General features: G+C 40.3%; 2 protein-coding genes and 1 long non-coding RNA gene across 14 annotated transcripts; 2 read left to right on the top strand and 1 right to left on the bottom strand.

The window, feature by feature from the left end:
• Nucleotides 1-17,128: 17,128 nt before the first annotated feature.
• CDC42BPA (CDC42 binding protein kinase alpha) lies at nt 17,129-200,902 on the top strand. Of its 12 annotated transcripts, XM_064709512.1 has the most exons (41): nt 17,129-17,573; nt 18,300-18,524; nt 76,264-76,355; nt 82,462-82,545; nt 86,848-86,943; nt 91,401-91,549; nt 120,721-120,814; nt 121,560-121,760; nt 122,341-122,589; nt 126,273-126,352; nt 127,348-127,514; nt 127,970-128,092; nt 132,378-132,511; nt 134,113-134,355; nt 134,606-134,716; nt 138,446-138,693; nt 143,550-143,655; nt 145,418-145,542; nt 152,343-152,448; nt 153,044-153,192; nt 154,286-154,377; nt 156,916-156,992; nt 158,132-158,179; nt 161,886-161,924; nt 165,058-165,177; nt 165,884-165,964; nt 168,214-168,319; nt 169,049-169,185; nt 169,829-169,968; nt 170,847-170,928; nt 172,064-172,280; nt 173,050-173,112; nt 174,698-175,291; nt 177,793-177,890; nt 179,284-179,368; nt 180,858-180,981; nt 182,300-182,417; nt 188,868-189,053; nt 193,749-193,866; nt 194,792-194,949; nt 196,099-200,902. In XM_064709512.1, the coding sequence occupies exons 2-41, from the start codon at nt 18,329-18,331 to the stop codon at nt 196,228-196,230; spliced, it is 5,568 nt and encodes a 1,855-aa protein (XP_064565582.1). In that variant the 5' UTR covers nt 17,129-17,573; nt 18,300-18,328; the 3' UTR covers nt 196,231-200,902. The 12 variants fall into 12 exon arrangements, with proteins under 12 accessions (XP_064565582.1, XP_064565589.1, XP_064565591.1 ...); XM_064709513.1 differs by lacking the exon at nt 158,132-158,179 and having other exon boundaries at nt 17,130-17,573; XM_064709518.1 differs by lacking the exon at nt 188,868-189,053 and having other exon boundaries at nt 17,131-17,573.
• A 2,459-nt stretch (nt 200,903-203,361) lies between these two features.
• COQ8A (coenzyme Q8A) lies at nt 203,362-245,144 on the bottom strand. Its single transcript, XM_064709511.1, has 15 exons — nt 245,010-245,144; nt 234,447-234,641; nt 231,901-232,311; nt 230,896-230,962; nt 222,810-222,884; nt 216,471-216,593; nt 212,904-212,989; nt 211,716-211,856; nt 210,570-210,651; nt 209,272-209,365; nt 208,364-208,505; nt 206,885-206,992; nt 206,139-206,204; nt 205,365-205,451; nt 203,362-204,731 (listed from the first exon to the last, which is right to left on the bottom strand). The coding sequence occupies exons 2-15, from the start codon at nt 234,621-234,623 to the stop codon at nt 204,438-204,440; spliced, it is 1,953 nt and encodes a 650-aa protein (XP_064565581.1). The 5' UTR covers nt 234,624-234,641; nt 245,010-245,144; the 3' UTR covers nt 203,362-204,437.
• A 99-nt stretch (nt 245,145-245,243) lies between these two features.
• Nucleotides 245,244-254,676, top strand: LOC135445040 (uncharacterized). Its single transcript, XR_010439438.1, has 3 exons — nt 245,244-245,296; nt 245,790-245,853; nt 254,620-254,676. It is a non-coding gene; the product is annotated as an uncharacterized LOC135445040 (long non-coding RNA).
• Nucleotides 254,677-256,553: the final 1,877 nt, after the last annotated feature.

The following is a 256,553-nucleotide window of genomic DNA, read 5'->3' as shown; positions in this document are numbered from 1 at the left end:
AGATAGTAAGAATTAAGGACTATCAAGATTTGTGCTTTCCAAGAACTAGTATAGAAAAATGTCTCAAGCTCTTGCCCATGAAAGCTGATAAAGAATTAGGATAATATGCTCTAAATATGGTTTCCAAATCATTCCCATGTGAACATCCTGCTTTGGGAGACTTCAATAATGACTTGCTCAGGGATGCAGTGCACAAGGAGAGGTGGAAATGAACATATAAAGACCAAAGAGTTTGCAAAATAAAGGAAGATTGAGCTCTCAGAGTCATAACCTCAAGTGCAGCAGAGAAACTACTTTCTAGGGTTCTAATATTGAGAGATCTTGCAAATGTGGACTCCACATGTGATAAATAGCCCTGCTTCCAGATCTGAAAAAGTTTAAAGGCATAACTAATGACATTGTTAAAGATAATTTCTGTGTTGATATATGTTAGTGCTGACATTTTCCATTTATTATTTAAGATTGTTTTGGACTTGTAGAAACAGTAAGTGAGTGCATTTTGACACTCTGATGGGAATTGGACATTCACAAATTTCTTGTCACCTGGCAAAGACAGTTAAAATGTTACAAGCAATTATTTTAATCATGCTGAAGATTAATCATACTTAAACCATGGGTCCTGGAAATAAATTCTAAATGTTAATACTAATGAATTACTGTTGTGAATGGATCATTAGGTAGAGGAAACATTTAGTTTAATTGGAGTTGCTCCTGAGCTGCTCTACATACATTATATGGGGCATGAAGCTGAAACCAAGTTCTGTCCTTTTGAAGTAAAATACTACAGCCCCATTCTGGGTTTAGTGTCTACTGTAAAGGGACCAAGGGAAGTCAGACCAGGTGCCTTGTTTGGATGTCCATTTTTAATCCAGCAGACAATTTCAACCAGACTGGACTGTGCATTCACAGACAGCATGCTGTGGCAAAGCTGGTCAAAATAAAGCCTTCACTAGGGCACTCTCATCATGAAAAGAGACATTTCATGGGAATACCACAGAATCTACAGGAGACTGAGAATTGGTCTGTAAGGTACAAGGCCTCTTAATGTATGAGGCAGGAAATTCAGGAACATCTTTACGTAGCTGCTCCTTGAAAGACATCATCCAAGGCTGTTAAAATGCAGGTCATATTAACCTTTCCTTCCCTTGCACTGCTTTGGCTCTGGCTCCAGACAATGGTATGAACTCTTTCTCCAATAAAACTCTTTGGACAAACCTGTGCCATGTTGGCAGAGTAGATGGGTATGAAAAAGAAAAGCTGTGTAAAGCTGACATATAACTGGAACATTCTTAGACTAGAAAGATATATTATTGACAGATAGTTCTTGCTGGAACCACAAAATAAAGTGAATCTAATACTCTGAAAGCCAAGCTTGAGATGTGTTTCACATTGGTTTGAAGCCCATTTTGTGAGACCTTGAGCATCCTCAGCACTGGTACTGTTTGGGCCAAGGGGCTCCCAGACTATCTTGATGAGCCCAAAGCACTGTGGAGGACTGGGCTTGCCTCTCTGCTCTGTCCTGGGACTCCTCTGTGTTTAGACATCTGAATCTCTACATTTCTGCAGGAGATCCCAGCAATCCAGATGCAAAGACACTCCAGAGCAACCTTGTCCAAAGGGCACAGCATTAGTCACAGACAGACACAGCAGCTTGTTGGGTAACAACTCTAACACAGACTCTGGAAGTCAGCTTCTTTAGAGATGATGAGGGTCTTAAAAAAATTCCTCCTATTACTTTCCACAGAAAAAGCATTTAATGGGCACAGTTTTCAAGTGCCAGGATCTGCTGGAAGTGCTGTTCAGGTGTCCCAATCTCCTTACAAACTCCAGGGGTGCTGCACAAAGTATAATTCCTGTGCCTCTAAAAGATGGAACTGTCTTCTTAAAGTACACCAAGCCTCCACCATTCCCTGCCACCAGGATGGCCAATGTGATGGGGCAGCTACTTGTCCTGACTGTTTCTTTGATGGGGAAGCTTTTCTGATGGAAAATGGGCTGCAAGCACAGACTGTTTCTAGCCAGCCAACCACGTTACCCTGACACTAAGAGCAGAGCTGGATTACATTCAAGACCACGCATGGAGTCCAGGGTTCTGTGTCCCAAACCTGATAACATGGACTAAGAACTTGAACTATTTCAGGCTGCCACATGACCCTGACATGTTAACAACTTGGGCTGTGACTGAGCTAGGTTAGATTCAAACCCATGGGCGAAGGTAAAAGGTTTTGTGTTCCGTTACTGGCGCCAAACGTTCTGTTTTCTTACTTGGCTTCAAAGCATTTAGCAAGCACCCGTTAGCACTTCACTCTGTATAAGTAATGTAATAACTGGGAGAGTGATGTGGGAGGAGGGACATGGTGGGCAGGAATCATTATCCAAATTAGGTGTTAAGCTTTGGCTTCTGCCCCTACCTTTGGTGAGGGTTACAAGGATTAGTGGAGCGAGGGAAAGGAACTTCTGTTTCTAGAGCATGACTATGAAAATAGACACACTGGTAACTATGAACTAAATGGAAAAAGTAAATACAGTCCATGAAGTAACACCATCGGGAAAACAAATGTTCTCAAAGAAAAAATTTCAGAAAGTGCATAATTCTCTGCAGCATGAAGCACTGAGAGCCAAGGTCTGTTTTTTTGGAAAAGTTCCTTTGCATCTGGATCCCCATCAGACTTGGAAGAAGTCTAGGAGGGCTGTGGTTTGGAGTGCGCCGGCACTCTCATTGCAGATTGTTCCATTTTCTTTGTAATAACAGCAGAAGTTTCATGTCTGACATAGAGAAGCCCCTGTCCTACTCTGTCTCACCTGAGCTGTATTTTGCCACAGTCCAGACACTGAGGAATGGATAGAAAACAAAAGCAGGAGCAGGATATTGATTCCCACATGAGACTCAAATCACAAACGCTACTTCTTGCTGTAGCTCACTTCAAGGCCTGCTTTTGCACTTCTTGTGCAAAGAAAGAGCCTGACACAGAAAGCAGCAGAAACTGGGAAAAAAGATCAATGTATACTTGCTCAATTCAATCCCTGAGAAGAAAGTATTGTGGGGCATTGTGATGATCTCATGTTCCAAACAATGACACAACAGCTGTTGGCTATGTCAGACCATTGCACTGTGTAGCATCCACCTAAGAATGGCAATGTGGAGCATTTATATGTAAAACATTAAAGAGAATCTCCCATTCTATGATCCATCTCAACTCATGTGCTGGTAATGCTGCCTTACAGCTTGGAACACCTGCAGAATTCCACAGTCAAAAAGTCATTGACAAACTTCATCTATCTTATGTGAATAAAGAATTTAAGGAAGTTATTCTTGCCACTTTTCCTCCTCTGAGGAGAAGTCTGCATGAACTGAAGTCATAAGGCTCTTTTTGGCACTGTCAGGAATAATCCCTGAATATAGTGAAAAGATATTACAAAACAAAATAAAGGTTTTTTCAGTTATAAATTCCTTAGAACACCATTGCCAACAGACTGCAGAACAATTTTTGTGTTTAGGAAGTGATACGTAATTTAAAAGTCATACTCTTTGGCATGACAGGAGAAAAAAAACCTGCAGTTTATTGTCTTTCAGATTCTAAATATTTTTTCAGTCTGGTGGTACACCAAACACTTTTATGCATTTGTTGACATGTCCAGTGCATTTGGCAAAGCACAAAATCCTTGTTATTTGGGTCAGACAAGTGTCCTCAAAAACAAGGCAAGCCAGCAGGCCTTCCAAGGCAGGCTGTGCCAGGCTCTGTTTGTGGAAGTGACTGCTACCCTACAGCAGGCCCTGCTCTGCACCAGGGCTGTGGCCTCTGCAGGGAGCTGGGCTGCCTGGCTCAGCCTCCTCATTCTCTTCCTGAGTGCTCAAGGTCAGACCCAGGAATCCAGTGCCCTCCATGTGGGGCATGCCAAGAGGCAGCACTCTTCATGAGCTCCCTATCACTGCCTCTTGGCCCTGGCCCCAGAACTGGCTGATACTCATTTGGCAATGCCCCCTTATTTCATGCCTCCCTGCTAGAAGTCACAGTGGAGAGACAGAAAAACAAATGGGCCGTAAGAGCAAAACCTCTCTCTTCCCAAAATATAAGTCTGTGCATAAGAAGAGCCTCTGGGATATTTGTATGAGCCTACTGCATGAATTGATGGAATTAACTCCTCTTATTTATTGCACCTGAGAGATTCATCTTCCCCTCTCCCCTCCCAGTACAGACTATCATAAAGAAAAGGCAAAATTTAAATCCTTAGTCCACTCCCACCAGGCCCTACCCTCCTTCCCAGCTCCATTCTCCCTGGCTGCTTGCTTCTTTGTGTCACTGGCAGCCTGAAATTAGAAGGTGCTGTCTCATTTGGCTGGTAATTGTACCTCCTTTAGAGGGGAATCTCATTTTACAAAAGTTCAAGAACTGAAGAGTTTATCCTGGTTAGCAAGTTTGTTATCTTCAATGCTCTGACTAAAGGCAGCTGAAAATGAGGGTGGCACATATCTATGATGGAAACTCTCATATATGATGGAAACGCTCCATAGGCTTGAAAGAGGCTTGAAAGCTGGATTTACAAAGCATTTCCTAGGCACTATATGAATACACCCTTTCTTTAAAATGTAGCAGGTAGGATCCAAAGATCAGATATGTTTTACAGATACAGGCAGAATGATGAAGCTTTTAAGATCTCAGACATGGGGATACAATTCTCCAGAACTGGTGTTTGAATCAACTGTTTCATGTGTCCAATGAAACCTTATGTTGCACATTGTCCTCATTCATTTGGGTAGAAGTATTTCTTTGAGTGACAAACCTGTAAATCCACTTAATAGCTGTGAGATTCATATTGCCTTGTCTTTTTCTTGCTTTATCATGTATGTCACTGTACCAGCTCACTTGGATGAGCAACTGGCTCATTTTAGGGGTGTGTATGGTAAGATCCTAAATGTACATCTGAAGCTGCACTTAAGCAACAGCCCTTCTGAGATATGAGGTGCTACCTGGGCAACAGCAGCTGTCAAAAACATCCAAACCAAACAAGCTCAGCCCATTTTTCTCCATGACAAAGATGCAGATGTTGAAAGATTTTCATATTTACATTAAATACTTACCACATCCTTGAATGCCTCAGTTTGCAGCATACATAAGCAGCGTTCAGCACACAATTTCTCTCATTGCCACTTTTGGTACTGGCAGCCAGGCAAACCCTGACATACAAACACTGCTCCTTTTTCTCTCCAGCACTACTCAGCTGCTGCATTTGTTGAATTTGCTCGATGGTGTTTCTCATCCCAACGGAAAGTGCTTCTGATCTCTATCTCCAGAAGCAAGGCACAGCCTTAACACCCCACAGATGTGCACACCATGGGGGAAGCAAAGGTCTGTGGGAGCTGACAGGTGAGGATGGTGGGAGAACAGGAGCATGGAGCACCCTCAGCATTCTGCCTGCTGTGACACTTGGCACAAGTGAACAACACTCCCAACAAACCCACCTGGCTCCAACCCTGTGCTGCCCACTGAGCAGAGGAAGGACAATGTCCAGTGCCAGAGTGCCAGCATGCCCAAGAGGAAGCACCGTGGGATGGGCATTTCAATCCCTGCTCTATTCCTGAAAGGAATGCACTGGAGCTAAGGAAGTGGACGGGGTGAAATCCTGTCCTAATTATGTTAATAGGAGTATTGTAATTGTCTTCAGTGGAGCTAGGCTTTTTCTGCATGGAACTTGCTGGAAAATCCCAATACCCACTTGTATTTTCCTATTTCAGGATGAAAATTAGGTACAGCACATATTTCACACACTGGTGTACAGCTGTCACCGTGGAAACCCTGTTCAATAGAGTGTGAAAACTTTTACAGGACTGGCTGGGTTCATAAAGTGTTGAGCACCATTTTTCCCCCATTAATTTTATTACAGGTACTATCATTCAAAAATTAGGCAAGCTAAGTGTGTACAAATAACTGTAATTGTACACTCAGCTGCCATGTATGTCTCTAAAACAAATCCTGTACTGTACTTTTCAATTAAATTTCACTCTTCAAACATACCACGATGACATAACAAGAACCTCTGTATTTTTCCAAGTGTATACTAATTAGGTTTTCCACTGCAACATTCTAGGAGTAGATACTGCTCCGTTTTGCAAATGGGGAAACCAGGGTACACAGGAGTCACAGATCTTGTCAAAACCATGCAGCCAAGTCCTGGCAGATTCAGGAATGGAATCCATGAGTCCTGACTCTTTAGTTCCCCCGCTCTGATCACCAGACAACACTCCCTTCCTCTGAAATAGGCTATTTTGATTGAAAACAGATGGTGTACATTTTTGGCACAGTGCTTTTTAACTATATTAAAATGCTCTGAATGAATATGTGCTTATATCATACCTATGGATGTATACATGTATATACATGCATGCTGCATCTCTGCACACAGAAATAGGTATGAGTTAAGGACATATTAATTTACATATATCATATGCAAATGTAATGGATATGCTGAAAGATACTTAAGTGCAGCTGGACAGCTGACATACCTAAACACATAAACTGTAATCTTCAGTGATATTGTAATTAGACACTAAGTATTCTCTCTCTCTAAGCAATAGACCTTATGCTCTTGATGGAGTGTCTACTTTGATGTAATTCACACATTAATGTTTTTTGACAAAAAAATTTTAGTGTTGTTTCTGTAAGGGATGAATCATATCCTTTTTCATTAGCTCCAGGACCAACCTCCATCCTAGCTGAACAATGCCTTTAGTGGGCACTGCCTACATTTGGAGCGTTGTGGATTTTTCCTGCAACTGAGTAATGTCTTAAATATCATACTTATCTTTTGGATTTGCTCTTTCTGTCATAGTATTTGCCCTTGAATTAAGTATTCTCTAAACAGTTTGTTTTCAGCTAAGGAGTGGCAAACCCTGGATTTGTTGTCTGTCAGGATTAAGATTTTCCCACACATTCTACCCTGGAGGAGATGACAAGGAACAGCTTTTACTTAACCAATTCGTCACCTGCAGCCTTGGGTCAGGTAAAGATGGGCTGCTGAAACAACAGGCAAACAGCTCAGGAGACCTTTTCCATGGTTGTAAATCACCAGAATGGGCTTGTGTTGCTTGTTCTCCTGTGCATTCCCAGTAACGATGAGAAGGTGGGCCTTGAAAGCCACTCACATGGGATACATCCTACTTACAACCTCCTTTCCACAGTCCCTCTCCACTGACTCTATTTCTATTTCTTACATTGGTCAGCTGGATTTTCCCCTTCACTTACCACAAAAGGGGTAAAAAATTTAGCCTTCAAATCCACAGTCATAAAGGGGGAGTTGAAAACAGCCCATTCCCCATGGGTATTGTTTGTTTGCACGCTGGCCCCAGCCCCCTCACACCTTATATGCACAGAAAGTGAATCAAAATTGGGGGTAAGATTAGAATTTGGGAATTCTGTCCTTGCAGAAAGGGGACACAAGCAAAAATAGTTATCTTGGTCTGTGCTAACTCCTTCTGGACTGACCCATGAGTGTGTAACAGAAAAAGGAAATATTGCTGATACTCACTGTTCTTCTGTCTTTCTTGGTTCTAAATCAGCAGAAGTAGGGAATCAGAAAATGCCTGCAAAAAGGTTTTGAAGAGGTCACAGAAGCAGAAGTATGCTACAGTGCTGCATTAACCTATGGATAAACAAAATATGGCCACTTAATTTAAGAAAAAAGAGCTTAATCTCTTTCAGAACTGTAGGTCAAAATCCCCAAAAGTAGCATTGATGTTTTCTAGTTTCACACTCGAAGCTGTAATGTGGTACTAAATCCTCCACAATTGTGTTTGTAACATCAGGTAGCAGTTGTTAATGAAGAGTACACTACCTCAGCTCTTAGCCTGCACAGAATGGATTAGCGTGTTTATATTTTCCTGTCTGTTTGTTTTGCTACAAAACTAGTATTCTGACATAATCCATTCTTAGTAAAGAATTTTTTTAATGCTAATTTCCTCTGTATCAAAAGATAAAGTAAACATATGTACTCAGGATAGCTCTCTTGCAATTCAATACACCAAGCTATTTTGCTCTAACTTTGCAAAACTAAATATAAATTTCCAAGTAGAAAAAAGTGTTAAAAGGAAAGTCTGTTCTTGCAAACTATTATGTGGTAACCAGGCCTCTCCCATATCAATAAAAAGCTCTCCACAGTGACACTCTTGCCCTTTCTCTAGCCATTTTCTGCCAGGTAGGAATCAGAGAAATGCAAAAACAGCCTTAAAAGCTCCATATCTGATCAGAAGGAACTCTCTCAGTGCAGGTCAGGCACCGACTGACAAAGATGTTGTTCCATTTCCCTTTTAATAAGCCATTCCAAAGAAGGCTGTGTTCATTTTTCAGGCTGCTGTATGGCATGAACAGCCTGAACAAAGATTCCCATCCTACAGCAGGCCAGTGCTGCCAGGATGATGAGGCTGCTGGAAGGCAACACAGCTTGAGCTGCTCTGGAATGCTGGTTGCATGCAGTGCTGAATCTTCTTCCCCTAGTTCTGGTGGGATTCAGACTACTCTCTTGCCATTTCTAGTGGAAGTGGGCTCTCTGTTCATAAGCTGTCTGATGTTTTTTCATAAATACTGAACAGAGTTCAGAAACTAAAGAAAAGTCACAGGGACAGTGTAACATGCAATGTATGTCCAATATGTAGAAACTTGTTTTCTCTATAGCGCTTTCCCTCTTCCATGCTCTGAAGTTTTTTCATGTTCCCTCATTATCACCTTATCTTTACCAGTCAGAGTAGATACCCAGTGATAAACATGTGCAGGAAACTAAGCCCCAGAAAACTCCATGATTAGCCTGAGACTACTTGGTGAACTGGCTGGAGATGGGAAGACTGCCCAGCTCTCTCAGTAATCCACCCTTGGCCCCAGTTCAGCAGAGCACTTAGGTACTTGTTTAACTTAGGCAAGATACAGTGCTTCAACTGTGAATCATAGGCCTTTTCATTATTATCACTTTTACTGCAGGGCGAGGGAATTAAGTCTTAGGGAAGGCCTTGGAGCAAACTGCAGCAATAAATTGAATATCCTGCAGCTCTGCACCCTAGGTCTGCCAGTGTCCCTGACCAGAGGGAGGATGAAGTTCAGAGACCTCAGCCCAGCTCATTTTCTCCTCCTGCAGGAGAGAGCAGTGAGATTAGTGACTGTAGGATTGCTGCTGTGTAGAGCTGTGCTAGCCATAGCTGGAAGCTAATTATACATCCACTCGCCACTTCCCTCATTATTCATTCTTCACTTTGTTGGGAAAGCCAAAAAAACAGCTGGTAACTGCTGATGTCTTTTTTTTTTTTTAAGAACATATAACTATGGCTATCACTCTTAATTGTAAAAATACAAATATTTTTAACATCTTCAAAAATCTTTTTTCATTACCAATTTCCATTGGAAAATTGGAAACTCAGTGAAATGAAATCCAAAATGAAATCCTGCCCTTCAGAAGGAAGCCAAGAAAGTGATGGCAGCAAATGTTGGACTCCAGGTGATGAATGTAGCTGGACCTTGCTTCCTCCTGATGCACCACACATGGAAATTGTTGGTGCTCTGGGCTAAGTGGGGAAGAAAAGGTTTTGAGATATAGCTGTATTATGATGAATGTTTCTATTACATTACTTGACTGAAGTTTTAGAAACATTCCACTTCATTTAATGATTTTAATTCGCCTCCAGTGTGTTTTGGCATAGTTTGGGATGTTGAGGGGAGGCAGCGACATCTCCGTGGTTAAGGCTGAAGCTAGCTTCTGTTATAGCACCCTGTTTCCATCCCTTCATCATAACTTTGGCTTGGAAAGCTGCTGGAGTCTGAAGCTTGCCAGGTCTATTTTAGTCACTTTTGCAAAAACTGAGGAAAACCAGCCAAATTACTTTCAAGTTACGAGTTGCTAAAACTTACTCTGATTGGAAATATTTGCTTTTAATTAGTACTTTTAGTCCTTGTCTTCACTTTGATTGATTGATTGAGTGAGTTGAATTAATCCATAGCAATATTCCTGCCTTAAAAAAAATTCACTGTCACACAAACTTGTCCCCTGAATGACTGTGGCTGCAGAGCACTGTTCTTTTCCTGATCTGTGTGTGCCTCACTGGGAGAGGTTATTGTCCATGACACAGCCTCTGGAGCTTGTCTTTGCCCACATGCTGGAGGCTGCCCCTCCTTTTGATGTCTGAGGGAGGCCTGGGCAAGGCCCAGCTCCTTTCAGCCGAGGTGAGCTGGGTTGCTTGAAACAGTGACAAAGTGATGCATGGCTAACTCACCCTCCTGCATGGAGGCAGGTAGGGAGTACTGCTGCCAGCAGATCTGCTCTCACCTCTCTCAGGGAGGCTCCATTCACTGAGCGAGCACTACCAGCAACACAAAGCTGTACTACTGGCCAGCCCCTCCTCCCACAAGGACAATTATTCCCGGTGCTATCCGCACACAAGGATCCGAGCCAGTGTTATGTTCACACTTTTTGATTAAACCAGTACAAATATTTGCCTTTCTCTACCTCAAAAACCACTTGTAATCACACTTCTAACCTTTCCATGTAATTAAATATCTTAATTTGTGCAGTGACAGTTTTCAAAGAAAAATGGTTGACATGATGCAAAGATATAAACCACTCTTAGTTTTCATAAAACTAAGTCCAAACAGTTTTGTTTGTTTCAGGAGGAATTATGAGTTCACTTATGCTCTTGCTGAGATCAAGGAGGCTTTTTTTGGCATTGGTTTGAGTGGGATCATTACTGAACACAACACATTTCCAACTGGTTAGATTAGATGTTAGGAAGAAATTCTTCACTGTGAAAGTGGTGAGGCACTGGCACAGGTTGCACAGAGCTGTGGATCCCTGCAAGTGTTCAAGATCAGATTGGATGGGGCATTGAACAATGTGGTGGAAAATGTCCCTGCCCATGGCAGAGGGGCTGGAACTGGATGATCTTTCAGGTCCCTTCCACCCCAATCATTCCATGGTTCCATGATTTCAAGATTTTCTCCTCTTTGGGAGGTGAAGTTACCTGCTGAGTGGCAAGAGGCCTCTTTTTACAACAAATGTTTTCCACAAGCATCTCAAATTTTACAGAGCACTTCATTTTTTCTGTTAGTTTTCACTGCAGAATGAATCAATCTGCAAAATGTACTACTGACAAACAATAGAAGTGCTGGTTTCTAGTCATTGTTACCTGTGCTAGTGCCATCACTTACTTAAAACGTGATGACTGATTTCAAATTTAATCCATGAAGGCAGAGGTGGGGCTTGCTGCCTCTCCTTCCAAATAAAATTTAGCAAACAAATGCAAAATGTCAACTGTTGATAAGCCACAATATTGCTATTTCAATCTGCAGACCATGATGAAAGTGTCTCTTTACATTAAGTGTCCTGGCTCTGATTAAAAGAGACTTCTGTCTGAATTGCATCTGCTGCCATTGTCTGTATCTATTCTCCCAATAAAAGATGAATTTTAGACCTTTGATCCTATTTCTGCAATTCTTAAGGTAAAAATAAACAACATAAAGTAGAGGCACCACTGTTTTCAATATATCAGTATTCTTTCATTAAAGTTCAAATAAACCAAAACAGTATTTTAAAACAACAACTGAATTGGTCAGACCTCTAATCTGAAAATTCCACAACCTTGGGGAAATTGAGATTAATGTGTGATCTCTTGAACTCTCTGTGTAATAAGCTAGGCACTCTGAGACATAAAGTTAATCCAGCTTCATCCACCCTGTGTTCACATTCCAAATTAGGCTCTTTCTGGTCTTTTTTTCCTCTAAGTACAGAATTTTTTGGGTTTTACAAGTATTTTCCCTCATCCCTCTTCCCAAGCTTCCCGCCCTCTTTCTTGCCAAACTCCCGGCCCTTGACTTCCCCTTTCTAAATCACTCTTCCTTCCCATATGATTTCCAAATTAGTCATTGTGTTCTTCCCTCTTTCATCTATCCCATTCTTCCTCACTTCATCCTGTTTCTTCACCCAATCTCTTAAGTGATCTCTTTAAGATCTTAGTCACAAGTTTCCTCATTCTTCACCCCTTCCATCAATGTTACTTACATGACAGTAGCAGCTCTTTTTTATAAATCACTTTCACAGTGAGATCCTGGCTGAATTAATCTCTAAGTACACCCTTTTAATAAAACAAAGTCCATAACGCATCCCTGGGTGTTCACCAGCAGAAGAGGTACTCATTCTAGAGCAATAGACATTGAAAGCCTTGATTATGGACAATAAAAACTATGAACCACTGCAAAGAGAGGAGGTTTACAAGCAGCTCTGGTGCTGAGTAAATGCTGCTGTAAGTTGAGCAACACTAGCTTTGTATAACACTAGTTTTGTATAGGCATCAGCCAGACAATGTAAATGCATCCACTTTCCTTTTGAATCAATGGATTATCTGTACTTTGTGTGGCAGTGGCAGAAATTTGCATCCATCCAGTTTCACAAATAAATATGTGGTCTTCCTCAGCACTCTTCTGTTTAAGAAGCCACTTGAACTGACAAAGACCTGACAAAGACATTCAATGACCTTTCTATGTCATTAAATATCATCATTTAAGGGGTGAATTATCTTGAGGAGCGTTTAACTTTTGAAGAGGGCATAACACAGGTAACAGATTCTGGACACAGTAGAATAAACATCAGCAAAGATAGAGAAATCCACAGGAAAGAACCGGATTTTGGAGGGACTGAAGGCTTGAAAGGTTGCAGACAATTGCAGACTACAAAAACAAGAGAGAAAATAAAATAACAGTCTTAGATTTATGTTACTGAAGAAAGGAAAATAAGAGAAGAATCTCAGACTGCTACACTGACATTAATTAAGGTTTACAGCAGCCCTAAGAGCTTTGGCAGCCTTGGCCCTGCTTTCACAGGAAGAAAACAACATATTGAGAGATGAAACAGCATTGTTAGAGTGCAAACCAGGGTCCTATTTGGAGGTCAGAATGAGACATGACTTTGGTCAGTTTCTAGTCTGCATCATAAAAGCAGGATTCAAATTATATCAATTTCACACAGTTATAAATGTAATTCCATTCCTTCCTCTCCTCTTCTTTAATCACAGAGGTTATCCTGTTTCTGTTCAGAGCACAGCACCCCTGGGCACTTCAACAGGGTCAAACCTGCTTCACTCTTCACAGAAAATTGCATGCTAGTGGTGGTCACATTCTCATTAGTTTTAAATGAAGACTAAAACCAGGGGGATGAGGGCAGTACAGATCCAGTGCAGTGAGATCAGCATGATGCAACTTCTCTCTGAGGTAAAATTATTCTGTTCAGCCATTCACAGAAAATCGTTAAGACTATAAATAAGACTCCAAAGACCAATAAAAAAGCATGAGGGAAGAGAAAGATAATTCCATATTTACAATGCCTATATATACATACACATTCATGATCATTGTTTTGGGATTAGCTAAATATTAAGCATCAATTTTGCCAGGTACCATTTAGTGCTTGTAGTTGGACTTTTCTGTAGACCTCACAGGAGAAATGGGTTTTGGCAAGGGAGTTAGAGAGGGAAAGAATTAGGGAAAGTAGATTTACAAGTCTTTAAAAACACTAAAGTGTGTTACTAAATGTATTATTATAGGTACTGAGACTAATTAAAGTTCTGCAACAGCCATCAGTTTCAGTGAAGAGATCTCTCTGTTCACTAGGATTAAGTTTGCTCCAGCAGCAAGATTTATGTGAAACTACAGTGAAACAGCTTTTAGAACAAGTGTTGGTCGATTCACACATGCTGGTCTTCAGTGTCCTCCTAGAGTGCAACCACTGTGTGCTCCATCTGCAGCTACCTGCATCTCTTCCAATAATCTAAATTATTACTACAGCTCAGGCAACAGCTGTAGGACCCCTTTTCAAACACTACCATCCCATGTGTATAAACTGGGTGCCAGCACTGTTTTTGCAGAATGCTACAAAATTTTGCTCAGGAGATGAAATGTTGTATCAATACAAAAAACATGTGTCTACAAAGCGAAGTTTTAGAGAACAGAAAAGCCTGGATGCAAAATTTTGCCAACACATAAATGCCATTCTTGAGGCATGTAGTAGATCTACCTGTCACAAGGTAGATCACATTATTCACCTGCTGAATGAAGTTTGAGGGGGGGGGGGTCTCTTGACTTTAGAAATGGTTTGCACACCAAAACCAGATATCTACAATACTTCACCAAAAAACCCCAAACCTTTGTCCCTGAAGAGAAAAGGCTATTTTCTCTATTATAGCAACAATATATTATAATATTATATTTTTCTCTATTAAACCAACAAATTGAAACACTCAACATATATGTTGTTAATATATAAAACTACATTGCTTCAACCGTATCCTCCTCCTTCCCCACTATTCCCTCTGCTGCTATCAGCTTGCTTAACTTACTGTAAGATATAAATTCCTGATTATCATTAGTTATGGTTGAGGTACTGTAAACATTTGTAAAGCTAAGCAATAAAATGAAAATATGATAGCAGTATTATTAAAACAAGAACAGGGTGAAACAAACACATGATAATTATGAAAGATACTGGGGTATGTTTGCACAACTTGGGTATATTTTTAGGACAGCATGTATGAGGGAAGAGGAATTTCTTCCTGTTACACTGAATTATTTTGTTGGCTTTCTAAATATTCTGGACTAAAGTCTTATAAGGCAGAGAAATGTTTTTCCATCCCACAGGTGTAGTGTGAGAATTACTCATCTGGTACATAGATAGCTCCCAGCAAATAAATGTGTCAGCAGTCATTGTTGGTATTACCTGTTCCTCACAGCTTCTGTGGCATGACAGCTGACTACAGCCCAGTGGGTGTATCACCAGTTGTTACGTGGATGCCTTTTTTTATTTCTGGACAGGCTATTAAACAAGGAGAGAACAAAAAAATCCTGGGTTTTGTGTTCAACTGTAGCTTATACGTGGTTTTACTTGCAGCCTCAGGCTGAGAACACTGAAAAAAACTGTCTTGATGTGGATATTGACAAGGGTTCAGTTTCAAAACCAGAAATATAGGGAAATTGACAGCCTTTGCTGGGTATCCATCCTTGTTTGCAAACACTTGGTCTGCAATTAAAACAAGGAAAGACTTTATAATTGGCTAGGGAAAACACAGTAACCTAAGTAAATAAGTGAAATATCCACACCCATCATATCTCTGGCACTGGTTCTTCAGTTCACTTCCCTGCCAATCGGTGCCAAAGTCCAAGGAGCTAACATCCCTTTAACTCTTAGTCTTCTCCATTTTCCCTCTGCAACCCTATTAATGGTTAATCTACGCTCGGGATGAACTTGGATGACGTGTCTCCAACCCCTATAGGAAGTGCTATCTGATCTGGGCCACCTACCCCTGCAATAGCAATTTATTTTTATTGCTGTCATCAGGCATCCCCCACCCCCAGCTTCAATCCCGATTTCCACAAGTTCAGCAGAGAGCCAGCAGGAAATGCCTTACTCTCACTGTGAAGCCGCCTGTGTGCCACAGCTTTGGAGCAGGCTCCTGCCAGAGGCACAGCTGTGACTGCAGCACCCCAGACACTGGCACAGGGCTCTTGTCATCCCTGTGACAAGATGGGTGTACCTCAGCACAGGAAGGAAACCCTTTCCTTGTTAGTTTAATCCTATCTTCTACCCATCACTTACAGTTGTAGTGGTTTCTGACACTTCTTAGAGGGTTTTTGCACAAAAAGCTTTCAGAATTAAGTTCTCTGCATGTTGTTTCTTCATTCGCCAAGTCTGCTCTGCCATTCTGCATGCACAGGGTGGGAGTCACTGCTCTCTCTAACTTTGCACCAGTGACTTTACATACAGCTGAGCGATTCTGAACAAACATACAAGACTTTAATCATGTTGTGTAGTACATTTTACTGGGTACATAACACTGTTGATGTTTTAGATCAGCTGGTAAAAAGGCCAGTTTAAAAAAAATAAGTGTTATATAGATGCTTAGTATGGCAAAACCCAACTGAGGGTCACCTGTTGGTTACTGAACTGAGGGAACAGATGCCTGAGCTTTTTCCTTCCCCTGAGCTCCAGAAGATGCAGGGCTTGGTGGGCTTCAGAAGAATGCTGAAGTTCACCCACAGCCAATGACCTTTGGGGGCTGTGGGGCCTTCCTTCCCTTTCACCTGGCTTCTGAGGAAGGACGAACTGAAGTGACAATGAGTTGTCTTAGAGATGACCTTCAATCCCCCGAGCACCACAGCGCATCCCTGGCACCCCTGGCCAGGAGATCTGTCGCGGTGTGCCGGTGGGCAGCTGCCATTTTCCGCCCCTCAGGCGGCCCTGCAAAGAGATCAACGCAAAATCCTCTGATGTGCTTCTGCGGCTGAGTCTATATCGCCTAAAAATACCCACGTTGATCAACAAGAATATCCTCCAGCTCTCTTAAGCGACATGGGCTTGAAATGCCCGCAAAAGGAGCTTGTTTCCCCGGCGTGTACGGTGGCGGCACGGCGGCCTGCTCGATGAGGGGAGGCCAGCGGGGACAGAACCGTCAAGAGCCGACGCATTTTCTGTCACGTTTTAAAGGCCTCGAAGAGTGAGGGAGCCGGAGTCCTTGCTCGCACCTGGAGCTCGGCAGATCCCTTTGGAAGAGCAAGCAGGCGCTCCTCCCCCTGCCCACCCTCCATAACCAGGCCGGGATTTTTAATCAAAAGCCTCATTGCCGGGGAGGCAGGAGCGGAACCGGGCCGGGCAACGGCGGCGACCGCTCCCCTCGGCTCGGGGCAAAGCCCGCAGGGATCCCCGGCCGGACGGGCGGGTCCGCCCGGGATATCCCAGCCCGGGCGGCCGCAGCCTGCGGGGAGCTGCGCTGCGGCCTCCCCGCTCCCGCCCTCTCTCCCTCCCGTATCCCTGGGTCCGCCCGTATCCCTGCATTCCCTGCTGCAGCAACAGCAGCAGCATCCCCTCCTCCCCTCAATCCCATCAGTAGCGGCGGCCCCGGGCTCGGCTCCCCGCGCTGCGGCGGCGCTCGGCGGCGGCTCCCCCCCGCCGCGGCCGCCATGTTGGGCTGCAGAGCGTTCGGCGGCGGCGGTTGCCGCGTGTGACCGCGGGAGGGAAGGAGGGAGGGAAGGAAGGAAGGAGGGAGGGAAGGAAGGAGGGAGCGGCGGGGGAGAGGAGGGCGCGGAAGCGGAGAGAGAGGGAGGGAGCGAGCCGGGGAGGGAGGGCGCCGCCGCTACCCCTCCCCGCCGCCCCGCGCACGCACACACACACACCCCGCACACGCACTGCCCGAGGATGCCCTTTGCCCGGGAGGGCGAAGCCGGGACACCATCGAGCTGCCCGGAGTGAAGCCACCGCCGCCGCCGCCGCCGTCGTCGGGGCCTCCCGGCCCGCAGCGTGCGGCCGGAGCGGAGACGCCGGCGCTTTTCCTCCGCCTCAGGACGCGCACCGGGTGGAGGAGGAGGAGGAGGGCGCCGTCTCCGCAGCAGCAGCAGCCGCCGCCGCAGCCATGGGAAGGATTTGACAGGGCTCGGAGCGCTTGTGCCGGTGTGTCGGGGCGCGCGTCCCGCCCGCCGCCCCTTGGCGCAGCGGAGGAGAAGGGGGCGACAATGAAGACTTTAGTTTTTTTGAATCACTGAAAAGCCTTAAAAGGAGACTCGGTAAGGAGGAGGAGGAGGAAGGGAAAGGCTGCCCGGGGCAGGACGTGGCTGCGCCCTGAGGAGGGGGGGCTGCGCCCCACCCCGCGGTGGCCGCGGAGGCGCTGCCGGGGCCGGGGGAGGCGGCGGGGGCGGCGGGGCTGCGCGGCCCCTCATCCCTCCCTGCCTGCCCGCCGGTGTGCGCCCTCGTTTCTGCTGCCTTTTGCTTATATAAATACGTAAATACATCTGTTTTTCCCTTCCCATCCGTCCTGGGAAGCGGAACCGGAGGGGCTCTTAGCCCGTGGTGCTGCGGCGGGGCTCCTCGCAGGATCGCGCTGCATGATCTGCATTGGGAATGAAGGAGAAGACCTTCTTAAATATATAACTGCGTGTGCCTATGCACGCACGGTGAAATCGGTGTCAGGCAGTCTCGGTTGAATTTGAGTGCAATTATTATTGTTAAAGCATCAGGAATGCTGTTTTTGCCCCACTTCTTACTAAGCCTATTAATTTTTTTTTTAGGATAACTATTTTCTTCTCTTAAATGTCATGAATACACAGATATCCACACGGTGTGTGTGTGTCTGAAACTCCAAGGTGTTGGTTAGTTTCAGGCTGGGAACCCCGAGGTGGGCTGGCAATTAAGGACCGTCACAGTTTGACACTTGTTAAAAATACTGTTGACTTCTTTTTAAACAACAAAACCCTCAAAAGTTTTTTTTTTTTTTTGTTGTTTTTCTGACAAAGTAATAATAATCATTAAAAAAGAAACCCCAATGCAAACTGAAACAACCATGTCTGGAGAAGTGCGTTTGAAGCAGTTGGAGCAGTTTATTTTGGATGGGCCAACACAGACTAATGGGCAATGCTTCAGTGTGGAAACCTTGCTGGATATACTCATCTGCCTTTATGATGAATGTAATAACTCCCCTCTGAGAAGAGAGAAGAACATCCTTGAGTATCTGGAGTGGGGTAAGTTTCAATGTGTTTATTTTGTGTACATCCGTCCATGTTCCTGTCTGCTTTGTATAATGTCTCTGTTATTTATGTGTGAGAGGGGATTGTTTATAACTCAGTGTTTTACTGGGAAGTGTTGTCAGTTTCACTGTATTTAAATGTGGTGGTGGTGCTAAAAAGAAATCTGTACTGGTTTTTTGTCTTTGAGGTATGCATGTAAAACATGCTTCTTGTTTTTTATTTTTCTTTTTTGACATGGATCAGACTTTTGTGTTCCTAGCATATTTGCTTGCCTTCAGGCCCAGCTGTTGAGTTTTGTGTCCTGAAGTTGCTGGGAATATGGAATGGTGAAGGATAAATTCTCTGATGCCTGCAAAAATATCAATGCACAATCCACTGATTTGCTTCTGCAGTTGAATCTATGCTGCTTTAAAATAAAACATGTTGATCAACAAGAAAATCCTTCAGCTTTCTGAAATGATAAGGGTTTGAAACATCTGTGAAGATGGAGAAGATGACATTCTCTTCTTTAATATAAAATTGTTGCTGACTTAAGTAGATTGTTTTTTCATCAGGAAAATCAAAGCTGAAAAGCAGAATGAAAATCTGTGTGTCCCTGGCAGGCTTTTCATTTTGTGGGAGATAGGGTATTAGCAGATTTTTAAAGGAAAGCAGGTGAATGATATTGTGCCAGTTCTTCTTAAGTTGTCACAGAACTGGTTGACTCTATTTTTTTCTTTTCTTTTTAATTCTCTTTCTTCCTCCTCCTAAACTTAGATGTAAACCAGAAGATGCAGTCTGACATAAGAACCTTGATGAGAATGGTTACTGTATCTGACCTTCAAACTTCAAAGTCATGCTGCACTTCTGTATTTGCATATAGAACCATTTGCCACATTTGCTTTGTAATAAATACATCAGCAGACTTTCTTTATTAAAAAAAAGCATATTTTTGAAACATGTAACAGGCATTTGATTAATTAGGTGGTTGAGCTCTTCAAAATGAAGTTGCTGAGAAAAGACATTGTTTTGATAACTGATCTAACAACTCGAGGCTGATATGTGTGTGTTTTATTTTCCTGCTCCTTTCTGTAGTCATACTGACATCTAAAGGACATCTGACTCAGTAATTAAGTTTCTTGTAGTGTTCATATTGCACTGGTTTTTGTTTTCTTATTATCTGCAGGAACAGGCTATAATTAATGCATTCTAGCTAAGGAGGAAATAGTAATTCAAAGTACTTCTGAAGAATCTTCCCTCTAAAACTGTCACTGGCATACAGAAGCTGTGAAACAGTGGGAAAATATGATGGCTCCAAGGGTATTTTTTTATGCAGGAACTTAGTGTAGTCTGCAGTGGATCCAGCCAGCTGATACCCTGTAAATAATAACAATAACAACCAAGTTAACCATATCTAGATGATCAGAGCAACAGTGTGTTTAGGACCCATTGTGTTGGGTGCTGGTGCATTCAGTGGTGGTTGTTTAATGGGCAAATGCATCATTGCAAGGCTCTGACAGTACCTGAAGATTTCTGTAATAAGCTTTCCCATCTGCTGATGGAAATAATACACTGTTTTGGAAAGGCTGCACTGGAATAAGGTTTCTTGCTGGCCTATTTTTCCTGCTATTTTTCCACTCTCATGCTCCAGCTGTGCCTTAGCAGGACTCTTAGGCTTCAGAGAAAAACCAGTTGCTCCCATTTCCAGGGCTGAGTTGCTGTGGTTCTCTGTGTGCTCCCAGCTCTGCTGCCCAGCCCTGGGAGCTTTCCAGGAGGGTTTGTGAGGTGACATGGAAGAGCCAGCAGTGGCTGGTACCTGCTGGTGGAAGTGTCTGTGTGAGTGATGTCTTTATTCTGCAAACACCTCCAGGGGTGTCTCCTCTGAGGGCCAGCCCTCCTAGTGAAGCTGGCACTCTCTGGCATTCCTTTTGGGATCAGGGAGTGGGCAAAATCAAGCTCTTAGAGAGGTTGGGTACCCTCCAGTGCTCTGGAGTTACTGAGGGTACCTGTGCTTTGATATAACCCTGACCTCTCCTATCTCTCTCCCCAGAAGGAGGAACAAGGCAAGTGGTTGATTAGAGAGAGGTTGTATGTGGTTTTAAAGTCAGAGATGTGCTGAGTAGTGGCAGAAGTGGAAGGCTGGCAGCCAGAAATCATGGACTCTGCCCGCACCTCTCTAAAGGACTCAGTGTTGAAGTGCTTTCAGCTCATTTTTTTTTAGCTCCTCTATTTGAACAGCAGGAAAAGTAGCACAGGTTTTACACCAGGGAGTTCAGAGAGCTGCTGTGTGTGAAGGGCTCTTGGATTTGAATGTACCATATAAAATAGCGTGTATTAATTTATTTTTTCCATTAGTGGAATAAAACTTGAGGCCTGGTGTATCTATTGGTGGATGTCAGTTGGATGCTGGCATTTTGTAGGTTTCTGCCAAATATCCACAGATTGGATGGATTATAATGGAGAGTGCAATGTGAATGTATTGGAACTGGTGAGGGAACTGGTATGAACTGGGAGCTGTGTGTATGTGTACAAAGTGCAGAGTACAAATTTACTCCTGAGAACTAATTGTCATCTTAAACTGCTTTTTTTAAAAATAAATTATTCTTTGTAGAAATAAATAAGGTTTATTTATAGTCTGTTGATTTTAAGAAAAGGCTCATAAACAGCTGTTCAGTGATCACAGACTCCTGTTGAGCAGCAAATCATTTTTTCTTGCTTTTCAGCAATGTAGTTTTGAGGTGTTAGTCTTTGGTTTTGTGGGGGGTTTGAGTTGAGGTTGCATTTGTGGATGTGTGTTTTTATACAGACTGTTCTGGGTCTGAGATGTTATCTGCTGTGTTTCATGTAAAATTGAACCACAATCTGACTTTTTTGGGGGAAAGGTTTAGGAGGTATTCTACCACGGAAAAGCTAATGTCTTAATGACAGCCATGTGACTGCTGCTATATTTAGGGGAACTAAGAAGCTTCATGTTCTAGTACTTAGATCTTTTAGGGCTACTTTATGAACTTGTAATCTAGAGCTATAACTTATTTAAAAAGTGAATCCATGTAAAAGAATTGAGATCTGGACTAATTGTTCATATTTTGGTATGATACTGCAAGTTTAACTCAGTAAGTGGAGAAAGTAAGGTCTCAACAGTGTGAAGTTGAGTTTTAAATTTTTGTAGAATTTCAGCCTTTTTTGTTGCTTGAAATGACATTAGACTGCTTAGAAGTCTCAGGTTAATTATTTTGTGGTTCAGAAGCTGCTTTACTTCTAAAACCCTTTGGCTTTAAGTGAAAACATAATTGCATTCCCTATTTTTATACAGTATTAGTTTTGTGAGTTGTTAATAAGATTATTTTGTTGTTTATATTGCATAGGTATCCTTTATGCTAACAGAGCCATGGAAAAAGCCAATAAATTTGTGTTCTGAGGGTTAAATCAGGGCACATTTTGAGATAACAGGAAGAAACTGGAACATTTAGATTTGGCTTGTTCTATGTATTTGATGCTAGTTTTCATTTTTATCTCTATTGATAGTTGTATTTGTGATTTAGAAAAGGGCTTGTCTAATTATAGCAACTGGAGCTTACCAGAAAAAGCTGTTGAGAATTCCAAGCACTTTGCTTTTTCTTTTCTACTTGTGTGTGAGTTGCCACGCTGACGCAAGAGTGTGAGGGAGGTAACGAAGGCTGATAAGGTGAACTTGAAAGAGAACTGTAGTGATAAAAAGAACCTTTTGGAGATGTTTTGGTTCTGGGAAAACCTTCTTTCCTTCCAATGGCTCCAGTTTGAATTGCTTTTAAAAAGAAACTAGGACAATGTTCTTTAGGATGCATTGGAAGAATAATAGAATAAACCTCAAAATGTGTGGTGATGAAAGTGAGGGAAGATGGAGGGCACCACCAATACCATGGTGAGGTCAGTGGCTTGATTAAATCTGTGCTCTTGTTGGGAAAATGTAAACTGTCCTCTAGTAAAATTTTTGTTTGATTGGCTTTGTTCAGTTTGTTGTTGTTCTTGTTTGGTTTGGGTTTTTTGTTTGTTTTTGTTTTTTTCCCACTGAAGAAGGCTTTGGAAGATGGATTAAATTGTTCTCATTTGGTCTCCAGTAGAACTGAAATGCATGGTGTTTATGCAGTGCTGATATGGTCATACACTAGGCTGTCATCATTGGTCTCATACTTCTGTTACTCAGTTGTGCAGCATCTGTTCTGGGTATTGGAGATGGTTTTATCACCATGCAAGCAATTTTTCAAGACAGAGTTGTGGAGAGGTGTGATGGTGTTCACAGGGGTCTTAGGATGAGGGAAGAGACGAGGATCTGACTCCATGTTTCAGAAGGCTGATTTATTATTTTATGATATATATTACATTTAAACTATACTAAAAGAACAGAAGAAAGGATTTCATCAGAAGGCCAGCTAAGAATAGAATAGCAAAGAAAGATAACAAAGGTTTGTGGCTCAGATTCTCTGTCCAACCCAGCTGGGCTGTGATTGGCCATTAATTACAAACCACCAACATGAGCCAATCAAAGATCCACCTGTTGCATTCCACAGCAGCAGATAATCAATGTTTACATTTTGTTCCTGAGGCCTCTCAGCTTCTCAGGAGGAAAAATCCTGAGGAAAGGAGTTTTCATAAAACATGTCTGCGACAGAGAGGTTGTCTGTGTTATCCTTCTGATGATCTCTCTAATGGTTTTTGTTTAAAAAAGATGGTAATCCCCTTTTTGAGCTAGGTTTGTTTTTACATATTAGTTACAAAAGAAAATAAAATCTTGTCTCTAGGCTTCTGCACCTTTTCTTTGTTATTTATCTCTTTATAGGTCCTGAACAAAATCACAGCTATTTTCAGCTATGAGTTGCTTATACTATTTTCAGCTATGAGTTGCTTATATTTTGTTTTTAAAACAGCTGTTAAAAAACAATAATTCATTTAGGTCCTATTCTTAGCAGACAGTAAAGGACTTAGCAAGCAACTTGTTCAAGTTTTGTTTTTTTTGGTTTTTTTTAAAGTAGACTTTGGTGCTCAGTACTTTGCAACCTTAATACTATCTAACACATTAGAAATACTTTTTTTTCCGTAATTACATTCTAAAAGTTATCAACTTCTTTTTAGTCTAGTCATAAAAATTGGAAAACCTCCTGGTCTGACATAAGCAAAACCAGTTATTCAGTTCTTTCTGGGAAAGGAGGAGCTTGTCAAGGCCACTTAGTGTGCTTTGGCATATCCCTAATTTTAAATGTGAGTTGTTTCATTGCTTGCAGCTGAGCCATGTGAACTGATGGGGCTCCATCAATGCAGGAGACATTGTGGCATTCTTGACACATAAATTTCTGACATTGTTTTCAATAATGCTTTACTGCTTATTTTATGTAATCTGTTGTTTCTGTTACACAGCTGCAGCCAGCAGTTAAATGCTTTTTATTGATTAGGGTGAAATAAGAAGTTTCTTCAGTGCTCTCAAATAGAAAACAACCTTCAAATCTCTGTTTCAGAATATTGTGTAAATATCTTTTATACAGATGCAGTTCTACACCAAATTACTTGAAAAAGAAGGAAGCAGTATTTGTAGGAAAATATGTAGAAGACTGGTTGCCCATGTAGGTTTTAGTGTTAGATAGCTCTGTGTTTAAGGTCTAAACCTTTTCAATTGTGATTTTTTTCCTCACATTTATTTTAGTTTTGATTCTTTCCTTGAACACAGTAAACTAATTACTGGGAAGCTTATCAGCAGTTGGGATGTGATCAAATGAGCTGTGAGACCATCCAGTTAATTGTACTTGATTTTTATTAGTTTCCAGTAGAGTGAGGCATTAATCCATCCTTACGTGTTTGTTTCTTTGCACATTTCCATTTCACCAAGTGTTTTTTTAATCAAGACCCTTAATTTTAAGTAGAAATAAGTTTAAAGAGTGTTCTTTTTTGGCTGTTTTTGTTCTGCTGGGCAGGGGAAGTTTGGAAGTACTCCAGGGCTGCTATTTTGGGGCATATTTGGGGTGTGTGTCTTCAGGTTGACTGACTTCTGTCAGTAATGTCCTGTTTGTTGCAAAGGAGCATGGCTTGCTTAGATAGAAAGCTAACTAATACTTTAGTTTCCAGGAATTTTAGAAATGCCTTTATTCTGTACAGAAATTCCTGGCATGCTTTGGGCTAATGGGGACAAATGGAGAAATACAATTATATGAGTTAGTCTGCTCAGTGGGCATTATAAACCTCATGACAGCACAATAAATTCCCTGTTACTAGAACATCTCATGTTTAAGGGTTAATCCAGTAGGGTTTTTTTATGGTATGATCATAACTGTAAAATGTATTGCTGAGGGTGTGTGTGAATTTTTAACCTCTGTGCAGGATTTGAGGCTGTGCATGTACCTGACTAAACTCCTTCCTTGTCTTTTGGCCCTTCTCTCCTGGATTTACTGATGTATTTTTTTTTATAACCTGCACCATATTATTATATCACAGTTGACTAAATTGTGGATATTGTGCTCCAAAAGCAATGAGCTTAATTGGTCCAATATGGTTCAATTCTTAGAATTCTCAGAATATATATATTCTTTTTTTTTACAAAGATGGGTAGAAGCTGCCTTTCTTTTTGAAGCTCTACCTTACACCCATAGATCAGTGTTTGAATCCTGAATAGCAGCAGCAAATAACAGTAATTTCACTACTGAGTCATACCTGTGGCTGGAAGACCAGTGTTGTTTTGAAATTTTCTTATGAATAAATTGCAAATACAGGATTTCGAGATACAAAGCAGGTGTAGGCTGCTATCCTGGAAATCGTTCTCACCATATTATTTTCTGAAAGTGAACTGTAATAAATTATCCTGGATGTGTCTTTGAAAAATATTAACCTATTCTTAGCATCTCTAATTGCTTTTATTCTGTAAAAAATTTACAGTCTCAATTTCTGCAGAAAACTTCCAGAAGCAATTAGATCCTGCTGCCAAGCTCTAAAACCTGAGTAAAAAACCTACAGTGGATAACTGAGGCAGGATTGAAAGAAAAGGCCAGTTTCTAGACTCTTTAAGTTTTATCTTTTGGCAAAGCGGGCATTCCTTCCATAAGCATTTGTACTTGTTTAATTTGATTTTCTTTTTCTGGCTGAACAACTGGAATATTTTGTTCTACTCTGGTCTAATTTACCTCAACACGTTATTTTTCTAAAATCCTCATTAAGCTTGGGAATGCCTCTAATGTGGACCAAAATCTTTAAAAAATGCAAGTGATTTAGGTCAGTCATGTGCAATCTTTTGTTAACGACAAGATTTTTATTTCAAATAGTTTAAACATGACATTAGGCTTAATAAGAACTGCAAAAACCTTCTATTGAGACAGGTCAGTTTGCTTTATTTCTAGTAATACAGCCTAATTAGGTTTACTAGCGGTCACCATGGATAAAATCCACATGAGGTATATCCAGACTCCTTTGACTTTGTGTTCCATAATTCTTCCTTATCCATATCCAGACTTCCAGTTTGATTTAAATTAGTTTTGTTACACAATATTGCAGATTTCTTATATTCTTAGGGATCAGCTTCCTAGTGCACCTTCTCTTGGCAACTTTCTTGTCACAGGGGCCTTGTAGATGTTATGAACTGTGGTATTTTTCTGTGCCATTTTGAGGGGAAAAGATATATTTTGTTCAGCAATTTAGTGGAAATGTACAGTAATTTTTTGTAGAAATAAAAAGGGCGTTTAGTGTGCCATTCTAAGTGGGAGAGGAAAAAGCATTTGAGGATGTTAATAAAAATAATTACATTTACTTGAAATGTTGTGGGGTTAGAACAGCAATGCTTTGTTGGTCTTTGGTTTCATTTCCTTTCAGTCTCAGAGTTCGAGGGCTCACCGTTCTCCATTTCTGACTCCTTCCTCCTTTCCTTTCTCTGAGATTTCCATGGGCAGTGTTATTCCAAAGCAGTTTACCTTCTCAACTGAGGCCTCGTGCATTTCCTCCTTGTTTCCATTCTGTTGCTTTTCATCCCTTCTAAATCTGAGGTTTTGTTTCTAATGTGGTGTGGATATCCATGTGTCAGTCTGATCTTCCCATGGCCAGAATCTTGGTTTCTGGATTTGGGTTGGTATTTTTTCTTTGTTTTTTCCCTAGTCATACCCAAGATTTCATTTTTTTCTTGGCCAAATTCATAATATAGAGAATGGTAGCAAAAAGTGAACAAATACACACAGGGCTTACCCACAGGTGCATCTATGCAGTGTTTTCCCATAAACACCCTGTACATTTCTTAGTAGATCAATTGATTTACTATCATTAATCATTTTGCCTTGTTAGCTTTTGTAGAACTGGAGCCTTGGGCTGTTTGTTCTGGCTGTGAGTAAGAACTTGGGATCTGTTTTAATCCTGTAGTCTGAAAAGGATGAAACTTAAGTGGGAGTATAGCTTTATCATTTTAATACCTGAAACTAAAATAAAGAAGTGATAGGAAGCGTTGCAATTACTTTTGTCTGCCCTGTGATTTAAGAAAATGTCATTTGTGCTGTGGGGACACTACAGTCCCAAGGTATTTCCTGTTGGTGCTCATTAAAGTTCTTTCACCTTTACCACGCTGCCTTTTGTCAATAAAGCCCGGTGTTGTCTGACTGTTTTGCAGGACACATAGTAACAAGAGGAGGAGGAGGAGGAAATAGAAGTCACATTTTGATTGCAGCTCACTGGTTTTATCTTGGGTGGGGGCTGACTCAAAGGTGTCCTAAGGCTGGCTAAATCCACTGAACTTTGTTTTGCTGGGGCTTGTGTGGGCTGAGGGGCACAATCCAGTTAACAAGCAAGCTGCAAGAGCACGTTGAAATCTGTCAGTGTGGTTCTGTGAATTTCTGGAAGTGTTTTTATAAAAGAAAGAGGCTAGGATTGTGACAGCCCAGGCTTGTGTGGCTCCACCTATTACACCTCCTGGTTGCCTCTCAGATTCCCTCTAACATACAAGGGAGCTACAGTTTTGAAACAAATTTTGAGGCTACCAGCTTCTTCTGGTACCTATTTGGTGTAGAAATTCAGTGAGCCTCATTTTTTTTCTGTAACAGTTTCCAAAACTTTTCTTCTTGCAATGAGAAGGTCTTTAACCGTTATAGTAGGAGTCCTAGTAAAATCTATGTATTGTATAAGTGGCCTTGCCCCAGTCCTAGTTGTTCTAAATGGGCTGCAGCTGTGATGTCCTTAATTGGGCAGCAGCTGTGGCTAATGAAGATAACGGGGATAAAAGGGAGGAGCTCTGAGGAAGAAGCAGGAACAACACTGCTGGGAAGAGCTGCTTGTGAGAAAACCACCTTCTGGAACTCTAGAAATTGTGTAACAGTAATATGATAACAACAAACCACGAAGAGGGATCTTCAAAATAACTGTCTGATTTTGGTGATGGTAGTTCCTTGCAAAAAGCAAGTGTTGGTCTTGTGTGTTCTGTGATATTTGGCATGGTATCACTCAGTGTCTTGACACTGTTTTCGTTGTATACTTTGTAACTGAAAGACAAGGATTCTTATGTTAACACACTTGGAATAGTTTCCTTCCATTTCCCCCAACATCTAGAAAACACATGATGTACTATTTTGTGATTATTTTAAAAAGATCCTTTTTATAATTTTGATAGGGACTGACACAAAAGAGACTTGTTTTCTCACTGAACTGTTAGAGGAAATTATAGAAGCTGCTTCCTATGCAAACAGAGATTTGCAGAGCAGACCATTATCATTTTGCTGTAGTGTCACTCCACCTCCAGTATTGACTATTTTCACCTTCACAGCTAGCAGCCACTTCTGGGTAACAAAATATGTACTTCTAAATTTCTGTATCTTTATAGAAGTCATAATTTAATTTTTGAAGTTAAATTATTCAAGTGGGTTTTTCTGGATATAAGCAGGCTGGCTAAGAATATGTACTGTCTATGCCCTTATATGTTACTGGTTTTTCTGAAAATAAGGGATGACTTAATATCTCCATTGCTGATAACCCACAAACTGAAAATGCAAACACTATTTAGAGATAAGGTTACCAACAGAAAATGGGATACAATGTGTATTACCACAGCTAATGTGAATTTTTTCATTAACTTGTTATTTTTTGGTTAATTTTATCCTTGAGTAACAGTGACTTTGGAGAAGGTGATCTGGTAACCAGTTGCTTTTGGTGGTGCAGCTTCCTAGGTACTTCAGTGAGTATTTGTGCAGTTACCCTGCTGAGTATATGCTGCAGGAGCTCATGGTGATGCCTGAAGTCTCTTCCTGGCTGATTTGGCAGAGATGTCATCTGATCTTATCAGCAGTAGCCTACTGCTTAAACTTTCTGGGGGAGGAAAAAGTGTGCAGCCAGAGCAAGGAGCTGATGATTTCTTGTCTTGCTCTTCTAGTCTTGAATATTTTACATTCTTGTTCTCCAAAGCTAAGATCATTTAATGGAAATTGTATTGCTTACCGACAATATTACATTCACTTTGTGGTCCTTGGCACTACCAATAGGAGGGACCCTCATCCAGTAAAATCTTGATATTAATACTTCAAGATTTGCTTTAATTTCAACATTAAGTTTCCTTGATAAGGAAACAAACCTCTCTAAAGAGTTCTTCCTTTGTCTTGGTCATGTAGTTCATGTTGTCAGTAAATGTATTTAACCATGTGTATGATCATAGTTATAATTACAAAAGTTTCCACCTCATATGCTGCTGGCCATTGATTTGTTCTAAAGCCTCAGTGCATTCAGCTCTTAACCAGGCTGAATTTGTGACACTAAAATCTTTTGTTCACATCAAAGTGTCTTATGATTATTCACAACTTGAACAGTTTTATTCCATGTGACCTTGTGGTTTTCTTCCCTCCATCTACCTTAATGAGGAAATAGAATGTTTATTGATAATTCTTACTGATGACAGGTCATGATCAGCAAAATGAAATTTTATACCTTAAAACCTACGTATTAAGAATATATAATTCTGCCCGTAAAAGGAAGTTTCTTGTCTTGTTTCTTTCACTTTAGAAAGAGTTTCTATCTTTTAGAGATTTCCTTTTTTTTTTTCCCCTTTCCAGTTTAAGGAAACAATTTTCTCTCACACATCACGGTCAGATGAGGTTGGATCAAATTAGTTCACATGTTTGGGGGAAGTATTTTCATGAGCAGTTTTGATGTTATCCCACTGATTGTTATAGCAGTAAAGAAAACTTTGACTGCTAGATTTGCATGGCACTTCTGCCAACATTAGGCTATCATTGTTCCTGCTCTTAGTTTAGATTTTCAGTTTCTTTCTGACACACCTTCTCCAGCTCTGTGTTCCCTGCCATGTGAAGTCTTAGAGTGACAGGGTGCAAAGGTCACTGCTAGCATGGTTCCAGCACCAGGGGTACAAATCCATTTCCAATGGGAAGCGTCAGGAAATTTACAGGAGCTGGAAGATGGTAAATTAAGTAATTTTGGCAAAGCTGCAAGGATTGCTTCTTGGTATGCTGATAATTGTTTTTAATAACACAACCCTGCACCACCCACACCCTCCTAAAAGCTTGTGTCAGAATTTTCATTGCCTTCAGGAGAAGCAGGGTCAAAATGCACGTTTGAATTAAGCATTATAACTTAGCACAGGGGCTTGGGGTCTTGTTGTGTGTTTATAAAACACAGTGCAGAGGAGATGCACTGGTACTTCTGATGTCCCCTCTCAGAGTATTCCCATCAGACAGGAATATTTGAAGTCTATAAATGTGCTGCTTGGTGACATTTTCAGACTCTCAATTTAAGCATAAGCCTTGACAAATAAGCCCAGATTCTTTTCTCTCTCTCTTTGCCTTAGTGTCTATCTCATACCATATTTTTCTGTGCCAGGCACTTATAAGACCTAGAGGTGCTATTTTCCCTGCTACTTTTTTCTTTTTGAGAGAAAGGCAGCCTCTCCACTGAAAGGCCATTTCCCAGGTGATGTGTCAAGATCTGAGAAAGCTGAGACATCTGAATGGGAATGGATTCATCACATGGGAGGCATTGACTTTAATAGCTGTGAGCCAAAATTGTCATGTCTGTCTGATAGGAAGAAAAAGGCATTTCTAAGCCTAATTCTGCTCTCAGTTAATGGAGATAAGCATGATGTTAATTCACTGGTGCCCTCATGGTACTAAAGCAGTTCATATTTGCTGCTGAGCTTCTAAAGAAAGCCAAACTATTTGAGGCCATTAACTGGTTAAATATTTAAAATTATGCTTCAATTACTGTAGCTTTTTCTAGATGTCAAGAGAGAATATTTTCATTATTTTGCTTCACTTTTTTATAGTACGATTTTAAAATGTGTGTATATTTCCTGGTTGTGAGGCTTGTAAATATACTTTTTTTTCCTTTCAGTTACTTTCCTGGTGAGAAAATAATTCACAGTAATATTGGGTACTTGCATAAATTGCCTTGAAAACCTGTATGAGAAGAGTATGTGGTCATTAACATATGAAATATCTCTGCAAAGAAATGGAGGCACAGCTGTGATTTGTGGAGGCGATTTAAAAATTCAGTGGAAAAGCAGTTTCTAGGATCCAGGTTTATGTTTGTGTTCCTTCCAATTTAATTTGTGTTTCTTCAAAGTTTTTTGAAATGTTTGTTGTGGAAATTCCTGAAGGTGTGGGTGGCTTGTAACTTCTGTGTGTTTAAGGGCTTTATTTATTTGCTTAAACTTCCAGCACACTGTTTGGGTACCCTTTCTAATCTTATTTCTGTGATCTTGTTGCTGTGATGTCCTCTTTCCTCCCTCTCCTGTGCCTTCAGCATTGTACAGCTTGAAGCAGCAGCAATTGTTCTATTTCTCAGAAGGGAAGTGCTCTTTGCTGCAGTGGTCAGGTGGATGCTTGCCAGAATTGTTTTGAGCAACTGTTTATGTGTGCTGAACTTGGACCTCCATAAAAATTAATCTTCTTGTAACTCATATGGTAGTTTGTTTGTACCTCACCTTTTCAAAATCTTTCTTGCAGATGATGATATGCATGTGATGTGCTCATGGTAGGCGTGCCACTGGCATTTCAGAGCAGTTTTCCTGGAGTGTCTTAGTGCCTTACAGAAATTGAAATGCATACATTTAAATCTTGTCTCATATTTCCTGTTTATGGCATAGGTTTGCAGTGTCTCCTGTTGTGTGTTAGGGTTTAGCTTGAGTGGACTTTGAGGAATACTGATGGTTGTGGTGTGGGAGCAAGTAACTGTCAGGATGCAAAATTCAGGTCATTGCTGCTCTGGAAACTTAACCCATAAAATTTAGTATGCTTTCAGGAAGTCAAATATTATGTCAACAGAGATAGCCAGAAACTCTTTGATTATTATCTCCAACTAATGCTAGGAATTACCTCCTGGAAAGCTGTATCTGCATAGGTATTGCTCAGAAAAGTTCTAATTGAAGGTTGTGGGAAGTTCTCTTAAAACCTTGTACTTAATCACCAATTAAGGTGACAAATACAGTATTGGTAGGCAGTTTCATAATACTGTCACTTCTGTGGATCAGGAAATTCCCTCTTCCTACCCATCCTTTTTCTCTGCCTGGTGCTTCTGAGTATCTGCTTCCTGCCTGTTTCCAGTGGCACTCTGAACTGCCCTGTCAGGAACTGATTTTAGAGCAAGTGTGCTAAGTAAAAGTCACCTTTCCATTAAGAATGGATACTCTGCATTTTTCAGTAACTTTGTTTTGGTGTTTACTGCTTAAGAACTTGTGAGCACATTCTGTAGGGTGCCCAGAAGTTGGTTAGTAGTCAGTCTGTTTTTACAGCAACTTAGTCATGACATACCAGAGGAATGTGGAATTTTTCTTTTTTCTATAGTACTGCAAAAGAAAAATTCAAGAAAACTATTCATGAGCTATTACTTTGCAGATACACTGTGCCTTGGTAATAGTTGCTAATTTATAGTACCTAATGCTTTGCATCAGAAGTTATTTATGGGGCAGTTTGTTTAATAAGGATATTTCTGAGTGATTTTGCTGCCTCATTATAACTTGCATTTACTTTGTGTTTCGTTTGAGCAGAAACATTTTGTACAAATTGCTGTCATCTGTCTTTTCACCCTGCTAGGTTCAGATGGCAAAAGTTCTTGAAGTGTCCCAAGGTAGCTATTTATGATATACCAGGAATAGTGGAATTGGAGTTGGCATTGAGTCTGTCAGAGTTCTTCAGAGAAAGTATGGCAGGGGTTGGAGTTTGCCCTCCATGGCCTTCTGCCACAGCCAGCTCTTGTGCATACTTTTGGATGAGGGGAAGGAATAACTATTTCTCTGCCCTGCTGTTGCACATTTAATATTCCTGAAATGACAGTGGTTTAGGGTTCTTATTCTTGATATGGCACAGCAGGACTTTAGAAACCTGCCTGGTTTCTTTTACAGGTGTGGAAGGTCACCAATGAATTGGTGCTCTGACGTGGTAGGATTACTAAAATGAGTTTGTTTTCTTACTAGTCTGTGGGCAGTGGAACTTGGGGTTTTAGTCCAGTCTTGGCTTCATTAGCCCATGAATAGAAGAGAGTAACTTTTAATGAAATCATTGATTGTTTAAAGGGAACTGTCTTGAACAAAATTGTTAACAAGATATTTGACTTCAGCCTGACCACATGACATCTGAAATAATGGGCAGGCATTCACACCTGTATAAAATCATAGAACAGTAGTGGGTTTTCAGATTTGTTTTGTTTATTTGTGTGGAACAGTGGCATCTGAATGAAGTGCAAGCTAGTACAGAACCAGATCCTGCATCAGTATTTGTTCTGGAAAGCTGCAATAGCTCATTTGTGGTTTTCCTGCTTGTAAATAATGTAGTTAGCCCACCTCCTGCTGAATGTTTTTATTCATTATGTGATTCTGCTGATGAATGTCTCTGCTGCTCTGAACTATATTAAGGAAGAACACAGAGCAAGTTACTTGGTGATTTCTTGAGTTAAATCCCAAACTGCTAAGAAGAATTTAATGTTCTCCTGGAGGTTCTTGAGTATTTTCCCCCCTTTTTTCTCAATTCCATGTGACAGAGGGAGCTTTATTTTATGTAGGTTAGTGTAGTAAGTCACTTCCATTTTGTGAGCTCAGTACTGTAGTAGGTGAGCTGCAGATTAAATGGAGAGTAATTCCTTTACTCATCCCTTGGAATGTTTTTCCCTTCTTGCTTGTGCCTTTAACTGGTGACTGTGACTGAATGGCCACACACAAAAATCTCCAAGACTTGGTTAGCAGAGTCAACATCTTTGTTTTAAGGTACTTTTCTGCACCAAGCATGATGATGATTTTCCTGTGGGTTGGTTTAATTCCTCAAAAATGTTACTGCAGATGATTGCACTAGAGAAGAAGAGGCTTGCTCCTTTCTTGCAATTTCATTAACTGCATAGGGTATGTAATTTTGGAACTTATTAGCTGAGAGGAGTAGTTACGATTCAAAACTTGAAGTAATGCACTGTTATTTGTTCTAAATGTTGCTTACAGTGTTGGGAGAAAGATAAACACAAGAAAAGCCTACGTGATTACTTTTCTTTCCTTTTTCTTTCAAGCCTTGTAGCTTCAGGAGGGAAACTTTACCACGAAGAGAGCTGTTGCTGTGTTGTCATTGCAGTGGTTCCATGGAGCACTGACCTTCTGGTCGTGTTGAGGGCACTGGCCTCTGCTTAGCTCCTGCACAGTCACAGAACAAATAAATGGTGCTTCAGAGCTGCCTTCCCATGTTTGCTGAGAGTTCTGACTCATCCTTAAAACTTAGCATTTTGTCCTGAACTAACCATGAACCCTAAAGCCTCAGCTCCCTTGAGATATGTATCTTGCTTTTGAGTGGTTTCAACTTGATAATAGGACAGGTAGAACCAAATCCTGTTTATCTAATTCTCAGAATTATTCCAGGTCTGTTGTGCATTCAGTATGAGTTGAGCAGTGTACAGGGATTATCTGTGAGCTGTTTAGCCTGGGATACTGTTTCTCCTGAATTTGAAGAGTTTGTGCCATACATGCAAGTGTCTCCACTGCCCAGAGAATGTCTTGATTTCCAGCATCTCTGCTAAGATCAGAAGCCAGTCCTACTGGTCATTTGGTAATGCAAGACCTAAGTAATGACTGTGTTCTGCTTTCATATTTTGTATCTGCTGAGGTTTCCAATCCTTCCACACTCATTGGATGTTGAGTGTTTTTTGTGCTATTTCAGTGATAAAGATTTATGGCGCAGCTCCACAGTTTGACATCTGCACGCCTGCAGGGAGTGAACTGATTGTTGGGTGAAGTATGTCTGCAGCAAAAGTGACTTAAGAAGTGAAGAAGATGTATTGTGTAACTGTACCTTGTTGAGTGGACAGGAGATTTTTATTTATCTCTTTCCCAGAAGTACAACACCAGATTTTAATGGTGTAAGAACGTAGCAAGGAATGTCAGTGTTGGTGTTATGAAGAAATTTACATGATGCTCTTTGTGTGTCTATAAAGTAATTTGGCTGCGTAATACTTGAGCCAATTCTGGGTTTACTTGAAAACTCAGAGAATTCCTCCTAGTCTGAAACAAAGGATATGTGAGTGTCATTTATAGTTTTACCCAAAATAGCTGTAGCTGAATGATGGTGGTTTTCCCTGCCTGTTTTCCCCCTGTGACCTGTTTTGCATATCCCATAGGACAGTAGGGCTTTGGAAACTAATTCATATTTTGTTGGGGACTAAGCTGTCAAAGTAAGCAGTTACTTAGTGGATGAATTTGTGGTTTGCTGGAAAGGAAAATGTTTGGGTTTTTTTTACAAGGGAATTGAATGATGCTATGGAGAATTTTGTTCTCTTGCTGGCTGCTATAGAGGTTTTTTTTTTCATATAACGCTGGTTATTAACCACATATTTTGTATGTAACCAGTATTGTGCATTCATCACCATACGGATCAGTTAGTTGACTTCCTGTGGTTTGATATGAAGAGATACTGAGAACTCTCAGCTGTCACTGAAGTCTGATGGATCTCTGTTTTAAACTCTAAAGCTCTATATAGTGCTATGGCTCTATTAAGTTCATATATGGATTTCTAAAATTACCAGCTAAGATTGGATGTCTTACTTTTCCCTTAAGTTATCAGGTGCCAGTTCCTGTTCTTGCACAGCCATAAGATCACTGCTTTTCAAGGGTTGTTTTGAAAGGCAGTGTATTTAGGATCTTGCCACAGAATCCATTTAACAGGTTTTGTGAGAATTCATAAGTCTTGTTGCACAATGGAGTAGATGTACTATTTTCAGGAACCACCTGAATCTATCTTATCTGCATACTGGAAGAGTTGCAGACTCATCATTTGTCTGTGCCCTCCAGTTTGTCACCAGCCCAAACTGAAATCTCCTTCAGCATTCATGTCTTAGCCCATTCTTGTTGTTTTGGGTTTTTTTTCTTTGACACATCTTTGTCCAGTGCCGGTTTCATTCCAATGAATTGTCTTTTGGTTCCCTTTTTAACAGAATGTTCTGTTAACTCCACATTACACAGCATGTATATTTACTTCATTTATTGTTGCAGCTGCAATTCATCTGAACATAGCTGATGCTGTTTTGGAAGGCAACTTGTGTTTTGGAAGAGATGAGTAGAATTTTTCTGAATTAAAATGAGGTGTGATGGAGCTACTGGTAGATGTGGAAAGGGAAAAATCTTTATAAAAGAAGTGGTGACAAGTTGCATTTGGCTTCGTCTCAGTGTCACTATGGTTTGTAGAAAGCGAAGGAGGGAGCGTGCTGTGCTTAAAATAAGATGGGCTGTGTGTTAAAAAAGTAACAGTGCTTTGGAGCACATGTTCAGGATTCCTGTAGATTCAGTGAGAGTGTGTAAATGTATCTAAAGGCATCCAGAGAGGGATCCTGCCTGCCTGAATTAGAGGCTTTCTGGCATGTGCTTTCTCATGGAGCCTTTAAGGGAGCACAGTTCAGTTTTTGCACGGTGCACCTGTCAGTTTGCCTCATCTAAGGTTTGGGGTTGATCTGTTGTAGCTTGAGCACCCAAAGGTGACTCTGAAGCCATAGCTGAAAGTATTTATTTTTCTTGTGCATTTGGGTTATTGCAGGGAAGCTGCAGCTGCACCATGTACCAGTGTTTAGATGTACCTCAGCCAGTAGGGAAGGAAGGCAGTGTTTCAGTTCCAGTTCCAGTCACTTGTGGCTAGACCACAGCATCCAGGCTCTGAGATAAAGGACATTCTGTATTGCTTCTTCACCATTTTTGGGAAAAGAGCACTGTGTTTTCTTTCTCCCATGGTTGGCTTTGTAGTAGGAGCGTACTTTTCCAAATGTTAAATTAAGAAGCAGCATAACGCCAATTGTCTTCCCGAAATCCAAAGTTTTGCTTTTTGTTCTTTCCTCTTTTAAAATCTAACTGCTACAGAACAAAAACGAGGCAAGCTGCTTTTCAGTTAATCATATATTTAAAGGTGCACCACTGTCATTGTGCTTTCTATGTGGCATAGGAAAAATCTTTACTTTAGACAGAGATGTGGGAATTTTGAGCCCTTTTTCTCTGTCTTAGTGGATGCACTTCTAGCCCTGGTACACTTACTCAGATTCACAGTGTGCAGAATAGTAAAAGAAAGCCTTCAACAAAGTAACAGAGAGAATGCCTTCAATAATATCCAAATCCTTAATCCCTACCTTCATGCTCTTTGAAAAAAGGAAACAAACAGGATACAGGTTATGCTTTAAATAATGTTCCCATGTCACTCTTCATCAGCACTGTGTCTTACTAGAAGTTTTCTTCGCCCCTGATGAGTCATTACTGTTGTCTTTTTCAGACCCTAAGCTTGGAAGCTGGTACATCCCACACCTTGCACTAGATCTGAGATCTCTTTGGGTGAAAACTTTCTTTTAACGCATTAAAAAAAGACAGAGCCTTAATGCCGGTGTTGGGTACTCCATCCATGAAGTTCCTGGCAGTCTGTCTGTATTGAGTGGGGAGGTGGTGCTGTCTCCTTAGGGAGATGCAGGTGGCTGTGGTGTAGTTATAAAGGTGGCAAAAAGGTGATTGGACTTGGCTAATTTGTGCAGAGTTATGCAAATCATGTAGCAGATGTAGGAAGGGAAACTCAAGGTAGATTTTGTGGGCTAATGAATATTGTTTTTCTGATCATATTTTCTGACTGCTTGCTTAAAAGTAGCCTGTAGCCTGGAAAGGCAGAACTTCCATCCAGTCAGACAGTAGATTTGCATGGTAATAGGAAATTGTCTACAGGACAATGATGGTCTTTGAATTTTGAGGGGTGAGTTTTTTCCATATCAAGATTCTCATATGGAAAGGAATCAGCAAAGCCTTATATTTTATTTCTGCAGTGTTTTGTGGCAGTATCAGTACCCATGTTGATTGTAATCGTATTCCTGATAGTTACTATCTCTCTTCTTTAGCTGCAAAATGTGGGGGCAGTTGTAAGTGGTTCTCAGGAGTTCTGAGACTTTTTTAGTCTCAGAACTGTACTATATGATGGGCTTTGGAGAATTGATGTAAAATATAATGTGTAATATTGAAAGCAAAAAAAACCCTCAAGAATTTAACCTGGATCTCTGTCTTACCTTTCTCTGTGGATAGCCTTGGAGGCACAAAGGATCTTTAGAACCAGGGAATTGTGGAGGTACCAGTGAGTGAGGCTCAGAGAAAACAGTGGGAGGCCAGGTCATGGCCTCTGCACCCCATGTCCATGGGGGAATGAAACAGGATGGAAATGGCAGGAGTAGGCCTGTATTGTGCATCAGAGCTGATTAATTTATTTTAACTTTCACCAAAGTCACCTTTTAATCAGAGGTTTATAAAAATTTGTGCATTGTTGCTGCCTCCTTAGTTCTGTGAGAAGGATCTAAGCTACAACATCACCCATGCTTACCACCCTGAGTGAAGGTATTTAAGCTATCTATATTTTGGTTATGTGGTTTGGGTTTTTTCCTGCCTATGAGCCCATTTCTGGTGAATATATGGGTAGTGGAACAGGGAAAAGTTCCAAAAGGAATTTGAAACGGTTCAAATATCTTGGCACATCTTTTAGAGGATGGTCAGTGTCATGTTCTGATGTGTGCACTTGAAGTCAATGTTGGTAACTATTGTGAACTTCCAAACTGATTTCTATTTGTGGGGAAACAGTAAAGCTTGTACTGAAAATAATCCTTCAAGTTGAAAATTTCTGTTCTTAAAAACAACAGCAAAACCTTCCTGATCATGCTTTGCTGTTATCAAAGAGCTGTCTGGGGTATTCACCTAATTTTTGACTTCTCCTGAGGTAAGGGCAAGTTGCAGCCTTTCTTCTGTGCTGTCTTCACTGTTGATCTCGTGCAGTTTTAGCAATGTCCACGTTGATATTTTATAAACAAGATATTGTTTTAAGGAGCACCTATGAAATTTGATTATTTCAAATGCTAAAGATATGAAGTTTGTGAAAAATAATCGAAATGTCAGTTGCCATGTGGTAGAGAAGAGGTGATATGTGGTTTTTTGGATGGAATTTATCCTAGCTCTTGTCTGCATGCAGAAGGCAGTTAATTCACTAGACTTATATAGAACTTCAGGGTTTAATAAGTACTGAGTCATTGCCTAATTCATAATATTTACAAGTCACTCTGCGTATCTGTCAGATATGTCTGCAGTATCATGCAAAGTTTGTTAATTAAATTGAACGTTTTTTAATTGTTTCCAAGATAAATTGCTGTTTTCTAGCTGCTCGAACAGAAGACAGATAGCTTTTCTGTTGTGTGTAGTCACTTTCTAATTGAAACAGTTGAAGAAATTGATTTTTTAATAGTTTTTATTTAGAAATCTTTTGGGCATGTACAGATAGATGGATAGCTGTGTGAGAGCAAAGCATGGTCCAATATAAAAATGAAGTGCTTAAGTGTGAAAAATAGATGTTATTAAATAAGACTTTATATAGTAATGGCTGCTAATCTGCTGTTCATTCAGGTAAAATGGGATTTTTCACAATTTTAAAATACACTTCTACATTTAAGACAGACAAACACCTGGGTTTTCTTATATGTTTTCTTGTTTCATTATTTCTGAAGGATTGCAATCAGAATTCTTTAGAGTTCTTGTGAATTAAAATCTGTATAATTTATGAATATGTATTGGTATTGGAAATTGAATTGTGGATAAAAAACTGGAGGAGGATGTTGGAATGCTAAAAAAATATTTATTATTTTTAGTTCAGAAAAGGTGTTTCATAGTGGTGAAATTTAACTCCAAATGCTCCTTGTTTCTGATCAGTTTCTTTTTCAGGAAGGTATGGCCATGCTTAATTTGGTTTCTGGAGTCATTCTTGCATTGCAGATGGGATGCTGGAGGCACAGCTTTCCATAAACAGATTGAAGCCAAGTGGAATTTGATGGTGGGGGTCCAGATAGGAAGTAATTAAATGTTTTAGATTTCACTCACTTGGGTTCATTTTAGTGGATGTCTTTGGTTTTGGAAGCCTGGCCCACAGCAGCAATAGATAATATTGAATGAATGGCTATTTCTAAAGAGAAAAAATAGTGGGGTTTTTTGGTGGTGGTGTGATGTTTGATGAGCCTAATGTAAAGGAAACAGAAGTGCCTGCCCACTGACCTTATTTTCTAAATCAAAGCTAATGCTAAGGTCAATTAAGACACCAAATGGCTGGGCTTTCTTTCAGAAATCCTGTTTGCATATTGTGATGGCTGCATGTTTTTACACTGCAGTATGGCAAATAGAATGATTTCAATTCTCTACTGTTTACTGTATATGTTAGAAAGGACTCATGGTGATCTGCCCCTCATGGCTGCAGGGCAATTCCAGCACCTCCTCCCTTCTTCCTTCCCTTTCCCAGGTGATGGAAGGGCTGTTTCTCTCTTTCTTTTTTGCTCACTTCTCTCTAAATTTGTTTTGCCCCTCTGTTGCCCACTTCCCCTCGGGTGGCCCCACCATTGTGGCTGAGGGGCTGGGCAGTGCCCCACTCCTGAGCCCTCCACACAGGCACCCAATGCTCCCTTGTAGGTGAAAATGGGAAGGAGTGCTCAGGAGCCCGGGTTAAAGTTGGTTCTGTTACATTGGATTAACGATCCCTTCGTAAATTTATAATTAGGCAGGTAGAAAGGTGTAGGTCAAGACAACTAGCACTGAAATTACCTGGTGTTAAATTATCTGCATTCTCCACAGCCCTTGGAGTTGCTTGGCCCACAGTGCAGCAAAACTAGAATTGTTTTTAGATCTAGAATTGTGACAAAAATTTATCTTACTAATTCAAGCAACTGAAATTTTCTCTCTCTCTCTCTCTCTCTCTCTCTCTCCTTATCATGCCTTGCAGTTTTAGTTGAAAATTGTTTATCTGTTGTGGAATCAACTTTGAACCTTTAGGTCTTATGTCATTACATATTAAGATTAAAGTTTATCATGGTTCCTTTCAGCCTGAAAGAGGGAGAGTTTGAAAGTTAATTTTCAGGGCTGTGAACAGGCTTCTCTTTGCCACACTGAGCTGAAATCTGTCCAGTACAAAGGTTTGGTGTTGAGTCCCTGGTGCCCTTGTGTTCACTTTGCTGTCCTTTCCTCTGGGGGGGGGGATTCACCCAGTGCTGTCCCTTCTCCACCTGCACATTGACACAATCTGCCACTGTTCCCTCCGTGCCTGCAGGCACAGGGCAGTCCTGGAGGAGCCTGGAGAGGAGGCTTCCCCAGCTCCTGATGCTGGGATCAGTTTGTTATATCCAGTTACACTCTCAAGTGCACCTGTCTGGTCCCTGCTGCTGGCAGTCTGGAGGGCTGCTTTGCTCTGCACTGCGTTTGTGTCAAGCAATACCTCTGGCAGTCCTCAGGGGCTGACTTCTGCCTGGCCCAAGCAGCACCTGGTTATTGTGAATCTGAGCAGTCATTAAGCACAAAGCCATTTTCATCCTCTGTGTCCCTTTGTGGATGTCCTGCTGATAAACAGCAACAGCAGAGGAAATATTCAACCAACCATACTACCTCTAGGAACATTTGCATGTTTGTCAGACTTTTTTCCTGACTGTTCCCCAGACATAAATAGTTTTTTGAATCTGGTATTTATGGTACAGAAATAACTTAAAATTTAGGGTGGTATGTTTTTTTATTTTTCAGGCCTATGAGGGAGTGTGTCATGTGACCAGTTTGAGACCAAAGAATAGTTCTGATAGGTGTTAAGTAACTACCAGACCATTTCCTGTGTTTCTGTGAAGTATGTCAGCTCTATTTAAATCCCTTCAGGGACGATTTTTGGCATGTGAACTCTGTTACTGGGTTGCCCACAAATTAGTCAAAATTAGCTTGCAGTGGCTGTGGTAGAAGTTAGTCTTCTTTCATTGGGAGTGAAGTGCATAGACTATAAAACAACAACCACAAAATCCTCCTTCTGCTCAATAATTGACTTTTAAACTTTATCTATTTTAAATGAGGAAATGCTGAAAATGGATGTGAAAAGCTTCTAGCTTCACTAAGTACACTAGTTAGTTATCCTCACATTATGATGGATGCAAAATTTATATGCTCAGAAAGCCAAATTTACCTTTCCACCACTGGTCTTAAGAGATAAAGAAGTGTTCTGGATTTGTTAATTATAAAAAAGACTTTTCTGTAATTACTGGAATCATTGTTTTGAAATACAAATTAGCACTTGCTCTGACAACTGCTGTGTTCATGAAAACCCTGCTGAGGGATAGCCTGCAGAACAATTTCTTCTGGTACAGTTGTTTTTAAGTAATCCCTGTCAACACTAGACATCGAAAATGTGAGAGCTATGCCTTGGTCTGAAACAGCTGTCAAGTGTAGTTTCTGGCACAGGGCCATCTTCAGATATTCTTGTATCCTGTTAACATAGAAAATGAAGAGATTGTTTTCTTCTGCCTTGGTTGGGTTTGTGGTCAGAGGCAAGAGGAAGAAAAGGTCCCAAGTTATAAATTAAAAGAAATTGGTTCAAGGAAGGTGTAAATGAGCATCAGTCATTGGCTGCCTTTATTCCCATCATGAAGGGCTTTCCCGAGTGTAAGGATGTGCTGAACCACATGCTTTCCTGAATCTGGGTCAAGGCTCCTACTGCTCTTTGAATTTGGGCTAAGATAAGCTCTTCACTTGGGATCATGGCAAAGTTTACAGCTATTACCCAGAAATTACATTAAAAATAAAGAAATTTAGGTGCTTTCTCCTTTTAATGATCCAAAAGGACAAGGTAAACAGCAGTAAATTTGAGGTTTGATTGAAATAGGAAAACAGCTGTAGTAGAGAATTCAGGGAGAATTTCAAGGGGAGCAGGAAGGGAAGTTGTTTCAGGGCACTGGGATGTCTTTCTCTACATACATGCAGTCTTATCCAAACTGAAATCTGTGTTCCATTTAGCAGAATTTAATCTACAAAACTGATTTTTCATGGCAGCTAGATGACATCCTGCTGAGACTTGAGTTGATAAGAGAACACAGTAGTTTACATATGTACATGGGCTGCTCTGAAGACTTACTTGAGTTCAGCAGGGTAGTTACAGAATACTCCAGTAGAGAGATGAAGTCTTGCACAAGTTCCTTCCTTAAACAATACAAAAGAATCTTTACCAGTAGGTAAATTATATTTAATTCTGGTAGTTTTGGGGATTTTGCTCATCCTTTTCATTTTCCTTGAATTGTAGAAATTAAAAATGGCAAAGTGGATTAGGATTAGGTCATCCATTGCATTTCCTTGCCAATGAGGGATTTTCAGTGGGTTTTTTTTCTGCCTTTTGTTTTCTGAAGTTCCTTATTGTATCCTAACCTAATTAAGGTTCTTGCCAAAGGGAAGCGGGATAAGGGCTTCTTTTGGAGCCTGGTAAGGAATTTTAGTGAATCAGAGCACTGTAACATCGTACCAGATCAATGTCATCTCGTCTGGGTTTAGATAAAATACATTGTGTATTTTACACAAATACATTTGACATTTCATTTTCTTTCAGAAGAATGTTGTTGAAGGCAGTGCTACAGATTGGGTGTGAGTGTTGTTTTTACATAGTTAACATAAATAAATTTCTGAGCAGAAAGGATGTTATTTTATCATTGCATATGTTATCTTTGCTTAACCCTTTACCTGTAGTCTGTACCTGTCATTTGAAAACCACCTATATTTGGAGGGGGGGAGTGATAATGGGTTTTCTCTGGGTGATAACTAATACAACAAAATGTAAACAAATCTAAAGCTGGTTTCCATACTAAGAAAAAAAAGGAAGTGCATAGACACCACATATGTTGAAATTGAGTGGGGATTTTTAAGTACACTTGGAAGTGTTGTCTTGTATGGAATGCATCTGGTATGGGCTTTAACTGTCTATTCCAGGTAATGAGCTGTGAAATTGAGCGGGACTGTTTAGGCTGATTTACTGGGTGAGTTACAGAGGCAGAACTATTTTTAACCCTTCATAAGCAAAATTGCTTATTTGCTTTTATTTCAGGGGTCTTGTTTCTGAAAGGCAGTAAATAGCATGAGTTCAGTAGTAGGAATATTGTTGCAAAAATTACAGTGCTGATGTTTGAGTGACCAGTAGTGTATGTTTTATGGAAAGGTGGAAGGAGTCAATCCAAGGACATTTCTACTGGAGGCTTGTTTATTGATTTTTGTTAAAATTAGGTTTTGGTAACACAACGGTTTTTGTATCCCAGTGTGTACATGCTACTCTTATGCTGTGTTTTAGATACTTTTAGCTACTCAAAAGGTCTTCAGCTTGGTCTTTTCAGATATTTCCAGCCCTGTGTAGGTTTCATACTAATACATGGGTTTACTGGAAAATATTTTCATCTATTTTCTCCTCCCTCCTACCTCTTGTATTTTTGCATTATGCCTTATGTGGTAATTGAGAACAGGGCAAAGATGTCTACAGTATATTGCTCTTAATTTGTCTTTAGTTGGAAATCTCAGTTTTCATAATTACTGAGTGAACCTGTAAAGGGCATATTTTTATGGCTGATGTATGTATGCTGCTGATTTGATACCAGCTAGTATGACTTTAGTATTTGTGTAGATCAAATCAGATCTTCAGGTGGCAAGTGTACAGATTACGTAATTTCTGTTTATTCTAAGTGTATTCATCGCATCACACCAACTGAAAGGCACCTGATGTTGCACCTCATGGCCTGCAAAAGTCACTTCTGGCAGAAATCAAGCCCAGCTGCTGTGTTAACACAGAGTCATTGCTCATCTGCAATTGTTCTTCTAATCTCTGCGGTTTTCCGCTTTCACTAAACCTAAGCGTTCTTTGTAGAAACTCGTGGATTATTTGTGGCCTATGATATCACCAAGACTTGCTGAAGTTTTTTAGTGCTGGTTGACAGATGAGTGAGTTCCTCTTGGTTTCCTCATTCTTTGTCGTAGGAAGTCACATTAAATTGATTATGTGACTGAAGAGTAACAATACAACCACAGGAAATCCTGTGGCTGAAACCAGTTCTGTTCTGTGCTTGCTTTTGGTCATGACTTTGTATTTGCAGAATATTGACTTTGATTTAGGACTACGTTGGACTTGGATTTTAAAAAGGTGATGTTCTTTGCAATGTATAAAAAACTGGCTGGCTTTTTTTTTTGAGCTGAGGCATCTTTTGGAAAAAAAATTAAGAGTAAATAATATTGCTGATGAGAATTTGTGGTGAAAATTTGGCAGCACAGGTCACTTCCAACAAAATGAAAGTTGTGTCAAATGCAAAGATACCACATGCAAAGGAAAAAGAAATACAGGATGTATGTGCTACATTTGGAGGCTTTGAAAGGTAAGAAGTGTGTGAGGGCATGTAGGACTTCTTGCTTGCTGTTCTGTGAGCTGGGGCAGTTAGCTGGTTCAGCTGCACAAACCCTCATGCTTGTATGGAGTAAGGTTGTGTCAGAAAAGTGTAATCATCCTGAGAACACAGCACGTTTAAATTGATTTAAACAAGTCTGCACTGTCATTCTTGGTCAAGAGTAGTTTATACCTTGTGTTCAAGCACTTACTTCCAAGATGTAGCAATATGTAAGTTTCTCATTAATTTTTGGTTGGGACCTGCTCTTCTGTGACATTTAGGCACAATAATAGCATTGTTGGATGTCAGTTTTTTGAAAAACAAAAATAGATTGGAAGTAGTGGGAAGGTGGGTCTTCAGATACAATGCAGATTATTTCCCCCTTCATCCCCCTTTTCAGTTAAAAGTACTTCAAAGGACTTTATTAGCATGTTAAATAAAGCTAGGGAAAAGCAGATTTCATCAGAATGCATTTGCTTTCTTGCTTTTACATGCAGTTACTGTTAGGCCTTGGTTAATTTATAAATATGGGAAATAAATGTATCCCTGAGATAAAAGGTAAACGGAAGGATAAAATGTTTCAAAACCATCTCTCCTCTCCTAGTGGAGAGTGTGCATGGTGTTATCCTGACCTGACAGGCTCTATGGAAGGGAATTCCTGTGGCAAGCTGTTGGTGTTTCCAGCCTGACTGGCAGGAGGGAAGGATGGCTGGAAAAGCAGCCAGGATGAGGAAGAAGGGACAGGAAATGCTGAGGTGCGCACCCCCAAAGTATTGATGTCCTTCAAGTCCTTAACTCCTGAATTCTGGGCAACAACTATCCATCCAGTGCAGCTTGTGCTGGTGTGCTCACTGGGTGTGAGCAGCCTTGAGCTGGGCTTGCCCTGCCTGCCTGGGAGCCTTTTGTGCCACTGTCCTGGGTCTGGACCTGCTGCAGCTGCGTGTCCCTGGCTGTTGTGGGAGATGGGGATGGCTGCAGCCCTGCTCCTCCTGCTTCCACTGCTTGTTGGAATACACCTCCAAAGTCCCCTCAGGACCTGCCTCTCCTGGGAAGTTGTGTGGAGACTTAAACAAAGAGGGGAAGGAGGCAGCACCAGCAGGGACAGGTTGGAATAGCAGTACTAGGCATGGAAGTTTGTGGGAAGTTGATTTAATAGGAGTTTCAGTTTCCTTTTTATTTAAGTTCTGTTCCTGTGATTCTTTCTCTCTCTCTTAGAGGTCAGTACATACAGTGTCTCTTGGAATGAGTAGCAGTAAATTGAAAAAAGTAGTAGTTGAAAGATGATTGAAAATGACTTTGCAAGATCTGGACTGAATTCACTTCATTTCCTTCCCTGCTTGAAGCATCAAGAGCATTCTGTGATGTAATAATTTTTGTTGTCATTAGTAATAAATTTGGGGAAGAAGCCTGCTGTTTGCAAAGGGATTTATGATGACCAATTATCTGGTTCAGAAGTCTGGGCCAGAGGTGAGAATGTGGGTGGCTGTGCTAACCTGCTTGGGTCGTCAGAGAGTGTCCATGAGATTTATCTAAAAGAGTAGTCTAGATTTGGGGGCTTGGGGGAAATTTCTGCTTTGAACTTGCTTCACAGCCATGAGTAGGGCTATATTTTGACTTAGCACTTCGTCTATATTTTTATGCAGTCTTCTGTGGAAAATTAGAAGGTTGGAAGGGAGAGAATGTGAAAATTTGTTTGATTCTATGCCGTTCTAGGTGACAAAATAGCTAAATGAATTCCTGTCATCCAGCATAGCTTAAAGCTTTGGAGAATTCTCCATTCTTTTCTGTGTAGAGTACTTCAGAGAAGTTTCAAGACTATCTTAATTTAATTATAAAATATATTGTGTAGTCATACGAGGAGTTAAATGTAACCAAGAAAAAAAAAACAAAACCCAAACATAAACCACCTTGACCATGGTGACCTTTAAAGGAGATCACTGAGCATGACCCTTGTGAGACTTGGAAATGGATGAAACTGAGCTGGTTTATGTCAGCTGGAGGTTGGCTCAGTATTTATTCTGAAGCAGTTTAATGTTCTGTTTCTTCTAATGTGCATAGAAGCAATAACTCCGTACAAGTGTGGGAGGGTGGAAACACCCAAACTCAGAACAGTTCCTCTTCTCCCAGTCTCCTCCTTTCCCCTCTCCTTCAAGGTTATTTAAGGATTTACTAGTTAGTGAGAAAAAATGTTGAATAAGAACATTTTCTTCCAATCTATACCATCCTTTTGAAATGGACTCCAAGAACAGCAAGAATTATTATTATTATCTACACTGTATTTCTCATGCCTTTTAATTGCTGTGACCCACCCCAAAATTCTACAGCATTAAAAACCCATAGCAGCATGAGAAAATATGAAGTTGTGCAATTCTTTTCCTCACATGTATATCAGAAACAAAGATATTACTAAAACTGGATTAGGTCTGAACACTTAATTTGTATTCAAAGAGGAAACGCCTTTTTTCTCAGAGCAGTTGCAGGTTGGGTGGAAGTGGATGAAAGGAGTAGCAGTAAAGCTCTGGTGGAAGGAAGAGAAATCATTCCTTGGCAGGACAGAGTGTCTGTCTGTAGCAATTCTACAAAAGATGTTCATAAACTGTAGATGTGGGCGTGGAGAGCAGGCAGAGCAAACAGTGAGCAGTTCTTGCCTATACATGGGATGAGGCTTGAGCTAAATTCCTAAACCAGATTTACTATTCCTCCAATCTACTACATGAGTGAGTGTTTTGAAGATTGTATCCAAACAATCTGAAAATAAGTTTATTCTGATATGTGCTATGAATTGTGAGGAAAAGGGTGTAAAAATCATGAGAAACTTCATTCAGCACTCTCAAGGATAAAATATCTTGAGAGTATTTACTACAGCAGAATACTTTGGATCAAGAAACTGAGCTCATGTTGAATTCATAAATTAATAAAGTTGTGAAATGCACTTTTTTGTTTTTCACTCATAGTGTGGTCTTCATAAGTGGGCTGAAGACTTGCAATAATGCTGTATCTTTAAAGCAAGCTTTTCATCTTTGTTTTTAAGCTAAATTTTAGCCTAAACTCAAATGAAGTGAGTGCTGCATTTGTGCAGTAGTGAAAGATGAAAGAAAATTTCTTTTTCAAACGCAATTTGAAAAATTGCCTTTGGCTTTGATTGTTCATGCACGTACTGTGGAACCTTAACTCACCTGATCAAGTTGAAGTAGTAGAAGCACCTCAGTGTGAAAATAATGCTGGTTTAAAAGTATCTCTGCACAGTGCTTACCTATGGAAAAAGTGAAGCTATAGAAAATACCAAACTATGGCAGTGTGAACAGTTTTCTTCACAACAAATTTGCACAGTGGCAATTTCTAAAAGTAAGAATTTTAATAAAAATTTATTCCAAGCTGCTGGAAATACTGTGTGTCTCTTAGCATACTCTTCAAAGATGCTGATTTTTTTTTTTGTGTATGTTATTAGTCTGAAAATATGAAGGTGATAAAAAATGTTCAGTAATTTTGTGGAGATAGTTTGCTTTAAAACATTCAGCAAGAGCAGGTGTTTTCTTAAGGAAGCTGCTTATTTTCCTTCTAGGCTTAGCATTCAGTGTAAGCCTGTGGTGGTATGGGATGCAGCAATGCAAAGAATTAGTAAATCACTAGTATATAGGACACATAGTAAACTGTATGTTAGTAAGGAATTTATTATATTGTTAGCAACTTGCTTTCTTCAGAGAAGAAATGGAATCTGTTCTGTTGAAAGCATGGCTTCAGCTGATTTACCAGCATCAAATAAGGCTCCAGGCTTTTCATTTCCCGAAGGAAATATTTTCTGTTTATATTACCTTAAGGAGTAGAGTGTGAGAGATTACGTGGAATCAAGCATGTTTCCAATATTAAGCAATGTTTAGGGGTGTTAATGTTTTGGTATTTTTTTAAACCTCTTTTTTTTAAAGTTTTTCCAAATTAAGTGTCTTGGAAAGTAAATACTAAACATCAACTAGGTGAAGTTCATGTTGGAAACATTCTTTCTAACTGGTGTAAATCTGTAGGTAGTGCAGGAAAGTAGTACCTAATTATGCAGCACACAGCTCTTAATGAAATCACATGACTAAGCCCCTGCAGAATCTGTAGGTTGTGCTTATTTTAATTCATTGAATTCAAATATTCATCTAATTCTATGTAAATATAGGTATACTCTATTCATACATATATGTATGAGTGTGGGTGTGTATATAGACACATATATACACACAGATAAATATATATTTATATATTAAAATAGCCATCTACATGCTTTAGTACTTGATCTTGGTTAAAATTTCAAGACACAGTTTCACAGATTTCTGATATCATCTCAAAATGTTTGAAACTCTTAGTTCCCAGCAAGAATTAAGATTTTTCTCTGCTCACTACATGGAAAAATCCAGTAAATCTCTCTGTGATTTATTCCTGTTGTGCATATTACATTTTTGAAATTTTATTGTTATGTTTTTGATGTCTGATATAAAGGCCACTGGCAAAGCTTCAGAAAGCTCTTAAGATCAGGCTGTTACTAAACTCAGAGTAATATTTTTTGGAAAAATATGTTGTTATCAGATAAAGCTGTAAGTTCCAGGTGCTTATCTTATTTTGTTTACTACCTTTTTCCATGCATATAAAAATAATTGATCAAGCATTTTAACTGTGAAGTCAGTTCCTTTTTGGTATACAACATTGATATTGTAATATATACAGATTTTAATGCCTGAATTCTAGGAATGAAAACATTAACTAGATATCTAGTAGAAAACCAGATGAATATTAAAAAAGGTCTTATACAGATGCACATGCTTGGCAAAAATGGTATCAAATTAATTTAATACCAGTATAAAAAGTATTTTATTGTTCAACACTGTGCATCAAGTAACATGAACAAGCAGTCAGAGGGAAGTGGAAGGTGTTAGAGAGAAACATACAGGTAGTGTAGGCATAATTTTTTCTTACTGAGAACTGCTGAGAGAGTTTTCATTTAGAAGAAGTGTCACTGCCTGAAATAATATATTGATATAAATATCTACACTGCTCAGAATTTGTTATTTTAGAATATTTTAAACTGAATTTTTGGCCATTTAAAATTTTTAAGGTATAGGATTCTGCATGGCATTTTTCTCTACTAAGTTATCATAGATATGAACTACTTGGAAGGTTAAAAGAGCAGTATTCATGAACTGTTGGCAAATCTACCTAATGATCCCTTCTTTTGTCTCAAGTATTCAAGTCTGTTTGAAATAACACTGTTTTGAGGCTTTGCAACTGTTAAATATTTGAACGTTTTTCTTTCCATAAAAATAATTCACTTGCAAGTCATTGTATGGGGAGATACTCAGGAGACCAAACCTCTTTCCTCCATAAATATTTGGTTTTGTTTGCTTGTGTCAGTCTATTATGCAAATAAATGTGCTGTCACACAGACTTCATGCTTGGCTTTGCTCTGATGTAACTTGTCAGCTCTCCTTAGAGATATCTCAGTCTAGGATGAGATGAGTTTGATGTTTGCAGAGGAAGGGAAGGATTTCCTTTTGTTGTTTGCAGTCATCAGTTGAATCAGAGTTTGAGGTACAAGGTGAAGGTGGTTGGAGGTTGTACATTTTGTTTCCTGGAAGAAGCTGTAGGGTGTAGTATTGGAATATGAATCCCAATATTACCAGTTAGATTGTGCCTGGGCCAGTGTGACCCTCGCTGGTGAGCCAAAGGCGGCTTCTGTGGTGTATCACCCCAGAGACACCTTTAGCTTGCTGATGGTTTCAGCTGGGCACTAAACAAGTCCAGGCTTGTTAGGAACTCCATTTACCTTAGGAAAGAAGGCTCCAGGTGAAGGTGAGGACAAAGGAGGGATTCTGCTGGAGGGTTTAATATCCAGAGGTTTATTCCATGGTTTCAGATGTCTGAATCTTGGGAAGAACTCCAACAGAATCCAGAGCACATGGCCTGCTTCACCTTTTAAGCTCAGGGGGAGAGGTGGGGAGGGGACAGGTGAGCCACCAACCAGGTGGGGGGGCGGGGTCTCAAGGGATGAGGGACACCTAGACAGGCCAATGACCTCTGGGCCTGGGGGGCATCCTTTGAACTCGACCAACCACACGACGCCTTTGCTGGAATGTTAAGCCTGATTGACAGGACTCACTCAGCATGGGGGCAAGGGGGAAGGGAGAGGCGTATAGGCACACCTGGGAAGGGACCCGGGACCCGGAAGTCTAAAACAGGACATTACAACAGGGTAGCACTTAATGTGATGGCCACCCAGCACTTCTGAAAATATCATGTTGTACTTCTTCAGTCCTTGATTCTATCAGTGCAACTGTGTTTATGTGTGGGTTCCTGTTCCAGTACCTGATAGCTACCAGGTAGCTCATCCTGCTGGCTCAGCAGGGAGGCTGTTTGTCCCACTGGCATTGCTAAGGTACAATTTAAAGGTCAGGAGAACAGCCTGGTGAGAGTGGCAAGAGGAAGGCAACCATTTCTCTTGTGGGTCTTGCATAGCTCTGCCACTCTGACAGTGACTGAGCCAGGGAATGGTTCCTTTGTGTTTAATAGCCTTGTGCCATTTTTATTAGTATTTTCCCTCCCCTGCCTTGTTTTTCTGCTTTGTGGGAAAGGTGCTGCTATTACCTCGTCATTCTTGCACTTTGGCCTTTTATTTGACGTTAATATTGTTTTTTTAGTGTTATTTAATTTGTGCCTTATCTATGAGAAATTAAGTTGTTTGCAGATACTGGGGTTATTTAGTTATGTGATGCATAGTAATTGCAAGGGAGCACTGTTCAGGTAAAACATAACTTTCTGAGGCTTATCTCAAATTTTATTTAAAGTTGTGAGGCCTTCTTTGATACATGACTAAGAACATACAGGATTTTTCTAAAAGGTAAAGTCTCCAGACTTTTGCTATACCTATAAAATCTTCAGCACTATGTGAACTTTAGTAGCCCATTCAGTGATAAGTGGATTTCATAATCAGATACATGTTTGGAGCATGGATATGTACTTTACACTGGGTTAAAAATGAGTGCACTGAACATACAATACTGACAAGATGATCTGCTTCCTGACCTTAATTTCTTGCTTGTCAAGACCATGCAGTACTGATGTTAGTTAAGTTTCTAAAGTGAGCAGGTTTTGTGACCATTAGGTGCCCTTGTTGAAGAACTGAGGATCTATTTCCCTGTTGATCCACTGGCTGATGTTTGGAGCCTTTGAAGGGTAATGCCCATTGTTGTCTGCTGGAGCAGCATTCATCTCTAATTTTAACACCAGCTGACCATTTCCTAAAAGACTGCAGCTGTTATTTACTCAGAGCTGTGTAGCTAATTTGATTTTTTTTGTCTGCTGCAGAGCTAATGAATCATTTTTGCTTCTTACTGGGTGCTGTACATACATAAATTATAATTTCAAATGTTACATTACTTGAGGCCTTTTAAAGGGGTGTGTTGCTGAGGCACTAAGTATAATTGAAATGAGATACCAAATGTAATGTGCTTAATGTTGATTTCCTTAGTAATAATCATATTTTGTCTCAGTTTGTTAAAATCAGGTTTGTAAACCAAGCAAATGGTCTGGCCGCTGTGCACAACTCATATTGCTTGAAGGTCATTTAGGCATCCTAACAGCAACATTGAGAATTGTGTTACAGAGCAAATTGCAGTAGGAGAGGTTTCAGCTTGGGAATCAATTATATCCTGAATTATGAGATTCTGTATCAGTGATCTTCTAAGGTAGCTGCAACAGTTCTTAGGTAGTGTGTTACTAGTCCTGTAAAAGTGATAGTGACAGATCAGTGCAAAGCTGGATCTCCTGAGCAGGATTCCTGGTTTTGTGCAGCTTTTATTTGTTCACATATCCTCATTAGCATAGACACTAATGAAGCTAATCAGTATTCAAAGAGGAAATTGTAAAGGAAAGTGGATACTAGACACAAAGAAAGCATGGGACATTTTGGTTAACACAGTTGATGTTTAAACTGTGATTGAGCACTAATGGCAGCATGTATGTGGAAAGGATGTATTTCTGAACATACTTATTTGAAATGTTCTTGGTTTGTTTTAATTTTTAGGACTAAAATGTTGAATGTTGTAGTTTATTGCAATACAGTTATAGTATTTGTCTGGTATCAGTTTCTGTGGATAGGCTGTAGACAGTTTAAACAATGTTGTGGCTTCATTATTTTGGTTTCCTGACCTGTTTGGTTTTTGTTGGGGTTTTTTTGTTTTGATTCTGAGCAGTTCAGAAAGGTAATTGGGGAATATCTGTTATCAGCTCTGGAGACACTGCACCAAATACTTATTCTGTTATCAGGAATGGCATTGTTTTTCTGATATGCTGCAGTTGTTATCAATACACATTAACCAAGCATTGTGAGGTTAAAATATTGAATATGTGTAGGGGAAAGCTGTGCTGTTTTGCAAAGCCATGCATTTGAACAGGGCATTGCATTTAATGAATATTAAAGTCATGGCAGTAAATTGAATGTCTCATTAAGGTTTCTGACAAGACTTATTTATAGGTATAATAGAAACAGGATTTGGTATCCTTTAGTAGTAACTTTCTACCTTTTGGACTTACAAAGAACTTCTACTGAAGCTGTGGACTTTAGTACAGAACACTTCAGTTTGTGATATTCATGAGTTTCTTTTAGTTAGTCCTGAACTTTCCCAGTGCCCACAATCAGGGGCCAAAGAGTAGTGTCTTAGAGGACTTGTCTGACCAGCTGATGGAAGCAAGAAAGAGAATTTGTGTATCTTCTTTCTCCTTCAAGAATTTTTGTTTATGACTAAAAAATAAGAGTGTTTATAAGAGCAATCCCCAGCTCTGTTTGTGAGTACTCAGAGCTGTCTAAATAGGAGTAAAGTGCTAAGGATTGAATTTTCATCTTCTATTTTGACTCAAATAACTGGAATTACTCTGGAACTATTTTTCACATACTGTTGTTGCTTAGCTTGAGGTCTTGGCTAGTGTTCTCTTGTATTTTCATAGACAGGGATAACATTCTTATGACTACTCTGGAGTATGTGAGACTTGAAATTTTTTATTTGTGTAGTTTTAAATCCTTTGACAGAAGGCTAGCAAACATAGACGTTACAACATTTTTGAAGTTGGAAGAAATATTCCCCACCGAATCCCCAGATTTAACACAACTACTTTGTGTGTATATTCTCTGATAGCAGCTCATCTTCTGCATGCTTAGCACCAGCTTGGCACAGTCAAATGGAATATCTGTATCTTGATTATAGAGTCTGATTGCAGGACTTTGAGTGGCAGAAAGATCTTCTCATGTTCATTGGGTGGTCAGGACAACTACAGCATTGTGGTTTCTTTGCTGTTCATGGTTTTTTTATGTTAATTCATTTGCTAGTGCTTAATTAAAGTGGTAACTACTTAAGCACTTTTTTGGGAGGGTAGGAAGTGCATTTAACAAGCCCAGTGCCCAGCAGTGGGTGAATGTACCTGATCAGTCTGTAGGTTTTGTTCACATGAGTAAGTATCCCAGAGGAAAGTTGTGCCAGGAAATATTCCGCCTTCCAGCTGTAATTGAATGGGCTTGAACAACAAGCTGAGACAGCTGGGTCCTGTTTTGGTCTTGATTTGTAGGGACCCAAGGGATTGGGAGAGTGGGAAAGCAATCCTGTGCCAGTTGAGTGAGTTCAAATGAGGAAAAGAGAGCTTTGCTCCCTCGACTGCTCTGCATTTCAACTATTAATACAGCAATAAAGCCTATTCAAAAAGAGTTCTGTGTTCTTTGTGTTTTTTTGAAAGAAGGCTTGTGTGCTTAGCTATTGTGTCTTTTTTGAAATTTAATGTCTTATCACATGAGGCAGAATTTTCCAGGTCAACCACCCAACTTTAATCATGAGATCTTGTAGAGTACAGGAAGGAAGCTGAGAAGTCCTCACAATAACCAAGGAATAACATCCTATTGGAAGTGTTCTTTCATGGGGTCATTCATATTATAATTAAGAAACCCCAGGAAACAAGTAGTTAAAGCAACTTTTTGAGCTGTTTAAGTCCTTGATGTATCTGTATTTAAAATTAGTTTTCTGTGGTCTTGAGGTATAACAGGAGCTTTCCCATATTTCTTTTAAATATTGCTCAGTTTTGAACATGTACTTCTGATCACTGTAGGAAGGTCAGGTTGCTTTTTTCAGGGAGAACACCAAATCAAATTTTTGCGGTCTACATTTCAAGCATTAACTGTTAGTTAAACTTTTTATTTGCCTAAGGTTGACCTGTTGTTGACAACAGTAAATAGCTCTTTCTCCTGCCTGAATCAGGCTGTTTTAACAAATGGGTGTTGAAATTTGTTCAAATCTAGCTAATATGACTATCAAGTGAAAATAGTGTGAGGGTAGAAGTGGGACAAAATGAAGCTTTATTTGCATAGTGATTAATTGTGGATTTTAAGTGAGGAGTATGTTATTATAAACTGTTGATGATTTCTGCTGCTGCATTCTGAGTGTTACTGCATCATTGTGTGCAATGTATTCAGACCCTGAGTTTGCACACACAGACCTAGAAAGCCAAATTCTCTTGTATTTATATGCTGACTTCAATACTGTGTATACAGACAGCTGAATGTAGACTATCAGGTTTAATTTCTAGCAGCTCCTAGCTTTTCTTACATGGTTCTGTGCCTTCATGGCTAGGGCTGGTCTGATGCTGTAGCTCAGAAATCCAAATACAGAGGGCTCTGGTGTGTAGACTGGAGTGATTTCATGGTAGGTATCCCCCAAATTTACATGAGGCAAAACCAGATGTTCTGGCTCATCAATATAGCATTATCTTAGTAGCCAGCTGATTTTGATGCTTTTCATTAAATAGTAACTTTATTTACCAAACCTGATGGTGTCTCCATGTTTCATCAGTGATGTATTCTCTTTTGGTTATTTGAATGTGTAGAGTTCTAAACAACTCTCCTGTAAGTAGTTGTGTTCCTTGCAAGTATGGGTTGTAAGCTACCTCAGGCACAAAATAACTTCTTAGCTAAAGAGTGTTTTTCAATTGTTGTCTTGTGCAGTACTTCATAATCGCACAAATTATTATTTTATGTGAGTATTGCAACTGTTATGAAGTGTGGATTTGTTGTTGTTAACTTCCCTTAGGTGAAAAGAGGTTATTCTAGAGAAGTCTAGAGAATGCAACATTTCTCCCAAGTAAAATTTCATTTGATGGCAGCTAATTTTATAAAAGGAAGTAAAAAAAAAAAAAAGGTATGAACTTATTCTGAAGAGATATGAAATTCTGCCATCTTTATTTAAGAGTGACAATAAAATCTGATGGTCTTTTTGCTGCCTCCAGATCAAGTATATTATTTGTATTATATTTAAGTTTTTTCTAGGACAGAATAGCAGAATTTAATAGACAGAACAAGCTCTAGTTTCTCATATTCCCAAAGAAGAATGGTTAGTTTCTTAGTGGAAACTTTTTTTTTTTTCTGCACCCAAGTTTTGGAGTGTTGCTTGCAGGCAGTACTGGGTAAAGGTGGTATAGATTATATCTGAGTGTTCTTTTAGGTGCAATCTCACTGTTGTCAAGTTTGGTTTGAGACTTTCAAAGAGAAAGGGGAAGCTACTGCTGTGAAAGCAATATTTTTCAGAGTATTTTATATTGGAGGTGACACTTGCTTTATTTCATCCTTTGTAGCAGAGGAGCTCCATAGTGTCAAGGTCGTAGCTGGGGAGAGCACCCTGGGAGAAATTTTTTTGAGGTAAAAGTGTCTACAGCATGAGAATTTGGGTATTTTAGCTATATATTTGAGATTAGAGAGGGTTAATTAAAAAAAGGCAATTGAAAATACAGTGTTTCATCTTCACTTTTTGCTAACTTTTGTTTATAACCAGTACTAAAAGCATGTATATTCCTCTAGTGTACTAACAGGAGTGCTAGTACTTTATTTATATTTGTACATAACTTTGCGTTTTATCTCTTAATGACAACTTATAATAAAAATACATTAATATATAATTTTCTTTTATGTCTTTAATGGTTAAATTGATACTTGATTATTTCTTTTGATTCTGTCTTGAATCAAAATCAGTTATGGATTAAAACATTAAAAAAATTGATCAAGATCTAAGTAAATAAATTAAAATCCTAATTGATAGATTGACTATCCTGAATGCTTGGTAATGTGCTTAGGGAACCATAAAACATAGTATATGTTTCATTTGAGACTGATTTTAGACTAGTGGCTTGTTAAATGCTTATCATTGGAGTAAATGGTGATGTGACAAGAAGCTATTTTTAATTATTTGTGTTGTGAAGAAGGTACTGCTAATTTAGAAGTTGAGCTGGAAGCAAGAAATGGTTGTCACCTTTTTAAACATGGGAGAATTTGGAGGCTGTGTTCGCTGTGTGTGCACACAATGACATAAATGGCGGCAGCAGAGCAGGGCACTCACAGATTTGCCACCTTGGTTGCTATCCAGCCTAATTATGTTTGCTGTCAGGTCCTCTTGCACTTCTAAATAGAAAATAAGGTGACTTTGAAAATGAGAGAGTAGCAGAAGCCACTGCCTGAAAGGGAAGAAGGTGGCAAGCAAATGAAGAAATTGAATCTTCTTTCAGCTGGCTTTCCTATTTCCTCTGGAAGGAAGTGTGGCCAATCATGTCAATAACAGTCCCCTATTATTATTGATTAAATAATAGCTGGCTTGTTTCTATGGTGTCTTTAGCTATTTGGCTCCCAAAAATAGAGTGAAATGTTCTTGTCTCATGGATGAAAGGACATGTTTATAGGACAATTTAAGAAGAAATCCCATTTTTTACATAATTAACAAGTCCTCATGCATCTTATCAGACATGGATCATTTTTTGCAATGGGAATTTTTTTTCTTCCCATCTATTGTATTTTTTTGTTTTACCTTGTGATTTTGTGCCAATGAATAAATCAGTTGGGTGAACATACCCTTGATTTCAGGAAAATAATATAACTACATTGTTACTCAACACACATATATAGGTTAAAAACTCTCCCCCAAACAAGGCAGAAATATATAGGAATTTTCTTACAGCACAGGTTTGCTGTTTGATCTCATGAGGTCATTTTAAAATGCAAAACCTCCATATTTTTTCTATTAGAATTGCTCTGTTATCTATTTACTTAAATGTTGTTAACTATAGAACATTTGTATATTCCAAATGTATATTCCAAAAATAATGTCCAAAAACATTCCATAATGTATATTCCAAAAATAATGTATATTCCAATACATTATTTTCATAAGTCAAAATGTGATCTTGAAATGACAGTTCAAAATTTGTGTACAGGCTGTGCTTAACTGTTCTGTTGAGAATATCAGGTGAGAACTGAATGTTGGCTGCCACCCTGCTCCCAGCTTCTGAAAAATTCAGGCCTGTTATCTTGACAACAAATTTATGTGTATGTGTATATGTGGCATTTGAAGTATTTCTCTAATAAAATTGGCCAAGAAATAATTCTTTTCCCCATGTGCAAAAGTTGATAAATGGCTGTTTGCAGTTTTGAGTAAGCACAAAATGTTTCCTCCTTGGATCAGTGAGAGGAATTGCAGTTCATGGGGCAAAAAATTGTTTTCTCTGTCACATTTACTTCAGGACTTGTGGGTTGGGGAGCAAAGCAAGACCTCTTTCCCTGGAGGCACAGAAGCAGGATTCAGGGGAGATTTTTATCTACTGCCTATATTAGATAAGGAAAGAATTGGGGAAAAGTTCTTTTTCCCCAATAAACCTGTATTACTCCAGGAAGTCATGGTGATGCTTCTTTCTCTCTCCCCAGCTTTAGATAGTGGGAAAAATGCAGATCATGCAGATTATATGTGGGAATGCCCTCAAAGGCATCCTGGTGACTCCAGTCATGAGTGCTTCCTTAAATCTGTTTTGCTCTTTATCAAAGCTCCAATGACCACAGTGTTTCAAAGAGGGAAGTTGGAGTTTAGTTCCTTAAAATAAAATACAAAAAAAACCCACCCAAACCAGCAAAACAACAAAAGAACCAAAACAAAACAAACCCAGAAGACATTTTAGGGTCTCTGAGAAGAAACTGTGCATAAGGATATGTTCACAGTGTTCCTTCCATGATGTACTTTTTCTTTAAGTGCAGCTAGGGAATACAGTGAGACTGTATGTATGTATAATATGAGACATGAGGTATGAGGAAGGTGGTGCTTTTTCCTTTGGTGACTTTTATGTACACATTTCCTTTGATGGCTTCATAGATTATAGCCATTACATGGAGGGATATTTTCGTTTTGTACGCTAAGTTTCTTTACGTTAATTACTAGCTAGTATTCTCTAATGTACCGGTCAGTTTTGGAATGAAATAAAACTTACTGCTAGTAATTAGGAAATTCTTGTATGTGATATCTAGACAGTTAGATTTACATTTTCTTTAATCTGTAATCTTTGGTATTTAAATCAGTCATATTTTTATAAATGGTTCATAATTTTTCAAGAAAATATCTGAAATGCAGACTCATTTTAAATCTAAAAAAGATGACACTAAGGAGGTACTAAAATTATTTATTTCAGATACAGTAAGCTTGTTTGCAGTTGTACAGACATTCAAACTGGGCAATGTCCATTATTGTTTTGCAACCCAAAGGATGTAGTCTGAGTTATTTGACTTATATTCTTCTAAAAGTTGGGCATAGCATAAGGGCCTCAACTTTGGATTTCCTGATAAACCTTGTTATACATCTAATAAAATGTACAGTTTTGTTTGATGCTGGTCAGCATAATGGTGTTATAATGCTCCTTTGTGTCCCCTTTAACATACCTTCTGAGGTTCTCCACTGATGCTGTGTTTCCTGACCACCGCATGCTCTTGCATCAGTTCAGGTCCCCTAAGAACAGATACAAGTCATTAGTGGTGACATTGAACTGTAGTTGTGGTGTCCAGAAAAAGTACAGCATGTTTCATTACAAGAAAAGTTGCCTTGTTGTGCCTCCATTTCCTGCTTCCTTCAGAATTTGGTTGGAAACTTGGGATCTTGGTTGTTAGATGTAATCCTGTTGTCTTTGTTAACCTTCTGCTTACATTTCCACCTTCCAGCTAAACCTATAGCTGAAGAAACCCTGCCAAATTCTAAAATCTGATATATTTCCTTCAGTTCATCTCTGCTGTAACTCTGCAGCAGGTGAGGCAAATTTCCCCCCTGGTGTGGAAACACAGGGATGGGGTCTGCTGGAGAGAACAAGCAGTTGGAACACTGGGCACAGAAGAACTTGTTCTTGTTTTGTCAGCACATCAGGGCTGCTGTTGTCTGCTGGGTTTGGGGCCAGGTGTTGGAATACATTGGTTAGGTGTCGGTTTTCTTTGATTTCTTCTGATGGTGCTCTCATATCTGCAGAGGCTGGGCCACAGGAATTTGGATGTGTCTGGGATAAACTTAGACTTCCTTCACTCCGCAGACCACAGCACAGGCTGAGGGGTGAAGTCTGTTCAGTGCTTCAAAATTGTCTTCACTGTGCTTGGCTTCAGCTGGGGTCTTAAAAAGCAGAGGACTTCCTTGACTGCTGCCCTCATCCTTAGGTCTGCTGAGACATCTGTTGTTTTGTTGTGGATTTTTTAAAAATTTCCTTAGTACTTTTCTAGCAGAGGATTCTGTAACATGTATAAATATTTTCATCTGGCTATGTAATTGTAAAGCTTCATAGGAATTCAGGTACTACTTCTATGAGAGAAAGGAACTTTTTGGAAGAAGGCTTTAGAGTTTTTTCTTATTAAAAAAAAAAAAAAACCCTATGTACTGTTGAAAGGATCTCAAATGCCATTATTTCATGGTCCCTGCAGCCAAGGGTGCCCTTGAATTTCACATTCTCCACCAGCCCCTCCATCTTGGTGAGAGAAAGGTCTTGGTTGGTGGCTGGGGTTAAGCCACAACACCATTAATAGCATTTCTTGGCTCCTTTATCACTTGGAGAAGGAAGTTATTATCAGCTCATTCTGGCATCTTCCTGGATTGCTTATGCTCTGCTGTGTTGTCCCTCCAACAGATACCAGGGTGGTTTCAAGCTATTCCCTTCATCTCCCATAGAAAACAGATGGTGCCACTCAAGAAAGCATCTAAATGAGAATATTTTTTTACTCCCTTTGTGATCCTTTTTGTTGAGATTTGTATGGAAGTAAGGAATTGCCCTAAGGGACTTGGTGTTACTTACATGCATGTCCATCCTGTGGAAATTTCCATTTAGTGGAATATACATATGTGTGTGAAATGTATTTATTTATATATGAATGTATGGGTATGCACTTCTTTTTTGTTTTTTGGCACATGCATTATATATATATATTTGTATAAAAATAACTTTTTTGATAACTCATTTAACACAGACTGTTCCCTATTATCTGTGGACAGTCATGGAAAGGGGATAGATGGAGGAACTTGGTTGTAACTCCTTCACTTAGCTGTATCATAATTTCCTTGTCACTGTTCCTTCCTTTTGAGTGCAGGAGCCTGTTGGCTTACTGGAATTCAGCTCACTGTAAGCAAATTTCAGCCCACCCACTATTCTTCACTGTACATGGTTGGAAGTTAATAGGTTTAATTTCAGCTGGAGAGTGTACAATTTTCAGTCCCCTGGTGATTAGACTGTTAATTTCAGTAACCTGTTGACATCCTGCATTGGCAATCATCTGTCAGGCTTGAATTCTGCCACTGTGCTTTCAGGCATCAGGACAGGAGGAGGGTTTGGGTGTGGAATTTAGCTTTTACAATAATGAAAAGTCCTTTACTTTTGGTTCATTTTATGTCTTCTGGAGCTGTGTTTATTCTGTGTATGTTCCTGACTAGAGTATCTAATGAGGCAGAAATTACTTTCCTTACTTCCTCAAGCCCTTGAGAGTAAATTTCAGTAGGCCTTGCTGAGTGAAGTGTATCTAATGCATTTTCTTGTTTATTTAATCTTTTTATTAGCATCAGCAGAGATATGTGTGATTTGGTTGAGCCCAAAAAACTGAAATGCCTTTATCTGCAGGAAAGTCACTCAGATCAGGCACATTGGGAAGTGCACTGTGTTCCCACCTGCTCTGCCCTCATTTCACACAGCAAGTACTTGTCAGTCCAGTAACTTTCTCAAATATTGAATTCACATTTGTTCTAGAATGTACTTAAATAACTGTAACTGGGGAAAACACTGCTGCAGGAGCAGCTCTTATCTTAACAGATGGAGCCTGGGCAAGTTGTACTGCCAGCTGGAGAGAGAGGAGAAGCTGAAGCAAGTGTTGTCTGTTTCAATGACTAGCAGCCCAAGTCACTGACAGTCACAGCTCCTCCATCTCAAGCTGGATTCTTCTTGAGATCCAGAAGAATCTTAAGGAAAAGCTACCTATTTATCCTGAGGTTTGTAAAGAGCTTCTTGAACACAGTGTGGATGTGGTTATATACTTACTGTGGTTATGTTGGTGCTGCCATCTTTGAGTGTGAATTAAATCAAGTGCTAGTGTTGGAATAAAACAAATGAATTTTCTGTTCTTTCTCACACAGAAGTAGTTGATTTAAATTAGCTGTTGTGTTGAGCCAGAGATCCTGTTGACATTTGAAATAGTACTGAGAGGTTCATTATTTGAAATTTATAAAGGAGCAAGCAGTAAGATTTACCTCTGCAGTGAATATTGATCCTTTGTGGATTAACACATTCAGGGGAAGTGCTGTACCATGGCTGATGCAGAAAACACAGGGAGAGGACAAAAATCCCAGCTGGGGAAAACCCATAATGGCTAGAACCTGCAGTACTTGACTCCAGGAGGAACTTCTGCAAGGCTTTTAGAAGTCATCTGAGAAAGCTTGATTTTGGATGAGTTTTGATATTGAATATTCCAACAACTTCATTATAAGTTAGGTGGGTAAGTTGATGTTTGATGAAAAGGTATGAGAGATGTACTTGGAAATACTCAGAAACTATAGGAAAGCAATTTCATTTTACATTTAGCTCCAGGTAACTTTACAGAAACAAGACATGAGGAAGTAGTAATTGTTAACATAGACAACTAAACTCACTGTGATATGTAATTTTTTTATAAAGTTGAAATTAGGTTATCATTGGAAGGTGAGACCTTTGTAGTTAAATGTATATAAATACCTGTTTTACTAAATCAGGAAACAATCACAATTGAAAGCAAGAAAATTAATGTATTAAACATTTCTTGTGGTATATCTCGTTAAGATGCTCTTTGTTATCGTAGTTTTGTCTATCCCTCTGTGTAAGTTAAGTAACAATTGAAATTAAGTACTAACAAAAAGAAGTGAGGAGGTTGAGGGTGTTGTGTATTCATTACTCTCTTTATATGGACTTGGACATCTTTCTGGTATACAAGGGAATGCTTGATTCTCATTCTCTGAAGTGTCTTCTCTTTTCCTTTCTTTTGTAATGAGCCCTTGTGTACACAAGTGAATTTCACAACTCTGTAATTCCCTCGTGTCTGAAGTTGGCAGTTTGCATGGGAGTTCATAGTTATGCAGTCACAGGTGTCTGGTTGATTTCAATAGAAGTTAAATGTTTGCATTCTTCTGAGGCCTTGGGCCCAAGGCATGTTGAAAACCCACTGCAGTCATTTCTAAAATTAATGTGTATTAAATAATTTTCTATTTCCAGAAATACTCTGTTGATGTCGGGTTTCTGGAAAAAGATTTCTCAGCTTTATAGAGTGATATCTCACTTTCCTATGAATCATCTTTTCTATATATGCATGTCAGAGGAAACAGTAAATCAGAAAAGTTGTGATCCTTGGAGTTGCCCAAACTTGATGTAAAGTATTTGTGTATTTATTTGTTTGCTAAAAGATGTGGAGGGAATACTCAGTATTCATCCAGTTTTATCTGCTGGTTCCAATAAGAGTCTGGCCACAGACTCTTGCTTTAAAAAACCCAGAAAACAGGGAAAGAACAAACCCTCAGAAGTAATTCTATGAGCAGAAGTGGGTAATAAAACGTGATTTGTTTTATTAGTAGTGCCTTGTGCTTGAGTGGAGTCCCTGAGTTAAAGGTTCAGTCACAATTACAGCACCTGTGTGGGCAGGTGTCTGCTCCCACCCCTGTGGCTGTTCCAGGGTGTTCCCTTGGGATTAGGGACTAAGGGGGATTCTGTTTTAGGCTGTGTGTGTTTAGGAGTCCCTCCTGCTAACCAGCTACCTTTGCAGAACGTGCAAAAAAGTGAATTGTCTTTGAAACATCTTCCACTGAGTCAGATCTGATCCAAGTCAGGTGAAGGGTGAAGTTATGAGGGTACCTGGGTGCCGACACACGTGCTGTGACTGCAGGAGTGATGTTTCTTTCCAATCTGTGTCACCTTCCTGACAGCAAGTCGTGTATATTTATGTGTAACAGATTTTGGTGGTGGTGGTGATGATGCTTAGTCAGAATTATTAATTTAATTATAAACCCATATCTGTCTGAGAGCAGTTGCAAATCTAGAGGATGAAACCCAAATGTTTCTGAATGCCACCTCAGTTACAGGTCTTTGTAAGGACTGCATTCTGCCCTTCTGGTTTGTTTGCTTTTTATAGACTGTACACAATGGCTATTGTAAACACCAGCCTTCCATTTGCTGCTGGATATAAAACTTTTAATTTATATGCCATCATTATTTGAAAAACAGCAAGAAAATAATCCCAGAATACCTTATTGTATGAAAGAGTCCTTTCCATTTCAGCAGCTAGATAAGCAGCCCATTTCCTCTGAATGAATGTTGCTAAAGTAGTTTGCAGTAGTTACCATATCCGGACTGAATTCAGGTTTTCCAGGTGTGTGTTTTTTACTCTACAGATGGTTTTTGAATGCACTTTCAGATAAACTGAGAGTATTCAAACAATCAGTTGCATATTATGTTTTTATAATAAATAGAGAAAGATTTGGGTGGAAAGAAATATTAGTATAAAGTTAGCAATGTATGGATAGGAATGAAAAGGCATCAATTGTGGATGAGTTCAATCAGAGTTGTTGGGGCAAATGCATTTGGAACTCTTGCATATATTGCATATGAATGATCATTTTCCACTTGTGTGGCATTAGTTTCAGAAATCAGTTTTATTTACACAGATATAACTAGAGAATTTCAAAAAGAGCAACTTAACTTTTTTTTGGATGAGCAATGTTGTTAAGCCAAGCTAAAACTAATAGGAATGTTTTGTAATAAGTTCTGAGTAAATACAGACTAACAATCTAAAAATAGGTGTTAATGAGGGCAGGAGTTGGCACATTTCAGTAAGGATTTGAGATCAGAAAAAACCCCCAGTGTTTAGACTGTGGGAGGGGAAATGTTGCATTTCTTGTGTTCTTTGTAATGGGTAGGGAGTTCACTGGGTTATAATACAGATAATCTAGTTTTGACCTGAGACTAGACCCAATTGCCAGGAAGGGGTTAAAAGTACTGTTTTCATATGAAAAAATATTAAAAATTCACATATTTTGGAGAAAGTTTTGATCATCTTTCACACTGTTGTTAAGCTTTCACTACTTTAATGTGTTGCTCAAGTCTAGAGGAAGAAGAGGTTTCATGAGCAGGTGTTTGTACTGAGGACTCTTGCTGAAAAGGGAAGGATGCTGAAAAAATTAGTGAAATGGGTTTTGTCATATCATGTGGAACATAAATTATTCATACCAAAAAGAAACATTTGTTTGCTTACATTTTACTTTTTAACTTGCTCCTTTGTAGTCTGTGGAATAAGACATTTATAAAAATGTGAGCTATGAATTCACATCCCTGCAAGCACTTTTTTCATAGATCAAACCTTTTATCAACTAATTTCAGAGTGAAGAGTAATGAATTTCTAGCATTCATTTTGCTTATGACTTAATTATGGTTTATATTTGCAAAGTGTCTTATTCCCAGGAATCTATTTTTATTAGAATGCAGTTTCCATTGGAGTATTTTTATCAAGTATCCAGATTGCTAAGTTTTTAAAAATTAAGTGCCAACTAAAATTTTTGAATGCTACCTTCTTCTGAAGTGGGGTGGATTTATTGAGGTAACTGAGTGACTCTCTCCTTAAAACTGCTGCTGTTTTTAGAAATTAAAAAATTGTGTTCTGCACTCCTCTGAAAATGTATCCAACTTCCGTATTATCCCATTACTTATCTCAAACTTGTTTGTGTGTGCTGTGTCTTGCCATGATTTTTCCTTTTAAGTTTCTAATAAACAAGACTTTTGAGATAAAACTTGGGTAAAAGCATTCAGAGAATTTTCAGAACTCAGTGGTTATTTTATGTGTTTAGGATCACAACTTGCAAAACATTTCTTCTCCAGTAAATCAAATTCATATAAGAGCATCTTTCCTTTCTGTATTTGGGGGGAAAAGCTTACAAAATTTTGAAAATATGTCTAGAATTTGAAGATGAAGAATAGTTGGTCTTGAGGTTTATTGTTTTTTTTGGTTAGTTTGAAATGGAACCAATCAGTCATTTACAGAAAGATTGTGAATTTCACTTGTGGCCTCTTCTTTTGATCTTACGTTGATAAACAAAACCAAATAATTGTCTTCTTACAAAATTATTCAAAGATGACTTGTCATTCAGGTTCAACCTTTCAAATATGTGCGTGTAAGAGTTCATGGACTTGAGGTCTCTCTAATTTGTGATGTGTCTTTGACAGGGATACTGAAATAAGTGAGGTGCTCAGTAGCACAAAACTGAAACTACAAAAGTAGTTCAGGTGCACCATTAGTGAATCCCTTCACTTGATTCATTAGCAATCCTAAAGGGACGATTTGAAGCCACATGCCCTGAAAGGCTGGTTTAAAATCATTTTATGTGTAGGTAATATAAGCATTAAGGGTGCTTAAAACCAGAACCAAGATACTTATTAAAAAATAAGTGCAGGTTTCTGTTTGGTTTCATAAATAATTAAATCCATCCTCTGGGTTCCAGAATTATTCTTTCCTGCAGCCTTGGTGTTATAAAGAAGGTGTGGATCAAAGCAATCTCTTGACACCTGCATGTGTGCCCACAGACAAGTGTGGTTTATGTAGGAGTTTCCTGCTCACAGAAAATATTTATTATAGGTTGGTTAGAGGTGTTGGGAAATTTGTCTTCTTCAGAATGAAGATTCTCTTGAAAGTTTGATTTATATTAATGGGGATGGTTTGCAGTAGCAACAGGTTTTAGTGATTCAGCAGCACTGAGGATTAAATTATTAAAATTGCCATGAGGTGAAGTGCGGTCGAAATAAAAATATCTTAATCAGCATTATTTTCCAGTGATCACTTAATCAGGAAGAAAGTGGAGATGATTGTGGTTGGGAAATAGAGCCGGATCTGGGGCACAGTTAGGTACTTCAGCTTTATCATATGGTTTTTATTCTCAAGTGGGCCAAATCAAGTTTATTACAGGAAATTTACATCCTAATGTACCGAACTTTCAAATGATTAATTATTTTTTTATTTTATTTGCATTAGCTTTAGAGTAATTCTGGGAGAGAACTGAAGTTCTAGGATCTTTGGAGACTTTTCAGGAGTGTGGTTTCTTTAAGAAAGGGCTGCTGTTAATGTCTTAACTCCCTGAAATGTCACAAAACTAAGGCAGTAATTGAAACATTACTTAATTTTGAATTACAGTTCTTTTATCCTTGTGTCAATGCAAAAGAACCAGACTATAATGTACCTGTTCAATTGGATTGCCCAGCTTGAAATACAAGGAGCAAGCAAATGAATAAGTTTTCAATCCTTTCAGTACAAATAGTGTGGGGTGATGGCATTTTAAATGGTGTGAGGTATGGGTGGAAGAGGAGCTTAAGCTGTCCAGGTGGAACAGTTTCTGTGGACACAGGGAAGGTGTTTCTTCTTTTTTTTTGTGACTGGGAACTCAAAATTTCAATAAAAAGTAGTTGTGGAGATGAACTTTATCTTGATCTAGGTGAAAGTCCTTCTCATAACACCAAGTTCCTACTCAGTATAGTTTTTCAGATTTCCATTTGTCATACATTATATTGAAGTTGGTTTTGTTTTTCTGAATTTTAACATTGTTTTAATAGTTGAAATTCAGTTTCATGTCATGAATGCAGGGCTTCCTAGAGCATTTTCATTTCAAATATTGCCTATAAGGGCCAAAGTAGGAGTGTAATTGTGTGCATTTGTACAAGCTCTGTAGCACTGCTTGGGGGTTTAGAGCTGTGTTGCAATGCAGATACAAACCAGTGAAACCTGCAGTAAATTTAAGTGCTTTATGAGCAGGTTTGTGGCACGCTCTTAAAGAGGAAACAAGGTATATTGGTACATGTTCATCCTTGGGCACCTGCCAGAGGTGTCCTGAAGAGGAATTTGCTGCTATTTTAGGTTTGGCTGCTTTACTCTCCTCCTTCTGAGGCCTTGCAGCTTGGTGGGAAGTGTCTGCAGGGATGTGCAGGGAATTTGGGGGGGAAGGTACCATAGTGGAGGAGTGAGAGACAGGATCATTTGTATGCTGTGTGAGACTTGACAGGTGTGCATTTTGACAAGTTCTAAGTGTAAGTGTTGGCTAAGAATATCTGGCTACACAAATGGGTCATTTTAGAGAAGGAAAGTTTGTGGAGAGTCTGCTCACTCCCCTTCTCGCAAGGATTAGAGCATATCATTTAACTAATTAAAAAATATTAAAAGTGCTTTCAGTTTTACAGAGCTTTTACAGCTTTTTTGTTTTCTCCTCAAGAGCAAAAATTTAGTTGCTCATGTAAGGTGTAATGAGACTCTCAGTATTTGCAAAAGAATATTAAATGCCTGACCTCAGTATATTTGCTTTATACAGATATTTTCTTTTAATTAAAATTCTGAGGTGAAAGGGAGGCAAGAGAAGGGAGTGTAAGGCAGTATCCCTTAAAATCCTTCTTTCTGTAGCTTCAGAAATGGAGACTTCTGCAGTGCTGTGAAATACCTGGGAAGCTGAGCAGGGGACTCAGTGGACTAAAGTTGCTGGTTTCTTCTAGAAATAAAACATTTCCATGTTAGTACAGTATGCACCAGACTTTCTAGAGGGTGCTCATTTCTGTATTTTAATTGAGAGGATTATTTGAATTATGAATCAAATGCATATTGAACAATTCTTTATTGAGGGATACAAAAACAGAACAAAGGAAACAATGAAATTATTGATACCTCCACAACTGCTTTGAGAGGGTACATATTTCAGGCCTTAGTTGTGGTTATAACAGTAGCTGGTCTTCAGAGTAGAGTGCTGTTACTTAACACATTCTTCCTCCCCTTTTCTTTTTTTCCCCCCTCTCTCACTGAAGAGTGGTTGCATGCTCTGTTGATTGTGCAATGTTTGATTTCTTTTTTTTTTCTCTGATATTCATCAACACACAGTGTTCCACAAACAGCTCTTTTTCTAGAGTCTAGTCAGACTAGAAGGTGTTATGTCTGCTTTACATAAGAAAAAGTAATGCTTTGAAGAACTAAGAATTCTCCTTATTCATTTTTGATGCCTGATTTATTTTGAATTTCAGATTATTTAGTAATTCTAAACACAGGTCTGATTGATTGTACTTACAGCTGAAATGTCCAGCATTTTTGGCAGTCAAATACCAGCATATTGGGTTATTTTTCAGACATTGGGGAATGTGAGGTTTAGGCTTGACTGTTGGAAGTGTGATTTTAATTGACTTGTTTCCAGCTCTGGGACAGCATGAGGGATGGAGTCAAAGCAGTGTTCTGCTTTTTTAAGTGCAAGGCCACCGTCTTCCTTGTCCTTTGTTTTAGCCTTTCAGGGTTTTTAAATGTCACAAAACTTTCTTCCTGTCTGCTCTTGATTTGCTCTCAGAGCATTTCCATCCTCTTTAATAGGTGGAACAGGAGTCTTGTAGCACAACCAGTTAAGTTTTGCTCTAGAATTCCAATCCACAGCAGGATGAATTAAAATTCAATATTTCACTTTGCTGCTAGTATAATAATATTTAAACATAGGGTGGTTTACTGAAGTTCTTGAGATGAGAAAGAATGGTAATATAAAAAAAATAATGGCTGTATCTTGATGTGGTATGGAAGTGTTGTCCAGATCTGCAGTGGGTGTTTGAACACAGGGATTATTTTTCGTTTGAGTCTGGGGAAGGAAAAACCAGTATTTTATTTTTTCCCTAATTTTAAAGTTCCAGTTGAAGAATATTTTGTGGTAGCTGTAGCCAAAGTTGGCTGGATGGTCTCTACTTGACCTTGATGCAAACACAGTAGGATCCAGAATATTGTGTCTGTCTATACCATAGTACAGGAATTTGTGGACATGCTTCTCATTCCTGGAAAATGCCAGATTCTTAACTTGTGCTTAGAGATGCTGGCACTTAACTGTTCATCAGGGAAAACATGTCAAAAATGTTCTGAGGGAGTGAAAACTGAATCTTAACTGTTAAAACTGAGCAGAGTATTTGTGGCTTTTATTTTTTACATTGTCTTGACTGATGTTCTGTGTTTCAGCTGCTATCGCTGTTGACTGCAGTGTTTCACCCCGATTTCCTCCTGAGAGTTGGCAGAAACTGCAAAAGCCTTCTTGGCTATTCTGCCAACCTTAGGTGGGTGGAAAGGAAAGATTTCTTTTCCATCTCCTCTCAAATTATGCTTTAAGCGGCTCTGCCTTGCTGATTGTCAATTGGTTCCCCTTTGTTTGGAGAAAGACTGTTTTTTTTGAGGGTGGTTTTCTCTCACACCTCCTTTCTGGAGTTTTTTGAAAGCTCCAGCTATGGTCTGTCTTAACTCAAAAATGCTATTTACACCTTTCATAATCTCAGCTGATAGAAGCCAGTGGAAAATAAATATTTTAGGTTTGGATCAAGCCTGTAAAGTAGAAATACTTGTGAAGTTCCTTTCAGGATTTTAGCCAAAATTTCAAAACTGCAGAGCACTTTTAAAAAACAGAGCTGTCAATATATTATTTTGCTTTGGGTTTGTGGTGGGGTTTTTTGTTGGGGTGGTTGAGTTTATTTTTTTCCCCCCCCAAAGACAGCACTAAGAAGAATTAGAGAACCTTCTGGTATTGAGTTAAATGACAATCTCTTAGATTATGTGCTTTTTTTTTTTTTCTCATATGCATGGGGAAGCTCTGTATGTATTTTAATACTTTTAGCTAGTGAAGCAAAGGCATCTTGAAATGGCAAGTGACTTGTTTCCCATGGTTGTTTTCTTTCCCAATCTGTTTCCTTCAGAATGAACTTTCACTGTTGTTGTTGACAATTCTGGTGGACACAGTTTTTAATTTTTATAGCTTTGGCTTGACATGGCATTTTACATTGCACAGTGCAGTGGGCAGAAGGCTGGGTTTGCTGTGGGATGTCTGATTGCTAAGGGGAAGCATGTTTTGTAATTTGGGAAGAAAGATAAGGGTATCTTACTGCAGCCTGTCAGTCAAGGGTACAATCTTCAGTCTTAGCAGAGTTAGCCAGCTTATTTATCCAAAAGTAAATGCAGCACCAGTGAGACACTGAGAGGAATTCCTGAGCACTGTCTTGTTATGTTTTCTATTTAAATGGGTCCCAATTGCTGCTCCAGGTGTGCTGCACTTTCTTTAACAGTCAACATCATCTTCATCTCACTTGGGTTCAGTTTGAACCCATTCCTGCAGCACCCCTGGTTCCCTTCAGTGCTGGGGAGGGGAAGGGGCCCTGGCAGGTGAGGGAGAAGCAGGAGCCCCCAGCAGGTTAACCTGGGAAAATCTGAATTCCAGGGCCTGCCCTGCCCAGGCTCTGCCGGCAGGAACTTGGAGCTCGAGGGACACTGAGCAGGGCAGGAGCATGAGACTAACTTTGCTAATAAAGCATCCAAAACAGCTGTTTTACTGTTTTGATGTCATTTGGTCTAATACTAATACTAAACTGCATTGGGCTATCAACCATGTCACTGCCATCCTGTGTCAGCTCTGTGGAAGATGTGGACTTTTATCTCCAAGAGTTTAAAACATAACCCCCTTATTATTAAATAGGCTGTAAGTAATGCTAATAACTGCTTCCCCACTGTAAATATGATAAACAGAAGCTCGGTGTCACTGCTGCAGAGCTCATTGTTTTGCCTCTCTTCTGCTGGATGCTTGCTGTAATTATAATAAAATCCTGCCTTTCCAGGGCCAGGGGGTAGAACATATGTTCCTCTGCATGCCTAGCTTGGCAACTAGACTTCTCCTGAGTGTTTTTCTATGTGTTTAACATGTTACTTCTGATGGAGTTCTGGTTAAATTTCAACCAGAAAAAAAAATCTAAATTTCTAACACTTGTAGTATTCTCCTTTTACTGAATTTTATTTTTTTCCATGGATTGTAGGCATAAATGGAATGAGTGGCTAGAGCATGAAATGTGGGGATAGAGCCATAGAAACATAAATAAATTGAAAAAATAGTCATGGCAGGTTGACCTTGTTTGAAAATTCAGCTTAGCTTCCTGCATCAGTACATTGGTTGCCCTGAGGGTGAATTGGGAGATTGTTTTTCCTTGCCATGTGTAATTGATTGAATAAGTGCAAGGAGTATTGCCAAGAGGGCGGTGGCACAGTTTTCCCAGGCAGGGTGAGATGGGAAGCACTGGCCAGGTGGAGTGGCCAAGTGTTCTCACAGAACAGATTTTATAGGTCAGTTCTTATCTCTCCATCTCCTTCACAGAGATTGATAACATAGAGTATTTTTCACAGCAGCCTCCTCCATGAACATTGTGTATGACTTGTCAATGTGTGGCCATAGAGAACATGCTGGAAAGTTTTATATCATGAACTTCCAGCTCTTGTGAGCTGAAAACCAGCAGGAGGAGGCAGTGGCCAGGCTGCCCACACTTACCACCCCTTGTTGGGAGGAGGAAGAATTCTCTTTGGCACAGCAAACTGCTCCCTAATCTGTATCACACATGGCTAGCAACTTTGAAAAGGGATGTGTGTGTGGAAAATATCATCTATGCCCCTGTGTATTTCTGTAGGCTGAATGAAGCAGCAAAGGAAATGCCCATACTGCCTCTCAAAAATCTGCAGAGAAAGTGTGTCACTCTCATATCAACCGTGAAAGAAACCACAGCTCCTGTGCAAAAAGAGGGTGTTGTTGTGTGTTAACTTTGTGCTGCTCCTCTTTTGGGAGATGGGGGTGTAAATGAGGGCTGTGTTCCTGCAAATCTGCTTTTCAGGGACACCACTTTTCCCTGGCCTGACCATTTGCTCTCTCTAAGGCCTGTAGGACACTGCAGAGTGCTTGCCAGAGGTCTGCCTGTTCACCTCCTAGTCTGGAAATCTGTGTGGATGAAACGCTGTCTGCAGAGAGCCTTCCAAGACCCCAGGCCAGGCCAAGTTTTCTATACTTAACATTGCTGTTGCCACAAGAGCAGCAGATGTTTGCACAGTAGACAAACAACGTTGATGATAAAGCAAATTGACCTTTTTTGGAACAAGCTATTTGGAGCACATTCCTAGGGCAATTCTTTTTTTTTGTTTTTCCCTTTCCCCCCCTTTTTTGTTTCTTTTTTTTTTTTTTTTCCTGGGGCTCTAACTTTTCTTCCAAGAGCTGCTTGGCTCTACATTGACATCTCTGCTAGAGGTGATAAAAAAGTTACAGAGGAGGGAGGTTTTACAAACTTTTCCACTAATGCTGATACCACAAATCATTTAACCTACTCCAAACCTATTTTTGTCGTCGTTATTTGACTGAAGTAGTTATAGTGATGTTTATTTTTCCAGAATCCCTATGGGAACCCTGGAAGATTTCAGAACGTAATAATTAAAGAATGACAGGCCTTTCCTTGCAATATAAAGTGAGGAAGAGCTTTGTGGTTTAAACAGCTATGCTGTTGCTTGTTAGCAAGAAATTCTGCCTTGTACTCTAGCCAGGCCTATAATGGTCAAAAAATGCTGCAGTTGAGAACTACATGTTTGTTTTCAATCAGTTGTTTTTCAAGTTAAAAGGCTCTAATGGCTTGTTTTAATTTGTTCAGTAGTATTAGTCAGTAGTATTGATATTTGTGTTCAGTCACTTAGTGTAGCACAGCTCAGGGTGTCCAAGTAAGGCAGTACATTTTCTTATCACTTTTTCTACTGCAAGACCTTTCTTTTAAGGAATAAAAGATTCTTGAAAGTTTGGGGCATCTCTGTGAAGTTAAGTGATATACTTCTGTTTAAATTGCATTTTAGCAGTATTTAAAATGTAATATTAAACCTATATTTTAATTTTTTAATTCAATATTTTGAATAAAGTTATTTTAAACGTAAAGCTAAAGTAGCACTGCAATGAAAATCTCAGTATTATATGGCTGCATCTTTACTATTTGGACCTACTGGGGTTTTTTTTAATCATAAGCTGATGTTCCTCTAGTTGGAACAGATGTAATTGCTGGGGGAGAAATTTCAGGAAAGAGACCAGGTTCAGACTTTGGAACCACTGAGATTTTTAAAGGGTTTCATGTATTGTACCACAAAAATTACTAGAGCTGTGCTGTAAACATGTGCTGCCTTTTTGTGTCATTGTTGTACAGATGTGGTTTAGACAGCTGCTTTGACTAGGATGAAAATGTTTTGTGAGGGGTTTTAGGTATCAAAACTACAGGTAGCTTGTGTCTTGACTCAATTTATAAGGTTGCTTTGCTGAACAGAAGGTAGCATGGTTCTGGACAAGGATGCTGTAGTGCCTTGAGGGGCTGCATGATTAACATTAAAATTCTAATTTGAATTATAGCGTTTTAGCAGGATTATTTCATAACATTAGGAAGACAAAATTCTGAATTCTAGGAGAACCCAAATTTGGTTTCTTACATGTGTCTAGGACTATTTAACTTGGTTCTTACTTAGGGTCATTTGCTTTTGGAGCTTTTGAAAACAGTTCCCCACTTCTGTTTAGAAATGTTATTCTGAACAAATTGTTCTGCAGTATGATGTCTTGTCACAATTCTTCCCTGCAAATAAATCTGCACTGATTCCATCAGCTCCTGCAGAGAGAGAAATGGACAGAGATGGGCCTCTGTACCCTGAAAGCATAAGCTAATAAGGTTTTATGGGCCTTGTAAAATGGTGACTTTACAATGTGCCTTTTTGGGGTTTTGTGATTCAGCAGTGTGATTGTCAGTGCCTTGTCTGTTACAAAAATCATGTTCCCTTTTCATAGATGTGAAACTGGATGAAGTATCTCAAGTTGCTTTTTTGGAATCATTGAGCTAGACTGCCTTTGAGCCAGAAATTGACTTTATATTTTGGAGACCCATCCCAATCCTGATTATACAATGTTCTTGTATGAACCATATTTACTGGAGTATCTGGTTTAGTAATAGGATTTCATTTGTGTGAAGTATTGAACGTGCCTTTAGAACAATAATTTTATAAAGAAATCCTTTTCCTGCTAAATTACTTAAAGCTTTAATTTTTAAGGTTTTTTTTACCAAGGGTTGTGCTGTGCATGTTTTGATGTAGAGTTATCAGTAACTTGTTTTGCATGCCTGCAGAGATGTATTAATGAACCAGGGCTGGTTAATTGTAGTGCTAAATGGGGCTAAAAGAGAGGAATAGTACTCCTGAGACTTTTACTGCAAACAGTGCTGGGATTTTACCTGTCTGGAATACCGTACATTAGTTTGCTTACTGCTTTCAAATATATTTTAAAAGAGGGGGAAAAGGAGAAGGAAATGAAGCTTAACTTGAAAATGCGTTCAGTTTTTTCACTGTATGTGTTAATAATGTCTTGAGTGCAACTGTTCTTCCTTCCAAAACTAAGAATTGACTATTAAGTGTTCCCTTGAAGAAGTATTTTTCAAAAACTGTTGCATAATACATTGTGTAGGCCAATATTGCCCTTCCACTTACCATTTACCACCGTTTTAATTTCTCATTGAATACAGTATTGTCTGGCTGATTGGCAAAAAAATTAATATTGTCCAAAGCGAACTCATTATATTAGACTTTGCTTTTGCAACCAGAATTATATAGCACAGATTCAGTGGATGTCTGTGAACTCAAAAGTCTGTGGAAAAATACAGTCAGCTTGACTCCATTTTTTTAAATTAAAAGATGGCAAAAAGCAAGCTTACTTTGTAAACCTTTTTCTCACAGCAGTTTTGACTTAGTTCTTACTTGAGTATTTCTAGCTTTAAACTTTATTATATTCCTTTAGGATAAACAGGTGTATAAGCAAAACGATCCCTTGGTTTTAGGCCTCTGATTGCATCTATTTTGTGTTACTGTTGCGTGGGTTGTTTTCTCGTTTTTAATGATTCTCTTTTTTTCCCCTTTTTTCAGCCAAACCTTTTACATCTAAAGTGAAACAGATGCGACTACATAAAGAAGATTTTGAGATTCTGAAGGTGATTGGTCGAGGAGCCTTTGGGGAGGTAGGTGTGAGAAGGAGGTGGAAGGGTTTGGATCATTCTCTTGCAGACCTGCAGCACTGAGGAGAAGAGACTGTTGATAACAATACACTGATATTCAGGTTTTTACATTGGTTAGCCATAATGGATATTATAGGCCCACCTAATGTTTGGTGCATGTACATGTTGTTTTATACATTTTTGGCACCTCTTTTTATGCCATATGAGTTTTGAGAGCAGGCAGGCTCACATGGATTGAGATGACACCATGTTTCAACTGTCTGAGGATAAATCATTTGCTTGACTAATTCTTTCCAGTCAGGAGGTGGAGATCAGTGTGTAACTGGTGGTTTAGAAGTCAAATAATTGCTAATTTTCCTGATAACTATACAGTCTGAAAGTAGTTTTCAGCAGCTTAATTAGCCAGATATTGGCACTGACATTCCAACAACATAGAGAAATATCTCTTTTCCTGTAATTAAGTTTCCTATTTTAAGGAACTTCTGAATATTTTTCCTGTATTTCTTTTAAGGACTTCAGCAGATGTTATTTTCCTTTTCAGTTGTCACCTACTGCTGTCAAACCATACCATTTTTTGCTGCTGCTGATTAAGCTATCTCTTCCTTGAATTTGCCAGACAAGTCTGTTTATCACTAGGTCAAGGAAACTTTAAAATGTTAGCTTTCTGCCCCATTTTTCTTAATTCATGGGTGCATGAGCTTTGTTTTCATGCAGTACACTGTAGGAAGAGCAATCTAATGTACAGCAGTGCCTTGAGTTTTTCATGGCTAAATATACTGCAGATGTGGGTAGTGTGGAAAGCCTCTGCAGGAGGTACTGCATAGTGCCTGAAAAAGCACATGAACTTAAACCCAAAGAAAAAGATTTACTGATCAAAGTGTTGATTGCCTTTGGAAATGGAAGTTCTCTGTGACAGGAGGGGATTTCTGGAGGCTCTGGCACGTGACAGAGAAGAGTTGTTGTCAGGTTCACTTTCATGTTTGCATCTTGAGTGAAAATCAGTCTTTGCCAGTCTGTGGTTGTGGAAGAGCAGACTCCTGTAGGTAGTATGTCAGGAAGAGGAATTTTTACTGTAGTGTGTGCCACTACGTACTCTGATCCCTGTGTGCAGATATAATCATTGGGCAGCTGTAAAAATAACAAAAAAAGGTAGTATTTATTTAGCTACTTTATCACTCATGGTTTTGGTCCATCTGGAGTGAAGCTTCTTTATAAAGGAGACTGATGGCTGAAGTTACTCATGGATGATTTATCTTTAGTCTAAACTTCTGCCACAGAGAATGTTGCAATCTCCATTTTGATGTAAACACTTCTGCTTAAAAGATTAGCCTTGGTCAGTGCTACCATAGGAGTTGCAGCTGAGTTACAGATTGTGATAAATATAAGAAAAATCGCTGATGTTGATTCCTTCTTGTCGGGAGGATCATGCATAAAACCTGCTTTATATTGTGTTTTTAAGACAAGTCATTTTTGTCTGCTACATCAGCACCAAGCTCCACAGCAGCTGAACCGCAGAGAAACCGTGGTTCTTTCTCAGGAAGTTCTTTGTGGTGAATCATCCCCTGAACAGTGAGAATGTAACTTTCCCTGTCCCCTTCTGGGGACAGCCTGTGTGATTGGCGAGTTCTTCTCTTCTAGGAACAGTGTTTCTTTCTAATTCCTTATCTGAGGAAGATAACGTGACTCTATGATTGTCAAAATCTTCAGTAAGGGGAAAAATGAAGCTCTTTCAGTGAAGATGTTTGGGTTTTTATGTTCTTAATAAATATTTCGAAGGATATGTGTCTTGCTGGCTTAGCAAAGACAAGTTCTACTCAGACATTTGTCTAAGAAAAGAAATTGCTAATTTTTCTGTAAAATAACCAGTAAATATCTGAGGAAAATTGAAAAATGGACCACCAAATTTTACTGCTACTTAAACCACAAAAAACTATATTAATAATAAATTGCACAATACTTGTATTTACTGAGACAGATTAAGAAATCTGAAAGAATGTATTTTCTTTCCAGCAAACTATAAATGAGACCAAGGTTGCTCTAGGTTACTGGGAGGGGTAATTTTTGTCTCCTGAATCAACATAATTCTGAAATTCTGTAGACTACAAAGTTAGTGCAAGTTTTCTTTGGCACAGTCTCAGACTTGTTCTTATTTTGATTTTACGCTACTCAATTTCTTCAATTTGCATAGTCAAGAAATATTTCCCTTTTTGTTTTTACAAGTTTAATGCAGACAAAAAGTAGTTCAAACTCGTTATTGCTTATAACTGTCAGAGTTCATTGGTCCTAGATTTTGTTTTTCCCCTTACCCTGTTTTCTGCCTTCTGAAAAGGTTTCCTTTTTGTCAAATAATTCACATGCCCCTTCCCTCTGCATGCATGCATATACTTATTTACAATTACATGTAAGAGCGCTGTCTTTAGAAAACACAGATGTTTTGCTTGGGGGAGGAGCAGGATTATCATGGTAAAATTAATAATGTGGGCTTCAAGCAATTCACTGTGCTGGCTTTTAGCACAGGGTTTGAAAAACCGAACTCAAAACAAAAAGACTTTAAATTTGGGAGCTGAAAATGCTGCTAGCAAAGGTGAAGCAACTGGACAACAGCTCTTTGTGGTGTCCCTCAGCAGTGTAAAAGTGCACTTTAGTGAAAGTTCTATCTACTGCCAAAATTTTCAGTTGATTCTGTTATGGCTTTGAAAAAAACAACAGTGCATGCTGATGCTAGCAAATACCAGGTTGTTATGTTGTTGATATTTTGAAGATGATGAGTTTTATAGCTTGAGAATGAGCTAGTTACTCCTAATTTTTGTCATACAGTTATGAACAGTAACATTCTTTCTTGAGTGCTTGTTCTTGCTGGACAAGAAAACCAATGCTGAATCTTTTTTTCTACTTTTATTGTTTTTCTCTTTCTTTCAACTTTAATAGCTTCTATTCTAGTTTTTTTTTTTTTTCTGTAAAAGGCTATTGCTTTTTAAGCAAAGGGAAAGTGCAGACAAGTATCACAAATAGCCAAGCTTGGGGCAGAAGGTGTCTGACAGCATGCCAAACTAGACTGCTGTTTGTGGGAAATATCGAAAATGGTTGGAGGATGAAGAAAAGAGCTTCATATCTGGCTAAACCCAAGATGTTTACATCAGCACATACCAATCTTTTTTTTTTTTTTTTTTTGGCTGCTCACAGGGAAATAAAATTAAAAAAAAATACCAACCTTTAAAAAGTCTAATTTTAAGAAGTTCCAGTAGCAATACACTTCAGGATCACTAGGAGTGATTACTCTTTCTTCAGTCTTGACAGCTTCACTAGGGAAGGGAGAAGATCAAAACAAAACTCTGTCTATATTTGTGCCTTTGTGTAGGTAGTAAATACTGTGTGTATATGTAAACACTGCCTAGATTTGTAATCATGATTCAGATTCTTTTTTGTTACAATTAGAAACTGCATCAGTCTGCTCAATTCTGAAGTGTCAGGTTTTACTTTCACAGTCTTGGAATAAGCATTTTGGGATTGACTTTTCTAAAGCACTGAGACACCCCCAAAAACATGCTGTGATTGCAGAAAGATGCTTATGATGTCTGTGATCTTTTGTGTGTGGTGGTTATTGATATGGAATAACATTAATGGCTTTCACAGACTAAAAGCTTCAGACTGATTGTAAACACAGCTGGTAAACACGAGTCTATTTTTGTTCTTTAGTCACTCTTCAATGCTGTTACACATTTGCAGAAGGTACCAAGCCCTTGTTCATGCCACAGAAAGCCTGTGTTCCAAATCTTCACCAAAGGCAGTGCTGTGGCTCCTGCACTTGTGTCCAAGTGATTGCTGAATAGGAGGCTGGAAATTCAGGCAGCTGTGCACTCTTACTGTGTGCCTTTCAATAAGCAAGTCCTGTGCAGGATAACACAGCCTTGCACTGAGCATGCTGCAGGCAAGAAATGAATTCCTGAAATTGGCCTTGAAATACTTGTATTGTCTTATGCCTCTGGCTGCCTCTACTCCAATGGTTAATGGTGGGGAAAAATTTATTTCCCATGCTGGGCAGCAGGAGCTACTCAGCTTTAGTAGCAGCAGCCTGTTAATCTTTCCCAGCAAGAGTCCCAAAACACTTACAGGTCTTTGGGGCACAACTACATTGTAGCTTCATACCACAGGCTGCATCACCAAGGGTGCCCCTGTTATCCAAGTCACGTAGGATACAGTTGGAATACTGATAAGGTGCAATTTTGAGGCTTTCTCCTCCTGCCATTTTTCCTTAGAAATTGATACAACTGATGGCTTACCAGAGCCTCTAAGATTGACAGTATAGCAAAAGGACTATCAAGATCAAATCCACACTCTGGGCGATGTATCACTGCAAAAGATTCATCTTTCCCTCAAAAAGAAATTGTGATTCTCAGTCTTGGGTTTCCATGCACACCACAGCGAACATTCTTTATGAATTGAAGTTATTATATTATAGGCTAAAGTAATAATCCATTTTTGTTTTTCAAGTCTGAAAATTCCTTGATGGATTCTAAATCTGAGCTCAAACCTCATGTGAGGTAACCTTTAAAAATTTCAGCCCATAAACTAGTTTAAACAAATAAATGCAATACCTTTCTGTCTTATATCCTCTTTTTATCTCCTTGCCACTGCCTCCCCCTGCAACCCCAGACGGCCGCAGTGTCAAGAGCAGGGCTGATAATGTACATATGGGAAGTGACAGCTGCTTGGCCTGGGAGTCTGTAGCTAGGCAGGAGCCACACTGTGAGGTACACATTGGTTTAGACATCAGAGCATTGCACTCCTTCAGCCTGGGCTTTTGCCTCGTTTGTGAAGCTGTTGCAGCTGATGACACATCTGAAGATGGCTCAAAGAGGTTTGCATGACACTTCCTTCAAACTGTCTGATCCTGTATTTTCTTTTCTGTTATCACTGTCTTCACACATTGCTGGTTTGCTGATGGTGAGAGAGGTGAAAGGAATGTAGGAATCAACCTTGGTATTTTTTTTGTAACTGGCCTGCAGGATGAAGATGATGATAATCTGTGTGACAGCGTGTTGGTTTGTAACCAGGTGCACACAGAAATAAACTTTTATCTGCTTTTGGTTTTAAGGCTTCTTTAAAAGGCAAGAGGCAGAACAGAATAGTTGGAGAATGGTTGTTAAAATGTAAAGTGATTGTTGAACTTTGCTGTAGTTGGGATGATAATGCTGGTCTAGTTCTGATCAGCAGCTTTGAGTTTGTGGCACTTTCACACCCATTTTGGTTAAGATACTGAGCTTTCCATACCCAGGGAAGCTGGAACTGTGAAAACAAGTTTGTGTAAACTTCTTCCTTCCCTCTTTCCTAAAAATGTTCTATGTTAGCTTATATTATAGCTGAACAAAACTAATATTCTCAGAAAAGGATGGTGTCAGTGAACTTCATTAATTTATTATTACAGAGGCCTATGGCATCTAATGTTTCAGAAGCTATGAGGAGAGGAGAGGCAGCTGGGCTGGATTGTTTTGTTACGTTTCACTTCTCTAGAAAATGTGCATTTTTCTGTTTTCCTGTTGCTTACAACAGATATCATAAAGAGCTCATTGAACTTCAGGTGGAAAAATGTGAAGTCATACTATCTTTGAAGAAAATGTAGTGCATGATTTGAAACGAGAGTGGAAGTTGCTTTATGGCAAATCTACAGTTTTATTTGTTTTTAAAACCAAAACCACATTGTTTATCTTGATTTAGAAGCTGCTGTGCTGTTACCTTTTTGTTAGGGCTCTAAAGTTTAAATAAGTGTGTAGCACTGAAGTGCAGGAATATAAAGCATAGAGCTAGAGAGCTTCATGTCATTATGATACAGCAAGAAGTGTGATGCTAAGAAATGACAGTTTTCATTGACAGTCACTTAGAAAAAAATTATACCTAGGGAAAGTGTGATACATAAAGAAAGCTTGCAATAAATGTGTAATTTTCCTGGACTATTAAGGTGTTTCTGTTTTGAGGGTGTGGTATTTTGTGCATAGTAAAAATGTATCCAGAATAGTTGAAAAAAACCTCCAAAACTGCAAGGTTACATAAAAATGAAAACAATATATATTTTCTTCTTATAACTCATTTGTCTTTCATTTCTTTTTTCCAGGTTGCAGTAGTAAAACTGAAAAATGCAGATAAAGTTTTTGCCATGAAGATACTTAATAAGTGGGAGATGCTGAAGAGAGCTGAAGTAAGATTGCAGTAACGTTTTCCATGATTGTGTCCCCTCTTACTTTGCTGAATTGTTATTTCTCTGTCCACAAGTCTCCATGTTTATTAGAGGGATGGAGGAAGTGCTTCACTATTTACTGGCAGTATAAAAAAAATATTAAATAAGCTTAAAGCAATTAATCAGAAGGGTTTAAATGTCCTGGAATCTTGACTTCTGTGGGGCTGAATGTTTTTGACATTAGACCTTTTCTGTAATTGTCCAAAAATTGCCCACTGCACAAGTGATCTTTTAATACATTTGTTCCAGTTGGGAATGTCTTTAGCAAGTATTTTCCATGGTGGAAGGTAATTACTGAGCTATAAGAAGGTAATTGCTGAGCTATAGCTCATCAAGTCAATTAGTTGCTCAGTAGTTAGAACTTAGTAAAGGCCCAATGAGTGGATTGAAAAATCAGAAAGATTAAATTTTCAAATTAATTAGAGGGCATGTTTCATAAAAATGTTCATCTGCAAAAATATGTGATAAAAAGTTCCTCGTTAAAGCTGGAGTCCATTTTATGTCTGGAAAAGGTGGAACAGCTCCTTCACCAGCCTTACTTTTGCCTTAGCTGTCTACTTTCTTTATACAACTCTGCTCTTCACAAATCCTTGGTATATTTCCCCTGGATTCCTTTGAAAGGAAGCTTTTGAAATGCAGCCTGCACCTGAATACTTGTGTATTAATTTTAGATGGAACATGTATCTAACTCTAATTTGCTTTGAAATTCTTCATCTGTGCGTACTAAAAATACACTCAGTAATGTATAGTTTTTATTTGAGACCTCAACTTTGCTGCTCTCAAACTGCCTTGCTGTTCAACTGCTTCCAAGTTTATCTGATTTCCTCATTTATGTTTTAATTACATCTTGGTAGGAAGTGAGATCAATGGGAAACCATCACACTCTTAAAAAAAATGTATTCAGACAAATTAAAGCCAATTTCTGATGTGTGCACATCCTGTTTCTTTTAATGAAAATGTTATAACAGTAAGAAGTATAAATGGCTTGCAGATTGTGGTTAGATGTGCACAATGTGTTTCCTTTTTATCCAGAAATTATTCAGATACTGAGCAATCTGGCAGTAGTCTTGATACAAAGAGATATTTCTCTCCAAGACAAATGTCATTACTGTAAGTTTTATTATTTCACTGAAAAAGAAAGGACCAGGAATAAAGCTCCACTCTGTTTTTAAATGTACCCTTTTAGAGTGAGTTTGAAAACTGTTTCTTTTCATTAGCATACAGTTATAAATAGGTTTCAAAAATTTTTCTCTATGCAAGGTATTAAAAATACTCTTCCCATGGGTCCAGCTGAATTTTTGAAAGTCTGAACCGTTAGCCTAAGAAGAATTACAGCAATGTTTTTCCATGTATTTGTAACCCATGGGTATATAGTGGAAAGAGAACCATCTGGAGTGAAAATGCATTATGAAGCATGACCTTTAGCAACTGTAACCTGTCATTTTTAAACATTCATGAATGCTCTTCTTACTACTGATGGGGAAAATGACCCATTTTTGCTCTGTTAGCAGTGTGCTGCTGAGATACACAGGAAAATCATGCAGTCCAAAACCACAAGCAATATAGATAGGTCGATATGTTCATATGTGTATTCATAGTCTGTGTGTTAATGAACATATGTGTCAACAGTGTGGGAAGTGGGAGTCATTTGTAAAAGCAGAAAGATAGTATGTGCTCAAAAGAGGCTTGAGAATGTCAGAGTAAGGTTGAGAACTGCAAGTTCTGAGTGCAAAAACTTTGTTACTGTAAAATTACACAGGTTGCAAAGTCAGTGTTCTTTTTTTTATATAATAACAGAGGATAAATTTTCCAAATACTTGCCACTGTTGAGATGGGACGTAGAGCTGGGAATGTTACTGATACAAGGAGTACCTGGAAGTGTGTGACATCTTGCTGTGACACCCCCAGACCTGTTACCCTGAGCGCTGACAGTCACTTAGAGTTACACGCGTGCCATGCTGGTGCCAGATGGGGCTCAGGAGAGACCAGGACAAACAGCAGGCTCCATGGAAGCAGTCAGCATCCCCAGGAGGTGCTGACTCTGAGCTCTGAGGACATGAGCACCCAACAGCAGAGCGGGTCAAATTCTTGGCTGCTTGAAGGCCACGATAACAGCAGAGATACAACCACGGCACCGAGTTGGCTTTGCTGTGACAGAGTTGGATCAGATGGCCCCTGGGGGTCTCTGCCAACAGTTCAAGGAGACTGCCCAGGGAAGATGAAATGTAATGCTGGAATAATGTAAGGCACAAAGAAGGCTTAATTTTATAAAAGCCTGATTTAGCCATGCTACAGTAATTAAAAGAACCGCTGCTACTGTTTCTTTTTGTTGTTGCTGGATTTTTTTTTTTTTTTTTGCCACTTCAACTCTCAGCTGTGTTCTACTGTGGTAGTAGCTGTTGCTTCAGCTCTAGGCATGCTGCCCAGAGGTGGGTGTCTGGAGTGCTCCAGGAATGCACAGTCTTTTGTCAAATCATGGCAAAAACAAGTGGAATTATATAAACTCTCTAGTAACCAGTCCTATTAGTTGTGTCATAACAAATGGAGAAACTACCTGTTATTTATCCTTCTGAAAACAAGAGTTCAGAGTTATTTTTCTCTGAAATATGTGAAGAGTTTGCAAACAAAGAAGGAAAAAAATCAAGCTGAAGCATCAAACATCTTCCTTCTGAAGATGATCCATACTCATTCTCCTACCCCAAGTCCATTTTTCATTCAATAATCTTTGAAGGTATTTGTTTGAAGTATGTCTTGCTATTTTCTCAAATTTCACTGATTTAGCTGCTGCATTGTGCAATGATTCAAGTATGTCATCCTAATCTTTCCTGGTCTGCATAGTTCTTACCCACTGTATTCACCAAAAAAAGGACTTGTGATGGTTTATTTGCTTGGAGGAAGGAGTTACTTGCTGCTCTGTTTTTGCTGCATGTTTTCTTGTGCATATCTCAATCTCAAATGATGTTTCACTTTTCATTTTTCACTTTCCAAATCTCACAGCCACCAAAAGCCATGCCAGAAGTCTGCTATTTTCCTATTGGATTTGGAAATCAAAATGAAAAAATAAAAAGCAAAGGTTTGAATTTCCTTTAAACTTAGCTGTCTCAGAGATGGAGAGACAGAGCAGGGTTCAAAATGATGAAACATCTTTGTGAAGAGCAGAGTGTGCTGGAATAAAATATGGTCTGTGTTTTTCTCAAACTCTCCATCTGCCTTCTAAACAGGAGCCTGTACGATGTTATTCTTTCCTTTGCACTATTGTTTACATCTCTTTTTTTCTGAACAAAATTGTGTGTTGGCTTTGTTATTTGATACTTTTTGTTTTCTTGTGATATTCACTTCAGAACTTACTCCCTTCAAAATATTTATGACATTTCTTTGCTATAGTTTTTTTGGCTTTTTGTCTGTTTGGTCGTTTTTGTCTGTTATTCTGTAAAGTTGTTTCTGCTGAGGTATTTTTTTCACTACTCAGGGCAAGTTGCAGGACCTTCATTGGATTAAATGCCTTGCTGCTTTGCACTAAGTTATTTTCTTCACATTTTGCCTTCTTTTTTTTCGTACAAAACATTTGTTGGCAGTTCTTGTTCCTCTTCTGTTCCACTTGATATGAAGGCACCTCTTGCCTCCTGTTTGGCTTTCCAGTGTATTGAGGGGAAACCTTTTGGGATGTCTGATCAACAGCTTATACCTGGCAAGAGCAACATTTGCTCCTCCCTGCTTTTCCTGAGAGAGGGGTGTGGAGAAAGTGATTAATGATTATCAAGTGATGACTACATGGAGTTATTGGCAGCCACTTTCACATGGAAAGAACTGTGTGTGAGAACTCAAGTGTAAAACTGGGCTAACACCATGATGAGATAAAACAGCAGCACAAGACTCCAGATTCCAGCTCTCTGACTCCTAGAGCAGTTACAATTATCTAATGCCATTATTGATTGTTTTTCTTAATCATGCATTGCTATCCTGTCATTATTGATACATCAAGATATTGGCATTTTAGATGATGGGAAGCAGCAGCTTCTTTATCCCTTTGCATCACTTAACAGTACAGAGAAGTACAACTGCTTAAATTTGAAGAAGGTGGTCTCTTCTCATATCTATTTCTTTTTAGATTTTGTCGTATTTGGATAGTATAATAACTTTTTAACTGAGAGGCAGTTTTGATTTTTTTTCCTCCTAAATATAATGTCAAAGCACAGTCAACTTGCTGAATGTTTCTCTTTATCTATTTTACCTAAAGCCTGTAATTATTTTTCTCCCTTTCAGACAGCCTGTTTTCGAGAAGAGAGAGATGTGTTAGTGAATGGAGATAACCAGTGGATCACAACATTACATTATGCATTCCAGGATGAAAACTATTTAGTGAGTGTTGCTTTTATATATTTATATGTTTATATATGTATCTGTGTGAAATGCAGAGTCTTGGTTGTGGTTTGAAACAGAAAAGTAGTTTATTTGTTAATTTTGTGTTGTGGACCATGCAGACCATGTGAGGATCTGTGATTTTTCCATAAAATTCTGAAGGGTGACGATTGGTGAGAAACTATGAAAGTTTGGCTATAAACACCTCAGGAAGACAGGTTTGTTTTCTAAACCACTTTGCATTTGTTGATAAACTTTGGTCTGTCTGCATAGGCTTTCTTATAATTTGTCATTCCAGTTTAATTGGATTTGTAAAATTGAAAGTGCACTTGCTAACATAGAATTTCTATTTTAGCTTTTCATGATTAACCATGTTGATTACAGTTTTACAGAGAGCAATTGGGAGTAGACCTGTTTTGAAACAACTTACTATTTTGAGGACTTAAACTCAGTAAGCTGTCACAAAACAATAAAGCAGGAAGAATGCCTCTAAATTCTCATAAATAAGAGTTGGAAGGTGTAGTTTATTAAATTAAAATGTCTCTTTGATGTTATTTATGAGTATTGTGAATGACTCACAAAAAGAAACTAATGTGTGGAAAAGTGGCCAATTTTCTTTAAAATCCCACTTAAAAATGTTTTGATTGTGATACAGTTTCAGTAGAATTTATACCTAAAAAAGTAAACAACTTTGCATTGATGGCTTTTAATTATTTGGGTTTTATTGCCCTATGCTTTGGATTCTCTATCATTAGCAATTCGAATGTTTTGGTTAAAATCTACTGTACAGCCACAGTAGTTTTTTCCTCCCAGTCTGTTCAATACAAAAAGTGCTATACAGGGAACTCTTGCAGACCTGTAGTGGTTTTTGCCATTATATTGCATTTTCTTCTGTCAGTTCAAATGCCTGGGTTTTGGTAGATTTTTATGGAAATGGGGCTCTGTATTTGTAAGTCTTAACTGTTGGTGTAAATACCTCCCAGCCAGCTTCGTGCTTTGTAATGTGGACAGTAAAAATAATCTCATGTATTGTGTAATTCTGATCTTATCATTAAGAGCATTTCAAGGAAAATATTATATATTCTAGAACAGCCTGCTAGAATTGGTTTTATTCCTGCCAGTTTCCTTGTTTTCACTAAGCACAGAGCAGGTTCTGTTTATCTTTGATAGTCTGCTGGGGTAAATACCAGTGATACTGGGAGTTTGTATCATCACTAGCTCTCCATATGCTTTTTATTGAAATTGTGTGTAACACAAGTGGCCTTGAAAAAATCTGTGTGGATTGAGCAGTAGATGTGATTGTGCAGTGGCTGTTGCTTGCCTTGAGATGGACCTCAGCAAACTGGAGAGAGAGAAATCTCATGGATTTCAGCAAAGGGAAAGGCAATGCCCTGCATTTAGGGAGTAAATAAGAGAAACCAAGTACATGCTGGGGCCCAGGTGAGTGGAAAGCAGCTTTACTCGAGGTCCTGGTGGATAACAAGCTTAGCCATGAGGCAGCAATGCACTCTCACAGTAAAATAGACCAGAAGTGTTCTGGGCTCAAGGAAAAGTGTTGCCAGCAGGTCAGGGGAGGTCCTTCCTCTCCTCTCTGCCCTGCACCTGAAGTGCTGTGTCCGGGTCTGAGCTCCCCAGGGCCAAAGAGAGATGGAACCACTGGAGCAAGGCTGTTGTGAGGCCAGAAGGATGATGGAGACACTGGGGCATCTTTCCTGGGAGGAGAGCTGGGATTCTTCACCCCAAATAAATGTAGGATGGAGAGGGAGTTGTCATCAATGTGTGTAAACACCCCATGGAGGGAATTGAGACAAGGGAGCCGGATTCCTCCCAGTGGTGCCTAGTGGGAGGACAGGAGCCAGTGGATACAAGCTGAAATCCATGGAGTTTCATCAGAACACAAGAAATCCCTTCTTTATCGGGAGATGCTCAAACCCCAGCTGGAGACTGTCACCATCAGCGTTTTCTAGCTGACCCTACTGAGCAGATGAGGTCTGAAGAGGTCCCTTCCATTCCAAATGAATCTGTGGTTTGGGATTAAATGCCTGTGTTAAGCTTCCACCAGCTACTAGAATTTAGAGTTCTTAAATCTATGCTTTTTCTCTCTCTTGGAAAGAGGTGCTGTCATACAGTAGTATTTTGAGAAGTATTTGAGACTGGGATAGATCTGGATGATTGAGTACGTTTAGAAAGTAGTTTTATTATTATTGTTTAGGAAGTATTTTTAAGGCTTTAAAAAAACCCTATTTTTTATAAGAGCCTGGATATTTGACATTGGATATTTGATGGAATTTGTTAATGTAAAATTTCGTTTTTAGATTTATCTGTAATTCCTACACACATATTTAAATTCATTTGCACAACTTAACCCTGAATTACAGTTTAAGTGTTGGCTTATTCAAGGAGCTGAAGGTTTCTGTGTCGTTAGGTTACTATATTGCTCTTGCAAATTTAGGAGGAGGTGCAGAATCCTGTGTTTTAAGAGCCAAAATTCTCTTATTTTGTTATATCCAGTAGCTGAGTTGCAGAGGTTTTCAAAGTGCTGGTGAATGAGTGCAGAGATCCCACGTCAGTTAGGAGAATCTGAAGAGTTTTTTGTCAATATACATTCAAAGCAATAAATTCAGCTCTTGGAGATGTCTGTGCAATGCATCACTTAGTAATCAGTATCTGGAGTTCCAAAGGCTTAATGCATTTTCTGAAACTGTAAAACACAAGAAATTTGTACAATCAATCTTGTTCCTGAAGGAGTGCAGGAGCACCACTGAATAGAAGATACTTATCTTCTGTAAGGATTGTGAGCATAATTTAAGAAGTTCATTATTCCTGTCACAAAGCAACAGATGAAAATTTGACTATCAACACATTTAAAATCTTGTGGAAATGCCTTTTGTACTTTCTTGTGCACTTGGAATTAATGAGGATTCCCATATTATTGTGTATCAAGCTGTTAAAATCGTTGTTCATCGCCTTTATTGTTATGGAAAATATGAGGGGAAAGAAACAGGGGTAAGGTTTCTGCCTGCCCCTCAACTTCCCTAGAGCTGGAATAATTTTGCAGATTTTTTTATTCATATTTTAGTGTCTTTTTCTGAAAATGGGCAAGGCAAACACGTTTGAGCAACTAATATAAATAGTCCCTTTAGGCTGTGTTTTCAGAATTTTAAAGAAACAAATTGGGGTATTCATGATTACATTTTCAATATTTTTTATTATTTATGCTCTTAAGAAGACTCTCTGCTTCAAATGCAGATAGGCTGCCTTCCTGGAAACAGACTGGAGCTCTAAGCAAAGGCTTTCAGAGAGTCTAGTGGAAATTCATTCTCAGGGGTGTGATTTGAGTCTTGGAGCTGTCCTGTCAAGGGCCAAGAGCTGAACTTTGGTGATCCTTGTGGGTCCCTTCCAGCTCAGGATATTCTGTGATTCTGACTAACCTGTCCACAATGATGTTCGAAAGTAATGTTTAGCAGTGTGTGTTAAATTAAAATGTTAAAAATTAGTTTTTTAGCTATAATTAATTTGATTTTTTTCTTTCCCCTATTTAGCCTTTCAGGCACTGTTTCATAATTAAAAATAAACTAAATTAAGCTACAATATATTCATCCTGAATTTCACACCTAAGTTTCACTTTTTCCAGTAATTTTAATTATGTTGCTAAAAGAAGTGGCATTTTATTCTGTAAATACAGTAAAATGCAGAAAGACTCTGATTTCTTTTAAAGTCTATGCATCCACTTTTATGGCTGGCAAGTTTTATGTTTCATTAATAGACGAGAAATCAATATTTTTCTCCATCCTTTCAATTAGAGAAGGTGACATGTTGTATTTTATGTTGCCAGGTCCTGTATCATGTGCAATGTCAACAGTTTCTGGAATTATGATGTGGGTCACTGGAAGTCTCTCAGACTTTGCCTTAATCTAAAAGACCTTTAGATTAGAAATACCCCTCTAAATCTAAAAACTTTGCTCTCCAAAGTAATTTGTTTAATGGGGAAAGAAGGTGGTAGGAAGAAAGGGAAAGGAAAGCCTTGGAAATTAGGGCAACATAAATGAGATTACAAGTTTACACACTTGTTTCATTTTTATAGGTCTGTACTTAAAAACCTTTACTCCTTTAGCTTTCTAACAAAGGGCATTGTTTTCATAAGGGAGTCCAGAAGATCTAAATATTTCATGTTTGGTGATGGGACTGTGGATGAAGTTAATACTGTTTTGTCATGAGGCTTACTATATTTGGGGAGTATAAATATGAAAATTATTCAGGTAGGCTAAATGCTAAACTGCAGCTGAACTGGCTGCTGTTTTCAGAGCACTAAGCATCTCAGGTTTTTTTATATCCATAATAATTTTTGCAGTGAATTAGTTTTTATGCTTAAATGAATATTAAGTCTTTTATTCACTCAATAAATTGTGATTTTTTTTTTCCCCTCACTCTGTTCTCTTACTGTTCCCACTCCATAGTACCTGGTTATGGATTACTATGTTGGAGGAGACCTGCTTACATTGCTCAGCAAGTTTGAGGACAGACTCCCTGAAGATATGGCTCGTTTTTATTTGGCTGAAATGGTGATAGCCATTGATTCAGTTCACCAGTTGCATTATGTTCACAGGTAAGTAATTAAAGCTCGGAATTCCTGTTGGAGTTATGGAGAGTTACTTGATGGAGTGAAACCAGTTCCTGTTAGGTTTTAAGTGGGTAACAAGTGTTTGCTCTGTTAGAACCAATCTCTCTGTGTGTTGTGGTTATTGGAGCTGTTAATAAACTTGTACATCTGGTCAGAGACCTGAATGAGCCTCCACATGCATCTCATGAACCTTGCACACTGGAGTGCTTGAGAGTTAATGATCCATAATTTATAAAAGCAAAACTGGAAACCTCTTTGTGACGTGTGATCAACTTTGAATAGGTTTTTTGAAAGGTCAGATTCTGTTTCTGTATTAATCTATTTGATTTATACTGAAGCTGAAAACATACCACTGTCTGCTTTTTGAATTTTTTTTCAGCCTTTTCTTTAGGACTTAAGGGTGTTGTCTTTAAAATCAAGTGAGGACAGCTGAATTAATGGAAGTACTTAAATTGTGGTACTTACCTTTACCTTGGTGTATATATAGATATATATGAATGTGTGTGTGTGTGTATATATATGTATATATATCTTGCCTTTACCTTGGTGTATATTGTGCGTGTGTGTGTGTGTGTGTATATATATATACACACACTTGATTCACAGGAAAATACTAAGTCATTTGTGTCTAGCTTTTTTGGAGACTGTGATTGATTCTTCCACAAAACTATCCTTATCTTTGCTGTGATCATTCTCTGCTGAACTCAGTGGTAATTCTTGTGTGCAGAGGAAAAGGTTATCTTACAAGAGGCAGAATCTTCAAATGCACTCAACAGATGTACTTGACTCCTGACAGAAGTCAGGAGGAAAACTCCCAGGTCTTTAAGCTGAATCATTAAGTTGGCAGAATGAGCTCGTTTTGTACATCCATCTATGGCCCTTAATTAGAGCCTGTACTAACCATGCCTTCTTTTACTGTTCCCACTTGGCTGCTTCACTGCAAAAAGGGTGTGTGGGGGAAAGTGGGGCTGGTTTTAGGCTGTTCTTTTTGCCCAAAAGGTGTATTGTGGTTGGTTTTGGCGTGTTCCTGGGCTGTGTTTTATTTCCTTTGGAATTCTGGCTTTTCATGAGGGAGCTGTGGGTGGGGTGGAGCTAAACTGCAAATCACTCTTCTGGAATAGTTTGAAGTCTGCTTGTTTTGCTGAAGAACTGTGTCTACCTGCTAGAGACAGCTTTGTGTGATAATGTCTCATGGAAAAACCTGGAGTACTTTCCTTGAGTGCTGAAGATTTGAACTGTGTAATTTCTGCCTTTATTTTATTTTTTGCCTAGGACCTGATGCGAATGGTTTTTGCATTCTATTTAATTTCGCTCCAATTCTTAAAATGTGTTTGTGGGTAAAATGGTGATACACTGTACTCTTGCAAGGTCTTTTACCCAGTAAATCTGCATATGGAATAGTAACTCTTTGCAGAAGACCAGATTCCTCCTACCTTTTTGTCCAAACAGATCAAAATCTTTGTAATTGAGTACTGTTAGTTTGTAATGTGCAACAGATGTGATATTTCCATCTTCAAACAGCAGAGGAAATGTTGAAGTAGGTGCTGGTGTAAAATTTGGGATGAAAATAGCAGCATTGCAGTTGAAAACAGTGTGCTAATTATTATGCTTGCATATTTATTCATATGAATTTATAACCAAAAAAAGAGGGGACCTCTATGAATTCTTGGTCCTTTGTTTGATTTGTGGCGTTGCCAGTGAGCTTCACATTCATAAAGTTCTAAATGCCACTCTGGCATTTTATCATTAGTACTGCTGTAATACAATGCCTGTTTATAAAGGCATGTTTGGCAAGATTAAAAATGTAAAGAGCACTTGAGTATATGTTAAATGATCAGCCTTTGAAATGAGACCTGTTTCACTGTTAGTTTTATTAAGATGTTTTCAACTGGTAAAGCAAAAGCAAGGAAAAGAAAACACATCATCTGAATGCCACTAATGCTCTTTTCCTGAAGGCTTAACCATGGTGGCCACATCCTTTTTTGGGAGTGCCTTGCACACAGCAAAGGATGTAGGAGAAGAAGGAGGAAATAGTGCTAAAAGCTGGATTAATGTAGCAGCTGCAGTAGTGGTTTTTCAGATGAATAGCCAGTGTGCATCAGGGTTTGATCTGGGTTGTTGCTACTGAACTAGAAACTGTGCTTTAGGCATGTTTTGGTCAAGGTTCTGCTCACACAGTAAGATAGCAGATTGCTTTGTTTTGTTTCCTTTTAGTGCCCCAGTTCTTTCAGGATAGATTTTCACATTAACCATTCACAGAGGTATACTCCAATGATAATTTTCTGGTTTTCTGTGGATGTTTTTTGTACTTTGTAAAAATGAAATTTCTGTTTTTCTTTGAAGTATGTCACTCCTCTTGTGCCTTTCTAGCATCAATCTCTTTTTAGTTGTCAATTAGTTTTGTTTGGGAGTAATGCTGATTGCAGTGGCTGTTTGTGTGCCAACCACTCTGATGTCTAAAAGTGCAAGACACTTTCCTTTCCTAAAGTACATTGGCCAAGATTCTGAACTGTAAAGTACAAACAACCTCAGGATTACTTAGATTACTTTATTTCAGGTTTTCAGTTCCAAATTTGAATGCTCTTTCTGCACTAGCATTGTGGGATTGTAGGATGAATTTATAGTGAGGAGATCAAAATGTAGGTATTAATAAAATTGTGCAAATAAATTACGTGGTGTTTTTGAAGCTATCTCCTGATACCTAATGAAATTAAGTGAAAGAAAAGTTGCTAGCTAAAAATAACATCAATACTACCATTTTAGGGTATTCTTAATGTTTTCTCGGTTGTATCCTCTTTTTAGTTTCAACAAATATGTGATCCAATATTTTTGAGATAATATCAATCAGAACAGAAATCTTGGATAATTTTTCATTTCTGACTAACTAATTTCTGTGAACAAATCTTGTGGCATTTTACCTGGTAGCTAAATGATGGCTCTGAATGTAAACAAACTGTGCAGCTGTTCAAAATGAGAAAGAAAGTAGATATTTGTATCTCTCACAAATGCACAGCATTGTTGGGAGGCTTATACCTAACCCTGATATCTTCAACTACAATTTGTACCAATTAAGTGATGCTTGCTTTTAGGCCAAGGTTAAATATTGTCTTGTGTCAGTTTTCTGCAATTTGTCTTTTATTTTTATGTATTTTTAACACCTTTCTTTTGTTTTTCTTTCCCCTCCCCCCCTCTGGAAAAAGTCTCTACATGCATTAATGTTAATTTTAGTTTCAAGGTTGTGTTGTTACTTAATTCTTCATGGCATATGTTAAAAGCTTATATTTGCATGTATTATCAAATATCCAGGTGTGGACTGCAGTAAAACTCTTCTCAGCTTAAGCTAAGTAGCTACACTTTCTTTATGCATGTTGTGTTACCTCAAATGCACAAAAATTGTTTTTTCTACAATACCTTTATGATTTTATTGGTGAACCAGGTGTTCTCTCAGTTTTATGTAAAGTAGAAATTCTTAGGTTTTGTCTAAATTCTTTGGAGTAAAAAAAGGCCTGGCTGCCATGGGAGGAAATTTTTCCTGAGAATTGCAGAAGATGCCCTCTGGAGAGGAGCTCGTCCTGGGCACACTCAGTGTGCTGCTGGTGGCTTTGCACACCCTGCACTGTCTCTGCTGGCACCTTTTGTGCTCTCTTCAGAGGCAGCCTCTTAATAAGGGTGCATCTAAGTCTATCTCTGTCCTAAATTTAATTTGGGACATGACAGCTTCTTGAATATTACAGAATTATAAGTGTTTATGTGCTTAAATAATTTTTGTCTTGACTTTCTTTCCTCCACCTATTTATTCTGTGCAGGGCTGCACAGTGAGTCAGGCCAGAGACAATTTGAATCGAGGGAGTGTTCAACATTTTAGGCTCATGATCCTCCAGACCACTGCAAAAATATTCGTGTAAAATAGTTTTCATATATTGGCACACACCCACATTAAACAGTCGTCTTTTTCTATTGAATGTTAAAACAATCCTCAGTTACCTTCTTACTAAGAAAGTATATTTGGAAGATTATGAAACACCTGTGTTAATTGCTATTTTTGTTGGTTAAGTTTATGGGAGGATAGTTAAGACTACAGGGCTAACTCTTTGTTATATACATGTCAGGTGTTGTCTTCTGCATGTGAAAAGATAGGCATGCAAAATATAAACACACCCACTTCCAGAAAGTATGTGTAATTACAGTTAGCTCCATCAGGGTGCTTCTGCATTTCTGGTTGCTGCTGTCTTTTACTTGGAAGGATTTTAATATTCTGAACCACCAGATACCTTTTCTTCTTCTTCTCTTTCGATTTTCTCTATCAGCTTCTAAAATTTCAGCTGAGCTTCGCTGGAACATTTGAGTTCTTAAAATGTAGAGCAGCAGAATTCTCTGAGGATGTGACATCCTTTCTGAGAAATACTGAACGTAAGGGAATAAATCCATTAGAGGCATAAAAGAACTGTCTATTCCCTATCAAGCCAGACTCTTTGCTTTTAAGAAGAAGGTACCATTTGTCCTCAGTAGAAATCATCTTAGGGACATCCCTGAAATATTTACTGTCGGCAGGGAGCTGAAATCTGGTATCCTTTGTAGGATGCATTTCACTTCCAACTATAATTTTCAGGGCCAGCGTATCCATTTTTGACTTGCTGAATAAGTGGTTTTCTGTCTTCTGGGTGTATCCCATCTTCACTGATCATTAATTTGCTTAAATGGAAAATGTAGGGGTGGAAGGCCCATCTTGGGAGTCAGCTGCGTTGTGTGGTGTGTCTGAGTTGAGTTGGCACAAGGATGAGCCAAGAGCTCTGACCTTTGGTAAAGTGAGCCCTCATTGTGGGTTTGAAAGAAAGCAACGTCGTATTTTAAGTGTTTACCAAACTTTGCAACAGACATAATGTGGAATACACACATGAAGATGTCCTTACAAAGTGCTGAGAGTGAAGGAAACAGGGCTAGAAAAACGAGGAAAAAATAACATCGGATTATTTGGATAGTTACTGAAAATGTACTGCTTTGAAATGTGGCATGGTTTAGTTTTACATAGAAAACTGCAGGACAGAAAGTTATTTTAGTGACTGTTTGGTAAGCCAGTGCTTCCTTAGGAGGTATTGTGTGACAAAGGTAGGAGAGCTCTGTGAGCTGTTCCTGCTCCATTTTTCCATTGAGGAGGGGCTGGGATACAAATGTTCTCTGGGCCTTCATTCTGCCCTGTGACCTCAGATGGTCCAAACGCTGGCAGCTGCTCCAAAGTGTGGCCTCAGGGTGGCACCTGACCTGCACCGAGGGCTGGGTGAGTTAATTCTCTTTGACTACAGTGCATTGGTAGGATTTCCAAAGGAGCCTGCCATGACCTAGAAGCATTTTGGAATAAAAGACCCACAGATGCTTGGAGTGCCAGGAGCCAGTGGATCACACTGGTTGTACATCAATAAGGCGGCAAATGGAGTTTCTTGGAGTGTCTCATGGGAGTGCTGATTTGAGTGAAAGCTGTGCAGTGGGTATAGACCTATATGTATATTCTGTGTTATTCAGGCAGAAGGAGTTAAAAACCCCTAAATCCAGCCCCTTAAGTGACAGTAGCCTTGAGTAGTCCTTTCAGCAGAGGTGCCTTTACAAATCTGTCTTTTGACCTTTTTTCTCCCATTGTTCTCTCTCCCCAAGCTCCAGGCACTCCTCCTTCCCTGCTGAAACAAAGGCTTGTGCCACTGTGCAGGGTACTGAACAGGGACACCAGGCCAAGTCAGAAGTAATTTTACATTTTAACTAACCTGGGTCAATTTTTCAATCTTACAGAGAATAGTAGGAAGTTGCCTTAAGCTACCTTTCCAATAAAAACATTGTTCATTACATTGTGCCTGTTTCACACCCCTTGAGTGGTACTTGGGATAGCTGGAGATGGGATCTTAAAGAAAGGGGGGCATGAGAAACAGTTGTATTATAAAATAAATGTACATTAATGTATCATACATAAATATAGGATATCCTCAGCTTACAGTAAAACCTTCCCCTTTAATGATTGACCTCCTAACAGAGGAGGTTGTTGATTATTGTCAGCTGAGGAAGGCTGGCAGCACTAGAACTGCATCCCTCCTTTCCTTCTGAGTCCCTACCTGCACTTTACCTGGTAGTTCGGTACTAGAAAGGAAACTCAGGAAAAGGAGGAGTGTGTAGATGAAGAGTTCCTACTTATTCGTGTTGATTTGTGCACCTTGTAGGTGTGATTGCTTGAAAGGCAGGTGGATGTGAGCACTCTGCCAGATGGTGTGTAATCCCCCTTAGGTAGGAAATGGTTGTGGTTGTCATAAAGCAGAAGTGTTTAAACCCTCCTAAAAGTGAAAATTAAAGAGAAAATTAAAGAAATCGAGTTTGGAAAGGATACTTTTTAACTCTTAAGGAGAAAATTATTAATGCCTCCAGTTTTCTACAGGAAAACCTGTGGTCTTCCCTTCCAAGTACTAATGTTTAACACTCAGAGGATGCTGAACGTGATGGAACTTTCCAAGAGCTGCTGCTGCCTCTGGCATAGAGATTGATTTGACTTCTTTGGTGTTTGCAGAAGAAACATCCACATCAGAACAGTCATAGCTCTGATATGAGATCTGTCTCAATGTTTAATGAAGTCAGAGGTACTCACAGAATTTAATAACTTCTTTTGAGGACAAAGCATTCCCATTTGAAAGCTGTTTTTATGTAAGTTAAGCTATAATTTTGCCCTCATTCTCTTCTGATTATTTCAGACTTGGAAATACTTTTTCCTACAACTTTGTGACATGTCCAAAATCAATATCAGGAAAGTAGGACAAAAACATTTTCTTTATTTCTGGATTTTTTGTCTCAATGACTTGGTTTTGCTGGGAGAAATATTGGTGTAATTAGCTGTTTATTTGGTGAACAAGATAAAGGTGGTAATTAACTTTCAGTGATTTTGTTGTTCTTAAGTTCAGAATGATGCAGGCAGAAATGAAGTAGTTGTCTGATAGTCTTCATTATTCTCAAGTTTTTTGTTGTATGGAAAGGAAACTATCTGTCTCATGTTTTGTCTTCTGCAGACCTTCCATTTCATTATCTCGCTGTGAACACAGTATTTATTTCATAACTACCTCGTTTCATAGGTTCTTCAATTTTTTATTAATTAACACCTTGTGTGTTCCTCAAGTTCCTTCTTGAAATGTCTTTATTTTATGTGCCCTTTGCTTCCTTTTGAGTATTTGAAATACAATTGAGTTTATATTATTTGATTCCATAAGATTAGAAGCTGCACTGAACAAATTCATTATCATTAGCTGACTTTGAATGTCATGTAGATTTGTCATTGCATAAATAAGCAATAATGACTTGGCTTTAGAATCAGATATTCCTGCAGTGTTCATATAAAACTGTAACACTGAGATGCTTGAATGTATTATAAGAAGTGTTTTAAAACCTGGTTTCTTGCTAGAGCATTCTTCCCAGTGAATATTTGGTAAATTTGGAGTGAAAATATTTTAAGTAGGTGAACTTTTAGATCTGACAAGTAGAAATTTGATGTTTGAATTTCTGAGTTGAATGGCTGTTGCCTCAGTCACTAAATGTTGTACTTCCATTTTTTCACAGTAAATTAAGATAACCTTGCAAAATATCTTATAATAAGATGTCAGGGCAAGAATCTCATTCCCGGAAGGACCATTAAGGAAATATTAGTCCAAATAACCTTGTCTGCATTGAAGCTGTTCTTCAGTAAACATTTCCTTCTTGCATTTCCAGAAGAGCTGTTGTTGCATTGATAGAAGAGCCTAGCTTGTGTTCCTTTTTAACAACAGCAAAATGCTGCTGGCTTTTAACTTCTTAAATGAGAAAAAAAAAAAATAGGTCACTTAACATCCTGCAAATTAGAATACTGCTTACCAAGCAGATGCTTGCATGAGGTCAGGCTTGGTTCAGTTGTGGAAGGTTCCATGGCTGGGGTCAGGGCAGCAGGACCTTGTGGAACTTTATCTGAAAAGTTGCATTAAAATCTTTATTGACTCAGGTGCTGTGATGTTTGTGCTGTTCAGTTTTTCTTTATTAGCTATTGGGGGGCAGCCTTTAGCATTTTCTCCTGCAGCAGGAAGCTGTGATATTGCTGCCACTGTAACTCAGGAGTTCTTAATCAGATACAGTGTGTGAAGTGCTGGAAAAGGGCATTAGAAAGGTACCAAGAGAAAACAGTGGCTTAGAGAAGAAGGGAAGAAAAGGGAGGAGGGGCTAAAATCAGATCTGATACAATAGTAGCAAAGTTATGTCGTCTTCAGATAGGAAATTGAACTAGCACAATGAGGAATTTACTTTTATGTAAGCGCAGCTTCTTTAGACTTCTGCTTAAGTTTAAGAGCTGAAAATTCAGGCCTTAAGTTCCTTTCCAAGATACTTTTTAAAAGTTATATTTGCTTTTTCTATTAAGCAAGCATTGTGCCTTGTGCTTTATGTCAAAAGGAAATTATTTTTTACATATGCAGTTTGAATACCAAGGCTTTTCCAATAACACTTTATTCTTAATAAGTGTCATTTTAGTGTGTTTGAGCAAACAGTATACAGTCATTATTTTTCTAATTATTTTTAATTTTCTGAGATGTTTTCCTGCCAAGCTACAGCAAGTACTGGATATACTGGGATACATTTAGACCAAATGCATTTCTTCCTTTGTCGCCTCTGGCTACGGTTTCTTCCTTAGTCTGTTCCTGTCAGGAGTTTTATGCCAATGTCACAGAGCTTATTGTATTTGGATCATGCCTGTCAATATGGTTTGTTTGTTTTCTAGCAACAACAAAAGCAAAAAACACATACTGAACTACTTAGATGCCTGCTGCTGTATGACATGGTAGAGAAAATGTAGACATATGCTTCCAGCCTGGTCTGGCTTATTCCCTCATGTTTCCTTGCCTTTTGGTTGGAATAAACACTATATTACAGCTTGAACCTGCCCAAACACATTATGAATGCGTTATAGGAGGAGAGATTTTAGGATATGTTTCTATTCTTTTCCTTGATTTCTGTTTTGTAAGAATTAATGTATTGTTTTCATATTATTTCCCTCAAATTATAATATTTTCGTGGTGATTTAAGCTCATCTATAATTGAGCTATTGTTTTTTTGGCAAGATTTGCTTTAAATAAAATTAAAATATTCCTGTGTTAAAGGATGAAAGTACAGTTTTGATCTCTAGGGGAGTGATCTTCTGAAAAAGGCAAATGCTCACAATCCTCCTCAGATGCCAGAGATATCATAAGCTGATTTAAAGCTAATTCTGCGTATAAATATTTTGTTATGTTATATTTATACAAGCATATTCATCTTTAATATGTTTCCTTGTCTGTATGCTGCAGTATTTTTCATTAACCAAAGATAAATTGTTACCAGGATTACTTCCATACTGATTAATGTGGTGGACCAAAATCTTTGGGCAGCTGGCTCAGTGACTGAGAAGAGGTGACTTTACAGAGGGCCACACAGACACAGTGATAAAGACCAGCCATGAGAGCTTTACAAAGCTTTGCAAAACCAAACAAGCAAGAGCTGAAAGTTGTCTCACAGTAATTCTTGATAATGAGGTGGTGAACAGGGTCAGCTGGGCATCCCATTTAGGTGTGTTGGAGTTTTACACTCTCTGGGAATTAGAAGGTAACTTATCATGTCCTCATTCAATGTGTGAAGAAAGTGGAGCACAGGCAGAGTGAGAAATAAACACAGTGTGTAATTTTGTGTGGTGGCCATGTTTTCATGGCAGAGCAGTAGAGCTGTGGAGTTTGAGGTCAGGTGAATTTTGACTCTGACATTGTGGGGGTAGAAACAGCCAAGCTACAGCTGAGAGTAAGTGGAACTCCAAAATTATGAATACTTCCAAAAAGGCAAGAAGATTTGGGAACTACAATAAATATGGTAAAATAAGAAATCCACATGTGCTGTATTTAAAGACTGGTTTTGATTAGGAGACAGTGTTGCAAAATAGAAAGAATAACTGTAGAATATAACATTTCTTTGTATGTGCATCTTACTTTAAAGAGTTTGGTAGTAATGAGAAAGAGCTAAATTTCTGTACCACCATGACTACTTGGTTTTGGTTTGTTTCATTTCATAGTGTCAGAGCAAGTTACATTTTGGCATATTGGGTAGCCTGATTGGAGTCTCTTTATAAATAAGTCAAAAATTTTAGGGATTTCTTTTACAGATAAAAACTTTTGAAATAGTATTTCATGACAGTGTTGAGTATGGTCATTCATCAAGTTGTTGTTTAATCTTTGAGTTGTCAAATTGATAAAATTTTAATGTCAAGGATTGTAAGTATTATATGAGATGAAATTTTGGAAGGAACTTGTGTTCTAGCTGCAGTATTTCTGACTGCTAGAATATTTCTCCCAGCAAAACCAAGAACCATGGTTCCATCACACTGTAAAGGTACAGATGTGAAATAACGATCTGGTGTACACAGTTCCTTCTCTATCACTTACAGTTGATAAGCTCTGGGTGTATAAGAGAAGTTTCTGCTGTTACACTCACCAGGAATGTATTTACATTTTACCTTGTTAAGTGTAATGTGATTCCTGTTATTATAGTCTTCAGTTTAGTCATTTCTGTATGTGTGATATTCCAGTCTTCCCTGCTGTTACTGCTGCTTCTCAGCTTTGTGGTATCTACCCATGTTATGAGTGTGCATTTATTTTTATGCTTGGTTTTAAAGCTAAAATGTTAAATCAGTTTCAAAACTGATCTCAGAGGATCAGCAGTAACAATCTCCCTCTGATTTTATTGCTTCTTTCAGCACTATGCAGTCATCTCTCCTTTGGCCAGTTCATTATCAGTACCTTTCCTAGTACTGTCATTTGTTCTTTCAGTGACACTTTCTCTCAAGTGAGAAAAGTTAAATTTTTTTTAATATGGAATTGTCTCAATCCATAATGCTGTGACAACAATTGCCTAATTCTGGTGAATTGTAGACACAAAGGAATTCAGATTTTGCTCCCAGTGTTTGCATGGCATAATGTGAGGTTCCTTGTAGTCATTCTAAGTATTACACATTATGTTTCAGGAAGTGAAAGTTGTTTAGTGTCAGTATAGTCCACATGTTTTCTGCCTGATTAATTGCAACAGCTCCAAATAACATTCTCTTCCTACTCACCTGGGTCACAAAGATGGTGTTTCTTTTAAGAATGTAAAATCCAAAAAATGGTAGAAAATTTAAGTAAGGAAAGTGTGATTTACAATGACAGCACTTGTCAATGGACTCAAAAAGAAATTACTGTCAAATCACTACTCCTACTAAACATTGAGTCAGCCTTTGCTTACCTTGTTTCTTTAAAAGCATAGTTTCTGAAAATATTGTCTGAGAGCCTGTAGTACTGGTGTCGTGGTTGCTTTTGACAGTCAGATGCTTAGGAGAGTTGTAAATGTTGAAATGTAAAACATCATGATTGCCAATTGAATATTCTAGGAGGGATTAACTTGTCTCTTGCCAAAAAAATCATGATCCGAGTTCTGAGGATGTCATGGAAAGTAATGCAATATTTTTGTGTTGTGGTATCTCATTCCAAACCAGACCTTTGCATGCCTTCTCACAGATATAATTTGAATTAAAAAATTGGTTTGTAATAAATGATGATATTTGACCTTAAAAGTCTATGATAAATTAAAAGGAATCTGTAATTGAGAATTATGCCAGCTTCATTAGAAACACAAACACAGAAGCTGCTCAGTGCAGCTTCCCTGGCAAGATAATCTGTTATCCCATCCTGCTTGTTCCATCATTTTCCTGCTTTTTCTGGGAATATACCAAAATTAAAAATTTCTGTCCCATAATTTTTTTTATTGTTTACTAACTTCTGTACTCTGCCAGTAACTACACTACATGAATGCAAAACAGATTGCTGATTTCCCCCCTTACCTTATGAACGTGTTGCCAGAACCTTTCTGTGTTTGTGCCTGCCAAAACTTTGCCTGTCTCAATGTTTTTGTCTTCTTTCCACCAGTGTGCACTAACTTGAATGTGTGTATCTTTAAGTGTCTTGGCAAAACGAACACATAACCTTTAACACATTGGAGCTTTTTTGAGGATATCATGTAGGGGGAAAAAAAAAAATCTAGGTTTTTACTTTAGCATCAAGTGAGTCTTCACGTTGCAGTTGCTGATTTATGTGGGTTAGGAAATGTTGTGTAATGTTTTGGCTGTGCTTGTGTGATTCAGATCAATAAGCATTTCAGAAACTTGTTTTGTCTCTATTATTGCCTCTCAGTTCCCCAGCACCAGATCAGTGCAGAGTAACATGTGTGTGGAATATTATTGGCAGCATCAACAGCATCTTTTAATCCTGCTTCTCTAGAATGATGAAATAATAGAATTGTTCTGAGAATATCAGGAAATTCCTATTCCCACATGAAAACAGAGCATCTTGAACTGGATTGAAGCAATTTCTGGTATCCTGTTGAAATTTTGACACAGTCCTGATGCAGTTCTTGAGTTCTGTCATGATTGAAATTGTCTGTAACTGGTCTGCTTGAAGGCATTGCTGCATTACTGAAAAGCAAATGTACATTTAAGGTAAAAATGCAGCTCATGTGTGAAATGGTTTGAGATACACATACTAGTGTGGGATTCATACTACACATTTTGTCTTAATTTGTGTTTTATGGTAATAAGAATTCTTGCCTGAAAGTAGCTGATGATGAGATACTAGTTTGTACAGCATTGAAATAGTATCAGAAATAATCTTACTGAAATTGGTAATTACATTAGCATCATCTATTAAGTAGAAGAACTCTGAATGCCTTATCTTCTGTGTGTTACTTTTTTGGTATATTTCTAATATAATAGATCTTTTTGAACCACAGTTTTATTTCAGTGAACATTTATGACATTCAGATCTCAATTCTGGTCAGGCAGTACTTAACCACTGCTATATCATTTTATATGCTTGGTTCCAGAGCCATGAGAAGAAAGAAGACAATTTATATAAAGGTTTTAAGCAGTGTCATGTTTATTAAAAGAGCCAGCATTGAGTTGGCTATCAGTTTTGCAGGGTGTTGGGCTGTCTTATCTTCACTGTGGTTTTGCCAAGGAGGGTTGGAGCAGATGATCCTTGTGGTCCTTTCCAACCTGGTATTCTATGAGCTATTTAGAACAGGTCATCTCAAATTGAGCACTAAAAATTTGACTTTTAAGTAGGGGCCATTGCTTTCTGATGTTTCAACACGCAATAGGAACCTGTCTGTGAATATGTGAAAAAGAATAGTGTTAGGCATGTGGGTAAATTGCTTACTTAGGAAGCATTGTTTTCTCATAATGCTTTGGTAATGATGATAACGTTAAGAATTTTTGAAGAATGTTGGAAAACATGTCTCCATTTTCTTAAAATAAACCCTCTGCTGGAAAGCCATTTGGCTGGTGGTGAGTTTAGAAAAGGGTTGCCTGGTTGGACATGAGGCACAGGCACCAAGATCTTTGATTTTACGTTTCTGGATAAATTTCAAACAAGTAAAACTAGGTTTTTTTATTCAGTCTTTTACTGATGCAGATGAAGTGTAACTCATGTCCAAATGAAGTTTTTTATTAACTCTATGTATCATATTAATAAGTAATTTATAGATACAACAGGTCTACTTGCATCTATAAATTCAAGTCAGAAATTGCTGTTCCTTACTTGAAAAATTTTGCTTTCCATTTGGTTCCAGAAAGAAAAACAATGCTTGAATCTCAGCTAGACAGGAATGATTAATTCATCATTCATTAAGTCACATATACCTTAATTCTCTAAGAAGTAATGGCAAAACTAGCTAAAACTGCTCATTATGCAAGTTCTGAAGTGCACTTTCTGTAACATTACACACAGCCAAAGACTGTCAGACTCCTTGTTAACCATTAGGTGCACCAGGGCCAACTAATTTCACTTAAACAGGCAAGCAACAATGAGATTAACTGTAGGTTAAGTGACTCAAAAATAGCAGCTTTGATCCTCCAAGGGTCCAGCAATTTAAATGGTGAGGAGACCAGACAGAAAATGAGCATGGGGGAGAGGGAAACAAAGAAGAGGAAGATGGGAGTGACTTCTGAGAGCTTGAGGGATGGTGTGTGTGTGTTTTTGAATATTCCTAAATAATTGTTTGTTCTAGGATAGTGTTCTGTGACTTTCTTTTAAAATTGTGAATTCAGCCACAGTTTTCATTCAGTATCTGCAGTTCTCCATTTGAATCTCTCTTTAATACAACATGTAATCGAGGCACATCAGTCATATCCTTAAACTCTAATAAAAAAATCAGCAGTGCTGTGGTGTGTATAGTTTCCTGCTATATGTTCTCTCACTGTAACTTCTTGATATGAAATCTGTTGTTGCATTCAGTGATAAGACTAAAAAGGACAAAGCTGGAATCACTTTCCATAATTGTCTCTGAGATGAAGGCTTGTGGTTCACCTGGTGCTTCAGCAAACCTGACTCTTGCCTGAGCACCCGCTGACTCTTACCACCCTCCCCTTCTGCTGTCTGCACAAGCTGCTGCTTTTCAGCCTTTTCAAGGCTCTAGACTTCTCTGACAAACTCCTCCTTTCTGCAGTCAATGGCTTTTGTATGAACATCAAATATAAAAAGGCACAACAGAAAAAAAAAAAATTGGCTGTTATTAAATAATCAACAGGCAGGCTAGGAGTTTGAAGCACATCTTCTCATCCTGCTGTTCACTGTTTTCTGTCCTTCCCATTCCTGTTTATACTCTACAGCAAAGAAGGGTCAAGGAGCTGGTCTGTGTGAGGAGAAACAGTTCCCAGACTGTAATATCTTGCTTGGTATCCCATGGTCAGATGAAAGATCAGAACCTCAGTTCCTTACAGAATTCTCACTGAAATTCTCTCAGTCTGAAAACCAGACAGGGTAAAAGAACCTCTGACAAAATGAAAATCCAAACCCTCATTATATAGGCCAGAAATCTGTTATTTTGAATGTAATTTTAGTGTCAAAAAGGAAAACACCCTTTCCTGTCCCAAAACAGAGAAATAAATAAATGCACACTCTTGTAAGAAGTATTGGGCGCAGAGGAGTCTTCTGGAGAGTTTCCTAATTCACCTTGCAGTCCCCCTGGACACGGTCAGAAACAAACCTCTGCAATTTCCCATGAAATTAGCTTAACACAAACAAAAAGCCAATGCCAAATAATAGTGTACAATGTATCTTTCTTCAGCAGTCAGGGTAGGGTTTCTGGCAGCAGTGACTCTCTGCCCTCCCCTCTGTGCTGGGATTTTGGGAAGGTTGGTTGTGTTTGGATGTGCCCACCGTGGCCACTGCAGTGTGGTGCTTTGGGGCTGCCTTCCCACCACGACTCTGAACTGGGCAACAAGGCACAATGTTTACTTCTTACTCTTTAAAAAAGCATTTTTGGAGTCCTGAGTGATTCAGCAAATTAAAAAACAAAATCACATCATGACAGAGGTGAGGGGATTTCTGTGTTTCTTCATTTCTGCTTTCCTCATGGATTCAGAGCCATTTATGTCCCTCTTCAGTTCCTTGCACTGCTGGGTTCTTCCACTCTGTGGGCTGTCCTCCCTCTGGAGGACTTGGCTGAGGATTTCATGAGAGGGTCATGATGTGATTTCTCACCTGGTTGTGGAATAATAGCGCACAGGAAATGGTGCAGTCCTGTTGCTTTTTTATTGTCAGCATACAGCCCTGCCTAGGTACACTCCTGTAAAGAGCTCACTCTTTCTTGCTGCCTGCAGCAAGGCTTGGATTCAGCCTATACCAGCATTGGTCAGGTTGGTAGTTGACATGGAATGAATAATAACATGAAATAATTTCAATTACCAGTGAAATACAAATTTTCTTCCTTCCACTGCACATATATAGAGGTTTTTATTCTTCTTTTCTCTGTCCCTAAGAACAGTCACTTTGCATTTCTTGTGTTCAATAGCAGTATCTTCTGCTGTATTTAACAGCTTGTGAATAGAATTACTTCAACACAGTTTTGTTTTTTGGCTTGGTTTTTTGGGGGGTATTTTGGGGGTTTTTGTTGTTGAGTTTGGTTTTTTGGAATAACCAGGAGCTAATACGTATTATGCTGTATATTTGCAATACAATAAAAGACATATTCAAGCTGAGGGGAAGCAAGAGAGATTTTCCTAAATTTAGTTTTATTATTTCAGGGCTAGTGGGTTCTTTGCTCCTCACTGTTCTACTTTTTACGTACTCACGGGGAAGCAATCTTCTTTGCTATTAGCATTTAACCTCTATACTGTTAATTTAGGGCACAGTTAAGTAGAAAGCAGATTTGGAAAAGCTATACTTTTTTCTGTTTTGGTTCTTTGCCTCCACCTCCCCTTTTTTTCTTGGAGCGAGCTAGATATTCCGACTATACTGACTTCCATTAAAAAAAAGAGAAATCCCAACTATCTGTGTAACTGCTGAATAAACCTTTATTGGGCAAAGGACGAAGAAAGCAAAGGTTCCATGCAACACATGAAAATGGCAGTGTAGTAGTGTTGTTTTCAGAAACATTCTTCTTCTTCTGGGCAGTCTTTCAAAAAATAGATGCCCTACTATTTCAAAAAATAAAGCCCTACTAGCTTGGGAGAAGAACAGTAAAACATGTAAAACATGGAGGATATAGCAGTGCTTCCTCACATATTGCAAGAGCTGTGGCAAGTATTTGATGCTGATATTTGTTCCCTTGGAGTGGCATTGGTTTTCTTCTCCTTGCAAACTATCTTTTTTAGTCTCCAGGGTTTACTTGCATCTTATCTTTGTTCTGTTTCCCACATAACTCAGGAGCAACAAACAATTAATTTAAATTTTTGTAATGTGCTCCCTATTCCTGAATATTTTATGTGTCCTTAAAATATGTTCTACTTTTTTCTGTGTTTCTCCCCCTCCCTTTAATACATTTTTAATCATTTTTTATTGCTGATCAAATAAATATGTGGGGGAGGGACAAGATCAACCTCATATTAAGACTGTATATCTTTCTTTTGGAAAACCAAAAAGCATTAAGTGATCCCAGAACTCATTTCTGCACAGACCTCCTTTTCCCTCACCTCCCGTAATTCTCAGTGCATTTTTATCTGTGTATTTATTCCTGGAGGAAGATAGAAAAAGGCTAAGGAAGAGTTGCTGTAGGGTGCAGTATGGACCCAGGTTAGTTTGTTTCTTGGTCAGTCCCAGAAATTTTCTAGTGGTTTGCAACTAATAGCTTCCTTAAGCTCAGGGCACTTAAAATATCCCTGATAATTAAAATACATGTAGGTGTGCCGTATACAGATATACATACAAAGATATATATATAAGAATAGATACTAAAAAAATTTTAGATTGTCCAAACAGCTTCTGAGTGAACACACTTCTGTGAATTGCTTTCTTTACATCAGCAGTGGATTTAAAGAAATTGAATATGTAAAATGTTAATTCACTGTTTTTATGAAAACCGGTACTAGTCCTCAGTTTATGTTTGGTTTCCTCTCAGAATTTTTCAATGCCCTGAGCAGTTTCAGGGACTGTGTGTGATTGTACAGGAAAGCAAAGAGCAGAGACTGCATATCTGAAATGAGAATCAAAAGGAAAGAAAACATTTATCTGCCTAGAACTACGTGTTAAGGTTTTTTAGCATAGGTAGTAATTTACAGTGTAGCAGCTGGGCATATTCTGGATTCCTTGTTAGCCTCTTCTTGCAGGATTTCTTTGACAGATGGCACTCACAGATGGGCATAACATTCTTAAGGAGCTTACTCTTTCTACTCCCTTACCCACCAGTAACTCATGATACTATTAGAAATCTAAAAGCTTTGACATGAATTAGCCTTACTTAGCAGACTTTAATTTTTTAATCTTTAGAATATGCGGGAGGGTAGTAGTGCTTGTGGAGTTCTTAATCTGTTTACTTAAGTTCTTAGAAGCCAAAATGGAATTCCAATAAAGTTGACATGGCAAAACATGGCAAATATACTATCATTTTATTGCTTTTTAAATTGTCATGATAATATTTATTCTCATCTTCTGGAGGAAAAACACAGAATGACACAAAAGAGTGTAGTCTGACAACCCAGAAACAGCTCTGTCAACTGAAGTTTGCAGAGTTCAAGCAATTTTCTTGGTATTCCATTATAACTACGTTGAAATATGAAGAGAATAAACATAATATTTAAAATTGGCTGCTCAATGGAGCTTGTTTCTACCACCATCAGCTTTAAACTAGTTTGGTTTTTAATATTTCAAAGTATCAACTAATAGGATGCCTCAAAAAAAGAGTAAACTCTGCTCAAGATATTTAAATGCACTTCTGTGATAGTTACTTGTTTGTCATGTACTTGGTGTTGTTTCTCAATATTCATGCAACTTTGGGCTTCAAGGCCATTATTCTTTCCAATGTTGACTCAAATGGCAGTTTTCCCTGATGAGTGTTGTTGGTGTGGAGTTTCTGTTGAGGAATGTGAAACTATAAGCAGAGTGATCAGGTCCAAAAAAAGCATTGTGACAGCTGGGCAGGTTAGGCAAAAATAGTGAGTGCCCTCAGCCAGGTCCTCTGCTGTGTGTATTTGTAGATTATTAGAAAAGGAGGAGAACACCAGATGAAGATAGAAACATCAACTCTGTTTTTTGTTTTGTTTTCTAAGTGCTGTTAAATTAAAGGTACCGAGCTCTTCCTTCAGGAATTGTGCATAGCCTGGTGGCACAGCTTCTTGTTCATGGCCTATTTTTAATTGTGCTCTTTTACTTTAGGGCCCCTTGCTAGGTGAGAAATCCACTCCCTGCCATCCCATTTTTCCCAGGGGCTCCTTCATTTCAGGTTGCTTCAATATTCTTAGTGTAGGCACAGTTAGTTAGTAACATAAGGATATAATTTAAACACCTCTTTGGAATCTTTCTGCCTGCAAGTAGTTGGATTCTGAGGAACCCTCTGTAAGCAAACAACCCTAATATAAATAATTTGCTTCTGCATGTATTGAAGTGCTCTGTTCTAGGCAATGTCTATTCCTGAGAATAGTCTTTCATAATAATAAAAAAGCATGCATGTAGTTACTGCAAATTTACAAAACAATTTAGCTCATGAAGGCATGGTGAGAAAAGTAATCCATGCCCTGAAATAAGTAGTCCAGACAGGATAGTGCCTAGTTTGCATTTTCAGCAAATTTCTTATGTATTTTGCCACCCAAAAGTCTTTCTATAAACCTTGTTTTTCTCCTGGCTGTCTTAAATATGTATCTGCACACATACGTGTGTGTGCTGTAGGCATTCTTATGAGGAGATGAGCCTTCTCTGATAGCCAAGACTTTTTACACAGAGAAAATTGTGTGACAGAGCAGTGGTGTGGAGGGCTGCTCATGGAGTGGTGTCTGATGGCTTCAGGCCAATCTTGCCAGCACTGATTATCTTAACATTGTCAGAGCAACGTCAGAGAGTAACCTTGATTGCTGAGCATTTGGGGGTAAATAGGGGCTTTCTGTTAGTCACACTTTAGATCAGGGAAAGGAAGCTTTTAATTTAACAAATTTTGTAAGCCTGTTATTAAATGTCAAGATACAATCAAGATAATTTTGTGGTTTTACCTGTCATATCCCTGCAGAGACAGTGAAGGACTTGGCTAATCTTTGATGAACTGCAATTTCCAGTGGAAAAATAGACATATTCTTAATGCTAAAAGGCTGAAGATTGTTTCTGTCTTGAGCCACAAGAAGTTAGAAGTTTGTAGGCTGCTACGACTGAACCTGTAGCACTTTGCTGTTACTGCATTTCAGAATTAGGTTGGAGGAGTTTTGGTGCAACATAACCAGAATGTTATTAGTGAAATAAAACTAAAAAGGCAGCTTTAGTCATAATTTCAGAATCACAGGATGGGTGAGGTTGAAAGGGACCTCTTTAGGTCAGCTGCTCTAACCCTCCTGCTCAGAGCAAGGTCACGGACAGTGGATTCCCAAGACCCCCTTCCCACTGGATTTTTTGAGTGGTCCTTTCAAATTACCCATAATTCTGGATTGGCTTTGATCACTGAGTGGCACAGTGCCTCCAGAGTTTACAGTATTGTGCTGCGGTTATGTTACACCTTGCTTCATGTAAGAATATTTACCTCATTTCCCAAGCATTGTCTCCTTGATTTTTACAAATTACATTCAGTTATAGCAATTTTCACTCATTTCCTGTGTTGATTTTTGTGATTTTCAAAACAAGTATTTGTTTTCCAAATCAATTTTTGTTTCTGAAAAAGAAATAGTTAAAAACATTCCTGTTTTGTTTCTCTGATTTTATGTTTGCTTCTCTTTCAAAACTTCTGTGCTTGTACCTCAGTCTTTTGCAGCAGGAGAGACCATCATGAATAGCTATAAAAGCTACTAAAATTACCCAAAAAGAAATGAGGTACAAGGCTTTCATGTTTTCATGCAATAAATTTTACTCAGTAATACTATTCTGTTCAAGAATAATGAGTTATTAAACATTCAAATATTCAATATTTTGTGTGCTCAATTTGATATTTGAGTCCTTACAAGGTTTTTTTGTCTAATACCAGTAACTCTGCTACAAGTCAAGCCTGAGGAAAGTTATGAGCTTCTATATCCTTGATCCACTGTGAGAGGCCTGTTAACTTGGGTTTGGGTTTTTCAATTTGTTTTTAACTGTTCCTATGTAAATTAACATCTGCTTTTCAATATGAACTTTTTCAAGTTTCAGAATGCATTGGACTTTCTCTTGTGTGCTTGATTGTTTGTGGCATAAGGAATTGGCTTTCTGATAATGTCTACCACTCTCTTATTATTTCATTGGCATTTAAAATCAATCTGTAAATTAGCCTTGTAAGGAACCAAGTTTACAATGGTTATCAAATAGCACAGTGTGTTCCTAGTTTTAGTCGGTAAAGCTGACAAGACAATAGAAATAATCCCTAGGCAATCACAAGTGACTTCACCCTGACATCTCTTTAAAATGCTGCATGAGGGGCCTGACCTGCATGTGAGGGTTTTTTCCATGGATATCTGGTTCTGTCAGCTGATCAGCATTTTAGATGAAGACAGTAGCTATGGGGAGTATGTAGCTGCCAAGCATTTATTGAAAAGATTTTTTCAAATCACCCCTTTTACTTATTTTTTTAAAAGAAGGAAGAAAATGGACCTAAGCATCTTTTAAAAATAATTATTTTTCGTTTGCAACTGTTATGGTGCTAGAGATATCCATTACTTGGAAACAAATACATATGCACAAAGCCCAGAGGGAGACATTTTTCTGAGGTAAATTAATTCTGGGATATTATAATATGATGTGGTGGAGCATATATTTATAAGCCAGTAACTACACTCTGCTCAAGTGTTCAGGAATGAATATGAGTGCCTGAACAAACTCAAGATATATATGTGTTGGCTGATGTACTCGTTCCCTGTTGCTTGTTATTATTTCCTTTATTAGCATTTGAAATTCATAAAGAACATTGGATACCATAAGGTAAACACTGTGTTGTGTCCAGAATACTTGTCTGAGTGGCAGAAATTAAAGGCTGTGGAGCAAAGGACTGGGAGAGGACTTGGAGAGGTCAACTAGTGCTTTCCTTGGGCTTCAAGGCAGGATCAAACTGTGGCTAAACCAGTCTGACAGACATTTGTCTAACTGGTTTTGAAAGAAAAGTGATGGAGATGGTGGCATTTCCTGAACCAATCTGTTCTCATGTTTCATCTGAGTATCTTTCGTTGGTACTTAAATTCATTACTTTTTGTGTTACCACACAAAAAACTCAGTGTGGGTGAGTGTTCAGCTTAATGTGTTTTGCATTATATGCTTCAAGTCTGTGGTGCAGATTCTTCATAGTAAAAGAAAAATGTAATGTAATTACCTTATTTTTAGTGAAAACTGAAATTAGCTCTCTGTCTGGATTAGGGATTAAAAAAGTACACTTTGGCAGAAAGTGTGGTGTGAAACTAAGTTACTTTGGAAGTATCTGATTCTGTAGGTGCTGCACTAAATTTACTGCACAGAGTACTTGGAACCTTGAATTTTGTCATGTTTTTAATTTAGTTTTGTGGTATTACTAAGAATAAAATGTGGTTAGGATGTGTGACAATATGAATATAAAATTATCCACACTGATCAATAAATGATCATTATATCAGAGATCTAGAGCCTTTACAGTCATGGTTTGGTTGATGTTTCCAACTAATTGATGAGTGTCTGTCCATTGAATGTAATGAGATTTAGAGGAGTCTCCTGCTGCTCAGAATAGAGAGATGCTTTTAGCAGAGGTGAATTACTGGGTGTTTCTGGAACAGCACATACATAATAATTTATTATCAAGAGTTAAAGAGAAAACAAGGGAGTTTTACACTGTTAAGATACTGTTAAAAAAGAACTATAAGATAAGGTTGTTTATAGCATGTATTTTTTTCCCTGTAGTTGGTCTTCTTATTAAGGCTTAAATTCTGAAGTGTTCCGTCTTTGGCTATTCCTATTGACTTCAGGGCTGTATGCAAGGCTACTGCATCTTATTTGCTTGTAAGCTTTAGTTTGTCAGCTTTACATGAAGCAGGTTTTGTTTAGTACACAAACATGCTGCAATGGTCTGGGTGCTATACAAATAATAAGGCTAAGATCAAAGTTATTTAAATTATTTTGGTTTCAATCGAAATACGCGCTTTTTGGATTTCACCCAAAAATGAAGGAGTGTCTGTTTAGGAGAAGGCACATTAGAGTCTTGATAAGAGGCATGGTTAATGAGGTACAACATATTCCAGTTTTCTCATGCTGCTATCTTGTGCAGCCTATCTTGTTGGGATTGCTAAAGAATAACTGCTGACTGTCCAAATCTAATTTGGCTCAGTGCACAGTGGTCTTTCTGCCAGATGGAGCCTATTTCTACTTTTGCTCATCAGAATTCAGATAAACCAGAGTTGGCAGAATATGGCAATGCTGACTTTGATATAACCCAGTCCACTGTAATGGAAAATAGAAATAACCTGCTGGACATCAATGTCCATACCTGAAAAAAGGCATTATTTGACCAGCATTCTTGATGGGAGTTCACCATTTGTTTCACTCTGGGTATCTAAAGCAAGATGTCAGTAGAGCATCACTGAATGCCTTAATAAAATCTTCTCAGGCACCAAATTTTCTCATTTCAGTGGAGTGCTGCCAAAACCAAATGTCTTTGTTTTTAATCGTGGATGTAGCATTTCTTTGTGAGAGAGGTGTATGGAGGGAAAGTGCCTGAAACAACAGAAGGGAGTGAAATAAGCAGTTTGCCAAACTTCTGTCCTGACTAGGGATAATCTTGTGTTCTGAACAAATTTTGGATAAAAAGTCCAGGCATTCTGGCTGTGAAGTCTTGGTTGTGTTTTTTCTTCAAGTAGGTAACTTGGCAAAGGATGGCATTTCTTGTTGTAAGAGTGAATAATTATAATCATTGATGTCTGCTTTTCATCTTTTGATTTATACTTTTGGGGAATGCTCTTGCATGTACAATGAGCAAATAATGTACTGTGAAATCTTTAATTGGTAATAAGCTTTCTGCATCAGTTTCTCTGTGCCAGCAGTTACACCTGAAACTAATTTGTTTTTCTCAAATGCTGTGTTTTAATTTGCATTGGTAACATTAAAAATACTGTTCATGTGAATTTTTCACAGAAAAAAAAATTCACTTGAGCTACTCACTTTGTTCCTTGCTATTCAAAAATAGCGTGTCTTGAGGCATGTGACCTGTTAAGGAAAATTAATTGATTTCCATGCTTTTCTAATGTTAGCATTAGAAATAAAAACTTGTTTTCTAGAGTATCTCTTTCTTATCTACTGGGCTCAGATAAACTAGTAGCTCAGCTATCAAATTGCTCCTTTGATTTCAGACAGGTCAATTTCTTTATTCAGGCTCAGCTCACATCGTGCATTTAGAGCAGTGTGAGTCCCTTTATTCTCATTTCAGTTCTGCTGGTTTTTTTAAGAACTCAGCTCTGTATGCAAGGACAGTCCATCAGCATATGATAAATAAAAGTCCATCAGCATCTGAAATTTATTCCAAGGAGGATATGCTGGACATATTAAGAGGTTCCCACTTGCACCACCTGGCCACTTTGGTTGATCTTCAGGAGAAGGACTCGCTTCTTCCTCCATTTCTGGCTGATCATATATGTTTTGAAAGAAAAAAATGATAATACAGATGAATAACTAAACCAGTTAATTCTCCATCATAACTGTACAGCTACCAAGAAGAGGGATCCCTACTGGTCACAAAATCTTTAATGCCCCTAGGAATTGTATCACACAAACTTAGGAGATCCAAGCCTGTGGGTTGACTCACTGGCACAGCCTTTGGTAGTGTTTGACACCACTGCTGCTCAGTCGTTCCGATACAGTTGAAATAATTGTCCCTCTGTTTTTGATGCATCTTCCATTCTGTTTGTCTGGTCCCCTCCTCCATAAAGCTGCCCTCGAAACAAAATTTTAAGATTCTTCTAAATCTGCTGCTTCCTGATCTGTAGACCTGAGGAACTTCACATGATCTTGAAAAGAACAGAATTGCAGTGATCCAGTGATTCAAGGAATGATATAGGTGAACCTCAGGAACCCCTGTGCTTTGAAACCATAAGATGATCAGATAATTTAAGTTGTAAGGAACTTAAGAGTATTTTCTAGTGCAAATTTCAATATGCAAGACCTCACGATTCCTTAAGTTTCCTTTAGTATAAGAAATAAATCCAGGGGAAAAAAATACGTTCACATGTATTAAAAATTCTTTTTTAGTTTATTTTACAGCTGGAATGTGCTATGGATTTAGCATGTCTCAGAGGGAATACTTTTTCTTGAGTCTTACTGAACAAATGAAATTCTACTCTGGCTCATTAACAGAGAAATCAAAATAAATGGCAATAATCCAGGTATCTGCTGTAGTCCTATTTCAGAATGTTGTTTATATTAACATAGTTAGTATGTAAAATGTTTGGGTTTTAATTACAGCTTAAGAAAGTAAACGGTTTTAAAGAGGGGTGAGTGAAGTCATCTGGGTAAACATGCCAATCTGAAGAACAGCTCCCCACATTAAACTAAGAAGCATTATAAGGAAGAATTCATTAGAGATTTTTCTTTCTTTTTTTCATTAGCCTTTGCTCATTTCCAGTGCAATGAAGTGTTCAGTATTGCACACTGTTTATTCCTATTGTGTTCTTCAGAAAACAGCAGCAAAGCTGCTGTGCAGTGCTGATTTTCTCCTACAGTCAAGGCCAGCAAAGCTTAGAAAAGTAGAATTTACTCCTGGACATTCTGTTGAAGTCCAAGTTTAAATGGACATACTTGTTTCTAAAGAAGTTTATTTGGTCCAGATTTCTAGTTCCTTTAGTGCTGTTAAATCACTAATTTAAAAAAAAAAAAAAAAAAAAAAAGGTTTATTTGGGTATGTTGAGTTCCTGTGTGCCCTTAATTCAGTGTGGAGGATATTTGAAGAATTTGTGGTAGCTTGGCTCGTGCGGGTCCAGCTCTGGCATCCTGCACCCCTTGCACATGGAGCTTCTTCTCCTGAAGCTGCTTCAGAGTGGGGCTGAACTGTCGGGGACTTGCTCAGGGTCTCCAGAGAGCACAGTGGTGTCAGAGCAATTCAATACCTGTTCCCACTAGCAATCTGGCTCATAAAATACCTTTCAAATGCTTATATTTCTTGAAAGTGAATTAGTATTTCATATTTCAAGTGGGCTGACCTTTTGTTGCAGTGAACTAATTACAGAGTTAGTGGGGTATTTGGGCTCTACAGCCTTCTAGCCAGATGATATTAACTGCTTGACTGAACACCATGGTTCTTGTTGAGTGATGTTTAAATGGTCTGCCCACAATCACCTGGTAATTCTTATCTACAAAGGTTCGGCCCAGTGCTCTATTCACTGAGCCATATAACTTTTCATTATTTGCTCATTAATTTTGCCAGATTTTAGGTACTTAGTCTGGAATTTGCCTTCCTTAGTGTTTGCCTGAAGCTATAAGTGTTCCTCTTTCCAGAAACAAAAATCAAGAATCATGGATTGCTTTTCCTATGTCGATTTTCAATTAATAAAATAATTATTACAAAACCAGTGAGAAGATCTTCTGCTATGGGATGTGGAGACTTGAAATTCAGGAGAGAATCCTCCATGAGTCATGGATATATTTTCATTCCTCTTTCTCCCACCTAGATATTTTCAGGTTATAATTTTTCCCTCAATATTCCAGTTGGTATGAGTTCCAAGCCACTGTGTGCAGAGTTTGATCCCTAAATACTTTTCAGTTTTCTTCTGCTGTATTTGCACTATTTCAGAGCTGTGATATTGAAGGACTTTGGCGAGATGCTGATAAATAGACACTAGAGACTGTGTGCAGTGTCTCTATTACTGATAGTTCTCTTCCTTTTGGTGCCAAAGAAGATTGCCATGAAAATTGGACAGGAACTGGTCATGAGGAAGGAGGATACAGTTGTCCTGTATCATAGGAATAGGAAGCCAGTGGAACAGGACTGTGAGTAAACAGTGACTGCTGAGAACTGAAATGGGATAAAAAACAAGATTAGTTAAATTGGAGCAAGCAGGGAGATGAGGACTTGGGAGTGAAGAAGATGAGAGAGGAAGGAGGAAATAGAAAGGGAGGAAATTTGGGGTTGATAGGCTGTGAAGGATTGGACATCTCAGCTTTGGACATGAGTGTAGGAGAGATAGGAATAAAAATGCAGTTGAGATGGAAGTAGAAGGAACCAGTCCATACAGTGAAGAAACTGGGATAAGCTGGGGAAGGTGGAGTGCATGTGAAGAGAGAATACCATATTCTCTTTAGAACAGGAGATAGATCAGCTCTGATCACTAAAGAGAGTAAACAAATGTCATTCAAAGGAAAACCTGGAACAAAACTCATCATTCTAATGGAATCTAGCTGCTGCAGGCTCAGTAAAGATGCAGGGTTTAAGACATTATTTTTTCCTATAATCACCACCTTCACACTCTTCAGTTACACTGGCAATAATTACTCCTGTTCCATGTTCCCCTCTGGGGCTCATAATTTTCTTTCCCTTTGCTTATAGCCTGCTCTGCTCTGCAGGTACCAGCAATTCTTGTCTTTCAAACTGTCTTTTATTAATGTAGCTCAGAATTCAGAACAGTTGTTCATAGCCCATAGCTTCTGTTACAAGAGCTGAAAATAATTTGTTTTTATTAAGTTGGTCTTTTCTTTTTTCTTGAGCTGTAAAAATTATTCTTATGAAGTTATTACTGAGCATTACAAATGCCACTCTGCAAGAAATTGTTGTTCCTTCAAGTGCATTCAGTGTTGTTTGCAGGTTTGTGTTGACAACACAATGAGATTTTTCATTTTTTCTTGCTGTTTTGTGAGATTGAATGGGAGAGGTTGGGATGATGATGATGGTTATTAATGTTATTATTATTTCTCTTGGGAATATATTAAAAGATAGAACATGGATAAATGGAGCCTCAAGGGTGACTCATGTTTTTGTTTAGCTTGAACTAGGTCCAGCTTCTAGGAGGAACTGGATTTTAGGTGCATGTTTTTGCAAAGTGTTTTAAACTGAAGTTATAATTCCAGCAGTCTCAATGGCATGTGTTTGTTTTTATTTAGAAGCATGTTTAAGGAATGTTTTTGGTGGGCGAGTGCAAAACAAACACAACTATCTCAGTCTGGAGGCTGCAACTCTTTGGCATATTCAGTGTCAGCAAAAATCAAGTGGAGGAATGGTCTTATGAGAATGGACTCAGTTATTTAGTTATTCAGTTATTTTTCTAATGTACTTTGTAAAGAATTGTCTTTATGCTCACTTGCAAGTTGTGAAAGTGTGATTTCTTGCAGTGTTTGCTTTCTACTTTGTAAATATTTCTGAGCATTTGAAAGGTGCCTAAAGTTTGTTTTCAACATGTGCTGCTATCTGCTTGTCTTTAAGTAACACAAATTCAGGAAGTTATTTTCTTCCAAACAACAAATTGTTACCATATTTATTGTCACCAAGTGTGTGACAATGTGACGCCCTTACGCCATAGGTTGTATAGTGTTGTTCAAAGTGTGATTCTAATTTTTTTTTTTCTGTTGTAAATTTTCAGTAAGACTTGTCTATAACTCGACTTCTGGTTGGGGAAAAAACCCCAAAACACCTCCAACAAAAACAAAACATCAAAATCCAAACAACAAAATTTGCTCTCAGGTGTCATGTGAACGTTTTAGCTTGTGAATATTTTGATATTTGTCTGTAAAGCAGTTAGTTATAATTATCTTGTAAGTTGTTTGGGGAGTGAAGCAAAGTGAGGACTTAAAATTTCTTTTGGTTTTTTTAGCGGTTTGTTCTTACATCTTAAAAATGTTCCCTGAGAAAGTATTTGTAGACCTATATTCATACAGTCATAACTTATGCTTTGAATATAATAGATAAGGATGGTGTAAGAATCTAATAATGTCAGATATTTTTAAAATGTAGCTTGATGTGTGTTTTTAATATCTATACTTAATTGAAAAGAAATTTGAACCTAGTTTACAAGTTGAACAATAAATGTCTCTCTGGTAACTGAGGGCTTTTGTCCTACTCAGCTGTACACTGGGAACATACACTCTACCTGTATTTCAGTGCACTTAGGAAAAGCCTGAGACAAAAAAAGGCCAAGTTTACAATATGAGGAGTTTATTATATGAGGAGTTTATTACATGTTTATGATGCTGCCTGCTTAGAGGGGTAGTTCCATCTGCATCATGAGCTCCATCATCATCATGGACAGGCAGAGCTGCAGTGGTGTGTACCACGGTCATGTCAGCAGAAGCATGACAGATGTGCACAGTGAGCTGAGATGCATGTGAGAGAAGAATGTCAGTGAAAGACAGCAAATCTAAAAATGTGTAAACTGTTTCAGGATTTCATTGGCCTTTGTTCTGTTGTAAAGTCTAGGGGTTGTTTTCCTGCTCCAGTATAAGCATGCGTCTTCCACTAAAATTCTTCAGATGATTTTAAAATTTTAATGCAAAAGCTCAGAGCAAATAAGATTCTCCTGTCTACCCTTGAGACATGGGAGGAATTTAACTACACAATTCTTACTAAAATTAAGAAGCATTGTAGGATTTGACTGATCCACAACCTCATGAAATGTCTCTAGTGCAAACTTCACCATATCCTGAGTGACTGTTGGGTTGCTGGTTTTCAATGAAAAGACTTGCAGAATTAATGCTTGGAATACATCTAATGCAGCACATTTTGTACTAATCCTGGAATTTGTTTTATTGCAGGGATATAAAACCAGACAATATCTTGATGGATATGAATGGACATATTCGATTAGCAGACTTTGGTTCTTGTCTGAAACTGATGGAAGATGGAACGGTAAATTAGAAAGAATGATACATTCCTAAATATTTTTTCTTCAGTCCATTGATAGCCACAAAATATGTGCTAATAAAGGGAATAGGTGCCTCATGGCAAATGAAATGGAGCTGTAAGTGGTATTGGTATATAATTGACTTTCTTGAAAATTCAACTGCAGACTGCTTGGATTTGCAGTATATTAAGAACTTTTTAGCATACAGTCAGCTCATGAATAAATAAAGGGAAGCTGTGCTGTCAATGCCAAGTAGGTGTTTATGAACTATGAATCTCTCAGTTTTAAGCTCTGAGCTCTAATCTTTATTGAAAATGTAAGCTGTAGTATGAGCAGGATGAGATACTGAAATGGGATGATGTTCTTTTAGTCCATTTAAATTTGCACATTAAGTGTGACTAGAATGTAATTCCAGTATGTTTAATCATGTCCCAGAGGATTACAAAGTATTTGACCTAATATATGTGACTACCAAATCTATAATTGCTTGCTGGCTCTAGTCCTGACAACTGACAGTTCTGTCCTTTATCTGTTTTTAAATATTGGTAATAGTTTAGCAAAAGTAAATTATTAGGCTGCCTATTACTGCAGTTGGATGGTTAAGTATTTCTTAGTTAATTTAGAAGCTTTTGCTTGTGTTTAGTTGTTATGACAAGAATGCTGAACTAGAGTTATATATACATGAACATGGTATGACAGTGTCTGTAATGATGAAAGTTGATTTTAATCCTGAAAATGTCACTTCTCCAGGTCCAATCCTCAGTGGCAGTTGGAACACCAGACTACATCTCTCCAGAAATCTTGCAGGCCATGGAAGATGGAAAAGGGAAGTATGGGCCCGAGTGTGACTGGTGGTCCCTGGGCGTTTGCATGTATGAAATGCTTTATGGAGAAACGCCCTTTTATGCTGAGTCCTTGGTGGAGACCTATGGGAAAATAATGAACCACAAAGTTAGTGCACTTTCTGTCTGTCTCTAAGCTAATTTTTAATAATGGGGTAACTTGAACACATATTTAAAAATAAGTTTTTATGTACTAATTATGTTAAGTGTTCATAAATGTAGAACAAAATATGTTTCCATGTAGCAAGTTAATGCTTATGGATTGCAGATGACTTTGCTTTGGAATAAGGCTAAAACTTAAAATCTGGGTTTGGAAACATAGATGTTAATTCACTCTGTGGATTCTGTCTTGGCTACATTGCATCAACCTTGTTGTGTTTCTTTTTTCTGGTGAACCCATTCCTTGGCTTACGCAGAAGGTTCTAAAATGTTCTTCCACATGGAGCTAGCTGTAAAATTCAACAGCTGGAGTGTAAGAGAAATTTAAATAAAGGAGAAAAAGTAGAAGATAAGATATCTTAATAATTTCCATCCTTAGCAGAAGTCTTTTCCTTGAAGCTTTACTGCATGTATTTCAGAGCTGGAGTATTTGCCCATTTCTTTTTCTAGTTAATGATTTTCACTAAGAAAGTACCTTTTCCCAACTTTTTCTTGGTAATAAACTATTTTCTCTTATTTTAATCTTTAAGGAGAGGTTTCAGTTTCCTGCTCAAGTGACAGATGTCTCTGAAAGTGCAAAGGACCTCATCCGAAGGCTCATTTGTAGCAGAGAGCATCGACTTGGACAAAATGGAATAGAAGACTTTAAGAACCATCCATTTTTTGCTGGGATTGATTGGGACAACATTAGGAACTGTGAGGCACCTTACATCCCAGAAGTCAGCAGCCCTACTGATACATCAAACTTTGATGTGGATGATGATTGCTTAAAAAACTCTGTAAGTATACAAGTAACATTTTGATGAATCAGCCTTTGTGGTATACTTTGTAACAAAACATATGGAAAAGGCAGTTTATTTCACTGTGTTCTGCATAAATAACAGTTAGATGCTGCTTTGAAGAGCTGAGAGAGGAATACTCCCATAGTTTGTAGGCTGGTCCTAAAGTCATACATGTGTAAGGATAAGGTTTGTATTCACAAATTCATTGTAGCTTTACGTGTCTGTAGCTAACATACATCTATTGCAGTAACAAGTTTAGTGTCCATGTCTTATAATGAATAATACATTTACATACAGATAGTCTGCAAGACTACTTCTAGCTGAGCATTGCTAAGACTTAGTATAAGTTTGCACATTGCATTTTACTGTGTTTTATTACTCTAATCTAATTGCTCATGTTGGTGTTTGATTCCCCTCAGTTCATTTCCACAAGCTTTTTCCAGTATTTTCTCCAACTTGAGTTTTGAGAAATGTAGGAGAAATATTACAGCTGTTTTTTAAGGAACGAGAAAATAGTTTTACCTTTCCTTAAAATGCTCTGCAGCTATTGATTTTATCAGACTTTTGTTTCTATGCTTTTGAAAAGGAGCTTTGATAGATGATAGATGCCTTAGCATTGGAGGAATGCCTTGTGTTCTCTCTTTGGAAATACCTTTGGGTGTGTTTGTCTGTTGAAAGATGCAGAGACCTGCTGTTTACATGTCAGATAAAGCATTTTCACCACTTTTGTTTTCTGAACTGCATGTACATCTCAGTTTCACTCAGTTTTCTGGGCATGCAGATAAGTGGCAACGTGAATTGTTGTAGACAAGATGATCATTATTTGCATTCCCTTTTCTCCAGCTGCACATTAAAACATGGAAACCACTTTGACTAAAACACTTTGTGGGGGTCAGTCTCTTCTCCCAAGTAATAAGCCACAGGCCAAGAGGAAATGGCCTCAAGTTGATCCAGGGGAGGTTTAGTTTGGATATTGGGAAAGATTTCGTAACCAAAAGGGTTGCCCAGGAAAGTGGTGGAGTCAATTGACTCACTGGAGATTTTTAGATGTGGTCCTTAGGAAAGTCATTTAGTGATGGACCTGACCCTTAATGGCTGGATTCAGTGATCTTGAAGGACTTTTCCAATTTAAGTGATTCTGTCATTTCTGGTTAAATCTCAGACCCCTTTTCCTTATAGGCAAATTAAGCAAATCAGTGTAGCTGCATAGGATGACTTGCACTTTTTTCATTTTGTTTCCTCACTTCTATCTGATATGTCCTTCTCCCTTCACAACAGAAGTATTTTTATCTTAAAAGTTGTTTATACAGTCTTCAGATACCAGTTTGCACATTATTTTGTCCAGCAACAGCTGGGAGGATGGAGTAGCTGGAGTGGATGCTGTATTGTAGCAGGTCTTTGTCTAGCTGAGATAGTTTTTAGAGGTTGTTCACACATTTTAGTGTTGTCTATTCCACCACTCTTCCTTTTTAGAGCCCATTCTCCCACCTGAGGTTTTCAAACTATGCCTGAATAGTGTGAATGCTTTTCCATTGTGAAGGAACAGGGACCTGCAGGTGAAGAAAGAATGATCCTCTGCTGAGTTACTGGACTCTCAGCTGAGAAAAATGAGACAATTCTTACTTTGCTTTAGACATTTGGGAGTGAAAAGCAATGCCCCTGAACTGTTAGAGAGGAATGCCAGTTTCTAGAGCTTCTTTTTCAGCTTCCTAATTTGAAACATCTGAAGGTTTTGTTCTGTTTTAATATAAGGATGTTATTTTCTTGCCATTTCTTTTAACACCTAGTATCTCAGAACTGCTGAAAAAGCCTAGCCTAAAGGCATTGCACGACTGAGAATATTTTACATTTTTGCTTTGACCAGAGGACATTGTATTTCATATTGCTTTGCCTCAAATTCCTTATATATAACTTGGAGGTATTTTCTCCTCCATATTTCATACATATCTTTTGAGGAAGTTCCACGTACTCACACTGCTATTATAGGAGTCAGCAACACAGATAAGCCCATGAGACTTTTTTTTTTTTTCCCCAAAAATTCTTGGCAAGATTTGAATTGCATAGAGCAAATGAAGAAAACCCAATGCTGAAGATAAAAGACAGTGTTGAAAAGCCACGATTGTTATTCTTCCTGAACTTTGAATGAGACCATAGTCCCATGGAAAAATTATATACATAATAATGACATTTAAAAAGTATGTTGAATGTACACACAAGCATAAAGGGCAAAACTGTGCTATTCAGGCAGCCTAAGCTGGGCTGGGTTTTAGCTTTTCACTGTTTGGTTTGGTAGCCTTGTTGAGGGATTCAGTCATAATTTTCTCAGCATGGTTGTACTGCTAAAATTCACACAAGCAGCAGGAGATATGTTTCTTGACCTCTGCAAAACAAATTCTTTCACAGAATCTTACCTTATGATCAATAGAAACAATTTTTTAGGTATTTAGTAACCTCTCAGTGTGGTACCTGAGAATTGTCATGTGGGCTGTTAAAATCATGCAATTAGGTATTTGATATTTTTTAAAGTTATATGTGAATACAGTTTTGAAATTTGAATCTATGAAAAGTGAAAACAAAATGTAAAGGAGAAATAGAATTTTACTTTTTCTCACCATAGTAATCAGTAATAATTGTTATTTTTATTATGATTTAGTGGAAAGTTAAGGCTTTGTAATTTGATCTTGTCCTTAGTTTCCAAAATGCTCAACTTCATGAATTTGCACAATCTAGCAATATCATTAATGTTGTTTGGGAACTCTTTTATAACATGAAGGTTTTTGTCAGCTAAGAGGACAAGGTTGTGATGTAACATAGCTGACATCACCACTGGAAAGGTAATTTCAGATTTCTTTTGAATGCAGTCTTACTTCTTGTCCTTCCCTGCAGAGTTTTATATGAAAGAAATGTACAACTGGTTCCTTTCATTCATTTTTGTTTGGTTTAGAAAGAAATTAAGAAAGGTATATGTAACATATATTTTCTGACAATTTGGAATCTTTTATCACTTCCAGGGCAATAAACATCTTCTTGAGGATTTTCTTTTGGTGACTGTTATGGCCATCTCTAGTAGAGCAACATAAACCTTGCCTCTTGGGCTTAAATAGGAAGCTTTTAACAGAAAATTAGGAATATTAGAACTTCAAATAGTATAAATAGAATAACAACAGGGTTATTTTAGCCTGAATAGCAACTCAAAGAGTTGTCTTTGTTTGTAGTTCTTTGTCTGGCAAGAAAGAGGAGCAAAGAATGAAGAAATGGTCAAATTACTAATGGGATTAGAACACTCTCTGGTATTATTTCTTTCTAATAAATGCCTGTTGATTGTTCTTTCCAAATAGAGGTGGCCCACTCAGAAGTGGGCTGGTAGTTCTACAGGCAGGAAGCCCTGTTGACTCAATAGCAGAGAATAAAAGGTGTTGCACTTTGTGCTAAGAGCTTCTTGGAAAAATAGCCTATTTAATTGAAAGACATTTTTATGTCAGCATGCTCTGGTTTTGTATATGTTAAATGCTATTATAAATAGAATTAGTTGATGTTGTTTTGTATTTGGGCTGTAGATAAGGATGACAGTGAGTATAGTTCACATGATATTAACACTTCTCATATGGTTAAACTGAAAAATCTGTTTCTTTTAAGTCCAGTAGGATACTGCTTACTCAACTGTCCTGTTATTTTTCTAGGAAACAATGCCTCCACCATCCCACACTGCATTTTCTGGCCATCATTTACCATTTGTGGGTTTCACATATACAAGTAGCTGGTAAGTGAAGAGTTCAAAAATTGTCTGTAGGCTAGTTACACAGTATTCTGACTTTCTGTCTTTGAATCATATTGAGCAGATATCAAAGAATGTGGTTTATTGAGGAAAGTACCATAATCTAAAATGCTGTCAGTTCAAGAGAGTAAGCTGTCTGCAAGTGAAATTTACATATATGTACAGGTCAGCACCTTTGCTCTTGGGAGTTTTGAGAGAAAGGTTGTTATTAGAGAATATGTAAAATTAACTGCCCATTACGAAGTTAAGACTGGATGTGTCGACCCGAATAGAACTTAGTTTGTTAGACATTAAAACCGCTTTTATTTCTAGCCCTTTGACACTTCTGTAAGTCTGAATAGAAATTTTGTAAAAATTACTTTGATATCTGCTATTATTGTAGAATTTATTTCACTCATTTCCATTGCTAAACTAAACAGTGAAGTCCCTTGTATGCCTCTTGTTTATGGAAATAAAAAAAGTGTTTACAACCACTGAAAAGACAGGCCAGTTTCTGCTGGGAAAGTTACTATGTCCTAGAATGTCCTAGACTTCAAAAGCATTATTTGCATAAGTTGTAGCATGTGTACATGAGTAGCCACAGCATTTCTGACATGTCCATGCCCTAGTTTAGTTTCATACCATTTTTAGTGATTGTTGTCTTTAAAGCATTTATGATACTTGATTAACTATTCTCAAATGAGCTACTATTGTGATTTTACTGTCTAAGCTTTTTGCTATTTGCTATCTGACTAACATAGAGTGTCCATAATGATTTATAATCAGGAGTTCATCCAATTCTGTGTAACAAAAAATGCATTGAGGAGATCAGGCATGCTAGGTAAAAATTAATTCAATTTCCAATGAGCTCATACAAACAAAGTATTATAACAAGATGTTATAATAAATGGCATAGTAATTAACAACTTAAACAGACTGTTTATTGGTTGATGTTTTCATAGCAGTTGTAAAATCCAATACTATTTTTTTTTTTCCCCCAGTGTTCTTTCAGACCGCAGCTGTCTAAGACTGACAGCTGGACCACCCTCCATGGATCTTGATGCCAGCATTCAGAGAACTTTGGAGGACAGTTTAGCAACAGAAGCTTATGAGAGGAGAATAAGACGTCTAGAACAGGAAAAGCTTGAACTTAGCAGAAAACTGCAAGGTATAGACATTAAAAAAAAATCATTCCATACTTTTTAAACTTAGGTTAACCTGCAGGTTTGTAAGGCACTGTTTATACTGTGGGAAAAAAAATTAAATATACCTCCTGGAGTGCTTTCTAGCAGAAAATAATTCTTTCTATTATTTTGGTTGACAAATTAAATTTCTGTTACACTTTATGCCTCAAATACACCATGTATGCAACTTCTTGATCTAACTTTGTTCTCACTGTACCTTGGTCACTATGGCATAAACATTTTGTTCTTAAAACTTTTAAGAACTTAGTTGATCTAGCTGACAATTACTGAAAAATTGGCACATAATAATTGGAAACTGCAAATTGTAGAATGCCCAGTGCAAGATCTTTTGGCATGTCTTAATTTATCAGTAGTATCTCTTTGATCTCCTCAGATGTCAGGCATGTTATTCATCCCTCTCTCTTCTGTCCTTTTCTAGAGTCCACCCAGACAGTGCAGGCTCTGCAGTATTCAACAGTGGATGGCCCAATAACAGCAAGCAAAGATTTAGAAATTAAAAGTTTGAAAGAAGAAATTGAAAAGTTGAAGAAACAGGTAACAGGTATGTTATAAATAGTAATGTAAAAGCTGTAACAAGAAACTGTATTTTGTCAAGTTGTTTTTCCTCTCCAATCATAATGCTAGTTTTCCTTGGCTTTATAAAAGTTTTACAGTCTATTTTTACTTCTCATTTTACCCCTCACTCTTCCACTGTACCTCAGGATTTTCTCCAAATTCAGTTTGAGTTTTCCAAGTAGCAAGGAGTAGTGCATGAGAGAGGATACAATGAGCCATGAGGCTGCACTGCTAGCAGCAAAACTGCTCAAAGAAAACTGCCACCAAAATTAGTCCAGCCTACAGCTGCATGGCCCCTTCTCAATCTGTGCATTCCCTGCACTCTCTCATGACTTTAATTGACTTGATTAAACAAGGAAAATGCTTTTAGATAGAGAGAATTTAATCAACTTGTGATCAGATAAATCAGCACAAGGTGGGCAGTAGAAGCATGTGGGGAAAGGGAGATGAGAGGGAGAAGAGCCACCTTTCAGCTCTGCTGTCAATGAACTGTCATTCCTTTCAAAACTGAACATTTGTTTTCTTTGCTTCTGAGAGTTCTTGAAGATTTTACCAAAACTAAAGTTATGGCTGTCAAGTACCTCAAGTTGGAAAAGAGGTTTTGAAATCTGTGCAGCTAAAGAGATTATTTTTTAAATTAATGTTATGATGCCTTTCATCAGGACATTCATACTAGTCAAAAAGCAAAAATCTACTTAGCCCAGTATGTGTGTTCTACAGAGGCAACTGGAGATGTTTAGGGAAAGATCCATCTTTTTCCAGCCTTACTCTTTCAGATTCTGGGCAATTCATATTTTAAGAACTTTGAGGGGGAGGGCTTACAATGCACCACTATATTGAATCTAGCTGTGAGTGAACCAATTTGCTGTCTGTTTAGCTAATATATTTTTAGCCTGCTTTAAAGGCTAGTATTCAGTATTCTTGATTTGATACTCTGACTTAAGTTGAAGGGAGTTTTCCCTCATAGTGATTCATAGCATAGGATTCCTTCTATACATCTCCATAATGCTGTCTTTAAAATATCTTGAGATGTCTTTAAAATAGGATCTTGAGAACAGAGACATCTCAAAGAAAAGGAAGAAAGGAAGCACAGCAAGATTTTTTTTTATTGGGGAAAAATAACAAGAGACTGTTAGGTATCAGGTGTAGAACCAGAGAAACAGAAAAACCCAATTAATCTTGTTGGAAAATGTCTGTCGTTTGTGTGAAAAATCAGTCACAAGTAGTGGTAGATACATCTCTATTATATATCCATATCTTGCCTGAGACAAGAGAAAAACAAACAGCCAGAAATGTTGGAGGAGACTACAAAAAACACTTGTTCTGGTTTGTATTTCTGACAAGACTCCATTCAGTTCCTCCAAGTGTCGGGAATGCCAGCAGCGACACCCACAGAAAGAGTTACTTGAACTCAGCTTGCAGACATTTGTGTGGATGTGTTTGGACTCTGCAGCTGCCTTGTGGGGCAGGAGGAGCTGTGTGTGAGCTGCAGAGAGCAGCACACAGATTACAGCCTGTCAAAATTGTGTACTCTGGAAAAAGCCTGTTACAGATACAGAGCTGGACAGCTGCTCTGGCGTGATGCAGCACTTTTGTATTGTACCATGGGCATTATTTTTGGAGAGGAACATGGCTTAGCCAGCTCAGGGAGGATCACTCTGGTTTGAGTGATGCCATGTTGGCACTATATCAGGACAAAGGCTTTTGTGAAATTTTGCTCCAGCCCAGTGTCCCTCCTCGTGCTGCTGTAATGAGGATAAAGAGAATGTGATCAGAAATCCCTTCTCTGCAACAATCCTTAGATCAGGTTTTGAAAACTGACTTTTCAGTTTTCTTCTTCAGTTTTCTTCTTCTAAACAGGAAAGCAACGTTTACAAGAACAGTTTTTGAATGAGACCAGTCATTCACAGAAAAACATCAAAATCAGCTTTAAAGTGTATTTTATTCTTTACTATTGATCTGCAACTTAGTTCACTGCTGAAAGTATCACTCACTTCCTTTGGTATTGAAAAAAAAAATAGTAAAGGTGTGGAAACATTCCCCAACACATCTGCTGTCCCTTTTGAAATTGAAAAGAAGTCAAAGTCTGGTGAAGGTGGTCAATACGAGAAGTTTTTTCCTAAAGTAATTTTCTGCTTCACACCACATACATATTTGTGTATTTATTCCTAGACAGAATGTGTACTTTTGGCGTTTGGTTTGGAAGTGAATAATAGGATCAAATGAGGAAGATGTAGAGCTGCCTAACCCATCAACTTTGCTAGTATATACTTGAATGTTTTGTCTGATCCAGCCATTTGTTAGAAAAGATTCATTTGTGCCTTAAGCTGCAACTAATACAAGCAAATTTGATAAAATAGCATTTTCTATTTTACTTGATTTTTATGGAGGTTTTGAGATAGATTTTAGAACTATATTAATGACAGAATACAGAAACAGACCAATGATGGCCATGTCTGAATGCTTTCAAATATAAGGGAGCTAGTTCCAGGTTTTCTGGATAGCCTTTAAAAGATCTGATGAACTTTAAGAAGGTTCAGTTCAGGTGCAGAGATGACCCTTTTATGCTTTGGGCTCATCTCTTGAGTTACTAAATGTAATGTAATAATATATTACTGTGAGTGTTTGGATATATTATCTAAAATGTTAGTTACAGCTAGGGTGATTAAATGGAAAATTGCCATTTACAACCCATATGTCACACCTAGCTTTTTGTTACATTCTTTAACCTGTTTTACTGCCTTTTCTGAAGCTGTAAGAGTAAACACCTGCTTAAAAAGGTAATAAAGAACGAACTCAAAATTGTGTCAAATTCAGGAGTGTCACCAGGAGGGCTTAGAAAAATACATTTTTCTTGTCTATCTGGTTTTCCAGGAAATGACAAGCTAGCATATGCTTTCAATTTTTGAGGTCAAAGTTATAATTTTTGTTCGCTAAGTTACATAGGAGAAAACTTTGAGGAATCTTTAATATTGCCAAATATGTAAAGGGCAGCAATGCAAGAGGAAAACAGAGCTGTGGAACAAAGTAGTTCATGCACAGAAGAGAGATTTATCTTGGCTCAGCAGAGCCATATATAAACTTTCTTTTCACTGGTGACTTCAGAGTAGACTACATAAGGAAGGCAGTTAATAATTTCTGGCTTTGAGCTGCATCTCTTATTTAAGTGCATTCTTTTAAATTTTTAAACAAGAGTGAGTGAATTAAAACAATAGTGAATATTTTTCTGGGTATAAGCTAATGGTATTCATTTGCTTATAAAATTCTTGTGTTTCAGAAATTAACCCTCTTAAAAATGTATGTGTTTTTATATTTGATTTCTCCAAGAGCCAGTCTCTTAGGGTTACATTTATGAAAATGTAGTTAAAGCCTGTTATTAAGAATATAGATGGGTTCCTGTTCTTTGGGTAAATACAAGTGGTCTGAAGACCTGCCCACAACTGAAATAAAAGAAAACATGTCCAGTGATTTCATAGAACTTGGAATTAACTTACCTTCCTATATATCTTGCTTTAAAGTCTTGTTTTTTAAGTAAAGACTATGAGGCAAAAAAACCCCACTCACTAGTTAGAAAGTATCAGTTGCCATATTTTATGAGTTTTGGGTTTTCTTGTAGAATTTGAGGGTATTTATATGACATTATTTAATTGTGCCATAGAACTGCACTGTGGCTGTGTAACTGACTGTTGGTAAGAAACTGGCTGCAATAGTTCTCCCTTATTTATAGTAGTAATAAAGCAGATCACATAAAAACAAGTGGTTTTCACACTAGAAATAAGTAAAATCAGCTGAAGTTAATTTCAAGGGTACTGACAGGAAAACACTTGCCAGCTCTTGAGTGACCCATTATTTTTACTGTTTCTTTTTGGGGGAAACTGGGAGGAGGAGGGAGACTGTTTATAATTACTATGTAATAAAAGATGTATTATATATTACATCACAGCACATAAAAGTCAAATGTATAAGTTGTGTTAAAGCATACATTATGGAATTATGTATTAGAGCTGGTCATTATAATGTGAGAAAACAAGTTGTTATCATTTTTGTGTTACATTCCAGCAAGCTGGGACCTTTTCATTCTGTTCCCTTAAAAGCAGATAATGGCAGCTGAAACAACCTGCTCCCTTTTCTAAACCAGATAAAAATTGCCTTATTTTGTGATTAAAAGGAAACCAGAAAAAATACTGAAGGGGCTTCAAGCAGCTAGGCTATGCTATTGTAGAATTCTGGTTTTTCCCTTAGAATATTTAGAGTTCTGCTGCTTTTTCTAGAATCTGGTCAGCTGGAGCAGCAGCTCGAGGAGGCCAGCACTGCAAGGAGGGAATTGGATGATGCCTCCAGACAAATAAAGGCTTTTGAGAAGCAAGTCAGGACGCTGAAGCAAGAGAGAGAAGATCTTAATAAGGTAAAATCATTTTGTCAGCAACTGTTCTAAACCCTCAAGACTGTTTTATTTTTGTTCATTTTGCTTGTAATAACTTTCAAGTGTATAACTAATGAGCAGATAACAAGTGTGTAGCATGACCTACTTAGCTTTCTGCCTTTTTTTTGTTGAAGAAAAGGACATTATTTAACACGTTGTCTGTATGACTGCTGGGTGCTCCCTAAGTGATTGCTTCCAGATAGTGAACGACTCCATAATCCAAATTGCATGGTGGCTGCAAAAAAGGTTTTAGAGCTTCACATTTAGTGATAATAATAGGGGTTAGAAGACAGAGTAGAGAAGAACTATTCCAGACAATTTAATCTGAAATATGGGTGAGACTTTAACAGTGAAGAATATGGTGTTAAGACTGTGTCACAGAAGTATTTCCAGAGGGAGATGTGAGGAATTGCCCAAGTGTGAAAATTGAAAAGTAATTTGAAATAACTGCAGCTAAAGAATACTGGATTTTATTTCTTCTTCTCTATCTCCCTGATCCCTCATTTTCTTATTTATAACATACTGTCTTTCATGGCTCTTTTTTGTATTTGTTATTAGATCAGCCTGTAATCAGGTGTGAAATACATAAAACCTGTTTTTCATTGTAATTATATTGCCTCATTATTTTAGAGTCTACACTAAAGCTGATGTGCCAGCTGTGTTTAACACTGTTTCTTCTGACCCTTAAGGCTCTTAAAATTTAAAAAGCTGCCAATTTGTCCCAGAAAGACCATCTCTCTTCTAAATCAGCTCTTAGTGATTAGGACCTCTTTTTAAGAACCTTAGAAACATGTTTAGATTTACATGGATGTCAGCCGTGCCAAATACTAATTCTTCCAGTTGGTGGTTTTTTTATTCTGAAATTTGCTTTTCCTTGCTTCTTTTTTCTGCTCTGGTTTGACTGAACATTATGGAACTGTTTAAAGTGTTGTGGTCCCTCACTGGTAGTGTGGTGGCACAAATCTAGGGCACAGCAAGCTTTGTGAAGGTGTTGTGGTGTGGAGTTATCACTGCACTAACAGTGTATGCTGATGCTTTGAAAAGGATAGGTATCATATACTGCTTTTATTCACTGCAGTGTTTTATTGCCTGAAACTTTCTCTGATATTTGATACTAAGGTATGGAAATAATATTTGCCATTGCAGGCCAGTTTTCTGAAGATTCTTGAGTAAAGATTTTCATAGAGCAGAGTTTTCCGTTCGATTTTCACCGTTTAGCACTTGAGATTCTTTTAATTTATTTAAATAATTATTAAAAACCAATGCTAATGACATTTTTTTAAGAAAGCAAGGTGTTTTTGTATTGTAATGCAAGTGCTTGAACACCATTGTGTTTACCTGTAATAATGGAGTAGATTCTCACTTGGTTTACATTTATGGAGTTTTACTCGCTCTACTAGTGTAAAACATGCCTCTTTCCTTATTTATAGAAGCATGCAATCTGTATTGTAGATGCATTCATGAAATCAAAAAGAATATGTAGTTTCTATTCACTCTGGAAAAGGTGTTAGATACTCATCCAAAGACAAAATTGGCCTTGTAGCTTTCTAGGTTTATTACTTAATTCTTTTTTTAAACTGTAGGAACTGGCAGAGTCTAGTGACAGATTAAAATCCCAAGCCAAAGAGCTGAAAGATGCACACAGCCAGCGGAAATTGGCAATGCAGGAGTTCTCAGAGATGAACGAGCGGCTGACAGACTTGCACTCTCAAAAACAAAAGCTTGCCCGCCAGCTCCGAGATAAGGAGGAAGAAATGGAAGTGGTGATGCAAAAAGTAGAAAGTTTAAGGCAAGAGTTACGCAGAACAGAGAGACTTAAAAAAGAAGTAAGTGGTGAGAAGACTGTTTAGACTCTATGAAATAAGTTATATGTAAGGTTTTCTGAGTTTTTTTTTTTAAATTTGTAAATCTTTAACCTTTCGTCTGTTGTTTCAAACAGTACCAATTTTATTTTCTAAGACTTTGAAGTGTTCAGTTTGGTGCTGAAGATTTCTCTCTTATATTGAAAACCGTCAATAGATTTTGAAAAAAAACCCTGCAGAATCCTATCTATTAAAAACGTATGTACTTTTGTAGCTGGAAGTCCAAGCTGAAGCTGCAGCTGCTGAGGCATCCAAAGACAGGAAATTGCGAGAGAGGAGTGAACAGTACTCTAAACAGTTGGAAAGTGAAGTAGAAGGGCTAAAGGTTAGTCTGTTTTGATATTAACACCTGCACACTTACTAGTCAACTAGGACTTGGATCTGTTTGATTGCTTTCAGATGTAGGACAAAAGGGTTTTGTCAGTCTGTCACTTCACTTGGTGCTGAATGTTAACACAGGCATGCATTGCATTATTGCCCAGAAAAATTAACATTTGCCTGATGTGCTGTTTCTTAATAATCAACCTTGTCTTACCACATTGCTTCCATTAATGCTTTGCTTAACTTTACGTCTTAAAAGCTTTTTTATTTTAGCATAAGATAGTTGAATATTTGAAAATAAACCTGCAGTCTAGGCAGGTTTCTGTGGAGGTGTTCTGTCTGCTGTGTTGTTCCTCATGTTTCCTGCACAATGGATGTCAGCTGATGTAACCATACAGGAACGGTTTTAACACATTCTGCCTCTCTGCCAGAGGATGAGGCATTTTTATCCAAGAGCAGCATTGAAGACTTTGTTTATATTGATGAGACTGCTCACATGTGCATGTGATTTTAAAAGAGATTTAAAGCAGCCAGGAATATTAACTCTTATTTTATTCTGTGATTTAGCTTTTTATGCAGTGCTCTAGAGAAGTTAGGCTTTCTCAAAAATTGAATAGAAAGTTTTTAATTGACTTATGTGGATTGCTGTTCATTCACAGCAACATCCTGTTCCAAATGTTTCATGCAGTTGGGTAATTCTAAACTTTTTGGGCAAAATGTGAGATTAGTCCTAATCTGGTTTTAATTTAAATGAGCAACCACGTCTTTTTTCATTAGAAGTCTCTGGGACATTCATGAACATTAAGTTATGGCACAGAAAATTTGATGGTTTTAAGCAAACATTCTTCTATTTGGCTTTTCTCTGCTAAAAGAAAATAAGGAAATTCATTCAATAGAAGTTTGGATTAATGAAGTTTCTACTGCTGTGAATTCAGATTGTTATCTGAAAATTAACATGTGTTCCTTCTGCTTCCATGAATCTTCCCCATCAGCAAAGAGTTTGTGTGGTAGTTTAAGAGGCGAGAAGAATTTATGGGAGATCTGTTGAGAATAAATGATATGCTGATTTATAACAGCAGGGCAAGTTTGTCAGAAGAGGAAAAGGGAATTTTAGCTGTCTTGGTAATATTTTACAATTCAGTAAGCACAGTTTGGGTCACGAGTGGTTGTTGTGATACTGCCCTGTCCATTCAGTAAAAGCTCTGCATGGCTCCTTAGTTAAAGTCAGGAAGCTCTCCTACACAAAAGTATTTAAAGGAGAAAGGAAGGTTTCTCCAAATGAGGAGAATAGAAGAAACCATAAATGATGGAAGATTAAATGTAAGCAGGATGTTGAAAGCTGAATAAAGAGAATTTAGGAAGCATTTAGCAGAGGATGCTCAGCGTGATTGTGGATTTCTGCTTTAAATCCAAAGCAGAAAACCTCAGGAAACTCATGGAGCCGCTTGGGGATGGAAAAGGCAATCTCTGAGCTAATAGAGCTGTGGCATAAAATGCTCCACAAGTCCTCAGTGGTTCAGACTTCAGTGCTGAAGGAGGGGAGATTGCCACCCAGTGTGTTCTTTGCAGCAGGCTGGGCAGATGGGCTGGATTGTCAGGGATGGTTGCAGGGAGCAGGAGAGCTGGCAGGTGAGTCAGATGTGAAGTTAAATGAGAAGAGAGCTGCTGGCCAAGATGTGAACACTGTGACTCTCATTGAGATCATCTGGGGAGATGCAGAGGGCTGGGTGCAGCTTCCTCAGGAAAGGAGCAGAGGCTGAGGTAAAGGATCATGTCAGAGTTCATGGGAAGAAGGCAGCGTGCCTGCTGTCTGTCCTTCTGTGCAGCACTGACCTGCTGGGGTTCTGCAAACTTGTCAGTCGAGTGTGTGGGCACAGGGGATCCTGTGGATGTCATGGATTAGGTTTTCAGTAAAATCAGACTCAGTGCTAGTCAGCAGTGTGCCCTGTTAGCTGAGAGGAGTGCATTAAACAGCAGCTGTCAATGTGCCAGGAGGTGCATTCTGTCTCACTTGCGCCATTTGTCCATTTGAAATAGGCATGTATGAAAGCCTCTATTTGGAATATGTGCTTACATCAATTAAAAATGTATTCTCTGTTTACTGTATCTCTCTAGTTCTCCAAGCCATTGTCCAATACCATCAGGCTTTCTCTTGTGCTGCACCATCTCTCTTATGGCTGCAATAGTATCTTTTCATTGTGGTAAAAAAAAGTGAAATTCCACTAAAACATTTTATGTTCCTGCTAGAGGACGTTGCAAAGCCTCAACGTTTTCTGTGCTCCATTACCCTGTATGTGTGAACAATTTAGGATGTTGGGCAGTAACAAACAAATTTCACAGTGCCTGTGAATGAAAGAAAATTCTTATACTGCCTTTTTTTTTTTTTTTTTTTTTTAATCTTTCTTTCTCCAAAGCATCTCCTGTTAGGATGGACTCTTCCTTCTCCAGTTTAATGTTCTGCATCCTAAGGGCAGGATTTTACTCTTAGATCAAACCAGATGGTTGTTTTGATGAGTTAGAGAAAACAGTGCAGTAGCAGCACATCTCTGGCTCGTACATGCAGGGCGTTTTGCAGTTTTTTGCTGACACAAACAGCAAGGCCCAGCTTTCTCACAGAATTTATCATGGTACAAATTCAGCTCATCAGAATGTTCTACAATGGCATTTAGCTCTTAAAGCCTGCTCATACATCAGGAAAAGAAAATTACCCGAAGCCATGCCAAATTAGGAGTGACTGAGAGGTTTTTTTGCATCTCATGGTAAGAATGGAGATACAATTAACAAAATACCTTTAATGGAAGGTGTGACAAAGTCACCATAAGGAAGTAGATTTTTCAGTCACCTGAACTTTTTCAAAGTGCTTTTATGAATTTCCTTTCCTTAGAACACATTTCATTACACATTTTAAAAACCAGAAGAAATTCCAAACCAAACTGTGCATATGTTGACATTAAAAAGTCATTTCCAGACTTGGATTTCAATGCATGTTGTGCCACTGTCTCATTTTGAACCTGATCTTGCTCCTCCTCTATGTTATGGCAGGACATTGAGTTTAGTGAGTGCAGCATTTGGTGCAAATGTGTGTGTATCCTGAAATAGTGTTTAAAGACTATTGAAATGCCAGAAGACCTCACTAAGAGAGCTGTGAAACTGCAAAAAGTGAAGTAATTGCTCTTATTGTTTAAAGCTTGTTTATTCTATTAATCCACTATGATAGAGATGGTCAGTTTAAGTGAAATAGGTCAGGTTTCCCTCCTGACTGATACAATCCATGTAGTATTTCTGTAGCTAGACTTTAGCTTTCAGTTAAGCCTCTGCTTGTCTTAGTATAGCTTTTCCAGAAATTATTTGTCCTTCAGAATATATTATTGTCCTAGTTCTTATTCTGCTTTTCTGAAAGTCACTTCAACTTGTTGCTGTCAGCTGTGTGAGTGGAAGCATCAAAGTCTTTAATTCTGTGATCCTTTTCTGACTGCATTTAAGGGGAGTCAGAACATGACGAGAGGCATTTAATGATCAAATTTTCAGTAACTTGAAAACTATTACTGCACTTAAATAACAAAATAATAGGTGTCATTCCAATTTATGCTCTTAACAAATTTTGAAATTAATTGAGATCGATGTGTTTAACTCAAGGTTTTAATATTTCTAAACAAAGGCTTTAGAATATTGAGTTGTTATTGAGCATCATTTTCAGCATTCCTGACTGTTAATTTGGGGCTGTTTATTTTAGCAAAAACAGGTTGGTCGCTCACCTGGGGTAAGCAGTATAGAACACCAGCAAGAGATCACTAAATTAAAGGCAGAGCTGGAAAAGAAGAGTGTTTTCTATGAAGAGGAGCTATCTAAACGTGAAATGATGCATGCTAATGAAATAAAAAGTCTGAAGAAGGAACTGCGGGATGCAGAGAGCCAGCAGCTTGCCCTCAAGAAGGAGATTATGGTTTTGAAAGACAAGTTAGAGAAAACCAGAAGAGAAAAGTGAGTATTGTATGAAATTTACCTTTTCTTAAACCTTTGAAATCTCTTACTATTGTTCCAAACACACTGTCTGTCACTTCCTTAAGTGTAATGCAGATTGTTGCATTTTGGCTGAGCTGATACCAGGGTTAAAACCAGTCCCCTTTAAAAACCCAACAGAACAAAAAGCTCCACATCCTTGTACTGAAACAGTTGATTTTGCACCAGAACTGTTTTAGTGGCTGACCATTCCAAGGTATGTAACTTGAGTTACAGACTTGCAGCTCGGGGTAAGTTGACCCCTGAAGCCTATGTTGCACTTTAAAACGGTTTCTTTACATTTTTCTTTTATTTGGTATTTTCATCTTTTGATGCAAAACTAATGTGTTAGAGATCAAGTATTGTTTACATTTCTGCCAGCACAGGAACAGTCACTTAATGTGAGCTGAGGCTAATCCATGCTGGGTTCCATCCAGTGTTAACATCAGTCAGCAGACTACTGTGGGCGTAAGCTGCTTTATCTCTCCTGACATGGTAATTTGTCAGACCTGCTTTTTTCTCTCCCACATGGTGGAGCTTATAACTGGCCTTGAGATTGTTCCTTGAGGCATTCATCAATAAAAGCAAGTTTTTCTGTTGGATGGTGTAGTAGTGGGAATAAGTTATAAATTGAACATGCTCATGTTCATTCATAAAAAATTCAGAATGCTTCGTAGACACTAATATAGAGGAGTCTTTTTGCTGCTGTAGCAAGATGGCAGATGAGAGAAACCATGGAGAAGTCCCTGCTGAGAGGTTAGCCAAATTATAGCAAGACCTTTAAATATAAGTAGTAAATTAAATACAGTTTTTTTCCAAGAAGTTTATGCAAATAGAGGTGGAAACACTGTATCTCTCGTAAATTCTGTTCAGCAGGAATCATAAATCATACTGCCTAGAATGCAGTGCATGAGCTGTTTCTTCCTAGCATGCAGCTATTCAATAGGCTGGAACTACAAACAGCACAGGAGTTTGCTGCTTTGATCTGGGTGGAGAGGTGAAACCTGCCTCAGCAGCATGATTTCATTGTGACACCACTTAATGGTTGTGCTGACCAATGAGTTACAAATGCACAAACGGCTGTTCTGTCTTGTAACATAGAAAGGTGATGGCATGGCACTCTTTCAAGTCCAGCAGTGTCTCAGAAGGAGGAATATTAAATAAAGAATCATGAATACTGCTTTCTGCAGGTTGAACTGTTTGAAAGGATCATACCTGCAAGCAGTGACCAAATGAAAAACTCCTTCTGTGCCAATTTAAATGTTACACAGCTGCAGGCATTCTAACTAGATGTCCATTCTAGCTAGTTCATAAGCTCTCCTTCAGTCTGGTCTCTATAAATAAATAAAGATCTGGGTTCAAATCTACAGTGGGTGCTGTCATAACCATGTGTTTCTGTATGTGGTTCAAGTGTTTGTGTAAGAGAAGGATTTAAAGTGAGAGCAGAAATGTGTCACCTAACCAGTATCCAACACTCATGGCAAGGGCTGCAGCTCCATGTTCAGTCAGGTGTCCAAACACATGATCAGTGCTTGGGGAAGGCCTGATCTTAACTTTGTTAAACAAATCTGCAAAATCTCATGCAAGCATTGAGGCTCCAAAGAAAGGCAGAAGTCCCCTGTTCAAGTTATGCTATGTCCTGATTTCTGCAGTTTAGAAGGGAAGCTTAAGCATTAGGAATGCAAGAATTGCTGCTGCTACTCAATATTTGGTAGTTTTCCTTAAAAGAACATAGGTTTTCTGTTTCTGCTTATCCATGTTGGTGTTAGCTTTTGTAGTCTGGCATGAAAAGCTTTTTGTGAGTCTTCCAGTAGAGAGGTGTTGAATGTAAGCACTGAAAAGGAAGCACCTGGAGGCTTTGTGCTGAAATAAGTGGAATTATTTCAACAATAGGCTTGGGGTGGGTGTGGAGTTGAAGTGTGCTTATACAGTTTGGCAAAAATATTTTAGTAGTCTAAAAATAGTTGTCAGTGCATATTAAAAAAAGATCTTGGTAAGAGGATGTGGTTGTATTACTCAGTAAGATGAGTGAATTATGTAGGTTATTCTAAGCAAGGATCAGGAAGAGCTTTGACAAAATCTGTATGTCGATTTTTGTGTAACTTGCACGTTGGTGGTTTCTGTTTTGCATTTTTTAAATAGATATTTTCCTTTGTTTCCTTCAATTTTAAGCTTTCTAACTTTTGCTATTTCCAAAGCACAAGTCTTCAAGGGAGATTACCTTCCTGTCCAAAATGATTGCATTTTGCTGAACTCTCATAAACTGCATGCTATTAAAGTTAGAAGCAGAGGAGCACAGTATCAGGCCAGTGATCTGTGTAGCACTAAATTCCATTTCTTAGAATTGTCATTAGGAAGTATTTCAGAAGAAGATGCAAGAAACTCTGTAAAATAAATCGCATTTAGAAACTTCTTTTAGGCCTGTCATTTCATGATGGATTTATAAAGCAGAGAACTTTATAGAACAGCATTTGCTGGTTTTAAATTGTGTGATTTAAAGAAGCCTGGGGGCTGGTGTTTGTTTCAGGTCTATTTTTCTTGGTTTCAAAGCAGTAAGATAAAATATTTGGCCACTTTGTACAGATGCAATAAAGAGTGGAGTGACAAAGTGATACCATAAAGCAGTGTTTCACATTGCTTGCATGTGGTTTGCTGCAGTTCTGCTGATAAAAAGAAAGCTGAGTTGTGTATATTTTCTTAACTTGAAGAGGAGACACACAGCTAAATGTTAGATGAGAGAGGAAGTTTGATGGGAGAGGAGGATGCCAGGCTTCAAAGCAAAAGCATTATTTTGATCTTGCTGCCTGCCCAAGGTACATCCATGGAGTCTGTCACAGTTCTGTTGTTTTCTGAGTGGCTGTTTGGGTGTGATGGATTATACCCACATTCTCCTCTGTTTCAAATTTATCTTCATTTCTGTATTATACGGTAGCAATCTGACTTACTGGGGTAATCACAATCACCAGCAGAATTAAGAATGTAAAATATAAAAACTACAAACATGTTGGGCTCTTTCACTAATCCATGGTGTCCTTAATCCACTGCCATTTACGGCTGCTCTGACCCCTAAAGCCTTAAAGGAATAAATTTAAGACAAATACTGAAAAAAATTCCTAAACAAACCCATGAAAGCTGCATGAAAGAAATTCATTAAAAGTTAGTTTGGACTTCTGTCTGCAAAATTAGCTTTTGAATCTATGCCTAGAAAACAGAAGCAGGAGCTGGTATTAATTCCTATGACAGCCAATGCTTTAATCTCTTCCTGCCTTTTCCCTTTACTGCTCATCATATGCATGGAATCTGTTGATATAGAAAAGGAGTGGTGGTGAATTTCAAACTTGGCATTTAAACAGTGAGATAGTATGTAACTTGACTAGGATGAAGTGTTATGTTTCAAAGGATGACTGGCAATGTAGAATTTCACCATAAGTCTGACATGTTGTACTAGATTTCAAAGAGAAGCACTAAATGAATTTCAAATTAAGAGTAGGAAATTCAAAGCAGCATTGCTCTTAACTGGGTTCACTGTAACCACTGGTATTTCTCATCTTTGGAGAGTGTTCTCTCAATTAGGCAAAGCTGGAGTAGTTTTGCATCTCAGAAAAAGAAGTAAGAATGTAATTTATGTTTGCATTGTGTAAAATTCTGATCGGTATCTAGAAAAAAAATTGTGGTGCTCAAGACAGGGTCTCCCCTGGATTTTAATTTTACAGAGTTAACCTTTAATACTGGGCACTTTTTCAGGTCTTTTCAGACTGCACAGTGGTATTTGCTGAGTGGATATTTTCTGTATCTGTGGCATTTATAGTATAATTCTACTGATGAACTTTGTGCCAGTGACATGAATAGTTGGTAAAAAGGTGGTACAAGATGAAAGGCTAGTGAATCTGAAAACAGTAGATGCAAGGTGGGAGTTACACATCTAAAACATTGCTGTGCACCACTTGAAGGAAATTCCATGGGTTTTGTGGCAAACAGAGGGCCTGCAGCTTCGTTTGTTTTCAGGTTCTCACATTCATTGTGCAGGATCAAAGTTGATATTTAGCAGAATCAGCCAGGGGTTCTCCTCTGCTGGATGACATCCATGGGAGAAGGGAAGGTTTGGGGGAAACAGCTACTGTGAGACTTTCATACATAGAATGGTCCAAACTTGCTGTAAAATCTGGTGATATTAGGAATGTCGAAGTTATCCATTCAGTTTTTGCTCATAGTGAGTGGATGATGCCTGAATTAACAGTCCAGATATGACATCAGGGCTGTTCTAAACTGCCCAAAGACAAGCCCAGATATGCTTTTTTCATCAGAGATCCAGCCCTGAGTGCTCTAATTTAGCTTCTGAATGCTCTGGTTCCATGTGTGGTCATTTTTGCCAGTCATTCTGTGTGAAACTTGGAATTATAGAAATGTGTGTGTTACAATAATCTTCATGTGAGCTGAGAATGTGCCCTGAGCATTTGACAATGTTGACACATACTTTGCATCTGAATGGAATAAAATTTCATTCCATTCAGAATAAATAATAAAAAATAATAAGTAATAAAAAATCTTCAGGATGCATCTGAAGAATAAAATTTGTGTAAGTGGGTTGATAAACATTGTCTTGGTGGAGCTCTGTTAATTTTGTACTGATAGGTTTTCTACAAATTCTAAAATTCAACAGGCTGGCTTGCAATCCTAAGGTCATGGTTTATTAAACTGCTTGATTTTAATAGCCCTTGCTATTATCAATGTAGTATTTCCCTTCAACATGTGTGTGCATTGATCTCTTTGTGTTTAAATGAATAATGGGGTGAGTTAGAATAAAAAACTCTGTAATTCTGCTTCACTTTATTTCTTAGCCAAAGTGAAAGAGAGGAATTTGAAACAGAGTTCAAACAAAAGTATGAACGAGAAAAGATTCTGCTGACAGAGGAGAACAAAAAACTTACAAATGAACTCGATAAGGTAAGTGCTGATTAGTTGAGCCCTGAATTTACAACTATTTTATGTTCTGTACAAATTGGACAATATGGAGCTGCATTGGTTATTATTAAACTGAAAGCAGAAATTGATGTTACACAAAAATTTGGTGATTAATATTAGATTTGAATGGAGTATCCACATGCATCTGAACTTGAGAAGACATGCACATGTATATATGCATATACGAGTATTTATGTGTGGGAATGGAATTAGATGGGCTTACATTTTGGTAAGACTAATTCCAGACAGCACTGTAAGCCAACAATAAAGGATTATTTCATTGTATGACCCAAATTTAAAAATACATAGTTAATGATGTGATTACTTAGACTACATTTGCATGTCAATCGTTTGAAATACCAGGGCCCCTCCTACCCTTTGAGATGAAGTGTTACTTTTAGAGACTAAAAAAATACAAATGATAAGGCATATTATCACACAAATGAAGTGTCTTAAGCAAGAAGTAATTATGATTTGTGCATTTGGATTGTCTCTTTATTGTTCATTTTGACAGGTTATTCAAGCTCATTGTGCATTATCCAAATCTTGCTAAACTTGTCTATTCCTTTTGTAATGCAATAGGTTTTCTAAAAATATGATGAAAGTACAATGTTTTTCAAAGTAAGCATGTTTGCATGTCTGTGCTCAAATTACAGTGTATTTTCATACCAGTATAAGACAGACAATATATATGCCTATAGGTAGGCTTAGTCCAGAAAAACTGAGAAAAAGCTTGGTCACTTTGATAGTTTTTCTTCACTCTTCCCCCATTACCTTTGTATTTTTCTTGTCAAATGACACATAATAAGGGGGAATATTTAAATTATAAGCCCATTTAAATGATAAATAGGGTGTGGAGTTATTCATATTTGAAGTAAAAAGCAAAATAGATTTTAAATTGGCCATTCTTTTATCGTTTTGAATTGTTAATATATTTCAGTACTAAAAGAAGCTTTCACCTGAGATTTCATTCTGCTAAGCAGGCTTTCCTATAAAGTCTATCTGGTCTCTGATTCCAATTTGACTCTCTGAATAATTATTTAACATAATGAAGGTTTAGTTCCCAATACCAGCTTGGGTTAGCTGTGGCTTTTGTCTTGCAGAATGTGCCTGTATGAATGGCAGCAATTTGAATGAGAGGGGTTAATTGCTAGGTATAACATATTGTACATGGAGATGTGCATTTAATTTCAATTTCCCTGTCTGCAAGTAAGTCAAATGAAAAATAAGGGAATGTGAGACACCTGGAGAATCTCAGGACTGTCTCATGCCTGTATCTGTTCAGTCTCTCTCTCCATGGTTACTAAACAAGGGAGAGGTTCAACAGTCTTATCTGAGCCATAACAAATTTTTATGCCTTTTCTTTGCTCTTCTAGCGTAAATTTTTCTATACAGAACATTCCACACCTATATGGTGCAAAGCAGAAACCTTCTAAGAGTTTTACAGGTATTTGGAGACTTAATTCTCAGAAAACTCATTAAATTGATAGAGTAAAAATGTTGTTCAAGTCCTTAAAAGTGGCTTTTCAGTACAGCTAAGGTTATACAAGAAGAGATTCTTATAGAAGGTTATATAAGAAAATATTCTGGTTTTTAATGTTACATTATGTTTATTGTTATGACCAGTACCATTTTATAAAGCAGATGCAAGGTGTGGGAGAGGGGAGCACGTGGTTTTGAGTCTGCACAGAGATGGAGTCACAGCAGTTTACACTTTTAAGGAGTTGTTTAAATTCTCCCTCAGCTCACCACCATGTTTGAGAGGCTGAGTATGAATAATCGGCAGCTGGAGGAAGAGATGAGAGACCTGGCTGATAAGAAGGAGTCTGTGGCTCACTGGGAGGCCCAAATCACTGAGATCATCCAGTGGTGAGTGCTCTGCTCTCCTGGCATGACAGAAACCCCTCAGCATGTGGTGGGGCTGGTGCTGAGTTCTCGTCTTTGCACATGGCACTTGGAAGTGCTGAGGTGAAACCTCACGCCCGTCTGGGATTCTGCTGGGGTTTTGGCTGAGATTTTAATAACATGCAAATCCAGAAAACTGTGTTCCTCCTTAAAGAGTGAAAGTGTCTCACCAAATAGAGCTTTTCAAAGTGCAGAAGAATGATGGCCTTTGGGTGTGGCTTGTGGCTGTGGAAGAATGCTGAAAGGAATCATGTGCTGAGCTCACGCCTCCGAGAGGGAGCAAGCCTGGGAAAAGCAGTGGCTGAGTGTTTGTGTCTCAGCTTTAATTTCCTTCATCTGCTTGGCATGTGGCAGAATGAAACAAATACAGTGCAACTTTTATGTGATTTTTTTACAAGGAGAGTATTTGAGACTGTACCACAAATCCAGTCAAGTGATGTTTGTAATGGTACTTTTACTAAATAATGATGTTATCTTTATTTAGTCTTCTGTCCAATTCTATTAAATTAAAGAGAAGAAAAAAAAGGTTGAAACTACTAAGAGAAAAAGATTGTGTATTCTGAGTTTTTCATCTATCTTTATTTTTCCTCTTCATGCCTGTTTATATCTCCTCACCTTTAATGGTCTATTGCAGTGTTTCACATCTACAAAACCAATTTACATTCAGACATTTTGCTTTACAGATCATCCACTTCTAGGAAGACTTCATCATGATATACTAGTGTTTTTCTGTTACTGATTGATTATTCCCTCCCCCTGTTTTTCCTGTTTTAGTGGAAAAAAAAAATAATCTAATTTGTTGTGCCCAGGCAAGAATGGGAAACATTATTTTGGAGAAACCCAGTTTGGTATTGTTGTTCTGTTACTTCAGTTTTATTGTCCAGATATAGAGAAGTTTGGCTTTTCAATAGTGCCATGTGAATATATAACAAGGCATAAGGGCCATGCTCTGGGTTTCCAGTGTGTTTTAAACAATATTTGTTGCATAAAAGTATGTAATACTGATCTGTGTTATGAAATCCAGTTTGTCTCAAGGCATTGTATTTGTAGCAGAAGTTAAAAAAATGTAAAGGGTCCACTTTGTGTGTGTGTTCCTTTTAAATTTTTTCTCTCATAAGGGTGATAGTAGTGGACAATCTGAGTCACAAAAATTTTTTAAAAAATATATTTAACTGGTAGTTTAAACAGCTTTTAATTTCTGGCCAATTCAAAATGTTTATTCAGGAAAAAAAAATCAAGGTAACAAGTGAGACAAGTCTGTAATTTCACATTTCTTATTTCTTTAAGGTAGTGCTTATGTGTCATATTGCACCTAGGTAATCAAGCACAATTTTTCAGATTTACATGTGAAAACTCATATAACTTGGCAGTTATATGAAAAGACAAATCAGAATTAATTGTGGATTGTTCCACTTAAAGCAATATAAAAATGTACCAACAGCCATTAAGAATGTACCTTCTCCTTTACTTTATGAGAGTGTTTAATATTTTAAGATGTATTACTGATGTGGTTCAGGCAAATGATAAAGCATTTTTCATGTTAGGGATGTCACTGTAAAGGGTAAAAGGGTTTGGGCTTCAGTTTTTTATTATCTCTGAAGATACTTAGTGAAAAAAGATCAGGAACATGCAAGACAACTTTCTGAATGACAAGCATCATTTTACTGATCCCTTATGATAATATAGTGTCTTCTAAATAGTACAGAACTAAAAATTAAAAAATTACGTGAAAAGGAAAAATAGAAGTACCGAGGGCAAACATTAAGGGAATTTTAAGAGTCTGGTTTGGTTCCAGGTTTTCATCACTAAACACATCTCAGTTTTCCCTCCATACTTTTCTCTGCTTATGTTAAATTTTTTCAGCTATGTGAGGCCTTATCTTAGGTCACATTTTTTCCTTGTTATGTTTAGATTTTTCCATGTGTTACTCAGATAATCTAGTCATGTCCATCTGCTGTTCTTAGAATTCAGCACTGAAACTAGGCCCTTCTCTGGGGACCATGGCTGCTATAAGAAGTATTTAGGCATCCATTATAATAAATATTTTACATGAAAAAAACCTCCACCTAATTTTGGAGAAAACTGGTCTTATTTAATCACTCACAAGCCTGTGTTTTCCTCATAGGAACATGCAATTCAAGTCTGTACCTGTCCACAACTGCAGTGTGACAATGGAATGTCTTGGTGCTAGCAAAGTAGGGGAGAATTTGTGGGCTCCCTCTTCAAAACTTAATGGATTGTTCACACAATATTGCATTAAAATATGTGTTTTGGGTGCATTATTTCCAGAAAGGATAGGAGGTAGTAGAAGGAATCAGTTACTGGATTTGTGAGCAGTTTGCTCAGCAGCCTGTAGTAGTTCAAGGGACTTTTAGCCCTGTTTGGGGTAACACAAGCCCAAGAAGCCCCTAAATTCTTTTAAATGCTTTGCCATCCAAAGGATACCTCTCAAGAAATTCCTTTGAATTCACACTTTGGATGGTTAAGATTTGTCACTTTCTTCATGATTCCTGGGGCCCTTCTAAATTGCTATTTCTCTCAGATTTTTCAACTTGTGTGTAATTCCAATAGCTTATCATGTTCCCTTTAACTTTTCCTTGCTTTCTTACTCAGCAATATTGCATCTTTAGGAATAATGTATGAAAACCTTTTAATCTTGCTGTTGCTCTCTCAAGATACCATAAACAAGGCAGTATTTTAATATAAACACTTGAATCAGACTTTCACTGCAAATTCTATTGTGGGCTCAACAGACCCTCACGGATCGTTCAGCCTTAATGGAGCTATTATATTGACGAGTTTATATTAGCCAAATCACTCATCATTCCTTGACAAGAGTAAGAAATATTGAGGCTTTTATAGTGGGCTGTAAATTTTCCTGTGGGAGATGGGAAAGAGATTAATTGCACTGGAGGTTAATGCAGTCACTTGACAAAGGAATATTTTAAATATTCTGTGCCGTGCAGAAAGGAGGTCACTGGAAATCTTGGTAGTGATTCCCAGTGTACTTGGCAAGAATCCTGACTTGGGAGGGGTTAATCTAACCTAGTTGTACAAGTCCTAAGGTAGACAACTCAATAAATCCCATTTATTCCCATTCTACTCTAGAGGTTTGGTTTGCTCACCACAGGTTGAAAAGGAAACCTACACAACTCATATCAGATGGATAATTTTGTGTCCTTGAGTATATTTATGTGGATGAGCTAAATCCTGCCAGTTTTACCTATAGAGTGAATGCTAGGCTTAGATTCAGCTGTCACAGTTGTTTACCACAATATTTAGTTAATATTTTCCTTATCACCAAGATTTTTTTGTGCTGTTGTTGGTTTTATCTTAATTGACCTCATTGAAAAAAACCCCAACACAAAACCACTATCAAAAGGAGAAAGAAAAAAAGTACCAGCTGCTCCCTCACAACACTTCTAAACCAAATTAAACCTAAAAAAGCCCCAAGATTTGGGTTGGGGTTTTTTGGTTGTTTTAAAATCTGTTTGCTCTCAGGAAAAAAAAAAAAAAAAAAACAAAAAACCAACAACAATAACCCACACACAAATTGTGAACAAAATACAGCAAAAATTCTGTGCATCTTCAACTGTTGAGAAACTCAAATAATGTAAAATTCTGAGATGTGCTGTGTTTGAGTTACAAATAGTCAGAAGTTAATTATCTCTAAAATAGAAATTCTGGAGGGCAGGGTAAAATTTCAGGGCTTGGGAGCAGAGGGAAGTGTTAAAAATTTTTAGAGAGGTATTTTTAAAAAAACAGATTTTATTGGAGACACCAGGGGAAAAATTAAAAATTAATTTAGAGACCTCGAGCATACTGGTACAACAATAGACATTTAAAAGCATTGAGAGACTAGAGGAGTCATGACTGTCAGATTTCCTTGGCATTTTTAAATCAGGTTAAACAGAGCTTGGTGTAAAACACCAGGGCTTTAAGACCACTTCTGTTGAGCAAAATTCTTTAGTCCTCTGGGTCCATTTTGTATTGTAACTTCCTGAGCATCCTGACAAACTCCATACAGGTAGCAGCCAGTGGTTATGGGAAGGTTCTCAGGATGTTGGCTCCAGCCAAAAAGTTAAATTTAATTTTACAGGAATTTCTACCATATTGCTCTTCTGGGTTCTTCGCATTGAGGAACTAAATTTGCAAGGGCAATTACATTGAAAACAGAACAGTTAATCCAAATTTTCAGTAAAGAAAGAAGTGACTAGGTGAAACCTGAAGAACTTTTCTTCCTTTGGGCTCTTGCTGTGCTTGTCATTGCTCTCTGTCAAAATGAGCACAAGGAGAACAGCATTAGTCAGAGTTAATTTGCCATTCTTGCACTTTTTTACTTTAATTTTAACTTTTAAAGCCTACCAAGTGGAACAACCCAGCAAAACAGTAACAAATAAAAAAGCTCCAAGGGGTCTTGGGTCCACATAATCTTTAATAACACATGCCATTATTGAGAGAATTTTGCCATCTAGTGGACAACAAAACCACCTCAGTTCCCAATGGTACTGCTTTAATTTGCAGAGCTTGAGGAGTTCCCTTGAATTCAGTACAGATATTTGTAAATATTTACTTTATATTTTCATTTTCTAGATTTCTGCTTGTCTGTGGAACATCGTTTTTGAGTTTTTTTTCATGAGCAGCTTTCCAGCATTTGGAGCCTGAGGGCTCTGTGTACCCTAAATCAAATAACTGAAATGTTTCCTCACCTTCCATCAGGAAGGATCTGTGACATCATAAAATTGGATATAGAAATTGGGCCCTTTTTTTCTGCAAAGATTTTATGTGTCATTAAAAATAGAGAAAATTAGATGCTGATTCCTAAATCTCCTCATACATCAACTCTTGAGGGCCTCACATCCTTTTTATTTCTGCTTAAGCTTTTATCTTTTTACAGTGTATTTAATTATGCACCCACTCCCTTCAAAAAGCATCTTTAGCTACTTCTCACATCTTTTCCCCACTGTTACAGCTTAAGTGGTTTGTGTAGGCTCAGATTAGCTTTATCAGATTGTCAAAATGTGTTATCCAAAATGTTATGGGAAAAGAAGTTGGTATGTGACTTCCACTGAGTTCTGATGTACCTTGGGAAAAACAGTGACTCATTAATGTAAAAACTCTCACTGACTTTTTGTAGTCAGGACTTGTAGGGTTTCCCTAGATTCTTCCCCACCTCTTGAACTAAATTATAAGCAGGAGACAAAGAAATGAAGGCCCAATAAATGTTTCTGTTTTCAAGTCTGGTGTGAGATTTGTGGAAAATGGTTGCTAATTTTTGTTTTGGCTCCTCTGTGTTACAGTAGTCTCTCTTCCTTAAATAAGCTTTAAACTGCACACCCAAAAGTCACCACAACCTGCAGATATTTAGCCTGTGGCTTTCATGTTGTGATCTTGTCCTAAGGCCACTGTGGGAAAGCTCTTCAGTTCCTCCCTTGCCCATGACAGTTCAGAGTGTGTGCTCCATGTCTTCCTTGCCTCCTGGCACCTATCTGTAAATCTGTGTTGAAACTTATATAATTAATGGTAAACTTGCAAGCAGCACCATTTCCATGTTCTGTGTGTGTGGAACCCTGGAGTATCAACCAAAAAAACTTACATTGCCTTGTAGTCACAAAGGGGAATCCCTTCCTGCTGGAAGGTCACTGCTGCAAGACACCATCAGCCATCTGGAGATCTCTCATCTCCAGTCCAACAAACTTAGGGTTAGAGTTACTTTTAAAGATCAGGAAGCAAGGATAAGTTAATTCTCATGAAACAGAAAAAATATGTTGCCACTTCAATATATTTTATTTAAAGCTATTTGAGGTTCAGTGCTTTGAGCAGATCCTAAAGATTTCATTGTTTGGTGTTGATAAGACTGAACTGTGATCGAGCTGTGGTGTTGCCCTGCAGCTCAGGAACTTGCATAGGGCCTGGTGGTGCAGAACTGGGATTGCTCTTCTGTGGGCAAAATGAACATATTTAGAGCCAGGCATATAAGGAAATGAGGTGGGAGGGATGGTGTTGGTTTTCTTCTGTTTGTTTGTTTTAGGTTTTTCATAAGTTACTTAGTTTCAGTGAGTTAATTTTTTTAGCAACTTTCTATGTTAACACCTGAGGCAAAGTGAAGAAAGAACCTTCTGTTGTGATTAATCACAGAAAGTTGTTGTTCTTTCTTTGTAACTGATGATCAAAGAATCTGAAAAACAGGCATGTCTCCTCCTTGTTGTCTTTACACTCAGAAAACTTGTCTGGATAGAAAACAAGCTCGGTGGATGAGAGAGCCTCTTCTGGCTTATGCTGTTTAATAATGTTAAAAGTAGACTCTCCCTGTTTAATTAGCACTTCTTGAAGTAACATCACTGTTCCACTGCTAGTTCTCATAGTCAATTGATTCAGTAAAGTTAACCACTAATTCCAATATTTTCTGGACAATAATTGTTAATTATTGGTTGTGAATTTTGTCTTAATTTACTCCCTAAAAATAGGTTGAAAGATTTCTTTCTCAGAGTCTCAATTTCAGGTAGATGATAGGTAGTACTTCAATTTTCAGTCTGTCTTAGTGATGCATATTGTTTAATGGAACTCCACAAAGCAGCAAAGAATCGGTTCTGTGTGGTTTTCTGTTTGGGCTTTTGTTGTTGTTGTTTTTATCCTTATGTTTTATGATTCTTTTTGTATTGTGTATTTATCTGTTTCTGATTGTTGGTTTGTTGAAGAGACTTCTGTTTTTTCTTTAGATTCTTTGGTTGAAACACCTTATTTTTTCTTATGTAATCATTTAGGGTAAGTGATGAAAAAGATGCTCGAGGTTATCTTCAAGCCTTGGCCTCTAAAATGACAGAAGAGCTGGAAGCCCTGAGGAACTCCAGTTTGGGAGCAAGAGCTACAGTAAGACTTTACTTCCATATGTCAGGAGGTTTTTTGTTTGAAAAAAACAGTGATTTTCAATTTCAGCTGCAGCAATAATCTGTCTGTAGAGTCTATGGTAATTGAAAGTTAAACTTTCCTAGAGCTTCTGAATTACTGAATACCAAATTTATTGTTTATCAATTAATTAAACACCAAGATCTTTATAATGTGGTTTTATCTATGTTACAGTTGAAGTAGCTACTTTATAATCAGATATGAATTTCTTGAAGGAAATCATGCTTTTGTTCATGAAAACCTTCAAGTCTTTCACTTTTGAAACAAGTGAACACTTGGATGTCCTTTGTAGCTGTCATCTGAATTGAGGCACATCAAAACCAGATTTCAAAAAATCTCTTTGCTTTTGAGATCAGCATAAAACATAAATTTTGTTACTTGAGTTCAGAAATACTACTGCTAACACTACTCTTAATTTTAGATTATTTTGGAATTAATGTACTCTTGCATTAAGGACATAATAGACTGGGAAATGTAGTTGTTGAAGGTAGTTACATTCCTCATGTTCAATTTCCTTTCCTCTTAGTTTTTCTAATCTGATTTGTTGGTTCTTTCCTAGGACATGCCCTGGAAGATGAGGCGCTTTGCAAAGCTGGACATGTCTGCAAGGCTGGAGCTCCAGTCTGCTCTTGATGCTGAAATCCGAGCCAAACAGGCTATTCAGGATGAGCTGAACAAAGTCAAAGCTTCCTGCATCTCTACAGAGTGGTAAGACTCAATTGTTTCATGCAAATTTACTTCAGTACCTCCCAGGAAATGTCATCAAATCATTGTTTTATCTGCCTTGTCTGTGGAAATTTGATCATCCAGATGAGAAAAAAACCCAACGTCTCTCTTTGTTGTTTGAACAGCTGAGCACTTCCTGGGGAAAGTTGAGATCTTGAAGACTTTCAGAGGGAACACATTCTCTTTTAATATGATTTCTCCTAGTTGTGATAAATCCAAATCCAAATCCATAGTTTGGGTTTGTGTCTTAGAGTATATTGTTTTTCATTCTGCTGATAGCTGCACTGGGTTAGCTGACTAAAATTAATTATTGCATACTGATTTGCACAGGAAGAAATAATAATGGTTAATGGACTATTAGGAATTCTTTTATTCCTTCTTCAGACCTCTCTCTTTCTCACTTCTGCCTCACCACCCCACAACAGAATTTATTCTGAGTTGTGTAATGCCTGAAGTCATTCCATTTTTAGGTGTCCAGCTTCAGCACTGCTGGGTTTTTGCAGCTTTTAGGAAAGCAGTAGGACAGAGCTGAGATCCAGGGGTGTTACCTGTAAAATGGGAACATCTGGTTCACCTGCCTTGAATGTTTTTCAGGCCAGGTAATGTGATGACAGGCAGCATTGGAAGTCCTATAAGAACAGAAGAACCAGTGTTTGCTTTGACAGACAAGAATGAGAAAAGTGCTGAAATTGCAGAGTAGAATTACCTCTCAGCTCTGAGTCAGAAAGCACTGAAACAACTAACTGTAAAGGAACTGAGAAAAAAAGTAGTTCAGCTGAATCTATTACTATCACAGGTACTTAATTAGCAAATAAATTTTAGTGAAAACCAGGACTTTCTAAAACATAAAAATACATACAGGTTTTTTTCTCATTCACATGGATACAAGCTCATTCAATTACTTAGAAATTAGAAACATGAAAAACATGAAGCTATTGAACAGATAAATGGCTTTTTCCTGTAAACTGAAAAGGTCCCAGTAGATTTATTCAGGTGTTTGAAGACATCAGGAACAAGAGTGACTTGTATCTTGGGTTCTCAATACTTACATACATTTTTTTGTGTTCTTTTGAAGTAAATTGCAAGAATCTGAGAAGAAGAACATGGAGCTTTTGGCAGACATCGAAAGGCTGAAAAAGGAGACAGAAGAGCTTAGATCAGAAAAGGGTATGGCAACTGATATCCAAGTAAATAGTGTGTCACATTGGTGGGTGCATCTGATCAATCAAGTGTCGCCTTGAAACTAAACTATGACACCAACATGTGGGCACGACACTTGTGTGTCAAGATGTACCCACAGTAGCTGCATTTGCACTTTTAACACCTGTAATAGGCCTCAGTTTTGTTGGTACCTTTGAATCAGTAAGGTACAATTTGAGTTGAAGCTGCATTGTTTTTATTTGGCCTGTGTATAGTGATTTACTGCCAGAAAACTGTTAGAATATAGATATAATTCTAACCTTTTCTCTTTTATGATGGGTGAAGGTATTTAGACATCAATAATGATCATAGTGTTGTTCATCTCTGAGTGTTTTGGGCCTGTCTACAGAGAGTAAACAACTGCAGAGGAATTCATAGCATTTGTTTGTTTCTGGGATAACTCCATGGACAGGCTTTGCAGCCACAGAGTGAGCAGTGTGGTCATGAGTGCTTTGCTGTGGTATTAAGAGCATGTTCTGGGGTTACTGTTGCATCTGTCCAATACTATTTTGCATTGTTGCTGGGAGAAGAGACTGTTTTTGGTAATTCTACATTAAAAAAAAAAAAAAATCATTAGGAGTTGAATAATGATTTGGCTGATTCTTTGCAGTTTCTGTAGTAGCTCTAATATTTGTGTCTTATGAGGCACAGGGGAAGAAGTATTTTTCAGGCCAAATGGAATTACCTAATTTTCTGTAGTTCTGTGAAGTCCAGAATTTAAATATCCTGGCAACAATTGCTGCATTGGGATGTCAAATATTGCTCAGCTTTTCCAACTTAATGGCTACTTGATCAATAAAGTATTAGAGTTTACATTCATCTCCTATATATAGGCCTTCCAGTGCTGATTGACTAGTAAAAATAATTCAAACCTATACAGAGCATTAACAAATGGCTCCAGTTAGCAAATAAGACTTAGGGAATTGATACTCCCTCATCTTAATGCTTAGCACTGATACCAGGATTATTCTTCCTCCAAGTGCTTGGAGAGAAGCTCTTGATAGCACCTCCCTGGAGACAAAAATACTTTGTCATGTTTAGGTTTCATTTTTGTGTTTTAAATATTGTGCATGGTTACTTGACTTCTGAAATTTTCCTTTGTGTTAAATAATGTTGTGAATTTATAATTCATATTTTACCATATATTTTTCCAGTGTTTAAAACCTTATTGTTCTGGTGAAATAAACATTTACTCTTTGCTGAAAAGAAACAAGCAAAAAAAGTACTGTTCAAGGAAACATTAGTCATGTTTCTTAACAGAATTATGTTAGTAATATTCTGCTGCAATTATTCAGATAGTCTGATAGAAATGCACCTTAATCTACATCATTACTACCTTTGATTTGGTTTTCTCTCAAAAGAAGAAATATATTGCTGTTCGAATTATGAACTGTATAGAAGATTCAAATGTAGTCAGGGTACAGTGGTAGAGTAACTTGCCGTGTGTGGAAATTGATTTCTAGGAAGGGATTATTTGCATTAGCACCTAATCCTTTCCTGTTTATAAATATATTTCAGAAATTCAAACCGGTGAGGAAATGATTTCTGAGAGTATTCCATAAAGTTGGTGGTAGTTTGAAAATTTGCTTTAGTATTTTACTGTGATTTCAGTGTATTTATATTTTAAAGAGCAAAGTGTCCTTTGCAACTTTATTTGCAGCGGGTTATATTTAGAACATACAGATATGGCTAATTAGAGCAAGACACTGACATTTTTAAAAAGAAATAGGTAACTTCTGATAGCATCATTGTTTTGAGATGCACACAGTCCTGCAGGCTCTGGTCATAATAAATACATATATGTATGTGCATATATAGCATGTTTATAGCATTGAGAAGAATAGAGTTCATACACATCTGTGAAATATAAACACCCACACAGCACCTTGAATTAGAATAGAGGAAGAAATAATAAAATATCAGTTGGAGCAAGTTAAAGTAAGAGCTGAGGTGTGACAGCCCCTGCAGCTCCAGGGGATGCAGCGTTCCTGCTCCATCGCTTCAGTGTGTGACAGAAACCTCTGAAACCTCCCCCAGGATTGTGCAGCTGCTGGGCACTCAGCAGGGAGAGGTGGCAGGCACAGAACATGGCCCAAGGAACCCATCTGGTTTGGAAATGCCATGCTTTTTTTGGCTCCAGCTGTCCTACCACGGTGGGACATGCCACGTGTCACCAGGGCAGGGTGGCACCGGCTGGATTAGCGTGTGGTGCAGATGGACATGGGCACCTTACAAACCAGTGCCCTCTGTGTAACAGACATGGACACAGAGTGTGTTTCCACATGGAGCTCACACCACACACATCCTACCTTGGGAAAGGTTGATTAAACACATGCTTGTCCATTTAAAAAATCATTTACTCTGGAAAATAAACCAAATGTGCAGCTTATTTCAAAACACGTAGGTGCTTCAGGTGGACACTCAAAATTCTGATTCAGCAAGGCAAAGGTCCTCCATGAGAAGGTCTTATTTTCTGTAGCTTATAAACCTGCTGCTGTTTTCTAGGTGTAAAGCACCAAGACTCACAGAATTCTTTCTTGGCATTTTTGAATGCGCCTACCTCTGCTCTGGATCAATTTGAAGTAAGTGCACAGCTATTCTAACTCACTCACTGGAACTGCTGTTGTGTGCAGGTCCTGTGCATATTTGCTGAGGGTTTGCTCCTGTATTTTAATTGTATTGCAGCAATCATATTTGTGTATAATAATTATTTATCATTTACAGTGCTGGCTGTCTTCTCTTGAATGCTTGTAATCACAGTGAATTCTGTCTCAAACCTTGAATGCAGAAATTTGCCTGATTTTGCAGTGAACATGAAAAGCATAGTTGTTCAAATGGCTTTTCTTTGTATTTAGAAAATGCTAAGTAATGCAGGCAGTGGTTTGGTAAAAACAAGAAAATACCAAATCATTCTTGATTGTATCCCATTAAGTCATTAGTACTGTTTATTAGGTTGTTTTCATCATCTGTTCTTTTACACAGATCTGTTAAATCCAGATAATTGTTACTCATTTCCTCTCCACAGATCCTTTTATTTAAAAAATGAATGTGTTTCATACCTTTGTCACTTCTAGACAAAAGACCAGAATAGGTAGAAAGCCTGGCAGGAAAAAAATTAAACCATGTGATACATTTATTATCTTCTTTTCTAATCAACAGTAAGCAAAGCATCATCTTTCTTTTAAAAGAACAGCTGAGGTGAAATATTGGTCAAACTGAATTCAGAGGATACAAGGCACCACCTTTACAGTTAGACATTAATCTGAAGTTTGCCCAGTTTTTCCTGATGCAAATACAACATCATCACAGTTAGCTATGAAAGAGCATAAGTCCCTGCTGTTACTGCTGTCCCAAAATTCTCTTTTCATTATGTATTCACTAATTCATTGTTCTCTCTTGAAGTCCTCACAATTAACATAGTTTTTAAATTTCCTTTGTAATAATTTATCTTATAAATTACTTTCAGTATAAGAATCCTGTTGCGAGTAATAGCAATAATACTTTATTGAGTAAATGCTGTAAAAACACTGGTTTCTTTACAGATGGTACGTTAATTAATTGTCTGTGAAAGGCAATTAATGAAAACGTACTGAGGTAATTATTACTGCCACTGGTTATTTACAGTTCTTTATTTTTGCACTTTTATTTATATTGAACAGTTTTCTTCATCCTTTTCTTTCTCTCTCTCTCTTTTTTTTTACTGCTGTGTTCATTAAAATAGGATTCCTTTTCCTCCTCTTCATCCTCATTGATTGATTTTATGGATGACGTAAGTCTGACTTTCAACCCAGTAAATCCCTCAATAACAGATCACTTGATTGATTTGGAATATTCAAACATTAATGCAGTCAACCTTAAAAAATCTGCACATGCAGTGGAGAGCAAAGTATTTCTGTAATAGCACTCTTACACCTATTTCTATGGATAGGTGTTTTGTTTTGAAATAAATGCTTTTCTTTAGGTGCAGGTGAAGAATTCTTAATTGCAAACAGTTTTTTCTGATGGGGAAAATCTGCTTTTAGCCCTTGTCTATTGATATGGCCTGTAAAAAACAGTTCCAAAACCATCAGCACATTTATGTATTTAATTCTTTTGCTTCATATTATTCCTTTATCATGAGTTGTTTCCATAAGTTTTCCAGTCACTTCTCTTAAAAAGTTTCCCTTCCATACAGTTAATTTCTGTGTGCTAAAATAAATTTTTTTCTGGTTTTTAGCCTGCATTGTGCAAAGTCATTTTCATTATGACTGAAGTGAACTTACTACTTTTTATTGCCATTTGATATGCAGGTTTTCTGTCAGGACTTTAAAATATTTAAACTGTTTAAATATTCCCACTAGTTAATTGCATACTAAGGGAATTGAGTTAAAAGCTAAGAATTGACTGCATTATATTTCTTCAAAACTGAAGTAGTAGGCCCATAAAAGTAATTTTTAATAAAATTTTTGAAAGCCAGGTGTGTAGAGCCCCATCCATTAAAGCTCTGTAGGAATAATTGTGTGTGTGTGTCTGTCTGTGCTCGTAGATGTGTTTTTATATATTATACATATTTTACATCCATACATTCACACCTATTTATACAAATGTGTTTAACACAGTGTAATCCCATTGGCATTGAAATTAGATAAAGTTAATATTGTTTGAGAAATCTCTGCTGTGTGAAGGGTGTAGCAAAGAGGATGAGGTAAATGGGCCTTTTGTGCTGCTTTCATTTCCTTTTACATACTCTGAAAAAAAGCTTTTCTTCTGGATGCTTTTTCTCTGTAAATCAGGTTTATACCGCAGACAAAATGTCAAGGTTCATCTTTGGTGTCATAATAGAAGGCACTTCCCTGCTTTTTTGTATAGCATACAGAAAGCTTCTGGCTTGCTGATAGTTTCCTGTTGTGTAAATCCACAAAAACCAAATAATATTTATATTCTTTATCTGGATTAAAGAAAACATGTTCTGTGTTACCTAAGTATTAGGAGCACTTTGTTTGTAGCGGCAGGTTCTTGAACAGAAATTTATCTTTAAAAATATGTAAAACACTCCCTTAAACCCTATTAAAAGAGAAATAAAGGACGAATGTGGCAGTTACTGATAATGTTCTATTTTGCAAGGAGAAGCTTAGGACATGGATATTTTCCTGGTTACTCTCTAGTTAATTCTGAAGGACTTCAGTACTTTATTTCTTATTTATTGTTACTTGTTTTTCGGGTTTGTTTCATTTTTTTTTTTTTTTTTGAGAAGGCAGCGTTTTTTTCTTTATGGAAGTGAGTAATTTTCAACTCGTTTCATAGCAATTCTTCTTGATTGGCCCGCCCAGATCAGATCTTTGCAGACCTTATAGTCCTGGGTAAAGGCTCAGATATTAATATTTATATTATTTGCCTGTATAAGCTTCCTGCACATGGAGTCAAACTTCCTCTGTTCCATCTTCAATTTGAGTCCAACAGGAGTGATTTTTTCCTCAGTTGCAGTGGGCAAAAGAAATCTCTGGGCTGGGCTGGCCAGGGGCTCATGTCTCTAACACCAAGGCAGAATTCTCTCTCATCTGACCAAACTGCAGAAAAAGTAGAGTTGGCTGCTCAAAGATGGGAAAAATACAAGACATTCTGACTTTGTTAGAAAGAGAGATAAAGCTGTTATCCGTGTTAGTAGATGAAAAGTAATGTCATTCAGTTGTGCTCTGAAAGTCAGTTCTGCATCTTTGATTTATTCGACAATCACTTGATTCATTCGTAGCATGATTTATAGGCTAAATTATCTAAATGAATGGTTATTTATGATTTAGATCATTGAGTTGGTTTCGCATCAATATATTAGATGGACTTAAATTAAAATAAGGCTATTAAAACTCCCTGCCCACTGGCTGTGACCTCCATTCTGTTCCCAATGACTTTTATTGGCAGTGGTTACCTTGAAGGGCAGCATTTATTGCAGCATCTCCAGAAGAATTAATTTCTCAGTCAAACCTGGGAAGTCTGAGGGTTCATTGGGGTCTTTGTAAGGCCAAGGAAGAATTAGAAGTCCTTAGATCATTGCTGCAATATTGCATGGGGTTCAGGAAAGCCTCTCTTGTAATCAAGAACCCCAAGTAAGTATTTCTGTTGGCCTGGGTTGTTTCTTCAAACTCTGTGCCTCATTAAGGAAGGACAGTGTGTGTGTAAAATAAGGTGCAGGTGCAGTTGCAAGGCATTCCTTGCAGGATCTCTGAAGTCTGTTCAGCACACAGATGTGCACACTGCACTGGGTTTCCCAGGGTGGGTATGTCTTGTGTGTCTGCCATCCAAATAACATAACTATTTATAGCACACTCTGAATGACTGGAGTTAATTCTAATTTTTCCAATGAGGAAAACAGTAGTTTTGCAATTTCTGCTGGCGAGAAATAAAAATAGATGTCCTGCTGCCTCTGTAGCCTGCAGATGCTGAGGAGAAAGTGGTAGCTCACTACTCACACGAGCAGCACTCACTGTTGATTCCTGCCTGGAAAAGATGCGGGGTCAGGTTGGCAGAGCTGGTGCCTAAATCCTCCTGGCTGTGACAGCCCATGGGTTCAGAAACAATCCTGGTGTGTCCTCTGCACACAGGGGAGGAGGGGTGTGTTTGCAGTCCCTGGATTCCAGTCTGGGTGGGGAGGGAAGTCACCCCCAGTGACTGTAAGAGACTAAACCCTGCTGCTGTCTCCCCTGTCTCAGTGACACTGTCTGGGTGTTAGAAGTGTCTGACAGTGGAAGTGTTGGGGTTTGTTGCTTTGCCAGGTGGATCTTTGTGAATCCCATTAGCTGTGGGAAGCAGTCAACTTGTTTTGTTTAAGGATGAATTTGTGGTTATTTCATAGCAATAAAATGGAATCCCATTTTTCCTTGTCAAAATTATTTTTCCCTCATGCTCAAAAATTCTATTTTTTGCCCTGTTACTAACACATTAGAAATTAGAAATAGATTTCTTAAGTCCTCCTGCAATCTGTCCTCGCATGCAGTCCCCATGGGCTTTGCTAGACTAAACAAATCTGAGCTCTGCAAGTAGCCACAGAATAACAAATGGTGTTCTGAATTCTTATTATTGAACAGAATAAGTCATAGTGGTGTGTGGTGAGAGCCTTGACTTCACCTGCACGTTCATAATTGAGTAAATCTGGTTCATAATGATACTTTAAATCGGACATATTGTGCCTCCAATAGATGACTTTATTCATCTTGGTCAAAGCACAGAGATGCCAACTGCAAAGTAATGGTGCAGTGTAGTCTGCAGCTCTGCTGCTATTGTCCAGTGTAAGACTGTTGACTTGGAATAGCTGTTCCTTTTTTTTTTTTTAATGTTTCTTCCTTTTTGTTAGCCCAGAATAGCTTGTTATTAAAATCCTTGTAACAGTGAACGCGCCTGTGTGTGTCTAAACACTACCTGTGGAGATAGAGTGAGGAATTCTGAGGTGATGTATGTGTCACTGTTTGGTTTTGTAACATATTCTCCTCCTCTCTTTGTTAAAGCGCTCTCCTTCCTGTATTCCAGCTAACAAAGGCAGACGTGTAAGAGGCTGTCTTACTCTATGTGGCCCTTTATTTTTTGCCTGTTTTGTCCATGTTTAATGTATGGATCGTGTATTTACCTCACTGCATGTCTTGTGCTGCTGCTGTTTGCTGCTGCTGCTGCTGTGCTTTCTGTTGTTTTACAGCCGTGGGCTCAAAGCTTTTGGATTATTTCATTTGGCAATCCTGTGAGCAGAATATCTCTGAAACTGGAGAAGATGCTTTGGGTGCTTTCTCATTTCCATGAACCCCATGGGCAGAATATCTCTGAAACTGGAGAAGATGCTTTGGATACTTCCTGATTTTAATGTGAAAGTTCTGTGTGGAAGCTGATCAGGCAGATGCAGGTTGGGAAGATGAGCAAGCATCAAATGAGATCCTGTTTGTTTCCTTGCCCTTAACAGAAGGCACGTGTTAAGTCATGGGAATTGCCCATAGAAGGTCAAAATTTGGCATTTGGGGAGAACATCACAGCAAATGATAGAAAATATCACAGTATAAAGATAAAAATGAAGTGGGGAGTTGAGTAAATGGAGCATCAAGGAGGATAGGAAAAATTGGTGCAAAGAAAACAGAGATGAGTTTTGTTGTAAAAATTGGTACAAAGAAAACAGAGATGGTTGTGTTGTAGCTGGTTAAGCTGGAAAGGTCTGTGGTGTTTCAAAAGTCAAGCTGGGTTTTTAAGGGCTTACATCTGTTATCAAAGCAGACTCAGTGAGGATGAATTCCTACCAGTTAAGCTATGTCCATTTTAATCTCATACTGCCACTTCTGTTGTTTTATAAAGATGTGGTGGAAGGGATAAGTAAGCATAGACAGAATTTCTGTTGAATGTTCAATAAACAAACAGAATGCCCATCAGCTCCAATGATGTCCTGAGCCATGCAGTTCAAAGCACACTGCTGACTCTCTCAGGCAAGGTTGTTTTTGTTGGTGGTGCCTACAGTTGAGAAGTTCTCTCTCCTCCAGATGTGTTTAAACACTGGCCAGCTTTGGCTCAGACCTGCACAGTCCTGTGGAAGACAGCAAAACTTTGCAGTTTGGTAGGAAATAGTGAAGTCTGCTTTGGGTAATCCAGTGGATTAGTTTAAAACCAGTTTGAAAGATGCTGGCATGGTCTTCATAAACTGTTGACCATAGTTGAGACAGGTTTCTTTTGTGCTTGGTTCTTCTCATGAAAGCCAGGACCTCAAGATCACTGCAGCAGTACAGCTTAAAGCCCTTCTTTCTGCCCTGAAGGTGGTGATTAAATTCCCTTCTGCAATGGTGGATCAGGTTCTGTGTGTTTTGTGGGCTTTTTATGTTTGTAAGTAAAGTGAAAATGCATTTGTTACTGTTTCAGCAGTTGTCTTCAACCACAAAGGTTTTGTAGCACATTCCAGAAAGGTTCCATCACTGATACCAGGCTTGTACTACATTTTTTCAGACACCATGAAAATTTTTTGGTATGCAGATGCTGCTTTGAAAGGGAAAGCCCTTGGAGTGTCTGGAAACATTTATGAAATGATAGATTAGATCTCCAGGTTTAACTTGTAGGAAAAAAGGAGTGTCTGTTTCTTGCTTCGAAAAAATTTGCCTGTAGTTACTCACTGGGCTTATTTTTTAGTAACTTTTTTAGGGAGGAGGCAGAATTGTTGAAGGTTAAACAGTCTTTGTGTGGACTCCAAGTTTTCACGTGTTTAGACTGGATTAAAAAGAAATTTAAAATAATTGAAACATGTTGCATTTGAGGATTTACTACTTAAGGCATCAGTGTTTCTAATACTGGATAAAGCTTTCAATTATTATTTGCTTCTGATAAATCTGAGCACAAAATGTTCACTTTATTGCTACTTTTTGCCTGAATGCTTGAAACACATGATCTAAGTGTAGTAAACAGGTGTATCCCAGTGTGAGAATTTCCCATTTTCATTTCAGAAATTCTTGCAGGCATATTAACATGCCTAAGTTGATTAAATTGATGAGCATTCTCTGGTAAAACTAGAAGCCATCACACTTAACTCACTATTAAAAAAGATAAATTAAAATAAAACTAGCAACTGCACCTGTTGGCTACCATGACTGAGCTCCTGAAGAACAGGACTGTATGTGCATGTATAAAATTGGCTTGGCAATATAATTGATTCCCAAAAAGCAGTAAAGTTTGTGGAATTCTTAGTATTGTCAGTGGCAATTGAGATGAGAAACACTGGAATGTTCAAATGCTTTCTGTAAACATGGCTGCATATTTTAGTTTGCCTGCAAGCTAGGCAAATCCTTGGCAGTGCAGAACTGATGATAGCATTGCTCTAGAAAATCAAGGCATGCCATGAAGCCTTCTGCAGGCCTGCAGCTTTTATTATTAGCGGGAAAAAAGCATTTTCACAGGTTTTTTTTGGTTTTTTTTTTTCTAATATAATTTTACATAGGAAACTTTGCAGAGATGTCTTGTTTTCAAGGAAGAATCCTGCCTTCTCTGATTTTTTCAGCTTTACTAACAAAAGATGACTTGTTACCCAGGATGCCTCTTTGTACCTGTGTGCCTTGTTCAGTGTAGCTCTGTGTTGGGTTTAGTTTCATTCTGTATATCAAGGACTAGGAAAACATTCCCCAGAAGAATCTGTGTTCCTGGTAAGGATGTTTCTGTAGTTCAAATGGGGTGCAAAACCCCCTCAGTTCTCTGTGAATGTAGTTATCAGGATATACACTGCTCTGCCTTTTCTCCTGGTTTTCTTCTGAATATGTTTGCAGGAATTTACATGGGCTGTGTGGAAATTCACTTCTAACAAATCCCTGCTACCAGTGGACAAAACCCCATAGTGTTCAGAAAACATTCACCCTTGAAAAATGCTGAATTGCAAGTGTCTTCAAGTGGTTATCAGGGCCCTGAACTAGCAGCTCTTATGCATGTGCTCACCTCTCAGCAGAAGCCTTGGCGTGTTTACATGCAGCAATTTTCATTCCATTTTGTTGCTTTTAATTAGGAAGCTGCTTAAAACTGAATTTTTATCCTCTCAGTTCTCTCTTAGGAATCCTACTGCTCCCATATCTTATTTTGGTAAGAGCTGAGAATTCTTTTTTTAATGATGTCTTTGATTTATTTCTTTGGTTGTTGTTTTTTTTTTTTTTTTCCTCTTTTGAATTGTTCTCCTAGATTGATTCAGTTGAGAATTTTACATTGTCTAATACTCCATCACGGGATGAAGATAGCAAGTCTCACCTCCATTCAAGATCCAGATCTCCTTCCACAGCCAGTGAGATTGAGCCAATTGAGGTACTTCAGTGTTGAAAGATATTTGTCCTTTTTTTTTTTTCCTCTTTTTAGGAGTAACAGTTTCACTTGTATAAAAATGAGTACTGCAAGTCTTTTGTTTAAGGTGCAGCTCATTCTTCTGCAGCAAGACTGTTTAAGACTTTTTCATGGCCTTCTTCACTAGCGGTGAACTGGGTTTTGGGGAATGTTGTATTTCCTTTCACATATGGGTAATTGAATAGGAATGGGAACTATGAATCAATTATTAGTTGTGATCTCTCTTCATAACATATCTTCTATCATGAATATCTAAGAAATGTTGGCGCAAAGATTGTTATAATATAGTTTGTAAAAATGCACTTTAAAGCCCTGCTGGAAGTCTTGTTATTATGAAATGTTAGCCAGATTCTGCAACTATAATAATACATTGATGTAATAATTTATCCCCTTTCCCTGATTTAAAAAAAAAGTGTGTTTTCTAATATTTTGTATTAGAAAATATCTAATCAGATATTTCAGACAATGTGAAGTTGGTTTTAACATTTAGGAGATGAATCTTGCTGAGAAATAAGATTTGTTTTTCTGAGTCCTGCATGAATCAGTTTGGTTTCATGGCTTGGATGCTGGGGAATGGGGTGGGTGGGACAACATGCTCTTCTTCCTTTATCCAGGCTCTCTTTGGTAGTGTGTTCTTGGTGTCTGATTGATCTCTGGGGGCTCTGTGCAGGTTACAGATCATCCTCCCCGTTCCATTCACACGCCCACCATGAGGACAGCGTACATTGGCTCGGGACTCTCTGCACCAAAGGTACCCTTTTGTCAGGAATTCCCACTTTCTGTGTAGCAAGGGCAACGTGGCACTCCTGGGCTGCAGCTCCAGGAGAGCTGCTTATCACACTGATCTTACCAGAGCTGCCTGGAAGGGCGTTTAGGAGATGAATATGTGGGGTGTTGATGTGCAAGCTGGTTGCTCTCTGAAATTTAAAACCCTTGGTTCTTACATTATGGGATGTGACAAGCTGCACGTGGAATTCCACAGGCATTGGATTGTAGGAAAACCAGTAGTTTGGACACCAGAAAGAGGTAAATGAGCTAGAATGTGAAGAAAGCAAAGTGCCATCCTAGGAAGAGAGTGTTTTCTGACATGTGGCTGACCAACATGCCTCTCTACTCTTTGCATACAAGAAAGTCTCAGATTAGCATGTCTGTGTGCTAGTTAGATGTTTATTCTTGAGAAAAGGCAAAGAGTATCCCTAAAAACAAAACCACAGATTTGCCTGTTTTAAAGCAGTGTAGAGTGAGCACTACAGAAAAAGATTTCCAATTTTCCCATCTTTTGGCTTTTACCTGCATAAGTACTGATTTTCCATCAGTTGATGAAATCATTTTGCTGTTGCTGAACATGCCAGTATATGCTAATTCCCAAGAGATTGTCTATTCAAACAAATGAAGAATAAATACAGGCTTTAAAGGAAAAAAACTCTTATGAAAGTTTTGAAAATGACTCAATGGTTTAGCAATCTTCTGTATATTTAAAAATAACAGGTTTTTTGTGCAACTAATAATGAAGTAAGCAAGCCTTTCTAGTAGATCTGTTTCTCTGCTTTGATAAATTGCAAAGTGGCAGAAGATTCACTTGTGTAAAAGAAAGCTGGAAATTTTGAGCAGACAGTGCTCTGTTGGCAGCGTCTTAGTAGATCAATTAAAAAAATACTTGAAGTGCCCTTGGAATCATGTGAAACAGACTTTACTGTCTACATAATTTAATTTTTGCAAACATTTTGCTTAGTAAGTAATGACTTGCTTTATAATTTATTATGTCCCCTAAACAACCTTCTTATTTTTTGATTGCATCTGTGTTTAAAGCTGGGTGTTGTTTCCCTGCAAGTCTCAAAACAGAACATGCTGTAGACAGAATGCTGCCATTGTAACAGTAAGGCTGTCATTAAATCCATATAAGTTTGAGCCCTTAGCTGTGATATCCCATGCTCAGAAAACAGGAAAGTGAATAAAATTTTAACATACCCACTCTCCAAAGTAGTTCTGCAAAATTGTCTTGTTTGAGATCATGTACACAATCAGGTTTTTTTGTTTTTTTTTCTTTGCTGTCATTAAATATGGATAAGTTTGAGCCTTTAGCTGTGATATCTTAAGCTCTGAAAAACAGGGAAGTGAGTAAAATTTTAACATACCTACTCTCCAAAGTAATCTGCAAAATTGTCTTGTTTGAGATCACATACATGATTGGGGTTTTTTGGGACAGTCTTTGCATTGACCCTATGTTCTGGCCTTTCTTTATTATTAACTCCTAGTTATTTTCTGGGAGTTTTTATAGAAAAGCAAAGCAGCTTCCTGGATTTTATGTAAGGCCATCTGTGAGTCGTCCTGCCACATTATGTAGGCCCTTAGCCTTTATATAGCAGCATCAGCATGGCCATCCTTGAGGAGAGGGACAGAATGAAACCACTTACTCATGTGCTCTGTGTTCCCAAGGAAATATAAAAAAAGAGAAACTCTTTCAAAATCAACTTCATCTATCAACTGCAGCTCTTGCCTTTAGATTGGCTGTTCTGAATTGGCCCTGCTAAACACCATAAAAGGGGGCTCTGCCAGGGATTTCTGGCATAAAATTCTGAACAAGTTTGCTATTTTTCTTTTAACTAAGGCAATACTCCTGACAGAGGAGCAGTAAATTTGCAGCTTAGAAGATACTCTTACAGGCTGACCTGGTGACAGTCAGGTGCTCTCCAAGCACATGATGATACACCTTCAACTTCTAAAGTGTAACAGAATCACTGGGGCAGCTTTCCTATCTGCAATGGAAGCAAACTCATGTTCTGACACAGAGTCCAGTTTCCATGGCCTTGTTTATAGAAGATGCTTTAAATTATCAACAGTGGGCGCAGTAATAAGGAAATTATTTTGGCTCAGATCTCATTTCAGCAAGCACCAACAAACTGTCTGATGAAATTCACCTATGCTCTCTTGTCTGTGAAAGAAATAACTGTACTTGAGAAGTGTTACAGATGCCAACATCCTTGTCTGCTCGTTTCACAGCCTAAAGCTCACCAGTTTGTAGTGAAATCCTTCAACACACCAACAAAATGCAACCAGTGCACATCCCTGATGGTTGGTCTGATACGACAGGGCTGTACTTGTGAAGGTAAGCACTTGGGAGAGCACAACAAGTGTGAACTGAAGTTCTTGCAGATGCAAATGGCACAGGAAATGTAGTGTGCTGATGCAGGAGTCTTCTGCTTATATTTTGAATAGCAATATATTCTCATGCTTCAGTCTTTAAGAGTAGAAGCCAAACACTTTGAACATACATAAGAGATTGCCCAATTATCTGGGGACACTCTTATTCCAGTTGGAGGCAGAAGAGCTTAGTTCTGTGTACTCAAAATAGCAATAAGGGGCCGCAGGTAGCCCCACAGGTGGCCCCCAGAGTGGTCACACCAGGGCAAAATTTAATAGACATCCATTCTGACTTATTCCAGAAAGAAGCAGAATTGATACTGAATGGCAGTTATTCTTGTTTGTATGCACACAGAATGATGCTTATTATTTAAAGGATGTTCCAGTGTTTTGTTTATGAGTAGAGGTGGGCCTAGAGGACATAATAGAGATTATATTAGGCTCTTTCTTATCTGGATGAAAGCAGGTGTACCCATAAAGTGTCTGGAAAAGAAAAATTTGGGGTTAGAGCAGATAAAAACATGAACTTTGCTGTTCTTGCATTTCTGTCTGTAGCAAAGTTAAGTGAGATTATTCAGATGCTGGTCAAAAAAGGAAAGGGAATTTCTTTGTCAATCTCATCATCATTATCCCAACTTTTGCATTGCACAAGAAATAACCATCGAATCTTTTTGTTTCTTCTCCTTCTCACAAGTGTGTGGATTCTCTTGCCACGTGACCTGTGCAGACAAGGCTCCTGCAGTTTGTCCAATCCCTCCTGAGCAGACTAAGGGACCTTTGGGAATAGATCCACAGAAAGGCATAGGAACAGCTTACGAAGGACATGTCAGAGTAAGTAGGAGACAACTGCATTTGGAGCACTTAGATTAAATTCATTGTTTTCCAGGGCTGGCATTACTTTGAATATTGGGAGGATAGATTCAATTACATCTTAGGGTAGCAGTTTGGAAACTAAGATTTAAATTTTCACAAAGCAGCTCTTAACATTGTCAACAGTGTCCCTCTCTCCATCTCTGTTGGTCAGTGTGCTTTGGGTTGGTCTTGAGCAGTTTCATCTCTGCAGATCAGATCATCTTCCAGGCTCTGTGGGTTTTTTGAGTCTTTCTGCTAGTACTGTCTGTGGTTACTGGTGTGGATATTTGCACAGAAATATTAAAAGATTTACTCAGCATAGTTTTGGCCATAATTCTGTGGCCAACTAGAGACGAGTTCTTGTCTCCACGTTTCTTAATACAGCTCTGAATGAATTTGTGAAATGAGAAGAAAGAATCTGTGATGCTATTAATTTATTAACTAATATATTGTCTGTCTGTGTTTGTTGGTCTTACTGCTCCTGGGCTCTTGCATATGTTGCTTAACATCATCACTGAATTAAAACTTTCCAGCCCAGATGAGCAAACTGATTTTTGTGCTGTTTGATTTTTTGATTGCATCTAAACTTACAGGGAGTTGATCAGAATTTATCTTTCTAAAGGTCCCCAAGCCAGCTGGAGTAAAGAAAGGTTGGCAGAGAGCACTGGCAGTGATCTGTGATTTTAAACTCTTCCTGTATGATGTAGCAGAAGGAAAAGCATCTCAGCCCAGCGTGGTAGTGAGTCAGGTCATAGACATGAGGTAAGCTGTTTGCTGCTGGTGGGAGCTTGCCAGAGGCACTGGGAGGTTTTGTTCTGCTTTTCCTTTCTGTCAAATCAGTAAGCAAGCTCCAGAGCTTTTATCAAACCCTTTAATCCATGTTGAAAGGCACTAATTTTCTGGGATGAAAAAAATAAAAGAGCAGTTAGCAGTTACTTGGAGTTAGCCTGAACGATGCTTGTTTGTTCCTCTATGGATGTCTAAACTTCCATTACAACATCATGTGCAAAGAGCATCTGTTCAGCTGTGCAGAAGATCTGAAATGAATAAAGAATTAAAAATAACACCATTTTGGAGTTGAATAGAGTTTTCAAAGACATAAAACTTTGTTGTAGGGTAAATGTATTACAATTTTTCCTTGAAAAGGGCTGAGTAGTTTGTTCCCACTATCTTCAGTACTACTGAAATACTACTAGCCTCACTGAAGGCTGAGAATATCTAACATAGCAACTAAGTAAAGCTCATCTCTGATCTAAGTTAGTTCATCCAGGAAGCTCCAATCTGCTGAAGGTTATAGCTTCTAGGTGAGTTTGGATTTTTATGAGAGTTGGAGAAGTTGTTCTTTGTTCCACTTATTTTTTAAGTTGGACTTTTTCTTTAAAGGTTTTAATTTATACAAATTAAAAACAGTTACAGAATATTTGAATAGATTTATTTCCATCAGCATTTACCAGGAATTAATTATGCAACATTGCATTTGCGAGTTTTATCTTCAGATACAGATGAAAGGATAATTTTAAAAATCAGGTTTCAGTGCTGACTTGTTTCCTTCGCTAAACAAGGCTATTGAAAAAGTAAAATCCAAACATACAGATTTTGCTCATTAACTCTTTTCCAATTATGTTTATGATCTCCATAAGGGATGAAGAATTCTCAGTGAGTTCTGTCTTGGCCTCGGATGTCATCCACGCCAATCGGAAAGATATCCCCTGTATCTTTAGGGTGAGTATGACACCCTGGGTTTCACAGGATGATGTGTGCTGTGACAGCTCACCAGTATTTTATTTCCTTGGCAAGTTCTGCCCCTGTGGAGTCCATAACAGCAGCAGCAATGCCTAGGGATCTGTACATATATAATTTCTGTGGTAAAAAATAGCACTGGTACATCTAGACAAGCATTCATCTCCATGTGGGTTGTATTTTTTCATCTTCACAATAAGAGATATTTTCCTCCATTTCTTCTTAGTCATTTGAAATTCTTCTGTTCATCATGACCTTGTACATTTTCATTTCCTCAAGTTGCCCTCTGCTTCTCAATTTAATTCACTGGGTTATTGCTGAAGTCTTTAATTTTTATACTTTTTTTACGTATGCATTGGATATCTGAAAACTCCCATTCATCAGATAGTCACTATAGAAATTTAGTGCAAAATGCTCATCAAAATTTACATCTAGTATGTAGATATCTAGGATTTTTGCCATTACTGGCTTATTCTAATATTCTTATTTTTGTTAGATATTCTGTTAAAGCTTTGACCTCAGTGAAATTTCCTTGATGTCTTATAAGTTCCACCATCATTTCTTTACTGTGCCTTTGTATTTCAGTCCTTGTTTTTCCAGTTTTTAGACTGTTCATCACTCAGTGTGCTGTGAGGAGATACAACCTACAAAAGGGGCTTTCCATTTTATCATTAATAGCTGTATCAAATGCATGAAAAGGATCACAGAGAATTCTTTCAATGAAAGCCATTCTTATTGTATTAAAAATTATTAAGGAAATCTATAGCTCTTGAAAATACAGAAAACTTTATAAAAATGCTTTTTGTTAATTATAAAATTGCTGTGAGAAACAATTGACTGCCCTATTTAGAGCAGACATGCATGAATTATAAAATAAATACAAATGCATTTAAAATAAAGCCAACATTTTCTCTGTTCTTTAAAATATTCATGTCTGGTTTTCTGCTGTGGGTTCTTGATTAAGTTAAGAGTGTTTTCTATTAACTGAAGAGAAATTTTTACTTCCTTAATTCAGACAGCTAATTAAAAGGGTATTTACAGGCATCTGATTCCCTTGTAAAAACGATCATGAGGAAATTATTTATCACTTATATGTTTTGATTTTTTTTTTTTGCAGGTTACAGCCTCCCAGCTCTCTGCATCCAGTAACAAGTGTTCAATCCTGATTCTAGCAGATGGTGAGAATGAAAAAAGCAAGTGGGTGGGCGTGCTGAACGAGTTGCATAGGATCTTGAAGAAGAACAAACTCAAAGACCGCTCAGTCTATGTCCCCAAAGAAGCTTATGACAGCACCTTGCCCCTCATCAAAACAACACAGTCAGCAGCAATCATAGGTATGAAGTTATTTAGAAGTAAGCTCTAAGAAAAATGGGTATGGTAAAAGCATGATTTTTTAGGAAAAAAAAGTGTTAGATGGTTATCAACTGAATAGAGAGTAATAGGTGGTGGTTTTATCCCATGTGGGCCTAAGAGAAAAGTGCAAGTTAGTACCCAGCACTTTTGTCAGATCTTTTAAGAGTATTCCCTCTATTCACCCATATTCGTAATTATTCACCAATATTCATAATTATGAATAATTTTGACTGAGAATTGAACATTCCTCTTTTGTTACTCTGTAAACATAATTCCCTAAATGGGCAAAATTAGCACTATAGAGTAGGTGTAAATCACTCACTTCAAAAATCTACTGGTGGGACCAGAGAGAAGATGTAAGATCAGAGGTTGAATTTAGTAATTTCAAATAGTACTGCATAAAATATGTTAAACTCTCATTATATAAATTATTTCAATATAATAATATAGTTACTTCAAAGCTGGTGCTAGACTTAAGTTCTCGGAACAATTTATTAAAAATTATGTTCCTAGGTGTTATTTTAACTAACAGGAGAAATGGGAAAATACTTATTTTTTGAGAAATTTGAAGGATTAGGAGGTTGCCAGTTTTTTTAAATACATTAATATATTAGCTTTGGATTTATAAACAATTATTTCAATATATTATAAAAACTGTCTTTGTTAATGAGAATTATAACTATTGTTTATGTGATTCATAAAGTACTTCCAAAGAAAAATAACCTTTTTTTTTTTCCCTTGATGTGATAGACCATGAAAGAATAGCTCTGGGGAATGAAGAAGGGTTGTTTGTTGTGCATGTCACCAAAGATGGTAAGAAACTAGGAACTGGTAATAATTTCCCTAATACTAAATCATTTTTTTCTTATTCACTATCTTCTGGTTTCATTTTTCATTATTTACTACATTATCAGCTGGACAGCTCCATGAGAGACCAAAAGGTGTTCTGTGTGCTCTCTGGTTTGGGTGTCCTTTCCAATATCAAGGTTTTGGAATACAGTTGAAGTTTTTTCCCCCATTTTTCCCCCAGCTGTCTCAATACTGATTTCAGACCAGGTTGCTCAGGGCTTTATCCAGTTGTGTGTTGAAAATCCCGAAGGACACAGGTTCCCTGATCTCTCTGGACTGCCTGTTGCAAATTACTCTCACAGTGCAACACTTCCTTTGTATACTCAGCAGAAACATCCCTCATTTGAATTTCCTGCTGTGCACCTCAGCAAGGATCATGGCTTAATCCTTTGTGTAAACCCCTTCTTGGTACTGGAAGTGAAAACTTCTGTGCAGTACTGCAACATGTGCTAACAGATTGCCCAAGTTAATTCAACAAATGTCATGTTTAATTGTATGCTTCAGCTCTGAGGCTTTTTCTTGATTCAGTGTTTTTTTGCTATAAACTGGTTTTGAAATGAATGCTGAAATAATACACTTGTTGTTAATGCATCAGATCTGCTCCTCCCATTTCTGATGAGGAAGAACCAAAGGTTCATCCAGAATTTGCACATCTGGTGTTATTAAAACACTAGGTTTGGTTCTGTACTTTTTAATACTGCAGGGAAGCAATAAAGGGGATTTCTTGGGTGTCACTCTTGCACCACGGATGACACAGGAACAGTCAGGAGGCAGGATTGTAGAAAGAGCAAAGAAGGCTTTATTCAAGAGAACCACGTGGTTTTATAGAGTGATACTATAGATTCTATTTGATTGGCTAACTAACAAAAACACCTTCCTCATACGCTGTTCTTGAGAAGAACAGAAAGATGGAGTAGAAACACACTACCTGCAGATTGCTTATACTTAACAAGTTACCACATCCTTACGACTCCCTAAAAATTCTCACAAGCTGCTGTGACAAACGCTTCCCGTTTCTCTCTCCCTGTCCCATGGCGTCCACATTTGGGTTTCTTTCCTAGTTCATCTTTACAAATACATGTTATAATCAATTCACACGTCACCATTACTTACTTGATTTTGTGGGAGGCTGTGGTGGTGTTCACAAGGGTCCCAGGACAAGTGAAGAGATGAGAATCTTGGCTCTATGCATCACTAGGCTGTTTTATTGTTTTATGATATATATATATTATATTAAAAGAAAATTATATATTAAGACTATACTAAAAGAAAAGAGAAAGGAGACATCAGAAGGCTAGAAAAGAAAGAAAAGGAATGATGATAAAATCTTGTGACTGACCAGAGACAGCTGGACTGTGATTGGCCATTAATTAAAAACAACCACATGAGACCAATCACAAATGCACCTATTGCATTCCACAGCAGCAGATAATCATTGTTTACATTTTGTTCCTGAGGCCTCTCAGCTTCTCAGGAGAAAAGACACTTACAAAAGGATTTTTCATAAAACATGTCTGTGACAGGGGGCTTGTTTTGATTTTTCTTTCAGAGATTATCCGTGTTGGTGACAATAAGAAGGTCCATCAGATCGAGCTCATCCCGAGCGAGCAGCTCATCGCCGTAATCTCAGGACGGAACCGCCACGTGCGGCTCTTCCCCATGGCCGCCCTGGATGGAAGGGAGACTGACTTCTATAAGCTGGCAGAGACCAAAGGCTGCCAGGCCATCGTGTCTGGGCACGTGCGCCACGGGGCCCTCACCTGCCTGTGTGTGGCCATGAAGAGGCAGGTGCTCTGTTACGAACTCAATCAGAGCAAGACACGCCACAAAAAGATCAAGGAGATCCAGGTGCAGGGGAACGTCCAGTGGATGTCCATCTTCAGCGACCGTCTCTGTGTAGGCTACCAGTCAGGTTTCCTCAAGTACCCCCTCCATGGGGAGGGCGGCGCGTACAGCCTGCTCCACCCGGACGACCACACGCTCTCATTTATCTCACAGCAGCCAACTGATGCCATCTGTGCAGTCGAGATCTCAACTAAAGAATACCTGCTGTGTTTTAGCAGCGTCGGGGTTTACGTCGACTGCCAGGGCCGAAGATCCAGGCAGCAAGAGTTGATGTGGCCCGCAACTCCATCTTCTTGCTGTGAGTTGTGCTCTGTGTGTGTGTCTGTGTGTCTGAAGTGATCTCTGCTTGTGTTGATATCCACGGGAGGTGGAGTTCTGGGCTAATTACCTGACAGATTAATGAATGTTCTCAGCCCCCATCACCATTTTCAATCTAGCTTGAGGTATCAGACCCCAGGAATTCCTCTGGCTGCCCTGAAGGACTCGAGACCCTGAGAGAGGGCTCAGAGACCTTGGCACAGAGTCAAAAACACCCGTGCCTTTGATTTAACCCTTGGAAAAAACAATTACCAAGCTTATATGAGGATTCACAAGCCATGAAAGTTTAACTAGAATGATAGTTAGTTTGTTACAATATAGAAAAGTAGAATTTTGAGGTTTTAGAGTGGGGGTTCAGAAGCCAAGATAGAGGGATTTGGGCGTGCCTTGTCCTTCTTTCTTTTTCTTCTTAGCCTCCATTTTCTGGGTGATATTGGCACGTTTGGATTGGTTTAGAGTAGGGAACACACTGTCTAACATAGGTGATGGGTGTTGGGAAATTATTGTAAATCATGTACACATGGTTTTTAGTATAAAAGATAGCACCACCTCTGAGGCAGTCAGTGTGCCTCAACCCAACCTGCCAGACAGACCTCGGCGGGTTGGAGAAAGAATGTTATAGATAACAGCTAATAAATACAAATAAACAACCTTGAAAACCAGAACAGAAGAATTTTGACTCCTCCTTTGGCTGCTGGGCTGGGAAAAGAGACTGACACATCTCGGGGTCATCATGACCACAGAGACTCTGAGAAGAGGGTTTAATCCTCATTTATGCTAGTTTCAACAACTCTGGCGCTGACATCTACCTGCTGGAACACAAAGAGGATTCATGAGTCAGGATTTCTAACTCTAAAACAGCCATAATTTCAGGTTCAACAGAGGCTAATTGGAACTTTATGTATTTGCTACCACCAATGCTGGCCTGTTGTTATTTAAAGTCTTGGAATGTGATTGTACTTTGATTCCAGCTTTCTTCATGCTGAGAGTCACTAGGATCTGGTAGTTTGACTTGCTTTTCTCTAATGGCATTTGTTCCTACTTACTAGTCTGTTTTGTCTTTTCTTTCTTTATTTGTTCATTCTTTCTTCCTCAGCAGGTTTTGTCAACAACCTTCTTTTTCATCTCCTCTCTCCCTTTTCAAAAAGTCACTAAGTTTCCCTCCTGTCTCTCTCTCGCCTTCCAAAATACAATGCATAGGAGGCGGTATAAAAAATATATTTCATAACCTTAAGGAAAAGTACTGTGATTTTTCAAGATTTTCATTTCCACCAAGGTCTGTTAAACATTTATTGCACGTTATTTCAAGGCTGGGTCTTTATCTCTGTGACAGTTTTAAGGGAAAAAAACCAAACCTGAATGTTTATCTTTTTAAAGTCTTTCTGAATGCAGATAAAGATTAGCCAGATCTGCACTCAGAGTAGTGAAAAAGCCCAATTCTGTGTTGATTTTTAGAACAGTCTGCCTTCTCACCTCACTGTGGCAGCAGTCCAGTCATACTGTAAAGAGGAGAAATATTTCACCTTGCTTGAGTGAAGGCCCTTCTGAGTATGGAGGGAGCAACATTTTCAGGGTGTTTGCCAATTTCAAGCCATTTTACTCAATTGATTATTACAGTGGACTCAGACAAGGAATTAATCAAAACAGAAGGTTATGTGATAGATTGAAAAATGTGTATTTTTCACACATAGTTCATCTACACTTGCCATTGTTGTTTGTGACAGTTTCTGGCTTGTCCTAAATGAAGTCATTTGATGATGATCATTTCCAGCTCACAATGGAGGTGTATTTTATAGCAAAAGCTGTTACATTTAAGCACAGCTTGGATGCTGTTGTTAGTCTTGGCAGACTGGGGCAGTCTTGTTGCCGACATGGAAATACTGAATTCTCCTTTAGAAGTGGTCCCAGTGAAACAAATTTCATCCTGGGGAAATGTGCCAGATAAGTAGCAGAAGATTTCTCTTTACAATCCAGAAAATGAGGAAAGAGAATTAGAGTTAAGGAAACATGACTTTTATGACTGTGTCATGGTGCTTAGTTCCAAGTGATGCTCATTTAGTGCATAGTCCAAAGACTCAGAGCTCAGATCATTCAACTGGCAGTTATTAAATAGAGCATTTTCCTACCACATCATTAACAATATGTGAGCTCTTGTTAAAAATGGAGCTTTTAGGAGGAAAAAGCCTTTGAAATACGTCAGGATTTGGCAGAGTAAACCATAGTGTTTTACAGTTCAGAAAGTAGGTTTTCAGCAAAGTTAAAAGTCATGGAGGTTGTGCGTTTTTGGGTGGTGCTGGTTTGCCTTCAGAATAAATTTCTTGGTCATTTTTGAGTTAAAGCACATTTTTCAAAGCTTCTTGTTGGATTGTGGAGCACTGGTTTTATTTTTTTAAATAAATACGGTTAAACTGTAAGAAATTGTCTATTTTGGGCTGTGTCCAAAAGCAGTTGACACAATGCCTCATCATTCCCCCCTCCCAGGTTACAATGCACCATACCTCTCTGTGTACAGTGAAAATGCAATTGATGTCTTCGACGTGAACTCCATGGAGTGGATTCAAACTATTCCTCTCAAAAAGGTAACTTCCCATTTCAGTGTGGGCCAAGCACTATGTCCAGAACCAATACTGCTCATTAAAACTGCTTGTGGGAACATAATTGAATTAAAAGAAGAGCTACTGCAAATAAACTCATGCTTTTTTTTTTTTGAAATAGAAGATAGAAAATGTATTTTTCATGTGGTTGCACTGTTTTACCACATGAGTGGTCAATCTGGAGCATATGTCTTGTTGGATTTACTGATACTGTTGTAATAATGAGAGGAATTAATTGGCATTAATTACATATGGCTTCATTGGGCCTGATTGTGATTATTACCAGAGGATGGTGGATGTTAAGATAATTACACAGGCCTTCAAAAATCTGTCTCTTGCTGCTCCTGAACATATGGTAGACAGACAGGGTTAGAACATTTTGTTTCAAGCAGTAGAAACATCAACAACAGGATGATGTCAGTTTGGATCTCTTATCAAAAGGAAGATGTTTCTGAAAACTTGACACTTCCTTGGTATTTAGAAGGTGTTTGCTCAGCTGTATTTTGGAAAGAAAAGAGAAAAGTCAATTTTTTTCCTTGTGGTTTAGACTGACTTCAGCTTTGTGTCAGGGTCAACACAATTCCTTTACTGGCATTCCAATGAGACAGAGCTGCAGGTCATTGCCCCTGTGGTCTTGTGTTGGTCATTCAGTCTCTGAATATCAATTTCCCATGTGCCAGATGCAAACCAGGGTATTCTGGCGGTGCTGTGAGGATACAAATGCAAAGATCAAAGTGCTCAGCTATTAACCATTTTGAAGAGAGACCAATCTGGACTTTTATGGGGAAGTTCTTTCTGGTGTCCAAACTTTGAGTTATTAAGCAGTTGGAGCATTTTTTTCCCCTACACAGTAGAATGTGATTTAATACTTTGATTAATATTTGGCTCAAGACTTCCCTTTTAATGGAAACTACTTTCAGCAAACAAAATTGCTACACTTAGGAGTCTCAAAAATAGCCATTTATTATGAAGAGTCTGTTTCTATCACAATTTACAGAGTGTGGAATGCCTCTTTCACTTTTATGCTGGAAATCACAAATACCAGTAGGTTTTAGCAGTCTGTGTGTGCTCTTATCAAGCTGCAGAGCATTATTGTGACATGGTGCTAACACAAAGTAAAAGCTCAGCTTGTTGCTTTGTACATCTAATGGGAAAATTGAGTTCATATATGAAGTAGACTTGTAACACAACTATTCATTTAAATGCTGGGAGGAATGATGTTAAGCCTGTATCTTGAAGTGGAATTTAAAGCAGCCCTCTCTGTACTCATTTTCAAAAAAAAAAAGTTTAAAATTATTTTGAACTCTTCTTTGTGGCTTTAATGACTTGGAATTGTTACTCTTGAGAGTGTTACAAGGACTGTTTTTCCTTGTTTCAGGTACGACCCTTGAATACAGAAGGATCACTAAACCTTTTAGGCCTGGAGACAGTCAGATTAATATATTTCAAAAACAAAATGGCAGGTAAGTGAAGAGAAGCCAATTTTCATCATCCACATTTTTGTTTAGAGAGAACATTTGTCTGCATCTGTGCATTGCATAAAGGAATCTCTTAAATGTCTGTGGGCTTGTTAACTTGGGAAAAAGCTAAAGCTTATGGATTTCACAGTGTTTGCAATGCTGTCTCTTCTCTGAACTTCTTTTGCCTTTTGAATATTCAATAAAGACTTGAATGAAGACTGGAACTAGAAACTAGAATGACTGGATGCTCCCTCCAAATGTGGGATCACCTGCCAGAGCACTGCCTGAAAAAGCCTGCACAATTAAAAACTTCAGTAGTCATTTTGGCAGCACCAGATTAAAATCAATACTATATTTAACCTTCAATACTATATTTAACCCTTAATACTTTATTTAACAAATGTTTCCCAAGCATTTTAAAGTAATACAATGTATTTGTAACTTATTTTTAGGGCCAGCTATGATTGTGTGCCACAATTTTAGCTTCAAAAATCTGTTTTTATTACAAGTCTTTCTGACTTTTTTTTTTTACTTTTTAGAGCCCTTTCATAAGCATGGTCCTGAGTAATTTCCTAAAACTTTTGCTTAACCTCTTAGGTGGAGAGGGGACATGCTCTGTTTCAACAACCAAAAGCTATAAATTTTTGTTAACAACTTTCTGAAAGCAGTGGAAAGAAACACTCTAGGAAAATGTACTGCTGCTGGCACTGTCTCAGTGCTTATTTCAATTGCCAGCAAATTAGTACAAAAGGAATGGCAGTGGTGGAGAGGAGAAATATGCTGGAAGTATGTCTAGAGAATTTTCAAGTCTAATAAAGACTGCGCATTAGAGCTGATCTTAAGGAAAGAAGAGATTTGAGTTCCATACAAAACTGTTTTGTCAGTGAGCTTATTAAGTGTCACTTTAGTCTCCATAAATAGAAAACAAGACAGAACGGTTGCAATGTTCATTCAAAGTCACACAGCTGTTGTGTGATAATCACTGTTTTCCTTTTCATGTCTTTAATAAAGATCCGTTGGCCACGTGTACACACATGGAAAAAATCTTCCCTTTTCCTACAGTTGCATCAAAATACATTGATGTCCAAACATTTCAAAAGCAGTGTTCTCTTTGGAGCAGGGAATGAAAGAGAATCTTGCATTCAGTTTTCAGACAGTCGGCAGAACAAGACTGTTCTAGTGATTTTCAGTGGGAATTTTAAGACAAGACTCAGATTCTCTTCCTGCCCACCAAAATGTTTATTTCAAAGAACACATCAGTGGTGTTTTGAGAACACAGGTGTGGCAGCTTGTGTGTGAAGAAGGGTTAAGTCTGTTGCTGCATAACAGAGTAGTGGATGGTGGCCAAGGAAGCCCATAAACCAGAGAAGGTTTGTTCAGGTTTGGTGGGAAAGGGGTGGTGTCCAGCGCTAGCAGAGCAGAGGTAAAGTGTTGAAACTCAAATTCCATTAGTAGCTGAGGAGCTGCATCTCCATTTTTGTGCTGGTTTCAGAGGGGGACGAGCTGGTGGTGCCTGAGACGTCAGACAACAGCCGGAAGCAGATGGTGCGGAACATCAACAACAAGCGGCGCTACTCCTTCCGCGTGCCCGAGGAGGAGAGGATGCAGCAGAGGAGGTCTGTATTCCACCTGTGCTTGTCCTCTGTCCGTGCCTGTAGGCCCTGATGGACACTGACTGGTGCCAGGGTCGTGCTGCACTCATTCTGTGGCTTTCTGGAGTGGCCATTCAGGTGTTCTGTCTCTTCTCTGCCCTGTTAATCTCAGTGTTTAACTTGTGTCAATACTGGCTCGGATATGGATTTGCTCTGGATGCACAGTTAGTTCAGATGAATTGCGTGAAGCAGTTGTAATTTGGAATGCATGCCTCCAGTTACTGTATACAGGTGCATAGGTGTGCACATACCCTGTGTGTATATAAAGCTCTCCAATAAACACTTTGCAAAAGGAGATTACTTTGTTAACTATGCATATGGATCAATTACTCTCAGACTCTGGTTCTGCTTTTCTTTCTGAAGGAGACTTTCCTCTCAGCAGTATTCCAGGACATCTTTGTCTTTGATTTGTAGATTTAACTGCATAGAGTTTCTATAAAGCTCACAAAAACTCACCTCTTCCGGGGACACAGGACTGCAGGGTGTATTTCTAATGGGAGTGTTTAGCAGGTTACAAATACTTTCCTAAATGGCAACAAAACCAGGCCTGCACTACGGGCAGTGTTTGCAGAGGATGTTATTGACCATTTCCTGTGACCTGCTGCTATGCTAAGCCACACTCCAAGAGTTGAGTATTTCACCTTTCTAATTTCCAGCATCTTGCACCATTGGTTGGCTCCCAGTTTGTCTTTCGTTTTGGTTCTAAGGAAAGTAACAACTGTATGCAGTGGAGATAAAATTCCATTTCTTGTTCTTGCCTTTTCTGAGTTGATTGACATTTGGTCTCTTTAAAATTTTATTTGTTCTGAGTTCTGAAATGCATCCTTGCCATTTTGAAGAGCTTTTAATTCTGACCACAGGCTGAGAAAGGTACTGCAGTATTACTTTAATTATATTTTCATATTTTAGACTTCATTTTCATCTCCACTTTGTAATATATCCCAAGCAAGTTTGGCTTTTACTCATCTTACAGAGCTTTTTATCAGCTCATTCTGTGAATGTTAGTAACTACTGGGCTTGGGCTGTTAAGCTGCAAACAGCATTCTTTTATCCTGGCCCCTTGCCCTCGCTTCAAGCTGGAACCTTCTCCACACCAGTACTGACAGCAGGGATTTATCACTGTTAACATGGTTAGGTAGTCATAGACTCCTGGAGTTTTTTAGGTTGGAAAAGACTGGGTAATTTCCATTTGAAAATAGCTGATTATCAAAGCTGTTTGTGTTTTATAAATGCCCATTCTGACCTCAAAGGAAATACCTAAACAAAGTATCTTCTCTTCCAGGGAGATGCTACGTGATCCAGAAATGAGAAATAAGTTAATTTCTAACCCAACTAATTTTAACCACATAGCACATATGGGTCCAGGAGATGGCATACAGATTCTCAAAGACCTCCCAATGGTAAGTACAAAAGGACATGTGAGAGTGACTGACTGCTGCAGAGGCTGCAAATAAGTGAGAGAAAAACAAGTGCAATTTTAATGTGTAATCAGTGACCTATGTCCTATCAGGATCAGTGTAACAATGGGAACGGAGTAAAAATGCTCTGCTGTTTTTAATGAAATTCAAGCAGCATAGCAAGCATTGAGTAGAGGAGGAGGAGGTGCAGTGCCTAATGCCAGGTTGGCCTCACAGTGATGATGATAATTTTTATGACCCATATGAAGGTGCAAATTTTACATGATTTGTGCTGTTTGTGGGTATGGAAAGAGAAATTCCCTTCTCAGTGAACTGGAGTTCAATTCCTTTTTTCTCCTCCCATCTTTGCCTATTTCTTCACAGCCTGTTTTCCTGTAGCAATTCAATAATGTGTACTGCTCAAATTTCTTCCCATGCCAAGTGCTCTTTCCTGTTCTCTCCAAATTAAGTAGTCTCACTGAAACAGAACTTCTTGCATAAAAACGAAGCTTTTAAGTTGAAAAATGGAAAAAGAAAATGTGTTCATTTCCATGAAACCTCATGTAGGAAGTAATCACTTGGAAGTTACTGAAATCTGTGATGAGCTGGAGATTAATTAATACTTTGCTCATAAGGAGGTTCTGTACTGCTTGCTTCAAGTTACCTTGAGCATCTTTTGTGTCTTTATGTGTTCTGTATTGTTTTCTAAGCACATCCACAATGACACAGATGTGATTCAGAAGATGCTAATTAGCACTGTAAGAAAGATGAGATGTTATGATAAAAACAGATAAATTTGTTCCAGCATAAAACTCAGGCATTAGCACAGAACTGCTGTCTAAAATGATTATTGTTACTACTTGGAGTTTGTGCAGAAAACAGGAAGTAGATGCTGAAATTGGGATATTCTGATGCTGAAAAGTGCAAAGAAAACAAAAATAAGACTGGAAAATAGAGCTCAACATGCAGTTGCACGAGTTTAGGAACCTAATCTCTGGTCTTTGGATACTCATTTTGCCTCACTTTGGAAGGAAATGGTATTTTTATGTTGCGCTTGACTGTAAAGTCTGCACTTTGATTTATTGTAAAGCTCATATTAGACACAATCTGAGAAGCCTCTCAGTAAGAAATATATTTGGTGTAATGAGAAAAAACCAGTACTGTATTGTGTGTATTTTTATAAAATATAACCATTTTTATAAATGAACACATAATGAAGGAGCTGTTTCTAGAAAACACATGACAAATCCAAGAGATGTTGGCAGGTATGTTTCTCTTACCTGGATACAGGATTATATGTGTCTAATGTTAGACAGAGAACGATCATTTGCTTCAGGGCAGGATGTAGATCAGAGCCTTTCTTCATTTCTCCATCTCTGGTAAGTTCTTTAAAATATTTGTGGCTCTTCTCAAGCAGAGAGAATAATCTGCTGCCTCTGTAGGTAGAGCAGAAGTCATCCTGTGTCACACCATCAGTAATTGAAAGTTCATGGCACTCAAGAGCTGCAAGGACTCTTAATCAAGCCCCACATCTGACAAGTGTAAAACAAAGAATGATTCTGTCTATAGAGGGGGATTTTTTACATCATTTCTTCAGCAATGTCGTCTCTCCATGGCTTTCAGCTTTGAACCCTTTCTAATTGCACTTGCCTTGTGTTAGCTCACAGGTCCTAACTGTCTCAAGTTAGGACTGGTACTGTGCTATTGCCAGTCAATATGATGCTTTGAAAATAATTCATGAGTCACTTCCCACACTTAAAAGTGATGAGAAGAATTAGAAAATGTGTACAATGTACAGTTGATTCCTGCACTTGTTCCACTGCTGCAGCTTCTTTTTTAAAAGTTGTTATTAAAACCTCCTTTTTGCAAGTAAGTATCAGTCTTAATGCTGGGAGATGTTGCTGCAAGACAAAGCAAATTTGTTGTGTTTTTCCATCAGTTCCTTGCAATGTCATGCTGTATTTGTATTCTTAACTTAATTGGTACAGAATTGCATCAAGCATGGGACTTGAAAGTCTGTGAATTTGAAAATGTAACTTGAAATTAGGAAATAAATGTTCTGTCAAGAGCAACTTCAGTCCAGGCAGCTTTTTCTTTTCCAACAGCTTCCTGTAAGGTATTTGCCTGGACTGAGTTTCCATTTAATCCATTCCAGACTAAGAACTTTGTTTCTCAGGCTCAGAAATAGAAGAAAAGGACTTGTGTGGGCATTTGAGGTTATGTATAGAGCCTAATGTTTTACTGGAAGGGAATTTAGAACGAGAAGAGGGCATGGAAACAAAGGATGTTTCCTGGAAAATCAGTACACAAGGTAAAAAATAATCATCCAAGGCTGTGTACAGTTCATCTGTATGGTGGTTCCTTTTCCAGGACATGGAATTATTTCACCAGTTTCATGCCTTATTCCCAAAAGGTGAACAAGTGGGACGGTTTGTGTGCTGCTAAGTGTGTGTCCTGATTTTGCAGCTGGAACATCTCCTTTGTATTTTTTAATAGATTAGTATGGTTCAGAAGAGAAAGTATTTATTTTTAACAAACTTTGGCAAAGTTTGCAGCACTTTACTTTGGGAATGCCTGTTCTTTGTGGAAGTGAATGGTAAAATACATTTTTGGGGCTGAGGCTGGGGGTAGCAAACAGTGCAAGGCTAATACTCAGTCTTCTCAAATTCTCTTCCTCCAGCTATTTTAGGTGGTACAACTTCTTTATTTTTATGGGGTACTGTAATGCAGAAAGTGCATGAAAGAGTGGAGTGGGAATTTTCATTTGCAGTTTCTTCTGCTTTATTTGAGCACCTTCACATTTGGCTGGACCTCCCAATAGAAATGTTTCACCCAGCGTTGAGCTTTCACAGAAGTCAATATAGTGCTGTATGGGCAAAAGGGTCCTTAGGTAGAAATAGGTTTTAATAGAGAATAGATATTTTAATCTCTGTGTTGAATGAGATTGTCACAAGCTAAATAGCCAGCTCAGCCCAGCTTTTATCTAGCACACATGGGTGAACTTCTTATAAAGCAAATGACAGTTTTAGGTATATGTATGTATTTATATTTATTCATTAATATACACATATTCACTTCATAGATGCAATGTGAATCAGGAAAAAAAAACCCAACTAACCACTTCAGCGCCACTGCCTTTTTTAGGGGAAGTGCCAAGAACTGAGAGAAGCAGAGTTAGGATTGGTAGTGGTGGCTCTGGCTGGGTGGCTGGGCTGTCTGTGGGCAGCAGGGCCCCTGCACTTGTGCTGCTCTGAGCCTGGCCTGGTGGGTGCAGAGCCTGCTTGCTCTCTGCCCACCACTGGTTTAATGGTGTCTTTTAAAAGACCAGCTGTAGAGAGTTTAATTTGTGTTGTAACTGGAATAAAGGGAGTGTTCAAACCCTTTTGTACTATTTGTTGTGTTGAATCAGGTGCCTGTTTGTGTACAACATATTTACCTGTTTGTTTGCCCTTGCTGCTGCAGCCACGTGGGGGAGAAAGATGCTTTCTCTGAGTGTTGTTTTCCAGTGTTTTCCAGTTTTCTTGGTGTGCACCAGACACTCTGGTGTGTTTGTGGAAGTTGCAGTCTCTTGGTCTAGTCCCACATTGTTCTTTCCATGAACAAACACCCTTGACTTCAGTAGAGCCCTGGTGTTTGGGCAGAACCATGGCCAAGGCTCAGAGGGAGATCAGATTTAGGGGGTTTCAGGCAACTATAAATCTGCATCCTTCTTTTCTTCATGGTGAGCCCTTATGGTCTGACTTTGGCACGCAAATCTGTGGGCTGCAACACACCAGAAACCAGAAGCTGTTGTTTCCTGTTAGCAGAGCAGTAATCAGTACATATTTGTGTTTTATTGCTGTGGATCTGGGTCATTGTCTTGTTTTGTACAATTTGGAATGGTTCCTGTTAGTGTATCCCCAAACTTATTTGTTTACATGTTTTTCTTCCCTAGCAGCCTGTCACCAATTAACCTGGCCGTACAGTCTGGCCTCCCTTCTGCCCTCTTGTCCCCTGAAGCCACTTTATCGTGGATGCTCCTTTGTAGTGAAGATCTGAAATCTGGAACTGCACTTACTGCAGCACAGACCACCTCTCTGTGTACATCAGATGTACAGGATTGATTTTGCTTTCATATTCTGCATGCCTAAGTATTTTTATATACAAAAGCTGGTCTTGACTGCCATTATATTTGAACATTATGCTTCAGTTTGACCTCATTATACATGAGCCATTCTACTTCCATTCTAGATGATGTGTGAAGCTTTGCTTGTTTCAATTGAGAAACTTTTAAAGTAAATGAATACTTATCTATATTTGGTATTCTTTAAAGAAAATGGGAACCCCATGCATGCATCTAATGGTGGAGTCTATGGAGAAAGTTCCATGGAGTATCATTTTTAAAATGTTGCCATATCGTGGCTTTCTCACATTCATGAATGCTGGCTAAATATTTTCATGATCTACAGCTGGCCTACCCTCTGCTTTTTAGCTTGTGGTTTTAGACACTGCTATATCTCCCTTATTGGCTTTTAGGAATGTAGCTGGCTTTGCTACAAGTTCTCTGCAAAGAACTCAGCAAAGTCTGCTGTCCTGGACCATTTTGGAATGGTGGCTTCTTGTACTGATATTTAGATGCTGCTAAAGTTACTAAGAACAATTTAATGTATATTATGTCTTATATGCCATAATGTGGTAATTGATGTTTTGGTTAACAGGCAAAGCCTCATAATAACCATGTGTTTTAAAAAAACAAAGTTGGATTTTACCAGCTGAAATGAAGAGAACAGTAACAATAATGTTTGATATAATATGTATTGGGATGTGACTTAATGTTCTTCCAGACTTTAATACGTTCCACATACAAAAAGTAGTGCCTTAGGTTTAGTGGAGGGGTAAGCTATATTTTTACCATATTTTATATTTTAAGTCCTAACATTTCTAATACTACTCAGAAATACCTGTTTTAAGGAGATGAAATCAGTTGGACGAGGGGAAGAGGAGAAGTTAGAAAGGAGAAAAGGAGTTCTGATTTACTGATATCCATAGGAAACCAGCCCACTGCAGGCTGACTGAGCATGTACAGATGGCACAGGGAGGAAACCGAGCCTTGAAAATCTCTTCCATTAAATCTGGATTTAGATGACTTTCAATTATACGAGCACTCGTGTCAGCACATTCCATAGAGATTAATTAGAAACTGTTCCCGTTCAATTTGCAGAGTTATTTCTCCCCTCTCCTTCTTTACACCATGCTGTGGGAGCACACTGCTCAGCTGACCTGTTACAAACATTTGAATTTCCCAATGTTTTCACACTACATGTGCTGAGGGAGGGCCTGATCCTCTGCAGGGATGGCAGGGCTGGCTCCCCTTGGCACTGTCAGGATTGAGCCAGTGTGGAGCAGTGCAGTAAAAACAGGGTGACCCCAACTCTGGGAATGATTGGCCTCTGACTCCATTGATTCAGAAAGCTGAACAATTGCTTTATTAAAACTATATTGTATCACATTATACTATACTATATTAAAGAGATTCTATACCACTATACATGCTAAAGAAAACTTGTGACTGTCTCCAGACAGCCAGGATGTAGTTTAGAGCCAATTGGCCAAGGAATCAAAACAATCCTCAGCAGAATCCAACTGACAAATCACTTCAGGTAAACAACCTTCCTAACATATTCTATATGTGCAAAAACCACAGGAGCAGCAAGTAGAGATAAGAATAGTTTTCTTCTCTCCGTGCTTCTCCAGGAAAATTCCTGTGAGAGAGAATTATGTCTCTCTGTTCAGAGAATGTGAGTGCCACAGAGCAGGACATGGCCTTGGTCACCTGTGAGCAGAGAGACTTGTCCCAGTGGTCTGACACTAACCCCTTCACCTTGCCACACAGCCTGTGTCCCCACCCTGTCAAAACACTGTTCCTCCCACTGTTGGAAATACTCTGTGTTTGTTGTACGGGTGATGATTTTAATGGAATCACTAAATTGCATGAATAACAGAAGGAAATCTCTTAACAGTCTCTAACTGCTGTGTATGCTCATCTTTTCTTCTCCCCACACCACCTCACCTGTGTTCACCTTCCTTTGTTTGTGTTATGTCTATTTTAGATTGTAAGCTCCTCAAGGCAGGGAACTGATGCTTCTCAACTGTCTGTAAAGCACCTTTTACAACTGTGGTGCTCTTTGAAATATCAAAAAATAATAAATATTAGAATCGATTCCCAATGAGTTAAAAGTTTTATTTGTTTCTAATGTTTTAGCCAACAGCAAGGGCAGCAGCCCATCAGGCTGTGTGTCAGGAAGGTGCTCAGAGGACTGGGGGTGGCAGTGTCAGCCCCTGTGTGCTGACAGCCAGCAGGGTTTGCTGTCTGCTGTCCCTGCTCCGTGTCTCGCTGCTCTTGTGGAACTGCTGGTGCCGGTGTAACCTGTACAACCATCCTTCATTGCTTTCTCTCTCTGTTGTCTTTGATAGCAGCGTTCCCCTTATCAATTCCCTCATCATCACTCCCGTCTGATCTCCTCTCCGAGCAACTTTGAGCACATCTACCACATGACTGTTAATTCAGCTGAAAAATTCCTCTCTTACGATTCCATACACCCTGCATTTTCCCCGCCTCCACGCTCTGTCCTCGGTACTCCAGACTTTGTCACTCTGAGGGTATGGATGGCTGAGTCAGGTGTTCACTCTACTAACACTGTGTGGTTTTCCTTTTGCCTGGCTATTAACGTGGGAGAAAACCCCTTGTAAGCTGTTTCTTCACCCCTCCATTTCCTTTTGTCCCAGGCAATTTACTTTCTGCAATCAGCTGTGGTCTTCCCACAGCTCTGACAAGAAACAGATACTTCATGGCCCTAGGAAAAAAAAAAAGAAAAGTTTGGGGTGAACTTTTTGCTATGCAAATCAAATTTTTAATCAGCAGGAAGGATGTGGGAATTTTTAATGAGAAGTTCTCTGTTCCCCAGTGTTCATCCTCCAGCAGTCACAGTGCTGCATACCAGGGTGAATTAGGAAGAGGTTCTGGATCTGTCTGTGTTGGACCAAGTTTTCAGGCTGTTTGTTTATGATGAATTCATGTGGAATGTGAGAATTTGTGCACTGTACTGGACACAGATGGAAAGGGACAGACACAACTAGTGCCTCAAGCAGTTTCTAGGTTAAAGTAAATAAGTTAAATTAGAACATGTAGAAACAGGATAAAAATTAAAGGTGGTGACAACTTGCTGATGTAGATCCTCTTAATCCTGGTAGTTTTAAGAAGAAACTGAGGTAGGATGCTCTTCTTTAGGCATCCTTCCAGTTCCAGTGTAGACTGGGGGGATGGAAGTGGTCTTTCCTGTTTTTCTTGCATTATGCATCCAGGTCTGCCTGCCTGGGATTTGCTGTGTCCTGTAGAAATGCAAACCAGAGTGAAGCAGGCACACAGGTACCTGCAGTGCATCACAGCTCTGCACCATGCTGGGGCCTGCATCTCTGCCTGGGACAGATAAATCAGCAATAAGCTGTAGGTAGATGTGTGTGATGCTGTTGTTTGCTCAGGATTTGGTGGGTCCAGGCCATGCCCATTGCTGTCATGGGAACATTGCTCTTGGTTTCTGGCAAGCTTTCACTGCCAGGCTGCTTCCAGTGCCTCTGGGCTGCCCTGCTGGAGCCCTGTCACTGGGAAGGTTTTGGAAACATACCTGCATCCAACACTAGACTGAATTTAAAAATGCAGGAGGAAAATAAATCTTCTCCTTATGGCTCCAAAACCAATTTGCACAGCTGAGCTTTGACTGGTTACATGCATGGTCATGTGTCACTGCTGTGAGTCCCAGTTGTCACAGCCATTAATACACAAGAGGAATGCTCTGTTGAAATGCAAAAAAAATACTGTTGAATTGAAAGCTGTTTCTCTCCTAGAGGGTCATTATAGGGTCACTGAAAACTGAGGCTGTATTTCAGTTCTGGTTGTGACAGGGTTGTTTTAATCCAACTGTGCTATAAAGTTGTCTGTGTTTAACATGCAGTGATGTGTCACCGGACTGTGACCCTCCCTCTACCTTCCCTTTCTCATGTGAGTAGTCTCTCTGGCATCAGCAAGGAATGACCCCTGGTGCTTCAGACAATAACTCTCAATTTTTTCTTTAGGAGCATCCTTCATCCTAATGTTGCAGCCTCCTAGCATAAACTGGAGGGGAAAGAAAAGTGAAGTGGGCAGCCTGGAGTGTCAAGATCCTGCCTTGTTAGATCCTTAGAGCACTAGAGGTTTAGTCTTGTGTGAGGAAAGGTGTTTGTCTGCTTTGGGGCATGAAGGTAGAGGTGCTGGAAGCTGAATGGAAAGCCAGGCTGTGAGTTTGGTTTCATGTCTGCCCATCCTCCCTTTGTGTTTGGAGATGTTAGTGTAAGAAGGGTGCCATGGTCCCAGGTAGGACTGGATATTGGAACCAGGATAGTGTGGAATCCATAGGGGAGTTGAAAAATGACTTGTTAAAGTAGAGTCTGTCATGTTATTTCATGGAAGAGCTGAAAGCTGAATTTTATAGTGTGATGAACAGAGAGCACTACTTTAGAACAAAACAAACCCCAGAACAAGACCAAGCAGCACAATGGACAGAGGAACAGGAGCAGTCACTGTGGGTGCTGAACCTGTCCAGTCAGAGCCTGCCCCTCATCCCAGTGCTGGAGAAGGTGCCCTGGGAGCTGGAGCAGGAGCAGAGGCTCTGTAACCCTGGCAGTGATTGCACCCACAGCTCCACTCTCCAGCTGGAATGGAATGCACCCAAATAATCTCTCACCCTGTTTCACAGCGATTCACTGTGCTCAGCAGCAGCTTCTCCGCTGCTGCTTTTCCCCAACTTCTTTCATCTTTCTCCATTTGGTCCAGCAGTGGGGATGAATTTTCCTGCTAGGATTTGAATTGTTGCTCGAAATGAGGGGTTTTTGTCTCTCTAAAGCAAGCTCAGGTTTCCTTTTGTTTTCTGTGTTTTTAACCTGCTGCGTTGTGCTGCTTTATAACTACCGCTAATAACCGCCGTTCATTTTCCTTTGAACCCCCTTCCTGCATCATGTGCACACCACTTCCAGGAGGTTTGGTCCAAAATGCCAGCAGCCCTGGCATGTGCTTATTTTATTTTTAGAACAAAGAACTATGAAAGATTTGCTTTGTGGAGAGACTTCCTACAAGGAATTACATGGACGTTGCGAACTGAGGGCACGAAAAATAATCATCTTTAGAGCACAATGTTAAAACAAATGAGTCTATTTTTGTGCACCCACCCATTCCCTCCTTCCCCTGGTGCCTGTATGTTGCCAGCTGAGTCACTGTGAAGGAGGTTAATCACCTTATCATTAAACAGAATGGTTCTCTTTGCAAAACGAACCTCTGTAGGTTTATTCCAGCCTCACAGCCCCAGTGTACTAACCCCAGTGCACACGTGCTAAAAGCCAGCGCTGCACTTGGCTTTCCTTTCTTTGTCAAAACACAGCAGTAACTCATCCCTCAGCCCCTCAGTTCTTTGTGTATGGCCATGGGAGCGACCCTCCATGGTTTAGGTACAGCCAGGATGTTCAAACTCTGCATCTCAGTTTGTCATGTGGGGAAAATGCAGCAGCTCAGTAGTTTGTACTACAAAGCAGGTTGGTTATTGATGTTAAAAAACAAAACGAGAAAGGGGGAAGCTAAGCAAGAGACAGCAATAGTATCTCACAAATAATTTAAGAGACTGTTTCAAGCCTTTAGGTATAAATCCTCATGGTGCAGCAGTGGAAGAAGGGAGAAGTAAAAGGGCTTTTTCATTGGTAAGGTCACTGATTCTCTTTTGCTGGTGTTTGTGAGAGATCTGGGAGCAGATGAGAGATTTTAATTCTTATTTGCTGCACTTTAAAAATCAGCCATTTCTGGCACCCTGGGAGAATGAAATGCCAGGGGTTGCCTGTAAGATCAAAGGGGCCTGTCAGAGAAATGATTGTAAGACTGGATTTGGCAGCTGGTTGGTAAAATTTATCTGATGAGGTCTGATCTGTATAAAATCTGTTTCTTACAAAGCCTCAATTTAATTACCCATTTTAAAATACAGATAGAGACATGGGTAGTGCCAGGGTTCTCTGAGAATATCCTTGTGGGGTAGAATCTTTGTTCTGATCTGAAATTTTCATTAACATCCTAGTTTAAAGAAGCACTGCACTTGCAACTATTGTTTTCTACATTCTTCTCAGTGTGAGTATGGGGAAATAATAAAATATAAATAGGAAGAAACAAACAGTTATTGCAGAGGGGGACTGTAGAGGGTAAAGGAAGTAATTCTTAGAGCTACCTGCATTTCTTTCACATTGTGCATCTATGAAGGTTCCCTGAACCTGTTCCCAGTTAATGGTGTTGGCTTAATAGTTAATATTAGCTTAACTTAATGGTACTGGCTTAACAATCACTCTATTGATGAGGTCTCATATTTAGCAAGGGCTGAAATGACACACATGGGCAGGAAAGCCAGCTCATACACAGAGAGAGGGGCTAAATAATCTGAGAGGTCTTCTCCCCTAAGGTCACCTGTAGGTTAACAGAAGCAGAAATAAAATCTCCCAGAACTCACTTGAAAGTACTCTTTCACCTTCTTTTAAAAACAATTTATGTTTGGGGAACTGCCATATCCAAGTAGGGAAGTTGTGGTTTATCTCCTCAGTAAAGGACCACTTCAGTCCAGTAACTGATTAGTTTAGAAAATCACACTGAAACGCTTAGGATTCAAAACAGGAGCAATAATTGAAATATGTAGAAAAACAGTGGCATGTGCTCTGGTCCTCCTCTTTGTGCAGGCTGGAAACAGGAGGCTGCTTCTCACTTTGGCTCAACTAGTGTATGTTTGGAGGGATGCTGTTGACACCTTTGGAATTTCATAAGTAATTGCTATACAGATTGATCCACTATCTAGTAATAACTCTGCAAGCATTAGGGATTAACCTGGATATTGTATCAATTTATACAATCATGGCACAGACGATGGCATCAAAGAGAAATTGTAATGAGATCCTTGGAAGCTTGTATTCAGAAAGAAGGCCTTATGCAGTGTGACTTGAATATATCCACAGCAGCTTAATTAGGCTTGCAAGCCATCCTTTCTCAGGGAAATTCTGGAATTATTCCATGTATTCTTTCAGTTGCCTGCATATGTCCATGTAATTCAGCACTTGACTGCCGCGTTGCGTGTGCTGCCAGTCTCTGCACTAAACTGCAGAATATTATTTTGCAATTTTTGCTGACTTGCTGCCCAGATACTCAGCTCTGGTAAGGTCGGGGCTTTCCCGTGTTTTGGGGCAGAGCAGCAAGGCTGAGGCAGCAGTGGGTAAGTGACCATGGTGTGTGTGTGTGCGTTTCAGAACCTGCGGCCCCAGGAGAGCCGGACGGTGTTCAGCGGCTCCGTCAGCATCCCGTCGATCACCAAATCCCGCACGGAGCCGGGACGCTCCATGAGCGCCAGCAGCGGCTTGGCAGCACGTAAGCAAACGGAGCTCTCTGCTTCTGGGGGCTGGGCACAAGTGTGGCAGGGAAAGGGCTGTCTGCAGTTCCTTCTGTCCACACTGGATGAGGGTTTTCCCGAGTGATGGCTGACTGTGTTGCTGCCAAGGCCAGCAGAGCATTTTAGTCTTGCTTTCAAAGGAGCACATGAATAAGCAGGTAGTGCTTTTGAGAGTCGCACATTTGTAATTTGTCAGGTGTTTTTAATTGATGTTAGAATTCAAATTACATTCTTAGCCCTGGGACTGTTTTGCTCCTGCTCAAGTGTTTTAAATCAGTGACAAGTTGTTCACAAGCTCCATTGTGGTGTTGTTCACAGGGAGGAGGGAAGAGATGAGAATCTTGACTCCATGTTACAGAACGCTGATTTATTATTTGCTGATACATAGTATATTAAAAGAAAATTATATATTAAAACTATACTAAAAAAATAGAAGAAAAGATTTCATCAGAAGGCTAGCGAGGAATAGAAAGGAATGACAATAAAATCTTGTGACTGGCCAGAGAGTCTGAGACAGCTGGACTGTGATTGGCCATTAATTAGAAACAACCACATGAGACCAATCACAGATGCACCTGTTGCATTCCACAGCAGCAGATAATCATTGTTTACATTTCATTCCTGAGATCTCTCAGTTTCTCAGGAGAAAAAATCCTAGCAAAAGTATTTTTCATAAAATATGTCTGTGACACTCCATGGTTATTAATTTTGTTGCTGAGCTGTGTGTAGTTCTTGATGCCTCTCTTGCCTCTATAGCAAAGATAAAAAAGACTGGACGTGGCACTTGGTGCTGTGGTCTAGTTGAGGTGTTAGGGCATAGGTTGGACTTGATCTCAGAGGTCTCTTCCAACCTCATGACTCTGTGACTCTGTGTCTGTAGCTCAGTTTGATTCTCTGTTGCAGGATCGTCGGCGCAGAACGGCAGCGCTTTGCGCAGGGAATTCTCGGGCGGGAGCTACGGAACAAAGCGCCAGCCCATGGCATCGCCCTCGGACGGCTCCCTGTCCTCAGGGGGGCTGGACCAGGGCAGCGATGCTCCCACAAGGGACTACGAGCGAGAGGTGAGTGGCTGCAGCAGGAGCAGAAACCTTGCAGGTGTGGGTAAAGGTGAGGCACTTCAGTCCTCTCATGGGTTGGCTACAAGCTTGGGAGTCCTTGACAGCAGAGAGATGGATTTCCTGTATTTCAAGCTACAAAAGGCTGTGGTCAAAGTGTCTGCTCTGGTGCTGGTATTTAGGATGCAGAAAAAGCTCTCTGCTTTTCTGCACATTCCTTAGCTGGAGATGTGTGGGTAGCAAGGCTCCCCCAAACACTGGCCCAGTAGAGTAACAGCCTGATCATGGCCTATCACAGCTGGAAGTGCTGATATTCCTTTTGGCCTTTATGTGCAAAGATTCATAAGCTATCTTAGCAACCACTTCACAGGAGACACTTTGTACTCAGAAGTTAACAAGGCAATTTAAGAATTATGATTTCATTTAGAGCAGGAAATTGATTTAATAATTTCTATTCTGTGCAGTCAAGACTATCATTATGATAGGACTGAAACCCTGCCCAGTGCTAAACTCAATCCCTCCAGCCAAAATTGTTTTACATAGGAAGGTTCTATCTGAAACTGGCCTACAAAACTTCCCCAACCCATTTTCTTACCAAGGAGTGTGAAAATAAGAGATCACACAGGCTTTTCATGATACTGGATATACCCTGCCAGTGGAAGCTGAAAGGCAGCTGTGAGTCCAACTTCAGGCTCAGAGCTGCATTCTCCTGCGCTCTGGAAGATCCAAGTAACTCGATAGGATGTTTGAACTGATACCCTGGGGCTGACATAGAACAGGGAGCTGTGATGAAGCCACAAAGATTTCTCATTTTAGTGCAAGAGCATCTTGATCGTCATCTGTGAAAATGCAGGAGCTGTTGTAGCTGCACACTCTGCTGGCCAAGCAGCCCTTGGCAACACACAGAATGCCAGAATCCCCTGGTGCTGTGACCTTATGTCAGTATCACTTATGCCTGCTGAAAGCAGAGTGACCTGACCATTTAATCTCGGGTCTCCTTGGAAATTGTGAGCAAAAAAGATCCCTCAGGATTTTTGGACACAAGCAAAATCCGCAGAGGCCTTTGAATCTGGCCACTGTTGCTGGGACACTCTGTGACCCCCAAAGTTGCTGTCCTGTTGCTTACTGGTGTTCCTGTGTGTCTCTGGGCTGCAGGACTCTGACTCTCCAAGACACTCGACGGCATCGAACAGCTCCAACCTCAGCAGCCCTCCCAGCCCGGTTTCTCCTCACAAGACCAAGAGCCTCTCCCTGGAGAGCTCTGACCACGTGAGTTGGGACTCATGAACTGCTTCAGCATTCAGATTTGGCATCACATCAGCTTGCTGTCCCCATGGCTGCCCCCTTCACTTGATCCAGTTCTCACCTTCATCCTCCTAACCCTCCCCATTCCCTGTCGGAAAAGGATCTGGGAGTGGGGTACAGAGGAAGGTAAAAGCTGGTCGCCTTCAGCACCGTTCAGCATTGCCTCACCTCCCCAGATCTGACAGCAGCAAATGAGCAAAGCTAGGGTGTTGGTAAATATCAGATGCTGTAGATTTGTATTAGTATTGGTTTCATTTTTGTGGTTACAGCTGCTTCATTTTTAAAGACGTATTTATCCCACTCCCCTTCCACTTCCCAAAAGGTAGTGTAAGTAGACCAGACCAGTGTCAACAAGAGAAAATTCAGAGGGATTTTGTTTTCATACAATAGCTCATTGTACTGTACAAAAGTAGCACAGAGACCCCTTCCCCACCATGGGGAATGATCAGTATGTCAGAGGCACATAAAAGCTTTCAGCCACCACGTTTGAATGTCAATCTGATTGTCGCCAGCAAATCCTTATTGATTAAAATGATGCATATTTTACTACAGTACAGAGTTTAAATAAATACGCAGATGTTAGAGTAAAATACGTATGTATATATTCAAAGAAAAAAAAGCATTGTGTATGCAGCAGAAGATGGATGCTTATTTAAGAGAGCCTTTAATTTAAGATTTGTGTTGTCCCTGTTTTCATGCTCGGTGATTTACAGACTCGGAGGCCTGGCTAAACCCTCCGGCAGGACAGAGATTCCGCGCGCTCGCGGCGCTGCCCCCGCAGTGCTCTCACTACACTTCTCTCCTTCTGGCCTTCAGTAGCAGAACTGAAGCTGTAATTCCTGTTTTCCTCACAGTCCCCATCCTTTTCAGAAACTACAGCAGTTGGCAGCAAGGCCCTGTCCCAGTAGCCAGCCACAGGCTGCCCTGGCTCCGTGCGTGCCACCTGTGAGCTGGAGCCTTGCAGCAGCTACAGGAGAGGTCCTTCAGGCAGCAAGGGAGTTCAGTGCAGCTGGATTCAGCAGGAAAGCTGTTCCCCTGGGTCAGCCTTTCAGCAGGTTTAACTCAGAAGGGAGCAGTCTTCCACACCTCCTTGACCATCCCTGAGCAGCAAACTCTTACAGTCATTACCAAATACTGGTTGCTAATACACATCAGCCAAACGAGTGCCCTTAGCCCAAAGCCGGCCCTGGCTGGCTTTGCTGTCACTGTAGCAACAAAGAACCTTGAAGACTGACCTCACACTGTTCACACTGTGGTAGTCAGAGACGCCTGGTGACCCTCAACTGCTGCACTGGCAAGGTTGGTTTTCCTCTGCCCCCTACCTGTGCTGTGGGTTTGTGCAATTTGCAGTTGTTTCTATGTGCTCACCTGCTGTTTGGTTCCAAAAGCAGGGCAGGTTGGAGGGCAGGAAGTATTGCAGAGGAAGGCAGAGCCTGCTGAAGCTGGAAAAATAAATAGAAAGCTGAAGTGGTCACCCAGTTGGCAGAATAAATGAGAAACTGATAGCAGATGTGTGGTAAGAGGAAGATGTCTCTTCTCTTTAGTTAGCAAGGCAGATTGTGCTTTTCATTGGGGATGAGCCTCTCTTCCCAGTAGTGTTGTTGCTGGCTTCATACTATGACCATACTCAAACCCATAAGGGCTTTTTGTATTTAGACTATTGGGGTTTGTGGGTTTTGGAAACTTGTTATGGCTCTCATTAAACCATTCTGTGTTCTTGCAGTCAGCAGTTATGTAGAGTTTCACCCACACAGAGGTGTTTGGAGTTTTGCAGTTTCTGTCTTCCCTAATAGAGGTTGTAGGTAAGTTCAAACCATGTACAGTAATTTCCAGGTATGATCTACATGTGACATAGGGAACAAGACACAGATCATCTAATCCATTTAATCGTGCTGGGTCTCATAGGTAAGATTTCTCTTTCACTCTGAATCAAGAGGCTTATCCAAGTTTAAGTTCATTCAGTGTTATTTTGGGACAGGGATTCAAGAAATTATTGTAGGAACCATCATATCAAAAGCCTGTCTCTCTCCTATTTGGCTATTTCAGAGTAGCAAGCTGGTTGTGTTGTTTGTTTTCACTTCAAACCTACTACTTTTGCAAGCCTGGCATTTGAAATTAAAAGCTTTAGCAAAGAGCAAAGCATCTGAAAGTAATTCCTCCCAGAAAAGTTTATGTATTTCTGAGGGACAGATAGGCAGGGCATTATTGGCATTATTGAAATTCCACATCAGCTTCTTTTTAAAGGCTGCATATTGCTTCAAGTATAGGCACTGCTTTTTCCCCACAATTCCCTTGTTTTGGTGAAGCATGTCCACACACTTTTCAAAGCCTTTGCAGACTAGTTTTGTATTTACTGTATGTTGTATTTAAATAATAATCTTATTTTGATGTTGAGAGAAGGCATTTAAACAGTAGTCATTAAAGACAAAGCAGCCTGCATGGCAGCCCCCTGAGAGAGGGTCACAGGATCATTTTCCATGGACTTTATTTTTCTGCAGCTGTACTAAAGCTCTGTCTGAAAATGGAACCTGAAGAGCCACCACTTAGCAAACATTAAATTGAGCAAACCCCTGTGTTTGCTCTGTTCCAGTGCCTGCAATCTATGGATACCAACCCTGGCATTTTCAGGCAGAGCATAGGTCAGCTGTGTTCCAACACTAAGCTCAGAGGATGAGAGCTCCACAGGCCCACACTGTTTGTACACTACAATGTCCAAGCCTCAGCAGTCTTCTCTAGGGTTTATTTAATCATTACTTTGGTCCTGTGCATTTTTATATGTGTCTGTTCAGAAGAGAAACAACAACTGTTCTCTCAGTTGAAAGGCAAATGACCACATCACTTATTGGAAAAGAGAAAAATTGTCCTAGGGCTTAAATAGTTTTATATATTTGGGGACCATTTGGTTACAGACTCAATTTGAAACCACACTCATCTCTCTTTGTTGGTATGCATACTGCAGCTGAGCTTTCTAAAGGAAAAGTAACTTGGTCATTTGAACTGTAAGACTCTTGACTGGTATCTCCAGGACAGCTGTCTCCTGTATTTGATGTTTGCTCCTTTGCACTGTAGCACTGCTTCAGCTCCACAGGTCGAGGGCTGCATTTTCTTCTGGGAGCTGAAACCTCCCCCTGAATTCCTGAGTGTGGCACATGTTCTCTGTACACAGGATGTGTTTCTAGCTGGGTTTTTCCTTCTGGCTGAGACTGAAGGTGTTTGTTTGCATTTTTGACAGTGCTTGAACAGATGGGTTGTTGGGGTTTTGCCTTTTTTTTTCTCTCTATTTTGATGGCAACAAGGATCTGAACAGATTCAGGCAGCTACTAAGGATTCCGGGTTATAGGATGGAATAGGTTTGGTAAATAGTTTTCCCCTGCACGTGTGCACACACAGGTATGTGGCTTCCTCCCACATTTCATGAACCCAAAAGCAGGGCTACAGTCCTCTTTTCTCTCTTGCCTTTGGCCTGTAGAAGACAGCTGGTGGTTTCAAAAAAACATTCCTGAGACTGTGGTGAAATAGTTGCTTCTTTTTCCCTCCAATAATTGCTGTGGCTTGTTATGAATGTGCATTTTGCCCATTTAAATGAGTTCAAAACTGAGTCAGGAATGTTCTCTCTTTGAATTGATTCTGATAAGTTACAACCCAGGTGTGTTATTCCCAGGTACATGGCAGAGGGAAGTTAAGGGTCTTGCCATACCAAAAAAGTCCAAAAAGCATAGTTTATTTATAGAAATGTAGTTTAACGGCACCTAACTGGTTCACAGTGTGTCAGCCCTTCCAAACAGAACAGTTGGATTATTACCACAGAAACAGAATCTGGCCCTGTGCTGTATTGCATGGCCAGACCCTGAGGAACAGGACAAACATGCTTTTGGGTGGAAAAAAGTTTTCTTTCCTATTTTATGAATGCATTAAGGCTAAAACTTCATGCAGTGCAAGTACCCCCAGCTCCTGAGCCTTAGTCTGAGAATCAAAGTGGCACATAGCAATTCCTGCTGTGGGTTCTTCTGTGAACACGAGCCCGTTCCATGGAGGAAATGGGACAACTTTTCTGCACTAACACAAAGTGTGAGCACCCTTCTGTGCCCTTTGTGTTCACAGTTTGTTTGATAAACACCCCCAGAGGCCGCTCTGCTGCAGGCTTTCCAGTCTGAATTCCAGCTCCTCTCATTCCAGCTGCAGCTCAGTACAACCCATTTTCATTCTCCATTTGAGACAGTCATCTACAGGGAAGAAATCCACAAACAAACCAGTGTTGCTATACCTGCCTTTTTATGTATGACGGTTTCATATCATTTATTTTTAAAATATGTTTTTTAGGTTTTTCATTGTAATATTATTGTACAGTTTTGCATGGCATAGATGTAATCACTTTTTTTTGTTTTAGAGTATAAAAGCTGACAAGTGTGCGTGTGGGGGAAAAATTCTGCTTTTTGCCTCTTCTCACTCTTTTGTTTAATGCCCTCAATGTTGTAGGGGACATTGTAAGAGATTCTCTGCTACAGAACAATGATGTAGATTCTTTTGCACAGAAATATTTAAGGTGGAACAGTCAACAATGTAAAAATGACTTACCACCAATATTTTATGTTGGTAACACACTTAATATTAACCTACTTTGATGTACTGCAATAAAACAGGGAACTGTTAGAAATGTAGATGTTCTGTCTTTTTTCCCACCTACCCCCATTAAGCTTTGAGGAGGAAATGGAAATGGTGAAGATACAACATGTTGGTTCTAACACATTTGGGAAGGAGTATGTGAGAAAATTGATTTCCCTTTAACAGCTTTCAGAAAAAATAACCAGATCCTTTTGAAAATACCAAATCAAAGTGACTGGATACTTTTCTATATTGAATACAGTTTTCCTGACCTTTTTCTTGGGTCAGCTGTGCTGTGATGACCTAAGAAAGAGATAGTTACGGAGTTGTAGTCAGTGGTTTTGGTGTTCTGCCTTCATTTGTAGTTACACATCAAATATTTCAGCTGTCTTAGTGTTAGAGCCTGGATTGTTAGTTAGTTCTGAGCTACCAGCATCACGTTGGCCTTGATGCACTTTTAAGTACATCTCAGAATATTTTTTGAAGTTTTGCATGTGCCCTGACCCTTTCTTGTCATCCCATCCCTCCCAAGTCAATCTGGAATTTTTCCTGTACCACAGTGTGTTGGTGCAGCGTCCTCTTCATTCATTCCCCTCTTGGTGTAATGTTGGAAATGGCCTCATTGGGCCTGGGAAAGTTTAGATTAGGTATTAGGAAAAATTTGTTCACAGGAAGGCATGTGAAATATGGGAACAGTCTGTGCAGGGAAGTGGTGCAGTCGCCATCCCTGCAAGTGTTCAAAGGAGGTGTGGATGTGGCACTTAAGGACATGGTTCCATGGTGAACAAGGCAGTGCTGGGCTCAGGGCTGGGTTTGATGATCTCGGGGGTCTTTTCCCACCTCAGTGATTCTGGGCTAAGTCCTGGCTTTGGTATCTGCTTCAGTGACCCCCCTGCAGCAGGAATACAGCACTGGGCTGTTACTCATCCCACACTGCCAGCAGTGCCAGCCTGGGCATTCTTCCATTTCCAAACCCTCTCAGGACCAGGCACCGTGATTCCCACTTCTTCCAAGGCTGAATCTTGTTCCTTTAGAATGGAAAATCACTGTCATTCCAGAGGCAGCTTTAATCTGCAGCTTGCCCTGTGCAAAGAAGAAATGGTTTCACAAGAGATTTTTCTGGACCATAGAAGCTTCCTGCAGCACAGAACAGTCACAGCCTCCAGCCTGCAAGCACAGTTCAAGCAAATGCAGTGCCTGGCATGGACCAAGTGCTCCTGCTCACTGCACAATGTCATAACTGCTCTGACTTGAAGCCAGAGTTTCTAGCTCACGTTTTCTACAGGGCTGTTGCTCTGACATGCAGTTCCTCCTGTCACAAATCTCTCTGGACAAAGCTACAGCCACTATTAATGCTTTCAGAGCATACACAAAAGGTCAGGAGAATTAGTGACTCAGGGCTCTAATTAGCTCTCCTAATAAAGCAACATCTCAGCTTCTGCAAGTTCCTACCCTCTGGCAAATGCAAAACAAACTCCACCGTTCAGCTGGATGTCATTCCTAAACCCTCTTGGGAAGGGGAATGTTTGCCAGGAGCTGAGCACTCTTGCCCCAGCATGGTATACACAAGATCTGGGCTGACATGAGCAAGGGGAAAAGTGAACTGCAGTGCTCCAGCTTACTCTGCTCTCTGAACATGCTGGCCTGGAATCTTCACTTTCAGAAAATCTGCTCTGAAGCTCACCTAATCTAATTCCCTTGTCAGCTTTTTATACTTTACTTTTTAAACTTTAACATAAGCATTTAACAGCTCAAACAACTCCGCTGTTTTTACAGCTGCAAGGTCTAGAGCCAGAGGAGAAAAACTAAACAATGTCTATCAGAACTCAAAACAAGGGAAGTTACTGCAACTTTGTACACTGATAAACTGCTTCATGCAAAACTATTATTACTTCATTGAACAGCAGAGTTAACTCTTCTCAAAAGGTTAAGAATAATCTGACTGGCATTTTGAACTGAACTGCAGTGTATCTTGTTCAATATAGTCTTAAATGAAGTGGTATATTATATGTTTATGGCTTTGGAATAAAGATAATACCATTACCTCTTTTCCTATTTCTCAGAGATCACTCCTGAGAGAGAGACCATTTGTTCTCTTACCTGTTCTCTCCCTCTGAAGTGTCAGCTGTCAGGATTTGACACATGCTGGAGTGTAAGATCAGGCAACCTGGGCATTCCTGGGCTCTGTTAGCTGAGCAGGACCAGCTGAGCCTGCTGGTAAATCAATACCTGGCACTTGCCAGACAAGGACACCTGGTAAGGCACCAGGGAAGCCTCAGCTCCAGCAGCCTCTCCTGCACAAGTGGAGGAAAGGCAGAGAGACTTGTGTTCAGGAGGCTGCTACCAGAGTGATAGAAACAAAGGATAATTAAAAACAAGTAAATTACCAGGGATTTTCATGGCATGACCAGGCCTCATGTTCTGCTGAGCTGCAGTTTATCCCCAGAACAGGACACTGCTCACCTGAGTGTCCATTCCCACACAGACGATGACACAGCCACAAGCAGCAGACCCACAGCACAAGCACTTGTTTATTGACATCAGGAAGTCGTACAGGTTCAGGCTTTGTACAAAAACCTACAAAAGTCAATTTTCTAGCTCGACTCCAGGAGTTTAAAACTGTGCGTCTGGTTTGAACCGTGTGACATTTCAGCTGATCTGCAGCTGCTCTCCAGAGGCAGGACGTTTGTTTGCCTTGCTGCAAGTTCTGCCTCAGGGAAACACACAGAGCAGGTTTTAGCAAGCAGTGGGGGTCAGAGTTGGAGCTTATCTAACTCACCCTCAGGAAAGCTGATACCTACCAGACAGTGCAGAATCCCACTAGGTGTGCTCAGATCTAGCTCTGCTGATTACATGTTTGACTCCCAGAACAGAGATGGGTTGTGAGAGTGTGCATGTGTGTGTGTGTTTAAAAGAGACTGGCATTCAATTCTCGGACTTTTAAAATATTTCCTATGTTTAGCTTGCAAGCCAGAAAGAGGCAGAAAGCATCAAACTTCAACATACACACACGCTCCTTGCATTAAATCAATGTCAGAAGAATCCAGGAGGGTTCTCAGACTGCCACCACTTGACTTACAAAAATGTGGGGGAGGTGCTGGATGTGTCTGTGGTAGGGAACACCTTGGTATCTCATTCTCTAAATTCACAGTATGAAAACTACTTGAATTCCACCTCAGCTTGAAAGAGGGAAGGTTTTTAAAAAACAATTTGTGGACAATTACAAATAGGTTTCAATATTAAATTCTGCTCTCATCCTCCTTCCCCTACTCGTTACAAAACCCTGTCAATATGCAGCCACCATCACAATGTTACAAATGCATTCAAGGTAGTCAGCTGGTGCCTTGAAGCAGCACAGAAGCACTCAAGAGTTTCCTGCAAGCTGTGGGCTGTGCTGGCAGTCCAGGCAGGACAGACAGAGCAGGAAAGAGCAGCTTTGTCCTCGTGGAATGCACCCTTGGCTTCCAGGGCATGGGGCTGCTGCATCTCAAGAGGATGGAGGGCTGGGGAGCAACGCAGGGGAGGCTGGACCGCTCTCTGCAAGGCTCAGCTGAACCAGGCCCTCACAACAAGACAAGTTCCTCTTACTACTCCTCTGGCTTCTTGCCCCTACTGCTCCAGTACTTGCTGTATGCCTCTTGGAACATGTTTTTGCAGGGAATTTTGGCCTTCAGTTTGGTGCAGATGAGGAAAGAGCCGCCCATCTTCCGGTGAAGGGAGTAGGTCTCCTCTGGTGGGGGAATGAGCCGGTGCTTCAGCATGATTGGGATTAAACCATGGATCTTCTCAGTGGTGCTTTGGTTGCCAAAATCAAAAGGCTCCTTAGATGCAAAAGCCTCTCCCAGGATGAGGACAGCATTTAAATGGGCATCTTCCATTTCCTGCCCAAAAGGAAAGAGGGATAAGTAACACTTAACTAGAGAGATAACACCACTAGCCATGACAACCACCAAAGAGGAAAAGAAAGTGCTAACAGCAGCAGCTCAGGAGAAACAGCCCTGTCCACAACAAAGGGAACCTCCAGCCCCCAGCAAGACTGAGGAGCATTTAGTTCATACATTTTTGAGCAGCTAAACCTTCCAGAAAAGCATCCTCCGAGTCATACAACATGCTGGTTCTAACACATTTGCACAAGTGCACAGTGGGAAGGAGTATGTGAGAAAATGGATTTTCCTTTAATAGCTTTCAGAAAAAATACCCAGATCCTTTTGAAAATACAAAATCAAAGTGACTGGACATTTGCTATATTTCTTCAGGAATTGTCATCAGCTGCAGGGTCTTGCATGGGGAGAGAAGGAAGGACAGTGGTTTTGGGGCTAGCTGTGTCATTATTTTCCTGCTCCCAAAAGGAAGTGAGAACAACAGCCAAAACCTTTTTTACTCTCCTCTCTCATGCTTATCAAAAGGGCTTTTGGACTGACACTTTTACCACACCAAGAAGTCTGGGGAAGTTCACAGACCTGCAATCACCTTATCTGTGGCCAACACCAAAATCAGACCCTTCTGCTCCATACCTTGATTTCATAGCCAGTGAGGAATTTCATTTCAATGGACTTCTTCAGTACTCTCTCTCTGTCCATGTCAGCAGCTGCCTTGATTATCTGAGAAAGAGAAATACTTTCAGGAGAGCCAAGAGAAGACAGAACAGCAGGACTGCTGCCCAGGCCACAGGAGCACACACCAACACCAGCCACTGCTCACTCCCTTGCCTCTGCCCTCTCCTCAGGCCCTGCATGCTGGACAGGTTAAGAGCTACTGCTAAAAGATCCACCTCTTCCCAACAGGGCTGCACGTGGCCCACAGAATGTAAGGGACAGCAAAAAAAATTCACAAATAGTCAGCCCCTCCCCAAAGAAACAGCAGAGCTGACTGTGAGCAGCTTTAGGTGGCCCTGGCAGCTCAGTTACCATGTGCAGAACATGGTGAGCACAAAGGAAGCATGTTTGACTTCATTCATCTGTCTGTGGAAAATCTGAGAATCTCAGGAGGAGGTGGGGAACAAGCAATTCCTGCATATCCTCATATAAAAATCACAGAATTGTGAGTGCCCTGATACACCCAAGGCCCCCAGCAAGCATCACTGCAGTGCACTTTTGTGAACATCCCACCTCAGAGCTTGCAGCACATCTGCAGACAGCCATGGCAAGGGATGAAACAGGAACAGAGACCACTCTTGCCTCCAGCCCTGCTTCCCCCACACCCAAAGTGTATCCCAGTACAAAGTGATAAGAGATAAGAGTATTTGCAAAATCAAGTGCAGCTCTCTCGGGCACAGTGCGTGTCCTCACCTCTATGTAGACATCTGTGAACTTCTCATCAAACCCTCGTGTTGCTCCAAAGTCCAGCAGGGCCACCTGGAATGGACAAAGCTGTCTCTATTAGAGTCAACCACAGCTGATCTTAAGAATGCTCCTGATTTCTTCAGGAACAGCTCTCCTCTGCATCCCAGCTGCCCCTGACTCCTTTATTCCCAGTCTGCAGCCCAGCAGGGCTGAGGCCACTGCCCAGTGCCCACACTGCCACTCCTGCTCTGCTGGCAGCTCCACTCAGGCTCCATGTGCAGGGACAGAGCAGCACTGAACCTTTTCCCAGCACTTTGCAGCACTGACCTCAGGAATAAAAGGCAATTCCATCTGCCCTACAGAGCACAGACAAGCAGCCAAACCAGTGAGCAGGAATTAATAGTCTTATCTCCACAGCACAAGAGCATTTAGCTGAAGAGTCCTGGGCTCAGGTGTGTGCTGGTAGAGCACTGCCTGCTGCAGCTTCCCACCACCTGAACAGATCCTGAGGTTAAGGAAGTAGCTGTGACTGCTCAAGGGCCAGGGTTACAGCAGCCCTGCTTTCCTACCAAGCCCTAGTGAGGGCAAGTGGCAAAGGGAGGTTTCCCTGTGCTATCTGCCCATGCCTCGAGGACAGGAAACTGAGAGAATCCCAGTCAGGACTCATTAAGTGGGGAGTGAGAGTGAGGAATAACCAAAAGCTGAAGAAAACTGATGTTTGTGAAGGCAGGAGAGTGGCTGCTCAGGCTTACCTTGTGCAGCTGTGGGTCATAGAAGAAGTTGGACCAGTTGGGGTCGGTCTGCATGTAGCGGAACTCAAACAGCTCCCGCAGGCACAGCACCAGGATGTTGTGGCAGATCTTTTACAACAAGGAGAAACAAGAAACAAGCTCTATTCACACCTTAACTTAGAGCAGGCATCAGCAAACAGGGCACACATGGCCACACCAGCAGGAACCATCTGCTCTATGCAGAGCTGAAGGAACACCTCTCACCACAGCCCCAGCAACTCCCAGCCCAGCCCTGCCATGGGATGTCCTTAGCAGACGGCACAGATGCTCCAGTGCTCATCCAGCTGCATTCTGCTCCTGCCTTTTCACTTTCCAGCATTGACTACACACTGGGTGCTGCAAGAATGGGAATCTTGTATGATAGCTGAGCCAGCATGCACTCCTGTGGGCTCAGCACTGACCCAGCTTGAGGGAGGAGCAGAGAGCCACACCTTGGGACCAACAGGCACAGAAAAGCAAGAGCAGCAGTCCCTGAAACCCCCCCTGCTGGATTACACACTCCAGCAGAGCTTTTCTGTGAGAATTGCTAAGCTGGAGCCTGTTGAGCAGAACTGCCAGCCTCACTCTGCCCCTCTCCAGCTGCTGCAAAGCTGAGTGAAACACAAGTGCAAGGAAGAGAGCACCAAATGCAAGCCCAGCCCTGCTGCAGGACCCTGCCATTGGGGTCAGAAGGCAGAGGGTCAGCCAGGCCAGTGGCTCACAGGAGAGAAGGGCTGTTCCTGCAGCTCAGAGACTTTTAACATGAGGCCTGGTGATGGAGCAGCTCATTGCTGGGGACAGTCCCTAAGAATAGCCAGCCAGCTCTGGCACAGCTTCAAATCTAATGTGACACTGAGATCTGTTTAACCAGGGGAACAGACTCTGCCCTCTTCCCCAGCGACCTAACAGCTACAGCTCACACACACAGACACACACACATCCAAATACCAGGACAGTTATTTCTGCTGCTAGAACAGCTGCTTGTCCCACCACAGCACTCCAATCCCTGGCTATATTCAGCACCAACACCCACCTATCCCCACATCCCTGCTTTTGTTTACTGACAGGTACTTTTCCAGCCAGTCCTGCAGGAATGACACCCAGCTGCTTGCACTGGGATGATTCTGCAATCCTGCCCACAAGAGCAGCTGCCTAAAGCACCTTTGCCCTTACTGACAGTCCCCCCAAAATTAAGGTCACCAGAAATGGCATCACACAGTGAGGCTGCCTCCCCTTCAGCTGCCCTTGCCATTCACCCTCTCCAGCCCCTCCCTGCTGAGTGCTGGTGCCTGCAAGGCCCAGAGAAGCCTGGAGAGACTCCAGTGTCACTGCCACCTTCCCTAAACAAGTCTTCCTGGAGGCTCCAGACAGCCCTGCTCAGGGTTTGCTGTGCCACAAGGCACCCCCCAAGCCTGGCACAGGGCTCTGAGCAAGGGCACAAACCCAACATCCCCAATTCACCTCATTTCGAATCTCCTGGCTCAGTCCTTCAGCTTGATCCAAGGGAAAGCCAGACACCAGCTCTGTGGTCAGCACGTGCTTGCTGCACAGCTCATCTATTACTCTGGGTACATAAAAGAAGGGGTGGTCTTTCAGCAGCTCCCTAGGGGTGGAGAAAGGAGAGGAAGAGGTTTAGGAGCCCTGAGAGCAGACAGACCCATCAGCAACACCTCACAGAGCCCTGGACCAGCCTCTCCCCACACCCTGCCTGGGGCTGCCAGGAAATGTTTCCCTCAGCAATTACAGTAGGGATTAAGTCAGCAGAAACCCTGCCAGTGACTTGGAGCCACTGCCAGCTCCTGAGGTCCCATCTCCTGCCAGGGCAGTGATATTAAGAAGGCTCCAGGCTGGTGCATCAAGGGGCACTGGGCTCTTCTGCTAACCCCACTTGGCTTCAGGGCCAGACTGCACACAGGGAAGAACTGCTTTGCCAAGGGAAGCAGTGCCACAGTTGTGCAGCAGGACAGGAAGAGCATCCAGCACCATGGGAAAATAATCTGGGTGCTTTGGCAAGCCAAGGGAGCAGGCAGCACTGGTGGTGGTAACTGCTTGAAGAGAGCTGAACTGAGAACCTTCTGGGCTGAGGGATGGGAGAAGTTAACAACAGGCTGAGGTAAGAGCACATGGAAGACACTGCAACCCAGCCTCAGGAGTTACTGCAGCACCACAGACTCAGCTGACTGAAGCCATGCCCCCTGAGACAAGGAGGTGATTCTGGGGCACAGCTCAGGCCACAGCCATGCACCCTTCCCCTGTGCCATGGCAGGGCACAGCAGTCAGCTCACACCAGCCCTCAAGTTAAGCAACCTCTCCTGCCTCTTCCACACACACAGAAAGAGAAGGGGCTCAAGGCAATGGTGGGAACATACTGGAATTTCCTTGCACAGGCAGCTTCTCTCAGGTAGTCACACTCCAGGGCCAGCTCTCTGCTCACCACTTCAATCAGGTGCTCTGGGAACAGACCTGAAAGTCAAACAGCACAGGAGAGAGCAGGCTTAGAAAAAAGGATCTGCTCAGGCTAAGCTTCCCAGAGCTGCAGCTGAGGAGCACAGGAGGCCCCAGAGGGCCAAGGTGCATTTCCAACCAGATGCAGGTTGTGCAGTAATCACAGCCCAGGCACATGCACAGCACTGCTCTGTCCTCTCCCAGCTCCCACCCCACAGCCCAAACTGTCCATTCCTGCTGCTGGCATGGCTGTGCAGGGACACACACCAAAGACAAGCACCCAAGCACTGGGCAAAAGCAGCAGGAACAGCTCCATAGCTGCCTGCAAGTGGCAGCAGGCACTGCCAGGCAGGAACAGTCACCATGACTAATGCAGTGTACTGCAGCAGCAGCACGTAGCCAGAGCCTGAGGTGCCAAGCCCAGTCTTAGTCTTGAATTTGGAAAACCAATCTGCTTCTTGGGCCAGACACAACTGGGGCTGCAGCAATCTGTGCAGGGCCCTGCCCAGCCACCAGAGAGAACAGTGCCAGATTTTGTCAGCACCCAGCCTGATTTTAGAGCAGCATTTCTACAGTCCCACTGATATTTACAGCTGCTGCAGGCACATATTTGGAAAAAGGAGTGGTAAGTCCTGCATTCCCTGTGGGAAAAGGGATTTATCCATGTGCTGGGACACCAAGCAAGTTACAAGTCAGACAGTTCTCCACAGCTCTGAAAAAATAGAGAACATCTGGGAAGAGTACAGAATGGCAGGCATGGAAAGCTGCAAGGGAACATGGAGAAGAATGAGTTCTGCCAAATGTACCAGAAAGTAACAGGACAAAGCAAGACTACCTCACCTGGACACTGCCCACACTCCAAGCCTAGAAAGCCACCAAAAGTGAGTATTCCCAGGCACTTTATATTTTGCCAAGAATCCCTATGGGTCTATCTCTATAGAGAACACACAGAGACAAGTGCAGTTACTCTGCAGCTGTGTGCACACATGGCCACAAACACACAGCTGCACTTCCCACCTGTGCAGCACAACAGGAGAACAGAGCAAGGCTCCCCAAGCTGGCCCTGCACCCTCTGCCTCTCCTGCTTCCTGCAGGAATCTGCTCCTGGGCACACTTAGCATCCTTATGTTCCTTTCCCCAGTCCTTGGAGGGACACATGCAATGTGCTGCTTGAAAGGGGTTGGCAGAACTCCACCTGGGAACACAGGGTTCTGTCTTTTACCTTCAGGGAGAATATTGCTCATGCTCAGGACAGCCATCAGGTTGTTGACATCACTGTTGATGCTCTGGGCCACTCCAGGGTACTGTGGGACACAATGGGAGAGGGCAGTGTTGGGGTTAGATGAGGCCTGGTTGTACAGGGCAGGATAAAAACACCTGGCTCAGCCCCCACACCACAATGGGCCAGGGCATCCTGAGCCACACATCCCTCCTCTAAAAGCTTTCTCAAAGCCCAGCATCTAAACCAGGGGACACACAGAAAGGCTAAGATGCAGCTCCCTGCAATCAGAATGGCCTGTTCAGATCCTCTGATGGGAATTCTTCCACCACATGATGAGTTCTCAGACACACAAATCTCACAGCAGCCATGGCAGTCAGTCCTTTCCCTCCCACAGCTGGAAGCACACAGCCCTGGAAGCCCCAGAGTGTCATTCCCAGCAGCAGGGCAGGTGGTGAGGCCCCAGCCCAGTCCTGGCAAGGCACCTCACCCTGTTCTCAGCCTGTCTGTCAAGGGGAAGGAGCCTGCACTGCTGAGGAAACTGTGTGCTCATGCCAGAGGGCTCAGTTTCTGCTGCTGTTACCTTGGCCTGACTTCAGAGAGTCCTTGGGACACAAATGGCTTCAGAAGACACCCACACCCATTGATAATATTTCTAAAGTTTCCCCATACTACAAAAAGCCACCAATGAGCTGACCAGCTTTGCCTGGGATACTGCTGAGTCAGCAGGAACCTCACTCCTTGGGATTACAAACCATGCTGTAGAAGGATGGTTTATAAGCTTTAGCTCTAGAATGTCATTTTGTTGGAAACAGCCACCTGAGGCTGCTGACACCCAGAAAGGGGCCTAGGGCATGTGCACATCCCAGAAAGGGGACTGACCTGGGGAGCAGGTGGGACCCTCCAATACAGCCCTAAAAGTACAAGCAGTCCCTCAGCACCATTATCCCATATTACAGTGAAAATCCATGCGATGTCTCCTGCTCATCTGGACTCAGACTGGCTCAAGCTGCAAAACCTTTGCTGTGTTTTCCACTAAGCTTGCACTTCTTCACTTCCATTAAAATGTTTATTTCTCTAGCAGCACACACATAGCTCCCCTGCCCTTCTCTGAGCACAAACAAGACATGGCTGTTCTGGAAAGCCCACCTGGATTTTCATGGCAACTTCTTTCCCGTTTTTCAAGCGTGCCAGATGAACCTGACCGATGGAAGCAGCAGCAAAGGGGCGTTCTTCAAAGAACTCCAGTTTATCCCTCCAGTTGGGGCCCAGATCGTTGTTCAGAGTTTTCTACAAATAAATAGAAAGGATCAGGGTATGGGAAGCAAAGATTTAAGACTTTCAGTCTTAGAAATCATGTTCCTCTAAGGTGACTGAGTTCTGAGTGCCTATAACCTGATTTCTAGATGATCCTCTGTGCCTTGTTATTGCACAGCAAGGCAGGGAGTGGTGCAGCCAGCAATGCTGCCCCAGCACTCTACAGGTGCTCATCAGATCTCTGTGGGGCTCTGCCCTAAGGGACAGAAATCTTGAACACAAAAACTGCTGCCTTGGCATATAAACATCCCTTTTAGGTGCCACCTGCTATTTTCCAGAAAATGAGCAAAGAAAATGAGTTAGCTATTTCTCCTCTTTCATCATCCTGCCAAACTGAAGAGAAGCAATCCAGGCATGACTCTCTTTAAGGCAATATTGACAATTAAACATCACAGCCTGCTTTAACATCTTTTTTGCTACCCTGCCAGACTGCCATATTTAAGTTCTAGCTCTGCTTAGTGTCTTGCAGAAGATAAGTAGTGCTGGCAGTTCCTTTGGCATCACCCTTTACACAGTAATTTACAGAGAACATAAACACTGGGAAAAGCAAACTTAGCTTAATTCTGAGTTTTCCTGATGGCAAGTTAACCAAAATGGTAAGGGCAAAGCTGCTGGTTATTTTCCATCAGACTGAGGCTTGTATGTCTGTTTCTAAAATGGGATGTAGACATATCTAGACACCACCTTAAGACCCACAAAAAAGAGAAGAGGAAACACAAGAGGAGGCTACACTCAACAACACCCTATAACCATATTTGTGGCAGCATCCTGCTCCATATCAACGTTAATCCCACTTTTTTTTTTGTCCCCTCTGTCTAGACCCAAACTTCCAATTTTTTGAGAGAAAAGACAACACACAATTGAGAGAAGGAATCACACTTTACCCCCAACTGAAAATATGTAACATTATGAAAAATTCTATAAAATCCCCATCCACCTCCCTTACTAGGGCATGTCACAGGTGACAGTTTTTCTGTCCACTGTCCCTTTCCCTGACAGGCACTCAGGAATATTCCTCACCATCATCTGCTTTATGGGCATGAAGTCGGCGCTCTGACGCACGCGCTCAAAGATCCTCTGCAGGTGGGGGTTGATGAAGGCATCATCTGCCAAGGAAAAGCACACGGCACTCAGAGCAGGCATTGCATCCTTCCACACACACAGAAATGTGCTCCTGCACCCAGGCAAGTCAGCTGTCCTGCCCAGGCACACCCCAGTGAAGGTTTTAGGAGTAATTCTTTAATTCCTTTGGTGACAGAGCCAAGAGCAGAATGCTCTGTCCCTGTCACACAGCAACTCATCTCCTGGCTGGCAGCATCCAGGTCTAGGAGAGGCCACTGCCTCATGGAAACACAGGTCACAGAAGGGACCCTGGAGAGCCATCCCAATGCTCCAAGGTTCCCACTGTGGTTTAATCCAGTGCATTTTAAGGGGCAGCAGCTCCTCCAGAATGCTGTGCAATAAAACACCACTTAGACAAGTGCTGAACTCTTGGAGAAACCAGGATTCAGCATCTGCTGCTGTACACAACTGCCCAAACACAGAGCAACTACAAATGAGCAGCAGAGAACACAGCTGGGCCCAAACTTTTAAGTCAGAAGTATTTAGCAAGCAAATATTTACACTCAGAAGAGGAGGGGCTGGGGCATCTTGAAAGATTAATCCTCTGCTTCAGCAAAGGCTTCTACAACAACTCAGAGAAAAACCACCACTGCTGGCAAACTTTTAATTTCATAAGTGATTCTAGAGGAATCAGATTTATCTGCTGCTCTCCCAATACTGGAAAAATCCAGGCTACAAGCCTTGATCCTGAGAACTGAACCTGCACATGCAATTGTGACATTCAAACAAAAATTGATTGTTCCTCTCTAAATACACATGCATGAACCACCTTATATCTATCCCAGGAAACAAGAAACAAACAGTGACCTTTAAGAGGACTGTCCTGGGAAGAAGGATGGAAAGGAATGGACAAAAAAGATAAATAATGCAGAGATGTGACATTAACACTCAGCATTATTTACAAATTCCCACTGAAGCCATAGCAGCATTTAAAAGCACTAAAAAACCCCACTGTGGAGCCAAGAGAAGTTTTTGAGAGGATCAGGCTTTGCAGGAGCAGTGAGTGGAGCTCCTGTGTGATGTTACAAACCCACAGGAAGGTGAGACATTGCATTTGGGTGTGCACTGACACAAACACCTGCTCTGTCACTGATGCTGTATCACTGCCCAGCCTCTGAACACACTCAAAAATATTCTCAGGGCTCTGTGGAGGTATTAACCACCATGCTGCAAAGTGTCACCTGCACTGCCAAGGGTGACTGGGCAAAAGGAGAAGGGATCTCACTAAGAGTGACTCCCAGAAGCTGTTTGTGTCAAAGCATCAGCATCTGCCACAGGCATTCAGGATCAACCTCCCTTATTCTGCTCACTGCTGACATCCATAAAGCTCTCAAAGGGTTTCCACCCATAGTCTGGGAGGGCATCCATCCTTAGCTGGGGTGTTTGATCACCCCCAGCCTTTGTTCATGAGCACAAGGTCAAATAGCCAAGGAACCTGCAAGTCCAGGCTGACTGTACAGAAACTCAGCAGCAATGTCAAAAATCAGCCCTGCTGTGGGAGCAGCTCTGCCAGGCTTACACCATGCTGATGAATAAGGTTTTACGTCTTTGTGGTTAGTGCTGAGGCCTCACTGGAACAAAACACGAAGCAGGAGCCAAGGTAGGGCACTCTCAGCTGCCTTTGCACCATCTCCCACAGCACAGGATGACTGGGGGCCCTTGGCATCTTTTCTGTGCAGGACCTTTAGGAATGTGGGTCCCCACAAAGCCACTGACTCCCCAAACAGACGTCAGGGGTTTTAATGAAATTGCTTTGTGACTTGTGCTCAGCTACAAGAAGCCTCTGCTCCCAGTTAACACCCAGACCTGCTGACAGAAGCAATGAATTCAAACTCACCAGGCCCCAGAGAAGCCCATGAAGTGGCAGGACCTGTGTGAAACCCTCCTGTCCAAACAGCCATCCCAAGAAACAGAGACTCTGCATTGTCTGATTTATCTCAGCACAGCTGTCCCCCAGCAAGGTCACCATGGGCCTGTGTTCCTGCCAGGCACAGCAGAATCCACACACTTATAGCAAGAGTCCAAATGAGGGCTGGGAACAACCACTGAGGTTGCTGAAGGCTGTTCTGACACCAGAGTGAAGTCAATCACCAAGTATTTGACACTCCTGCCAGAGCAGTGTAATGTTAGGAGACAGCAGGCACGTTATAAAAATCCAGAGCATTTCTGCTCCTCAGAGACAGCCTTTCAAAGCTGCCTCCTCTGCACTCACATCCAGGCCTAGGAAAGCTGTGACCAACCTTGGGCACACAGCAGGCACAGCTCAGAAGAATCTGAAATTAATCCCACCTATGGCAGATGAGTTTCAGTGCAGAGCTGATTTCCAAGCATGGCTTGCTCAGCCCACATACCAGGGCAGGGGAAGGCAAGGAGCACAGGAGCTCCTCCTGGAACTGCACTGTGAGCCAGCAGTGGCACCTGGCAGCTTCTGGAGGGTGAGAAAGCAGCATGTGGGTGGCAGCCTTTGGCACAGCAGCTGGTGCCTCCCACTGGGCTCTGCCAGGGGGCCATCAGCCTGGCAAACCCCTAAACCAACTGATTAGCAAATGAAATGCCAGTCAGGGCTCTCTGGGACAGTGAATTGATCTTGTTTGGTTGGTAAGGCCAAAGTATTTAATACTCTACTAGATCCAGTCTTATCAGCTAATACTTACAAAAATTCAAGTAGAAGCACAAAGGAAGCAAAGTGAGTACTTCAAACACTCAGACACTTACTCAATTTCAGAAACACATTGAAAGCTATTTCCAGACAAGTCTTACTGCTATTTTTGGCTGGTTCTTTCCTTCCCTATCAGGCTGGGCAGCAAGGCAAATTGGAAAGAAGCAGATAAGGTTTGAACAGAGCACACCTGCCAACTCCCCAACACTTTAGTGCAGACACTGATGTCACTCATGCCTCCACCTGTGGTCACTGGCCTCAGAGCTCAATGGGTTAAGCAGCAGTTTGAAGTCTTGTCAGGATGGAAACAAGTGTTTTATAGCTGATAAATTATCAGCTGTACTGGCCTTTCCAGTAAAGCTTCAGTGCCCACAGAGCATGTAAGCCACAATCAGGTTGCTATACTGGGAGAGTATTGTGGATATAACCTTGACCACTTTTGGTGAACAAAGAACAGGATCACATTCTTGTTGTCACCCTCCTCCTTTCTAGCAGGACACCTGCAATTAGTGTAATACAGCTCTGCTTGTAACACAGACACTAAAATTCACGGTGTCACCCTATTGTCAACCAATTTCAGTTACAATAAGGACACTGAGAAAGTGGTGGTGTCTAAGTGCATGCACCTATTTATTTCATACTGGGATTAGATGGAACTCAAACATTTCCATCACTGCTCTCACAGGACAAAGCCATTTGTTCAGAGTCTCCACATTCACTGGGCACTGCCTGATTGCAGCCAGCTGACCCTGTGTCACAGCTGGCAGCACTAAGGACAGCTGGGGACCTGTGCTAAGGACACTCACCTTGAATGCTGAGCATCTGTCCCAGCTTCAGTGCTGCTCCCCGCACCTTGCACAAGGTCCTCACGATCCTTTCTGCGTTGGCCTCTGACAGGAAGGGGCTGGAATCCATCACTGCTTTCTTCCCTGAGGGAAAGGAGAGAGGGTATGAGTGAAGAACACCCTTGGCAAGCCCACAATCAACAGGAGATTTGCCCTTCCCTAGGGAAATCAAACCAGGACTGCACTGAGTGCCTTCACTGCAAGCCAGGACTGAATTGTACATGTGCCTTGGGACAACTTTGACATTGTTGGCTTGATGGCCAGGAGCAGCAAGTCACAGCCTCCCAGAATGTGCTGCTCTGCAAACTGTCTGGGATCCTGGGTAATGCTGGTGCTTGAACTGACTGTGCCAGGCAGCACAGCCTAAAACACTGTGCAAAGGTGGCTTGAGTCCCACACCACGGGCTGCAGCACAGCCACAGCCTCAGAAGGGCAGTGAGAGTGAGCCACAGCAAGGGGGAATCCTCAAAAGCCTTGGAAGAACTCTTCCAGCCTCTTAATGTGGAAGCTGACCCAGAACAAGGCCAAAACATACACACTCAAACACACTTTCCTGTCCCCAACATGTGTAAAGCCTCAGAGAGCTCACACAGCCATGCACACACCAGTGCCACAGTTCCAAGTAGGCAACAGGGCCATTGTGTGGCATAAGAAGCACTTTAATTTATTTTATTTTTGTTAAGGGAGAGGGGAAGGAGCCCCTGATTCTAATTTGTGGTTCCTTTGGGAGAAGCAGCCCAGAGCTCCCATCCAGGGCAATGCCCAGTGGAGCAGGGACAGAGGGGACAGACAGACAGACACCACCCACCTCTCCTGCTGACAGCCAGCCAAGCAGGAGCAAGGGCAGCCTTGCAGCCAGGCTGCAGAGCTCACATGCTGATCTTGCAGCTACACTGTTTTTAGAATATTTTAGAGGAACAGAAGACAGAACAGCTGAAGCCCCCCTAAACAATAAGCAGCACCCAAAAAGGCACAGCAGATGAAAACAGCCCTGGAGATCTCAGGCAGCAGATGGAAATGAGTGGTGTGTCCTGTGCTGACCAGAGCAGCCAGAGATCCTCTCCTGGATCTCTCAGGAAGGTACACAGAGGGACTTAGACTGGCCAGGGGACAGGAGAAATAACAGAGACAGACTGAAGTAGCTGCTGTCTGAACTCTGGTAGCTCCCACAACTTGGTACCATTTTTTTGAGGTGCCAAGCATGTTACTGATCTGACAGACACCCCTCAGTCCCTGCAAGCAGCTGGATTGCTTACAGACCTTCCCTGCAGAAGTGGTTCCACAGAACTCTGCACTGGCAGAGCACAGATGTGCAGGTACAGGCTGCTCTCCTGCCCTTCATCCCTCTCTTTCTTTCATCTGTTTTTGGGACAGCAGCAGGATGAGAGTGCATGTGGGACATTCTCTCTACAAATCCCTGTCCAAAGTCAAGGATGTACAGGAAAAAGAGGAATAAAAACACCAGGAGTACACATGACAGCAAGATATGGAAAAGCAGGACAGGTCCAGAATTCACCATTTCCAGCACATTGCAATCTTCAGAACACATTTTGCTCTGGATAATGGATGTGAGCTACCCAGGGCAGAAGGATCTGGCTTTACACACTTGAAAAGCTGTCTCTCAAGTGTCCTGTCAGGAAAACTGTATCCTTAGCAATGCAGAGGCAGATCCCTGTATGCGATGACACACAGGACCTAGGGAAAGTACTGAACCAAAGCTGTATCTCCCTTCACAGCACTGCACACAAAAACATCCTCCTTTGAGTCAGCAGCAGAATAAAGGGGTTAGTTAATGATTAAAGCCACATCCAGAAGCCAGTGAACCCTGACAATTTAAACTCTTATCAGAGAAAGGGCCAAACACAGGCAGTCCCAAATCCTCACTGCAGTCAAGGCTCCAGGGGCAATACCTGAGCACCAGGCAGCCCAAAGCACAGGAGCAGCTCTTGCTTGTGTGCTTTGGGACAAGTGTTCCAAAGAACAACAATGTGACCTGGAAGCAAGAGTGAAAAGCAGTGCTGTGGCAATGGCAAGAGAGAAAACAGACACAGGCTTCCAAGGCTAGGTGGAAAGGGAGTGGGAATAAAACCCACCACAAGTTCATGGAAAAATATACCAATTTTCAGTGAGTTAACATTTTACCCAAAAGATGGCTGGCACCTTTTGGTGCCTCACATTATTTCCTCCCCATCTTCAGATCACAAAGCTGGTTTCACCTGTTTCACTAGGGAAAGGAAAAAATGCAAATAGGAGTCACATACAAGCTGTGGCAACATGCCACAGAAATTAAGGCTCCTGCAGCCACAGTGCCTGGGCCTGTGAATTCTTCCACAGAACAGGCAGCAGGCAGACACCCTCCCTAGTGCTTGACCCACTTTTATTTTTTCTTCCTTTCCAAATTCAGAATCAGCACGAGCCTTTCTAAACCTGTGTGCAACTCACTGCTGCATCACTCCTTTGCCACCATCAAATGGAGAACTAGTGAACCAAACTTTGTATTTGTTTTAGGACCATCTGCCACAGAAACTTTGGGGCAAAGGAATATTTAGGAACATGACCTGAGCACTTGACTGACAACCCAAGAATATTGCATGACTGCCTTTGATAAGAAATCCAGGCCAAGTGGCCAGATCCAGGCCAAGTGCCAGCCTGTCAGGGCTCTGTCAAGCCTGGCATTTGTTCAGTGCTTGAAGAACTGCCCAGGACAGATCATTAATAAGTGACAAAGTTGTCCTTGAACCCAGTCTCTATACTTGTAACAGCAGCTGTTTATTTGGGCACTCTCATTCTAATTCCTGGGAATTTATTCTTCTTTTCCATTCCCACCCTGTGTGGGCCTTCTACTGTATTTACATACGAGTGTGTATTTACATACAAACTTTAAATACTGAGGCTGCCATCAAGGTCACCAGTGACAGAGGAGGTTTTCAGCCTACCAGGAGAATTCAAACTGCAAATCAAGTCAGTCATCCTCTTTTTAATAAGATAGGATGAGCCAAACCACTTAAAGATGGCAGAATTAGGGCCTTAAGCATTACTAAAAACAAAACAAAACAAAAAAAAAAAAATCAAAAAAACCTGCATCTCCTTACAAGACTTTGGCAGCAGAATGAATTTATGTCCAGGACATCAGGCTTGGACAGAAAAGGAAGAAATTCACCAATTCTTGCACCAGACATATTTGTTCTAGGCTAAGTCCCTAAGAAATGAATTGTTTATGGAAAAAGAGACAATCCAATACTAAACAAAGATGGGGAAGCTGAGCAGGAAAAAACAGATCAGCAATAGCACAATTGTTAGAATGTGCAGGAGAGTAGGAATTTGCAGTCCCTCTGATAACAGCAATGGAAAGAAGAAGTACAAGCTGTGCTGTCAGGATCATGTGTAGCTCAGGAGTGTCTGGCAGAGGGGTTGGGACTAAAGGACCAGTGTTTCTAACTCCATTTTAAAGGTGTAAAGACACTTTAATTTGTACTGTCTAGGCAAGAGGAGAGCAACCAAGTGAAAACTCTTCCTCATTACTCCAGGATGCCAGTGAGAGTGTGAAATTCTTAGGCATGCCTTTGGGGATACACACAGCCCACTTGTTTAAGTCTGGAGTGCCAAGAAGTTCCTATTAATATTGCAGCAGTAGGGAGAGAAATCACATCCTCCAGCAGCTTCCCAGGAACAGGACAATATGTCATTCTCCAAAGAGGTCCCAGCACAAACTCATGGTGCTAGCAGCCACAAAATTTGGGAACAAATGCCTTGAGCTGAAATCAGGAAAGGGGTGCAGGGGTATTTTTAAAGGAATGTGGAGGTACTTAGGAGATTTTCCCCAAGAACAGCTCAGGCTGCTACTGTCAAAAAAACAGTAAGAAAATGGAATCTTGGACTCCCACTGTGTACCCACCTCTCCTCTGCTGTGCACTTCTGCAGGAGCAGAGCCCATGGAGAGAGCTCTCATTCATGGAGCCCTACCCACCACTAAAATACTGTGGAAAACACATCCAAGGACACCAGCTAGAGGTGCAGCTGAGTCACCTGGAAACCTTCCTGGGGCTTTTGCCTGAGAAGCTCCAGAAGAGTGCAATGATGGAAGTGTTTCACTTTTGCCTCACCTCCACACTTGCTGCTCTTGGCCCATTCTCAGTTCCATTATTGATATTACCCTACAGCACAACCACTGCTCCAAGATCTTATCTAAGCAGACTTGACAGCAAGATGGGAAGCAACAAGGAAAGGCAAACAAACACCTAAAAATAAAAGCCAGGTCATTTTCTTATTCCCTGCCTAGCACTGAAGTTGGCAGTTCTCATGGCTGCCTTTTTTAATCAAGGTTTATTCAAGAAAATCACTCTTCCCAAAGCAAGATTCACGACTGTAGAGCAGGCTTATGACAGAGAAAAATAGCAATTTAGCAATTTCCCCATCAAGAAGATAAAAGATAAAAAGTTTAAACTTGTTGCTTTATTGCAAGGAGAAAGTGTCTTTTGCCCTCTAAATAATAAAAAAAAATAAAACTAATCCTTTTCATGCTGGAAGAGAGAAGAACAAAGCTCATGTTATTCCCTCAAACTTCAGAGCTCTGCAAGCTCATGTTTTCATTTAGGGTGTGCCTAATTAGAAAACACTCTGGCAAGCAGAGAAATACCAACAGTTGTGCAATTCCACCTCTGTTAAAAGCAACACAAATCATCAGCTTCCAACGGGTATCAACAACCTGTCAAACATGCCAGGTGCTGAAAGCAAAAGGCCTTCAAGGATTCTCTCCAGGATGAGCTGTGTTTGCCTGAGTGCATGTTTTTAAATCAAAGCAAAGAAACCCTCCCATCCTTAAACACCTCAGAGAGAAACAAGAACTCTGTGCCAAGGATCCTTTTTCTCTGCTGGGCTGCTCTGTATTGCCTTGCTGTTAATATTTGCATTTTGGTATTCCAAATACAAGCAGAGTCATAGGTTGTCCACAACCCCTGCCTCCCACTAATGGGAATGTGTTTCATATCCTGAAGTGTTGTTTTATGGTTTGGGAATTTATTTTGGTTGGGATTTTTTTTGTTCAGTTGCTTTGTTTTTTCAGTGCTTTCCCTCCAAATTTCTTCATTTTTCAGCCACTCCAGCACCTCCTGAAACAGAGGTTCAGTTTCCATCCTTCTTCCACCCCTAAAGATGACCAGGGTGAAGACAGAAACTGAATTAGAGTAGACAGAAACTGAATTAGAGTAGAATTACAAGGACAGAACTGAATTAGAGTAGAATTACAAAGACCCAGCAGTTGTCATTATCTGAAAGTAATGCTTCTGAACCAGGAACAATTTTACTTCATTTTTACTTCTAGCCTAGCTACAAGTATTTCAACCTTTCACCAGCTCCCTCCAGTCACTGGAAGTAACCCAAACACACAATCACAGCAGGCAAAGCAGAGACCAGCTGGAGACCAAACAGCCTGCAGCAACCCTAACAGACCTTGACATTCTGCAGTGTCCCACCAAAGCTTTTTCTGGATAACAAACAAGTGAATGGAACCACAAACTTTAGGGTAATCTCATGTTTTCTGGAGAACCACACCTGAATTTTCTATGCCCTAAAGCATTCACCTACAGACCCCCCACAATATTTAACCAACACATATGCTTAGAAGAAAGCCACCACAACATGATCAGGTACAACTTAGGAACATTTTGCCTCCAATTTCACATAAGCTGGAAAGGAAGGAGGATCAGGTCAATTTGCATAGCACAGCCTTTTGCATGTTATGAGAATCCTTTAGAAGGCAGCACAAGACAGATGTTGGAAATAGAGAATTCCCATTTAACAGGAGCATAAAGTGCTTTGTCTCTCTTACAAGAGAACAGCCATCCTCCAAGTTCCTCCTAGGCAGAACATCCTTTCATTTCAAACAGACTGCAACACTAACAAAACTTTCAGACACAAAGGCTCATGTAAAGTTTCTGTACTGATAGAAATGCACTGTTTCACTGAACAGTTTAAAAAGAATTGTTAAAAGAATGGGCCCAGGGATAGTATTGAACCTCAGGGAAAGTAAAGCTGTACAAACTGTGCTGGCACAAACACATTCTCTGGACTATTCCTCTGACCTCTGTCCATGTAGTGAGGCTGTGGTGCACTGAGATGGGAGAAGAGCCAAGAGATGAAGAATAATATTGAAAATAAAAGAACTACCCATATCCCCTGTTATTCTGTCTCACTACCCAGCCTTCAAAAGAATACAAATTTTGCAAATGCAGGTAAACTGTGTCTAAAAATAAAATAAAGAGGAAGATAGAAAGAAAATGGAAGGACATGGAAATGGCTTACCACTGCGTTCCTCAGGTCTAAGGCTCTTCTTTGCCACTTCTGCCAGGGCCCCAATGCCAAGACCAACAGCCAGTCCTTTAAAATAACAAGAAAAAGACTCAAGTCAGAATGAAAAAACCTTCCAAGCCACATACAGAAGCATTTTTGGTAATGAACTTTAAGGCACACATTCAAATGCACAACAGCTCTATCAGAACATCCTGGCCTTTGCAATGGAGCCATCTTCACTGGACACTGAAGAGTTTTCTCCTGAACTTCTTCAGCCCAGCATGCCAGCCAGGAATCATAGGCTAGGCCAGTCTGGGAACATCTGGCTTTTATAAAGCATGTCACAAGTGTTACTCAGAGCTTGGTGCTCTGGCTGATGTCCTGCTGTAGACTCAAATCATGGAGTTCAAAAAAAGGGAAGAAAAAGAAGCCAAAACTCTCACAAACATGGTTCTCAAAGTACAATTCTCAAGAAGGAACAGAATCCCTCTCACTGCCCATTGTGCCACAACAGCAGGAGGAAAAGCATCATTTAGGATGAAGCCACTGCCAACAGAGTGTAAAGTTGTGCAACCTTGCTGTCCAGCTTTAGGTTTAATTGTGCTCATTAGCTGCCTCCTCCTTCCATGAGCTCATTTACTGTGATGAACAGAAACGTGTTTTACCCCAAGGCTCACCTTACACCAGCAGTGCTGCAACCTGCAGTGCAGGGAGCTGGGCTGGGGAGCAATCCCACACAGCAGTAAAACCAGGAGACAAAACACAGCACTGCCCATGCACTATCACCCTGTCAGGCAGTGAATTGCAGGGAGGTTCCACAGCCACAGGTTACAGGAGTACAAAAGCAGCATTATCTGCCTCTGCTAACCACAGCAAAGGCACCAAAGAGTAAATGAGGCACAGATCTAATCATACAACCAAAGGTCTCACTGCCCTCCCAATATCAAAATATTTATTTTTCTGGATAATAAATGGCGTGGGCAATCAGAACAGATGGTGCTGCTCCAATCTCCTCAGCAGTAGTGCATCCTGCTGTGCTCTGCTCCCACACTGCTGACAGAACTGGGTGCACCTGCTTTCCAAGCACCCCAAGCCCTCCTTAAGGCACTGCTGGAAAACCTCCCAGGTAAAAGAACCAGGGAGCAAAGTCAGCACAATGAAGGAAGCAGAGCTGTCCAGCACATGGCATTTTGCACGTGTGCAGGAAGAACCACATGCACAAGTTTTGTAGACTCAAGTGAGCAAGCCTGGCCACAAACAAGGTGACCCTGATCCTGCACTGGAGCTTTTCCTCTCTCCCACCAGACAATTACAACTCCTCCTCTCCCAGTACAATTCCAGGCTTGTATAGTTTGTCTGCTCCACAAACAGCTCCATTTTAATCTTACAGACTGCATGCACTGGGGCCAGAGAATCCTGCATAAGGTGAAGCACAGGAGGCATCAATGACATTACAAGGTGGCTGGGGTTTGGGGTTTTTGGTTGGTTTGGTGGGGGTTTTTGTGGGATGGTTTTGGTTTGGGGTTTTAAAAAGAAATTTCTATATTTTCTGCATGTTTTTCTATAGAGTCACAGCACTGAAGGAAGTCTGATGTTAGTAACTATCTTGTGTAGACTCTTCAATTGTGGCAAACCATGCATCACCAATTAACAAGTGTTTTGCACCAGAAATCCAGAGATTTTATTAGCTAAACAAAGTGAGAAAAATACCCCTAGGCTTCAGAGAAAACAAGCAAAAAGGCTTTTCAAACACAGCATAAACACCTACTAAAATGCTGATACATGATCATTTCCAACCAGGTTCCACATACAATACAATAACTTGGAGCAGGCAGTACCAAGAGTCAGACAGGAAGCCAATAAATGCATATCTCATCAATAAGATGTGATTTTCTAGACTAAATACCACTCACAGAACATTTCTGTTGGCCTTGATCCACTTTTACCACCTCCACAACAATGCTCCCCACCATAAATCAGCTTGATCTGTATCAGAGCTAGACTGAACTGACTGGCAGTAATTGGTTTCAGAGTAAAAACATCACATCTTCTTCTATAGGCTCTATGTTCAATGTCTAAAATTAAAAATTACCAGATTTACTTCCTGGACATAAAATAAAACATATCAGAAGTTTCTAATCTCTTTATCATTAAGACACAAACCACTTCAAAGGTAAATTAAAATCTAGGAACCAGATTCTACTCTGTCATGCAGAATAAAGCAGAAGAAGTTACAGCTTGTTTAAAAGCAGCTTGGGTTTACATCAGTGTGGGCAAGATCAGACTACAGATGAAAGTGTTTTGCACCTTCCTTCTCATAAATGTGCACAGGTAAGCATCTGTACATCTATTGCAGACTGCACTAGAAAAAGAGCTGCTTTTTCAATAGGTGCTCTTACAACTTCCTCACTGCTCACTCTGTCCAATTTCCAAAAAAAATGAACCCAAATCACCAATCAACAACAGTTTTAGATAAACTAAATAAAGTCAGGCAAAAACAAGTGCATGGTTAAACAGCTGTGAGCTTTAAAGATCTGAAGTTTAAACAAAGGCTTCAAGCATCTTCAGACTACAATCACAGTGTTTGCTGCTGCTTAGCAGTCAAGCTTGAAAAGAAGGAGGCTGTAAGGGTGGATGTTTGGGGCTGAGGTGCTTGCCTTCCCAAGTAGCTGCTACAGATGCTGAGGTGCTGCTTCCCAGGAGCACAGGACATCTGCCTGCCAGCAGGGAGCCCTGAATGAACTCCTCTTGTTGCTGTGCTTGAACATGGAGCTTGCTTTGCTTCCCCTCTGAAACTGTCTTTATCAAATCACCCTCCAAAGAACCTGCAGTGCTGCAGAAGCTCCCCTGGGCCACTAATCTACTTGCACAGGACACTCCTGATGTCCTTCACTTCCCTTGTCTGCAAGAGGTGTATTTCCTCCAAGATTATTCATTTTGGGACACTTCTCAGCAGTGCTCAACGGGGATTGAAAAAATAATATCCTTAAGTACCTCTATAAAGTCATTCTCCTGCATTTTGCACTTCATGCAGATTATTTCAGGCCTGGAAAATGCCCCTTGGTTCTATACCAGCAGAGTGGCTCTCAGAATATTTTCCAGGCATCTGCAGCATGTGGTGCACTTCAAACCAAGCCTATCAAGGGATGATCTGGAACCAGTTTTGTTCAGGGCAAAGCCTCCTGCTCAGCAACTGAGACAACAAAAAACCAGGAACTGAATGGGCTGTTATCACTGCTCAGCCTGCCAAGCACAGGGTGGGAGCAAGAGCCTCCCCTGGAGCAGCTGTGCCCTGGTTTTGGTCAGGTAAAACACCACATTCACCACACAGCACACACTGAGAGCTCCTCAGCTGGACAGGGCAGTGAAGAATATAATGAAAGGCTCATGGGTCAGGATAAGGACAGGGAGATCACTCAGCAATCACCATCATGGAGAAAACAGACTCAACCTGGGGAAATGAGCTCAATTTATTACCAATCAAATCAGAGTGGGATAATGAGAAATTAATACTAAATCATAAAAGACATTCCTTCTGCTCCTCTGTCAGCTTTGCAAGGTGCCCTTGAGCAGGAAGAATGATGTGCAGAACTCCAGCTTCTGGGAATGACTGGCATCTGACTCCATGATATCAGAAAGCTAATTAATTACTTTATTATACTATATTATAATATAACTATATTACACTATATCCCACTAACAAGAACTATCACTAACTAATTCAAAAAACTTGTGATTCTCTGTCTGAGAGTCCTGACACCCACACATGGATCCAATTGGTCAGTGAATCCCAACACCCTCACCAGAATCCAATCCAGCAATCACCTTGGGTAAACAATCTCCAGAGCACATTCTACATGGGCACAAACACAGGAGCAGCAGATGAGATAAGAATTGTTTTGGTCATTCTTTTCTTTGCTTCTCTCAGGACAATCCTGAGAAAGCGAAATCTCTCCCTGTTCACAGGGCATGTGAATACCACACTCCTCCCTTCTTCCCGAGTTTAACTTCTCTCCCTGAGGAGGGAGGAGCAGAATTCAGGAGAGAACTCCTCACTCTGCCCTGCTCCAGTGTGGGGTGGCTCCCACAGGAGACAGTTCTCCACAAACTCCTCCAAAAGGGAGTCCTCTCCTCTCCATGGGCTGCAGTTCTTCACAGCCTGCACAGACCCAGCACAGGGTGCAATCCTGCAGGGCCACGAGTTGTGCCAGCAATCCTGCTCCTGTGGGGGCTTCACAGCTTTCTTCAAGCATCCATCTGTTCCCTGGGGCTCCTCCATGGGCTGCAGGGACACAGCTGCCTCACCACAGGCTGCCAGGGAATCTCAGCTCCAGCATGTGCAGCACCTTCTGCACCTCCTCCTTCCCTGACCTTGGTGCCTGCAGGGCTGTTTCTCTCACTCCTCTCTCCAGCTGCAATTTTTTCTGGATTTTTTTCCTCCCTTCTTAACTCTTATCCCAGAGGCTCTGCCACCACTGCTGATGGCCTTGGCTTGGAGCCACCTTGGAGTTGGACACAGGGGAAGTTTCTGGAAGCTTCTCCCTGCAGCCAAACGCTTGACAAGCAAACCCAATCCACTTACCACTCACAGCTGTCAGGTCTGTATATACTTTACTAACACACCTCAACAGAGTAGGTTTTTGCTTTTTTTGTTTTCAAAATTGTTATAAATCACATTAAATCTAGGCTTCACCACCAGCTTCCTGAATTTTCTTTATTGCAAAAGAATCTTATTATATCATTAAAATAATAAACTTAGAAACCAGGAATATGATGAAGGGAGACAGGAACAGCTTAGAAAAGTCAAATAAGGCAAGGAAGGGAGAATGGAAATATAAAAAAATCAAGAACTGAGTAGTGGAACTGATGACCCATCAGGCTAAAAAACAAGCATGGAACAAAAAAACTGCAGAGAAATCTGTTTTGTCAATTACAATCCTGGGAAGAATAAATAAATAAAAATCAAGGATGCTATTTAGTACTATAAATACACCTACCAGCAGTCACTCTGGCTGCTGCAAGAAGCAAACAAAAATACATATAAAGGACTAGGAGGTTCAGTAGAGGATCTTGTGCTGATCACAGAGCAATATTAGCTCAGTATTACAGGCAAGTGTTGGAAAACATCATCTTCAATCCTTCCAGTAAAATGTTCTTTGCCCACAGAAGAGGTGAGAAGCCAGGCAAACTCAGCTGTCCAAGTATTTCTGCCTCCTGTTGCTAATTTGTCCATCACTCACCAGAGTGTCCTGACATCATGGCTGAGACACAGCTGAACACTCCCTGTAACACTGGAGAGGATGAAAGAAAACATGCAGAGACAGGAGGAGGAATGGGATCATGCCAACAGCATGGGAATTCAGCTATCTGAACCCCAGAAAAGTTATATGAACTCTGGTTTTGACCTACTCAACATCCTATCCAACATTAAAATAATACTGTTCTAAAATAGAAATAAAGGGGAAAAGTTGACTTTATTAAAAAAACAATCAAATGCTAGTTTGACTGGTGTGGAGATTGTAGGTGAAGAATCCACCTCAACCACTTTATTTCCCAGAATGATTGAATGATTTCTTTTGGTCTTCAATTGAAGATGGCATCCCAAAGCACACAAGAAAATTCCCACACAAAAAGTTTCCTTGCTCTGAGCCACATTCCCTCACAGATATGGAGCAGCCTCCTGCCCTTAGTTATTTTTAAGGTAATGTGAGGAGCCAGGCAGCAGAGCAGGAAATAATCACCCCCCACCTCTGCCATTCCTTGGCTGAATCTCATCATTTGAATGCCCTAGGAAGTGAGGACACAGCTGGCTCACTAATATCCCACAGGTTAACAGTGATGTTTCCTGCAATATTTCTTTATCCTCCCCCATCCAACCTGGCCTTCAACACCTCAAGAGATGGGATATTCCCAATTTCTCTGGGCAGGCTGTGCCAGTGCCTCACCACCCTCTGAATAATGGATTTATTCCTTTATAACTAATAACCTTTATAACTAATCTAAGCCTGCCCTCTGTCAGTTTAAAGCCATTATCCCTCATCTTGTTACCAGAGGTCCTTGTAAAAAGTCCCACAATAATACCAAGCGATATCTTAAACTGAAATAAATTACCTTTAGACCATATCTGTTGTTTGCTAAGCCACTGTACTGACAGTACTGTTTCTCTTTGCTGTTGCAAATTAAAAATCAGAGGGAAAGATAAGCAATGAATGCTAACAAGAGATTGCAGAAACCAGAGAATCTGAGCAATTTCTGCAAAAGAATTTTGCAGCAGCCCTCTAAAAGCAAGCACTCTCTCTTGCCAGCCATTTTACTCATATAAAGCAGACAACTGGAAGAGAGTAGCAAGACCAAAAAAAAAAAAATGACACAGAGATGTCAGGAGATACTGCTTATGAGCAATCTCTTTCTTTCCTACTCTCCCTTAGTGGTTTTGGTCTGATGGGGCTGTTTGTTTTGGTTTTTACCTTGAGGTTAGGAGAACACAGGTTATACTTCCCCTGGAAGGATGAGTTAGCCTTCCCTCCCACAACAGACTTGGGTGCCTAAAGCTGGAACATAAACAATTTAACAACTATTAAATTGTTAACAACTGCTAACAATTTAACAATTCCAACAGCACTGGAACCCAAAGTTCACAGAAAATTTGGTCATGTGCCACTTCATATCCACCAGCTGTCAGCAGGCAGCAACAGAGGAGCTCAGAAGATGACAGCTAAAGGTGTTGTGATACCTCTCCTAACATTCAGGGCTAGATTAGAATGGACACCTGTGTGCTACCAGAGCTTGAGAACAGTAAGTGAGTTTTAAAGTAATGCTTTGTTACTGCAAAAAGCAGATCATGAACCTGCTTCCCTTAAGGAATAATAAGCATGCTGTGAAGTCAGAGCCTGCAACAGACTGCAGGGTTAAAGAGATCTGACAAGCATGAAAAACTTAGCACAAAATTCACTTGCTGTTTATTTCTGCACTGCATAGGATCAGCCCCTGCCCCAGCTCCTCCTAGTGTGTGTGCCTGTTACTCTGACAAAAGGACACACAGAGACATAGTAATTGTTTTTTTATATAATAATAGATTTGAATTAGATTTGACAGATTATTTTTTTTTTCTTCTGGGATCTGTAACACAAGGATGTCTACCTTGTACATGTGCTTCTCTATCAAATTTTGTGGAAGAGAATCACAAGAGCCACAAGAGACTGTTCACAACCTAGATAGGCCACTATCATCTCCAAACAGTAGAGTCACAAAAAAACCCAACCACAGCAACACACAGACTCCTCATCCAAGGAGGAGCATTACTAAGTAGCACTAGCTGTGTTCATCTCTCCACCTGCAATATGTGATACCTAATTCCTTAGGAACATGTTAAGTCCTTTGATGATTCTGGATACAAGACATTAAATAAGCATCATCTGTCAATATTACTTAAGATATTTAGCTGCTTTTTGATACAGCAAGACCCATTCTGCAAGTAAAATTCATTTAAGTTTCAGCTAGCTTGATCTTACAAGCTCAGAATTTACATCCTTCCTGGGAGAAAATGGTCTACAAGCAATGTTTAGTAAATCAAACCTTGACTATTATCATCTCCCCATGCTCAAGAAGGAATACCAGGAGGAAATGTTTTGTATTTAAACACTGTTCAGAGGAGTAGCAAGGATAAGATTGGGGAAGGATTACTTAGAATAACAGCTGCTCCAGCTGTTTCTGATTGACAGTAACAGCAAACTGTAAGGACTGGGAGAGGCTCCTCAAAGTGCAATCACATGTGCAGGAGCAGGGTATTTGTACAGGCTGGGGAACAGCCTGCACCTCAGTCTCCCATTAAAACAGGGAGACTGTTTTAATGACATGGATGTGTCACCATGACAGCTCTACCATGCAGCCCCAAATCGTCTGCCCCACACTCTAAAGAGCGATGGCAAAGCCCAAATCGAGCTGTTTGTGGGAAAGCACTTTGCTGTCAGCAAGCTGAACTGCTGCTAGGGTGGCAGTGGAACCCCCAGGGGTGCAGAGCAGGAGCCCTGTCACAGGCAGCCGTGCCAGCCGTGCCAGCAGTGCCAGTGCCATGGCAAGGGGGGCAGTGCACACTGACCTCCGAAGTTGGCGAGGCGGCCGATCCTGGTGACGGGAACCTTCCTCTCCCGGGCCCGCTCACTGAGCTGCAGGGGAGAGACAGGGGGGAAAATCAAAACAAGAAATCCACAAATGAACTGGGCACATGCTCAGACACCTGCAAAGTCAGAGCACAAGCCAGAGCACTTGAACAGCTCATGCTGCAGAAAGCTTTCCTTGAACCCTTGAGATTTTCAGAACGGACACATCATGAACTGAAATACACACTGAGCAGAGCACAGGAGGGTGGGAAAGACAGAAGAGCTGATAACCATGTTGGGAAACCCCATTTTCACTTTTAACTTTCAGCAGCCCTTGTATTTGGAACTCGGAGAAGCCACACAATGCTATCCCAAACTCCTTTCCATGCATGGCATTAGAACTCATGGAGGGTGATCAGATTCACAGAACTGTAATTCACAGGACTGCAGACAATTCCCCCCCACACAGCAGGAGCAGCTAAGTGTACAGTTACATCAATATCCTGAGGGAGTGAGCCCAGTGGCATCTGATACTGGATGTGGGGAAGGGACACAAGGTCAGAGCAGGTGACACGTGTCTGCACTGTGGGTTCTGCACTCACACCAGGGCATGAAGCACTAAAGTGAAAATTGTGAGCTGTGCTACTCTCCAATCTCCTTATGCTCAGGGCAGCATTGCCTCCACCTCCACAACTGCAGGATGCCACACAGGAAGCCACAGCCTCCACTGTGAGGAGCTTAGGTCCAATTCTAAGCCTATGTACACTTTTTAAACATCCTCTCACATCAGATTATCTGACAGAGGGAGCAAGTGTGGAAAGAGAGACTGAAAAGCTATTGACAGAACAAATATCACAGGGTTAATGAGCACTGACACTTCCCTCTTTTCCCTCCAAAAAAGGGAATAGTGGAAGAGGAAGAAATGAGAGAAACAGGAGAAGGTGAGTAAGGGCAATCTGGTACAGACACCACAGCAGTGAGAATCCTTAACTAAAACAACATACCATCTGTTTGTAGGGTTTCTGTCCTGAACCTGTTTTGGCCTGTCTAGCTTTATCAATATCTTCAGCTGTTAATCCACCAACAGAGGAATGGTCTTGGTGAAAAGCTCTATTTTGTCCAAAGGCAGTAGCAAAAGGATTTCCAGGGTCCCTAATGCCTCCAAATAACCTTGCATCCACTTTGGGAGGGAAAGGCTTCTGACCCATGCCAGAATCTCCAGTCTCATCAATATTTCTAAAAGGTCCATTTGTTGTGTAGGAATAAGCAGGGCCTTCAGTGCTGTGTTCCTGAGGCTTGCCAGGGGCAGTGGAGAAGTCCATTGGAGCATCTGATGGCTCTCTGGCTGAGAAGTCATAGTCTTTCCCAAAATCCTCACCAAGGTCAGTGAAGTTCTCCTGCTGTTTGCCAAGCTCCTGCAAACAAGAATTGAAACACTTGAAGAAAAGATCTTAAACTTTGCTCCCTACCCAGCCATGGTCCTCAGAGATGAGCATGCAGCTGGGTGTCATGTCTCCACAGTGAAGAATTGTACAGACAGAGACTGGCACTGCAGACATTCACAGTAAGAGACAAGAAAGAAAGGAAGAGACACTGATGTTGCCTGGAATCCCTGACAACCTTTTAACTCCACTGATAGACAAATTCTTTAACAGTTTCTCAGATATCCATAACTGGAGACACCCTGTTTTACCATACATGCCAGAAAGGGTCACTAAATATGGAGTTCACTAGAAGCAGTGCACTGCTCAGAAACAACAGGTGATTGGAGCTGCAATATCACATCAGAATAATGTTGTTTTCTCTCCTCCCACCCTGTTTGCAGCCACCCAACATGAGCACTTCCAAGTCCAAAGCCACCTGAAGCAATACCAGATACCTACTTACAGGCAGAGTAAGCTCTGCCCTTCACAGTCATAACACCACCAACTGCAAAACACATTCCATTATTCAACCACCAAACTATGTGTTGTCATCCCAAAATAAATAAAATTCTGTGCCTGGAGCAAGGATAACAGCACCAGGCACAGCAACACTCCAAGCAAGCTTCTCCTGACACTCTTTTCTGTCCTAACCTTGCAAAAGCTGCCCCACAAAGTCCACATATTTTTTAACACTTTTCAGTCAAAAATAAATACATAAATAAAAATCAACAGCAGAGCATTATCTCTAGTTACCTATCTCAGCAGTGGCAGTGCCATAAAATAACTGATGACTATTACAGGCTATCAACAGGATTTTAAATCCTGCTGTGGTCAGGTAAGCAGGCAACATATTTTGGGCTCTTTCCTAAATACTAATTACATTTCTCTTCCTTAGAGAAAAAGCAGAACATGGTCTTTCCTGTTATTCAGCAGGTCTCATACTATTCTGAACCTCAACATCACAGTGGGGGAGGAGAGGAGAAATGTTTACAGATGGGGACTGTGGCTCACAGTACTGACCAGTGATTACAAGCAAGAAAGCTTTCTTACCTCCATAATTGAATTTTTAGAAACATGCCAGACAGCTAAACCACTGCCAATTAATGTAAAAGATCTTCCTCTCTTCAAAACAGAAAATGCTGTATGTTTATATTTCTTACTGAGCTCTGCTTTGACAGGAGCTTCTCTTGGAATCCATTTACATAAAGCAGGACAAGTGTTCTGCAGTTGTGCCCATTGGGCTTCTCTTGTGCAGAGGAACATGCACAGAAACAGAACATCTCTCCTCTTGGGTGCAAGACAAAGCACTATCCCACAAATAAACATGCAAGTTAGTTCTACTGCAAGCTTAAATAGAACCAAGAAAACACTGGCCCAGATTCTAGGACTAAAGCTATAGATTGCTCATTGCATAAAAACCATCAAAATCTCATTCCTTAGTTTCTGCTTCAAAAATGAACATCTGAGCTACACACCCCTTCCAGAGGATGATAAGAGAGAAGTACCACAGATAAACCCCTTGCTTTCACAAGATGGCAGCACAGCAGATGTGAAGCTCTTATAAATCTATCCCACCTCTGATGAGAGAAGCTGCTGTCTGCCTTTCCTTATGTCCCTCATTTGAAAGCCAGTTCCAAAAATCCAGCCTGGGCTCTAAGTGGTGAATGTGCAAACACCTGACCCTGAGCCACTCTGAAAAATAGCACGTGCACCAATTCTGCCAAGAAAGGAAGCAGCACTGAGATAAATCCAATGCACTCTAAAAGAGAGGTAAATCAATGCCCAAAGTTTAAAGGAGACTCTAAATAACATAGTGGCTGACCAATCTTAGCAAGAGTTTGATCTTTAACAAGATGGGACAAATAGAGCACTTCTCTTATTCAGCATGTCTTAAACACTCAGGAAAGGAAAGGAAACACTAACATTCCCCTCCCATTCCTGTCCAAGCACCTTCCACACACCACAGATTCCAAAGAATTCCCAGAGCACTGCAACATTACTATTACCAATCCCACAGTTTAGAACTAGGCTCTCATTCAAGATGTGACACTCACACAACAAAACCAAAAAAAGTACCTGGAGAAAATGCAAAACAGACTAGACTGTGCTCAAAGAGCTTTTCTCACCTGCACCTTGCCCAGGGCAGAGCTGAACTGTTCCTCAGCAGCAGCCTGGAGAGTCCTGGCAATGGTGACTGCATCTCCCCCGAGGAGCACCTGCCGGAGCTGCCCTGCCTGGGTCTCCAGGATGGCTTTGCTCAGCTTGGTCAGGCCCCTCATGACCATGATGGCATCACCCGCCATGACTGATCAATTTCTGTGCTGGAAGATAAAAAGGGAGAGGGAGCAGAGAGACAAGATGTGAGGAACAAGTTTGCAGCAGGTTTCGTGTCCCCTAAGAGCTGGTAGCAGATACCTGGGAAATCTCTTCCTGCTCTGGCAAGCCACCATGGGAACCTGTGTGCAGCCCAGAGAGCACCCAGGCCAGCCTGAGGGCCTGCTTAGCTGATCTTACCAGGAAAAGAGAATTCTCACGAGTTAGGATAACTTTCCAGGACTCTACACAAATATCCAAGTTACCATTGACCACGGCAAGCAAAGACAGTAAATGTCAGTGAACACTACAAAGATTGTCTTGATTCCTTCCAGATGTTAGAAGTGGATTAAAAACATTAACATTTGACCTTTAATTATTATGGAGCCTTGGAACATGTTCTCAGGTCCTAACAGCACTGATGAAGTTCACTGTCACATTCCATCCCTGCCCTGGAGTTATGCCTGCTTATTTTACATAGCTGAATTTCTTTACTCCCACACCAGTGATTAAGCTTTTTCCATCCTCCAAAGGTAACCTGCTCCATAGTCTGTTCTGTCCCCAACTTGTAGCTTGTAATGATTTGGAGAGAAAAAAAAAAAGTTCTGACTGCAATAGGTAGAGAGCACTAGTCTAAGGCCACATATTTATTTCCTATGTAGATACACAGGTATCAATCAATTTTTAGAAGATAAGTCGTCAACATGCACATTTACTCAACTATAAATGTTAATATACTGATGTATCAAGTGGTCTTGAGTCAAAGCACACAAAGCATTACATCCAGCTGCAGACCACAAGCACCTGGATCCAGTTACCTTCTCAGGAAGCACAAGCCCTGTCTCAAACATGTCTGCTGTACCTATCATGAAGGAGAAGAACGGACTGCTAAAGCTAAATTTCTGTCTAAGTACACAAATTTGCTGCAATCACACAGATTACTACAGCTGAACTTCAGAGAGACATTATTATGCAGATGCAGGATAAAGCTCAGTTACTGGGATATTTGTTCAACCACTGTTTTATCAGTGATCAAAATCTGGAACAAGCACTGCAGCCAGGAGTGTTACACTTAGATGTTGTAAGTGCACTAAAGGACAGTCAAGGGCTTACAGGGAATCTGGGCATAACAGGTTAGCTGCAAAAATAAAACTCAAGCCCACCTAGGTAATTTTTCTGTGGTTCTCACCACAAGACCTATCCATATGCTCCAGGTCTCTAAGTGTTACTCCTGCATCTCTCTGAGTTCAACCACTACAATTTGTTTTAACCTTGTATAATGCACTTTTAAGCTCAAAAGTTGCCTGTCAGGTAAGGAAATCTACTCTGTCAACAGGAAGTGTTTTTCTACCCCTACATCTTCACACTGGAAATTTCCACATGGATCTCACCCAAAGCATTTATTTGCAGGCTGTCCCTGCAATTCAGAGCCAGGCAAAGAAATCAGCCATCAACCCAATACTGTCCCAGCTCAAATGAGACCATTCAAAGGTTGCCACTATTAAGAAATAAGTGCTTTTGTGATCACAAGTATTAACAGCAAGGAAAGCTTGAGTGCAAAAAAAGTTCATTTCCTCCATCCCAAGAAGGGCAACAAAAGGTAAGCCAATAGAGACTTGGACAGCACACACAAAAACAAATCCACTTTTAACATGTATTCTTACTAATCAATACTAGTAAAACTATACACTTCTTTCACCCCAAATCAGCCAAAGACCTTGTTATGATATGCTAAATGTGTGCTTTTTAAAAGAAATAAATCTCCAAACAAAATTTCAGGGAAGCTAATGCAGCCACAAGTAGAAAACATACATTGCACAACACTCATTCAACCCTGCACTGCTAAATATATCAACATGCAAAGAGGACCTACTGCCCTGCACAGATTTGGCTACAAGACACTGCACGGGGCAAATTCTTACCAGCTCTATTTTATCAGCCCCACTTACTCTGCACAGCAGCTGGAACCACCTAGGTACCAGGTAAGTGGTTTGTTAGCTCAGAAGCATCAGCAACATGCTCCTATGCAGTGCTGCCAAAAGACAGGCTATTCTAAATAAAATATATGCCAAATAATCAAGGAGGTAAAACACTACACACAAAGACAAACAAACAAACAAAAATTTTTAACCAAAATCCAAACATTAGGAATTTTTTTTTTTTTTTAATGAAAAGGCAATAAGCACAAGCAAGGACTTAATTGCTTAAACCCCAAAAACTGAGACAGGAAGCACACACTTCTGAGAAGGTTGGTAGTATACCAAACAATTACACTTCTGTTAATTTCCAGCACAGACAGCAGGCAAGGCATTTTTCCCCCCTAAGTTCTATTCCTACCCTAAATCAATAAATACAGTATAAGCAAGCTCTCTCAGAAGGAGATTTAGGGAGTGGTTCCAAATGGAATTAGCCCAAGTGTACAAGGCCTGTATCACACTTGCCTTGCTCCCTGAGGATTCTCTGTGTAGCCCTGGCAGAGTGGGGCACTGCCAGCACAGGGCAGGGACAGGTCAGTGGTGTCTGCACAAGCTGTCAGTGCCTCTGACCTGGCCTGAAGAAGGCTGACAAGTGTGGATGCTGAGCCCTTTTCCAAAAATAGGCAGGGTCACAGATTTGGCTTAGTAAGCTTCTCCCAGGTGCATGAACCCCTGGAAAGCCCCCAGGCCTTCCAGCACTGGGGAACTCGAGCCAGGGCACCCTCAGACAGCAGGCAAGGTGCCCACAGTGGGCAGAGGCTCCTGCAGGTCAGATGCCACCTGATTCAGAGCCCTGCTGTCACAGCAAAACCAAACCAGTGCTGGATCCTCCTGTGAGCAGCAATCAGCCTCACAGCCCACCATCCTCTGGAGCCACTAACTGCCAAGTGTTCCCTCCCCTTTTCAACATTCCAGTCTATTGGACTGAAGGTTTAAGCAAGTGCAGCTTGCTTATCACTCAGCTTATCAGAGGCCAGTAACAGAAACCAAGAGCCTGGCTACAACCAACACAAGAAATCATGGATTTGTCCCACTTTAAAACCACATTCTTCCATTTATTCCCTTTCTTTTCCATGTGCTAAAGTGTGCTTGTACAGTCACACAGATCTGCTTGAGACTCCAGGAGCTTTCCTCCAGATGCTTGTACAGTGAAAAGTTTTACTCAGATACACATATGCATACACACACACACACACACACACACATATATATAGGATGGACCAAGTTTAAACACATGATTTCTAATCATACAAATAGCAGAAATATATCTGAAAGTTTTCTGTGCATGACAACATGGCCTCTTTCAGTTTATGGCAACTACTACTACCAAACACTGTTGAATAATTTAAAAACCAAAACAACATACGTTGCCATCATCCTTCAACTCAAAACAAACTGACCAAAGAAAAAACATCCAAAAAATCCCCAAACAAAACCAGAGTAGCTTTACAGCAGCCCATATTCCCTCCATCAGGTCTGCAGTTTTAGCTGCCTTCCTGACCTTCAACTTTTATTCTAAATAAATGAAAATAAAGAATAAAATAATATTAGCTTGGACAGGTAGTAAGGCAGATAATCAGATATCACATATTGAGAAAACAGCCTCTACATCTTCCCTCTCTCCATTATCCTTTATTAAAGCATTGTTATCTTGGTTGTATCTAAACAAGGACTAAAACCCTGGCTTCAGTATAACCACCCACACCATCAGAGCAAGTGTGGCAAGAGTATAACGAATAAAAATAATAAACACCACAAACAAGATGCAGAAGGCCAGATACTCAGGACATTGTTCCATGGCCATGAAACAAAAGTAGGCTAAGTTCAATATAACTATTATTCATTAAGCTGCTCTGTAACTGTTCTTTTACAGATTTTTTTCCATTTCTTTTTATGTTTGTTGCCATACCAACCCTTTGATGTGATCCTTCCATTCATGGCCTTTTTCAGTTCCATCACACACCTCCCCAGCAGTTCCTTTGATACCAGATTGCCAGGTCCCTGCCTAGATGTATTTTCATTAGCTGGATTCCTTGGGTTGCAGCTGACCCAAATTTTAACCATGCAGGGCACAAAACCAACATTTTAAAAGGAAGAAGTTGTCCTCATCCTTCAAACCAAACTGCAAATCCACTTTGCTTATCCTTCATTCTCCCCTTCCCCATAACTCCAATACATTGCAGCTCCAAAAGAAATGTTTTTAAAGATGTGACCTGTAGCAGAAGTGAGGAGCCCTAGATTTGATCCTGCCCTGTGGCCTGCACTCAGGCCCCCTTCAGCTGAATTCATCAAGTCCCTGAAAGCTGCTTTACAGCACCCTTCCCCAAAGCACTCTGCCAATGCCATTTAAAACAAACACCTCTCAAGGGCAAGCAGAACTGCTTTGCTCCCTAATCACTACAATAACAGTACTGATAAAAATGGGCTGCTGGGCACACAAATGCCTCTTTCCAACAAAATTCAGAAGGCTTAGCACTCATTTTTGGCAAATTACAATTAGTTCAAAACACAATTTTCCCCATAAATGGCTTGACACACATAAGAGTGAAAAGAATGCTTGGACACTTCAGCAAGGCCTGCTTTATTTTAGGCACAAAAATACATCCCTGAATGCTCTGGACCAGCAGTCCTGTTTACTTCTCTCTGGACAATGTCTGGGGAATGCAACAGCACAGTTACAGCCCACATGCCTGGAATTAACACAGTCCCCTTCTACCCACAGATGGAAATGAGCTACACAGACCTGGAAATAATTTAGCCACAATTAAGATTTACCACAATTAAGAGAGCACAAGCCTCACTACAGGTCACTCCTGACATGCCTTGATACAGTGCACCAATAAATCCTGCCCTGGGCACACACTGTTGGCTGCTACACTGAGGGAGATCCAACTCAGTGGCTGTGATTCTAAGGTCACTGCTCATTCACTGTTCCCCAAAAATTTCATCTCTGTCTGCTCCTGAGAATTAAGTCTTTGCAGTTGGGGGCCCAAAATAATAATTTTTTAAAAAAGCCATTTATCCCAATTGCAAGGTAAAAAGGTTTTGGGCCATGGGGATAGATTTCAAGCTGGAGTTGTATTTATATCCAGCACACAATCTTTGTATTACCTCTGCTACCAAGAGGAAAGGAAGAAAGAATAAGAGGACAAGGGGAAAAAAGAGTTTTCTCTTCTGTTTATGCAGTGGGCTGTGCTTATAAGTGCACTGCACTGCATCCTCTGCTTAGCTCAAAAGCCTTAAGTGTAAATTTAATCACATTAATCCAGAGTTCATCAGAATTATTCATGTTCCCATGCATGTAGATCTTTCACTCAGCAACAAGGACAACATTATATTAAAATCAAAATGGAGCACACAGATTATTGGAGATTCTGGCAGATGCAATATTTGAAGCCTGTACTTAGGAAACAGAACTCCTACAAGATGAAACCTTTATTTAGGTTTATGGCAAGTTTACACAAAAGCACAGTTCACTAGTTCCAAGTCACCCCATCAATGGGAACATACAGCATTACTTGAGAAGATAAATCCCCCAGATCTGTATGGAATAACTGTACCTAGTTATTATTTTACCTAGCAGTTATTATAATTACCTAGCAGTAATTATAAAAAGGTTACACTAAAGCTCTTCACTGATCAAACCCAAACACTGACCTTCAAACAAAATCTGAGCACTACAAACACTTTGAGATCATCAAAGCCCAGCTCCCTCTGATGCACAGTTCTGCACAGGAATCAACAGAGCTCCCCTGAATTAGAATATAAAGTATAAAATATTCTGAATTAGAATATAAAGTATAAATTAAGGAGGTTATCAACTTGCAGTAATTTTTTTTTTGTATACACTGTTATGGTACGACTGTTTTTCCTGGAAGTTTTGACTTTCCAAAAGCACACCAAGATTCATTTAGGAACTAGAAACTGATAAAGTGCTGTGCCTCACAAACAAGTGCAGATTCCTTTAGACTCGAATGCACCACTACTTAATGCACAAGTCTTGAGAAAAATAGCAGCTCTTCCTCTTGCATTTAAAAACACAACCCTCTTCACTTGTAACTCAAAAAGCTCAGGAAAGGGCACTGATACCACAGTTGTCTACTTTAGAGGAAGAGAACAGGTGATCTACCCAAACTTACCCTGCTTGTCAGGCACAGGGCTGGGAACAATCCCAGTGCTCTCCACAGTGATCCTGACAGCACACAGCCTATCCCTAAGAGTCCTCTCAACACCCACCTCTGTAGATCAAACACAAACAAGGATTTAGAGCTGCTCTGCTGACCACCTAAACCACATATTGCCAATAGTCACCATTAAATGCCACATGGGCAGTGGCTTCTAGTCAGAACCTCTGTAAGAACCAAACACAGCCTGTACCTGAGCTGTGCAGCTGCTCTTCCTCAGGAATAAGAAGGGATTTTCCTTATCACCCTTTGTGTACACCAGACTCTTGCACAGCACACCCCAAGTCAGTAAGTGGCACCCCACAGGTCACTCTGGGTGGCAGAGACACCCCCTGTGCTGAGAGCTGTCCCCTCTGTCACCTCTGGGAGCAGCAGGCAAACCCCACAGCCATTGATCCCACTATTGATCCTGCAGGCATTCCTGGCTGTATCCATCTCATGGCTTCCAACCTTGCCCTAGAAACTGGGGGTAAGTTCCAATTTAGCAATTTACAACACATCCTGGTCTATTCATAGCCCTCTGACACACCAGAGCCCTGGCTGTGAGAGCTCCCATTTTTCTGGCTGTGCCAAATCCTCCCTGCAACAAGAGCACCATAGGCAAAAAAAAGACCATCTCAACAAGACCTAAGATGATCTCTGTGCTGCAGGGGAACATGGTCTATCAGAACCTAACCCCTGTGCTGAGAGCTGTCCCTTCTGTCACCTCTGGGAGCAGCAGGCAAACCCCACAGCCACTGATCCCACTATTGATCCTGCAGGCATTCCTGGCTGTATCCATCTCATGGCTTCCAACCCTGCCCTAGAAACTGGGGGTAAATTCCAATTTAGCAACTTACAACACATCTTGGTCTATTCATAGCCCCCTGGCTGTGAGAGCTCCCATTTTTCTGGCTGTGCCAAATCCTCCCTGCAAGAAGAGCACCACAGGCAAAAAGAACAAGACCTAAGATGATCTCTATGCTGCAGGGGAACACTGTCTGTCAGAACCTCCAGCTCCTGCATGGCAGCTCTGCCACAGACAAGTTATTGCTGTTTGCTCCTGATCCCCACACATAGGTAGTTATTACACTAGGATAAATGAGAGTAATGAACTCTATATTTCTCTTATAGCTAAGCCTAACCTGACACAGAATCTGTAATCCACAATTGTTTATGCTCTCTATGTATAGACTTTATGAATTCACATTTGCATAGTATAAATACATTGCCTTTCCAAACTAGAAAAACCAAAGCTTTTTGCAGCTTATACAGTTAAAAAAATAAAAATCCCCAAACTCCAAGTGAGTTCTGAAAGGCCATGCTGCACAATGCTTTGCTGTGCAATGTAAAATTGTATCAGGCTTACTGATTTCAGAAGGGTTCTCTAAAGGACACACTCAATCCACTTGCAGTTTACTGCCCAGTCATTCTTATGCCATCTCTTCCCTAAATCCAAGTACTCTGTTGATGAGCACTTTGACCAGATCAAATTAGGATGAGGATTTAATCCCTCCAAATGGCACAATCCAGACAGCAGGAGAGCTGTGACATTTCAGAACAATGCCTAAAGCCCTTTTAGAGTTCACTTGTTCAGCAGACTCAGAAAAAAAAACCAAGGCATGCAACAGGTTAAAAAGGAGGCATGAATAGCAAAGAAAGGAGCCACATAAAAATCTAATCTACACCAAAAGCCAGGACAAACTACAGAGGAAAAACAAACACAGTAGGAGAACTTTGTAAGTGGAAGTTATCATGTGCACATCACAAAACAGCTCTAGGACCATACAGATCATCTTTTCCCATGCCTCTACACAAAGAATCTACAGTTTTCACAAAAAAGACAAAGTCTTCTGCAGCCTCCAAAAAAAACCCACCTGTTTTTAAACTGTGTATATGCATGTAGACTTGTTTAAGCAAACATATAAACTTGTACAGTTTATAAAAGCCAGCCCCACAGACTGACAGCTAAGTCTTTCAGAGCAAATAATGTCATTTTCTATGCTGTGAGAAGCACACAGAACATTTCAGAAAATGGATAGCTGGGAACTGAACATGCTTTATTTAGTTCCACACCTCTACTGACTGACAAAACACAAAAGCCATTAAAATGCCATTAAAATAAAGTGCAGAAACACAACTGTGCAAAGAAAGGGCAAAACTTGAGTATCCAGTTATTTCTTGGGTCTTTTTCACCCGCTCAGATTGATTTAATTTTGCCATCTACCATAGAGGGGAAAGGGAGGTGAGAGGAACAAAACAAGTGGCATCTAAAAAACTGAGAAGCTAAAGACAAAAAAATGAATGTGAAGATAGGAATGTGCCTGTAAAATGAGTTTTCACTGCTGGGTGAGAAAGCAATGATTGAACCCACATCCTCACACTACTGAGCTTCACTGCCAGCTGGTATTTGAGCTCCACATGCAGGTAACTGATTTTCTTCTTCAGATCCTGAAGGAAAGCAGGCACCCATAGAACAAGGCAGCACTTTTATAAAAGAAGCTGAAAGAGAAAGCTTTTCTCCTAAAGCTGCTCTGTTCCAGAATATACAGCTCCTTAAGGCAAAAAGGCTCCTCTTCCAGACTTCTTTCTTTTGCAGTTTTAAAGGAAGAAGACAAGAAGACCTGTATCCCACTGGAGATGTGATTGCTAAATACTACTCAGACTCACTGCCTCCATCCCAGGCTGGACTGTTCACCCAGCAGGACAGATGTAAGGAAAAGGAGAAATGCTTATTCATGCACTAACTCTCCTGGTCTAAGAGCAAGAAGGTTCTTGCTTGCACTTGCTAGCTGCAGTTCCTGTGAACTAAACTCCTTCTGATAGCATATGAATGTCCTTATCCCATGACAGAGAAATGCAAAACCACCAATATACCTTTACACACCAATCTGCATTCAGTCTGCATAGAGAACAATTTCTCAATCCCTTCTTTTAAGTCTTCATTGAGCTACTATTGATTTTGGCCACTACCCTCCTACACCCAGTGCTAAGATTTATTCTGCATATTCTTAATTAATACACCTGAGTCTAGTAAAACAATATAATTAAAAGACAAGCAACTCAGAAAAAAAAATCACAAATTGTTAGGTCAATTCTTTTTAGGAAAATGATACTATCGGTTATTGAAAGAAAATTTAATTTCCTTTATTTTCCTTTATTTCCTTATTTCTTTATTTTCCTTTAGTAACACTGACCACAAAGTATGGATTTTCATTGCATGGAGGGGAATACAGAGAATCTCCCCACCTACATTCCTGCCCTTGTTGGGCTATTAGAAATAGTGTTATTCCTTGTTATACAGTCCTGCAGAAATGAAAATGGTCAGCAACCATGAAAACAACATTATACAGTGTTGTTTGAAACCAAACTTTCATATTTGTAGTTATTCATAGGTAGCTTGTTCGATGTCTGTTTAAAACTAAGTATCTCCCCATCAGTTCCCGTTCACATTGTTACAAAGACATCACAAGCCTGTTTGCCTAAAGAAAGATTATTTCCTCAGGCACTTTACCAGGGGGCTCAGAGGTTTTTTTTTTTACCCTCATTTCAGCCACAAGCAAGGCTTTAAAACAGCCAGCATCTTTATTTTACAGACGCGCGGATGGGTCCCAGCGGCAGAGAGCAGCGAGGCTGCAAGCGGGAGCAGCCCAGCAAGCAGCGCAGCACCGGCTCCGCGGGATATCCTGGGCAGGGCGCGTTCCCGGCGGAGCGGGACAGGGAATTCCCACTTTTCCCGATCCCCTGGGGCTGCGCTCCCCGCTCAGCCCGCGCATCTCCCCGGCTGCGCTGAGGCGCCGGGCCCGGGCAGGAGGCGGGACCCGGCCGGCCCCGCTCTCACCCCGCCGGGACGCGGCCAAGGGCACGGCAAGGCCGCGGCCCCGGGTTCCTCCTGCCCGGGCGCAGCCCCGCAGCCCCACTGCCGCCATCGGCCCCCGGACCCCGCACACGTCCCCCCGCCCGCCGGGGAACGAGTCCCGGGCGAGCGACCCCCGGCCCGAGGCGCCGCGCCGGGCACGGGCGTGCTCCCCGCGGCAGCGCCGGTGCCGCCATCACCGCACCCCTTCCCGCACCGCTGCCCCGCATGGCAACGGGCGAGCTCCCACAGTCGAGGCACCGCCACTACCGGGGGCACTGCCACTACCGGGTGCTCCGCTGCCCCCACCACGCCGCACAGCCCGGCACAGGCCTCCCCTGCCCAGCCTGGCCCCTCCACTGCCGCGGTCGCTTCCCATACCCTGGTCCGGCACAGCCCAGCGGCCACGCTCGGTTCAGCTCGGCTCGGTCCGTTCAGCTGTGCTCCGCTCGGCGGCCGCGGCCCGGGCCCGCACGCCTGTTTACCGCCGCCACCGCCCCCGGCCGCGGCCGGGCCGCTCGCCCCGCCCCCGCCGCGCTCCCATTGGCGGAGCCCGCGCCCCCCGCACCTCCGCCAATGGGCGGCGGGCTCGGGCGGGGCTCCGGCCAATGCGGGGCGGGCCCGGCGCGGCGCGCGCGGCGGCTGCAGGGGGACGTGAGGCCCGTGAGGTCCGTGCGGCGGCGGGCGGGGGGGGCGCGGGCGGCGGGTGAGGCGTGAGGAGCGTGTGCTGCGAGCGGGGCGGCGACAGCCGCCGTCTGTCCGCGCTGGGCTGGCTCCCCCCGGGCTGCGCTGCTCCAGCGAACGGGGACCGCCCGGTGCGGTGTCAGTGGGAGGTGGCGGCGTCTAGGACGGGGGAGGGGATCCCGCGGTGGGAATGGATAAGGTGGGCTCGGGAGGTCGCTGTTGCGGCCGTCCCACATTCCCCGTTAATGTGCATGGGGAGATGGGCAGGAGCCCCGTGCGCCCGGCACGGTCCAGGGAAATGCCAGGCGGAGGGAGCAGTTCCCGATTCGTGGCGCTCCGTGTCCGGGAAAGGTTTGTCTGTGGCTGCCTGTGTGGTTTGTCAAAGCAGCGTGTCACGCAGGCACTGGGAACTGGTCAGGTTGTTGGGAAATGCTGGTGTGCACATTGGAAACAAACGCGGTGCCTTGTTCCCCGCAGGTCGATGCCGGGGATGCGAGGGGCTCACAGCATCAGCCGGCTCCCGGCTTGTCTGGATGCTCTGGTAAGCGCCCGCCGCTGTCAGCAACTTTCCCGTCTGAAAAATAACAATACAGTCGTTCTGGGGCATTTGCCACATGGCTGCATCAGTGCAGGAGTACATTCGGATGAGGTTTGGAGATGAAATCATTCGTTCCTTCCTAAACCAAACAGGATTCATAATCCTTCTCCAGTTGTAGCATAACTTGCGGGAGTGACCAACAAACAGCCCCGAGCTTTAATTTCACCATTGTCAATTGCTTGTTTTGGCTGACCTTTTTAGCTAACTAGTAGCTTGAATTGAGCACTTAAATCCACACCAGAGGACCTGTATCTAAGTCAGTAGGAGTTGTGGATGCTGTGAATTGTAAAGTCAGTAGGAATTGTGGATGCTGTGGATTTGTGAAGAAGGAAAATGGATAAATGGTCTGCTCTAAGTGTGTAGAGAGGTTGAACTGTACAAAACTGTTAATATCACTGCCAATCTCCTATTGCCAAAATTGCCCTCCTCTGTAGAGGGAGACAATTATTATCTCCAGCTGCTCAGACCAAAGATTGTTTGGCTGCTATTTATTGTTCAAGTATTACACATATTCCTTCATGTTTAAAAAAAAAAATAAAATTGCATCTTCCCCAAGCCCCTCTCAGCTTTCCACATAAACCCTGAGAAAGTCTCTGTAAAGCACTGAACAGACAGCTACAAATAAATTTAGCAAAATTAATCACCCAAACATTATTGAGTTAGAAGCCAGCTCCAATCAGGACTAAAAAGGCTGGATTTGAAGTTGAAAGGTGAAAAAAGAAACAGTTCCCTGGGAAAGGCACATTATTGAAATAAATGCTTAACACACAGGCTGTGTGTAAACAAAATATATCTGAAATGGAAAGGGCAAACACAATACTTGATAAGGGATGGAGGGATGTAGATGAAGAAAAAATATAACTGTAATAAGATACCAGCCTTGAGAAGTTTTGTCCAAAAAATGCCTCATTTTTTCAGTTCACTACTCACAGCTGTGGAAATATACACAAATTAATTGTTCTATTTGTGGTTAGGTTCACACTATTTCTAATAAAGGAAAGATCATGTATGCCCTCATCTGGAAAGAGACAAGTTGTAGGTGTCTTTTCTAATGCCACCCATTAGAAATGGATGCTGGATTTGGATGGCAGTGCTCAGTTTCTGTGTAACATCACTTTGCTTGCATCAGCTCGGCATTAATTGTGAAACACCTTACTCACAGTGCTGAGCACAGAGAACTGGAGGCTTTCTGCATGAGCAGGCTGCCACAGTTTGAGATGGAGGCAGAGCAAGGCCAGGGTGAAGCTCTCCCCATCTCTCAGAGACAGGCCTGGCTGCTTCCCCTCATTCACACGTGGTTAAACCATTGGATATTTCTGCTGCTGCTGCTGCTGTTCAATTTGCATCACACCTTCTCCTGCCAGACTTTCTGCAGCCTTAAAAGACCCATTGAACTTGAGCTCTTTCTGTACATAAAGAAGAGAGAAGTGTCTGTATTCCCACCTAATTTGGAGTGCAAAGAGGTAGAAATGAAAGCTGGACTGAAGCTGATGGGAAAAAATAGTGTATGTCCCTCTCTGTTACTTTTTAGTTCTTAGGGGGAACCCAGGACTCAATCCAGAATCCAGAGGTTAATTTTGCCTACTTTGTCCACAGTCCTGAATAAAAAGTTGAACATGATACATATATATGAAGTGCTGGGAGAGCTGTTCCATGGCAGATCTCCCTGTAAAGTGAGGAAAAATGGTAACAGAGAAAAAATATTGTCAGTATTTGGGATTGGTTTAGTGCTACCAATTGTGAGATTGACAGCCTTTGATCCTGAAAAAAGGAAGTGTTGTAGGTGGGAAATAGACCAGGGAGCCATCCTTTTCTTCAGGAAGGGTTTCAGTGGTTTATGTAAAGCCTTGTTGGCTGTTTGGGGTGTTCAAATTCAGGTTCCCTTCTCTGCTTGGGAAGACTTAACAGCACCCCACACACTGAGACCCTAATCATTATGCTCTTGTCTTCTCTCTTCAGCCTTACTCATATTATTTAATGGGAAAGTTCAGCAGGAGGAAATGAGGATGGAGCAATCCTCCAAATCCCAGACAAATCTGCAGCCAGGCCTTGTGCAAACTGTGCCTTGTGCAGTGGCAGGAGAGGACAGCAACCCTGTGGGATCAGCCCAGGCTGCCCCATTCTGGTTTTGTGCCCTCCACCAAAGCAGTGCAGGTGAAACAGCAGCTTCATGCAGGCCCTGACTCTGGGCAGGGTTTGTGTAGAAGCTGATCTGCTGAGTGTGCTGTGCAAACATTAACTCATAAAGCCCTTCCAAGCAGGGTAGAGGGAAGAAATCCAGTCCCTACAGGGAGGTCCTTTTTCCTCCTTGTCCTGTAGGGACACAGGACAAGGAGGAATGGATTCAAACTAAAAGAAAGCAGACTTAGGATAGACATTAAAAAAATTCTTTACTGTGAGGGTGGTGAGGCCCTGGCACAGGCTGCCCAGAGAAGCTGTGGCTGCCCCATCCCTGGAAGTGCTCAAGGCCAGGTTGGATGGGGCTCTGAGCAACCTGGGCTGCTGGAAGGTGTCCCTGCCCATGGCAGAGGGTTAAACTAGTCAAATTTTAAGGTCCCTTCCAACCCAAACTATTCTATGATTCTATGAAACCTCTTTGTAAATACCTAAACACTGACATCCACGTGACAGCAGAATGAGGTTGTTGCAGGTTAAAAGGCTTTGCATCAGTGTCTAAATCCCATGTAATTTTTGTGCTGTATACCTGCACTCTTTTGGAGGTGTGTGCAGTGCAGAGATGAATTTGCAGAGCAAGCCAAAGCAGTCCTGTGAAAAAGCAAGTTCCTAGACTTTGAGGAGTCTCTTGATTAGATATAAAGAATAAGAAGTGAACATTATTAATAAATCAGCTAAAACACATTTTTTGCAATACAGCTGTCATTTTCTTCTTGTAGCTTACTTGGTAGTGTTCTGTTCAATCAAATTTCAACATACTGCCTTATCTAGAAACATTTCTGTGAGCATTTCTAGCAAGAAACTTACAACTATGAAGAGTATATAAATCAGTCTTTTATTAAATTATAATAAAATCATTATGAGTTTGATTATAGTAATATTAATTATTATAAAGCTATAAATACTACAATGATCTATCTATCCTCATGATAGATATAAATATAATCAAAACTATAATAAATTTAAATTATAACTAATAGTTACAATTTACCTATGTCAGAGTCACACTCCCACAGAGTGGGAGTTTTAACCTACTAAGGTTAAAAGGATATGTTCAGGATCATTTAATTCTCAAATTTCCTCATTTTCCTCAAAGCCTTGTACAAAGTGGGACACGTTCCCAGAGAGGAATGAGCCAGAAGGGCCAAACTTTTGCAAACAGAAGAAGTTAGAGAACCAGAGCCTGGAAGGATCTTTGGGCCCTGAAGTAAGAAGGCCTCAATTGCAACAGAAAATTACTATAGGCAGACTACTGACCTGCAGAATAAAAAGGTAATGGAGCCTCAATTAAGCAGCAGTTGGTAATTTAATTAGGTTGACAAGTGTCCAGGCTGTTCAGAGAATTCTCTTGCATAGGACAGGCCCAAGCTGTTTCTCCAACCACAATGTGTATGGTTGGACTCAATGAACTTGGAGGTCTTCTCCAACCTTAATGATTCTAGGAATCTCTAATATAAGTCACCATCCTTCTCTTGTGTTCACACAGCTAACCACAAAGCAAAAGCTGCTCTGGAAGTGTTTCCCTCAGTCCTCCTTCTCCAAGCAACTTCTGGGGCTCAGATGAGCTACCTCTTGAGAGGTTTTGCCTCATATTCTCTAGAGGGTAATTTTTTCAGGGCAGATGGAATGTCTTCTCTGACTCTGTGGATTTATGGCGTCCCATCAACATAATAATACAGGGATGATGATGATGAAGTGGAACAGCTCAAGTGGAAGTCACTGGACAGGTGGCTTGGTTTTAGTTGTTAGCTTGGAGGTATTTCAAAACTTTGGCAGGTGTCAGTGATGCTGTTTGTACCATATGTTATTTATATGGCTTTTTTTATGGGCAAGAATGAGAGCAAGAGCTCTCAGAGAAATGGCATCTCACTGACTCAGTCAATGGTAGGTGCACATCCAGTATCATCACAGCATCCAAATGATGAGCTATTTTTGTTAAGCTTAGTACTGCTCTGCTTTCTGAACTGTGTATTTTCATCCCAAAGCATTCTGGCATTCATTGCACTTGCCCTGCCTTTTTCTCTCTCCGCTCACTGCAAAGGGACAGAGACAAGATGCCATCTCAGTTAGTACTTTAATTTTAAGATGATTTAGTGCTGTCAGAAGCAGGTGGTGTGGCAGTTCTCAAGATCAATATTTTCTGTCCAAGAGGAAGAGATAGTACGGGGAGCAGGACAGATATTTCCTAGAATCACAGAATATGCTGAGTTGGAAGGGACCCACATGGATCATCAACTCCAACTTGTGGGCCTGCACAGGACACCACAAGATTCACACCAAATGCCTGACTCTACTGACAAACACCTCATGGATTATGCCAGGCTTGATGCTTCCCTGGGGAGCCTGTTCCAGTCCCCAACCACCCTCTGCCTAAAGAACCTTTTCCTAATATCCAACCTAAACCCCCCCTGACATGGCTTTATTCCCATTCGTGTCACTGGTTACCACAGGGAAATTTCATGATTCCCACCCCTGTTTTCCTTCTGGAGCTTTCAGTGAGCAGCCTTGCTCTGCACAGCTGGAGAGGGCAGGGAGTGCCAGTGGGGCTGCCAGGTTCTGTGGAGGAGAGGGGACTGCTGAAGGACTGTCCTGTCCCCTCATTGAGAAAAGGGAAGGTGAAGAAGACACAAAACTCTTCCCTTTGCCCCCTGTGTTTTCCTCTCTGTCACTAAGTGGAAGAAAAGGATACCAGTCCTTGTTTTTGGGTTAGTGTGTGGGACAGTGCAGGGCAAGGACAGGCACCCTGCCACCTTAGCAATTTATACAGTCAAACATTCACAATGTTAGCCTTGCCAGTTCCAATCCTGTTGCACAACAGTGCTTTTTATGGGTGTTGAGCAAAGCCATTTTGAATGGGATGAAGAGTGCAGTAGCCTGATTTGCAGCTGTGTGCCTCAAGAACGTGGCATTTCTGTTTCTGTGTTAAACATTATTCAGTCTGTAATTCTTCTTTGTCTGGACTGGACAGATCAGTTGTTTCTGCTCATTGTAAATTGCATTTGCTTGCTTAGTTTGGTGTTTGCTCTCTCCCCTTGGAACCTGATTGTTTACATGTACCTCAGCCCATCCTGGACAAGGTGGGAAGGCTCAGTTCTTTGCAGCTTCCAGCCAGGATTCACTTTACAGATGATAACTGGCAAAGCCATTCACCCCCTGGGCAAACATGGCAAATTAATTTTAAAGCCAGACAAACAGGAACAAGTTCTTTGCCTGCATTTAGCCACTCTGGAAAGCCTTTTGCCAAGGACAGAAGGGTTATCTGAACAATTTGGGCAGAGTTGTTCTAAATGGGAGGACAGGCTGGAGCCAGAGAGCATGGGAGAAACAGAGTTATTTGTGAACACTTTACTGGAACTAAGAATTAACATCATAGTTCTGCTGGTTAATGGCAAAGTGTGCTGCCAATCCCAGCCACTGCCCCAGCTTTTGGCACAGCATTGCCATGTCTCACAGAGCTGGGGAGCAGTGAGCCGCCTTGCCCTAGCCTGGAATCATCCCCAGGATACCTTGTTTTCTTTCACTGCTCTGAAAGCCAGTGCTTGTTCTGGCTTCCTGCCTCGCTGTTCCAAACACAGCAAGGTGTGGGATGGAGACTGGAAAGCTGCAGGCTGTTTCTGAGTGCCTGTGTGGCAAATGGACAAACTCACAACCTCCATCCACTTGCCACATGATGATTCACAGATAGTCATGACAATTTACTTTAGCAGTCAGTCTGCAGGGATGTTGTGGCTTTAAAAACCAAAAGCCAAAACCAGTATGGGAAAGCAGGACTGTTGCTACCTTTGGATGCTGACTGACCCTTTTCCTGCTTTGCTGTGGCTATCAATCCAATTCCAGAGGCCAAGTGAGCAGGACTGCATGATCCAACCTCTGCTATCTACATCTGTGTCTGCATACCTGGACACAGAGACACCAACTGGGGGCAGAACACCCTGGCTGACACGTAGCAGAGTGCAACTAAGAGGGAGACACCAGCAATTAACAAGCCTCTGGTAGGAGTGACTGATTGAGAGATGCTCCAGACATCCAGGTTAAGCCCTTCATTTAACCCTGAGCAAATGATCCAACTCCTATCTGTAAAATAGGGTTAATGGCATTCTTCTGCTCTGTCGTGCTCCTAATGCCTAAAGAAGTGTTTGGAAAGCCTCAGTGGGAGCACAGCAGGAGGAATCTCAACTGCTCTGTGCTAGTGTGCAAGGAAAAGGGTTTCCTGAGAGCCAGCACTGCAGGTTCACTCTCTGCAGACACTTGTGAGATTTCCAGGCTGCAGGAGCCCAAGGTGTGAGCACAAAGATGTCCCTTTCCTTCAGCAGTCCCACCAGACACAGCATGTGAGGATGCAGCTGGACAGAGACTACACCCAGCACCATCCACTCAGTGCCCTGCAGCAGCTTTGGCTGCAGCTGAGCTGCTGCTCTGCTTTCCCAGCACAGGAAATGTTACTCCTTTCCTGACATACAGATGTTCTCACTGTTCTGCAGCAGTGCTCCTGTTTCATGGCAGTGGTACACAGCATGTGCATCAAAAGTAGCAGAGAAGGTACCTTAACCCTTTACATGCTAAATGCCCTCATTTCCCCATCCTGTTTAAGTCCCCTTGCCATTTGATTCTTGCTTGACCACCCAAATCATACAGACAGAAATCAGGGCAATTCTTTTCCATACTAAAGAAGAAAGTTAAACAGTTGTCATGCCCCTTGAAACTCACAGAACACTCAAGAAGAAGACTATTAGCACAATAGCTGGAGAACAAAAATAGCTCAAATCTGAACTTCCCAGAATATCACAAAGACTGTATTTGGTAGGGGCTTAAAGAGAGGGCATGTCTTTTCTGGCTTGATGAAGGGATGACATTCCTGTTTAGAACAGTTCTGTTAATGCTGCTGGCATTTTATTGCTACTAACTGTTGGTACACAGGATAGATAGCTTTTAAAATAATCCTGAATCCTACCTTCAGCTCCAGGGATCTTGCTTGTCTTACACCAGTTTTGAAGGAAGGCTCATATTCTGCAGCTCAGTGAAGTCAGGGAGAATTGTAAATGCTTGTAGTTTAAGCTCTGTAAAGGTTGAAGATGGCATGGCATAAGGTAAATAGGCTGGATTTCCACACTTTTACTTTATGCATTGTTCCTGATCTGCCTGAATGCAAGTTAGCTCTGGAGTTACTCATATTTTATACCAGGGTGAGCAAGGTCTCCTTGAAATCATAGAAACCAGTGAGAAACCAGGAGAAAACAGGCCTGATGCTTTTCCTACTCCACCCCCTTCAGCAAGGCAGGTTCAGGAGTGCCAGGCTTCCTGGCATTTATTTCAGCACAGATCTAATCCAGAGCTGGCTGTGGGAGCTGTCACTTACCTCAGGCTGCATTTGATAGGGCTCCACCAGTTCCCAGTTTTGGAAAACTTCCACTCCATCCACTTGGCCCTGTACCTGGCTCAGGTTTCTGTATCAAGGAGTTTAGCTAGTTCCACTTCAAAGTTTCTGCTTATTTAGATCTTTTTGATAGTGAGCCACAAATAGTGCTGAGCACTGACACCTCCCAAATTGTGCTCTTGGGCACCTGTCAAATGTATTGCACAAAGAAGATAACAGTTCATATTTGCTTAACTCCTTCAGTGCTCAGGGCAAACATCTTGGATTTAAGAGTGGCAAAAGGTGGGTAATAGCAAACCTGCAGCAAAGCAATATGTAAAAAAGAAGGAACAGTAATTGTGTGATGGTGTTTGATGCCATGATCTGATGTGGATCTTCCTTATGTATCCAAGCTCAAACCCAGCATGGTCATGAGGCCTTCCAGTACCCCAGGGGAGCCCAAATAAAGAGGGAGAGGCACTTTTTACAAAGGCATGTCATGACAGGACAAGGGGGAATTGCTTCCAACTGAAAGACAGTAAATTTGGATTAGCTATTAGATTATTAAAATTCTTTACTGTGCTAGTGGTGAGACACAGGTTTCCCAGAGAAGCTGTGGCTGCCCATCCCTGGAAGTGTTCAAGGCCAGGCTGGATGAAGCAACCTGGTGTAGTAGAAGGTGTCCCTACCCATATGAGGGGGGTGGAACTAGATGATTTTAAGGTCCCTTCCCACCCAAACCATTCTATGATTGCATGATTTACTCTCTTGCTTTGTTTCCCACCTGTAGAATGAGAACAGCTCACATCACTTTACCTGGCTGAGGAAGAAAAGATAAATTCAATTAGGAATACAATGTGTGTTTGGGGCACACAAATAGTGTTGTAGGAGAATTTCTGGCAAAGATACCACAACTCTCCAGACTGCTTTCTTACAAAACAACCAGGTTCAAGGAAATAAAATACCCCCTAGTCCTCCTGAGGCACAAACAACAGAGACTCAGAATGGTTTGGGTTGGAAGGGGCCTTAAAAACCATCCAGTACCAACCCCCTGCCATGGGCAGGGACATTTTCCATTAGACCACGTTGCTCAAAGCCCATCCAACATTATCTAGCTTGTCCCTAAATTTCTCAGTACCAAGAGCTGGAAGGACAAGCTGTGTGCTCTTTTTTCCTCCCAGATTAGCAAGACCTACTGGGATAAGAGACTGGAAGAGAGAGGAAGAATGACAAATCAGTAAGTATAATTATTCCTTTCCTTCTTGAAGATGCTCAGAAGAAATCTTTATGTAATAAATTGAATTTAGCAATGCCTGGGGGAGCCCCCTGACTTATGCTTGGGGCTTTGAGGAATGGAACTAGGACTGGATGATTTATTAAAAAAAGAAAGGGGGGAGAGAACCCAAACAAAATGCAGTGTAACAGCAGGACTGCAGTGCTGCACATGGCATCACACTGAAAGCAGCTGGTTTTAAATGAATTCTGGTTCAGCTTGAGCTTGTTCTCCCTGAAAGTCTCTCCCATGCTGGACCAAAACTGAAGCTATGCTGAGGTGTGGGGTGCCTGCCTTTCTTTTTTTTTCCTGCCACGAAGGAGATTGCAGGGCCTTCAGCCTCTCTGAAACACAAGGGGCACAGGGCAGAGTATTTAAAATGGCTGGTACTTCTGCACATGGACCTGCTGCCCTCCCGTGGCTGCCAAGGAGCATCTCTAAAGCAGAAACTGAGATCAGGGACTGAGGGGAATAATAAAGAAAAATAACTCTATATTCAGTTTAAACCAAACCCCAGTTTGAGTTTACAAGGAAGAGGAAATGGAAGTACCTCTGAGAACAAGGACAAAGAGCCTGAAGTCAGGTTTGATGAATCAGACCAAAAGTATCAAATGAAAGCTGTGAGCTTCTGCAAGGACTATCCTGTTTCTGGTTTTTTCATTATGACTGTGATGCTTCTTGTGCATCCTCTGAGGACAGGGCTCATCTCCAGTCTCTGACACACAGCAGACACTTCAGCAAAACAACCCCAGACCTCCCACCACAAGTTTCACTGGGGGGTTGCATTAGGCAGGCTCACCACTAGAGTTTTGCTCATGGACTTGGCTTCAGTCTTAGATCTTCAAGACTGATGTGTGCCCAAGCTGCATTTGAGAGTAGAAGCAGGCAAACACTCATTTCAGACTGGAGAGGAGGGGTGAGTGTGAGCAGGATATCCTCACACAGGAAAATGCCAACACATGGCACCTCCTGGAGGAATTGAGGTGCTGAGTGACACCAGCACAAGAAAGGTGTCCCCTCAGTGTAGCTGGCAGCTGTGCTGGTTCAGAGCATGCAGCAGTGACAGCAGTGAATGAACAGGCTTTGCTGATTCAAGGTGCCAGGTCACTGAGTCAGTAGCAGCCAGCTGTGAGTAGGGTAAATCCTGCCCTCTGCATTTCACATGCTGCACAATGTTAACATCACAACAAAACTTCACTTTATGCACAGGTGAAAACATACAAAGAAATGAGAAATCACTCCACATAATTTTAAAATTTGCATGTCTGTGTGTATATGGACACACAAACACAAATATATATTTGTAGTAAATACATATGAACTTTTATACAATTATAAGCACTCCATATATAGTATATCCATTATATACTCCTTTCACTCAGGACAATACATTCTGTTGCACTGCCAGAATCTCTTGCTCAGTTACCTTTTAAATTAAAATTCCTGTCAGTTCTGCAGAATTGGTCAGTGGAAGGCCAGTCTTTGGCAAGCAGGTATCTGCAGAAAACCAGTGGTGATCCTTCAATATGTGAAGGGTCCCCTGCCAGTTTCCTTCAAGTATTAACTCTGCTTTCATAGAAATACAACCCTGATAAGCCAAGCAGGATTTTTCTTTCAGTATATACAAATAATTCACATCCTCTCTACACCATGCAATGCAAAAAGTAAAATCACGTTTCCCAGTGATTCTAGTCTGATTTGGCCCCACAACTGTTTTCATTAAAAAGAACAAGCACTAACAAACAAATAGAAAAAGCAACTCTCACATAAACCTTAAAAATCAGCAAACAAAGCTCTACTGATTTACATTTCCAAAGGAAATACCTTTTAGTAATAGTTAAC

This window comes from Zonotrichia leucophrys, chromosome 3 (genome assembly GCF_028769735.1).
Source record: "Zonotrichia leucophrys gambelii isolate GWCS_2022_RI chromosome 3, RI_Zleu_2.0, whole genome shotgun sequence".
Taxonomy (NCBI): domain Eukaryota; kingdom Metazoa; phylum Chordata; class Aves; order Passeriformes; family Passerellidae; genus Zonotrichia; species Zonotrichia leucophrys.
This window is presented reverse-complemented; position numbering and strand designations above follow the sequence as displayed.

Coding starts and splice junctions, on each gene's coding strand:
- CDC42BPA (XM_064709512.1), top strand. CDS start 18,329: ATGCAAACTGAAACAACCATGTCTGGAGAAGTGCGTTTGAAGCAGTTG. Junction 18,525..76,263: donor CCTTGAGTATCTGGAGTGGG/GTAAGTTTCAAT, acceptor CCCTTTTTTCAG/CCAAACCTTTTACATCTAAA. Junction 169,186..169,828: donor CTTACGAAGGACATGTCAGA/GTAAGTAGGAGA, acceptor ATCTTTCTAAAG/GTCCCCAAGCCAGCTGGAGT.
- COQ8A (XM_064709511.1), bottom strand. CDS start 234,623: ATGGCGGGTGATGCCATCATGGTCATGAGGGGCCTGACCAAGCTGAGC. Junction 230,963..231,900: donor AGAAACCCTACAAACAGATG/GTATGTTGTTTT, acceptor TCTCCCCTGCAG/CTCAGTGAGCGGGCCCGGGA. Junction 206,993..208,363: donor GCCAGGAGATTCGAAATGAG/GTGAATTGGGGA, acceptor TTGTTGTAAAAG/ATCTGCCACAACATCCTGGT.